The sequence below is a fragment of the Lynx rufus genome, unplaced genomic scaffold, assembly GCF_022079265.1.
Source record: "Lynx rufus isolate CCGP_SWC_20201006 ecotype Redwood Valley unplaced genomic scaffold, mLynRuf1.p SCAF_15, whole genome shotgun sequence".
Lineage (NCBI taxonomy): Eukaryota > Metazoa > Chordata > Mammalia > Carnivora > Felidae > Lynx > Lynx rufus.
In genome coordinates this window covers 38,372,196-38,577,887 of record NW_025814829.1, presented here as the reverse complement: position 1 = coordinate 38,577,887, position 205,692 = coordinate 38,372,196, and the positions used below count along the sequence as shown (strand labels likewise).

Genomic DNA, 205,692 nt, shown 5'->3' with positions numbered 1-205,692 from the left:
GATCCTTCATGGATCCTTGGTACAAGTCCAAGCATAACAAGATAAGATATCTGCTGTGGCCATGCTCAGGTAAAGACAGGATTCCTCGTGTATGAGGTAAAGCCCTTTCTTCCCACCCAGCCCCATGTTCCCAATTTAAAACATCTTTATACTGTGATGCTAGTTTAAAAAGGAAGAGAGAAGTACACACATCATAATTTATAAAATTTAAATTAGAACTTTATTATAAAGACAATAAAAAAAGGAAACATTTCTCAAAATGAGGAACAAAGACCAATCCCTCCCCAACCCAAAATCTTCCTGTCAAAGGAACAAAGAACAACATCCCGTCTCAAAAATGTTGTTATTCTACTAACCAGATGTGGACTGCATCCCACCACAGAGAACAGCGTGGTGACTAACGTTAATAATACTGTATTGGGGGTGCCTGGGTGGTTCAGTCGGTTAAGCATCATGATCTCACGGTTCATGGGTTTGAGCCCTGTGCCAATAGCTCAGAGTCTGAAGCCTGCTTTGGATTCTGTGTGTGTGTCTCTCTCTGCTCCTCCCCCATTCTCTGTCTCTCAAAAATAAATAAACAAAAAAAATTTTTTTTAATAATACCGTATTGCATATTTGAAGGTTGCTAGGAGAGTAGCTCTTAAAAGCTCTCATCACAATGTAATAATGTAATATAAAAAGTTCTCATCACAAGGGAAAAAATGTATCTGTAAATGGTGATGGATGTTAACTAGACATATTGTGGTGACCATTTTGCAATAGATACAAATATCAAACCATTATGCTGTATACCTGAAACTAATACAATGTTATATGTCAATTATACCTCAACTTAAAATCTTTTTAATGTTTGTTTATTTTTGAGAGAGATTGAGAGAGAGAGAGAGAGAGAGAGAGAGAGAGAGAGTGCGATCAGGGGAGGGGCAGAGAGAGAGGGAGACAGAATCCGAAGCAGACTTCAGGTTCCGGAGCTGTCAGCACAGAGCCCAACGCAGGGCTCAAACCCACGAACGGTGAGACCATGACCTGAGCCAAAGTTGGATGCTTAACCGACTGAGCCACCCAGGTGCCCCAATTATACCTCAATTTTAAAAATTCAACTCTAAAAAAAGAAGAAAGAGAGGTTCTTTCAAAACCAAAGTTATTATTAGTTTTCTTTCAACATTTAATTGTCTAATAGTTCATTTCCTTATTCAACTACTCAGATATATATTGCAGTAGGTTTGTGGGGTTTTATTTGGAGGATGTACCTGGAAACTATATTGTTCAAAATTAGAAGTTCACAGCTTTTTGAGCAAGATTCTTTGGGAGGCTGTTCTGATAGCAGCTCTAAAATTTTTTCTGGCTGAAATGATTGTGGTCTTGGCCCAGAACTCAAGGGTCTCCCATCTCCAGTTTGCATTTGAACAAAGGCTACATTACTTTTCCTCCCACCCAAATTTTATTTATTGTAACAACCAAATTAAAAGCAAGATTTTTGTAAAAAAATCACTCACAATTCTGCTACACTGAAGTGACTTTTTCATCTATCAGAATTCCCTCTCATTCTCCTGTTTTGTTTTGTTTTTAATTTTTTTTCAATGTTTATTCATTTTTGAGACAGAGAGAGACAGAGCATGAACAGGAGAGGGGCAGAGAGAGAGGGAGACACAGAATCTGAAACAGGCTGCAGGCTCTGAGCAGTCAGCACAGAGCCCGACGCGGGGCTCGAACTCACGGGCCATGAGATCATGACCTGAGCCGAAGTCGGACGCTTAACCGACCAAGCCACCCAGGCGCCCCTCATTCTCCTGTTTTAATAGACATCCTTATTGAAGTACAATCTACATATCAAAAAACCCCAGAAATTCAAAGGGTACAGTTCAATAGCTCATATCACAAAGTGCAAACAAACACTTCTGTAATCACTACCCAGGTCCAGAAACAGAATATTGTCCTAATCCAAAAGCCCCATGCTGTCCCTCGACAATCATCCTGCCCTAACCCACAAGTCCCATATGTGATATCTATTCTTCTGTCCTCCACAGTAATATTAGATCAGTTTTGCTCATTTTTGAAGGTTATTTAAGTAAAATCACACAGTTTGTATTTTACATATGGGTGGCTTCTTTTGACCAATATTGTGTTTTTTATATGCATCTATATTGATGTATGTAGCAATAGTTCATTATTTTTCTTTATTGCGTGGTGTTCTATAACATAAATAAACTATGATTGTTTATTCATTCTATTGTTTGTTGACACTTCAGTCATTTCCAGTCTCCAGCTATTATGAATAATATTACTTGTTACTACTGAAATTCTTACTTGTCCTTTGGAGATACACACACACACACACACACACACACACACACACACACACACATTTAAGGGTATCTAGCTAGGAATGGAATTGCTGAGTTATAGGGATAGGCATATTCAAATTTGGTAGATATTCCTAAACTCTTTTCCAAATTAGTTGTACCAAAATTCTCACCTACCAACTGTGTATGACAGTTTTGGTTACACCACCTGCTCACCAACACTTGGTATTGTCAATGTTTTTAATCTTCACCATTCTAGGTTAACATCATTATGGTACTGGTGCTGAACTCGAGGGCCTCTCACTCCAGTAGGTATGTGTGTGTGTGTGTGTGTGTGTGTGTGTGTGTGTATTACATGTGTGTATATTATAAATATATAAACAAATGATAAATCACTTATGTCATTGAATGTGAGTATTGAATTGTGGCTTTAATTTCTAATTCTTTAATTACTAATTAGACTGACATCATTTTCCTTTTTTTTTTTAACCATTTGGGTTAAAATCCTCTTTTGTGCCTTCTCACTTGTTTTTGTTCATTTTTCTATTGAGTTGAATGTCTTTTCCTTAATCATGTGTAGGTATTCTTTTTTTTTTAATGTTTATTTATGTTAGAGAGAGAGAGTGTGTGAGAAGGGGAAGGGTAGAGAGAGAGGGAGACAGAGGATTTGAAGTTGGCTTGTGGTGACAGCAGAGAGACTAATGCGGGGCTCGAACCCATGAGGTGTGAGATCATGACCTGGCCGAAGTTGGATGCTCAACCACTGAACCACCCAGGCAACCCCTTGTGTAGGTATTCTTTATACATTTTATACATACGCCCCTTTCCTGGTTCTATGTATTGTAAATAACTTCTTTCACTCTGGTTTGTCTTTTCCCTTTTTTTTTTTTTTTAAATTTTTTTTTTCAACGTTTATTTATTTTTGGGACAGAGAGAGACAGAGCATGAACGGGGGAGGGGCAGAGAGAGAGGGAGACACAGAATCGGAAACAGGCTCCAGGCTCTGAGCCATCAGCCCAGAGCCCGACGCGGGGCTCGAACTCACGGACCGTGAGATCGTGACCTGGCTGAAGTCGGACGCTTAACCGACTGCGCCACCCAGGCGCCCCTGTCTTTTCCCTTTTTAATAGTGTCTCTTGTTTTTAAACTTTTATTTATGGGGAAATTCAAACATAAATAAAAGTGGAAGAAGTATGCAATAAAACCCCAGTTTCAAAAACAAGATATACAACCAATCTTGTTTCAGCTATGCTCTCATATTTCTACCCCGCCTCGCCCCTTCCCATCACCACTTAATTATTCTGAAGCAAAAGTCACAGATATTATACCATTTCATTTAAGGGTGTCCTTTGATGAAAGAAATTCCTAATTTAAATGTAATCTAGTTTTGAACTTGAAGACTAGTGCTATTTCTATTTGTTTAAAATTGTTAAGGATATTAGCATGTCCTCCTGTGCTGTGATCTGGAAATTTTGTCTTATCTTTGACATTTAAATCATTAAGGGGTGTCTGGGTGGCTTAGTTGGTTAGGCATCCAACTCTTGATTTCAGCTCAGGTCATGATTTCACAGTTTGTGGGATCGAGCCCCATGTTGGGTTCTATACTGACAGCGTGGAGCCTGCTTGGATTCTCTCTCCCTCTCTTTGCCCCTATCCCACTCTCTCTAAATAAATAAATAAATAAATAAATAAATAAATAAATAATAAAAACTTTTAAAAAATTAAAATCAATCTTTAATCCACCTAGCATTGATTTTTGTTTACAGTATGAGGTAGAAATCAAAATATATTTTTTCCATATGGCAACCCTATCACTAAATCACCATTATTGATGAGACTATTCTTTCCTCCACTAGGCTGCACTATGAACTTTGTCACCAAACACTCAAGTAGTCTGTTTCAAACATCTGTATTTTGTTTTATTGTAGCTTAATAATAAGTTTTGATATCCAGTAGGGTAAGTTCTCCAACCCCCTTTTTTTTCTTCTTAAAGACCATGATGATTATTCTTGGCCCTTTGCATTTCCGTCTAATTTTAGAATTGGCAGGGCTCCTGGGTGCTCAGTTGATTGAGTGTCGGACTCTTGATTTCAGCTCAGGTCATGATTCCAGGGTAGTGGGGTCAAGTGCCCAGTTGGGTTCTGCGCTGAGCATGGAGGCTGCTTAAGATTCTCTCTCTCCCTCTCCCTGGCTTGTATCAATTTCTACTAAAAAAAAATCTACCCTGAATTTTGTTTATGATTCCATTCAACCTATATATTAATTTGGGAAGAATGGCGTCTATACAGCATTGAATCTTCCATGTCTTAATATCTATGCATAATACAAATATAGGTGTAGATATTTAGGTATATCTCTCCATTTCTTAGGTCTTCTTTAGATTATCTTGGTACTCTTTTATTATTTTCTGTATAGAAACTGGTACATTTTTAATTAAATATTTTTCTAGGTATTTGCTTTTTTTTATCCTATTGTTTATTCCTAGAATATAAAAAGAGAATTGATTTTCTTATATTGGCCTTATATCCAGCAATTGACCAACCTTGTGAAATTCACTTTTATTTCCAATAGTTTGTAAATCATTTAAAAATTTTCTATCTGCACAATTAAGTCATCTATGTATACTGACAGGTTTATTTCTTATTTTCCTTTTTAATACCTTTTAGTTCTTTTACTTCTCTACTTGCACTGATTAGAACATCTAGTATAACGTTGAACAGAAATGGTGAAAGTGGACATCTTCATCTTATTCCTGATCTCAGGGGGAAAGTTTTCAACATTTCACAAGTATAATATCTGTTGTACATTTTCTATATTTACTGTTTATCAGATTAAGGAATTTCTATTATATTACTAGTTTGATGAGAGATTTTATCTTTTAAATTATGAATAAATGTTGGAATTGGTCATGATTTTTCTGCATCTACTGAAATGCTCATGACTTTTCTATTATCCAAACCATATATTACTATGTTTGTTAATGTGCTGAATTACATTCATTTATTATTAAATGCTAAACCAACCTTGTATTCCTGAAATAAACCCAGTTTGGTTATGCTATTATTTTTTTCACCTTACACTGAACTTAATTTCTAATGTTATATTTAGGATTTTAAAATCTATATTAATGAGAGAAATTGCCCTCTTATATCCCCCCCTCCCCCTTTTCTTACATCCCTGTCAGGATTTAGTACCAAGATTATGCTGGCTTTACAAAACAAAATGGGAAGTATCCCTATTTTTTTACTCTAGAAGAATTATTTTAAGTGTTATTTCATCTTTAAATGCTTGAAACCATTCACCAGTGAAGCCATCTGTTTCTGGTTTTGTTTGTTTTTGTTTTTGTTTTTTGGTGGGGGGTAAAAGAGGAGAAGACATTTTAATAGTGGATTATTTTAAAAATAAATATAGAATTGGGGCATCTGAATGGCTTAGCCGATTGAGCATCCAACTTCAGCTCAGGCCATGATCTCATGGTTTGTGGGTTCAAGCCCTATAGCAGACTTCGGGCTGACAGCTCAAAGGAATTTAAAAATAAATAAATAAATAGATAGGTAAATAAATAAATAAATAAATAAATATTTAAATTTTCTATTTCTTCTATAGTCAGTTTTAGTAACTTGTATTTTTCAAGGAATTTGTCAATCTCATCTACATTTCAAATTTATTGGCATAAAGTTATTCATAATAGCCTCTTATTCTCTTTTTAATGATGACAGGAACTTTATTCCTAAAATTGGTATGTTCTCTCCTTTAACTTACTAGATTTGTCAGTTTAATTATTATAAATTATCAGCTTTTGGTTTTTTAATTTTTCTTTATTGTTTGTTTACCATGTTACTCATTTCTTCTTTTTATTATCTCCTTCCTTCAACTTTGAGTTTGATATCTTGTTTGATATCTTATTTTTTAACTTTTTTAAGTTTATTTATTTTGAGAGAGAGAGAGAGAACACAAGCAGGGGAGGAGCAGAGAGAGAGAGAGAGGGGGAGAGAGAGGATTCCAAGCTGGCTCAGCACTGTCAGCCCAGAGCCCGATGTGGAGCTCAAACTCATGAACCGTGAGATCAGGACCTGAGCCAAAACCAAGAGTCAGACGCTTAATTGACTGAGCCACCCAGGTGCCCCTCCTGTTCTAATTTCTTGACTGAAATCTTAGATAATTAATTTCAGCCATTTCCCCCCTTATACGTGTGTTTAAGGACATAAATTTGCCTCTAAACACCACTTTCAGCTACATTCCATGAGTTTTGATGTGCCACACCATCATTGTTATTATTCAATTCAAAATATTTCCTGATTTCTGTCCAAAGTCTACTTTGGTCCATAGGTTATTAAAAGTGTGTTGCTTAATTTCCAAACATTTGGACATTTTCTAGTTATCTTTGTTATTATACCATTATTTAAAATTGAATTAACTGGGACCTTAGGAAATATACTGTTAATTATTGTGATGGTCTTGCTTGGATCATGGAGTCTGCCCCTAGCTGGACATTAGGAAGGTGAGAAAAAGGACTTTGTGGTTTGAGCAAACTGAAAGGTTGGGCTGGCACCAGAACCTCTCTGACCCAGTACACTGAGGTTATACTGCAGGAGAGACAGTGGCCTTTCAATAGCAGGGAGGAGTCATCAGAACTGACCCCTAGAGGCTGAGTAACAACTCCTGGGTTCCTGCATTTACCATGACATAGGGACCTAGAAAAGGAAAGAATTTTCATAATAAGCCAGATAGATGTTTGGAGTCATTACTACTAAAAATATGTGACTTTAAATTGTTCTCGAGGCTGGTGAAACAGGATATAGCATTTTCATTTGATATCATATCTCAGTTGGTATTTCGGAGACATGAATATAATTTGGTCTCCCTAATGTGATTATTATATCCATTGCTAATATTTTCTCAGCACTTACTATGTGCCAGGGACATTTCTAATCATTTTGCGTCTATTATTTCAATCAGTTCTCATGTCTATTATTAGCCCCATTTTCAGATGAAGAAATTAAGGCACTGTGATACTAAGTAACTTGCCCAAGGTCATTCAGCTGGTGGTGGAGTCTGGATTTAAGCTCTGGATGTCTGAAACTAGAGCCAATGCACCTAACCACTGTGCATAATAATAGCAGCTTATTTGGAGTTTTCTAGGTAGCAATGACATTTTAAGCAATTCATTTAAGTATATTAACCCCATTTAATCCTTGCAATGACTTTATAAGTAGGTATTTTTACTATCATGCCATTTTATAGGAATGGTTCAGGAACTTGCTGAAGATCACACAGCTAGTAAGTGACAGAGCTGAGATTCAAACATGCATAGTCTGGCTACAGAGTCTTTGTCTTCAAAGACTCATGGTCTTTAAAGAACCCTTCTCCTGCTCACGCTTGGTCTCTGTCTCTCAAAAATAAATAAAAATGGTAAAAAAAATTTTTTTAATACACATATTTTTAGTTTGAATTACATCCCCCAAAACAATGACTATTACAGCTAAGATCAGCTTAGGGGAAGGAAAGTTCAATTTGCCTCAAGTTATGCACACAGGTTATTTTTTCCATGGTTGCAACCTGAATTATTAAAGTTTAGAAGTTAAATGTTAATGTTAAACCACTCAAGGACTTCATAAATATGCTGTAGTGACAAGGCTTAGTAAGTGTTAGTTCCACATGAAGGGGAAAAGGGTCCATTTTCATCCAAGTCCACAGACAGGGTCACCTAATAACCCACTCAGCTTAATTACAGCAAAGCCAGACAATCCTCTTCCCACACATCACATTTCTTCAACTGCCCAGTGAATTATATGGTAATTGGTGTCCTTCACTTGCTTTTAAGTATTAGTGCACCACAATTTTAGGTATAGGACTTTTAGTCCTTTCTCCAATCACATTTGACTGAAGTAATAATAGTTTTCTACTAACTTTCACCTTTGATCTTTAGGGTGTGTTCACTATCCCCATTTGTTAACCACGCAGGACAGGATTTTCCAAAGCAAGAATTAATACTGACTCAAACGGATTTTACGGAAAAGTCATTCCAGGAAGTAATTTGACATCAGAGTCTTAACTGAATACAAGAATGACATTTGCTTTCAAAGATCTAGATGGTCTTCTGCATATCTATTGCATGCATGTCAGTAGAAGCTTTTAGGCATAAGTCACCCTTGTTTTGTTTTTAATAGCATGTGAACGTTTGTGCTAATGGAAGCACTGGTCACTTATTCTGGAACAAACTGTGGAAAGTACAGTCTGAATAGAAAGGACCTCTATGACATCACTGCAGTTTTAGCAAAGAAAATACTACAGGCTATAAAGCAGGAATACAATATAATCAGTACGTAAGGCAAGTAAGTCAAAAATACTCCATATGGCTTCTTAAGCAGCAAAAGAAAATAATCACTTCCAAAGAATTCTTCTCAGTATGTCACAAAATGAAGGTCAAAGCAAACTGTTAAAGTCTGAGAAATAAAAACCCAGCAGAATGTAAAAAATAATACACTCCAGAAACTGGCACCATGTCAATAGCCAGAAGTGCTCAAGGGAAAAAAAAAAAAAAAGCCTTTAAATAATTGTTATGGGCTGAATGTGGACCCCAAAATTCATATGTTAACGCCTCAACTCCCAATATGATGGTATTTGGAGATAGGGCTTTAGGGAATAATTAGGTTTAGATGAAGTCATGAGGGTGGGGCCCTGGTCTGATGAGATTAGTACCCTTGTAAGAAGAGACACGAGACAGGGGCACCTGGGAGGCCCTGGTTAAGGCCCTGGTTAAGTGTCTGACTCAAGCTCAGGTCATGATCTCACTATTAGTGAGTTTGATCCCTGCATCAGGTTCTGTGCTGCCAGCTAAGAGCCTGTAGCCTGCTTCGGATTCTGTGTCTCCCTCTCTCTCTGCCCCTCCCCTGCTCTCCCTCTCTCTCTCTCTCTGTCTCAAAAATAAGTAAATATTAAAAAAAAATTTTTAAAAACAAGAGATACCAGAGAGCAAGTGCTCACTCACTGACACATGGGTTCGCTCTCTCTCTCTCTCTTTCCCCTGTGAGGACACATCAAGAAGGTGGCTGTCTGCAAGCTTGGCCAACACCCTGATCTTGGACTTCTGAGCCTCTGAAACTGTGAGAAAATAAATTTCTGTTGTTTGAGAACATACCACTCAGTCTATGGTATGTGTTAAGGCAGCTGACCTGACTAATACCATTGTTAAATACTACCTTTACTTTGTTTCAGTAGACACAAAGTGAACCTGCTATATCTTAGAAATCGTGACTCTGTGTGGGTACCGAAGATGAGCCTACTTTTCCTTCATCAGTTATGGTACCTAAAAATAGGAATAAATTATATCTTAATATGCCTAAATTTGCCACAATATACTATTCACTGATGTCTAAAATATACCAGTAAAAGTAACAACTTAGTAACCCAGAAAAATTCAAGTAGTCACAACAACAAGATGCCAAAATCGTATCTACCTATAGCTGTAAGATATGTTCCAGCTCCAAAACTTTGTGATTTTATTTAAATTTTAATTTCAGTAATTATAAGAATGGATTTTCTTCACTCAAAATGTATAACATCTGAACATTTTCATGAAAGTAAGGTGTAACAACTGAGAATTATAATACTTTTCCCTCATTTTGTGTACAGGAGCATTTTAATTAACAGGACAGCTTTACATTATTTTCAAATACTGGAGTATTTCTTATTCAGGAACTTCCTTCTTGGATAGCTCATTATAAAAACATCATATCAATGTCAGTTGAATGCATGAAAGAGTCATTGTCATCAGGCATCCCTCCTGATCAGTCTTATCCCCTCATCTGTGATATACAATTACACAGCAGCACTGGAGCTAGAATAGAATAGAATAGAATAGAATAGAATAGAATAGAATAGAATAGGATGTGTTTCCCACTGCTATGCCAGAACAGCCTAGGAAAGAGCCCTTCTTAGCACAGGTGGATCAAGGCAATGGCCAGTGACACACAAAGAATAAATTCACTTGTGTCTGATTTCATTCATATGAGATGGGTCTTTAATATTCCACATCACCTGATTCCAGATCACTAAGATTTTTTGTTTTTGTTTTGTTTTAAATATTAATACTAATGAGAGATGGAAGGGTGTAAGAAAAAAAGTAGATAAGTTAGATCTTAACATTAACTAATTTGTAATGAATAAATGCAGTTTACTTTAGGTTTTTGTAAGATTTCAATATATTCAAAAGGACCTCAGAGAAACAATTTTATTTTCCATGTATTGATTTTAGTGTGTCTTACACGTAACGTGGGGTCATCAAACACAACTGACTGAATTGTTGGGAAAAATGCATGCTGGGATGGAGCCCAACAAAACGAAAATGATGAACACCAAGTACCTTGTACCTCTGACCCAAGCCCTAGACGCCAGCCCCAAAGTTCATTTCTACCTTTAGGCAAAGCCAGGAATCCATTCCAGTTATCTGCCTGCTGAGCATTTCTCCCAACCATCTTTCACTCTTGTAGGCTACCTCTTGCCAATCCTTCAATTACTATTACAAAACTAAGTGATCTGCTCAGGCAGAAGGCTAGGCACCAGAAGGGTTAAGGTTGTGAGGGGAGGCAAGAGTTTCAAAACACCACTCATAGTCAGTTCTTTCTTTCTTTTTTTTTTTTTTTTGATGTTTATTTATTTTTGAGAGAGAACACGTACGAGCAGGGGAAGGGTAGAGGGAGCAGGGGGACCAAGGATCCGAAGCAGGCTCTGTGCTGATAGCAGAGAACCAGGTGCCAGCCTTGAACTCATGAACTGTGAGATCATGACCTGAGTCGAAGTCAGATTCTTAACTGACTGAGCCACCTAGGCACCCACATAGTTTCACTTTTAAGTGATTTTATAACTCAGTCAAGAAGACAGAGTATATAAATGTTAAAATTATTGAAGCACATTTACAAAATAACACAAAATTTTAAGTGATATTGTGTAACTCAGATGCATAAATGCATAAGATTAATATGCAAAGAACCTCCTTTCCCAATAAAAGAGTGAATAAATGAGCCAGATTAGAATTTTAAAGGTTTCAAGGGCTGTGGGCTGACATAAAAGAAGAGAAAGAGCACTGAAAGTTAAAATATGCATTGATAAAACATTTCAGAATGTACTGAAATTCATATTTGCTTAAATATATATGAGCTAGCTGTTGGCTATTTATCTATTCGAGAAACACCTGTTGAGCACCTGCTGGTTTCCAAGTATTCATTCATTCATTTGTTTATTCAACAAATAGTTTGTACTGCCTGTTGTGTGTCAGCAGCTAGAAACAGGCAAGACAGGGCTATTCCCCGAACACACTTGAAATCCAAGGGGAGGTATAATATGGCAATTTATTAGAAATATATATGTATGTTTTATATATATATAACATATATATGTATGTATGTATGAACGTATGTGTTTGGTCATTCAGACAACCAAAATACATTTCTCATATGTATCTGGTCTTATTTAAGCATGGAAGTAATATGATCATATTCGCAAATTTTAAAACATGCTTCTTTTATTGCAGATGAAAAATGAATTGCAAAGGAGCAATAGAAGGGGGCCATTTAGGAAGCTGGTGGCTACCATCCCAACAAGAGATAGATGATGACGGATAAGGGGATGGAGAAACTTGGCAAACTCAAGGCATATTTAGAACGTAGAATAAGTATCTCCTAGGTATTCTTGACTTAAGATGATTAAGAAGACATAAGAAAGGTAATTCCAGGGGCGTCTGGGTGGCTCAGTCAGTTGAGCATCTGACTCTTGATTTCAGCTCAGGTCATGATCTCATGGTTCGTGGGACAGAGCCCCAAATTACTCTCTGCAGGAGCCTACTTGGGATTCTCACTCCCCCTTCCTCTGCCCCTCCTCCTCTCAAAATAAATAAATAAACATGAAAATAAAATAAAATAAAGAAAGGTAATTCCAGATCCTGAATTGAGTGACTGTGTTAATGGTGATGTCATTTACTGAGATAGGAAATACTGAAGAACAAATCTGGGGATAAAGTTTGATGATACTGAATTTAATTTTCAACAAGCTCAGTTTGGGTTGTTACACTACGTTAGATGCAAAAATAAGGCATTGGGTCTGACCTTGAGGGCTCATAGTATAGGAGAAAAATAATTAACACATTATTGTAATTTAGCATAATGAAAGGCTAAATAGAGATAGGCAGAATGTTGAATTAGTCAAGATAGGTGAGGTAATGAACTGTAGTAATGAATAAGCACCAAATCTCAGTGACTTAACCAATAAAAGTTTATTTCTTGCTTATATGAATTCTAATGCAGTTTCAGAGGACTTTCCAGAGCAGCTCCCCCAGTGTGGTGTGTTTGGGCCATTTCTATCTTGTGGTTCTGTCATCTAGTCAAAATTCCTCCATGGTTTCCCAGGGGAGAAAAGAAAGTTGGAAGGTCACGCACCAACTCTTAAGTGTTTTGGAAAAGAAGTGGCACCTCTCACCTGTACTCATAGCTCTTTGACCAGAAGACATGTGGCCCTACCTCATTAGTAAGGAGATGGGAAATGTGGGGCATAATGAGGTTATTCACTGATAAGGAGGAGTTTCTGCCATGGGTATGAAATGAGAGTGATTAATTAAATAGGAAAGTCAAGAAATCCTTGGTAGGGAGGCCACATTTGTGCTGGGATTTGAGAGAAGTCTAGGAGTTGGCCATGTGATGAATACAGAGGAAGAACTCTGCAAGCCAAGGGAACATCATGGGCAAGGACAGTGAAACATAAAAGAGCTTAAGATGTTGGAGATGTGGGGCGCCTGGGTGGCGCAGTCGGTTAAGCGTCCGACTTCAGCCAGGTCACAATCTCGCGGTCTGTGAGTTCGAGCCCCGCGTCGGGCTCTGGGCTGATGGCTCGGAGCCTGGAGCCTGTTCCCGATTCTGTGTCTCCCTCTCTCTCTGCCCCTCCCCCGTTCATGCTCTGTCTCTCTCTGTCCCAAAAATAAATAAACGTTGAAAAAAAAAAATTAAAAAAAAAAAAAAGATGTTGGAGATGTTTGGGGAATGGCAAGAAAGAACTTGCAGTTAGCATATATGGTTTCAAGGAAATAGAAGAAAATAGTTGATTATAAAGATTGGGCATGAATATCTTACTAAGGAGGTTGTATTCTCATCTGTAGGCAAGGGTGAGCCTTTAGTGAATTTTAGGTTAATAACTTTACCAGATTAGGGAGGAAAAACGCCTAGGAAAAGATGAAACTGGAGGCAGGAAAACCATCTAGAAGACTGTCATACAGAAGCTAGACCTTTGGAAGAGGCGATAGAGATATGTATACTTAGAAAATAAAATGAGCAGGACTTGGAAAACCATTGACATGTGAGGGTGAGGAAGAAGGAGCTATGCAGAATAAATCTGCAGTTTCTAGCTTGGTCATTTCAATGGATGGTGAAGCCATGAACAGAGGTAGGGAAAGCAGTCCCTGAGACATATTGAAGAGTAAAAATAACTTTTCTATATTAAAAAAAAAGTCAAGACTCTAGGCTCATCCTTTGTTGAAGGTTGTTTACGAAGAGCTAATCTAGAACTACGCTGTAATAATATTTTTCTTTAAAAAAAAATCTTTGTCTAGGGAAACACTGAAGGAATAGACTTTGTTATTAGCTAAAACTGCCTCCCTCTTTGAGTCTTAGCCCAGTTTCTATTGCCTACTAGATCTGATGTGCTTGGAGCATGGAAGCATCTGGAGCAGCCACATTTCCTTATTCAAGCCAAAACAAGTTAACTCATCTCTGGCTTATCTCATATCCGCCCTGTAGATCTCATGGGAGGATATAGCCCGTATTACTAAAATAATGTGTAGAAAACAAAAATAGCATGGAAAGAAGTTTCTCAACATGATCTTCATAGTTGCTTTTCAAAATAATGTACTCCTAAAGTTAACATAAGTAAATGTTTTCTGTTTAAATATTGCTTGAGTTTTGATAAAGATCTTACTATTTTTTTTTGTATCCTTATGAGAATTCATTTAACTTTGGGGGAATCTTTTTGTATTAAGGAAAGAAACTGTTAGATTCTGTTTTTTCCTCTACTGACTGATTTTATAACTTGTGAGCCACTTGACCTTTTGACAATTAAGCCCTTGATTGTGAAACAGGATAATAATGTTTAACTCTCCTATGAGAATGTTATTGAGACTTACTCAATCAAAGGCTTTAAAACACTATTGTACCCTTAGGCAAAATGTATTCATAAATATTAAGTATGAATAATTCTGCTATTTATTTTGAATATAAGCATTTATTTAGTCCTTATATTTAGTAATACTCTATTGTATATTAGGTGCTGAAAATAAAAGGATAGATAAATACGGTTCCTACCTTCAAGAAATTCTCCATTTTCATTGGGAAGATAAACAATAAGATCAAAAAGTCAACATAAAGAAGCACAACTTCATGAATGATCAAGTGAATCCCTAGAAGAAATAAAAGGTGAAAGGAAAAAAAGGTCAACAGAGAGGTTACCTGAGCTATTCTAAAAAACCTGAAGAATCTTTCAAAGCTTTCCTTCCATGGCAAGATGTTTGAAGCAAGTCTTATTTTTCAACTTTGCATCTTATTTACCACATGTACATAGTTAAGAGATTTGGCCCCAGATATGCATCACCTGTATTTAATCCCTGGTAGGTGACCTTGAGCAAGCTTCTAAACCACTTAATGCCTCCATTTCTTCATCTGTAAAATGGTAGTAATTACAGCAACACCTCATAAAGCGGTGGAGGACTAAACAAGTTATACGTGCAAAGTCCTTAGAAGTGACTGACACTTGGGGTGACTGGGTGGCTCAGTCTGCTAAGCGTCTGACACTGGATTTCAGCTTAGGTCATGATCTCGCAGCTCATGAGACTGAGCCCTGCATTGAGAGCCTGGTTGGGATTCTCTCTCTATCCCTCTCTCTCTGTCCCTCCCCTTGCTTGCATGTGCACATCATGCTCTCTCTCTCTCTCTCTCTCTCTCAAAAAAAAAAAATTAAAAAAAAATTTTTAAAAAGTGATTGACACTTATTAAGCATTCAGTACATGCTAGCTATTTTATTTGCCCTCTCTCCTACACTGTTTTACATATAGTAGATACATGCTCTTGGAATTAAATTAGCAGATGCTTGGATACGATCCAAAATCAGATAACTAAGGATCCATTCAACTGTCATTGTTATTAACAAGGATCCATTCAACTGCCACTGTTATTGACAAAAGTCTGGAAAGATCTGACTGCATAAAGAAATGAAGACCATGAAAAAGTCTACAGAATATGAGGAAGGAAACAGTACCTTTAACATGCCATGGGAGCGGGGACAATGCCAGTCTTATTGCCCTGACACCTACCTAATGTCTAGCACATAACAGATTCTCCATAAATATTTGTTGACTAACAATCCAATGGGGAGGGGAAGGGGAAAGGGGCAGAACATAGTTTCGAAAATCATCTAGAACATTATTCTGAAAGAAATTTCTATTTTTTTGTCCTCTTCCATAACATGCAAGTAGACATATCCTCTACGAAACATTATCAGAAAACCATAATGAGAAAAGGAAGGGACATTGGTAGTTCAAGGACTAGTGATTAAAAAAAGAAAAAAAAAACCTTAAATTACCACCTGTAATGATTTTGAAGGAATTGTCTATTAAAGGCAAGTCTCTAGCAGATGTCATGTCAGCTGCAATAGATCTTAAGCAAGAAGGTGGAGGGTGGTACTCACCAGGAGTCAAAAACTGTCAGGCAAGCTGGCTGCTTCTAAGTGCTAGTTTACATTGTCCAAACCCTGGACAGTGAACATGTGTGGTAATAAATTCTAAGGATGTTAGATCAGGAGGCAGGAACATAACTTTAGACTGGGCTGAATTTATCAATTGGCATGTATCCATGAGAGATTCTGGATTCAGTGAGCTAACTCAAGCAGCTGAGAATAGTTCTAATTGTTGGCTTTGATTTAACAGTGTTCTGTGCTGAGTTACACTGAGATAGCAGAAATTCTTTGGTATTATATGAAACAGTGATTCTCTACCCTATTAGACCCAATGTCCCCTTTTTATATTTTTTGGTACTATCCCCTTTGTTTTAACTGAAATTCATAGTTAATATAATCTACTTACACATATCATTTTTTAAATCAACATAATAGTCTATCTGTGACATACTGAAATAAAAGGAAAGTATCAATTCAATGTATGAATGCTTAGGCACAACTCCACTAGAAGACACTGTAAAGTAGTCCTAAGTCTGAATCTATATTCAGAATCACCTTCTCCAGATGATACAGATGTATTCTTTTGAAGTTCATAAGCAGTAGTGCAGTCAGTGATAGGATTTTTCCAAAATGGTGAAACAAGTATTGATAAGGTTCTGAAAAAACAATATAGTAATATCTTTATTTATATGAATCTTGCTTTCCAGAAAAATTTTAAATTTTAAATTAAAATATTGCAAAAGTAGTCTGTTTAGATATTAGATGGAGTTAGGCTTGAGGTTCAAATTATTGTAAACAGATTTTTCACATACAGTAATATCCAGAGGACCACTGAATATTGTCCAGGATGCAGTACAATTCTTTGTTGAGTCAATCTGTCCCATTAATTGCAGGACATTTACTATTCCTGGCCCCTGGCAACGTCTCTAATCACTATGATATCTAATGGTTCCACAGATTTCCAAAATTCCCTCAAGAGGTAGATCCATCCCTAGGACTATCACTGATACAGAAGAACAAATCTAAACACTCAGAGACACAGAGTGGATCAATCTTGAAATGGATTGATCATGTGTGACCTGCTAGACAACCCCCTATATCCTCTCCAGAGGTACCAAGTGATATTTCCTTTACTTTGGCATACAAAGTTTAATGGTCAAGGAAATGAGACTATTTTTAAGAGATGCTAAAGTGTCTGTCCTTCTAGGCTGGGAATGAAGGAAGGAGATGCTGCCATTTAAATGACCTCTTGAATTTCAACAGGAATGATGGGAACCTGGAATGCAAACGCTAATCGGGAGTACTTACCCACAGAGGCAAATGGCCATGGTAGCTGTAATAGGCAGCAGGGCTGGAGGGATAGACTAATTTTATCAAGACTCTTCTGCAATCTTAATGGATCACGTAGTCCTTAGGACTAAATAACTGAGCAGCATACTACATAACCAGACCAAATCAAACCAAACCAACCATCCAACCAACCAAACAAAAAATTGTAAGTCTTGTAGGTAGACCCTGATTTGAGTCATGACCCTTCACCATAGTAGTGAGTCCATTTCAAACCCAGAGCTCCTGGATTTTTCCAAAAGGCCTCGTGTCATTTACTGGGGTAACTGCACACTGGGAAAAGAGGAATACTCCTCAAGAATTATTGAACACCAGGGGCGCCTGGGTGGCACAGTCGGTTAAGCGTCCGACTTCAGCCAGGTCACGATCTCGCGGTCCGTGAGTTCGAGCCCCGCGTCGGGCTCTGGGCTGATGGCTCAGAGCCTGGAGCCTGTTTCCAGTTCTGTGTCTCCCTCTCTCTCTCTGCCCCTCCCCGATTCATGCTCTGTCTCTCTCTGTCCCAAAAATAAATAAACGTTGAAAAAAAAAAAAAATTTAAAAAATAAAAAAAAAAAAAAAAAAAAAAAAAAAAAAAAAAAAAAGAATTATTGAACACCAATGGCTATGAGCTGCCATGAATCCCTAGGAACCCAGAATGTTACTATGGTCACTCAGTGGAGTTTGATTTATTGAGTCAAGTCATAAATGAAGTTGGGCTGAAGTGCAACTCACAGTGGGTCCTGACATTTACAAACCCATCCTATAAATACTTCCATTATTCCAGAATGTATATTGGAATAGCATACTCAGCAGTTGGTAGAATCCTAGCATTGGCTTCCAATCCAAGTAGTAAGGTCTATTATGATAGAAAGAATTAAGTAGAACCCCCAATCAAAACAGCAAATCAAAAGCAATACTGCATTCCATTCCCAAGAGAATCCTAGAAATCAGTGCTATAAAAGGTTTAAAAGACTTGAAACAAACAAGATATAGTAGTCCCCCACCTTATCTCCATTGAACTTGACATTGGCCAAGGCTGAAGACAGATAGGTCCTGGTATCATCAGCATAATCAAGAAGAGTTGTGGGTGCCTGGTTGGCTCGGTGGGTTAAGCGTCTGACTTCAGCTCAGGTCATGATCTCACTGTTGGTGAGTTCAAGCCCTGCATTGGGCTCTCTGCTGTCAACACAGAGCCTGCTTCAGATTCTGTCCCCCTCTCTCTGTGCCCTTCCCCTGCTTTCTCTTTTCCTCTCTCAGAAAATAAAATGAATATTAAATTTAAAAAAAAGAAAAGAAAAGAAGGGGCATCTGGGTGGCTCAGTCGCTTAAGTGTCTGACTTCAGCTTAGGTCATGATCTCACAGTTCATAAGTTCGAGCCCCACATCAGGCTCTGTGCTAACATCTTAGAGCCTGAAGCCTGCTTCAGATTCTGTGTCTCCCTCTCTCTTTCTGCCCATACCCCACTAGTGCCCTCTCTCTCTCAGAAATAATTAATGAATAAACTTAAAAAAAAAGGAGAAGAGTAGACAATTGTACCTTTGGTCTCCTTACTGGGTCAAATCAAAAAACTATATCATGGGGGCACCTGGGTGGCTCAGTTGGTTGGGTGTCCGACTTCGCCTCAGGTCATGATCTCACGGTTGGTGGGTTCAAGCCCCACATTGGGCTCTGTGCTGACAGCTCAGAGCCTGAAGTCTGCTTCAGATTCTGTGTCTCCTCCTCTCTCTACCCCTCCCATGCTCATGCTCTGTCTCACAATAATAAAATAAACGTAAAAAAAAAAAAAACTATATCGTGTATGCAGCTATTCATTGATAAGTGTATTTTTTTCTCTCTAGGCTGAGAACACTAAAAACAGTTTAGTTTGCTTTCACTAATTTGGACAGTAGTGCACCTTCATTATCTTGATAAGCAGATGTCATGTGTGCCAAAGAATGGTAGATAAATTCCATAAAAATGCACAGCCCTGCCACCTCAGTAAAGATTCCAATTATTTGAGTCATAGCAGAATAGTCCCTCCAAAAGGAAAGACACAATGATGTACCTTAAAACTCTACTTTGAAAAAAAAAAAACTCTACTTTGATGAAAAGGCACAACATTTAGCAGGACTGTCTGCACTTTTGAGTGAGTTAATATGTGCCATAGTCAGGTGTATGGCTCTGACCTTTTACTGAGTCAACTATAAAGCCATTGGTGCTAAAGCAAAGTTACACATTCAGTAGAAATCATACTTCAAATTTTGGGGCACTTGGGTGGCTCAGTTGGTTCAGTGTCTGACTTCAGCTCAGGTCACGATCTCATGGTTTGTGGGTTCCAGCCCTGCATTGGGCTCTGTACTGACAGCTCAGAGCCTGGAGCCTGCTTTAGATTCTATGTCTCCCTCTCTCTGCACCCCCGCTCCTGCTCGCACCCTGTCTCTTTCTCTCTCTCTCAAAAATAAATAAAAAACATTTAAAAAAAAGAAATCATGCTTCAAATTTTGAATTTTGATCTTTTCCTAGGCCAGCAATATGCAGTTTGCAGCCCTGTTGTGATGCTGGGCAAAGCAGTGAGCCCATCTCCCAGTCAGCCACACAATCATGAACCAACCAACACACTCACAATTGTTCTATACTCATACAACCATTCTGTTTTTCACGTTCAGTATAGTATTCAATAAATTGCATGAAGATATTCAACACTTATTTAAAACATAGGTTTTGCATTAGAAAATGTTGCCCACCTGTAGGCTAATACAAGTGTTCTGAGCACTTTTAAGGTAGACTAGCCTAAGTTATGATATTTGGTAGGTTAGGTGTATTAAATGAATTTTTGACAGGATATTTTAAACTTACGATGGGCTTATTCATACATAACCCCATTGTAAATCAAGCATCTGAATCAGGAATCTACATAATGACTAATTTTCCTCCCCCCTCCCCTTTTTTTCCTCTGCTTTTATATAAAGTGTGTTGATAGAGGTGACTCTGTTTAGTCCACATGTCATAGTTTGTCAAGAGAGGTTGGTGACTGAACTAGAGGAAGAAAGAGTATCACCCAGATGGGTGCAGTGACTGAGAAGATTTGGGGTCTCCTCTTTTAGAAAGATGGTAAGGATGTTCTCATTTGTACAAAGTATAGTTATGCTGTTTTAAGTGAGAATATATTGTCCTTGGAAGTTTAGGAATGGGAAGAAGGTATGGTACAGGATATGGGAAGGTTTAGGTATGGGAAGAAACTAGTCCAAGAGGACTAGTACACTTGCTGTAGAATGGTTTGCACAACACCTATTTTACGCTTGTCCCACAATGCCTTCCTGTAATGCAGAGGTTGGAAAGCAGAAAGCCATTCATACCAGAATTTAGATTTAAGTTGCAGCTAAGGTTCCAGATGCAGATTGTGTGTATTAGGCCTAGCAGATGCATTCTGAAAGAATGGGACTTGGACCTGAATTATGTGAGGATAGAGACTGATACACATTGTACAGAGGAGATATGGTTCTAGAGCCAGCAGCCATGGCTGTGGCACACTGATTCCCAGGGACCCTCCTGATTTATCAGGGTGCTTTTAGGGGGCAACTGTAATGTGGCAGATATGGCCTGGTTCTCACGCCAGCCATTGTGGAAGCAGCTTCCTGAACATGGCAGAGTCAGCCACTACCCAGTTTTATGGTATGACTTTGGCAGAGGTCCGAAAAGGTTGGCCTAGAGATTCCTCCTTCAGCTCTTTCAATGATTGTACAGATCAAATAAATTTCTTTGGGCTTAATCTAGCTAGAGTATATTCTGTAGACTGTTAAACATCTAGAACAGTACACGTGGGAGCTGGGAAATACGAGATCTCCGACAAGCGAATGACAAAGAAATACTCATCTTAGCAATTACACACCAGGCCTAGAGGCAAATTGGTTCATATCAGAGTAGGAGGATGGTGGACTTTGGGGCACCAAAGCAAAATAGTGGAACTTATAAATTATCTGATGTGATAGAGCATTTGGAAAACTTGCTAGGTGTTTTGGAAAAGTAAATGGTAGTAGGATTTGGAAACTACTACAGAGCTACATACAGAAAAAACTTAAGCAAATAAAAACGAGGCAATTATTACTTGCAGGAAAACCAGAAAGATTTACAGAAAGGACACATAATCAAAATACATTATTTTGTTCAATAGTGAATAATATTTACACATCAGAATGACATATATGTTGGATCCTGGGTTAACAAAATTTTTTGAGAATGGAAAAAGGGAAGTACAGAGGTAAATTCTCAACTACCATAGTAGGTATCTATAGATTCTGTCTGAAATGGGTAAGTGAAGAAATAGCAACATAAGTATAATTTCAAAAGATGGAAGTGTATAACACAAAACAGTTTGAAAAGTGAAAATGTCTGCTCTTAAGGAGTTATATTTGGTGATAGAGAAAAGGCTATTATTTTTCTTTTTTCTTTCTTTCTTTTTTTTTTTTTTTTTGGTCACCTGATGGTTTTATTCATCTCTACTTTGAATGAGTTGTTACAGGCATTCCCCACTTGTTAGATTCAGTGCTTTCCTGTACATTATATTTTCTAATTGCTCTTCCTCGCTTTATGGTGCTTTCTTTGAGCCACAGTCTTAAACCCAATATTACAAGGTCAAACACATGTCACAGTCCTCCCTTGATGCTTTTAATTTCTGGCATCTGTTAGAGAGGTGTGCTCTCTTGCCCTATGTTCTTTTTCTAGAAATGTGTCTTATCTTAAGACCCTTGTTTTATGCAAACACTGCTGCCCAAGTATATCTTAAGTGTGACTGCCAGTCTGCATCAATTTTCAGTCTCCGCAAAACTGGTAGAATATAGTGAGCTGTATAGCAGTTGCTCACAAGTTTCTGATCTCTTAAAGGTACCATTTTACATTTTTTAGTTTAATAAGAGTTTACAGTTATAAACTAATTAATGTAAAATAGATATGCAATACCAGTTTGCTGTTGTAGCCTTTACACTAATGGTTCTGGGAATTAATGGTGGTTGTGTCTTGTCAAACTTTAATGAGCAAAAATTTTGCTGTTTCTGCAGCAAGAACTAAGAAGGTTTTGCTTTTTTATCTTTCCCACCCCTACCAACTTTTTAAAATTTCAAACTTACAGAAAGTTGCATAGTGGACCCCCTTCATACGCCTCACTTAGATTCATCAATTGTTAAGGTTTTGCTACATCTTCCTTATCTGTAGTTCAGTAAGTACCTTCTAAGAAAGAAGACCTCCTTGTGCTCCAGTCAAGGATTTTGTATTAGGTTGAGCTTCCACATCTCAGTTCCCAGCTTTCTTGAGCATTTTGTTGAGAGTCAAGGCCAAAAATCATTTTGTAGAGTATCCTTCAATTTGGATTTGTCTGACTTGTTTCCTTGCAATTAGATTGAGATTCAACCATGGATTGCATTTTAGAGTAGACCACCTTGAGGTGAAATATCCGCTGGACACGCACTGTGCCTGACCTAGACCGTACTTATTTTGAAGGAATTATTCAGTGGGAAGATAATACGTAGAGTTTAGGCCCATTGTATCATTTTCAGAGAAGACACCAGAGGTTTATGAGCAGGAGAAAGCAAGGGCTGTATCAGGAACTCTGTGTGGTTGTAAATTAACTCAAGCATCACCAGCCTTGCTGGCATCCAGCCTGACTCATCTGTTTGTTGCTGTTGATCCAGTGCCATGTGGTCCTCTTGTTCCAGAGTCAGATTGAGATGGCCTGTTTCACAGCTGTCTCATCGCCGGCCCTGCCACCAGCTCCCTGCCTCCCATCATTGATCCTGACCCCTCGTCCCCTGCGATCTGATGGACAGGCAGGACACCTTCCTTATCTTCATGAGGGACAAGCATCTGGAGTTCTCTTCACTCTGCAGAGCCCAGCGGTCCACCATGTGCATGCTGGTGGGGTTGCACACCCAGAGCCAGGACTGCTTTGTCTACACCTGCAACTAGTGCAAGCACCATGTGGAGACCTGCTGGCACTGCATGGTCTGTGAGGTAGGCCCCAGGGGTGGGGAGCAGAGGGCACTGGAAGCTTCCAGGTTCCTGCCTCACGCCAATGGTCCAGCAGATACACCTGGAGCACCTACATTCTGCGTCAGGCTGGAGGGCACACAAGGACAGGATACAGCCATTTCTCATGTTCTTTCCAATAATTTGCTAGCCTCCCAGCCTGGGCCCCTCTGTCCAGGTGGCATTCCTCCCAGTTCCAGCCATGGCTGGACAGGTGGGATAGGTGTGGCTGCCTGTAGTTGGTGCTGGAACCAGCGCCACCCCCCACCTCCCCGGCCACCAAAGCTACTATTTCTTGATATAAGCCCTTAGTACTCCTTGATCATGTATTGATTTGTATGTATTACCTTGATGACAATTTTAAAAAATTGAAATAAAACACAGGCATTAAATATTCCACTCAAGAAGTTAGAGGAAAGGGGTGTCTGTGTGGTTCAGTCGTTTGAACATTTGACTCCAGGTTATGATTCCAGGGTGGTGGGCTCCAGCCCTGTGTTGGGCTGCAGGCTGAGCAGTGAAGCCTGCTTAAGATTTTTTCTCTCCCTCTCTCTGCCCCTCCCCTGCTCATGCTCTGTCTCTCTCAAAATAAAAAATGAACCTAAAAAAAATTGGTTTGGTTTTATTTAAAAAAAAAATTCTCTCTCTCTGCCCCTCTCTCCTGCTTGCTCTATCTCTCTCACTCACTCAAATAAAAAAATAATAAAAGAAGAAGTTAGAGGAAAGAATAACAAAATACACTAAAACCTTGGATTGTGAGTAACTTGTTCTGCAAGTATTCTGCAAGACAAGCAAACATTTCTAACAAATTTTAGAATGTTTTTAATGTTTGTTCATTTTTTTTTTAATTTTTTTATTTTTATTTAAAAAAAAATTTTTTTTTCAACGTTTATTTATTTTTGGGACAGAGAGAGACACAGCATGAACGGGGGAGGGGCAGAGAGAGAGGGAGACACAGAATCGGAAACAGGCTCCAGGTTCTGAGCCATCAGCCCAGAGCCTGAGGCGGGGCTCGAACTCACGGACCGCGAGATCGTGACCTGGCTGAAGTCGGACGCTTAACTGACTGCGCCACCCAGGCGCCCCTAATGTTTGTTCATTTTTGACAGAGAGACAGAACGTGAGCAGGGCAGAAAGAGAGGGAGACACAGAATCTGAGGCAGAGTCCAGGCTCTGAGCTGTCAGCACAGAGCCCAACGTGGGGCTCAAACTCACGAGAACTCGACCTGAGCCAAAATCTGATGCTTAACCAACTGAGCCACACAGGCACCCCTCTAATGAATTTTAACTTGATAAACAAGTGATGTCTTGCAATAGGAGTAGTACGTGATGCCAAGCATCACATGATGGCAACTGAGCCAATGGTTCTTAAAATTCACTTTGACATACAAGTGCTTTCGATTACAAGCATGTTTCTGTAAGGAATTATGCTCACAAACCAAGGTTTTACTGTATACCCAAATAATTAACAATAAATAATTAAGAACAAAGAGGGGTGTCTGGGTGGCTCAGTTGGTTAAGCATCCGACTTCGGGTCAGGTCATGATCTCACGGTTCATGGGTTCGAGCCTGGCGTCAGGCTCTGTGCTGGCAGCTCAGAGCCTGGAGCCTGCTTCGGATTCTGTGTTTCCCTCTTTCTCTGTCCCTCTCCTACTCATGTTCTGTCTCTCTCTCTTTCTCAAAGATAAACAAACGTTAAAAACATTTTTTTAATTAAAACAAAAAGAAAAGAAGAACAAAGAAATGAACTGATAAGACCCAAAACCAAAAATAAAAATGTAATCTCAATTGAGAAAAACAAAAGCTGCTTCATTGAAAATATCAATAAAATAGAAAAACTTTTGGTAAGAACAATCAAGAAAATAATGACCACAAAACATTAAACACCATTAAAAACAAGAAAGGGACACAACTGCTTAAAGCAAGATTAGATGCCCTCAGATAATATTGTTAATTATTATACAAAAGTAATTTGACAAACTTTGAAATGGATGATTTTCTAGGACTATAGAAATGTTACTTTTGAGTTAAGAAGAAGTAGAAACAATAAATACATTAAAACCTTAGAAGAAGTTAGAATCTATCAAAGAATCACTCTAAAAAAATTAAAGAGTTTTATACAATTTCTTCATAGTTTCAATAATTTTTATGTTGTGCAAACTGTTCAGGAATATGTGTTTAAAAAAATCTTTCCGGGGCGCCTGGGTGGCGCAGTCGGTTAAGCGTCCGACTTCAGCCAGGTCACGATCTCGCGGTCCGGGAGTTCGAGCCCCGCGTCAGGCTCTGGGCTGATGGCTCAGAGCCTGGAGCCTGTTTCCGATTCTGTGTCTCCCTTTCTCTCTGCCCCTCCCCCATTCATGCTCTGTCTCTCTCTGTCCCAAAAATAAATAAACGTTGAAAAAAAAAAAATCTTTCCATCCCATTCTATGAATCTAGCATACCCATAGTTTTAGCTCTAAAATACAATTATAGCACACCAAAAATAAAATTATAGGTAGTCTCACTAATGAACGAAGATGCAAAAATGCTAAACAATTAGTAGCAAATTAGATTCTGCAGTATATGAAGAGATGAATACCTTTTGGCTAATTAGGTTTATCACAGGAATATAAAGATGCATCAGCTTTACAGAATCTAATACTAAGTTTCACTACATTAACAGATTAAAGTTAAATAAAAGTGATTATCTCAAAAGATGACAAAAAAAGAATTCAATAAAAATTCCATATCTATAAACATCCTTAGTAAGCCAGGAATATATCTTGATAAAAGTCAGCTACCAGACTCTATGGTGAACTTCATATTTAATGGCAAAACATTAAATGCAATCCCATTCAAGTAAAGAAAAAAAAAGATGAATAGTATCAACATTGTACTAGAGGCACTAAGCAATGCAATAAGATAAAAAAATGCAATATAAATTTTGAAATGGGATAGAAAAATGGTCATTATTTTTTGCAATATGTATTAGTAATAATCACTTAGAAAATATAATGAAAAAAATAAACAAGCAATGTCAAAACAAACACCCAAAAAAATCCATACAATACCAAAGATTAAATTTATCAAGACATGAGCAAGACCAAAATGAAGAAAGCTATAAAATTTTACTCAAAGACACAAAAGACAATTTGACACGTGGAGAGATAGATCATGTTCCTGGAGAGGAAGACTAAATACTGTGAAGTTTTTCATTCCTCCAAGACATAACCTATAAATTCTATGAAAAGATACTTAATTTGCTCTAATTCTTTTTTTTTCTGTCTATTTATTTTTGAGACACACACACACACACAGAGTGTGAGTAGGGGAGGGGCAGAGAGAGAGGGAGACAGAATCTGAAGCAGGCTCCAGGCTCCAAGCTGTCAGCACAGAGCCAGACACCAGGCTTGAACTCACGGACTGTGAGATCATGACCTGAGCTGAAGTCAGATGCTTAACCGACTGAGCCACCCAGGCATCCCATAATTTGCTCTAATATTTCTTAATACATCTTTGTGAACATTTGGACTAATCTCCTATCAGTCTGATTATCTTTCTTTTGTGGATAAGTATTTCTCTTTCCTGAAGAATATAAAATTGCCTTATCTTTGAAATCTGTAAATTTTATCAGAATGCATCTAGCTGTATGTCTCTTTTTCAGTGATCCTGTCTGAGTATCTATTTATAAATTTCTTTTGGTTGTTTTATTTTTATTTCTGGCAACACATTAAAAAAAAAAATACAGAACAGAACATTAGATTACTTACATCTGCATTCCATGTTTTACCTTTTATCTAATAATTTCCATTAGCCTTTTTGTTCTCCATTATGAGATTTAATTTTCCATAAATTGGTGCTCATTCAGTTACAATCTATCTTAACTAGGTTTGTTTAAAATATATTTCTCTTTCTTATTCTCAGATTCCTTCTTTTGAGCAGGATCAGAGCCTGTGGCTACAGAGATTGCAATCTCCCTGGAGCAAGTTTCCAAGCAGGCTTCCTCTTGTTGAGTGGTTTTGAGTACAGGACCAGGCACGTCCTTCTCTGGGGGCAAACCTGTAAAGAGGTTTCCTCCAGAGTGGGAGGCTAATAAATATTTGTGAACCAGCCAGTTCTCCTAGCAAGCAAAAAGGATATGAGTCAAAGCCATTCTCTGGTTCTCCCTAGAAAGAATGGTTAAAGGTAACTGCCAACAAGTTGGTGCAATACAGCTAACATGCTTATGTTAGCTCAGTGAAAATTCCTAGAGTTTTGAAATATGCAGGTGGGATAGGTCTTTATTTTCCAGGGTTACGCAAAACATATCCATTTTATATTTGCTAGACTATTTTAGTAGATATTTAGAAAGAAAGGTCATCAAATACATGTGCCTATGTTATTTTCTTAGCTTCAATCCAGGAAGAATTTGCCTATCACCTGTTGTTAATTGGAAAGGTAAAAAAGGAGGATGTGCAATTAGAACAGTAAAAACAATAACTGTAAGTTATTTTTACTTCTTTTGTTGAAGTATATCATACACACTATAAGGTACACAAAAATCTTAAGTACATAGTCTGATGAAAGTTTTACAAAGTGAACACACCTATGCAACCACCAGCCAGGTGAAGAAGATTTCAAAGGCCTCGCTGTGTGGTGCCTGGATGTCTCAGTTGAGCACTGACCCTTGGTTTCGGCACAGGTCATGATCTCATGGATCATGGGTTCAAGCCCCACATGGGTCTCTGCATGGATAGCGAGGAACCTGCACGGGATTCTCTCTCTCTCTCTCTCTCTCTCTCTCTCTCTCTCTCTCCCTCCCTCTCTCTCTCTCTCTCTCTTTCCACCTCCCTCTCTCTCTTTCTCCCTCTCTCTGCACCTCCCCTCTCACTCTAAATAAATAAATAAATAAATATTTTTTTAAAAAGGCCAAGTTGTTTCTTCTGTTGTTGTGGGAATCCATCAGACTGAGAGATTGGGCTAGACACCTGAATGATGGAACACTGTGGAGGGTGGGTAGGGGGACACACACGGAGGAGCACAGAGGAGCCAGTGAGTAAAGCTATCTTAGAACTTCTAGCACAGCTTCTAGTTGAATGAAGCTGAGTGAGTGACCCCTGCTTTGGCTACCCAGAACACAAAAACTGCCCAAGTCCTGCTTGAATTCCTGACACAGAGAATTTGAGAGTGTTGCCTTCTTTTTCTTTGAATACATCATATTATCTTGCTATCATCTCAAACTTAGAGAAAAGTTGCAGATTTACTACAAAGAACTTTTTCCTAAATCATTTCGGAGTTAAATTTCTGACTTTATGTCCTAACAGTAGGAATACTTTATGAATTCATAACCACAATATAACAATCAAAATCAGGAAATTAACTTATGATCTCCTTCATAGGAAACAAATTCAGTACAGAATCACCTACTACATTTACTAGTGATGTGTGGTGACACCTTCAGTACCACAGTTCCTTAAGTCTTTCACTTTCATGACCTTGATACTTTTTTTTTCATTTTTTTAACGTTTATCTACTTTTGAGAGACAGAGAGCAACAAAGAATGAGCATGGGAGGAATAGAGAGAGGGAGACACAGAATCCAAAGCAGGCTCCAGGCTCTGAGCTGTCAGCACAGAGCCCAACGTGGGGTTTGAACTCATGAACTATGAAATCATGACCTGAGCCAAAGTCAGATGCTTAACCGACTGAGCCACCCAAGTGCCCCTTGATATTTTTGAGAATTACTGGCAAGTTATTTTGCAAAATTCCCTTGAGTCTGGATTTGTCTGAGATTTCATTATTGTCTCAGGTATTTGAACCTTTGTTAGGAACATCCCAGGAGTGATGCTCTGTTCTCATCGCATCCAGTCCAGGCACACAGAATTCTTATTTGTTCCATTTAACTCTGATCACTTGATTAAGGTGATATCTGCTAGTCTTCTCCACTTTACAGTTACTCTTTTTCCCTTTATAATTAATAAGCATTTTATAAAGTGGTACTTTGAGACTATGTGAAGTTTCACCAAATCTTCAACTTATTTATTTGTTAATTCATGTCAGTGTGGACTCATGGATTCATAACCTGTTACAAGCATCATTCTGATGTTCATATGGTCCCCATTTTGGCTAATGGTAACTGTTCAAATTGACCTCTGTGTCCTTTTGGCATGTCCCCATCATTCCTTGAGTATTTCTTTTTTGTCTGGAATAATAAAATATCCCAGACTCATCTTTTACTTTCCCTGCAACAACTCTGGAATTAGCCATTTTTATAAAGAGTCCTGATTCCTTTTAGTGGGGAAAAGTATTTAGAAGTCAACTTCTGGATAGTTAGTATGCTTATTGGTATTGGGTGGGGGAGGGGCATTACTGCTCTAGGCCAAAATTAGGGAATATATGTATCTTATATTTATATGTATTTTCATATCTGTCTATACACATTGAAATCCATGAGTTCACACCAATACTTTTTAAAAAAATTTTTTAACGTTTATTTATTTACGAGAGACAGAGACAGAGCATGAGTGGGGGGAGGGGCAGAGAGAAAGGGATACAGAATCCAAACCAGGCTCTGGGCTCTGAGCTGTCAGCACAGAGCCCCACAAACCACGAGATCATGACATGAGCTGAGATACCTAACCAACTGAGCCACCCAGGTGCAACCCCCCCCCCCTTTTTTAGTGCTTATTTTATTTTTGAAAGAGAGTGCTTGAGAGAGCATGATAGGGGGAGGGGCAGAGAGAGATGGAGACAGAGAATCTGAAGCAGGCTCCAGGCTCTGAGCTGTCAGCACAGAGCTTGATGAGGGGGTCGAAGTCACGAACTGCGAGATCATGACCTGAGCCAAACTGGGAAGCTTAACTGATGCCCCCACACCAATACTTCTAATTCCAATTGAATCCAAAGTGTTCATTCTAGTTTTGTCCTTTTCCATATCTGCATCTCCAAAAATTAAGGAACTTGGCACCCATCATCAATATATTTTGTTATTTTTATATATCATACTTGTATTTTATGTATTATTTTTATGTATTATCTTGCATTGTCTCTGCTGCATGCTTCAAAGAATAGCAGTAAGTCCAGTGTCGCAAAAATGGGGGGAGTAAAAGGGAAAGTGGTAAACAATGAAATCAGTATTGAAATCAGTATTGTATCACTAGTATCCTAACACTAAATCTTCCTTCTGATTCCATGATAAAATAGAATAGGTATTATATAAATGTTAGTTAAATTTAATTTAAGTGATGGGTAATCTTATACATGAACTTCTTTTCCAGACATTCTTTTGTGCTTTTTTTTCTTCCTGTGTTTTGCTTTGTCTTTTGAATTATTTTTGTCTTATTCATTCTATATGCTGCATAATACTTACCTAGCACATAACGGGTGCCCCATAATTTTTTATCACCTAATTTAAATAAAAATTTTAAAACTTAATAAATTTAAATTTGTTTTTAAAAACTCAATTGAATATTTTAATTTTCTAGGTAGGTATTAACCTATTTTTTTTCCATAAAGGAAATAATGCAGTATTTCAGAGGAAACTGGCTTATTTTTATATATTCTTAAGGTGTTTTTTTTAAGCATTCTATTGTTTTAAATATGTAGCTTAGATTCTTAAAAATAACATTTCCTTCCCCTAAATACCAATGTATTTATTTTTTTCCTATTTGGCAAACATTGATTTGAGGCTTCCGAGGTTTATAATAGAATTAAAATCAACATACACCTTATTGCATTCCTCTTTTTGGATCTCTGTTCAGGGTAACTATTGAATAGCTTCTTAATGCTATACTGTGGTGAGCAAATGTATTTTGTAGAGTCAGGAAATGGAAACTACTCTAAGAACTATGAACAAAAGGACTTTAATACAGAGAGTTATGTAAATGATGAAGGCCCTGAGAAGCCTCACAAGGACAATGTGGCAGCCCAGGGTTTGGCAGAGGCAATGGGATGGGGAGTTCCTATCAGAGCCTAGAGGCCAGGGCCATGCCTCACGGGGCTAGAACCACAGTAAGAAGTGCCCAGTGGGTGCTGGGATCCCAGAGAAGAGGGGCACCCAGTAGGAACTACAGCCACAGAGAAGGCACAGGGAGTGACTGCTGGAGATATTACCTGAAGCAGAGTGAGAAAAAGGAGAATTGCTTGACTTCTCCCTTTCTGCTACCTTCCAGTGTTTTGCCTGTGCCTCCCATTTGTATGAATCTAACAGGATCAATCAGGAATGGAGCCTGGGAAATGCAATCCTGGTGAAAAGCAGCGGAATGGAGAAAAACGGACATGAGAGCAGATAGCAAATGTGGCACAGAGCGTGTTTCTTAGCTTTTATTTTCAGGAAAATACATCAATAGTGAATTTATGAAGCAATAATAATGCCTCATGGAATTTAAAAATATATCTGGAATTAAATTACATAGTAGCACATAGGCAGTAAGAGAGAAAAAGGAAATCAAGTGTTCTAAGGTCCTTCCATTACCTGGGAAGAAGTAAAAGTTACATATTTGAAACTTTAAAGGGTCAACAGTGGTTCAACATCACTAATCATTATGGAAATGCAAATCAAAACCACACTACAGGGGCACCTGGGTGGCTCAGTTGGTTAAGTGTCTGGCTCTTGACTTCAGCTCAGGTCATGAACTTGTGGTTTGTGAGTTCAAGCCCCACGTCCAGCTCTGTGCTGACAGGAGCTTGCTTTGGATTCTCTCTCCCCTGTCTCTCTGCTTCTCCCCCACTCACATTCTCCCTCCTTTTCTCTCCAAAAATAAATAAATGAACAACAACAACAGCAACAAAAGATTAAAAACCACACTTCATAACCATTAAGATGGCTACTACCAAGCAAAAAAACAAACAAACAAAAAAAACAAACAAAATAACAAATGTTGGTAAAGATGTGGAGAAATTGGCACCCTGTGCATTATTGTAGAAATGTAAAATGATGCAGCTGCTTTGAAAAGTCTGGAGTTTCTTTAAAAAGTTAAAAATAGAATTACCATCTGAACCAGCAATACCACTCCTGAGAATATACCTAAAATAACTGAAAGCAGAGTCAGAAAGATGTTTGTACACTCGTGTTCACAGTGGTATTATTCACAATAGCCACAGAAGAAGACAGATGGTAGAAGAAAGAAGAGACGGGCAGAAGAAAAGATAGAAGAAACCCAAGTGTTTTTCAGCAGTAGAATGAAAAAATAAAATGTAAAAGAAAAAAACCCAAGCGTCCATCAACAGATGAATGAATAAACAATGTCATATATGCATATGATGAGATTATTCAGCCCAAAAAAGGAAGGAAATTCTGACACATGCTACAACATGGATGAACTTTGGCTTTATTAAGTGAAATAAGCCAGACACAAAAGGACAAATCACTGTGTGCTTCCATTTATATGAGCTACCTAGAGTAGTCAAAATTCACATATAAGGAAGTAGAATGGTGGTTTCCAGGGCCTGAGGGGAGAGAGAAATGGAGGGTTATTGTTTAATGGGCACAGAAGTTCAGTTTGGGAAGATGAAAAAAGTTCGGGAGATGGTGCTGATGTTTGCACAGCAGTGTGAGTACTTAATGCCGGTAACTGTACACTTAAAAATGGCTAACGTGGTAAATTTTATATTACGTATATTGTACCACAAGTTAAAAAATGAAAAGAAAAGCTAAAAGTGCATATGGTAGTCTCCAGGGCAACACTAGAAGAACAGCAAAAGAATATATAATCAGTAAGTTATTTGAGGGGGAAAAAATGAAATAAAAAAATCTTAATCCAAATGAAAATAAGAGAGAAAAAGGAACACAGAATAGGTAAGAAAAGTTGAAAACAAGTATTAACATGGTATATTTAAACCCAAATGTGAGAACGTTAAATGTAAATAAGTCTAAATAATCAAATTACATGACAAAGATTCACACACTGGGTTTTTAAAAAATATATAAGTATATGCTGCTTATAATAGACACAACTTAGCTACATATGGAATGGTTGAAAATAAAAAGATGTTAAAAGATAAATCATACACTAATCAAAAAAGGCTAATGTAGCTGTTTTTGTATTATACAAAGCAGACACGAAGGCAAGAAATATTACTACACCTAAAGAGGAATATTTTGTAAAGATAAAAGAGGAAATCCACCAAAAAGATACTACAATTCTAAATATGTATGTAACTAATATCATAGCCTCAACATACAAAAAGCAAAATTTGAAATAAGTAAAAAGAGGAATAGCAAATCTGCAAATACACTGGGCTATTTTAACACAGCTCTCTCAGCGACTCGTAGAACAGACAGACCTATAAGAATAGAGAAAGTGTGAACAACACAGCTACACATTTGACAGAACTGATATCTTATTTTACTTTATTTTATTATTTTATTTTATTTTATTTTATTTTTTATTTTTTGAGAGAGAGCAAGCATGTGCACAAACAGGGGAGGGGAAGGAGCAGAGAGAGAGAATTCCAAGCAGTTTCCATGCCCAGCACAGAGCCCTGCACAGGGCTCAATCTTATGACTGTGAGGTCATGACCCAAGCCCAAATCAAGAGTTGGATGCTTAACCAAATGAGCCACCCAGGCACCTTGACAGAATTGATGTTTGAGACCACTCTACCCAACAACTGAAAAACAGACTTTCTTTTCCAGTGCACATGGAACATTTACCAAAATAGACCATATACTAGGCATAAAGCAAATTTCAATAAATTTCAAAAAATCTGAAACGACACAGTATATTCTCTGATCATAGTGAAACACAGCTAAAAATAATTCCATAAGGTAACTAAAAAATTTTCCAAATATTTAGAAATGGAGCAAAATGCTTCTAATTAACCCATGGGTTAAAAAATATAAACCACAGTTAAAATGAGAAAACATCTGGGGCGCCTGGGTGGCGCAGTCGGTTAAGCATCCGACTTCAGCCAGGTCACGATCTCGCGGTCCGTGAGTTCGAGCCCCACGTCAGGCTCTGGGCTGATGGCTCAGAGCCTGGAGCCTGTTTCCGATTCTGTGTCTCCCTCTCTCTCTGCCCCTCCCCCGTTCATGCTCTGTCTGTCTCTGTCCCAAAAAAAATAAATAAACGTTGAAAAAAAAAAAAATTTAAAATGAGAAAACATCTGAATCAAATAATAATAAAAGTACCATATATGAAAACTTATAGGATATAGCTAAATCCATGCATAGAGAAAATTTTTATATGAGCAAAAGCATATACAGGAAATGAAGAAAAAACAGAGTTAATTGTTTGAGTACACATCTCAGAATTTTTTTAAATAGAGCAAATTTAATTCCACCAAATTAGCAGTAATGAAATAATAAAGATAAGAGCAAAACTTAGAGAAATAAAAAATAGCACAGAATAAAGAAGGATCGATAGGGCCAAAGTTGATTTTCTTTAACTCAAAATTGATAAATTTAAGGAAAACTCATTAAGAAAAGAAAAGGCAAAATTACCAAGATTAGAAAATAAAGAAAGAATACCAGTACAGATACTATGGACACTAAAAAAGCAATGAGAGAATATTATGAACAATTTTATGACAATAAAATTTTAAACGTAGATGAAATGAACAAATTCCTAGAAAAACACAATTTAGCCAAGTCTTGATCTAATAAAAAAAAAAGTTCTTAAAAAAAAATTCTTAATTTTAAGCCTTTCCACAAAGAAAATTCTAGGGCCCTTTGGCTTCACCAGTAAATTTTACGAAACATTTAAAGAAGAAATAAAATACCTTACAAACACTTCCAGACAATGAAAAAAGTATATATGCTTCCCAACTTGTTTTATGAGGCCAGCAAACTTTGACATCCAAACCGAGGACATATAACGAAAGAAAGAAAGAAAGAAAGAAAGAAAGAAAGAAAGAAAGAAAGAAAGAAAGAATCACAGATGTCTGTGATGAACTATATACAAAATCCTAAACAAAATATTAGCAAATAAACCCAGTGATATATAAAAAGATAATACGTTATGATCAAGTTGGAGTTATTTCAAGAAAGCAAGAATGGTTTAACATTTGAAAATTAACAAAATATAGAAGAAAACCAAATGTTCATCACAATAGATACAAAAGAAAAAAATCATAAAATTCAATACCCACTCATGATTTTAAACAAGGAAAAACTTCTACAAACTAGACTAGAATTTTCTTAATATGATAAAGGATATTTATCAAAACATACATTAAACATCTAACTTAATGGTGAAAGTTTCGATGCTTTTCCCCAGAGATTTGTAGTAAACAAGGAAGCTCATTCTTACAACTTCTATTTAGCATAGAACTGGGAACATAACCAGTACAATGAGGAAAGAAAAAGAAAGAAAAATTAAAAGGATTGAAAAGAAAGAAGACACATATTATTCAGAGATGGATGCCATGATTGTGTATGCAAAAATTCAAAAGAAATGACAGATCAACTTTAACAATTAATAAAAGAATTTCACCAGGTCACAAAATTAATTCTAGGTAGATTAAAAGTCTAAATACAAGGGGCCCCTGGGTAGCTCTGTCACAAGACCATCTTGTGTAGGAGAAAGTAGTTATGACCATCTTGTGTAGGAGTCTCTTGGTACACTCATGCAAGAGTTTCTTATTTCCAATAACTGAGGGGTGGAAATTTTGGTTATAGGGTTTAATCTAGCTTTTGTTCCTTCAACTATACTCAAACACCCTTGTCAAGTTTACCAAAGGCCTCCATAGTGCCACATGGGAAACTTTCTGTTCTCATTATGCTTGGTTCTTCAATAGTATTCAAACACAGCTTTTCCCTCCTTGAAACACTCTGCCCTGTGGTTTTCAGGAGAGTGCACTCTGCTGACATTGCTCATATTCCAAGGTAGGTCCTTTTTGATCGGTTTTGCTAGCTCCTCCTGACCCCTCTATCCCACTTTTCCACAGGGGAGCTCCTTGGAAGTCCTTCCTGAGCCCTTCCTTTTCTCCTCAATATCCATACCTTCTCTAGATGAATCCATCCATTTCTGTGACTTTAAATACCACTTACTTGTTTAAAACCCTGATTTTAATGATCCTCAGCTTTCTTCTCCGAACTCCAGCTGTATAATTCACTGCTTAGATGACTCAGAGTCCTCTAACTTAATATGTTTCAAGTAGGGTTTTTTATTTTTCACCATATACCCTGTTCTGCTCCAGTCCCCCACATCCTTATAAATAGTGCTACCATTCTTCAGTTACCAAAACCAGAAGCCTGGGACTAACTCTGGATGCCTCTTTTTCCTTCATTTTCACCCACCCAATCCATCGTTATGTCCTGTAGGTTCTACCTCTAAAATATGTCCTGAATCTGAACATATCTCTTCATCTTGATTGCCACCACCCTAGCCCAAGGTACTATTATCTTTCACCTGGGCTTCTGCAATAATATCATGTATGATCCTCACACTTCCATTTTTGTAATCTTTCAATTCATTCCTCCTACAGCAGCTAAAATGATTTTATTTATTAATCATGCTCCCCCTTCCTTAAAGACTTCCAATAATTTTCCAAACTCTTTACCCTGGCCTACAAGGACCTTTATCTGTATTTTTGCAAAAATCCATTAGTTGGTCAGGAAATCAATTTAGTAGGTAAAGGTCAGCATTTTATTTTATTTTGGCGTGAGGTTTTTTTTTTTTTTAAGTTTATTTATTTATTTTGAGAGACAGAGAGAGGTAGCATGAGCAGGGGAGGGGCAGAGAGAGGAAGAGACAAATTCCCAAGTAGGCCCCATGCCGGCAGTGCAGAGCCTGATGTGGGGCTTGAACTCACAAACTGTGAGATCATGATCTGAGCTGAGATCAAGAGTCAGACACTTAACCAACTGAGCCATCCAGGTGCCCCAATAGTGATCAGCATTTGAAAATAAAATTATAGAACAGAATAGAACATGTGATAGGCATTATACATTATAAGAGTAGGTTTTGTTTTGTGCATTTTGTTTTGTTTACTGAATGTGATATAAGATATATTTCCTATAGTGAAATATTTTGAGAAAAGTTTCTTTGTTAAGACCTGTATCCACCTATCGTTCCAACCTCATTTCATGCCACCCTCCCTGGTCCTGATGCTTCCGGCATCTGAGAATTCTGTCAGTTCTTTTATGACATGCCAGGCCCTTTCCTTTGCAGGGCCTTTGCAATTGCAAAATGCCCCTGCCTACATTGTTCTTCCTACACGATTTCCCATGAATGGCTTTTCATCTTTTGGATCTCAGGTTAAAAGTCCCCAGCTCAGGAAGGACTTCCCTGATCACCCTATTTAATTAGCTTCCCTCTGTTATCTTCTCCTAAGTACCCTATTTCTTTCAAAACACTAATCACAATTAGTTAAAATATATTTTTAAAAGATGTTTACAGTCAGTCTCCAGCACTAGAATATAAGGTCCTTAGGAACACAAGCTTTGTCAATCTTTTCTCTCTTGTACCCCAGCATCTTGCAAACTCAACCGCATTTTAGTTACGAAAAGCTTGTTATGAACAAACCCATATCACGCCCTCAGATTTGCCAAAGTGGATACTTTTTTATTATTTGTAAAATATTCATCAGCCTTGATGTCAAAAAGAGTTCAATGCATATTGTAGTAATAGAGGCGAATTTCCTTAAATTCCTGCCTGACTCCATTGATCTTGTTACCCTACTTCCTTAGTGGAGGATATTTGGTGGTGGCTTCCGAAATGCCATTAAAAGCTTTTTAGCTTGACCACACAGCACTGATCAAAAGTTCAGCCTTGAGGAAATGAGGCAATCCTTTTTTCTTGGCTTGGGGTTACCTGAACATCCACCAAGAGTCTCTTTGTTTGGCTTGGTGGGTTCAGCTCTATGAATGAATAGCTCCTTTACCAACAAACAATAGCATACAGCTGGGCCATTGACTAGTTGAGAGGTGTTAATCTCCTTGCAGGTAATTATTTCCAGAAATCTAGCAACTTACTAGAATGTTTGGATTCCCACTGAGTCCTAGAAATTTAAAAAACAAACCTAAAATGTTTTTATAACTTTTTAAAGATTTTGTAGTTTTCTGCTGCAGACTTTAAGATTTCAAAAATCATAGTGTCATGTTGAAATTATGTCGTTACATTTTTCTTGAAATTATTACGAATGTATAGTTGAGAACCTGAGAGACTGATTTCATTCATAGTTTTAATTCACTTTCAACCCTTTAAGGTAGGGAACTGATACATTGACCACATAAATGTGTAGTTTACCATTAATACTTTTACCTCTTCACCTGAAGTCATATGTAAAACCTACACCGTGATCTGCAAATGTTTACTTTAAGAAGTTAAACATCAGACCTTGAGTAGGGTTTAATCAAGTCTATTTCTGACAGCTTGCTGACAAAGGCAGCCTTATACTGTGTGCTGCTAAAAACCACTGGAGTTAGTGTAACTTCACAGTGAAAACGGCAAGCATGCTTTGCCTTGATGTCCTGAGAAGCCACGAAGTCCTTAAAACCCAAAAGTAAACTTTAGACTGAGGAAAATAACTTTTGAACTTAATCTTCCTCCAAAATTTCCAGTTGCAAGTAAAGGAAACTGGGGTTCTTCCCCACATCTCCCTGTGAATTGGAACATTTCGTGCTGAGTAAATTGAGCTTGGTAACACACCATGCTGAATTCAGCTCATATCTGAAAAATACCACAACCATGCTCCATTGTTTGACCATATTTACTTTCTGGCTAGAAACAACTTTCCAGGAGTATTTATTCTCTCAGTCTCTCTTTGGCCCTGGATTTTTGCTCACAGTGGTACAGCTGCGGATGATGGGACTTAGGTTGAGTTCTGGATGCTGAAAAGGCATAATTAGATTTTTCATAAAAATGCCATTTGAAAACACAATCCATATCTTACTGTCTTGAAGTCATTCCAGTCCAATTTTACACAAGATTTCCAGATAAAATGATTTGATATTTAAGACCTCCTGAGACTCAAAAAAAAAAGACAGTAGAAAAACCCAGCAGCTTGTCATTTCTGATTTAATCTTCTTGTCATGTAGATACCAAACTCAGAAAAGATGAGACTCTTCTGGAACCAGACTTTCTAGATTCAAATCTCTGTCTGCTACTTATTAGCTATAAACTGTGAATAATAATGGTAACCAACCTCATAGCAGTGTTGTGTGCTTTAAATGAGTTGATATATGTAGAGCTTTTAAAAACGTGTTTGAGTGAATATGGGGCTCTTGGATGGCTCAGTTAAGCGTCCAACTTCAGCTCAGGTCATAATCTTGCAGTTTGTGAGTTCAAGTCCCACATCTGGCTCTGTGCTGATAGCTCGGAGCCTGGAGCCTGCTTCAGATTCTGTGTCTCCCTCTCTCCCTGCCCCTCGCTGCTTGTGCTCCATCTCTTTCTCTCTCAAAAATAAATAAACATCCTGAACACATTCCCAATCTTAGGAGGAAATTCAGTATTTCACCAATAAGAATTATGTTAGCTATAGGTTTTTCTTAGATGCCTTTTATCAGAATAAAAGAATTTCTTCTAAAATAAACAAACAAACAAACATTAAAAAAAGTGTTTGAGTGAATAAAGGGGAACTATTATTATGGGTAGTACATAATACTATAAGAAAATGGGAAGGCACTGAGTCTACGATCTATATAAAATATGTGCAAAGTTCATAGATGGAGGCTCAAAGTTGAAAGAGGCATGGTTCTTGCATTCTGAGCAGGAAACCAAGCATGGAAGATAAACACATAAACAACTGTGATACAGGGCAGATACTAGGGGAAGGGAGACATGAGGAAATTCCAGGCAGGAATGGAGCTGCTTGAACAAAAGCCCAAAGGTAATAAATGGCATGAAAGGTATGGGATAAGGAGACACGGCTAGAAAAGAAACATGGACCAATTCATGGAGTGCTTTCAATTCTTGGCTGGGGAGATGTACTTGATTATGAATGCAATGAAATCTGTGGTTGTTTTATACCCAGGAGGGGGTGTATGTCCCAAGCCGTCCCCAATCATTATACCCCAAGCCATTCCATTATTTACCCTCTGATCCTACCTTCTTTAAAAAGGCATTAACTTTTCAAGGCTACAAGATAAAATGAATTACATTGATAAGTCAAATTGGTACCTGCTTTGAACTAGTCTTGCCTGGAGTTTTCCAATCTCCATTACTATTGGGGAAGGAGGCTTTTTAACTCTAAACAAGCAAGAGCCAGTTAGAAGTATTCAGTGTCTCAAGTTTCTCGGCATTCATGAGGCAAAGACATGGCCGCTCTTCTCATTTACCTCTCCACTGGCATGTTTCTTTCCTCTTATTCTCTCCGAGATCAAAGAGAAGGGCATGGAGAAATCCTGTTTAAGTCAAACAGTTCCTTATCTAAAATGTAGCTCACTTCCCCTTTCCTTAGTGCTTGGTATGTTCCCTCCAGCAACAAATCCACAGAAGAAAGATGGGTGAGTGACACCCTAGAAACAGTGTTTGTTCCCTCAGCCGGCTCTGATCTGGCAGGAGCCCCAGGTCAGCCGGTGCTCTGGCACCTCTTACCCAGCAGCAATTCCTTCACTTGGTGAGCCTTCCAAACCTCCAACCAGTAAGTTGACTTATGAAATATGTTCACCAGTAAAACATACCTACGGCTTAGATTTGTAATATATATTAAATGAATCTGAGTTAAGATTCCAAAACATATTCCAAAGGAAATCGAATTTGGAATTGCTAGTGATAGGGAACAAACACACTACTGCAAAAACTTTGGTGTGACTCTGCATAAGTTCATGCTCCCTAAGTTTTCAAAACCAGAATAGGAAATTCACTTGTTCTACTGAATATCTGTTTGCTTCACTAATATATGCAATATGAACTATCCATTGCTTTTTAAACTATCCATTATTTTTTAAAAAGCATTGGGGTTTATTGGCCCATATAATTGAGGAGTCCAGAAGTGGTTCCAAGCTTCAGGCATAGTTGGATCAGGGCTCTGGCTTTCCTTCTTTCTGTTTCTTGTTTGTGCTGGCTTTGCATCAGTCTGGCTTCCTTCGTGATTGCGAGATGGCTCTCAGCAGTCAAACTACTTGTTGGAAAGTGATCTTATGATTTCACTGGTAGTTTAATGAACTGTTTTACTTTCCTTCAAAATCTAGCACGTGCTCCATTATTACACAAAGATACAGTCTTTGGCAAATGGTTCCTCAAAGTATCAAAGTGCTGAAGCCCCAAACTTGTGGTGCTGGACAGTGGGTAAGGGTTAAGTCACCACGGGTGCCATGCGTATCCTCCATGCTGAGCCCATGTGGTCTCTTCAAATTAGACAGCTGGGCTGGTTACATGTCAGGGGAGCAGCCAAGCCTTTGCTTATTTGGGACCTCTGGCATTTGGGGATAAACTCTCTTATATTACTATGTGGCCATTGTTCTTCAGAGTCCTTCCATTACTGGTTACTTTTAAGGAGTTTGAAAAATAAAGTAATAGATATAGTAAAATGTTAAGACCTATTTCTTTTTTTTTTTTTTTAAGTTCATTGTCTTAAGTAATCTCCACACTCAATGTGGGGCTCAAACTCACGACCCCGAGATCAAGAGTTGCACGCTCTTCTGACTGAGCCAGCCAGGCATCCCAGGACCTATTTCTATGGGCAGGGAGGACACCTGAGCAATAATGTGAAAGGAAAGGTCATGGGGTTCATTCCCTATCATTATATTTTAATATGTAGGGCTGTTCTATTTCTAGTCCAATTTAGGGCAAATGAACTAATTTGCATGGCTGCCTGAAACAGCATTGACGACATGTTCTCTCTGGCATAGCCTGTGTTTTTAGTGTGCAAGTGCTAATATGTGTGTGGACTGTGTGTGGGGGTGAGGGGGATGGTCACGGAAGTGAGAATTAGGTTCTCATGGAAGTGAGAATTAGTAACATAAACTAAGCGCAACTATGTGACAACCATGGTTTTAAGTTTTGTGTTTTTTTAATTTTTGTTTTCAATTTTGAACTTTTTATATACATTATCTCATTTAACTCTCATAACCACCCAATGATATGATATCTATCTTATTTCCACTTATAGATGGAGAAACTGAAGTTCAGAAAGGCAAGTATATTTCTCAAGGTTGCACAGCGAGAAAGGGGTTGAGCCTAGGTGTCAGTCTCTAAAGCCTGAGGACTAAACCGCTAGTGTGTACCTGGCTTCTAGTATTCTTCCCCCTGAAGTATATTGTTTAATATTCTCCCTGGTAGTGTGACAAAAGATGTCTCCCACCTCCATGCAGTGCCCTTTGAGAAGCCTTTTCTCTGAGAATTCCATAGAATCACAGTTTAGTGTCAGGGATAAAACAGCTTGCCCAAGCCTTTCTTCCCCACCGGAAACATTTCATTTCCTCCAGTATAATGACCTTCTTCCCTTGTCATATAATTCAACATGCTTCAAGCTCAGACAAAGAGCTACTATTTGATTCTTTAAAATATATTTCTCTGTGAAAGAAATACATGCAAATTGGAAACTTCTGGAAAAAATAAAACATGGAAATCTGTAAAGAACCACATAAAACACCCTAACACTCCTAAGACAATGCCTTTAACAATTTTGTGCATTTTCTTCCAGCATATACAGCTTCATGTTTTGGGGGTTTTTCATATATGGTTATGTGGTGAACATGTTTCCATAATTCTTGAGGGCGACACCTTTTCTTTTTTTTTTTCTTGATCAACATTGTATTTTCAGGCATCACAGCAGTGCCTGGCATGTAACAAAAAGCATCTAATTAGTAATATCTAATTATTTGATTTAATAAATATTCATTGATCTAATGACTGACATTATATACCTTCTGAAACTTTTTAAAGACCAGATGATTACAAATCTCTGAGATAAAACGTAACTGTAAAATCACATTAAGAGAGTGTATAACAGGGGCACCTGAGTGGCTCAGTTGGTTAAGCGTCTGACTTCGGCTCAGGTCACGATCTCACGGTTTGTGGGTTCAAGCCCCACATCAGGCTCTGTGCTGACAGCTCAGAGCTCGAAGCCTGCTTTGGATTCTGTGTCTCCCTCTCTCTGCCCCTCTCCTGCTCATGCCTGTCTCTCAAAAATAAATAAACGTTAAAAAAAAATTTTTTTTTAAAGACAGTGCATATCATTTTCAGACGTTTTATCAGGGTAAAGGCAAAATGGTGCAACGCAAAGAACCCTGGGGCAGGAGTCAAGCTGGCAGGCTCGATAGCTTAGCTCAGCCACTGCACATATAACAGCACACGCTCCATTGTACCTCTTAAGACTTCAGCTTCCTCATTTGTGACGTGAAGGGGTGGATTGGATGGCTTGCTAAGATTACCTTCTATTGTTACACCACATCATTTTCCCTCTTTGAAAGGGTATTCCTATAGTGTATAAATATAGTTTATTTTTAAACATTTAAGTAATTCAGAACTACACAGGGTGAAATGCGAAATTTCCCGTTTGCAAACACCCCCATCCTCAAAACCACTGTCCTCCTTACAGTTAGTACAGTTTGATGTCTGTAGGTCTTTCCATCCTTTTTCTATGCTTGTATATATGTCCAAATACAAATATGAAATTTAAAAAACCACAAATGGGATCATATTATATGCATTAGTCTGAGAATTGCTTCCCTCCCTGCCCATTTTCCCTACCATATGCTTTTGGGGCTCTTTCTAAGTCAGGGCATCTAGATTGGCCTCATTTGGATAAAATGGATGTATCATCAGTGATTTAGGCATTCCACCAGACGTAGGTAGATCATTTCCAGTTTTATACTATTATAAGCAATGCTACAGTAAATACCCTGTACTGCATAGTGTCTTGATTAAGAGCATAAACTCTTTAGTCAGACTGCCTGTATTTGAATCCTGGCTCCACCACTCATGGCTGTTACTTAACCTCTCTCCCTGTTTCCTCATCATGAAGTGAGGATCGCTGGGCTATTTTTAGAATGACATTAGTCAATATATGTAGAGTTCTTCAACCTATCTGGCACCTATTAAGTGCTAAATGTTATTATCATCACTATAATTATTACATATACCTTTATGCACATATACCAGCATTTCTGGGCAACTGATGTCTAAAGATGGCATTGCTGGACTGAAGTTAGACACATTGAACATTTTGAAAGATTTTGTCAAATTGCCTTCCTGAATGTCTTTAACAATATCTACTCCTGTCAACAGTGGTTGAGAATGAGTATCTTACACTGGCCATCATCAATTTAAAATATTTGCCCTACTATTAAATATCTATGTACTTTTCAAAATACAGGCTAATTAGCTATGGTCATTGTCATTCTTAGTGTCCTTTACTGTTAGATTGAAATGTAAGACTTCTGAGCATTATTAAGGCAAGTTTGGGCCATTAGCTTTGTACCAGGGAAGGTATTGTCAGTGGTTTTAGGCTATTCCTTGTCCATATCCTGTATTGCCTCTCTTTAGTGGAATCCATGTGCCATGAAACATGTCTGGTGATTCTTTTGTGTGTGTGTGATTAATGTAAAATTAAATTACAACCTTGTATTTCCCTCAAAAAGAGCTAAAAACAAAAGAGCACAAAACAAGTATCAGGGAGTTAGTACGAACTGCCAAAGCTTGAAGATGTAGCAGAACATCACGTGTGTGGTTAAAGAAGTGCGAGACATTAGAGAAATGTGTCTGAGCTTGTCCTCCAGCAAAGTGGTGTGCAGTCTGCTTCTGAGTCAGGGCTGGAGCTGGCTGGGCTAAAGGATCACTTTAGGCTCCACCTAGCCCTTTGGGATTGGGGCCCTCAAACAGCCCAAAAGCTCTCTAGTGCCCTCTTCTGGCCAAAAATGAGGAGCTACATGCCTTCCAAAAGAGCTGCGCTCACGTAGGGGGGGTCCCATCAGAGTATTTGTTCTCAAAGTTAAGGTCACAGAGTTAAGGAAGAGGGAACTGTTAGTGTCCTAAGAGAGGAAAATTTAAAGTAGTTGGGAATAAATTGCTGAATGAAGTGCTTATTAATATTTATTTGTTTATTCAATCGAGAAAAACAAATGGAAAAACAAATAAATACAACAGCATTTCGCAGAATCCTATCCAAAACGATAAAAAACAATCTCCGTCATACAAAACTTCGAAAATTCCTGAATCCCCCGATGTACCCAGTTAGTGTTTTCTGACCAACGTCAGCCCTATTTAGATGCTTATCGTGTAAGGAAACATGAAGATAATACGTTAGTAGTATTATGGACTTTCAAAAACTGTAGTTACTCCTTATTTACCTGTGTTCCACATACCTGAATTGCCCTCCGGAAATAACTGGGTGATGGAAAAAACTTTCTTTCCCTTGCAACTACCAAAGTCCAAGATTTTCCTCTTGACCTCCTTTAGATCCTTACTCAAATGCCACCTACGAGTGAGACCTCCCCTCTCAACTCTGTGAAAATTGTATCCCCAGCCCTACCCTCACAAACTCCCGCATCTCTGCTCCCTGCCATATATTTTTATCATTCTCATAGCACTTACCTCTATACATTTTACTTTTCCAAATTGCCTTTAATTCACATACCATACAATTCACCCATTTAACACATGCAACTCAATGGTTTTTAGTGTATTCTCAAAGTTGTACAATTTTCATTACAATCAATTGTAGTACGTTCTCATCACCCCCAAAAGAACTCCTGGACCCGTTAGCAATCAGTTCCCATTTCCCCTCAAACCATCCCACTGCCCCTAGTCCAAGGCAATCACTAGTCTGCTTCTGTCCTTACAGATTTACCTATTCAGGACATTTCATACAAATGGAATCATATGTTCTGTGGGCTTTTGTGACTGACTTCATTCACTCAGCATGTTTTTGAGGTTCTTCCACGTTGTGTGTATCAGTTCTTCATTTCTTCTTCTTCTTTTTGTTTTTAGTACTTCATCTCTGTTAATGGCCAAATAATATTTAATTGTGTGGATTACACCACATTTCCTTTTTCTGTTTATCAACTGATGGACACTTGAGTTCTGTTCAGTTTTTGAGTATTGTAATAATGCTGCTCTGAACATTCTTGTGCAAGTTTTTGTGTGGACATGTTTTGTTTCTCTTGGGAATTTTACTTTAAAAAATTGTTTATTTTTTATCTCCCCATTCAGAATGCAAGCTCAGAGATTTTTATGTTTTTTGCTATATCCCCAGCACCTAATGCCAGCCCAAAGTGGATGAGCAATACATAACTATAACATGAAAAAAAACAAAAACAAGTGTTCTTTTCTTTTCTCTTTGCTGCCCCAGTCCCTCTTAATTCTGGTCCCAGCCCGTCCCCTGAATTCATGTTGATCATCACCAGGAGGAAAGGAAGGTGAATCCACCAGGTCTCTAATGTCTCTCCAGTACATCTCCCCAGTCCCAGAGCTGGTTTTATTACACTCCAGGCCCTACTACATCTCTGTACTTCTATCAAGTAGATCTGTTCTACTGACGCCAAGTCCCTACTCTAGATAATAATGAAACATCAAGGGAACTCTGAACCTGGGTGGATCTCTGAGATGTCAGTGAGTCTTATCTATTTTTGTTTTGCCTACGGCCAGCTGTTATTATTATTTATCAGTGCTTTGTTCTTTCCCACTGAGAGCAAAAAAGAAAAAAAGATCTCAAAGGGTTACTGTTCAGGGACTGAAAGATTATAAGAATTTATAAGCCTACTTTCTGCTTCATAGTGACCTAGGAAGAGAAGAAAGTTTGATAAGAAACATTTTTCTGATAGACAATAATGAGTTCTGATTTTAAAATAAGCTTTTGTAATTTATCTTTTTAAGTTTGTTTTGAGAGAGAGCCAGTGAGCAAGCATGTGCATGCAAACATGTGAGTTGGGGAGGGGCAGAGAGAAAGAGAGACAGAGAATCCCAAGAAGGCTCCACACTGTCAGTGCTGAGCCTGAGGCTGGGCTCCAACATGACCTGAGCTCAAATCAAGAGTGGGACGCTTAACCAACTGAGCCACCCAGACGCCCCAAAGCTTTTGTAACTTAGATCATTTGTATATTGGAGACAGCCTGTGGATTTAACCTAGAGCTCCCACACACAGCCCAACACAAAGACAGTTAACAGCCTGTGAATATTCACATTAATCTGTAGAATTTAATCCACATGCTATGTAAGTCCCACAGCGGACGTAAAGATGAGTAGAACCTGATCCTGAGTGGGTATCAAGGAAGTAACATCTTAGGGGAGGAGAAAACATATACACATTTCAACTCAGATGTTAGAAAAAATATTTCTTATACTCCTGTAGTAGGACACTTCTTAAAACTTTTACTAGTTATGTGCAAGGACTGTGCTAAGTACCGGGGATAAAAAATATCTGTCCCTGTACACGAAGTGTTTTCAGTGTGTCTAATATTGCAGAAAGTACTCTGAGAGGCACAGAGGAGAAAAATGCTAGTTCTGAAGAGAGATATGTATTGGAATTTGGCCTAGGAGAATTTTGACAGGTTGAGACAAGCAGGAAGGACATTTGAAGTGAAGCAAGATAGAACAATGGCTACAGGTCAGATCCTTGGAAACAAGAGATAAAGAAAGATGTCCAGGACCTTAGATTTCTCAAGTTCAATTTTGCCATAGCCAGGCACCCCCCTGCCATAGCCAGGTCTTTGTACGAAACAAGACCAGAGGTTCTGGCCATGAAACCCGGTGTGGACACTAGCCCACGTATGCAGGCACCACAGATTCTCTTGTACCTCTTAGTCCTGAGCCCACACACGCCTGGCAGCAGCCTGCCCTTTCCACCTGGGGCCCCGATCTAGAACCAACACTTCAGTGGGAAGGAAAAGCCAATTCAAGGAAAAGCCTCCAAAGAAAAAGAGGGGAAATGAGTTTTTACCCCCCAAGACAGAGAATAGAGCAGGCCTCATGTACCACCCAAAGCCCTGCTAGTTAGAAGCACTAATAAAATGTGAGAATTGTTTTAACTGCTGTAGGAAGGCAGATGCTGATTCAACCTTGATGGGGTGTGCCTCAGGCACTACCTCAGCAGCAAAACTCCACCACAAACTGTTACTCACCATTTTATTAGCAAGGAAAAGGCCTTAAAGGGGAGGAGAGGGGCACCTGGGTGGCTCAGTCGCTTAAGCGTCTGACTTTGGCTCAGGTCATGGTCTCACGGTTCATGAGCTCGAGCCCTGCTTTGGGCTCTGTGCTGACAGCTCAGAGCCTGGAGCCTGCTTCCGATTCTGTGTCTCCCTCTCTCTCTGCCCCTCCCCCTACTCGCACTCTGTCTCTCTCTCTCTCAAAAACAAACATTTAAAAAACAATTTTTAATAAAAAAAGATTATGAGGATAGGAATTCTGTCTTTTATTTCTATATCTTTGGCATCTATGCATTGCCTGGCACATAGTAGGTTTCTACAAATCTTTGCTTGTGGTGTGCGGTTTTTGTTTTTTGGGTTTTTTTGGTTTGTTTTTGTTTTTTGGGGGGTTTTGTTTTGGAAGTTTTTGAAGAAATGCTAGCATATCTAGTTTTTACTTGTGGTGAGTGAAATCTGTGGCTTGGTACAATTTTATTCCTTTTTTTTTTTTTTTTAATTTATTTTTGGGACAGAGAGAGACAGAGCATGAACGGGGGAGGGGCAGAGAGAGAAGGAGACACAGAATCGGAAACAGGCTCCAGGCTCTGAGCCATCAGCCCAGAGCCCGACGCGGGGCTCGAACTCACGGACCGTGAGATCGTGACCTGGCTGAAGTCGGACGCTTAACCGACTGCGCCACCCAGGCGCCCCAACTAGGTACAATTTTAAACAAAATCCAAGACGCCTGAGAAAAGGAATAAACTTAGAGTCAAAACATGACAAATGTTGTAATTACTCCCTGAACTACAGTAACATGAACACTAATATTTTCCTCAAAATAAACTCCAAACTTAACACAGTGTCCTTCCAGATAAGTGTGAAGGAAGGCAGGTGTTTTCCCAATGCTGTTCTTTGTGGGAGCTGTTGGCCCTAGCACAGTACTTCAGGGCTGGAGTGTAAACAGAAAGTATTCCAACTGGATCCATGTACTTTTAACAGTAATGTAACAGAAACCAGTGGCCTCTGTTCTTCTCCAAAATGCGTTATCTTGAGCAGACCTCTACTGTGAGGGCATTTGTAGTTTGCACACAGCAAAATTTCCAGCTGGAAATTTGAGTCTAGTTGAACGGTTACATAAAATACTCGTTTATGAGAATTTTGAGCAGCACAGCAGAGACATAAAAATAGACTAACCTATCCTTTGCGACAGAAAATGAGTGTCTTGTTCAAAATGTAAAGCAAGCTTTCTTTTGGGACCCGTGTGACTAGATAGGGTAAAATCTAGGTCTCTGGATTTGTCACTTGAGTGTCCTTTGGTTATGAGCACAGGTACTATGGTCTCCAGTGTAAAAAGTAAATTTCCTTTCTGGTTGTGTTTGCACAGACACGCGTGTGTGCCGTGGTAGGAGGTGTATTAGTTAGGTCCTGATGACCTGGGGGGGGGGTGACTCACAAGTACCCTGAAGACGTAGGAGGGCCCTGCGGGGAGAATTCTGTCACCGGGTCGTTCCACAGGAACGGCGACGCGGAGTAGGGGGAGCATTATGCGTGGGGGCGCCATCTAGCGGGGACGCCGCGACGAGTGCCTCACGCTCCACCTCGGCCCCGCCCCGCAGCACCCCGCGCGCCCCCCACCCCGCTCCCGCCCCGAGCCGCGCCCCCCCAGCCCCCACCCCCACCCGAACACCCCATCCTCACTCACCCCTGCCTGGCGCCGCTCGAGGTCCCTGCGCTCGTTGCGGGCTCCGCAGGTGCTGCCGGCCCATTGGCCAGCGGGCTCCGGGCGGGAAAAGCGGCCAACGGCCGCAGCCGGCCCTTGCGGTGTGGGGAGATGGCGTCGGGGGCCAGGGCTCCCGGGCCGGAGGACTCCGTCCGGACCGCCAGCCCCGACAGGCGAGGCGAGAAAGGGGTGTCCGCGCCCACCGGGGCGGTAGGGACCCTGAAGAGCGCCGCATCCCGGGTGCGGTCGGTGGTGGCGTCCCCGCGCCCGGTGAAGGGGAAGGCGGGCCGGGAGGCGGCCCGGAGGCGGCTGCAGCTCCTGCCGGCCTCTCACGCCCAGGGCCGGGCCGAGGGGGCCGAGGTGGGGGAGGAGGGGGCGGAGGTGGAGGAGGAGGAGCCCCTCCTGTCGGTGCCGGAGGAGGATGAAGAGGAGGCGTGGCCGTTGCCCCCAGTCTGCATGTTCCCCATGAGGGGGATGTGGCGCGACGAGAAGGTGGCGCTCTACTGCGACGAGGTGCTTCAGGGCTGTAAGGTGAGAGGCCGGCGCGAGGAAGCGGGGTCCTCCCCGCGGGGCACCGACAGAGCCTGCGGTTCCCAGAGTTCAGGTGACTCGGCGTCGGCGGGGCCTCCGCCTTCCCCGGGGCACCCGGCCAGGCCCCAGCGCGTTACCGTTAGGAGTTCCGTCCCAAAGGCCGTCATCGATTAGGGGGGCGGCGCGTTGGAGCGCTTCCCAGCTTTCTGGGAGCTTCCAACACCCGGAGATCGATAGGCCTCACCGGTGCCCAGGTTTACAGCTTACGTTTTCCCATTTGACGATTTGAGATACGATGACTTAGCCTTGACTTCCACCGGACAGTACTGAACGTGTCGACACTTTGTGGCTCCCGGACTGAACAGGTCTACGCTTCGCGGTTCCCAGACGTGAGTCTGTGATGTGGAATGATGTTTCGGATCCAAGATCCGTCGGTACCTGGCAACACTGACTAGAGCAAATATGATTCTAACCTATTTTGTTGTTGTTTTTTAAGTTATAGCAAGAGATTTTGTGTACAAAGATATTCATTGCACCGATAATAATCAGAATTGAAAAATAGAAACTTAATTTCCAACGGATGGGGCAGGTAAAGAACCTGTGGGGGCCGCGGGGCACCTGGATGGCTCAGTCGGTTAAGCATCCGACTTGGGCTCAGGTCATGATGTCCAAGTTCACGAGTTCGAGTCCCATGTCGGGCTCTGTCAGATTCTGTGTCTCCCTCTTTCTCTGTTCTGCCCCCACTTGCGCTCTGTCTCTCTCTCTCTCAAAAGTAAATAAACATTAAGAAAAATTTTAAACCAAAAAATAAAAACACCATTACGATAAAACTAGGACACTATTAATGGCCTAATTATATCCGATACTGAGGGTTGGAGAAGATGAAGTCTCTGAAAGGCAGTTGAAAAACGTTTATATATATAAATTATTGTGTCATTAATCAGAGGTGTAATGACTGAGTTTCATGGTAGTTGAGGTAGCTGAATTGAAATTTAAAAAATCAAATGGGCAGCATTTATTGAATGCTTAATATGCTTGTTTGTTTATAGAGTGGAGTGCTGTCTTAAATTTTTATGTATGAATATGTTTTAAATAGGTTATTATATCTCTAAAGTTCAAAAAATAATTGCTATTTTTAATATGATAATTACTATTTTTAAGGGTATAATTGCAGTTCTTCCTCCTCAGTGGATTAATAAAACAAATTACTTAAATATAAATAACAAGTAGATGTCTCAGCACTGAATGACTCTATTGAGTGAATAGATCTTTTTAAGGTTTTAATGTTAATGATATTTCCAGTAAACATAAATTCAGTTAAAATCTATGACTTTCCAGGTTTTTAAAGTTATTTAAGGGTATATTGGTCCCATATTTAAATAGAAATCAGTAAAAATATTTATACATATCCTACTACATATATATTTTTTTCTTTTGCTAGGCAGAAGATGCTGATGGGGCTATGAGTAAATATCTGTCAGAAAAATTAAAGTTGAAAGACAAATGGCTTGGAGTCTGGAAGACTAATCCTGAGTTATTCTTTGTGAAATATGAAGAAGCTTCTATCCCTTTTGTTGGTATACTGGTTGAGGTAAATAATTTTTACCTGATCTTTGTTCTTTTGAGTGAAATTATCAGTTCTTTTTATGATGAAAATATGACCTTACTAATTTGTTGCTTTGATACTTAAACAGAGATTGACAAAGATTGTGTCCATTTTAAGTTTCTAAGCAAATTAATAGCATAAAAAGAAGTTGGGGTGCCTGGGTGGCTCAGTTGGTTAAGCGTCCAACTTCAGCTCAGGTCATGACCTCACAGTTTGTATGTTCGAGCCCCGCATCGGGCTCTGTGCTGACAGCTCAGAGCCTGGAGCCTGTTTCAGATTCTATGTCTCCCTCTCTCTGCCCCTCCCCTGCTCACACTCTGTCTATCTTTCTAAAAAATAAATAAACATAAAAAAATTAAAATATAAATAAAAAGAAAGGGGGATATTAGCATCCATTTACCTGTGCACAGTTAATCATTAAATGGAATCTACTGTATCAGACAATATTTATTAGCTTAGTTTCAGTTGCTTAAATAACAAAAGTGAATTTCTTTTTTTTTTTTAATGTTTATTTATTTTGGGGAGAGAGAGTGCACAAGTGGGGAAGGGGCAGATAGAGGGAGACACAGAATCTGAAGCAGACTCCAGGCTCTGAGCTGTCAGCACAGAGCCTGACGTGGGGCTTGAACTCACGAACCGTGAGATCATGACCTGATCCCAAATCAGATGCTTAACTGACTGAGCCACCCAGGTGCCCCTCAAAAGTGGATTTCTTTAAAATTAGTAATTTAGGCTGTAACAGACTTGGGCCCCCTTTTCCCATCATTTCCCTTTAATCTTCATTTATCTGAATTATGAGGTTAATTAGATTAGGACAGAAATAGTGGATCAGAAAACTATTGGTAAAATTTGAAATTTCTTCCTATGAAAAGGTACCCTTTTAGTATAATGCATCAACTTCCAACACTTCATCTGGTAAGATTTTGCTTTTTTAAGTCTATTCTATAGGTTAAATATTGTGGCATATTTGATGTCATAAGTTTGATTCCCTTAGAGATTAATTATCCTTGTATAGACATTAATATCTATAATCACAAATGGTATCCTTGCCTCACATATTTCAAATCTGCTGTTTTGGTCACAAGAAAAATTTGTGTTTGAAATTCATTACTTTGCACACTACCTGAAAACAATTCAATTCTATGTTCTATGGAAAAGTAAGTTAGTGGTATTTTTACAGATAAAGAATGGCATATTTTCAATCATAGAGACTACAAAAAAAATAATAATAGAAACATGGGATTTATTTTTCAATAATGTTCTGTTTTTAGTGTTCTTTGAGGTTTGCTTATCTCCAGATTTTGTGTAGCTTTTCCCTGGAACTTTCATGACTTCTCTGACTTTTTCATGTGGATAAAATAAGAGGAGGTAGTACCATATCATTATCTTAAATATATATATATATATTGGTAGCATAAGTTTGGGATTTTTTTAGTCAAGTTATGTGGAAGCCTGATACACACATCACATTAAAGCAGGGCATTTCTGACTGAAATAAAGAGGATGGTATTCTAGCATATGGTTGGCTTGGCTTTTCTCACAACACTTCATGATAGACCCTCTACTCTATAAAACCTTTAAAGATCCTTAAAATTACCTAGAAATTCTATGAAGTTCTAAGGTTTTACATGCAATCCATTGATTATTTGCTGTCTTTCCCACTCCAAAAGTAGCAAGCAGGATCACAGATAGGTTGCTTTAGAATCTGCTAGGGGTTTGCCAAAGACCTTTAATCATTAGAAAGATAGGAAGAAAATGGGGAGAACACAGGGAAAAGCAGAATAGTATATTGGCAAATTCTAATTCTTTGAATAATGTGGCAGTGAAGCTAGCTCTTGGGACCTTTTTAAGGTAGTGCTGCACAATTCAGACGTTGTTTTGTCTGCCTTTGCTTCTTTAATCTTACTTGGATTGAAGTATCAACAGTGCTATATAATGCTCCTTGTTCTGAAGTCACAATAAATTATTCCTACGGACCTCATTCTCTGAGTCTTTTTCTTTAGATGCTCTATTAGTTTTCTATTGCTGCTGCAACAATTCACCATAAGTTTGGTAAGCAATACAAATTTATTATCTCACAATTCTATAGAAAAAAATCTAACATGGGCCCAGTAAGCTAAAATAAAGATGTAGGCAAGGCTGCGTTCCCTTCTGGAGGCTCTAGGGGAGAATCTGTTTCCTTGCCATTTCCAGCCTCTAGGAGCTGCCTGCATTCCATGACTTGTCTCCTTCATCCAACTTCAAAGTCTTTCTCAGACTGTATCTCTCTGGTTCTTTGCAGGTTGGAAAGGTGCATGTCTTTTAAGACTTGTGATTAGAATGGGCCTAACTTGGTAATTTAGGATAACTTTCCCATCACAATTCCTTAACCTTAATCACATCTGCAAAGTCCCTTTTACCATGTAAAGTAATATATTCACAGATTCCCAGGATAAAGGCATGGATATCTTTGAGGGCCATTATTCTGCCTGCTACAGATTCACACAATAACAAAGAAAAAATTTGGAAACATATGATTGGAAGGAAATCTGGCATATCTTCAATCTTGGTTACAAAGTGCTCCACAAATTAAGGAAACTGTTTTATAACCTTTGTAGAAAATAGTTTGCCAAGGGGCGTTTGGGTGGCTCAGTCGGTTAAGCGTCTGACGTCAGCTCAGGTCATGATCTCACAGTCTGTGAGTTCGAGTCCTGTGTCGGGCTCTGTGCTGACAGCTGGGAGCCTGGAGCCTATTTTGGATTCTGTGTCTCCCTCTCTCTCTGCCCCTCCCCTGCTCATGCTCTGTCTCTCTCTGTCTCAAAAATAAATAAAGACATTAAAAAAAGAAAAGAAAGAAAATAGTTTGCCAAAATATATTAAGAATTTTAAAATAGTTCACCCATTATATTTCAGTTACTTCAATAAAGCTAGAAAAAATAAAAATAAATAAATAGACCCCCCGTACAGAAAAATAAATAAAAATGAAAATGAAAAAGTTCATTTCTAGAAATTTATTCTACAGAAATCAGAAATGCAGAAAAAGATTTATATATTGAGGGATCAAAGTGATATTTATAAAATTAAAAATTGGGAATACCATAAAACTTTAATAATAGGATGCTGGTCAAATAAAGGATGATATAAGATAGGATATTATGTAGTTGTAAAACTTATATTAACAAAAAACTTTTAGTGATTTAGGAAAGTGCTCAATGTGTATGTAAGATAAAAGATTATAGAACTAGATATGCAGTGTGATCCAATTATGTAACTTATATAAGTATGTAGAATGAAGCTGGAAAAGGTTAATGGTGGTTGTTTACCTTTGTTGATAGGATTATGGTTGATTTTTAAACATCTGTATATAAAGTATGTATAGTCACTATCAGTAAGCTTAGAGAATCTTTAACATTTTTTTTAAGTTTTATTTATTCTGAGAGGGAGAGCGAGCAAGCAGGCAAGGAGCAGAGAGAGAGAGAGAGAGAGAGAGAGAGAGAATCCCAAGCAGGCTCTGCACTGTCAGCATGGAGCCCAATACAGGACCAAACTCACGAACCACAAGATCATGACCTGAATCGAAATTAAGAGTCAGATGCTTAACCAACTAAACCACTCAGGTGCCCCTAAAGTTTTTATTTAAGTTCCAGTTAGTTAACATACAGTGTAATATTAGTTTCAGGTATACAATATAGTGATTCAACATTTCCATACAACACCCAATGCTCATCACAAGTGCACTCCTTAATCCCCATCACCTATTTAACCCATCCCCCCACCAATCTCCCCTCTGGTCACCATCAATTTGTTCTCTAGTTAAGAGTCTGTTTCTTGGTTTGTCTCCCTCTCTTTTTTTCCCCCTTTGCTCATTTGTTTTGTTTCTTAAATTCCATAAATGAGTGGAATCATATGGTATTTGTCTTTCTCTGACTGACTTATTTCACTTAGCATAATACTCTCTAGCTTTATCCATGTCATTGCAAATGGCAAGATTTTTTTCTTTTTTATGAATAACAGGCCATTGTGTATATATACCACGCCTTCTTTATCCATTCATCAATTGATGGACACTGTTTCCATAATTTGGCTATTGTAGACAATGCTGCTATAAACCTTGGGGTGCATGTATCCCTTTGAATTAGTATTTTTGTATTTTTGGGTAAATATCTAGTAGTACAATTTCTGGATCATAGAGTTCATAGAGTAGTTCTATTTTTAACTTTTTGACGAAACTCCATACTGTTTTCCAGAGTGGCTGCTCCAGTTTGCTTTCCCACCAGCAGTGCAAGAGGGTTCCCCTTTCTCTGCATCTTTTACCAACACCTGTTGTTTTTTGTAGTGCTGATTTTAGCCATTCTGACAGGTGTGAGGGGATATCTTCTTGTAATTTTGATTTGTATTTCCCTGATTATCAGTGATGCTGAGCATCTTTTCATGTATCGATTGGCCATCTGAATGTCTTTTTTGGAGAAATGTTTGTTCATGTCTTCTGCCTATTTTTTAATTGGATTACTCAGTTTGGGGTGTTGGGTTTTGTAAGTTCTTTATATATTTTGGATACTAACCCTTTATTAGATATGTCATTTGCAATTATCTTCTATCATTCAGTATGTTGCCTTTTAGTTTTGTTGCTTGTTTCCTTCACTGTGCAGAAGCTTTTTATTTTGATGAAATCCCAATAGTTTATTTTTGCCTTTGTTTCCCTTGGCTTAGGAGACATATCTAGAAAGAAGTTGCTATGGCTGATGTTAAAGAGATTACTGCCTGTATTCTCCTCTAGGATTTTTATAGTTTTAGATCTCACATTTAGGTCTTTAATCCATTTTGAATTTATTTTGGTGTATGGTATAAGAAAGTGGTCCGGTTTCAATAATTACTTTGAATGTTAAAAAACTAAATTCTCCAATAAAAATACATAGGGTGACAAAATGGAATAAAAAGCAAGACCCATCCATCCGTATGCTGTCTACAAGAGACTCATTTCATACCTAAAGACACGTGCAGATAAAAGTGAAGGGACATAAATGCATTTATCATGCAACTGGAAGTGAAAATAAATCAGGTAGCAATACTTACATCAGACAAAATAGACTTTAAAATAAAGACTGCAGTGAGACAAAGGACACTACATAATCATAAAGGAAACAATCCACCAAGAAGATATAAGAATTATGAGTATTTATGCACTCAAAATGGGAGCATCCAAATACATTAAACAGCTAATAACAAAAATAAAGGAAGTAATTGATAGTAATATTATAATTAACACTCCACTTACATTAATGTATAGATTACCAGACAAAATCAAAAAAGAAACTGTAGCTTTGAATGATACATTGGACCAGGTGGATCTAACAGATATATTCAGAACATTCCAACCTAAAACTGTGGAATACACATTCTTTTCAAATGCACATGGAACATTATCCAGAATAGATCACACATGTTAGGCCACAAAACAAGTCTCAGAAATTCCGAACTCATACCATCTTTTCCCAACCACAATGCTGTGAAACTAGAAATCAACCACAAGAAAGAATCTAAAAAGACCACAAATACCTGAAGGTTAAATAACATGCTACTAAACAATGATGGGTTAGCCAAGAAATCAAAGAGGAAATAAAAAATTACATGGAGACAAATGAAATTGAAAACACCAGCATCCAAAATCTTTGGGATGAAGCAAAAGCTGTTCTAAGAAGTTTATAGCAATACAAGTCCACCTCAAGAAGCAAGAAAAATCTCAAACAACCTAATCTTACACCTAAATGAGCTAGACAAAGAACAAACAAAACCCTAAGCAAGTAGAATGCAGGAGTTGGTAAAGATTAGAGCAGAATAAATGAAACAGAAACTAAAAAAAAAAAAAAAAACAATAAAAGAGATCTATGAAACCAGGAGTTGGTTCTTGGAAAAGGTAAACAAAATTGATACACCTTCAGCCAGCTCATCAAAAGAGACAGAACTCAAAATCAGAAATAGAAAAGGAGAAATAACAACTAACACCACAAATACAAAAGATGCTAAGAATATTATGGAAAGTTATATGCCAAAAAATTGAACAACCTAGAAGAAGTAGATCAATTCCTAGAAATATATAACCTACCAAAGCTGAAGCAGGAAGAAACAGAAAATTTGAACAGAACAATTATCAGCAATGAAATTGAATTGGTAATCAAAAAAACTCCCAACAAACAAAAGTCCAAGACCAGACAGCTTCAAAGGTGAATTCCACTAAACATTTAAAGAGACAATACATATTCTGCTCAAACTATCCCCCCCCCCAAAAAAAAAGAAGAAGAAGAGGAAGGAAAGCTTTCAAATTCATTCTAGGAGGCCAGCATTACTCTGATACCAAAACCAGATACCAAAACAATACCAAAAAAAGGGGGGGGGGGGGCACCTGGGTGGCTCAGTCAGCTGTATCTGACTCTCAGTTTTGACTCAAGTCATGGTCTCACAATTTCATGAGTTCAAGCCCCACATCGGGCTCTATGCCAACAGTGCAGAGCCTACTTGTGATTCTCTCTCTCACCCTTTCTCTCTCTGCCCCTTCCCTGCTCATGCTGTCTGTCTCTCTCAAAATAAATAAATAAACTTTAAAAAAATTTAAAGAGAGAGAGAGCACTACAGGCCAATATCTCTGATGAACATAGATGCAAAAATCCTCACCAAATATTAGCAAACTGAGTCCAACAATACGTTAAAAATATTACCACAACCAAGTGGGATTCGTTCCTAGGATGTGTTATTGAGTATTCACAAATCAATTAATGTGGTACATAACATCAGTAAGACAAAGGATATCCAAATTCATGATAAAAACCCTCAACAAAGTAAGTTTAGAGGGAGCATACTTCAACACAATAAAAACTATATATGAAAAATCCAGAGCTAACATCATATTCACTGGTGAAAAACAGAGCTTTTTCCCCTAAGGTCAGGAACAAGACATGAATGTCCACTCTCACCACTTTTATTCAACATATTACTGGCAGTCCTAGCCACAGCAATCAGACAACAAAAAGAAATAACAAACATCCAGATTGGTAAGAAAGAAGTAAAACTTTCACTATTTTTGACTTGATACTATATATAGAAAATCCTGAAGACTCCACCAAAATACTAGAACTGATTGTTCAGCAAAGTTTCAGGATACAAAGTCAGTATACAGAAATGTGTTGCTTTTCTATACACTAATACTGAAGTAGCAGAGAAATTAAGAAAACAGTTTCATTTACAATTGCACCAAAAATAATAAAATACCCAGGAATAAACTTAACCAAGAAGGTGAAAGACCTGTACTCTGAAAACTAGAAAACAATGATGAAAGAAATTGAAGATGACACAAAAAGTGGAAAGATATTCCATGTTTATCGATTGGGAGAACAAATATTGTTAAAATGTCCACACTACCCAAAAGTAATCTACAGATTTAATGCAATCTCTATCAGAATACCAATAGCATTTTTCGCAGAACTAGAATAAGTCGTCCAAAAATTTGTACAGAACTATAAATTCAATTGGCTTTGGATAGCCAAAGAAATCTTGAAAAAGAAGAACAAAACTGTAGGTATCATAATCCAAGATTTCAAAATATACTTTATAAAGTGGTAGTAATCAAAACAGTATGGTATTGGCACAAAAACAGACACATAGATCAATGGAATATAATAGAAAACCCCAAAATAAACTATACGGTCAATTAATCTTTGACAAAGGAGGCAAGAATATGCAATGAGAAAAAGATTGTCTCTTCAACAAATTGTGCTAGGAAAACTGGACAGCAACATGCCAAAGGATGAAACTGGACCTCTTTTCACACCATACACAAAAATAAACTCAGAATGAATTAAAGACCTAAATGTTAGATCTGAAACCATAAAAATCCTAGAACAGAGCACAGGCAGTAATTTCTCTGACATCAGGCATAGTAACATTTTTCTAGATAGGTCTCTTGAGCCAAGGGAAACAATAGCAAAAATAAACTATTGGGACTTGACCAAAATAAAAAGCTTCTGTACAGTGAAAGAAACAAGCAAAAAAACTAAAAGATAACCTAATGAATGGGAGAAGATATTTGCAAATGACATTTCTGCTAAAGGGTTAGTATCTAAAATATATAAAGAACTTATAAAAGTCACCACTCAAAAAGCAAATAATGCAGTTATAAAATGGGCACAAGACATGAACAGACATTTCTCCAAAGAAGACATTCAGATGGCCAACAGACGTGAAAACATGAAAAGATATTCATCACTCATCATCAGAGATATACAATGAGATATTACCTCACACGTTTGAGAATGGCTAAAATCAGAAACAGGAAACAACAGTGTTGATGAAAATGTGGAGAAAGAGGAATCCTTTTGCACTGTTGGTGGGAATGCAAACTGAGCCATTGGAAGACAGTATGGAGGTTCCTCAAAAAACTAAAAATAGAAATAGTGATCCAGTATTCATATTACAGGGTATTTATTCAAAGAATACAAAAACGCTACTTCAAAAGGATAAATTCACCCCTGTGTTTATTGCAGAATTGTTCACAATAGCCAAATTATGTAAGCAGCTCAAGTGTGCAGTGACAGATAAGTGGATAAAGACAATGTGTGGGTGGGTGTGTGCGTAATAGAATATTATGAAGCCACAAAAAAAAAAAAATGAAATCTTGCCATTTGCAACAACATGGATGGATCTAGAGAGTATAATGCTAAGTGAAATAAGCCAGAGAAAAACAAATACTGTATGATTTCACTCCCGTGTGGAATTTAATAAAGAAAATAAGAGAAGGGCGCCTGGGTAGCTCAGTCAGTTAAGTGTCTGATTCTTGATTTCATCTCAGGTCATGATCTCATGGTTCATGAGATTGAGCCCCACGTCAGTCAGGCTTTGCGCTGACAGTGCAGAGCCTGCTTAGGATTCTCTCTCTCTCTCTCTCTCTCTCTCTCTCTCTCTCTCTCTCTCTCCCCCTCCTTCCCTCCCTGCTCTCATGTACTCTCCCTCTGTCTCTCTCAAAATAAATAAAAACTAAGAGAGAGAGAAAACAAAGAAAGAAAACAAAAGGGACAAACAAAAAAACTCTCAACTATACAGAACAAACAGAACAAACAGATGGTTACCAGAGGGAAGGTGGATGGAGGGATGGGTGAAATAGGTGGAGAGGATTAACACTTATCTTGATGAGCACTGAGTGGTATATCGAATTGTTGAATCACTATATTGTACACCAGAAACTAATAGAACACTGATAACTATACTGGAACTAAAAAAATGTGGGCTTTGAAAAATTGTGTTATTTTATTTAATATTGATCTATAATGACTTTGTGTGTGTGGTTAAAGGAATCATAAAATTTAAAAAAAGAAATTTTATAAGTACATCATGTGTGAGGAAAAAATCTTTGTGGTTTGTTTTGATTTGTAACTACAGATTTTATAATATTTATCTTAGGTAATTTGTAAACCACATCAAAGCTCATCATCTTGTTTCAAAGTTACTGTATCTGTTGCTGAGCCCTTTTCTTCTAATATTGCAAATATTCCAAGGGGTTTGGTCAATGAGATTTTGGAAGAACTGGAGCACAGTGTGCCTCTCTTGGAAGTCTACCCTGTTGAAGGACAAGATCCTGATAATCATGATATTGCTTTGGCCTTGGAAGTTGTAAGGTATTTGACCTTTTTACCTCTTAACGTTAAAATTGTCATATTCAAAAAGTTAATATGTAAGTGTATAAGAACTTTATAATAGTTATTGATTTAATTTTTACTCACTGTTGAATTAAATTTGTCCATTTTTTTTAGTTTGTTTTTTTGTTTATTTATTTTTTAAGCAATCTCTACACCCAATTCTCTACACCTGAGATCAAGAGTCACGTGCTCACTGACTGAGCCAGCCAGGTGCCCCTGTCCATTTAAAATAAAAATTTTTTTTAATGTTTATTTATTTTTGAGAGGCTCCAGGTTCTGAGCTGTCAGCACCGAGCCCAACGCAGGGCTAAAACCCACAAACTGCAAGATCATGACCTGAGCCAAAGTCGGATGCTCAACCGACTGAGCCACCCAGGCCCCCAATGTCCAACTCTTTATTTTGGCTCTGGTCATGATCTCATTGTTTGGGAGTTCCAGCCCCACATTGGGCTCTGCACTGACAGTGCAGAGCCTGCTTGGGATTCTCTCTCTCTCCCTCTCTCTGCCCCTTCTCCACTTGCTCTCTCTCTCTCTCTCTCAAATTAACTTAAAAAAAATAAAATAAAAATAATGGTTTGATTTTAATATTAGTTCACTGAAAGGTTATTTAAAAATATTTTTCTGGAGCATCTGGGTGATTCAGTCAGTTAAGTGTCCAACTTTGACTCAGGTCATGATCTCATGGTTTGTGAATTCAAGCCCCAGAGCTCAGAGCCTGGAACCTGCTTTGGATTCTGTGTCTCCTCTTTCTGCCCTTCCCCTGCTCATGCTCTGTTTGTCTCTCTCTCTCTCTCTCTCTCAAAAATAAATAAAACATTTAAAAATTGTAAATATATATGTATTTTCTTAGAATTCATATAAAGAATTCTGACATGAGAATGTCTTTTTAATTCTATACATGGTATTGGCTCTTTTTGATCACTTTTTATTAATTTTATTCGTCATAGGTTTTTTTATGACTTTCTTTGGAGAGACTGGGATGATGAAGAAAGTTGTGAGAATTATACTGCTTTGATTGAAGAAAGAATTAATTTGTAAGTATAGTTAAAAACTTACTCACAGGGCGCCTGGGTGGCTCAGTCGGTTAAGCGTCTGACTTCAGCTCAGGTCAAGATCTCATGGTCCTTGAGTTCAAGCCCCATGTCGGGCTCTGTGCTGTCAGTTCAGAGCCTGGAGCCTGCATTGGATTCTGTGTCTCCCTCTCTCTCTGCCCCTCAAGCCACTCAAGCCCTGTCTCTCTCTGTCTCTCAAAAAATGAATAAAAGTTAAAAAAAAAAAAAAACTTACTCAGCACATTATATAAGATAAACATTGTAATTATGTTGATACTTTACAGGTGGTGTGATATACAAGATGGAACCATACCTGGTCCTATTGCACAACGTTTCAAAAAAACTTTGGAGAAGTATAAAAATAAACGTGTTGAACTCATCGAGTATCAGAGCAATATTAAGGAAGATCCATCTGCAGCAGAGACCGTTGAATGCTGGAAAAAATACTATGAGATAGTAATGCTGTGTGGATTATTGAAAATGTGGGAAGATTTACGCCTTCGGTAATAATTTGTTCCATTTTATTTTATTTTTATTTTTTTTTTTTCAACGTTTATTTATTTTTGGGACAGAGAGAGACAGAGCATGAACGGGGGAGGGGCAGAGAGAGAGGGAGACACAGAATCGGAAACAGGCTCCAGGCTCTGAGCCATCAGCCCAGAGCCTGACGCGGGGCTCGAACTCACGGACCGCGAGATCGTGACCTGGCTGAAGTCGGACGCTTAACCGACTGCGCCACCCAGGCGCCCCAATTTGTTCCATTTTAAACAAAAAGATGACATGGTCATTCTTTTATCATATATCATATGTTACCCTGATTGAAGTAGATTATAAAATTAGATGTCCAATTTTTGAGATAAGAACAAAGTACAACTACCAGTATTGGAAAATTATTTTTATATAACTGAATTCACTGAAATCATTGGAATTTCAGATTTAAAAAAGTATCATCAATCTAGTTCTTTCCTTATCTTTCATCTTTACCTTCTTGATTTTGGCCAGAGCCTAAGAAAAGAGGAGGCAGATCTCCACCACATATAATATGCAAAGTAAAGGAAAAGGTTGGTTAATTTGGCTGCCGCATAATTTCTTCTTTTCTAACCAACATTAAGTTGATAAGTTGTTTTTATGATAAATAAAACAATGTAGATTTAACTAACATCATTCTCCAGAGTACTTCAAAATGTATTAAAATATTTTTACATTACTATGCAGTAAAGTATATATTCCTGTCTTTGTTTTAGATACAGGGGAAATAGGAATACTTGCTTATGGTTTCAAAATTAATGGAAAATTTTGAACAGGGCCAAAGGACTTCTGACTATTTCATACTAGATTGTTAAACCCCTTCTTAATGTGTTCCACTTGTACGCATTCTTTGCCTTATGAATTTTGAGCCACATTTTACATGTCTAGCAACTAACTGTTAACCTAAATCTTTTCTTTTTGTATTTTCTTTCAAATTTGACTTATTTTTTTAATCATTAAGAATCCCATTTTAGTCCCTATTTTTAATGTTGTTATTGGGATTCCTGTGTAACAAAACCTTGGGATTACTTTGGGAAATCAATATAGGTAAGATTTTTGAAATCTAATTCTACTTATCTAGAAATCCAGATTCAACAAAAGTTGGATTTGAATACAAATTAACATCACTAGACTTTAGATTCTAATGGCAAAGGGCCACATGGGGTTCTTTCATCTTAAAAGTTATAATCACAGACAATCTAGGCCTGGGAGTGGTGGAGTGAGTTAATTGGTCAAACCCTTTCATGGATAACAATTATAAAATTTGGACAAAAATATATTAAAATATCTAGCTATTTGAAGGCACTGTAAAATGACCAAAGCAGGCAGCAGCCAGAAAAGTTTATCCTTGGAATAGGTAAGAAGTGGGGATTTGCTTTTTAGTCTGAGAGTGATCACCAGTTCTCATAGCTCTGGCAGCAAAAAATGAACTCCTACTATGACAAGGTGGCAAAGGACAGAGTTAAAGGCTGGCAAAGCAGCTAGAAATTTAGGTGGAGTATCCTGAGAGAAGAAAGTTGCAAAAGGGGTCAGATCCAGAATTTGAGCACAAACTCTGCCCAAATTCTTGACTGACCACTAAACTATGCTAGCATTAGTGGGGGAGAGAAATTTGAGAACAATGCTTTAAAAAAAAGTATGTAGTTGAATCATGGAGGTTGAAAGAACTGAACAGATATTTCAGCTGGATTTTGAGCCCAGGCAAGTTAATTGCCTGCTAGAGTACAAGACTAACAATCCTCAGAAGAACATACCACAATCCAGAGTTATGAGAATATATTTTCCAAAGTCTCCAGTGTTCAACCAAAAATTAATGGACATGCAAAGAAACCAGAAAATAGAATCCATACCCAGGAAAAAAGATAGTTAATAAAATCAGATTTTGAGTGGGCCCAGATGTTGAATTTATCAGACAAAGACTTCAAAGCAGCTATTATAAGTATGTTCTAAGAATTATAGGAAAACTTGGTGTTAATAAGTAGACAGAGAATCTCAACAGATAAATGGAAACTAGAAAAGAACCAAATATTTTCAGATGCAGCTCTGACATGTTAAGAGCTTATGAGTTAAAAACAAGAAACAAGAAAACAAGACAAAAGCTGAGGAAACTGAAAATGACTTTCTTGGACCCATAAGAAAACTGAGGTCACAGGACAAATTGCTACCATGAAATCTGGGGAGAGAAGTAAATTCAGAGTCACAACCAAGATCTGCTTACCTGGAATAGATAACTCCCTAGAGCCATAAACTGTAAGAACACTTAAATGGGTAATTTTGATAAGCTGCTGGAGGTTGAATGTGGACCAGTACGCAAGTGAGAAACTCCTGGTGGGCTGTAGTTCTTAGGGAGACACCCTACTTCTCTTGTGGTTTTGCCTCCAGGAATCTCACTAAGTTCTCAGATGAAGAGCCAAGAAAAATCCCATTATGCCCCTGGTTGGGGATGGGAAAAGTTACCATTGTGAAATACACCCAGACCACCTCCATGATGAAGACTTATTTACCAGGGGAAAAGACTTTCCCAGAGCCTTTGCCCACCTAGGGAAAGGGCATTTCCTTGACTCCAGTCCCCTCTAGCCTTCCTCTCTGGGAAGAGGGCACTTAGAAACACTTGTGAACGTCACAGTTGTGAAGGTCACAGCCCAGGGACATAGACCCACTAAAAAACTAATATTTAATCATAAGATTATAGAACACTTCCTCTCCACCTTACTTTACAACACACCAGGCCAGACTCTGGTAAAATAACAGAATTATACCTAAAAAAGTTACAAGACACAAACTTTGTCTAAAGAGGAGTTTTCAAAGGCAAAAATATGGAAACCATAGGATTTTGAAGCTTGTGATACCTACAGCTACAGCAAGCAGTTTACCTCCTGGCCAGATTAATATAAAACCTCACACTAAAAGCCTATTTACTTCAGTTTTTATTAGTCAATATATCATGCTTGGCTTTCCACAAAATATTATAAGACATGCTAAAAGGCAAGAAAAAATTAAGCCTGAAGAGAGAAAGCAAGCATCAGAACCAGACTCAGTAATGATTTTGTAATTAATCAGATGGAATTTAAAAAAAGTAATTAATATGTTAGTCTCTAATGAAAAAAGGACACAACATGCAAGAACAGATGAATAATGTAAGCATGAAATAGAAACTCTAAGAACGAATTAAAAGAAAATGCTAGAAATCAAAAACGCCGTAAATAAAAATGAAGAATACCTTTGATGGGTTTACTAATAGATGGGATGAAACTGAGGAAAGAAATCAGTGAGCTTGAAGGTATGTCAACAGAATTTTTTCATACAAATGCAAAAAGAATGAAAAAACAAAACATCCAGGTAGCGTGAGACCATTTCAAAGGGTGCAGCATATGTGTAATTGGAATACCAGAAGTGAAAAAGAGCAAGTGCAGCAGCAGAAATGTTTGAATTAATAATGGTGAATGGTTTGAATTAAATAATTTCCCAAAATTAAATGCAGACACCAAATCATAGATCCAGGAAGCTGAGAACACTGAGCAGGATAAATACCAAAAAATCTATATTATAGGCATTTCATATTTGAAGAAAACCATACATTAAAAAACTGAGGGGGAAGAGATCACCTTATCTACAGATGAATAAGAGTAAGAATTACAATGGACTTCTTATAAGAAACCATGAAAATAAGATGAGAGACGAGTTAAATATTCAAAGCATTGAAAGAAAGAACTACGAACCTAGAATTCTATATCCGGTGAAACTATTTTTCAAAAGTGAAAGGGTAATAGCTCTTGTAAACAAAAAGAAAAAAAAAAAGCCGAGGGAGTTTATCATTCTGCAAGAAAAATGAAAAGTTCTTTAGAGAGGAGAAAATTGTTAAGGGTCAGAAACTCAGATCTATGTATAGAAAGGAAGAACTTTGGAGAAAGAATAAATAAAGGTAAATTAAAATCTTTTATTTTTCTTTCTCTCAACTGATTGAAAAGATACCTGTTTAAAGTAATAGTAGTTATGATGGTATAAATAGTAGTTGGGTGATAGTAGCGTATGGATTGGTAAAATAAGTGACAGTAACATCATACCAAGGGAAGAAATGGGAATATTCTGTAAAAGGCACCTGCACTATATATGAAGTAGTTTAGTGTTATTTGAAGGTAGACTAAGATTAGTTTAAAATATATATTGCAGTCTATAAGGAAAACACTAAAAAATTTTTTTAAATAATTGATGACAATAGATGAAAGTGGAATCACAAAATGCTTAACTGTAACCAAAGGAGGCAGAAAAGGAGGGAAAAATAACAAAGAACAAATACAACAAACAAAACTATTAGAAGTATGGTAGGTATTAATTTGATTATGTCAGTAATCACTTGGTTTTTTTGTTTTTTGTTTTTCTAAATTTGCATTTAAGTTCTAGTTAGTTAACATATACTATTGGTTTCAGGAGTAGAATTTGGTGATTCATCACTTACAGAAAACACCCAGTGCTCATCATCACAAGTGTCCTCCTCAGTACACATCACCTGTTAGGCCATTCCCCACACACCTCCCTTGTATCTGTAATCACTTTAAATGCAAATGGTCTAAATACATAAAAGATAGAGATTGTCAAAGTGCATAAAAACACCAGATCCAACTATCTGTCATCTCTAAGAAACCAACCTTAAATGTAAAGGCTTAGAAATGTTAAAAGTAAAGGGTCAGAGAAAGATAACTTCATGCTAACACAACCATTAAAAAGCTGGATTACTATATTATTTTCAGACAAAGCAGACTTTGGAAAGAACCAGTTAAATTACCAGGGACAAAAAAGGGCATTGCATAATGATAAAGGGTCCAGCTCTCGAAGAAGACATAGCAATGCTTAATATGTATGTATCCAACAACAGCGCATCAAAATATGTAATGCAAAAACTGATAGAAATGCAAGACACATGGAGGGGTGCCTGGGTGGCTCAGTTATTTGAGCATCTGACTTTGGCTCAGGTCATGACCTCGAGGTCTTTGAGTTTGAGCCCCACATCGGGCTCTGTGCTGACAGCTCAGAGCCTGTAGCCTGCTTCAGATTCTGGGTCTCCCTCTTTCTCTGCCCCTCCCCCACTTGCACTCTCCTCTCTTATTTCTCAAAAAACTAAACATTAAAAAAAAAAAAGAAAGAAATGCAAGGACACAGAGAAATCCACTATTATACATGAGAAACTTTAGCATCCCTTTTTCAATAATTGATGTATCAAGCATTACAAGCAATAGAGGAGAATTCCTCAAATTGATGAATAACATCTACAAAAAACGTATAACTAACACTAATACTTAATGATGAGAAACTGGATGCTTCTCCCCTAATATTAGGAATAAGACAATGATATTTTTTCTCATTACTCCTGTTTAATATTATGCTAGAAATCCTAGATAATGCAACAGGACAAGAAACGGAAATAATAAGATACACAGATTGGGAAGGAAGAAATAAAACTCTTTGCAGGTGACATAATTGTGTACATAAAAAATCTCAAAGAATCATCATCATCATATCATCAACAACAACAAAACCCTGGAACTAATAAATGAGTATAGCAAGGTTAATATTCAAAAGTCCATTGTTTTCTTATATGCCAGTAACAAATGATTTGAAATTTTAAAAATATCATAATAGAGCCAAAAAAATGAAATACTTAGGTACAGATCAGACACAGATCTAATAAAATATATATAGGATCTATATGTGGAAAAACTACAAAACTTATGATGACAGAAAAAATATAAATAAATGGGGAAATATTCTCTGTTTATGGATTGGAAGAGTCAATATTGTTTATATGTCAATTCCTTCCAAATTGATGTGTAGATTCAATGCAATCCTAATTTGCAAGCCATTTTGTAGGTATTGACTATTGCTAAAATTCATATGGAACAGCATAAAGCCTACAATAGCTAACACGGTACTGGGGAAGAATAAAGAGGGTGTATTCATATTACCCACTTTTAAGGTTCTTATAAAACTACAGTAATCAAGAAAGCCGGGTATTAGTGAAAGAATAAACATCTAGATCAATGGAACAGAATAGAGTCCATAAATAGATCCACACAAACATCGTTGATTGATCTTTGACAAAGGAGCAAAGAAAATTCAGTGGAGAAAGAATATTATTTTCAACAAATAATGCTGTATAATAATTGAACATCCATATACAAAAAGATGAACCTAAACACAGGCCTTACATCTTCACGAAAATTAACTCAAAGTGACCTGTAGACCTAACTGTAAAATAAAACTGTAAGACTTTTAGAAGAAAACATAGAAGAAAACGTAGGTGAACTTGGGTTCGCAATGAGTTCTTAGATAAAACACTGACAGTATGATCTGTGGGAGAAAAAAATTGAGAAATTGGACTGTATTAAAATTAAAAACACTGTGTGAAAGACTGTTAAGAGAATTAAAGACAAGCCAAAAATTTGAAGAAAACATTTGTAAAACACATATCTGATAAAAGACTTGTATCTAAGATATACAAAGGTCTCTTAAAATTCATCCTAACAAACAGCCCAATTAAAAATGGGACAAATATTCTGAACAAACACCTCACCAAAGAAGATATACAATTGGTTAAAAAAAAAAAGCCTATAAAAAGATGCTTGACATCATTGTCATTATGGAATTGCAAATTAAAGGAATGGGATACCATAACTTACCTATTAGAATGGTTAATATCCAAAAACAAAACAAAGTCAGAAACAAAAACCCTGACCATATCAACTGCTGGCAGGGATATGGAACAAGAACTCTCCTTTATTGTTGATTGGAATGCAAAACCAGTACAGCTTCTTTGGAAGACAGTTTGGCGGTTTCTTAAAAGCTAAATGTAGTCTAAGCATATGAACCAGCAATAGTGCTCCTAGTTGGTATTTACCCAACTGAGTTGAAAACTTACATCCACATAAAAACTTGCACAGAAATAAAAAGGATTACTAAGGAATACTCTGAGCAATTACATGCCAACAAACTGGATCACCAGACCAAATGGACAAATTCCTGAAAACATTCAATCTACCAAAACTGACTCAAGCCAAAAAAGAAAACCTGAGTGGACCTATAGCAAGTAAGGAGATTGAATTAGCAAATTAAAAACTACCCACAAAGAAAAACCAGAGACCAGATGTCTTCACTGGTGAATTCTACCAAACATTTCAAAGATTAACACCCAATTATTTACAAACTTTCAAAAAATAGAAGGGGGAACACTTACCTAACTCATTCAGTGAGGCCACTATTAGCCTGATACAAAAACTACAAAGACATCACAAGAAAAAGAAAAAAGCCCTATGGAATAATATCATTTATGAATATAGATGCAAAAATCCTCAGGAATATGCTAACAAACTGAGTCTAGCAATACATTAAAAAGATCAGACACTAAGACTAAGTGAGATTCATCCCAGGGTTGTAAGATTGGCTTAACAAATGAATAGGAATCCATATAACGCACCATATTAATAGAATAAAAAACAAAAGCCGCACCTTTTAATACGGAAAAAGAATTTGACAAAATTCAACACTTTCATCATAAAAATTCTCAAAAATCTTGGAAGAGAAGGGATCTTTCTCAACCTGTTCAAGGCCATCTATGAAAAACCTTTAAGTTAATCATAGCTAGTGGTGAAAGAATGGATGTTTCCCTCCTAAGATCAGGAAGATCTTAAGGAAAGATGACAAGGAAGAGGACAAGGATGTTTGCTCTTACTATCTCTGTTCAAATTGTACTAGAGGTTCCAGCCAGAGCAATAGGCAAGAAAAAGAAAAGCCATCCAGATTGGAAAGGAAGAAGTAATGAAATTATCTCTTATTTGCAGATGACACGATCTTCTATACAGAAAATCAAATAATGAAACACTCAGCAATATAAACAAAATGCTGATACACAAAATAATACGATGGATCGATCTCAACATGGGCTGAATGAAAAAAGCTAGACACAAAAGAGTACCTCATATATGTTTTCACTTTAAAATATCATTTAAAAACTCCCAAGAAAGGGTTTATCTAACAACAGAAAGTAGATCAGTGGTTGCCTGGGAATAGGTGTGGAGGATTGACTGCAACGATGCATGAAGGAACCTGTCAGTGTGATGGGAATGTTCTATATTGTGTTATTTTGATTGAGTTAAGTGGGTGTACACATTTGTGAAACCTCATGTCATGGTTCACTTAAAATGAGTGTCTGTTGTGTAAATTATACCTTAATAGATTTGACTTAAAAAAAAAAAACACTGATACATACTTTTGATTTTAAAACTAGGATTTACATGATAAACTACTGTATTTCTTGAACATAGGATGCTGTACTCTTTGAGCAGCTGGTGATCAGGTATATGGTGAAAAAACGTGCGAGTGGTTCTCTTTCTCAAGATCATAACCACTTGCTTAAACAGGTATAGAAATGCTGACTGGGTTTACTTTTGAAATATTCAATGAAACTTTTGAAGATGAAAAATATTGGTACAAAAGCTGCATCCCATTTGTATCCAACAATAATGTGCTTCAGAGAACCCAAAATATGACACCGAAGGAGATTAGTAAGTCTACATCTATTGGAAAAAGAGTGTCCCTTTTGGCTGATAGTAATGATAAATTATACTCACACTTTGTTTCTTTCTTTTGATGACACTTAACATGATTAAGTGATAGGAAGCGGGAATTGTAAAGAAGAGCAGAAAGAAGAGAAAGAGTGGAATTAATTAGAAGTGCTAAACAGCAAACAAACAAACAAAACCCCACAACTCAGAGAGAAGCTAGAATTGTTGTGCTGGGAGGCCACAGCCAACATACCTATGGAGGCCATATCCTTTGAAACAAAACATTCTGTTACTTGAACACAGTATCTAAACTTAGGCATGTCCTTACACATTTTTATGCCTTAGTATCGCAGACATAACCCACCTTTGCTTTGTTGTGAGTCCACAATTCAGTGGGCTATCAAAGTGCAATCAGGAAAATTTTCTACTGTATTGAAGAGTTGAGGTGACAGGTACTGATTGTAATGGGTTACATACATACATACAATCCATGAAAATGAAAAGATTTTAGAGATCAAGGGTTTAAATACTCAGTTATCTAAAAGTTAAATCGTTCAATTGCTCTCAAGTTGCTCATTGCTCTCAAAGAGTTTAAAATAGCGAAGCCTACTTCTCAAAGATGCTTGGTGCCACGTTTTATTTTCTAAGTAAGTATAGCTTGAGTTTTTTTCTGATTAATTTAATCATAAATAAATGTTTTCAACTCTAGAGTTCATGGACCTTTCTTTCCAAGAATCCTAAGGCGCAGGAAGGGAAAAAGAGACTTTGGAAAGACTATAACACATATTGTGGCAAAAGTGATAACTACTGACATGGTAAGAAATACACTTTATCTCTATTTGTTCATTTAAGTTGTAGTTGCATATAATCAGAAAAGAAGTTCTTTGAGGGTAAGGTTCTTGTCTGATATTAATGCCTTGTTCCTCCCATTACATCCACTTCAGTGATTGGCATATAATAGGTATTAAATAAATGTCAACAACTATTTACTGAATACAGACCTTGTTGCTGGGTGCTATGTTTAGTAGCTATGGGAAGGATAGGGGACAAATATGAGAAAGACTGCATTTGAGGGAGATACAACTTTGAACCAGATCCACAGTCTTGCTTCTTCATACATTTGAGAAGTTTGAATTATGGTGGAGATATGGACACGTAAGCAGGCAATTACAGTTAAACACAGAATGATAAAAGCTATGATAGGAGAATGTACAGGATGTACATAGTATAGGTATATAAGTCAAAATTAGGAATTCTGGCAATGCTAGCTGGAAGAAATAACTCAGCAGAAACCTGAAAGATGAGCATAAATTTATTGAGCCCAAGAGGGAAAAATGTTTTAAGTCTAAGAGTAAATATTTCCATCTTACCTGATGGCTCCCTAGCATTTCACAGTTCTCTCTTTGAAATATTCTTTTTTGTTGTCTTCTGTTACTATCCTGGTTTTCAGTCTCTATAGTTTTTTTTTCTTCTTCTTCTGTCCTCTAAATGCTTGGTACTTGCTTTTTTTTTTTTTTTCCACTGTATATTACCCCTAAAGTGATTTATCTGATTTCTTCCCATGACTTTGATTATATATACTGATAATATGTGTATCCATAGCCCAGATTTTTGTTTTTAGCCCCAGACATATATGTTCTAATGCCTATTGCTTATCACCACTTAATTATCTCATAAGTACATCTACTTAAATGTCCTCAATTAAATTCATGATCTTGTCCATTGGCCTGTTTGTATTCTAGAGCTCTCTAGTCCAATAAATGGCACCACCATCTATCCAGCTTCTAGTCACACTTTTCTGAGAATTATCCTAATCATATCCTTCATATACCCACTTCTGTTCTCCTTCACTAACTCAACATCCTGGTGTACACCATGTTTTTTCACAGAGCTACTCAAATCCTTCAGGTCTCAATTTAAGTATTTCCACAGAAAAAGGCTTTCTCAACCTTCCAGAATACATTACACTGCCTTTCCCATGGCACCTTGCACTTGCCCTTATCATTATGTGTTTAATACTTTTTGTGGCTGTCTATAAAATGTCTCTTTTATGGGAACATGAGCTTCTTGAGAGCAAGATGTGTTATGTTCACCATTCATCCGATCACCTAGCATGGTGTTTAGCACATGGTAGGTACATAGCAGTTTTGTTGAATTAGTAAATGAGTGCATGTTTGACAAGAGAGTGTGGTATATATGAAGAATGGAAAAAAGTCCAGCAAGGATGGTGTTTAACACCTAAGAGGAGAGTAGTGAGAGATAAAGTTGGCTTATTATACTGGTCTTGTCTACTATCATACCCATTTTTATTATTTTAAGCAAAATTTAATTTTCTTTTCATTGCTTATTACATCAGATTATTCAATAACATTAATTATTCTACCAACTATCTTTGTAAAAATCTTTATAAAAAGTAAGGTATAGATTTTGCTTCTATCTCCAGCCTCACTTTATCATATTTATTTTTACTTATCTTTTTTTTAATGTTTGTTTATTTTTGAGGGGAGGGGTAGAGAGAGGGGGACCAAAGTGGTCTCTGTGCTGACAGCAGAGCCCAGTGTGGGGCTCGAACTCACAAACGGTAAGATCATGACCTTAGCTAAAGTCAGACACTTACCCGACTGAGCCACTCAGGCGCCCCCTTTTTTTTTTGTTTTTAAATCTGTTTCTGGCTTTATTTTCCTATATGAGAGTCAGAAATTTCTTTTTTATCTTGTGGTTTGCAACCCTGTCTTCATTTGTGTAAGTAAATATCCATGAATTTTGCAGACCTGGATAATTATCGTGAGGAAGACTCCTCTGAGATGGCAGCATCATCAACTTCCACTTTGCTTAGATCTTTTGTTTTAGATGTACTGTTGAGGTGGACAACATCTTTTAATCTGATAGTCATCAGAGCTATGTACATAACCTTTAATTTAACCTTCTTAACTTTGAGGATTCTTTACTCAAAGTTCTTCCTGCTCTGTGTTCTCTTCTTAAACAGTTTTATCCATGCTTCACCATTTCTATGTTGGTGATCTTCACAAGTACTATAGTAAAAAGACATAGACTTTGTAGTCAGAGAGCCCAGGGTTTAAAGTGGCCTTTCTGAAACCACGTAATAACTATGTAATTTTGGGCAAGCTGCCTAACTTCTGAGCCCCAATTTCCTTATTTGCAGAGTGCTTTAAAAAGAGAGGTAAATGGCAAGATTTCATTCTTTTTGTGGCTGAATAATACTCCATTATATATATGAACACACCAAGCATTTAGACAGCCAAGCCAACACTTGAGTTGCTTCCGTAATGTGGCTGTTGTAAACAATGCTGCTATAAACATAGGAAGGAGATAGTTTAATGCTAGATGAAATAAATCAAAGACAAATACCATATGATTTCACTCATGTGAAATTTAAGAAACAAAACAAATGAGCAAAGGGTAAAAAAAGAGAAGGACAAATCAAGAAACAGACTCTTAATTATAGAGAACAAACTGATGGTTACCAGGGGGGAAGTGGGTGAGGGGTTGGGTGAACTAGGTGATGGGGATGAAGGAGGGCACTTGTGATGAGCACCGGGTGTTGTATGGAAGTGTTGAATCATTATATTGTGCAACTAAAACTAATATTACACTTTATGTTAACTAACTTGAATTTAATAAAAACTTAAAAAGCCCCCGAAAATAGGGAGAGAGAGGTCAAAACTGTATATTATGATGATGAAGACCATGGGCTCTGAAGCCAGACTTTGTGGATTCAGACTCTGGCTTTGCCACTTACTAGTTATGTGATTTTCAACAAGTTACTTACCCATCTGTGCTTTAGTTCCTCATTTATAAAGTGTTTGTGTTTCTTATTTATATTTTATATGTGAAGATTAAATGAATTCATATTTGTAATATGTTTAGAATATGCCCAGTACATAGTAAGTACTCAATAAATGTTAGTAGTAAACTACCACCACTATCTTATAGGAGTTCTTGAGGATGATATGTTACATATAAACCTAGTAGTACCTGGCACACAGTGATTTCTCAGTAACTTTATTATTTTTTCTCTTTCCTTTCTTGCTTGTATTCTCTGCTGACCAACATCACTACATGTCCTTGTAAGCATCTTTACCTGGATGTCTTGGCAACATACAGCAGTTCTATTGAACTTAATTGTCTTTTGAACACAGCCCATCCCTAGTCCTTCTGTATTCTTTATTCACTTACTGTCATAAATATCCTTTTAGTCAACCAAATTAAATATGAGTCCTTACCTCTTCGCTTATTCTCCAAGTTCTCAAATTGTGATGACTGTCTTTAGGTTTAGAACACTCTGGCTTTTCTTTCTTTCTTTTTTTAAGATGTTATTTTTATTTTAATTTTTTTTTTTTACATTTAAATTTAAGTTAGTTAACATCCAGTGTAGTATTGGTTTCAGGAGTAGAACCCAGTGATTCATCACTTACATATAACACCCAGTGCTCATCCCAACAAGTGGCCTCCTTATTGCCCATCACCCATTTAGCCCATCTCCCCACCCACCTCCCCTCCAGCCACCCTCAGTTTGTTTTCCTTATTTAAGAGTCTCTTATGGTTTGTCTCCCTCTCTGTTTGTATCTTATTTTTCCTTCCCTTCCCCTGTGTTCATCTATAGTGTTTCTTAAATTCCACATATGCGATGAGTGAAATCATATGATATTTCTCTTTCTCTGACTGGCTTATTTCGCTTAGCATAATACAATGTAGTTCCATCCACATTGTTGCAAATGGCAAGATTTCATTCTTTGTTGCTGAGTAATAATCCATTGTGTATATATATATATATATACTACATCTTCTTTATCCATTCGTCAGTCGGTGGACATTTGGGCTCTTTCCATACACTCTGGCTTTTCAATCATTCCTGGCAAAAATAAGTACTTGTCCCAGTGCCTAAACTAAATATTAGCCATTCTTCCAGATCTAGGAGAAAGAGAGGTATCCCATTCCAAATTGTCTTTTCAAGACCCTGAATAGCCAAAGTAGTATTCAAAAAGCAAAGCAAAGCAGGAGGCTTTGGTGCATTTGTTGGTATAGAGTTATTCATATTTTCTTATAATGCTTTTTATTTCTGTAAAGTCAGTAATAATGTCCCCACTTTCATTTCTGGCTTATTTCTGTTTTTATCCCTCTTCTTTTAGTCAGTTTAGCTGAAGGTTTGTCAATTTTGTTGAGCTTTTCAAAGAATCAATTTTGGATTTTATTAATCCTACTGTTTTTTGGTTCTCCATTTCATTTACCTCTTCTCTAATCTTTATTTCCTTTCTTCTGTTGGCTTTGAATTTAAATTGTTCTTTTCCTAGTTCCTTAAGATGTTAAGTTAGGTTGTTAATTTGAGATCTTGTTTAATGTAGGTACTTATTGCCATAAATTTCACTCTGAACTCTGCTTTCAGCATCCCATAAATTTTGGTATGTTGTGTTTTTGTTTTCATTCATCTCAAAGCATTTTCTAATTTACCTTGGGTTTTCTTCCCTGACCCATTGGTTGTCTAAAGGTGTGTTGTTTTATTTCTACATGTTTGTTAATTTTCCAGTTTTCCTGATGTTATCAATATCTCACTTAATTTCGTGTGGTCAGAGAAGATAGTTATTGAGACTTGCTTTGTGGCTTAATGTATGGTGTATCTGGAGAATGTTATATGTGCACTTAAGGAAAAGTATGTATTCTTCTGTGTTGGGTTCTGTATATATGTTTAGGTCTATATATATGTGTGTCAGGTCTACCTAGGTTACAGTGTTAAATCTTCTACTTTCTTATTGACCTTCTATCTAGATGTTCTAATCATTATCATAAGAGGAGTATGGAAGTCTCCCAACTATTGCTCCCTTTAATTCTGTTAGTGTTTACTTCATATATGTTGGGGTCTTCATTGTTTGGTATATATATGCTTATTACATATTCTTGATGAATTAAAAATTTTTGTCAATAAATAATGTCCCTTTTAGTCTTTGGTAACAGTTTTTGGTTTAAAGACTATTTTGTTTAATATTAGTATAACCACCATAGTTCTCCTTTGTTTACTATTTGTATGGAATACCTTTTTCTATCCTCTCAGTATTAATCTGTTTATATCCTTGGATATAGTAATTCCCTTGTAGAGATAATATAGTTGGATCCTATTTTTTTTTTAAATGTCTATTTATTTATTTGGGGTGGGGAGAGAATGCAAGCTGGGAGGGGCAGAGAGAGAGAGAGAGAGAGAGAGAGAGAGAGAGAGAATCTCAAGCAGAGTCTGTGCCACCAACACAGAGCCCAACACAGGGCTCAAACTCACAAACCATGAGATCATGACCTGAGCCAAAACCAAGAGTCAGATTTTTTTTTTCCTTTTTAATGTTTATTTTTGCCAGAGTGACAGAGTGCAAATGGGGAAGAGGCAGAGAGAGGGAGACAGAATCCAAAGCAGGCTCCAGGCTCTGAGCTGTCAGCACAGAGCCCGACACAGGGTTCGAACCCACAAACTGTAAGATATGACGAGAGCTGAAGTCAGATGCTCAACTGACTGAGCCACCCAAGAGTCAGATTCTTAACCAACTCAGCTACCCAGGCACCCCTGGGTCATATTTCTTTATCTATTCTACCAGTCTCTGTCTTTTAATTGGTAATCTTAACCTATTTACATCTGAAGTGACTACTGAAGTGACTACTCAGGTAGCCAAAGACCTGACAGAGATTTCCATAAACACCTACAGCTAAAACACAAAAACAAAACCAAAAATCTCTCCCAGTGTGCAGATTAGCTCTGAGCTAAGGGACTCTTTCAAAGCTAAGCCAGACTGCTTACAACTCTGCCTTGGCTTTTACCACTTGCTTGCACAGGCCCAGTGATCAGTGGGAAGAAAAGCACAAGGTCCTTTCAGATCTCTTCTGAGCATATATCCAGCCCTGGGCATGTGCATTTCACTTTGGATTTCCTAGTGTATGAGGCAGCTCTTTCCCCCCAAAAAAATCTTCCTCCTCAACGTCCTCCTGTGCAGACTTTTCCTTGCCCCTTCCTCTGTCCTTTGCCACAGACAGCTATAAGTAGAGTGCATCTTAAATGCTTTCATCAGATGATGCCTATAAAGCCGCTCATTCCTGAAGGGGGTGTGAAACAAAAATCAGCTTTGTCAGTCCCTCCTGAGATACTGACAGGTCAAAACACAGCCACACTATTTTTTTTAAGAAAAAGCTCCATACTGCCTTCACCCCATGCCTGCTCCAGCAAGCCACAGAAACATAGGCTGTTGTCTCCACTGCCAGGCTGGAGAATAGGAGACGGTAGGCAGGTAAGCAAAAACACAGCACCTTTTTACCAAATTTTAACAGCCTCTTCATTAAGCACTCCTTTGGTTGCCGTGTTTGGTTAGGTTCCAGGATTGCAAAAATGTTGATTCTTTTTTTTCCCCCCCAACTTAATATTTGCTTCAGTGTAAAATCCAGTTTTTGGAGCTCTTTATTCCATCATTTCTATGACATCACCTCTCTTTTATATCTTTCTCTCTACTATTTCCTTCCTAAATGCATTGAGGCATATTCAATTGTGTTTTTTTTTTAATAACAAAACAATATGTATCCTAAATACCACATCTCTATCTCTTCTTCTTTTTTTTTTTTTTAATTTTTTTTTTCAACGTTTTTTATTTATTTTGGGACAGAGAGAGACAGAGCATGAACGGGGGAGGGGCAGAGAGAGAGGGAGACACAGAATCGGAAACAGGCTCCAGGCTCCGAGCCATCAGCCCAGAGCCTGACGCGGGGCTCGAACTCACGGACCGCGAGATCGTGACCTGGCTGAAGTCGGACGCTTAACCGGACTCCAGGCGCCCCTCTATCTCTTCTTTTGCAGAGCAAAATTTCTTGAAGTACTTATCTGCACTTGTCTCTACTTCTTTCACCTTCATGCCTCTACTCAGTGTGATCTTATTTCTGCCTCCAGGATATCAGTGCATATGCTCTTGTGGTCAATGTGGGACGAAGCTGTGGCTAAATTCAGTAAGCACAACTCAAGGATTACCACCTTATTTAACCTTTCAGCATTTGACATGATCAACTACCTCTTTTCATGACATCTTGGTCTCCCGATTTTCTCTCTACCTCTTTGGCTACTCCTCAGTTTTGAGATCTTCTTTTGTTTCTCCCTATTCTTTAATTTTTTTTTTTAAAGTTTATTCATTTAAGCAATCTCTACGCCAAATGTGGGGCTCAAACTCACAACCCCAAGATCAAGAGCCACATATTCTACTGACTGAGCTAGCCTATTCTTTAAACGTTTCTCAGTGTTCTGTCCTGGAGTGCTATCTTTCTTCTTTATGTAGTCTTGTAGCTAATCTTAGCCATTCCTATGCTCAAATTATATGTAAATAACTCCAAGATCTTTCTACCTAGTCACATCTCAGTCCTATATTCTAGACTTTTATATGCATAGTCTACGGCATAGTTCTACTTACTGACTCCCAGTACTTCAAATTAACTGGCACCAAAACTAAATTATCTTCCCCATCAAACTTTTCTCTCTTGTGTTTCCTATTTTTATGAAAAAAATAAATTAAAGAGATGGAATCTAGAGTTCTTCCAAAATAGTTACAGAGGTAATCCTTGTACTCTCTGCCACCAAAGTTTTTAGAATACATGCACAAATGAGTATACTGGTTTGTTGATTTAGTAAAGATTATGAGTTTCATATGTATCTGGAAAAAATATTCACTCATGCTTACCAAAGGATTTTTGCCTATTAAACTGGCAAATATTTTATAAGTGTAAAAGATACCCCATGCTGATGAGTTTGTAGCAAAATGAGTTCTCAAACTAAATCTTATTTTTTTTCAAACGAAATTTTAATTAATTAAACTTTCTGGAGGGCAATTTATCAAAATGTATCCAAGATGCTTGAAATCTTTTATAATTAAATTATGATAAATTGTGATATGCCCATATGATGCATTATTATGTAATCATTAAAAATTTGGCTTTCAGGGGCACCTGGGTGGTTCAGTTGGTTAAGCGTCTGACTTGATCTCAGCTCAGGCCTTGATCTCAGGGTTGTGAATTCAAGCACCACATCGGGCTCCACACTGGGCATGAAGCCTACTTTAAATTAAAAAAATTAGGCTTTGAAAAAATATTTTAAGACATGGGAAAATATGTTGTAATGAAAAGTCAGGATTCAAAGCCATGTACATGTATGGTATGGCATGTTAGTATTATGAATAAATGAATACATTTATGAAATACATTTTATTTAGGTTAAAATTTCAATTTTTGTTATGCTTTCACTTGTTTTTTGTAAGTTCCACTTTTATAAGAAAAAAGATATATGAATGGTAATGCCATTAATATTGGGAAAAAAAGAATAGGCTTCTTCAGAATATATTTTTAGTTTTCAAATTTTATTTCTAAAGTACCTCACTTTTTTTTTTTTAAAGTTTTTATTTATTTTTGAGATAGAGAGATACAGAGCATGAGCAGGGGAGGGGCAGAGAGAGAGAGGGAGACACAGAATCTGAAGCAGGCTCCAGGCTCTGAGCTGTCGGCACAGAGCCTGATGCGGGGCTTGAACTCACAGACTGTGAGATCATGACCTGAGCTGAAGTCAGACGCTTAACTAAATGAGCCACCCAGGTGCCCCTAAAGTACCTCACTCTTAATGGCACTAATAAAGAAGTTCTCTCTTTTTTCTACTATCAGTGCAAATTCTTGGCACCTTTTATTTTTAGTTTTAGAATATTTAATATATAAAGTCTTGTTGATTTTCCAAAATTGTAGGATTAGTTTGAGTTAAAGAAAATAAAGTAGCATATTAGAAAGAGATCTGGTGTCATAAAGACCTGAATCTAAAGCTTAGTTTAACCACTCACTCACTCTGTGTCCTTGGGCAAATCATTTAATCTCACTGAGTTTCAATTTCCTTCACCTGATAAGGGAAGAATAATACTTTACCTCAAATAACTGTTGTGAGGCATAGGAGGTAACATGTTAAGCTCAAAATATGACTTCTGGCACACAGTATTTAAAGGCTGTAAAATTATTAGTGATTGTAAAGAAAATCTCATTTCATCATTCCCTTAATTGATGGACTAATACTTTGAACATTTAATGAACATAAAGACAGAGTATTTACAGTATATTACAGTGTAATATACACAATAAGTCTTTGAGAAAAGCACATTACCAATAAGTTAACTGATTAAAATGACCTGCTTTCTGGGCAGTCGGTTGAGCATCCAACTTCGTCTCAGGTCATGATCCCACAGTTCGTGGCTTCGATCCCCGTGTCGGGCTCTGTGCTGACAGCAGAGCCTGGAGCCTGCTTTGGATTCTGTGTCTCCCTCTCTCTTTGCCCTTCACACTCCCCCCTCTGCCCCAGCACTCTGTCTCTCAAAAAAAAAAAAATTAAAAAAAAATTTTTTTAATAAAATGACCTGTTTTCAATTTAATTCATTGTTAAAGAGTGTACTGTTTTCTTCTTTTCAGGTAAAGGACTTATCTTCAGACACACTTCTCCAACAGCATGATGATTTGGATTTGGCTTTGGATAGTTGTTACAGTGGAGATACAGTAGTTATTTTTCCAGGAGAATATCAAGCTGTAAATCTTGCTTTATTGACTGATGACATCATTATAAAGGGTTAGCAGGGCATCCTTTACAGTCTTTTTATAGCAACGTATACTGGAAAAATTGTATAAGCATGGGTTAATCAAATTATTGGAAATTGTTAAAGAGTTTATGTAACACAAAAATCCCTTATGTGCCCTTTCACAATTAAGATTTTCTCATCTGTTCATGAGTATATTGCCTGTACAGATGACATTATTTGGGCATAATGTACCAGAGCAAAACAATGAGACTACTTCTTCCCCTGATAATGTAGCACTACACGCACAGAGTCTAAAAAAGATCAAAACCAGAAAAAAACAAAAAACCTGTTTGTAATATTTTCTATTTGCTCCATCTATATTTTTACTCAAACTAGTTTTTCTGTCTGTATTGCACTTCTTATGACTTTAGTAGGAAAACCCAATGTAAGGCTATATTAAAATATACTCAGCATTTTCTCAGAAAGGTTAGTTCACATGCAGACTTGCTGAAATAGAAGAATAGAATTTACTGCGGCACCTGAGTGGCTCAGTTGTTTAAGTGTGCAACTTCAGCTCAGGTCACGATCTTGTAGTCCGTGAGTTCAAGCCTGCATCAGGCTCTGTGCTGACAGATCAGGTTGGAGCCTGGAATCTGCTTCGGATTCTGTGTCTCCCTCTCTCTGCTCCTCCCCTGCTTGCACTCCGTCTCTCTTTCTCTCTCTCAAAAAATAAACATTGAAAAACAAGATCTTAAAAGAAGAGTAGAATTTACTAAATTTCATTCAGGTTCTGAACCTATTTAGTAACTTTAATTCTGCCCTTTAACATTGAAGTAAGGATATTCCTACTGTGTGGCCAAAAGAAAAGAATGAGGTGACTTAAGCTTTGCCTATCAGTTCAAAAATTGAGCAAGGGTGCCTGGGTGGCTCAGATGGTTGAGCAAGTGACTTTTTTTTTTTTTTCAACGTTTATTTATTTTTGGGACAGAGAGAGACAGAGCATGAACGGGCGAGGGGCAGAGAGAGAGGGGGACACAGAATCGGAAACAGGCTCCAGGCTCTGAGCCATCAGCCCAGAGCCTGACGCGGGGCTCGAACTCACGGACCGTGAGATCGTGACCTGGCTGAAGTCGGACGCTTAACCGACTGCGCCACCCAGGCGCCCCGCAAGTGACTCTTAATTTCAGCTCAGGTCATGACCTCATGGTCATGAGATTGAGCTCTGCATCAGTCTCTGCACTGAGCTTCGTGAAGCCTGCTTGGGACTCGCCCTCCCTCTTTGCCCCTCTCCCCTGCTTGTCTCTCAAAATAAACTTTTTAAAAATCTGAGCAAAAATTTCACTAGAACTTGATGACTGTACCCAGTAATATTTTGGGTAATAAGGAACATATTTTTAATTTTTAAAACTTATAGTCTTCTTGAAGATTCAACCCCTTCTTTTTGGATTGATGTTAAATGTAGATGATTGCTTTGACTACCCTAGATCAAAATTGTGGGCATGACTGCATTAATCTTATAACCTAATTCACGAATCTCTGCCAGTCTTTTTTAGTTATGGTAATTTATTATGGCTTTAAAACCAGGTTATGGTAAGATAGCTTTCATATCTTAGATATTTTGTAAATGACTGCTGATTATGTAATGGGAAATTTCGGAAAATATATTATGGAATGTGTATATTGAATAAATACCATCGGTACATTTCTATTGATTATAAACCAATATTCTCCCATCATGGCATCAAAATATGGACAAAAAGATTACATTATAGTTAAGTATCTTATTAGTTAACAACCTGATACTTACATACATATTGTTTATTAAAAATACATGAAAAGAAAAACTTAGTAATAGCAAGTATTACCGAATGACTAAAGGACTTTAAACTTTGGGATCACTGATTTAACTATGTGTTTTTGTCTCTATGAATCAGGAGTTGGAAAAAGAGAGGAAATTATGATTACGTCTGAGCCTTCTCATGACAGTTTCGTGGTGTCTAAAGCTGATAACGTGAAGCTAATGCATCTATCTTTGATACAACAAGGCACAGTTGATGGTATTGTGGTGGTGGAGTCTGGTCACATGACTCTAGAAAACTGTGTGTTAAAATGTGAAGGAACAGGAGTGTGTGTTCTGACAGGAGCTGCTTTGACAATCACAGACAGTGAAATAACTGGTGCCCAGGTAGTCCATTTTATAAAAACAGCTTTATGTTGACAATAGATAACTGAGTGTCTTAGTGTGCAAAGGATAGTAATTACTTCATCCCTGAATTGAGTTCTAATCAAGCTTAGAAACTGATAAAATCAGGACAAGTACAGAGCATCATAGTACATATAGGGAAAGCAAACTGCCTAAATCCAAAGTAAGCAATTATTAGCTTTAAGTGTGATTCTTTAAAAATCTAGGAATTGGTGGCTGTAAAACAGATCATGGGTCAGTTTTTTAACCGTTTACTTAAAAAGTCTTCAAATAACAATCACAAAGCTCATTAAAGGACTGGAAAGTTGAACAAGATTAAATAAAGGAAGGGTAAAAATAATAGGACCCTTTTATAGAATGACTTAATTTTCACTAACTTTCAGCAGCATTGAGGGATTTAGAGTATATAAAAGTAAAATTTTATAACACTGGAAAGAATTGCTTGAAGAGATTTTTGGCTCCCTTCTCGAGGCTTCATTTGGGTGGGAGAGCAATGTGACTCAATGAGACTAGTGACCTCAACCCTCCTTCTAGGCCCAATGATCTTCTAACAGTACTAGTTTTCAACGTTTCTAACATTATCTCTACAATAAATCATTACACACACAAACTATCATATACTTTTCTGTAACTTAGTGTGTTGAGAGTGCTGACATAGAATTACGATTTTCAAATCTGAAGATAATTTTGGAGAGGTATATGTGTGTTTTGAGATTGTTTTATTTGCTTTTCATTTACAGGGTGCTGGTGTTGAACTGTATCCTGGGAGCACAGCCATTTTGGAAAGGAATGAAATTCATCACTGTAATAACCTCAGAACCAGTGATAATTCAAAAAGCACCTTAGGTGGAGTTAATATGAAGGTATTATCATATTTCATAGTATAGAATTGTTGTAAGAATTATAGTTATCACAAAGATACCAAAATACTACTTCTAGACAAAGTTTAGTTTAAATGTTATCATCGATTTGGAAAAGAATAGAGATAATTAAAAATATGGCTTAAATGATGGCTGATATAAAACAATTTTAGTTTATAATGTAATAATTTCAACTTAGATTCTTAGCAGATAACTTTGATAAAGCAGAACGCTTTTATAAAAATGTTTTAGATTTTTCATTGGGCAGATCTGTAATGTTTTAGAAAGTAAAGCAAATAAAAAAATAATAAATATATTAAGAAATACTTAAATCTTACTTCCAGAGTTTGTAAAAATAATTTAAGCTAGCCAATTAAAACATTAATAGCAGTAATTTATAAGTGAAAAGCCTTCCCATTCCTTTCTACTTTCACAAATTCTACCTGTCTAGGTCCCTCTCTAGACTTATGTAGTTAATGAAGCTTTTCCTTAGAACTCTAGTTTACATATAATATTTCAAATTATTTTTATATTACTTGAAAATTTATCATTTTCTATACCTGAAATCATTTTCATATTTATATTAAAAGCTTCATGAGATACTGCATAAACTAAACTGAAAACTTCATTTAGTAATTCTGCAGTAAATATTTTTGTAGTTAATGTTACATTAATTAGTCTGAAGAAAATATCACTTGCTCAAAACTGAGATTCAGTTGTTTTAAAGACACGTGTAAACCCAAGAATTAATTCTAGAGTTCATATATTTTATTTTTATAGAAATTATTGAAAAACTCCTTTCCTTGAATAATTTAACAGGTTCTTCCAACACCAAAACTGAAGATGACTAATAATCATATTTACAATAACAATGGCTATGGTGTAAGCATTCTTCAACCAACTGAACAATTTTTTATCGTAGCAGAAGCCTTCAACAAAGGGGCAGCTTCGGGGGATAAAAAAGACGACAGTATGCTCTCCAGGGTAATGCAGAATCTGAACCTGGAGATGAGTAACAATAAAATAGAAGCAAACTTGAAGGGGGATATCAGAATAGTCACAAGTTAAAGCATCTGGATTTATGTTAACGGTTTATATTTCAGATATTTGTTTAGTAAATCTCATATCCCACAGAAATGGTAGTTTTAAATTCAAAACCTATTTAATTAAAAATATTTAAACATCTAATGCTTTCATTGAATGATTCAACTTTTTTAAATAACAGCTTTGAGATATGATTCACACATTATAAATTCACCCTTTTAAAGTATATACTTCCACACTATTTAGTATACTTTTGATAGGTATCACCATCATCACTATTTAACTCCAAAACGAATGTGTTTTCATCTTCTTAAGAGAGCAAGAGCGCGTGCATGCGTGTGCACATGAGATGGGCAAGGGCAGAGGGAGAGGGAGAGACAGTCACAGGCTGCATGCTTGCTCGGTGCAGGAGCACGGAGCCCACGGCGCAGGGCTCCATCTCATGATCTTGAGATCACGACCTGATCCGAAATCGAGAGTTGGATGCTTAACTGAAAGAGCCACCCAGGAGCCCCTGGAGGAAACTTTTTAAATCTCTTTTGAGGAGAATTAGGATTTGTCTGCCTTTGACCCAGAAAGTTGGTTAAGATAAGTGGTAGCAGAATAATGACCTTCCCAAGGATGTCCACACCCTAATCCCCAGAAACTGTGAATACATACCTTACATGGCAAAAGGGACTCTGCACATGTGATTAAAGTTGAGGACCTTGAGATGAGGAAAGTGTCCCTAATTATCCAGGTGGGTGCAATCTAGTCACATTTGTCCTTAAAAGTGGGAGAGGGAAGCAAGAGGGTGGGTCAGCGTGGTGCAACTGGAGAGGCGAAAGAAACTGAAAACAGGAGAGGGACTCAATCCATTGTTGCCTCCTCTGAAGGTGGAGGAAGGAAGTCATAACCCAGGGAACGTAGTTGGCCACTAGAAGCTGGGAGCAGCCCACAGCTGACAACCATCCAGGAAACAAATCTCAATCCTACAACTGCAAAAAACTGCATCCTGCCAGCCAGCCACCCAAATGAGCAGGCAAACAAATCCTCCCCTGAAGCCTCCAGAAAGTTCCTGTCACCATCTTGATTTTAGCCCAGGGCGACGCATGTCAGACTTTTATCTACATAAGTGTAAGATAATAAACTGGTGTTAAACCTTTAAAGTTGTGGTCATTTGTTACATTGGAAAGGAGAGATGGGAAGGTGAAGGAGGGAGAAAACTTTGTGATCAAATTTCTTAGAAAATATAAAAAAATGCTTTCGCATGCTTTAGGGACATGAGAATAGGAGAAAAAAAAAGCAAACACACACACACACAAAAAAAACAAAAACAAAAAAACTACTCTGAAGTGAGCATAGGAAAAAAGAGAAATAGACTGGAAACCAACGGCAGCAACAGATAAAAGGCAGATGACCCGTGAGTGAGTAGCGTGCTCTTGCAAAGCTATTGCTTTTTGCTCACTCTCGATCCTGTCTTTGTCCATCACCTCTTCCTGAAGCCAAAACAAGGAAGTGGAGGAAGAGGATTAGAAAGGAAAATTCCTCCTCTTATAGCTCATTAAATTCACTATAGAAAGACTGTTCTTGTTAAAGCCTCTGTGGACAATACCTTAAATTATGTCACCCAGTTAACAAGACCTTGTGTAAAAGAATAAAAAGGCTACTGATGAAACTCAAGAATAACCTTGCCTTATTCAACTCTCAGTCTCAAGAGATCCTCTACAGCAACCGTCACCTTCACTGAGTTACAGGCAACACAAAGTAAAAGTCAAATTAAGGAAGGAAGATAAGTGTTTGAGGCTGAGTGCTTATTTCCTTTTATAAACAAAAATCCATGGTTCTTCTGCTTTGTGAAAAAGGCCATTTTTTGTATCTTAGAAAATGAAACCCCTACTTTAGAGGGAACATAAGCCATCTAATTCATTTATTTTTAATGTTTATTTTGGGAGAAAGCATGAGCAGGGGAGGGGCAGAGAGAGGAAAGAGAACACCAAGCAGACTCCATGCCGAGTATGGAGCGTCAGGGGCAGGGGGCTCGATCTCACCACCGCGACATCATGACCTGAACTGAAACCAAGAGTCAGATGCTTAAACCACCAAGCCACCCAGGCACCCCAGCCAGCCATCCAATTTAGACATAATGCCTAACTTCAGTTACAGTTACGTGTAGCCAGGTGATTAGATCCTAGCTGGAGGGAGACATGCAAGTTGGAATAATGTGCACAGCTTTGTAGAAAGGTCCTATCCCTTCTGCTTGGCTGGAATTCAAACGTAATGGCTTGAGAAACAACTGCTATCTTGGCCCATGTGGTGATTCTGAATGGAAACCATACAATGGTAAAACAAGATGGAAGAAACATGAATTTCTAACATGAACACCTACCTACCAGCCCTACAATGAAAACCAACATGGAACATCTGTTGACCCTATACTGACTACCTCTGGACTTCTTGAATGAGGAAGAAATGTTTCTGTATTGTTTACTTCTTACTTTGGATTTCCTGGTCTCCTACAATTGAACCTAATTCTATATAATATAGTGCTATTGTGTTGTCTTACTTTATTCCAGTTCCCAGCAGATAAATGGAAATGAATCAGGAATTGGCTATAAACTTAATTTTTCCCTACTATCTACATAGACCACCCAAGGCTCTTATCAAAAACAATGTTAAAACCACATTTGTTTTGGGAGGGGGGGCATGCCTAGGTAGTTCAGTTGGTTAAGCATCTGGGCCACCTAGGTGCCCCTCCACTGTAAATTTCTTAGAATACAGGCCTCAGGTCTTAGGAACATTGCATCCCACACAGTACCGTGCATCCTAAGTAGTAACTGCTAAATAGTTTTATTTAAAAAAATTTTTTAACATTTATTTTTGAGACAGAGAGAGACAGAGCATGAATGGGGGGGGGGGTCAGAGAGAGAGGCAGACACAGAATCCGAAACAGGCTCCAGGCTCTGAGTGGTCAGCACAGAGCCCGACGCCGGGCTCGAACTCATGGACCGCGAGATCATGACCTGAGCTGAAGTCGGATGCTTAACCGACTGAGCCATCCAGGCGCCCCAATAGTTTTAAAGAATGATACTAGGGCGTCTCTGCCTGTGCTGAAGGCTGAGATTTACAATCCAGGACTTTTTAAGGACATTTCATCAAAGTTGCTGAGGATGAAAATGTTAGGATTCTAGAGGTCAAAGACTGATCAAATCAAGGTTAGATGAGCGGCCTGTGGTGTGGAATGAAAAGGGATGAGTTTGAACCTCATTTTTCTTTTTTGTAATACTGGCAGTGGGAGTGAAAACTTCCCATTTCATTACTATGCCAGTAGCAGCTAAGGGTAGAACCTCAACTGAAGAGCACAATGGGACCCACAAAGCCAAAGCCTGCTGTCAGTTTACAAAGTAGCAGCAGTGAAACTGGCTACTAATCAAAGGACGGAAAGGCATTCCTCTGGCAGCACGGGGTACAGAAAAGTTGCTCTGATTATAGGAGAAAGTTGCCATTCCTTGCAAGACAACTGCCCCGAAGTAAGGGTTCTCTTCTAGATTCAACAGCTACACCCAGAAAACATTACATTTGAGGACAGGGGTATAATTTTTCCAAACTATTAAAATGAAAGACGAGAAGACTATACACATATAGTAGTATACTTCAGTGGATTGAACTGAATCAGGTGTTCTTAAAGTGAAGTATATAGGGGCTTGAAGGGTCTGTGATCTAGTGAAACTTTTAAGTAAAAAATTTTGTGCATGCCTTCTGGTGGGGAGTCACAGCTTTCATCATATTCTCAAAGGAGCCTCTCAGCCCACAGAAGCTTCTGACCACTGATATGCGTAATATTTAAGTCTCTTTTCACATATTCTTTACTATTCAAACTGAAGCCTAAAGTGGTCTTGTAACAAAATTATGTTGCTTTTTCTACAGAACACTCATTTGTTCTGTAGAAAACTCGGGCAACTTATAACTATTTTAATACCAAATATTACAATACAAAAATTTTTTTTATCATTTTTTAGATTTTGCATTTGTATAAGGTGCACTTTTACTTACCAATAAAATTCTGAAGCCATTGACAGCTATCATTAGCTTACTAATTTAATTTGGAAATGCTTAGAACTATTACTAATGCCAAAAAACTTTAGATTTTATTTATATCAGAGGGTTAATCAAATCCTATTGTACTTCCTATTATTTTAAAAAGATAAAATTTTTTAATCATTTCAATTATTACTAAAGTATTAAAAATAACAAGTATATATAGTTCATATTTTTATAGGTTAGTATGCAAAATACTACATAGGTTTACCAAAGTGAGAAGTTATGTTAAACACTGGATTATATAATTTCCTTTAACATCTCTATAATCAATTTCTAGGTTTGAAGGGAATATGTGATTTCAAAGTTTGGAAATTCCTGAACGATCTCCCATTAAGATTATCCTACGGGGACCAACTTGTTCCACTTTGCACAGTACTTTCCCAGTTTTAGTAGTTTCCATGTTTCAGTCCTGGGTAAACTGGGACAGTTGGTCACCCTAATTAGTTCCCAAGCAGATTCTTTCCTAAAAGCTAAATTATCACTAAGTAGTTCAATAACTGTAATCAGCTCTGATTCAGTAGTAAATTTTCTTCACATGATTCAGAATTTACACTATACCAAATAGGACAGTCTACAAATATCACAGGACACAAATACACTTCTAATTAACTTGTCTTTCAGGTAAATCCAGTGGGTTCAGGAACTTTTTCCAGTCAAAACCAAAACCATCCATCAGTTTCAGGGTAATTCACACTTCCATTTCTGGCGGTGTTTCTCTTTATCCCAATTCTGCTTCTAAAATCAGAGGCAGGGAAACTGGCTTTCAAATATGTGCTTTGCCACACACAGTTGAGGTCCTCTTTCTAGGTGTCTGTGCTGACCTTAAGTGGACACAACTGTTCGTGGTCTCCTGGTCTGTTCCTCTGGCAGAGGTGAGGTCCAGAGGATTTTATGTGCACACTCACAACATAGAGGAGATCCCATCAAACTGTAGCTGTTGTTTAGGGACACAGCGTTGACAGCCTCTTGACACAAAGACTACGCAGAGCACGGTTTCCCGGAACTGGCACATCGGCTTATTCCCTCTCTGGGCCCAGAGGAATCTCTGCGATTCCCTTCTGTATCACCCTCAGCCTCAAAGAAAGCTACTGAGTCATCACTGCTACAATCTTCAAACTAAGTACACAGTGAAGATACCATCACACGACAGGTCCATTCTCATCCCGGCCTAAATTTCTAGCAGGGGAGACCCAGTTTTTTCAGTGCCAACTTTCCCTACACTTCCAAACCCCAATGAACGTGTGTGGTGAGCAGCAACTTTACACCCTTCCACAGATCTTTCTCCCCAATTCTTTCACCCTGTGTCTAGCCCTTTTCATCTCCTGAATGGGAAAGGGGTACAATCAGCTCTCTTGTTTTGGAAACGCTTTCCAGTCACCTCGCACCTGCAACGTCCTTTAAACTAAATATTCTCTTCATTCCAGGCAGATATAGAGGGACGTTTGAGAAAGAAAGGAAACACAGCACATTGGTTGATGTCTCCAGGTATTTTTTTTTAATGTTTATTTTTGAGAGACAGAATGTGTGAGCAGTGGACAGGCAGAGAGAGGGAGACACAGAATCCAAAACAGGCTCCAGGCTCTGAGCTGCCAGCATAGAGCTCAATCCGGGCTCGAACTCAGGAACCCATGAGATCATGACCTGAGCCGAAGTCGAACACTTAACCAGCTGAGCCACCCAGGTGCCTCGATATCTCCAGGTATCAATATGCCACAAAGTAATCTTCCACATGGCCTTCCGCTCCATGTGTCTGATAATTCTTAAAAAGGAATGGTTTCTGGAGGTTATAATGGATTCTTTTGACAATTAAAATCAACTTGACTTCCACTTATAGCTATGGACAGTCTGATGGCTGATTTTCCTCCCCACTCCCATGCAAACAACTAGAAAACCAAATGACCTATTTAAAAAAAACCCACAAAGCTGTTATCTCCATACATGTAACTGGTAGATCACGGCAGAGGAAGAACCAAGCACAGCACAAGCAGTTTCACGGAGCTCAAGAGACAGAGGCTGTTTTAGGGAGGATAGCTATAATTGGTGGAGCAAACACAGGTAGCAGGGAGCCACAAAGAGAAGAGCTCTAGAAATCTGCCTAGGCATTTCCTTAGGTTCTTAGCAAAAGACTAAAAGATTATGCCTAATTGGTTCTTTCAAGTTCTAGAGAATGTAATTGTCATCTCTCTTGGCCATTCTGGTCATCTTTTGATTTCTCATTTGTAGTTAAAGCTGTTGGTGAAATGAGTACCAGGTGAGTGAGGTATTACTGAATGTATATGTTCTGTGGGAGTTTTCATAACATGTACAAAAGGCAAGAGAAACCATGGTGCACTGATGAGGCTAGAAGTTCAGTATGGCTGGGGAGTAGGACTAAGGCTGGAGGAGGAGAGGGGAGAAGGGAGAGCAGTTTCTACTCTGAAGGCTCTAGGGAATCAATGGTTTAAGCCAGGAGTGGGTGGCGGTGGTATGAGATTTGTATGGGAATGTTTACGCTGGCTGCAGCATCACTGCACTTCCAAGTGAACACAAGCCTGAAGAGAACAGGCAGCTGGTTTACGAAAGCACAACCAGAAAGTGTTTAAGGCTTTGGCCAGAAGCAGCTAAAACTCCTGTGATTAAAAAAAAAAAAAAACAAGAAACACACACACACACCAAAAACCACAGATGAACAGGGGAACACAGTATAGGATAGGGCACCGGGTGAACTAGGTGGTTCTCTTCAGTCTGGAAAGTGCTGAGTTCTTGATTTCTGTGGATATCTAAGCAGCAGTTGTTAATAGGATCTGATGCTCAGAAAGGAAATCGTAGTTGGAGATACAATCTTGAGATCTGCAGCTTTAAGATGAACCCAATTCTACTCAGTCCAAAGCCTTTGTAATCTCTCCTGTACTGTGCTATTTCTCAAGTCAGAAACGTGAAAATTTATTGAAAACCATATAGTGTTATAAATGTATAAACATCTCTACTAAAACTTGATGCACTGGTGAAGGTTCATTCTTTGATTTATAATCATTAAAGAGTTTTGTAGGTTAATTTTTAATTCTAATTAAAATTAATTTTTACACTACAAACTAACTAGAAAAGAGAATGCTGACCTTGGTCTTAGACTTTTCAAAGACAAAGCTTGGGAAAAAGTAAAAATATTCAGCCGTAGGTCAAAAGTTTTATTCAAGTGCAGAGGTCCATGTGAAATTGTGTACTGGCCAGGATTTGCTGTAAGAATAACAATTCCATTTCAAGGCTATTTATTTTAACTACTACAAGCAGTAATATCACTTGGTATACTTTGGAAAACTGAAAGTACAATTTTTCCTGTGAAGCTTAAAACTAACTAATAGATGTAACTGGCATTGTAAAATTACTCTACCATGTAAGGTCAACAACGAACTACATGGCCAGTATTTGGTATAATACTTTATTTTCTATTGTAGTAAACTAAAGCCAAGAAAATATCAAGTTAATTTTAAGGGCAAATCTTTACTCCTTAAAGAAAAAATACAAACTGTGGTACTTTTATAATAGGTCATCATATTTTACATAATATAAACAAAACCACTAATGTAGCTATACGCTTGGTTTCCTTAAACTACAATGAACCACAAAATGGATGGAAAATGGGTTTACTTACTGGCATCAAATACACAACTTGGGGGAAATAGGTAGCATGCAAATTTTTTTTTTTTTTTTAACTGTCTATGCATAGGAACTGACATAATCAAGCTTTAATAGCCACCACCTCCTCTTCCTTGTCCAAAGTAACCTCCCCCAAAGCCCCCTCTCATACCCCCTTGCTGGAATCCCCCAGATCCTCTGAAGCCTCCTCCACTACCCCCTCTGTAGTCGCCTCCTGAGACACCTCTAAAGCCACCTCGGGCACCTCCTCTATAGCCTCCGCCAAAGCCTGCCCGAAAGGAGTTGGGACCACCACCATAGCCACTGCCACCGAAGCCTCCACTACCACCATAGCCTCCGCCACCTCCGTAGCCTCCACTGCCATAGCCTCCACCACCATAACCAGAAGTTCCCCATCTATATCCACTTCCATTATCATATCGAGCCATCTTGGGAGGACGTGGACCATCTCCATACCTAGGAAAAGTACAAAGACAATGAGGGGTAATGAAAAACTGCATAAATCAAGATGTCTCACCAAAAACCCCAGTTCAGGATACCCCACACTGCTTACTCCTCCTCCTCTGCAGCTTTCCTTAGAGACTAGCACTCTGAATTCAGCAGCTGTCCAGTCAGAAATGTGGCTGGGGACTGTCTTCACTCCTTCCATGCGCTATTCCCCCCCCCATTGCAACCCATCACCAGTTCTTCCCAATTCTCTTGCAAACCTGTCTGATCCACTCACTTCTCTCCATTTCAATTCTCCCTACTGTAATTCAGGCCATCGTTATATTTACGCAACTTGAACTCTGTCTTGTATTTATCCCATCCTTTGTAGGTCAGGACTTTTGTCCTTCACAGAGCAGATTATATGTGAAGCCTCCTTAATCATGATCCCTCCTGCCAAAAGTAATCTCTCCTCTTCTAAACACCCATGAGCACTACAGTTGTATCTGCCTATGACACTTATTATCTACCTTTCTTTTTGAAGACTATTCTCAATAATTCTTCATATATTTGACCCTCTGGGCAGAGCAAAGTATTAACACAATAAATAAGAGCACTGTTTTAGGAGTCGCTATGGTCTTAGTCTGAATCCAGTCCTATCATTCACTAGCTCTATGGCCTTCAGTCTGAACTTCTCTGTGCTAGTTCCCTCATTCATATTAATGGAACAAGATCTACCTACATCACAGATCAAATATCAGAAAAGCACTTAGCACAGTGCCAAGAATACAAAGAATACTATGTGTTATGATTAATAAGTTTTAAGAAGTAAATCAGTTATAGTGAGATGTGACCCAGAATCCATAAAGCACATAACAGTTCTATATGTTAAAATTACAGTAGTTTATAACCAAATGCAGTAAGTGATCCTTAAGAGGGAGATTAAGGAATATTTTTGGGTAATTAGAAAAATTTTAGTATGTTTGTATATTAGATAGTGTTATCACAACACTTACATTTTTGGAGTGTGATCATGGTATTGCAGCTATGTGCTTAAATGATACACTAAGTATACCAATGTAAAATAACAACCGCTGAGAGTCCATCACAAAGGATTAAGAAAAAGTGGTGTGTTTGTGCAAACAGATATATGGAAGCAAGTGGCACAAGATGCTGGTGATTAGGGAGTTTAGGTTACGATACCATACAGGGGTTGCCATTTCTGCAGGTATCAAATGTTTCCATATAAAAAGTTGTGGGCAAATAAAGATTAAAAAGGTGAAAAAAAGTGAACCAAAGAAAAAAATTTAAGAATTAAGATATTTCACATTCTTCTCTTTACCCTTCAAGGTACTCACACTCTTCTCTTTAAAAAGTTTATTTATTTTGAGAGCGAGAGAGCAAACTGGGTAGGGGCAGAGAGGGAGAGGAGAGAGAATCCCAAGCAGGCTCCATGCTGTCAGCGCAGAGCATGACTTGGGGCGCTGGCACTCAACGAACCATGAGATCATGACCTGAGCCGAAATCAAGAGTCAGAAGCTTAACCGATTGAGCCACCCAGGCATTCTAAGATATTCACATTCTTCCACTTCCCTAAGATAAACCTTGAGGCTTTTCATTTGAAGAAGCAGCAATTTAACACCCACCAACATTTTTTCGCTAGAGATAGCGAAACAGTACTGTGCAAAAAGAACTGTCTGGGCTCTGTCACTTTCCTGTCATGTGACCCACCCTGGGCTTTGAATGTACTTTCAAGGTCCCCTTCAAACTCCCAATATGCACTGACATAATATACCATTAACAGAGACAAAAGTTAGTAACATCCTTCTGAGTGTGTTAACCAGCATTATATTTCATATTGAGTGTACGTCTAGAATTTTAACTTAAATAACCAGGCCTCTATCAGTTAACTGTGGGAATTTTAGGCCAGTGTAAGATCACTGTCCTCTGGGGCGCCTGGGTGGCTCAGCTGGTTAAGCTTCTGACTCCTGATTTCAGCTCAGGTCAATGATCTCATGATTCTCGAGATCAAGCCCCATACCAGGCTCCATGCTGGCAGCTTGGAGCCTGCTAGGAATTCATTCTCTCCCTCTCTCTGTCCCTCCCCTTCTCATGTTCTCTCGCTCTCAAAATAAATAAATAGCTTAAGACAGGAAAGAAAAAAAAAAAAAAAGATTCCTGTCCTCAGCTTGGTTCAAAGAGAAGTTACTGGGGTACTCACCGTGTACTGCCAATCATGAGGTTGATACCAGCAGCTGAGGGCCTAGAGATTTGGCGGATCATGTTCAGCATATGCTCATTAACGGGGTCCAACTGGCTGATGATATTAGGTTGTTTGGTTACTTCAACAACCAGAGCCTCCATGGCTGCCCGGAGAGCAGTGATACAGGCAGCAGCTTCATGAGATATTTGCAATCTGATCCTAAAATAGAGAAAAACGACAAAGTACAACAAGGGTACATATAGCAAAATACTACTACCTCCCTATTTCATACATGGTAACTGAAGAATAAATTTAACTTCTTACTAAGTACCAATACTTTCAACTACAGGTATCAAGAACAATAACCGTCTACACTAATTTCTTAAAACTCACTGCTAGCTACTGGCAGGTATTGAGAACCAAGAAATTTTTCAAGCAAAATACTGTTAGGTTAGCAACGCAGATCACTTAGCTTCAATAAAAGAATGGAAGAAATTACACACTGCTGGAGTGTTACAAGTTTTCAGGAATATGACTGAACCTACTGACTGGTCACTAAGATCTCCATTTTTGTCAGTGCTAATTACTACATGCTTACCAGTCGTCTCTAACCAACATACAGAGTACACAAAAGAAGTACCCAAGTTCCAATTGGATTCTGATTCCCTAGGATAGTATTCATGGGGGCAGATATAGCTCCAATGCCTAATGCATCTGCTTCTATTGGTATAGGTCATGTAAGACTTACTACTGAGTATGAACTGCCAAAATATACCACTATCCAAGAAAAGAAAATGTTATAAAGCACCTGTGTCACGGAATTGTCATGTTTCACAAATTAAGTTAGATTGGCAGCTGTATCCCCTTACACCACAACTTTAAGAATGCAGTTTGTAGTTCACATCTGAAACTCCGTACCAGTCATCCACAAGCACAATCTGCCCATCAGACTGGACTTTCTTGGAGGCAAAGAGAAGCAACTGCAGGGGGGTGACTAAGGTCATGCCTTTAGCAGAGATGGCTCGGGTTCGAATCTGCAGATGGAAAAAGAGGCAAGAGGAAATAGAGGACATTCTAATTCCCAAATAATGATAATGAACTTATGCTTTGAAAATGAAAACTCGGGGCGCCTGGGTGGCTCAGTCGGTTAAGCGTCCGACTTTAACTCAGGTCACGATCTCGCGGTCCGTGAGTTTGAGCCCCGCATCAGGCTCTGGGCTGATGGCTCAGAGCCTGGAGCCTGCTTCAGATTCTGTGTCTCCCTCTCTCTCTGCCCCTCCCCCGTTCATGCTCTGTCTCTCTCTGTCTCAAAAATAAACATCAAAAAAACAAAAAAAAAAAAATTTAAAGAAAATGAAAACTCATGTTCCCACTGCACTTTAATAAGTAAGGACAACCTAGATTTTCAATGCTAATTTTTCTAAGCGAATCTTTTCTTACCTTTTCACCAAATACAAAGAAGGGAGATGGGTACTTCATGTCTTGGCTACTGAAAGGACAATTAACAGACGACTTGTGGATAAGTGCATTACGCCCTTCAGTGGTGAGAATCTTTCTCTTTTCCTTATGATAGCACACATTAGGGTACACCCCGAAAGCCAGGAGAGAGATAACAACATCCAAATTATTGTCCGGTCCGGTGTTAGTGAACACTTGTGTCAGCAAGCAATCTGTTAAGAGGAATGGAATAATATCAGATAATATCAGATAATATCAGATAAAAATATCAGATATCTGGGTAATGATCCCATACTGCATGTAAACTAGTTAAGAGAATTAGGCGAACTGACTCCTTCCCATGTCTTTTTTCCGATAACCTGCCTGCCTGACTTCCTCTATTCTCTGAACTCTTGCACCCACATTAAGTTCAAGGAGAAACTCTGCTGAGTCTCCACAACAAAAAAACTAAAATACCCGTATTTTCTAATACAGACCCGACCACAACATAAGCCTGGAGTGATTACTTAAAGACAAAAAAACAAAACCCCTCCGCATACATTGGTTTAATCATCTACTCTCTGAATAAGAGCTAGACCAACAGGACAATAAAAATATTCCATCTGCTGTTCTTAAATAGCCATTCTTTCTAGAGAAGATGGAGTTCAATAGCTCAATTCGCATATGAAATAAACAGCTGGATTACTTGTTTCTCCAGCACACATCCAAGCCCTTTTACCTGCCAGCACACGAAAGCCTCGATTAAAGCCACTTAAAATTTAACATGGTAAATTTCATATCTACACGTGAACACGTGGGCAGGCTGATCAGTCAACTTCACAAACCACTAATTGAGGTAATTCAACAAACTGCTCATTCTAAAACTGCTAAAAGCTATGCCCCTTCTTAAGATAAAAGAGACTTAAAAAGTCTCTAAAAAGTAGTACAGTTTTTAAAACACCTATTAATCATCTTTGTAGTGTGTTACAATTTGAGCATCACAACCTTCCGTTTCCTTTTTTAAAAGGCTGAATAAAGGTGAAAAACTGATTATCACTATGGTTCAAATAACTAAGAAATAGCTAGGAACACAGAAAAAGCACAGGGTCTAAAGTGAAGCTAAAATATACTGCACTGTCAACGTGTGCACGCTACATAAACATCCTTCAGGGAGGTTTCAAGAATGTGAGTCATTACCTTCTGGAAATCCAGAATTAATCAGAATCTCTTTGAGCTGAACTTTAGCTTCCCAAGTCATTCTTAGTGTAGCCATATTGAGTCTTTTGTGCTCACAAAAACGTATCTCTGCTTCTTCTCCACCCATTCTGAAATAGACAAAGAGTCATTCTCAAAGCCCAGTATCACATTAGAAGCTGGAGACGGTTCTCACATCTTACAACTCTTCTCTTTCAAATCCATACCTAGCATCATCCCAAGCTTGGAATACTGATAAAAGAGCCACATGATCAGAAAATCTGTTTCCGGCAAAATTTCGATGAACATAACCCAGTCGCTTTCCTTCACTAATGAACGGCTCCGGAAAGCAGGTGGCAGCAGAGATGGTACAGACGGCATCTCCCACACTGAAAGAGACAGGAAATACAGTCAGATCGCAGTCTTGTTCTAGCAGTTCACAAGCAGTACTGTCACTGTGGGTCAGAGCCTTTCTTGGCCATGATACTGCTTTATTTGCAGTGAGTTGGTTTAACAAAGAACTTTTACAGCTGCTCTCTCCAGAAGCAGAAAGGGAAAAAATAAATAAGGAGCTCTGAGATTAATGGATGCATATTAATCATAAATTATGACCAAGTATTACATTTTTTCTTTCCTTATTTTCTCTTCTCCCATCTTTTCAAATCTCTCCATCTTCAAAATTTCCTAATGCTATTTCTCTTTCAAAAACAACTACTTAAGCCCCTGAGAGTAACTGCACTTCTCTTTTGAGAAACTAGCTCTTTCCCCCAACAAGTTGGGCCCAGGTGTCCATCTACTGAAACGATTCATTCTCCGCACTTCATACTTTCCTCAGTATCTACAGTAGGCCACTTCTATATTTCAGAAGTTAGTTTTGTCTTCTATTTTTTACGGGGAAGGGAATAAGATTCTGAAATTGTTCTGCCACTTAAGTATCAGCAATAAGACAAAGCACTTACTAGAAAATACATCCCATTATCATCATTTTGCCAAAACGAGGCTCAATGGGGAGCTTAGCCAGGATTCGTCCCAGAGGAGTCAATTCATCATTGGCATCTAATGCATCAAGCTCTGTGGGGAGAGATTTATGAGCAGACACAGTAATGAATGCCCCTTTAACCGAGGCAAAGGTGAAACATTTCCTTACAGGCTAAGGTTAGTTTTCAGTATCTGTCAAGCCAACCACGAGCACCATGCCCACAGCCAGCAATTCTCCTCACTCAAAAATAGAACAAAACCAAATTCGGGAGAACCTGATAAGAAGAAGGTATTAGAATTAGGCTGCTGTAGGTTGTGAAGTGGAATACAGTCCATGAGAACTCTATACATGCAGTCAAAATGATAGTAACAGCATTAAATACACATGTCCTAACAAGTCTAATACCATCTATCGAATTTTTAGAGAGATGAAATCTAAAGTCTAAAGTTCATATTAACAGATGAGTACTAGATTCAAAATTCGAAATCAGATTCCCCTGGCTCCAATGCCCTTATTTTTTCTCCGATACTTTACCACTTTTATGATGTGATTATAAAACACAAATAGATCTACGTAAAATAAGAGAGCTACATAAAATATTGTATTGTGACTAACTCATGTTCTGATCATTAAATATTGGTTAAGAAAGACTCCTGTTACTTCTTTCTTACTTCATGTTGCTCATTTTATAAAACTGACCACCCTAAATACATATGGCAACATTGGAAGTCTTATCACAGCCCTGCTGACTGTATCTTGATTCATTTGTTACATGTTAGTTGCAGGACAAGACAAATGGCATAATTTACATGTATTAGGTAGGTCGGTATTTGCAGGTACCTCTAAGAGTGTGCTCTGCTTCGATCACAGCATCCAAAGGCGGAGGTTCAATTGCCTTGGCCAGAAATTGGCCAATTCCTCCCAGACGCAGAAGTTTTATGCTCAAAGCAATTTCATGCAATGGTGTTCGGAACATCTCAGGTGTCATGTGGGTTTCCAGTCTGAGAGAAAAAAAGCATAAAATAACCATCTTCCCTTGTATATACATGTTTGTTTAATAAAATCTTTGCAGAGAGATCGTCAGATTTATAGAGTTTTCCTTCCCTCATGCTTTGCAGAGAGATCATCAGATTTATAGAGCTCTCCTTCCCTCATGCTTTTATAGTTACCAAAGCATGTTTTATATTTACTACAAAAAGACTCTCTGGACAAGACCCTCTTCTTAACTGAGCAGTGACTTGTAACTTTATACTTATATCTTGATGTTATTTTCATCTGAGGAGTGAGTGAAGAATGATGAAAAATTATCCTGAATCCTTAATGTTATTATCACACCTAGGACTTCTTCAGGTCCTGTCTACTGACAAACATGGTTAAAATACTAGCTCGACAGAGTGGGGGGGCAGAGGAGGGTACAAGGTGAGGAACAGGCAAAATAGGTGAAAGAGAGTGAGAGATACAGTCTTCCAGTTATGGGATAAATAAGCCACAAGGGTCCGAGGTAGAGCACAGAGAATATAGTCGATGGTATTGTGACAGTGTTGTATGGGGACAGACGGTAGCTACACTTGTGGAGAGCACAGTATAATATACAGAGCTATTGAATCGCTGTGTTGTACACCTGAAACTAACCTAACATCAGATGTCAACTATACTCAAAAACAAATGGGCACCTGGCTGGCTCAGTCGGTTAAGCATCTATTAACTCCTGATTTCAGTTCAGGTCATGATCTCAGTCACGAAATCCAGCATCATGTTGGGCTCCATGCTGAGTATGGAGCCTCCTTAGAATTCTCTCCCTCCCTCTCCCTCTGCCCCTCCCACTCTTGCCAAATAATGTCCATACAGCCTCCCTTTAAAAGATTAGTAGTAATCAGGTAACCACTATCAAACATGCCATCAATGACAATTTTATTCTTGCCACAACCTTGTTATGAAAGACAACTATCCTCCAATATACATAACTGGACGCATTTATGTACTCTGAGTTCATTAGGTTCATAGCAGGGTGGGGGGAGGGGATGAATGAAGGGGTAAAAAAAATCCTTAATCTTTATTCTAGAATTGGTCTCTTGGAGCGCCTGGGTGGCCCAGTCGGGTTAAGCATCTGACTTCGTCTCAGGTCACGATCTCAAGGTTAGTGAGTTCGAGCCCCATGTCAGGCTCTGTGCTGACAATTCAGAGCCTGGAGCTTGCTTCAGATTCTGTGTCTCCCCCCCCTCTCTCTAACTCTCCCCTGCTCGCATACTCTGTGTCAAAAATAAATAAACATTAAAAAAAAAAAAAAGAATTGGTCTCACCTCTCAAAACGAGCTCGGCTACACAGGTGAAAGCAGAATCCAGGCCGTACGCGGCCAGCTCGTCCTTTCCGCTGCTCAAGGTTTGTTTTGGACGCCCACACTGTAGCATAGTTGGTCATGTTGTTGTGAGCAGTGAACAGCTTCACTTTCTGCCTAAATAGGAAACAGCGGTTAATTCTAAGACCCTTATGCACGACCAGCACATAACTATTGTTATGTCCACTGAGGGGTGGATACTTTCCAGTGAACTATGCCAACTATCTGTGAAAAGCACCAGTAAGAACCTGATGGCATCTTCTGATCTGTCAAACTTCTAAGAGGGAAAAATAACACATATGTGCCACATGTGCTTGACATCTTGGCCAAGTTACTAATACTCATCTTTTTGTGCCTCATTTTCCTCATTTGAAAATGACTATAATACTCTTACTGACCTCACAGGATCTTTACTTATAAACATTAAGTGAATTAATGAACTCTGTAAAGCACACAAACAGGATCTAGCACATACATGTAAGTAAATGATAATGATTCAAACCAACTCTATTCCAACGTTTAGTTTAACTTCCAGGCTACCTGTGACCTAAAAGGTATGTGCTGAACCAGAATACGTGGCACTTCTGATGACCTCACCAACTGGTGCCTGCATGGTCTTTCTGAACCCCTAAGCAACCTCAGATTCCTTCAACGATCCACATAGGCAGCTGGCACCAAGAGACTGGAAGTGGCCCTAGGGCTGCGTGCTCTGCACCAGTCCCTAGAACGGGCACTGGCAGATCTTTCTCGACTGCTGGGACAAGCTGTGGGACTATGTGGAGAAGACATGGGCCAGATATAACAAAGTTTTGACGTTCTCTTCTCTCTGGGTGTCTCGTGTACTTATCTGTACACAATGCATCCCTGTGTATTTCTCAGGATCATCATGTACCAAATATGAAGTTTTTAAAATTTTTTTGAAGCTTTTTAATTCTTAAGTGAATGATTCAGAGGTAGGATATCTTATCATGAGATAAATACTGGTCATCTTTATACACTAACCAGCCTGCTACTGTGTGGCAGTGGTCAACGGAAACACCCAATGAGAAATGAGCAAACATCAGCAGACAAGAGCAGTGGGAAGCTCAGAAGTTAGTGTTAAGCTTTTCACTTTCTACTATAACAGACTTATGACAAATCAACACCAAGAATTACTAATTAGCCTGTATCATAGTATGTATAGTGCACAGCAATTCTGACAGTACAAGAACACAAAACTTCAATTAAAAAAAAAAAAAAGGTGTTTTTGATTCCGATACTAGATACTACATGGAACATTCTTCAGATTTACTCTACGCAAATAGGTGCCTTGGAAACTTACTTGCAGGAATCAATGACATAAACGACATCATTTATGGTAATGCTAGTCTCGGCAATATTTGTGGACAAAATAACCTGTGATGAAATATTAAGAAAAATTATACTTCAGAAAATATTCTACTATGCACTTAAAAGAACGGATTTGTTTATGTAACAAATGACAAGAGAATTACAGGAGCCTTAAAAAAACCATCCACCTGCAGCCTGACTTATGAAAAACTTAACTTACAATAAGACCCTTTTTTTCCCTCCTCAATTTAGCTGGATTACAATTTTTTAGGGGTAGCTCTTTGAAGGCCTATAACATCTGCTTAGAAACTATGGAACTTCCCAACCCATAAGTGTAAATGTTTATTTTTTACCTTGGTCACTCCACTTGGTACAGGATCAAATACTTTGCGCTGTTCCTCTCGAGGAATCTGAGAATGCAGAGGTAGAATCTGATACCTATGGCTTCCTATAAGAATAAGGAAAAGTTAAAGTTTAAAAATAACAGCGTATTTTAAAACTGCTCTACGTAATGCATACTTTTATTCAAATACTGACACAATACTACGTTTTGTTTTCACACTGGCTAGGGAACAAGCAAAAATAATAACTTTCACTGTCAAATATTGTGTGAGAATTCGAAGAATTCAAAGAATCACCCACCAAAATGAGGATTCATCTCCAAATGCTTCTGCATAGTATAAATCAAATTCCAGCCAGGCAGAAACACCAACACTGCTCCGGGAACATTGAGGGTCTCAATGTACTTGAGTAGAGCCTCGATGAGTTCAAAAGGGGTTTCCTTTTCATTCAACTGTGCCATGCTCATCCTGGTTTCTGGACCGTACTCATCACCACAGATAAGGTTGCAATTTGCCTGCAAAAAAAAAAAAAAAAATATTCTGAATGGTCTCAATTACTGCAGCTCATGAGGTGTCTCTTGGATGTGTTCTTCACATTCAAATAACACCTAATGTCCTTATTAATTCTAGCTGATTAATCAGATCTGCATATAGAAATTTAAGCTCTAAAAGTGTAGAACCTGCTACATGTTGAGATACCAAATTTTTCTCATGACCTATGTATGGGAAATACATTGGCAATGCCAAAATCCAAGCACAATCTCTTAAATTCAATTCTGCAACTTTGAATGGCTCCATCTACCAAATGTATTTATCTCTCTTAGGACTATACTCTGTTGACTTCTCAAAAATATTTTCCTTACTAATTAAGTTCTATGATCCTATGTATCAATTACCATATAATTACTTTACTTATACGCAATATCTCCCTGTAGAATTCCCAGGCTCATCTCATACCAAATATGAAGTCCTTTAATTTTTAAATAAATGTCCTCCTGGCAGCTCACTTGATCATCTATTTCTATTATAATGTGTCTGGGCCACTTGTGTGGCTCAGTCGATTAAGCATCTGCCTCTTGATTTCAGCTCAGGTCATGATCTCATGGTTCAGGGGTTTAAGCCCTGTGTGGTGCTCTGCCCTGACAGCATGGAGCCTGCTTGGGATTCTCTCTCTCCACCGCCCCTCCACTCTCTCTCAAAATAAAAAAATAAAAAGTGTCTGAATTTTCTATAAAGTCTGCTTGAGATTCAGTGATAAACCAAACCTTTAGTAATGAGAAACAGAATTGTTACAACTGGTCTTTTTTCCCCCCGATAAACTAATTTGTTGTTCATTTATATTAAGTCTTCTGATTAAAAATATCCCAGATTATTATTGAATTCTGCGCTGCTAAACTGTCTTTTAGTATTTATTCTGTTCAAATTTCCAGATACAAGATGAATTTTTATATTACCACTGATTGAGCTCTCAAAATAAATGTCGGTTTTCTTTCTTGTTTCTTCTTAGGAAATCCCTCCTGACTCCCTGATTTAATACTCTCCATCTGATAATGTCATCACCATACAATCTCTCTAATCTAGGAGGATAGCTGCTGCTTTGAAAATTTTATTGTATATATAGATCACATGGAGACTTTGTTAAAATGTAACTTCTGATTTAGTAGAGCTGGGGTCGGGCACAAGACTGCCTCTCTACCAGCTTCCCAGGTACTCTGGCCCATAGAAAATGTAATAGCAAACTCTTATAAAATGGAGTTATTTCTAACCACATGTGGCCTTTAAACATCTTACTATTTCCTCCTCCTCCTTTTGACCTTTCTCCAGAGATGATTTAACTTGTGGTATGAAAAGAGCTTGTCACTACATGGAATTCTTTAGAGTGAAATACATCAATTAATTAAAAAACATGATAGCTTTTAAAAAGGTTTTCTTTAATGGTAACTCATTGCAACTTTTTACTTTAATCATTCTGTTCACTGCATTAACCACCTGTCCCTAATGAAAATTCTCCATGAGATTCACTTACATCATCATCCTCAAAACCATCATCATCCTTCTCCTTCTTTTTCTTGTCCTTTGGTGGAGGAACAAAGTGGGTCATCTGAATACAGTCTTCCAAAAAATATTCTGCCAGGACAATCCAGTCAGGTAAGTACAATCAACTTTCAGAATGGAACAGTCTTCAAAACTCATTTTCTAATTCATAACTCAAAATTACCTTAATACCCTCAATCTGATTCTTCACAATTGGCAAGAAATTCCAGTGTTAATAACCTCTTTTTCCAAACTTAATGTTTGGACTAAGGCTTGGGCCTTGCAGGTGGGTGAAGTGTCTCTCATTCATGTTCCCACTAAGCCAGACAGTGTATCCCCTATATGCAATCAAACATCTGTGGTATGGCTGCAGGGCACACGCACTGGGTTGTACACTCCCATGGTACAGCAGTTAGATATGGAAAGAGAGGTCTATACAGTAATATACTGTAATCCATCCTTCCTCTATCAGGACGCACATATAAAATGGTCTCCCTTTGGTTATTACTCTAAAGAGGGACATCAGCAAAGTTGGAGTATCTGCTGACCAATTATATCCCGGAGGTTCTCTGCTGGGTCAAGAAATGTCTCATAATCTATGAACACTTCCCCTCTATATGCTAAGAGTCCCAAGTGCAAATCATCACATTATACCAAGGGTACACACAACCTACATGACTCATCACTGACGATGTTAAACTTGTTCACCTGAGGTAGTGTTTGTTAAGTTACTCCAAGTTACTACAAACAGTATATATACAAGAATATACAAGTATACTCCAAATTACTGTGAAGTTACTTTTGCTTCTCCCTTTCTACACTCTACTCTGTGGAAGCAAGTCATTAAGCACAATACACTCAAGGGACTGGGAGGTAAGTCATGTTTTCGAGGTAAGGAGGAGAGTACATAATTTTTTGGGAATTATATGAGATCTGCCTTTGTTACCCATTTATTTATTCAACCACCATATAGATTCATGGGCATTTATTTTATCCTTAGGGTTATAATTCTGTACTATGTTCCTTTCTTTTTGGTCAAATTATTCCAGCTCTTTCCAGTTGGCTCCTGTGTCCCTCAGTCTCCATCACTGTGGTCAACAGACAGAGCTAGGAAATATATGCATGTATACTCACCTGTGTATCCATACATATCTGTAATGATTTATCTATTCACTTGTATCTGAACATGACATCTTACTGATTGTCTCTAACTGTAATCCAATACCACCCAGTTTATTCAAAGCTTCCCTCCTACTTACCTATACCCTCTAAACTCCAACAGTAAACCTGACTCCCCCATCTGCCATCCACTTAATTGTTTTTTCAATCTCAATATACATGTAAAGCAGTTTTAGAATTGTCGCCCTTACCCTCACAAGATACAACTGCCCTGGCTTTTATTTTAGGCCTACTCTTACTTTGGAATTTCAAAAAAAAAAAAATAGCATGCTAAATAGCCATTTATCATTTCATACCCACATAGCAAAATTTTTAGCTTATTTTCATGCCCTGAATTTGACTGTGCTAGAATTTATTTTTCTAACCAAGCTATTAGATGGCTGTCCTAAAAAACGGTAATAATAAAATCTTCTGAAAAAGGAGGTCCTAACCATCAGAAATACTTGATCTTGAAACACACACCTTAATGTCATTTTAAAATATTCCTGCTCTGGCTCTAAGAAAGATTCTCTTGTTAATTTGACTCTGGCTGCTTATACTGTTATCTTCCATAAACATCTATAGGCTATACTGATTTACACCTGACTGTATATAATTCTGAAAGCTATCTTCGGCTGTAAGGAAGAGCCAGGAAATTTACTGGACTTGCCAACTCCTCAAGAAATGAATGAAACTTGTTCTTGCTCCTCAGATTACACTTGCCATAGTTTGACTAAAAGCCCAAGAATGCCATGATTCATTTGATATTCCACATTGGCCTGTATTTTAAATGTCTTTAGAACTATTATTCCAATCTCCAAGATTAAGAAAATCCAAACACTAATGCATAAAAGAAGTTTACCTTCCCATCCCACCTCCAAACTATTTACCTTGAACTGGATAAGTCCTTCCGTAAACTTCAATGATGGGGCAATTGAAGAAATATTCACAGAACATACTGGTGTCAATAGTAGCAGACATGAGAACGATGCGAACTTCAGGATAAGCCTGAACCACATCACGCAACACTACCAAAAGGAAGTCAGTCTATTAAAACACAAATGAAAATACAATCGCGTAAGTTCATTCTAATGAAAGACACCTAAGAGATTTCTTGTTATGCAGACATCAGTGAAATTCAGGTTCTTTGGTAGCTTCCAGAAGTGTAACACAGAGGGCCACTGTGAAATTCAGTAGAATTTTTAATAACAGTTTTTAGACTAATAGCTGTGGGGATTAGAAATGAGTGCTATTTGGACAGGAGAAGAGGAAAAAAAAAACGACCGCAAAGAATTCATCAAAATTTTCAATGTAATTTCTATTTGTAGGCAAACAAACTTTAGCTACAGAAAATGGGAAAGCCATGAGCCCAAACTCAGTTATCCAACCACCTGCAAAGCTAAAATGTCTTACAATGTTACAAAGGTTGTATTTGGTTCATTCAAACAAAATAATGGCCAAAATAGTTATTACTTAATAAGGTACCGTACCCATCTACCTACCAAATAACACAAAAGTTACAGCCCTATAGCTGTAAACTCTTCCCTGGCTGCAAAGCCCTCTTGCTCGTCACTTTCTGCCTCCCTCAACTACAGAAAATGATCCCGAATTTTTATTCCTTTTCATATACCTTTCCTCTCTCATCTATGCAGGTACCCTACAGACATATATATATTTCTATTGGTCAGTGCTATCTAGACGTTTACTTACATTTTTTACTTAAAGAGTTTTTAAATTGCTTTGGCATTTATCCTTAATCTATCTGGAAACTGATTTTTGTATTTAGATAGGAGGCAAGGATCCAACTGCACCTATTTCCTTATGGATGACCATCTGTTTCCAGCTCTATTTGCTATAGAACCTATTCCCCTTTCCCAGTGACCCAACGCATCATCACTCTTTTACCAAAGGTGCATTCAACACACCATCTGTTTCTACACTCTGAATAATTCAGTGGTCAAATGGTCAACCCAGGGACTATACTATCTCAATTACTAGAACTTCCAAGTTAAGTGCTGATATCTGGAAAGCCAAGACTATCCTGTCTGCTCTTCTTCAGAAATCCTGGCTATTTGGGGCCATAAATTTTCCCTGTAAATATTCATAATCAGCCTGTTAAATTCTATGAAAAACACTGATGAGAATTTGATGAGAACTGCATTCAAACCACATCAACTTGGGAAGAATGGACATCTATATGATTGACTTATTCTTTAAGTACTTGACATTCTGACTACAGCAATGTTATCTTTTGTTTTCTAGCTGTTTGTTTTTAATATACAAAATACAAATGACTCGGGTAATTAACCTTTTAATCCAGCGGCATTGCTGAATTTTCCTATTCCTCTATTATTTAGAATAATTCATCTGTAAGTTGGATAATTTAGGATAAGGTTCATCTGAAAGAGAATATAGTTTCTGCAAAGGTACTTTTTCATTTTTTCATTGAATGGTACCTTCATATTGACCTGACAGTCTTTGAAGGAAAGTTGACCGAAACTTTTTTTTAATTTTATCTTTTTTAGGAAAATAGCAATGATGATCCATGATGTTTCCAGTAGGATTTGGAATAAACTAAAAACACTGGATTGTACCCACGCTGGTGAAGACAGTTTTGAAACATTTCATTTTGATTAAGTTCATTAGAAAAAGAACTACAGTTTTCAAGAGATTCTGAATGACAAAAACCACAAAAATTTTATCCTACTGGAAAGTTAAATTTCAGATTTTAAAAGTTATCTGATAAACCAAACTTTCTTAATCATTTTAGCTCAACCATAAAGGTCAAAGTTTTCCCAAAATAAAGATGGCTAGCAACAACAGCTATAAGAGTCCTGTCTGAAGAAAAGGCCAATGAATGTTTTGAGCAACAGTGGCTTGCTAACAGTTTGAATGACATATTGTCTATTCAATGACACCTCTGGATATGGAAAATAGTGGCATAAAAACAAATTGTTGCTTTATGGTATCAATCTTCAAATCATACAATTATATAGTAATTGTATACAATTTTTGTCAAAGACCAAAAAAGGGAAGGGTGTGAAATAAATTCTAGTTTCCTCCTAATTAGAGCATGATTATCATTAACATCTGAAAAGATCAGAGCTGCACACATCCAAAAAGACATTACTAATTCTATAAAATTTAAAAATAACATTTACCATAGATAAACCTCCAGTTCAAAGAAAAATTGATTAAAATTCTATCAGTGTTTCAGTCATGAATAGTTCAGTTGCTGAATTATGCTAGCTCTTACTAATCACTGCAATGACACTTAACAAGAGAACTTTACTTTCAGAATTCAGTGCATTTAACCAAGAAAAAAAGGTTTACTGCCTGTGCTAAACAGTTGTCTACTGTATTAGTGACTGAAGTTTCTGATTTTGATAGAAGATGTAAAGTGGGGAAAGGGAAAGACATTCTACTTTAATTTTTTAAATTCAGAATCCTAGCATTAGTACTTTTACTCTCAAGTTACTCACATTTATGTCTCTTTCGTGTATTTCATCTACAATTACATGACTGATTCCTCGAATGCCTGCTTCTAATTTTCTTAGGAGCACACCTGGAAAAGGAAATGAGAGCAACATCTGGAGTTAAGTTTCTATGTTGATTACAGTAGGGAAGTATAAAAAGTGAAAAGAAACAAACTCCTCGACAATCACTATGCTTTAGTTAATATAACCCCACCATCATTTTAAGAATGACACAGCAACCTGAATACTTAAGTTACTAAAAAGGTTAACAGTGTACTCTGAAACATATTTGTTTGACGAAAAGAGTATTAAAAGATGCAACTCTACTAACCTAAGCTACAACAAGAGGGTAACTTCATGCTCTCCTTTTTGGAAAAAAGTGCCAGAAGTTCTATTTAAACTGGAATTCTAAGACTGGCTCCTGAGTTCTCATTTCTAGCCACTCTGCACCGTACCAAGTTTTCTTCATAAACGACACAATATAAACCCCCAGCGAAAGGCCAAAATAAAACCCATTACTGACCGACAGTACAAAACATTATGCTGGCATGAGGGCGGGGAAGGACGGACTCAAATCGAACACTGTAGCCACAGCTTTTCCCAGGCTCTTCTCCTCTCTCATATGCAACTCGCTCAGCCACGGAGACTGCACTTATTCTCCTGGGCTGAGATAAGAAAAAAAGAAAGTCATTCAAAAGCTAAAAAAACTACAGTTATACTTATTAGGGAGACTAAGTTAGTGTAGTAAATAAATCTGTCCCACTGCCAGATCAACAATCAACACAATTAATAGTAATGAGCTTTTCAGCAAACTCCAAAATTTATTATAAATCATAACAAAAACAATTACCATTTAATTCTGTGGCAAGACTCTTAAAAATGCTGTTTTTCATTCTGTACATAAAGGAATCCTCAGGTTTTTATAGAAAATAAAATTTATCCACCACTGGGCTAAATGCTTAATGATATTCAGAGTAATTTTCCAGCAAGGAAGGGGGTAGGCACACAGTGGGAGATGGTTCCGGTAACTTCGCATCAAAGCGAGGGCACATGTTTAAAAAATTATTTAACTGAGCTGTACAGCTTTTAGAAGGTCAATACGCTCCTTCTTTGCCATATGTACTATGACCATCTTTCATTTGATCATTTTATTAACTCATAAAGTAGTCTTTGAATATTTGTATCAGGAGCCATAGACAGTGCTAGAGATAGAAAACTGAATGAAATCATGCCTGTTCATGGCTTACATGGCGAGGAAAACTGGAGTGTATATTACTATTTCCAGCAATAAATATGCTAAACCCAGGGGGAATGCCATAGGCTAATGTTTTAAGCGTTGGACCTTAATTTTTCTGAAAACAAAATCTTCTGAAGTATTCCATATTCTTGTAGGCACACAATATTTACATGGTGGATACTATGGCTATGATGATATCCTGGAGGTACATGCAGATTTATAAAGACTGAATGCTTCGAAGTTGACTTGAATTTGATTTTGTCAAAAAATTCTTGATGGCAGGGTTATAAAGTACAAGTTCCTTGCTTGGGAAAACTTTTTCTGAGTTTCATGTTTAAATATCAGTATGTTATCCCAGGTTATGACAGTACTATTTAAGAAATCAGAGAATAACAATCTTAAAAAGAAAAGAATCCGTAACAAAAATTCAATGACTTCACTAAAATTATCAATATCCTTTGAATACAAAAAAATGATTTATGATTTTTCTATCCTTAATTTAAGAGTCTCTTAGGTAATGGGGCTAATAACCAATATAGGTAAGTATGCAATCACCTAGTTCATATTTATCCTGTCCACATAGGTATTAAAAGATGCCTTCTTGAACACATGGTGTTGAATTTTCCTGAGCTTATACTCTGCTTTATGTACCTTGATTTGCTGACCTATGCTAGTTTTTACTGACCACTACTGACCTGTACTCTGCACCTCACTGTCAACAAGCATCACATGAAGAACTGAGCTCTGTATTTATCCTTCAAGAGAAGAGTTCTGCTATACACTTATATCAGGAAATGTGAAAATGATATTCCACTAATAAGCACAAAATACAATGTTTTCCGGGACCTTTCAAGAAGTTTGCTGCATTCTACAAACAGGTAAATTCCGGACACTGCTATTATCTCCTTGCTCTATTTTTGTCTCTTCTGAAGTTCTCAACATTTCTACTAACTAGGTGACTTTAGAAGAACTTCAAATCTATTAGGATATTTGACTCTTTGGAGGTATATTCATAGGTTACTGGATACTTGAGGGTTGATTTTTATCTCCCTGGTGCCACTTTCAGGTCTATCATCTTTGTAGTTTCCAGCCTTCTAAAATGACTACAGACAGGATGGGGCGCCTGGGTGGCGCAGCTGGTTAAGCGTCCGACTTCAGCCAGGTCACGATCTCGCGGTCCGTGGGTTTGAGCCCCGCATCAGGCTCTGAGCTGATGGCTCAGAGCCTGGAGCCTGTTTCCGATTCTGTGTCTCCCTCTCTCTCTGCCCCTCCCCCGTTCATGCTCTGTCTCTCTCTGTCCCAAAAATAAATAAACGTTGAAAAAAAATTAAAAAAAAAAAAGACTACAGACAGGAGATGGCATATTCCTTAATTAGTACCTATTGTAGTTCTTAACTCTATGGCCCCCAAACACAACTGTCTTAAGAGACTCAAGAAAGCCATGAATGAAAAAGGTTATAAATTAACATAAGAGGTGCTAAAACAACCATCTTCAGAAGCACTATGGGCCACATTTTCTTGAATATGCACAGAAAACACCAGTATCAAGAGGACTATTCATCAAAACAGCAGAGAGACAAATGACCCTGTAATCTTCTTCCCTTAATTTTTGTATCCTTCTCTGACCTCTCAGCTTCCAGTTTCCTCAACAGTCTTCACTTTAAAACAAAAAAAATCCATTTAAAATACATATTGAAGAGGGGCGCCTGGGTGGCGCAGTCGGTTAAGCATCCGACTTCGGCCAGGTCACGATCTCGCGGTCCGTGAGTTCGAGCCCCGCGTCAGGCTCTGTGCTGACGGCTCAGAGCCTGGAGCCTGTTTCCGATTCTGTGTCTCCCTCTCTCTCTGCCCCTCCCCCGTTCATGCTCTGTCTCTCTCTGTCCCAAAAATAAATAAACGTTGAAAAAAAAAAAATTAAAAAAAAAAATACATATTGAAGAAAGATTTTATTCATAAATGATTTGATGGAATTTTTCCTAAGAGTATGATAAAGTGCATAAAAGTTTATTAAAACAAAGGAAACATTAGGACATCATACAAATTTTTAAGCTTTTAAAGACTTATTACAGGGGCACCTGGGTGGCTTACTCGGTTAGGCGTCTGACTTCGGCTCAGGTCATGATCTCACGGTCCGTGAGTTCGAGCCCTGCGTCGGGCTCTGTGCTGACCGCTCAGAGCCTGGAGCCTGTTTCAGATTCTATGTCTCCCTCTCTCTCTGACCCTCCCCCATTCATGCTCTGTCTCTCTCTGTCTCAAAAATAAATAAATGTTAAAAAAAAAAAAGACTTATTACAGGAAAAAGGCATCAGAGACTGATTTTGGGACAAGCACTAGGACAAAAAGATTCAATGTAACAGTTCAGTCACTTGTTCAAAATTAGAACACAAGCTACATTCCCAACTGATGTAAAATTTAAAGCATAAGTTAAGTGACCACCTGTTACGAACATTCCATCCAGAGAAGATGAAATAATTCTCTGAAGTATCTTTCAACTTCATGATTCTATCACTTTATCAAAGAAAACAAGAGGACTAATAGAGAAATGAAAGCTGTTTTCATATGCAAAGAAGTAAAACATTTGACACACCCTTCCATCCTGTAGCTCACTGCTTACATTTGTTATAGTCTATCTATGGAAACCTGTGCATTTTACAGATCAAGCCATTGGAAATGTCCACAAATTACTTGGGAAGGGACACACGCTAGTAAGCAAGTTATACAAGTTGAAGACTGTAACACAAAAGCCAATTTTGTCTAGAACACATAAAGCCATTTTTGGCTGGATCAACTTGGCTTTGACATTTATTGGATGGCTAGTGCGAACACACCTTCTCACTTAAGAAGCGGTTTTATTCTACTCATGACATGTGAACCACTTTCTGAGTGAGAACACAGGTTTTCAGCTCATCTGCTGAATTCTGCATTTCTTCCCACATGACTATTTTTGAGATTAAAAGTGGAGAGTGGTAGTAAGGAGGGTGGGCAGAGGATAGCTTAAGACTCCTAACAATACACCTCCTACAAGATAGGTAAACATTAAGAGCAAGGATATTTTACTGATCACAGTACTTGGGGTTAGAACTTTCACTGTAAGGCAAAGGATTCACAGTCAGTGTTGGGAGTGGGAGGGGTCCTTTTCTAGAAAAAATGCAGACTTACCATATCTCTTAAGCCTAAGATAGCACTGATTTTTAATGCAACATTCATTCCTTCAGTGATTCTTTTTTAGGCTAAAAAACCCAACTGTCACATCAAACACAGAAACCAATTAAAAGATATACCTCAATTTCAGAAATTTTTTAAAAATATGATTTGTACATATACACATAAACGCACAGGCACAAACATGTTTTGCTATTTCAAGGTTCACAACTCCTTCCCAAAAATCAACTGTGTGTCCCAGGTTATGAATCCCTAAGTCAAGGGTCTGAGCCAGCCTGAGAGGTGGTATCTAGTTTATTGCAATGCTCTCCTTCTAAGTGCCAGAAGTACTGGGTTAGAGCTGATGAGAAGTGCTTTAACCTGAGAAGGTTTGGAAGAGCTAATCAGCTCTTCCCTATTGCTAATAAGGTAATACAATGTCGTAGTTAAAAGGAAGAATCCTGAAGGCAAGTCGGTTGGTTTTGAATCCTAGTTCCACCATATCCTGTGTTAATAACTTGAGCTATTTATTTAGTATCTTTTTGTACGTTAATTTACTGAAGGAGAAATATTAAACAAAATAATAGGTACATCTTACAGTCATAATAAACTTTAAAGGAGTTAAAAAAAATACCAACTGTTTAAAACAGAACCTGGCAGAGAGTAACCATTCCATTAGCGTCAACCATTACCTGTTCTGTTAGCTTCCCTACTCTTGCTCTCAGTATTAAGGTGGTAAGATGGAGAGGACCAAGATTTGCACGTGAACTTAAGGAGAAAGTACTCTCAGTCCTGTCTGATTCTAGGCCAAAAGACTCCCCCTAGCCAGCACAAAAAGAATCACTCACATGGCTCAGTTCAGCCCATCAGTGTAAGAAATTAGAACAAGACTTAAATGCCTATTTTTTTTTTTTTTAATTTTTAAAGGGTCTAACGTTCTACCAATTTCAGTACCTTATGTGGCTACAAAGGGGAGTTAATCAAAGAATTAGAAATAGCCTGGCTGCTACGTTTTTCCTACTCTCAAACTCGATCAACACCAGACACATACCTTCTAAGTTGGCTTACTACTTACCTGAGTTACTACAATATTACACTCTGCTGCTCGGTCATTCTGGATGAAGTCATCTAGAATAAACTGTGGAACCTGTGTAGTTTTACCACATCCAGTAGCGCCTCGGATAATGATAACTGAATTTTGACTAATTGCTTCCAGGATTTCACTTTCAAATTTCTTCACAGGCAGCAACTCTCTCTCCTGTAAGATCTGTTTTATAAAAGTTACATATCAAATTTCTACCAACATATACATTAGAAGCAACTGTCTTAATCCTAAAAAAATTTCCCATCTCTATAAAAACCCTCCTTTCCACTAGCTCCATACTCAAAATACATTTTTGGGAGGGCGTGCCTGGGTGCTCAGTCGGTTGAGCGTCTGACTCTTGATTCTGGCCTCAGGTCATGGTATTGAGCTCCACTTCAGGCGCCAAGCTGAGCAGAGCCTGTTTAAGTTTCTCTCTTTCTCCCTTGTCCCCTCTTCCCCACTTGTGCACTCTCTCTAAACAAAATAAATTTAAAAAACCACATTTTTTTCCGTAAAATATACATATTTATATCATTAACAGAACTATCTCTTTTCACTAAGTTTCTGAAGAATCTATCTGTGGCCTTGTCCACACCCTTATTTTCCTCCTTTCTCCCTGAACATTCAATACACATTCCCTTTCTTGTAAGGTGTTAATGTTGTTTTACTCAGGAAATAGTTAAAAATGCCAAAAAAAAAAAAAAAAAAAAAAAAGGAGGGGGTATTAGCCTAATGTCTTCATTTACATTAGAATCCCAGGCTCTTGGGGCACCTGGGTGGCTCAGTCAGTTAAATGTCAGACTTTGGCTGTCATGCATGATCTTGCTTCTCAGGCTCTGTGCTGACAGCTCAGACCCTGGAGCTTTCGGTTTTCTGTGTCTCCCCCTCTCTCTTGACCCTCCCCTGCTCACACGTGATCTCTCTCTCTCTCAAAAATAAACAAACATTAAAAAAAACAAAAAACAAAAAAACAAAAAAAAAAAACAACCCCAGGCCCTTAACTCAAAACATTATTCTCAGAGGTAACTACAATTACTGGTTTCATAAATACCTTTGATCTATATTCCTAGAAGGGCAAAATGTATCATCCACTTTTTTTTTTTTTTTTTTGTCTTTTTTTACCCTACCTATAAAGTTCTGAAGCTCTGGGTACCATATGTCTAAAAACTTCAATGACTTACTGCTTGCAAATCATGATCCTGTTCCAGCTGGTACATTAACTCATTCTTGAGGTCCATGCTAATTTGTTCTGGAGTAGCCTGTAAAATGGGAAGGCAACAATCAAACAAAAGTACATAACTTATATTTAAATTGAAAAGTTTTTATAATCTGGATATCTTAATGAAATGTATTCAAAAGCTTAGATAAGAGTCTGAGCTCAAAAACAATGTTGCACTCACATAAGCCAGGGGCCCCTCATCAATGTTGCTACTAGTCCAAGGATTCCAGTTGGATTGTGGAGGTGACCAAGGAACCACACCAATTTGGTTTTGTCGCTGAGATGGCTCAAAGTGAGCCAATTTGCCAAGGTTAAGTACAACAGGCAGAAAAGGATCCTCAGGCTATTAAAAAACAAGAAAAACAAAAACGGCAATACCAGTTAGTTGTCTGACTAGAGATGTTCAATACAACGGTGTATTAAATAACTGTATGCTTACTGGGGGCACGATCTCAAGATTTAGCTCCTGAATGACGTTTTGCAGCTGATGCTCTAAATCTTGTGAGAGGTTAACTTTGTAAGGCTCCACCTACCGAAAAAGGAAAGCCATGAAAATTATGTAATATACATATGAATAAAAATTATGTCACATATGAGCACTACTCAAAACTACTATAGCAGTGTTAAGAGCATATAGTTAACTAGGTCTACAATATTCATAAAACAAACAATAGGTCAATTCCCTGTCATGAAAAAATGACTTTAATGATTATTTACTCATTGCCCACTCTGAACACAGCATCACGCCAGACAGAGGATTAGAAGGGCCATTTCCATTTCTTGAGTAAGATTCCTAAAACTATGAATTAAACTTCTTTAGCCAAATACAAATCAAAAGCTAAATTGAATCTTAAGAGTATCTCTCTGTACTACTAAGTCTAAAGACTCACAGTCTCTCCTTCTTTCTTCTTTGTAAGTCCAGAGTAAGCTTCAATTACTCCGAGATGGTAGAGTTGTCTGACAAGTGACAGGGCACAGGACTGTGCTGCCAGTTTTTTATTTGATCCATGTTCGCGTGCGAAAATCCCTATAATTTAAGGTCAGGATTACCAAAGACAATAGGATAAGTCATCTGAGTAAAGAAAAATCTCATCATAAGCCCCATCAACTAAGGGGCTTAGGTACAAAAGTACCCCCCACCCCAAATAGAGTAGGTTGTAAATTCTTTTTCATTCTAACTGCTAACTAACAGCAATTGCATTAACAGCGTATCAATTATCTTGATTACAGGCTGATACAAAGACACAGACAAATCATCATTATGAAAGCAGTTAACGTATTTCAACAAAGTTGTCACTATTTATATCATCTGGCATTAAAACAGAGAAAGAAAACATAGTTTAACTTTTGAAAAACAGAATAAGGAATAAAAATGGGTCAAAAGTGGTCACTGATTCCAGGAATCGCTGATAGTCTATAAAGAATAAGATAATAAATAGTTTAGGCTTGGCAGGCCATATCGTGTCTGTCATAGCCACTCAACTCTGCCTTGAAAGCACGAAAGCATCCACAGACAACACTTAGAGTATGACAAACTATGGGCCCAAGAACTAAAAATGGCTTATCTGTTTTTAGAAGAGTTATAAAAATAACAACAGGTGATAGATGTGACCCGCAAAGCTTAAAATATTTATGATCTGGCCTTTTACAAAAGCTTGCTAGCCCCTGACATAAACAAATGAGTGCTGCTATGTTCCAATAAAATTTTGTTTATAAAACAGGTAGTGAACTTATATTTGGCCGGAGGCCTGCAGTTTGCTGTTCCTGGCACCAGAATGAAGCCAGCAGCTACTTAAATTCTTCAAGAAAATGGCACAAATTAGACTGCCTTTATCCTCATCCCTTAGTATCTCATCCACTCAAAGTCTAACTTATTTTTAAAGTCTAGGATAACAAAATTCAACATCATCTCTTGATGATTTGAAGATCTGATTTTATGAGAAGTCTTTCATATACTATAACTTTAAATCATTGATGTTAGTTCCAGAATTCTCAAGCTGGATAGAATCTTAGGCTGTTCTCTCAATTTGCAGATAAGTAAACGGAGTCCCAGCAACATTAGGGACAAAACCAGGTACACAGGACTAGTTCCTTCCTTTCAAGTATAATAACACTGCCTGCTTTAAACTTATGGTCTTAGAATAGAGAATACATGATCAGATCTTTGTCTTTTTACTTCCTTTATGAATAACCCCAACCTCTTTGTGTTTATTTTGGGTAACTTTCTCACCTCTTCTTGACTCTACGACTCTGAAATGCTACACATCCACCTTTGGCTTCAAATGCTATCATTTAACTTACTTTCTAAATTTCACTTTGCTAGTTTTACCTGAACAAACTGGGAAACATTCTCAGGTAGAAAGATATTAAAAAAAGTTTTAAAGCTCTTTAACACTGGTAGACTCCTAAATTGCCTACCTACCATCTCTTCTTACCCTTTGAAATATACTAACATGATCTCTTTTTCACATGCAAACTGGGAAACTGAGCCCTCTAATTCATAGAATTACTAATATTCTAAAATACCCCAGATGCTACCTTTCAATTAATACTCTTTCAGTTAATATAGCTTCACATATATGTGGCTGAAGACTGTTACTCCACTATGGAAGACTCAGAATATCACAAGAACAGTAATACTTACTTCTGCCCAGCTGCTTGATATAAATGGTCATTTCTGCAATAAAGCTCCTGTAACAACATATACAAACAAGGTTAGGAATTTCACTGTTAGAAATGACTAAATCCAGGACTCCCAAATCAGGCAGGCTTTCCAACTGCTTAGGCAAGTCACAGCAAAAAACCATTGTAAACACTTATTTCTGTTCAATCCTAGAATAAATCAAATGTATGTAAACTTCAAATAATGTACAACATGGCACAAGACAACCATAATCAAAGTTGACAAGCCAACTGTTCACAAAAAAGAAAATGTTAAGGTTTAGATGATGTTTACTTACTCCAAAGGTTGCAGTCTGAATAGCTAGAACACATTCAATGAAAAGGAATTTTCCATTTAGCCTGGGGCAAAGAAATAGGCCCCAAATTCTTGAAATTATAATTGTGATTATTTTAAGATTGCTTTGCATGGGCCACCCACTAATGACTTCAATCTGTTAAGATAAGCTAAATATATGCATGCATTGCACACATACACGTGAACATACAAACACTATGCATGCATCTGTGGCTCCTGAGGCAGGGGTCTGGTATATGCCTGCAGTTGGAAGCAGCCCTTGATAACAAAAAACTTACATCACACTTATTTATTAAATCAGAGAACAAGATATTTTTTTTTGGAAGTTAGAGCTAAAACCACTAGCAGATTCTAGGGAATGAATTTAGGTTTCAATAAAGCAAAAACTGTCCTTTGAACACTGTATGCTATCTGATCCTTCCACTGCTCAGGTACATTCTAGCCTTGACTCTGTGCTTTGAATAAAAGGTTAGGTAAGGCTTAAGAAAAAAATAAATGTTAGACTCCTTCCTATACCTCTTGTGAACTGACCTTCAGGCACAGCGGCTTCAGGGGTCAAAGGCCACTGGCTTTCAGGGGAACAACATCCACCCTTTCATTAATGACACCGATGCCAGTATGTTTCTCAGCCAGGCTTAAAGTCAGCACTCAATCTCATTCTCCTCCACCTAGGGGGAACAGCGACACCAGAAATCAGTTTACAATAGTTTTCCATGTGATTGCTTAGTTCAGCCTAAGCAGCAGCACATGTGTGTTATGAACACAGACCTCTGGTGTTGCTGTCTGTTATGCCTTTAAATAAAGGACATAAGGAGATGCTGTCCTAGCTCCCCCAACGGTCTTTTGCCTCCCTCATTGTCATATCCTGAATTCTTCAATTCTTTGAATCAGGAGTCATACTGGTATCAAACATGTTTTACAACAAGCTTGGCTTATCTGTTCTTAAAGTCACCAAGTGATACTAATAAGCTCAATCAGTTCAGAAGGACAACATATTAAAGAAAAATCAATAAATGGATCCTTCCTTTATAACCTCCAAGGGTTTTAGAAAGTCTGATGTCAGAATTAAGTATTTTGAGAATTCAGGATTGAACAAACAGTAGGAAGCAGGGGGAACCATGCTCTGAACATCATTTTGATCATAGTGTCAAAATTTTATTTTGGTAATAATTATTTTAGGATTACTAGATGTAATGAAGGGAGAACACTCTGATTTTCAAGGAAAATACTTTTAATGCATTTTGAGTAATTTATTTCACATAAAGGACAGCAAATTAAATCATCCAGAAGGTATCCATAGCCTTCTTTACCTTCCAATAAAAATACAGTGCCCCCAGAAGAGTCTAATCCATATGAGCCTTCCTGGGAGTAATAATTACTACACCCTGGAATGCTCTCAGGAAGAACAGCAAGCAGGCTGAGAAACATACTGTCAACTGTTACAATGACCTCCCTTTATGTTCAGTTTTATAAACTTAACAGGATAAAAGTAGGCTAATTTAACTCACGTACAAAGACTGAAGCTATCCTTCAGCTTTACAATAAGCCTTTACACACTTCAACAGGACTCAAGAGCTGGCAACTTTCAAAGCTAAAGGGAAATTTGGATCTAGACGCATGCAGTTCACCCGAGACTTTGAAACTTGAGTGTCTAACTTAATCCATTAAATAATCCTTACTACTACCTTTAACAATACCACAGCGACAGTAAATAAACTCACCACCTTGGGCTGATTGTTAAGCCAAACACAGACAAACCACCACTTGTGGCTATGATTTTTGCCTCTCACAGATACAAAGGAGAACCTCAAAAGTCTAGCAACACAGATTTTTGCAGAACTTCTAAAAATCACACACCTAAGTGAAAATCCTAGTAAACTACTAATTACAAATCAAGGACAATTTTTCTTGCGCAACTTGTTTTCACAATTCACTTCTAATCCACAAACTGAATCAGAGAACATGTACAAAGAACGATGAATATACAAAACAACCTAACTTACTATAGAAGGAAAAGACTGAAACAAGCAAACCTGTTGTGATCAGGACCCACTTGGGTGTACTTATATTCTCCTTGGATCTTTTCTTTTTGGAAATACTGGTTCAGGCGAGCCTTAGCATTTTCCAATGTCCAGTTTCCATGAAGCCCAGCATTTAAATCCACTTCTTCTGACTCTAAAGTCTGTTGAATCAATGATAATTAAATTTGGCTCCATTAATTTTAGTTTAGTTATGCATATTTAAGGTAAAGAAATTTAGGGGTGCCTGGATGGCTCAGTTAAGCATCTGACTCTTGATATCAGCCCAGGTCATGAGCTCATGGTTCATGGGTTTGAGCCTGTATCAGGCTCTGCACTGACAGTGCAGAGTCTCCTTGGGATTCTCTCTCTGGCCCTCCCCCACTCCACTCTCTTAAACATTAAAAATTATAACAGTATCTTCTTTGTGCCATCCTTTATAATGCAAAAATGGTTTTTAAAGTTTCTAATCCTAGTCAAAATTGAACCAGAATTAGTTTTTACTGCATCTGGTGGTCCTATTGTATAAACAAGCCATTAGCTAAACGTACTGTATTTAAACTGTTCCCAAGAAACACTGACGAATTTTTTTGTTGGTTTTAACACTTCAAATACATTAAGTGGAAAAATAAGCTGTCCTATTAAGACATTTTTACTCTGATTGCTCGTGAAATGAGGTTTACTGAGGTACCTACATTTCCTGTAAAGCAGATGAGGACACACTCTACCACCTGAAAAATACTGTTATTTCACAGTTGATCCTAGTGACCAGAGTTAATGGGTAGATTGGGTTTATATTGTCTTGTGTGAACAAGTAGTCTCAAATGACAACTTAAAAGAATCACCAAATTATTAAACTGAATTATCTTGAACCTTGCAGTGAATCAAGCACTAAGTCACAATCCTGGATATGTGACAAAAGATGACAGCCTTACCGCTTGTACTTCTTGTTCTTCCTTTCTTGAATAATAGTCTTTCAAGTTGGCTCCTCGATCCCATGTGGGCCCAGGAGGACCATAGCCAGAGGCCCCAACTCCAGAATTATTTTCTATTAAGGAAAGAAATTTAGTGTTCTCTTAATGAATCAAACTGTAGGAAGATCCTAAAACATTACAAAAGAATATTCTTAAAGCTTGGCATTCTGTAATTAGAAAGCCAAAGTTTCAATTATTTGGAAATGGGCCCCAAATCTTCATGACTTACTTAAAAAGTGTTTCATGATTGGAGTATAGGTCTAAATTGATAATCTCAAGGCTTGTATGTAGAGGGGGGCTCCTGGCAATGATCATAAGTTACTGACAATCTAGCACACATTTTCAAGTTGATTAAACTTGATACCTGATTAAATTTGTTAAAACTGCTTCTTTGCTAACTATGACCTTGAGAGAAAACTGTTAGCACTAGTGATGGGGATTAGGAGAAGCTGAAAAGGTGTAAGAAAGTGATGAATCTTGGTAGGAAAGCAGAGAAAGATAGTTAATAGAGAAAGATAGTGAATATTGCCTATTAGCTCTGCAAAGATTACGACATCCTTTTAAAAAAATTTACTCCTCACAACAATCTTCTTACAAAGTAAATACTACTGTTATTCTCATTTCATAAATGTTGGATCTGAGACTTAAGCAGCTTGACCAAGATCCTAGTAAATCTTTCCTATACTGGGCAGACCAATAAAAGCTTTGACAATAATATATAGAATTCAGCAACACTTTGGATCCATAAAGTAAACAAGTCTACAATATATCTGGGAGGAATTAGTCAGAAACAAGAAAGGGCAACAGGGGTGTCTGGGTGGCTCAGTGGGTTAGGCATCCAACTCTTGGTTTCGGCTCGGGTCATGATCTCACAGCTTCATGAGTTCAAGCCCCGCATCAGGCTGTGTGACGGTGGTGTGGAGCCTGCTTGGGATTCTCTCTCTCTCCCTCTCTCTGCCCCTTGCCCACTCACACTCTCTCTCTCTCAAAAATTAAACTTGGAACAGATAAATAAAATATGAACATAAAAATAAAAAAGAAAGGGCAATAAACAAGACCCTTTAATCAAATGTCCTAGCCTGTGCAAAATCTAGCCAGAGATAAAAATTAGAAGCTGGAGCTCCTGGGAGGCTCAGTCGGTTGAGCATCCAACTCTTCATTTTGGCTCAGGTCATGAGCTCACGGTCTCATGGTGAATTCTGAGCCCCGCACTGGGCTCTGCACTGAAGAGTGTGGGGCCAGACTGGCATTCTTGCTCTCCCTCTCTCTCTGCCCTGCCCTCTCTCAGATGCATGCTCTCAAAATAATTACAACTTTAAGAAAAAATTTGTAAAAGCTAACAACAGCTAAGGAATCAGGCTATACCATGTTTAATAAGAGAAATCACTGGTGGTATTTGTAAACTTATGAAGCCCCTGCATTCTCTCAACATTATGAGTTTACTATAGTAATTTCGTTCTATCCAAATGAGAAAGAGATGATAACTAAGCAGGATCATGTGTATCTTATCCACTGTCATACATGCACTTTCAAGTCCCTTACCTGCCTTAAGAGCCAAATGGGGAGGAAGAGGTCCTCCCATGGTTGCTGGTAAACTTTCGCCCGCATTTGCCGTGGCATCAGGTGTATCAGTAAGTGGAGGTGGGGGAGGTGCTACCTGCAAGAGGAAGAGACAAGGTGGTGTCAGTAATTTCACCCTCACAGGGACTAGTAAATTCTTTCACATAAAGGAAGTCCACATGTCACCCCTTCGTATCTCCATAATATTAGTATCTTTGTTTTCAGTGATTAAAAAACTATTATGTTCTCACTTGAGGCAGAAAAAAGGGTAGTAAAAATTATTCATAATTCTCCAGCTGGAGATTTTATATGTAAACAAACAACAGTTTTTCCCAAAAAAGTCCAATTAGTTTATGGTATATAGTTAATCTTTTTCCACTCAGTAGTTTTATAACTACATTCCACATTCAAGAAGCATCTGTCAGGACCCTTTCTATTAGTTCTGGGTACTGAGGAAAAAATGAACAAAAGAGACAGCTGTCCTGTATTTACAGAGCTATATTCAAATAGCTGTATTATAATTCTACATTCTTACAAAGCTAAACAACACATAATAGGTCAAGGACAATACAATACTGCCAAGAAAAATTATGCAGAAAATAAAAGGGACACTATGCGAGACCACTATTTAAATGAAGTGAACTAGGAAAGTCATACTCCTAAGTGACTTGAAGAGAGAGATGAAACCGAGGAGACAACCAAGAGTATGGGTAGAAAAGACTTCCAGTTGTCTTATATACATTGTATATAAAATGTAAAATATTTTACATACATCTTTTACTTCTTTAAATATGAATCTACATGAATTTTAATGACTTACTACTCCAATGGATGGAAGTAGTACGCATAACTTAGGCAATACCACGTTGATGAACATTTAGCTTGTAGCTGATCTTAAATTACAGAACAACACTGCCACAGACTCTTTGTACTTTGGCTTCTTTCAGGAAAGATTCACTTAAGTGAAATGCCTGGACAGTGCCTAGGTGGCTCAGTCAGTTAAACCTCAACTTCAGCTCAAGTCATGATCTCATGGCTCGTGAGTTCAAGCCCCACATTGGGCTCTGTGCTGACAGCTCAGAGCCTGGAGCCTGCTTTGGATTCTGTATCAGTCTCTCTCTGCCCCTCCCTTGCTGTCTAATATAAACAAACATTAAAAAAAAAGTGAAATTCCTGGGTTAAAAGGCATCAACACCTGGGGTGCCTGGCTGGCTCAGTTGGTGGAGCTTAGACTCTTGATCTCAGGGTTGTGGGTTCAAGCCCCATGTGGGTGTAGGGATTACTTAAAAATAAATTTTTTTTAAATCTAAAAGGCATCAACATTTTATTTTTTTAATTTTTTTTTTTTCAACGTTTTTTATTTATTTTTGGGACAGAGCGAGACAGAGCATGAACGGGGGAGGGGCAGAGAGAGAGGGAGACACAGAATCGGAAACAGGCTCCAGGCTCTGGGCCATCAGCCCAGAGCCCGACGCGGGGCTCGAACCCACGGACCGTGAGATCGTGACCTGGCTGAAGTCGGACGCTTAACCGACTGCGCCACCCAGGCGCCCCTAAAAGGCATCAACATTTTAAAAAGCACCACGGTACATTACAGAAAAATTGCAATTCTATATGTGCACCAGCACTATATATATATGACAATCTATTTCTCTACATCTTCAATTCTGGAAATTATAGCAAGTGTTTTATACCTGTACCAATATTAGCTCAGTTTTTTGTTTTAACAGCCTATTATTTTAATTTACATTTGCTTTGCCTATTATTCTATCTGGATATCCATTGTTCTCATTAATTTCTAAGAATTTAACATTTCAGTGCTATTAATTCCTTGTCATACAAGTTGCAAGTAAGTTTTACTGTCCTTTTCCTTTTTTAATTTTGTTACTACTGCTTACTGTCCAAAAAGGTTATTTTGTTTTTGTTTCTTGATCAAATCTAGTTTCTTCTTGTGCTAGCCTCCATACGATGGCCTCTCCTGTCCAAAACCTGTTCTGCGTTATTTTATATATATTTTAATTTAGAAATAGTATTATGTAAATATAATTACTGTAATCTTACAATAGTTAAAAGTCTTCATTAATATGTGGTAGGATCAGCTGGTATACTTTCAAATTCTTCTCGGCTATTTTTCAGCAATTATTTTTCCTAATTAACTTAAAAAAAATTTTTTTTAATGTTTATTTATTGAGAGAGAGGAGACAGAATGTGAACAGGGGAAGGGCAGAGAGAGAGGGAGAGAGAATCTGAAGCAGTCTCCAGGCTCTGAGCTGTCAGCACAGAGCCCAACATGGGGCTCAAACCCACAAACCGCAAGATCATGACCTGAGCCAAAGTCGGACGCTCAACCAACTGAGCCACCCAGGCGCACCCCTAATTAACTTTTTAAATCTAATTCATCAAAGAATGTTAAATTTATACAATTTACTCAAGGAGAATGGCCTTCCTAACAAGGAACTGATTGACATGATAATGCAACCTCCCAGCCAGAAACACGATATGGCTCTATATTTCATCAAGTCTTCTATCTGTTAAGACAATTCTCTATGAATATCTGTGGCTCCCCAAGTCTTGTTTAAACATCTTTTCAAGGAGGTTTGAATAGCAAATAATAACCTTGGAAGGCAGAGGTAAGATCTTACTCCAGGGTAGGGAGCAGATTTATTTCCTAATGAGGATAGTAAAAAAGATAGGGTTGCAGTTTTGCCAGCAGCTCCTTTTTTCTTTTTAAGACCGACAGTTTCTTAAACTCCAAGTACCTCAAGTGTAATACCAATTAACTGTGCCCTCAGGATCTACCTGGACCTGCTCCATATTGTCCCCAAAAGATTTAAGGACATGGGGGGGGGGGTGGGCAATACAAACATCAAGCTCATGCTGCCTGCTATCCCATGAGTAGTAAACATCCTTTGTCTCTAACTCAGAAGTCCTGTGTCTTCTGCCATTAGGCTGAATCATTAGATTGCAAGTATGGTAAAATCTCTTTAAGACTTAACACTATCCTTCAGTAAAAATCTGTCACATTGAGAGTAATGGCAGTGGTAGTGGACACATTGGGTCTTGTCTTAACTTTACAACTATCTGCAAAGAAGAACTGGTTTTGAGTTTTTCCCCCTAATCCACTGGGAGTAAAATTTTTGTAAATACAATGAAAATGAACTGCTAGAAATATAAATCAGACATACAAAATACAAGCCCAAGTTCTCTAATTATTATAGTCAACAAATGTAAAACTGCTGTCATTCTATTAGCATTTCTAATTGTGCACTCCTTTTTATACTTACCACCGTAACAAACATTTTGAGCAGCGCTGCTCCATGTTTTTATACCTGTTTTTAGTATTTACTATTATTTTTACTATTGTTTAAAGATTTTACTTATTTTTAATTGTTTTAACATTTATTCATTTTTGAGAGACAGAGGACTGTGAGTGAGGGAGGAGCAGAGAGTAGGGTAAAGAGACTCTGAAAGCAGGCTCCAGGCTCTGAGCTGTCAGCACTAATGACCCGTAAGATCATGACCTGAGCCAGAGTCAGATGCTTAACCGACCTGAGCCACCCAGATGCCCCTAAACATTTTAAGTAATCTCTACACCATCGTGGGGCTCAAACTCACAATCCTGAGATTAAGAGTTGCACGCTTCACTGTCTGAGCCAGCCAGCTACCCCTACTATTATTTTTAGAGGACACTTTTCAACATGCCAAGAAGTATTTTTCTACTTCATTTCCTTAGTACTTTATTTGTAATAAGCATTTTATCAAATGCTTTTTTTTTTATTTCAAAAAAATTTTTTTTAACGTTTATTTATTTTTGAGACAGAGAGAGACAGAGCATGAACGGGGGAGGGTCAGAGAGAGAGGGAGACCCAGAATCCGAAACAGGCTCCAGGCTCTGAGCTATCAGCACAGAGCCCAACGCGGGGCTTGAACTCACAAACCGCGAGATCATGACCTGAGCCGAAGTCGGACACTTAACCGACTGAGCCACCCAGGCGCCCCTCAAATGCTTTTTTTTAAACCTCCACTAACTCAACCACTGAGTAGTTAGCATTTTTCTCTCAAAAAACTCAATGTGATGTAGCTAGAAAGTTCGACTACAGGGTTTTGCTTCAGATGTACTGGAGGTGTCATGTAAGATATGGTATGTACACCATACCACTTTTCTAAAATATGAAAAGTTTGAATTCTCAAACCCACCTAAGCACATGGTTTTTTGATAAAGGAATATGAATCTATAGTATTTACTATTGTCTTAATTAACCTTGGGATGGATTATTTATCTTTTGAAAAGGTTATTTAAAATTTTTACTCATCACTTTTACTTCTAATTCTATAAAATTTCTGATTTTATTTTTATTAATTTCTTCTTACTCTAAGTGTGTTCTATTTTCCTGAGCTGAAAATCACTAGTTTACTCATTTAAAAAAAAAACTATTTCTTATCCAATAATACAAGTATTTGATGTTTCTTTGAGTAAATGACAATTCCTCTGGCCTTCCAGAGTTCTGACACTGTTAAACAGCCTGTAATTTTCAATTTTCATTTAAAACCAAGTGTTTAAATTTCCTAATGTTTAGGATTGTTTTGGTCCCTTTGCTACTTTCTCACATTACCATTTTAGTTTTGCCAATATACACATAAGCATTTTTATTTTTTTTTAATTTTTTTTTCACCGTTTTTTATTTATTTTTGGGACAGAGAGAGACAGCATGAACGGGGGAGGGGCAGAGAGAGAGGGAGACACAGAATCGGAAACAGGCTCCAGGCTCCGAGCCATCAGCCCAGAGCCTGACACGGGGCTCGAACTCACGGACCGCGAGATCGTGACCTGGCTGAAGTTGGACGCTTAACCGACTGCGCCACCCAGGCGCCCCAGCATTTTTAATAGTAAGTGGGGATTGGTATGTTGTGAACTGTTTGTATTTTCTGCTTTCTTAAAGTTTATTTTGATATTAATACTGTTACTCCCATTTTATTTTGTACTTCATTTGCCTAGTATAGCTTTACTCTGGTCTTTACTTTCAATCTAATTGGAAGACTTCTTTATTTTATAAAGATAGCACATAGTTTGAGGCACAGTGTTCTTCCAAGGTTAGGGCTGTGAAGGCACAGTACAGTTTATTCTAGGGACAGCTCTAACAGCCAAGTTCCAGGAAAAGAAAAACAGTGGGCAACACTGGTGATTTGTCTTTCTTTCCACCACCTTGCCCACTCCATGTCCAAAATGCTGTTCTACCTCATTCTGTATCTATGTAAATTTAAAAGAAAAATCTCTTCCTCAAGACTTGAGGTGTTTGGGTGGGATAACTTCCTGTTTTGCAGTGACGAAGAGTGTTACAAATGGAATGCTTCTATCTCCCCAAAATTAGTATTTTGAAATTTAACCTCCAATGTGATATTAGGAAGCAGGCCCTTTGGAAGGTGATTAGGTCTTAAGGGAGGGGCCCACATGAAAGAGATTGGTGCCTTATTGAAAAGGAGAGAGCTCTCTTGCTTTTTCTGCCACGTGAGGATATAGTGAGAGGAGAGCCTCACCAGACACTGAATCAGCCAGAACCTAAGACTTACACTTCCCAACTTTGAGAAGTGTGAGAAATATGTTCCTGTTGTTTATAAGCCACCCAGTCTATGGTACTTTGTTAGAGCAGCCTGAACCGAATGGAAAGATTTTCTTTAAATCTTTAAATTTCTTGATCAATGAAGATGAAGGTAGAGGGAAAGAGGGTATTAACCACCTGTCTCCACACGTTGTGGAGTGGCCCTGGCCAGCTCAGTCTGTGACAGTTTTGAGTCCCCTATGGAGGATGACCAGTGTCTCCTTGTTAAAAGTACACATCCTGTTCACTACTTTCAAGATCAAGAGACATATGTGACCTGCCTAACATAGAGAAACAGACACAGAGAATTAGGCAAAATGAGACAGAAGAACATGTCACAAATGAAAGAACAAACCACAGCAAGAGACCTAAGCAAAACAGGTATAAGTAACATGCCTGATAGAGATTTTACAGTAATGATCATAAAGACACTCTCTGGACTTGAGAAAAGAGTTGAGGACATCAGTGAGACCCTTAAGAAAGAGCCTGAAAACATAAAATAGAACCAGAGATGAAGATGGAATAAATGGCAGGCTGGAAGTAGAGGAAAAAATTAAGTAGAAAATGGAGGAATGGAAAGTAATCAAGCTAAACAAATGAGAGAAAAAAAGAATTATGCAAAATGAGAACAGACTCAGGGAACTCAGTGATTCCATCACACACAATAACATACATAGTACAGGGATCCCAGAAGAAGAGTGAGAAAGGAGGGTAGGAAATTTATTTGAAGAAATAATAGCTAAAAACTTCCCTAATCTGGGGGAAGGAAACAGATATCTAGACCCGGGAGACACAGAGATCCCCAACAAAAATCAACCAAAGGAAGTCCACACCAAGACATAACCATCAAAATGGCAAAAAGTAGAGATAAAGGAAAAAAAAAATTAAAAGCAACAAGAGCAAAGACAGGTACATATACAAAAGAAAACCCATGAGGCTATTAGTGGATTTTCCAGCAGAATTTTTGGCAGTTTGAAGGGACTGGCATGATATATTCAAAGTGCTGAAAGGGAAAAAATTTACAGCCAAGAATATTCTACCAAGGAAGTCTATCATTTGGAACAGAAGGACAGATAAAGAGCTCCTCAGACAAATAAAAACTAAAGGAGTTCAAGATGACTAAGCCAACCCTACAAGAAATATCAAAGAGAACTGTTAAGAGTGGAAAGGAAAAGACCGTTAAGTATGAAAAGTAGGAAAGACAGAACCAGTAAAAATAAGTATTTCTATAAAAAGTCAGTCAAGGGATTCACAAAATAAAAGGATGTAAAATAGGACACTATATACATAAAATGTGGGGGTTGGAGAAGCATAAAGAATGGGTTTTTGTTTTTGTAGTTTTTCTTTCTCTCTTTCATGGTTTGCTGGGTTACTTCTGTGATATACTTGGATTGTTTTCTCTTTATTCTTTGCACATCTGTTAGTAGTTTTAATTTGTGGTTGCCATTAGATTGTATATGATACCTTCCGCATATATCAGTCTGTATTAAGTTGATGGGTTGCTGCTTGGGATTCTCTCTCTCCCCCCACCTCAAAAAAATAAACTAACTGAACAAAAAACTTCTGGGGGTGCCTCCATGGCTCAGTCAGTCAAGAAATCTGACTTCACCTCAGGTCATGACCTCACGGCTTGTGAGTTTTGACCCCTGCACTGGGCTTGGCACTGACAGTGCAGAGCCTGCCTGGGATCTCTCCCTCTCTCTCGGCCCCTCCCCACCTTGCGGGCATACACTCTCTCAATATAAATAAATAAACTAAAAAAAACAAAAACGAAAACAACTTTTAACAAATTAAAAATTAAGTAAATAAATAAAAACAAAAAGCTTCTGCACAGCAAAGGAAACAAACTACAAGACAACCAAGGGAATGCGAGAAGATATTTGCAAATGACATACCCGATAAAGGTTAGTATCCAAAATATATAAAGAACTGCTACAACTCAACACCCAAAAAACTAACCCAATTAAAAAATGGGTAGAAGACATGAACACACATTTCTCTAAAGACATCCAAAGGGCCAACAGACATATGAAAAGATGCTCAACGTCACTCATCATCAAGGAAATACAAATCAAAACCATAAGATATCACCTTGGACCTATCAGAATGGCTAAAATCAAAAACACAAGAAACAACAAGAGTTGTTGAGGATGTGGAGAAAAAGGAACCCTCCTGCACTGTTTGTAGGAATGCAAACTGGTGTAGCCACTGTGGAAGACCTGTATGGAGGTTCCTCAAAAAATTAAAAATATCAACTAGTGATCCAGTAATTGTACAAGGTATTTACCCAAAGAATTCGAAAACACTAATTTGAGAGAATATATGCACCCTTCTGTTTACCACAGGATTATTTACAATAGCCAAATTATGGTAGCAGCCCAAATGTGCATTAGGATTCTCTCTCCCCCACCCACACCCCTCTCCCCTGCTCGTGCTTTCTCTAAACAAAAAAACAAACCCTGACAGATCTCACATTCCAAGACCCACAAGATGGTAGCCATCTGTAAAATGCCTCTTAAAGGGCTTGTGTGCTTGGAGTCACCTGCCCCAAGGCTCAACTCAGAAGTAGCCAATTGCACCGAGTTAAAGTGAAAGGAGGCAAGGCACTTGCTTATATTAAAACCTTGGCCCGAGGGGCAGGTATCTAATTTAACACACACATCTAGAAATCTGTACCCAGGAATGGAGACCAGTGGGTGCTGTCTTTGCATGCTTCAGAGCACCAGTACCTCCCAGAAAAGAACCTTTACACGTGCCCGGTGCCTTAATTTTTGTTGCTGCTGCACAGGGGATGCCTCTTGATCACCTGGCTCTGGAGGCCAGGGAAGCTTGTGTTCCTGGTCACATACGACTGTAATAATGAGCATTACCCAGAAAGGAGCTCAAAAACCTGTCTGTGGCCCCAAATTTCATGACTGCTGCCAGAGAACACCTCGACTTTGCCTGACTCACTCAGGTGCCCTGTGCAGCTTATGCTCCTGGGTCTCACAAGTCTGTAACCCATAGAAAAAGTTCTAATTTTTTTTGAGTAGAGTTGACACACAATGTTGTATTAGTTTCAGGTATACAACATAATGACTAGATAAGCTTGCTGGAGACAATTCTTGAACAGCTACTGCACCCATAGCACAAAAAGAGGCAACAGACCCAGGAGCTGAGTCTGTCTGTAAAGGAGGCCTACTGGCTAATCATAACTGTGGCCCAAGGAAGAGGCTTCTAATGAAAGAAGCATCTCTTTCATTAGAAATGAAAGGGGCTGACTGTAATCCTTTCCAGAGACTTCTGAGAGAAGGTGCTATCTTTATGTTCTTCTGTTGTGTTCTAGAATGCCAGTGTCTACTGAAGGGAAGCTTTACATTGAGCGCTTTTTGCAGCTAACACCCAGGGATGCCTTCTGATTGCCCTGCTCTGGTGACCAGAGGAGCTTTGCATTCTTGGGGTCCCCTAGGAGGGTGTCAATCAGAGCAGCGGTTCTGGGCAGGTTACAATGCTCAAGGCACTGTACAGACAGTGGACTGAGGCACACCCCAGTCTTTCTGTGAAGGTCACTTTGCTTGTCCTGAAGCTCCAGACAGAGGGGCAGGCTTCAGGTTGGGCACTCACTGGCTATGGAGCTGCTCTGAAGGAATGTATGCTATGGAAGCCATCTTCGTGCTCTCCCTCTCCTTGCTTCAGCTTGCTGGTATCTCCCAGAAAGGAGACTATACACTTGACTGAAGTCCCCAAATTTGCAAATGCAGCCCAGGGAACACCTCCAGATTATCTGGCCCTGGTGGTCAGCAGGGCTTATGCTTTTTGGCACCTCAGAACTATACATATCTGCATTACTTTTATTTATTTATTTTTTTTAATTTTTTTTTTCAACGTTTATTTATTTTTGGGACAGAGAGAGACAGAGCATGAACGGGGGAGGGGCAGAGAGAGAGGGAGACACAGAATCGGAAACAGGCTCCAGGCTCTGAGCCATCAGCCCAGAGCCCGACGCGGGGCTCGAACTCACGGACCGCAAGATCGTGACCTGGCTGAAGTCGGACGCTTAACCGACTGCGCCACCCAGGCGCCCCTATCTGCATTACTTTTAGAAGCTGCTGCCGGAGGGTCTGGCTTCTAGTCTGCGAATCTAGGTGCTGAGATCCTACCCTCTGGACACAGAGGTCTCAGCATATCCTCAACTACTGGGAGCTTTTAAAAATATAACAGGCTGCTTGGTCAAGCACAGAGGTTTGAGAAACAACCAAGAGCTGGGGCAGGGCTGAATGAAAAAGTTCATCTCCTACACAAGGCCACTCCTTCAAGACTTGGGAGAAGTTGTTTCATCTATTGTATAGGAACCAACATAGTGAGGCAAAATGAAGAAACAGTAATACCTGTCAAAAGAACAAGATGAAACCTTAATGAAATGGAACTATGTAATTTACCTGATAAAGTCTTTAAAATAATGGTTATAAAGACACTCTTCAAACTAGGGAGAGGAATGAACACAAAACTTCAACTAAGAGATGGAAAATGAAAGTACGAATTAGGTAAGTCACGGAACTAAGAAATACAATAACTGAACTGAAAAATACAGGAGAGGTGTTTAACAGCAGACCAGATGAAAAAGAAGAAAGAATCAGTGAACTCAAAACCAAGGCAGTGGAATTCACCCAATGAGAGCAGCAAAAAGGAAAAAAAAGTGAAAAAATGTAAAGATAGCCTAAGGGACTTCAGGAAAACATGAAATGGACTAAGAGCTGTATCATTGGGCTTCAAGGAGAGAGAGAGAAAGGGACAGAAATCTTATTTGAAAAAATAATGGTTGAAAATGTTCCTAACCTGGAGAAAGACAAAGATATATTCAAAGTGCTGGGGAAAAAAAAAAAAATTCCAACCAAAAATACACTACCTGCCAAAGTCATCATTCAGAATTAAAGGAGAGAGAAATTGTTTCCCAGGAAAACAAAAGCTTGAAGCGTTCATGACCACTAAACCGGCCTTACAAGAAATGTTAAAGGGACTTCTTTAAGCTGCAAAGAAAGGGCACTTATTGGTAACAAGAACAAATTATGAAAGAATAAATATCTTTTATACATAAAGCCAGTATGACGGTTAACAACAAAAGTAGTAAAAATAACTATGATTACAATTGGTTAAATGATACACAAAATAAAGAGATATAAAATGTTATCATCAAAAATATGAAATGTGCAGGGCGCCTGGGTGGCTCAGTCAGTTGAGTTTCAACTTCAGCTCAGGTCATAATCTCACAGTTCGTGGGTTCGAGGCCCACATTGGGCTGTGCTGACAGCTCAGAGCCTGGAGCCTGCTTCAGATTCTGTCTCCGTCTCTCTCTGCCCCTCCCCCACTCACACTCTGTCCTGTCTCTCAAAAATGAATAAACACAAAATTTTTTTTTAAAAAATCTAAAATGTGGTGAAGGGAGTAAAAATGTTGAGCTTTAGAACTTAAATTACTGACTTAAGACAGATTGTAGATGTGTGTTCTTACATGTAAGCATAAAAGTAATCAAAGCAAAAATGTGAAACAGAGGATAAAGACAAAGGAATAGGAGCATACCATTAAAGAAAATCTTCAAACCACAAAGAGAGTAAGAGAAGGAACAGATAGAAACTAGAGAAACAGCTAGAAAACAATTAACAGAATGGCAATAAACACAACCTATCCATAATTACTTTCAATGTAAATGGACTAAATTCTCCAATCAAAAAAGAGTGGCTGAATGGATAAAAGAGCACGAACCATTTATAGTTGTCTACAGGGATACAATATTTTGTGTTATGTTATTTTTATTCAATTTTTGACTAGGCAAGGAACTTTATTTTTTGTCAGCTAGTTTGTCTCAGCGTGGCCTGTGTCACGTGTCAAAGTGTTCACTGCCAAGGATGCCTAAACTTTAGGGTTGTTAAAATGAATGACTGTTCATTGGTTTGTGAACATATTCACTTCTTCAATAACAGAGATGTTGTTTACCCCTAACTTCTTTAAGGAGTACTGAAGTATTTTTATCGTCTACTGGAGACGTTCTATGAACCACTTTCTTTCGATAAGCAGTTCCTTTCCCACTAATGTGCACTTGTGCTTGCAGTCTGGCGAGTTTCTCCTGGTTCATGACAGCTTCTTTCATCTTGCTGGAGCAGAAATGGGACCACGGTGGGGGGACTAGGGTTGGTGCTCAGAGGGTCTCCAGGGAACAAGCTGAGATTAGGGGCACACACGGGGCAGAATCAAGATGGCAGCCAGAGGGAGGTCAGAAGTGATCCAAGAGTACACACACAGAATGAAAGTGAAGGGCAGAAAAAGATATCCCATGCACTGGAAACAAACATTTTCATTTGTCTGGGGTATCAAACTGACAAAATAGACTTTGAAACAGAGTGTAATAAGAGACAACGAAAGGTGTTACAAAATGATAAAAGGGTCAATCCAGCAAGAGGATATAGCATTTATAAATATTTCAGCACCCAACGTAGAAGCACCAAAATATATAAAGCAAATATTAACAGATGTAAGACAAAAAGAGTTAATAGTACAATTATAGTAAGGAACTTTAATACCCCAGTTACATCAGTGGATAATCATCCAGACAGAAATCAGTAAGGAAACATTGGATTTAAATAAATGACTTGTTAGGACAGAAGGACTTAACAGAAATTTACAAAATATTTTTAAATAAAGGAAAAGAATCAAACATTTATCTCATTTCCCTGTCTAAATTCTAACTTGGTGTGATTACTGATGAGAAATTTCCTTTTATGTAAGTATTCCAGCTAAAAATCAAAGGAAATTGATAATGAAATAATAAATCTACACAGCAATAATCCACCCCTGCTAATATGACAATTATGTACCTCCTCCTGATAGAAGTGTAGAATATTACTTTTGGAGTTTTCTTGTTCTTGCTCTTTCACTCTAATCAAGTCTCAGTCTAATCAAGTCTCTAGATCTAACTACCAATTATGGGAAACAGAGGGGCAGAGAAATGTTTTATGAGACTAAAGAATAAATGATGTGCTTTCGTCAACAAATTGCAAAGAAAAGTAAGAAAGAGGGTGAGAGAATTTACTGATTATAAGAATTATCAATCACTTGCTGTATAAGGACATCATTAGGAGCATGATTTAAACAAACTGTAAAAAGTGGATTTATGAAACAATCAAGAAAATCTGAATATAACTGGATGTCTGAGGACATTAAGAAACAATTCTTAAAGTTTTTTAGGTTTGGGGGTGCCTGGGTGTCTCAGTCAGTTAAGTGTCTGACTCTTGATTTTGATCAGATCATGATCCCAGGGTCCTGGGATCGAGCCTTGCACCAGGCTCCTCACAGAGCGTGGAGCCTGCTCAGGATTCTCTCTCCCCACTTCGCCCTTCTACCCTAAACAGGTTTTTCTCTCCCGAAAATAGAAAATAAATAAAAAAATAAACAAATATTTTAAGGTAGAATGATGGAATTATTATGTTTTTAAGAGGATTATCTTTTAGAGATACAAAGTGAAATAGTAACAGATAAATTATAGGATGTCTGGAATTTGCTTTAAAATAATCTGAAAGTAGAGAAGCCCTTTTGAGAAATACTGCAATTGGATTTTGACAACGTGGATTTGTAACATTATTCTTACTTCTCTACACATTTGAAATTTCTCCCCCTCCTTCAAAATTTAAAAATATCCTTTGCATTTAGAAACAGGCCACTTTTGGCAAGAGCAATTTGTGCAATGAAAGGGCAAATGCTAGATGAAGTGACATGAACAGGATTTGGCAAGGATGAAGAGGTGAGATAAAGATGGTAGCTAGAAGCAGAAATTGGGCTTGTTGTATGACCTTTTTCCAAATTCACCCATTCATCATTCATTCATTCAATCAAAAAACTTCAAGTGCCTGCTGTACAGACCAGAACCATTCTAATGCTACAGACACAGCAATGAACTAAAAAGCAGATAAAAATCCTGCTCGTATGACCTTTTGTTCTCACATGAAGGTCTGGGGAAAATTAGGTTAGAAGAGAATTTTTTATACTATGTACAACTGACGTTTTATGCTGGATAATTCTTTGTTGTAGGAGGCTATCTTGTGTACTGTAGGATGTTTGGGCTATCTTGTGTATTGTAGGATGTTTGGTAGCATTCCTGGCCTCTATTTACTATATGTCAGTATTGCTGACACCCCCTTCCAGTTGTAACAACTAAAATGACTCCACACATTGCCAAATATCCCTAGGGGACAACATCGCCTTCAGCTGACAAACAATGGGTTGAAATTAGTTAAGTGCTATTGAGAAAAAATGAAACAATGAAAGAGAATAAGAAACACAAACGTCTTGAGGTAGAAAGGTGCTGGAAGATTGAGGAATGGCAAGAAAGCCAGCGTAGCTGGAAAAGAGGAAGTCAGGGAGAAAGTGGCAAATGCATAGACTAGACTGACCTTCCTGCAGATAACGGAGACATCTAAGGGCGAAAAGAAACCCCGCCCTCAAACCCCAAAGACCCTAACAATCATATGCAGGTGTTAAAAAGTGAACAAAAGCTGGTAGATTCTGGAGGTGACTTGAAATGAGAAATCAAGGATAAGCAAAGGCTGTAATTCCTGTTTATTATGGCTTTTAGCCTGAGGAAGACCATGTGAAGCAGCTAAAACTCCCCAGTCTTTCTGGCCTGAAGAATCAGAGAATATGAGCCTGGGGAAACAAACACTGCTAGAAAGTGAGGAAGCAATCCTAAAAGGGAAAGAAGGAATTCTTTGTACAAACTCGCCCAAATCACTGGCTAAACCCTGAACAACACATGTGCAGGACAGACTCTAAGCTGCCTAGCAAAGATCAGAAAACTCAAGGGAGATAGATGTGAGCAGTTACCCAAAAGACAGGGTTTGTAGTTTGAGTTCCAACCAAACTGACAGCACAACAAATCAGTAATATTTCAAAAAATATAACTTACAGTATCTACAACATAATTATCACAATGCCCACGATAAATCCAAAATTACCTGACATACAGAATGAAAAAGGTGAACCAATCTCAAGAGAAAATTAAATCAACAGAGCCCAACCAGGCCCAGATGTTAAAATTTGTAGTCAAGATTTTAAAGCAGCTATTGTAACTATGCTCAATGACATAAAGGAAATTTACATTCGTATTATGAACACATGCTATCACGAAAGAAACAGGAAGAAATGCCACCACAGAAATAAAATCTGTTAAAAAAAATTAACCACCTGATGATTCTAGAAATAAGACAATGTATGAAATAAAAACTCACTGAATGGACTGATAACAGCAAAATGGAGTTGACAGAGAAAACAATCCATGAACTTGAAGATAATCAGTTAAAAGTCATTGAATCTGAAGAACAGAAAAAAGGGAAGAAAAGAAAAAGCCTCAGGGACCTATGGGATGATATAAAAAAAGTTTAACACAGGAGTCCCAAAAGGAGCAGAGAAAAAATGAGGCATAAAAAAAATTTGAAGAAATAATAGCCAGATTCCCCAAGTTTGGTAAAAGATAAATATATAGGGGCGCCTGGGTGGTGCAGTCGGTTAAGCGTCCGACTTCAGACAGGTCACGATCTCACGGTCCGTGAGTTCGAGCCCCGCGTCAGGCTCTGGGCTGATGGCTGGAGCCTGGAGCCTGGAGCCTGTTTCCGATTCTGTGTCTCCCTCTCTCTCTGCCCCTCCCCCGTTCATGCTCTGTCTCTCTCTGTCCCAAAAATAAAAAAAGTTGAAAAAAAAAAATTTAAAAAGATAAATTTATAGATTTAAGAATCTCAGCAAATTCCAAGCAGGATTAAGTACAAAGAAAACCATATGTAGTCATATATGACATCATAGTCAAACTGCTGGGAACCAAATAAATATATAAATACAAAGAAAATAACACATTACATATAAGGAGAAATGATTTGATTATTACTGACTTATCATCAAACAGTGGAAGGAAACAATGGAACTTGAAAGTGCTGAAAGTGGTACTGCAGAATTATACATTCAGCAAAAATATGAGAGACAGTAAAATAAAAACATTTTCATACAAAAGAAAACTAAGGGGTTCCTAGATGGCTCAGTGGGTTAAGTGATGTCGCAGTTCATGGGTTTGAGCCCCGCATTGGGCTCTGTGTTGATAGCATGGAGGCTGCTTCAGATCCTCTGTCTCCCTCTCTCTCAAAAATAAATAAACATTAAAAGAAAGAAGAACGAAAGAACAAAAGAACGAAAGAACGAAAGAAAAAATTAAGAATCCACCACAAGCAGACTTACACTTTGAGAGAGAGGAAGAGGTTAAAAGATACAGAATAGGTCATAACAGATAGAGCAGATGCCAGTGTTTCAAATTATAAGATATTTGCAACATTCTTTTCATGGGTGGAAAGAATCTTCAAGATCATCTCCTCTAATCCCTTCATTTTGCAGATTGACCAACCAATGTAATAAAAAATTCTGCAATTATCTAGTGGTACAATATACTAGAAAGTAACTCTCCTAACTTCTGGGTCAAAACAATGAAAGGGAAGAAAACATATATATTAACCTTTACAAACAACGCAAAATATAAACACAGTGACAATAAATTGTTGAAATTGATATAGATATTATCCCTGTAATTTTTATAAAAACTGAGTATTTCATTTAAGTTACCTTAGGTATTTATCTTAAATCATGTAAGATTTAAGATCATATAGATTTAAAATTTAAGATCATATAAAAATTCAAATTTTCATTTTTTAATTAGATAAAGTTTATTTCTTAAAATCAGTACTAGACAGGAGTCTATGTTGCATATTTACATAATATAATTTAAATTATCATGGTATCAAAATGATTATGAATGATTATGCCATTGCATGAATTGGCAGAGGATTTTCTCTCTGCTGTAATAAGGAACTGCCACTGGGAGTAAACATTGCGTCTTAAAGTGTTACTGATTTTTACATTCTGTTTGAAATGTTATCTTTGGAAGTATACAAAGCACACAGGCTCTGAAAATTAGTTTATGAATGAATGAAATATATAAAACCACAAATACAAAGATTAAAGGAATTTTTCAAACCCACAAGTCAGGTACATAATGAGAATGAAATCCCAATCTTAGGAAAGCGCTCTAAGAGAACAAGATTCTGAGGTTCGCTAAGGAACACGTTAATACATTTGAAAACAACATTGAAAAATCATCATCCCATGTCTCCATATGGCAAGTAATAAAAAATTCTGCAATTATCTAGTCGTACAATATATACAAGGCATGACCTTGTAACATACATTTCAAGTGCTGGGCCATGAGTACTTACCCCAACAGCTGGGACTTCTTCACTCTTTACTTCATTTATCCGAACCAAATAGTTAACAAAATCTCTGGCAGCATTGCTTTGTGCATCTTTTTTATTGGTGGAATTGCCCATGCCAGTGTAATTATAACCTTCCACCCGAACCTTTAATGGTCAGAAAAAAAAATGCATTAAGAGATTGACCTGGGTAATTCTGGGATTTAAAAAATTCGTAATTCAATTATGAATTAAGGGATAACAGTTAAATGTTGAAGATATACTCTATAAAAACACTGAAAATAACATCCAGGGAATTCATAGGCTGACTTATAAAAAAGCTTTGTGTTTTCCAGCGATAAACTAATCTAAAAACTGTAATTTATGTGGCTCAGATATTCTCTTCTTGTGTAACAGAATGTTCCACGTTAAAATGTGATTTTTAAAACCCAAGAACAAGTTCTCCATTTGCATTTATTTTAACTGATTTGACTTGAAGCAATCAAGAATTGCTCTACTTTCTACAGAAATTAGTAAAACCACAAACAGCTGATATGACTTTTCTACCCTGCACTACTGGTACCGTGGAAGGAAGACACATCTTCTCACTAGAATTTACCTATCAGATTGTTTTAAAAGTAATGCTCCCTTGAAAATGACTTATAATAAAACAGAATAGCAGGCAAGTGACAATAAAGAATGTGCAACACATTATCATTCCCAAACAGAAAACAATGTTCTCTTAACAACAAAACAAGCCGGAAAAAAACCACATAATGGGGGCACCTGGGTGGTTCAGTTGATTGAGCGTCTGACTTTTGATTTTGGTTCAGGTCATAAACCCAGGGTCATGGGATCAAGCTCTGCATCCAGCTTTGTGCTGAGTGTGGAAGCTGCTTAAGATTCCCGGGGGGCAGGGGGCACCTGAGTGGCTCAGTCGGTTAAGCACCCGACTTTGGCTCAGGTCATGATCTCACAGTTCGTGAGTTCGAGCCCCACATTGGGCTCTGGGCCAACAGCTCAGAGCCTGGAGCCCACTTCAGATTCTGTCTGCTGCTTGCACTGTCTCTCACATTGTCTCAAAAATAAATAAACATTAAAAAAAAAAAAAAAAAGATTCTCTCTCAGGATGCCTGGGTGGCTCAGTCAGTTAAGTGTCTGACTTCAGCTCAGATCATGTTCCCATGATTCCTGGGTTTGAGCCCCATGTCAGGCTCTGTGCTGACAGCTCAGAGCCTGGAGCCTGCTTTGGATTGTGTCTCCCTTTCTCTCTCCCCTTCCCCACCCGTCTCTGTCTCTGAAATAAACATTAAAAAAAAAAAAAAAAAAAAGATTCTCTCTCTCCCTACCTCCCTCTGTCCCTCTCCCTGGCTCACGCGTGTGCTCTCTAAAATAAAAACAAAACGAAACAAAACTTCACGTAAATGTAAACTGTATTCTGTAGTACCTCACACATGAATTTTTGCCTGTTTTTGTTCCCCACCGCTCTAATTTCATAGGATGGGGTCATCTTCCTTTTGCCACACCAGGCATACAGAAAATTCTTAACATCACCCATGATTCAAGAGTCTTCTTCAGACCTAAGAAAACAGAAATTAAATTGCATTATTTGTAAGAGCAAACATTAGAAATAACCAGTAACTGGAATTAACTCAAAATCTAGGTTAAATACAGGATATTCTAGCATGCTACTATTAAAACTGCATGACAAAACTTTTAACGACAAAAGTGGAAGGTCTATGACATGCTATGTGAAAAAGCAGGATACAAAACTACATGATTTGAACTAAATAAAAGTATATATGCATAAATCAAGCCTGAAAAAGAAATATCCCTCAAAATGGTTATCTCTGGGTGACCACAAGTGATTTTGACCTTTTCCTAAAAAACATTTGATGAAAGGCCTATGTTTTACATTTTAACTCACTTAATCCTCAGTGACAGATAAAATTATATACTAAACACTTTCTACAGAGGAAGAAAACCAGGGAGGGCATAGAAAATTTAGGTAACTTTTCCAAGTCACCCACTGTGGAGGCATAAATTCAAACTCGAACTACTATATTAAGAAATGGTCATCAATCAGTTTGTGTATACATCAAACAGTTTACTGTCATTCTGAAGTATGTCTCCGAGCAGACTATCCTCCAAGTTGTACACTATATATTACACCAAGAATTCAGTACTTGATCTGAAAACAGTAATCTATTAACTTAAACACGAAATTTCTCCTTTAGGCCTTGTTATTCATTAAAATTTGAGGACATTAAGTTTTCTTGAAGTGCAACATACCATACATGTTGGCACTCTCCCTAAGTCCAGTTTATAAAGACAGCAAAAGATATGGCGCCTGTGAGTCTAAAATCTGATTCTAAATTAAAAATAAGATACAGTACCTGAGACCAAATTTAGATCTAGAGAAAATATGCAAATAAAATTAGTTTACTGAGAGAAAAAACCCTATTACTAGCATTACACTCTGTCTTCTGTTAATGTTAAGTGTATTTTATTAGCACCTAAATCTAATGTCATAAAACTGGACCCTAGTATAAACTTGTTTATTCTGTAGCCACAAACGAACCCTGGGGAAATCCTATTGACTGAAAAGCTGTGGAAAGCTCATGAGGTCTATCTGTAAATTCCACCCCTGAATAATTAATTTAAAAAAACAAGCCCTCACGGTGAATGAGTAACATGAAATATGAAGGACTACACTATCAAATTCCTTCCTCCCCAGCAGTCTCTTCTGACGCCATTATAGTCAATATTAACTGTATTGTAATGATGCCCAAATATACACTGAAAATTTAGTCTTTTCTCTTATTTAAGCTCCAAAATCAAGTTCATCCAACAGTCGCACTAATGTGCATATGTTAACTTGACGTCCCAGTCAAATCAGAATTTAAGTTTCCTCCCCAAATCTGTTCCTCCTTCCCTAGGTCCAAGTGTTTTCATACCCCAAAATGGCACCGCTATCTACCAAGTTACTCCTATCACAACTTGGGAGTCATACACTCCCTTAAGATCCTCCATAGGTATCCGTTGAGAGACCTCAGCATGCGCCAGGCAGTAACCTTAGAGGGTCATCTACAAGAACTATCTTCCTTAACCCTTAGAATAATTGTACAGATAAGACTATTATTATTATCTTCCTTTAGGGAAGAATAAACAGAGACAAAGAATACCTTGCCCCAGAGAAGACAAAGCCCCTAACCGGGAGACCCAGAATTCCAAGCCAGGTAGTCTGCCTCCTCATCTACTATGCAATTTCTGCCTCCAAAACATGTTTGCAATCCATTCGCTTCTCTCCGTCTCCGGCCATCACTACCGCACACCTGGAGTGCTGCAACAACGTCTTAGCTCTCATGGCTCTAGATTCCTGCTTCCACTCTGGCCGCCCTAAAATCTGTTCTTAATTCCTTCCCACCATACCCCAGTAACATGGCCTTCTTTGTTTCTTCCCAATCTCTGCTCTCAAGCGCTAATTCCTTCTACCTCTGCGATTCTTTTCCTCCCCATCTTTATACCTGACGCATTCTCAACCTAAGGGCCGAGATATCAGCTCAAAAGTCTACCTCCTCCGAAACGCTTTCTCTTACCACCCTAATGAAAGTAGCTCCCTTGACACCACCTCCCATTTCCTCGAATCTTTTTACTGAAACCCGCAGACGCTTTTTTTCCCCGTTGCCTCCCACTACGACAGAAACCTTCTTGCGGGGGGAGGGGTAGGGACTGTGCCCCACGTGTTTATGGCTCTACCACCCAGCCCGCAGGACAGCGCCCGGTATTTGCTGCCACAATGAATGGAAGGCCCTAAGTGTGTGGCGGCATCATGGCGGGCTCACCACCTCGTGATTCCCTCCCCCCTTTCAATAGGCTGCAACAGCGCCACCGCCACGCGCAGACCGGAGGAGGAAGAAAGGTTTGAACGCTTCGGACACCGGGCTGGCAATCGCTGGGGGAAAGACGGGTCCACAAAGCGGACCCGGACAGCGCAGGCGTGGTGCGGCGAGCCGCGTGCAACCCGCAATCCGGGAACCCGGCGGGCGCCTCGCCCCTTCCCCCATCCCCCACAGCCGCCCGCGCTTCGCAACAAAGCCCGGCTGCAGGAGCGCGGGGCCCCACGCCCCCAACGGGTGGCAAGGACGTCCCTTCCCTACCGCGTTCTCTTCCTGGTGCCAGAAAACACAGCCCTCTTAAGACCGTCCGCAACCGCGGCCTTCCTCAGAGAGACCCGGGGCAAACACCGCAGCTCGCTCGGAGGCGGCGGCGAAATGGCTCCGACAGCGTCGCCAGTGGGGCGGGGCCAGTGCGCGTACGCGTGCGCAGGAAGCGAGCTTGGGCCCGAGGGCGCCCGGGGGGAGGGGCGGGGCTGCAGCTCCTTCGCCCCGGGTAGCGTCCCGTCGCCAGGGAGATCTGATCTGCTGCTTTGGGCCTGCAGCGCTGGGCCTGCTGCGCCCCAGCCACATTTCTTCCCGTACTGTGCTACCCACTTTTAACGTTTTTGAGAGTTGGGGATCTGTAGCATTTTGATGTAGCAAAATGTTTCATAGTCTCTATCATAGGACCTTCAGTAGATGACAGATAAATGGTAGAAGATAGGTGGATGTCTTCCTCGAATCTTAGGTGCTACCTTTATAATTAAATTAGATGGCATATATATGAAAGGGGTTTAGCTCAGTACCTGGGACATAGTGTGTGTTCAGTAGCTGTGAAGGGAGGAAACTAGCCTGGCTAGTTGAGGCTACTCACTGCTGTGTGGGGCAAATCCTAAGCGCTCAGTAAAAACCAGCTTAATGAGTGGATAAAACCTGCAAGGTTGTTTTTGCTTAAAATGGACAACCTTTTGTCTTCAGAGTCTTTGGACTAATTTGTATTCTCAAATACTGTACCAGTCAGGGGCGCCTGGGTGGCTCAGGACATGATCTCACAGTGAGTTGGAGCTCCATTGGGCTCCATGCTGACAGCTGGGAGACTGGAGCCTGCTTGGGATTCTGTGTCTCCCTCTCTCTCTGCCCCCCTCCCTCCCCCCCCCAACCCCCCCCCCCCCCCCGCTTGCACTCTCTCTCTCTCAAAAATAATTAAACATTAAAAAATATTTAAATACTGTAGCAGTTGTTGTTACATTTTTGACCTCTAGTGCTTCCCATGAAGGCAATACAAAAAAAATACTTGTCTTCAGAGTCTTTGGACTAATTTGTATTCTTAAATATTGTAGTAGTCATTGTTACCTTTGTGAACTCTAGTGTTTCCCGTGAAGGCAACAAAAAAAAAATATTTCAAGTTGGGTTGTTCCAGAGACTCCAGACTAAACAATCATATGGGCCCATATATCTTATCCATCCTCACTTTTCACCTCTTCTATTGCTTTTTTTCTTTTTTTTTAATGTTTATGTATTTTTGAGAAAGAGAGGGGGAAGGACAGAGAGAGACAGGCACAGAATCCAAAGCAGGCCCCAGGCTCCAAGCTGTCAGTCAGCACAGAGTCCAATGCAGAGCTTGAACTCATGAACTGCAATGTCATGACTTGAGCTGAAGTCTGAGGCCTAACCGACTGAGCCACCCGGGCACCCTTCTTGCTTTTTTTCTTAATTCTTCTAGCTAATAGTGATCAATTCCTCTAAAACCCTGTTGCTCCTACAGTTAGAATAAGTTTAGCATTTATTTTTTCTTTTCTTCATGTGTTTGCTCTCTTCAATTAAGAGTAAAATCATTCAGAGAAAGATCTTCATCTTTTATTTCTTTGTACCTTTCAGGGTGCTTAAAGCAGCGGGTGCCTGACAGTTATTTATGATAAAGGAAACTCAAGGAGCACACATGGATTGCAAATGTTTTTGTACTAGATAACGAATACAGCAAAAATGACAACATGTCAAGTATAAATAAAATTTTCACAGGTGTATCTTTAGCTTCCAAGAATTATGAAGAATTTTGTTATTAAGTTGGTTCTTAATTTGGGCCTTGCTCTCCTCCTGAGACCTAGAGTCCCCAGTGGATTGGTGACCATAACTAGTATTACCTTTGTAGGTTGCTGTTGGCAACTATCACCCTCCAACATCTTAACATTTGTAAATGAAGCTTCGAAACCTGCTCCAGAAGTAGAGTGTGGTCAGATTTCAGTATAACAGCTAGATGTTTCCAGTATAGGACTATCTAGAAGACTGCAGAGGTTGGCAAAGCAGGATAGAGCAGTGTGAGTGGACCACTTAATATTTCACATTTACCTTTTTAAAGTTATTCTTATGTTTTTTTAAGTTTTTAAGTTATTTTCAAGTTTTTAAGTTATTACCTAGAAATAACTTTTTAAAAAAATTTTTTTAACATTTATTTATTTTTGAGAGACAGATCGTGAGCAGGGGAGGGGCAGAGAGAGAGTGAGACACAGAATCTGGAACCAGGCTCTGAGCTGTCAGCACTGAGCCTGACATGGGGCTTGAACTCACAAATCACAAGATCGTGACCTAGGCCGAAGTCAGATGCCTAACCAACCGAGTCACCCAGGCGCCCCTAGAAATAACTTCTGAAAGAGTTGACTTGGTTCCTGAGTTTGGTAGAAGATAAAGATTATAAAGATATGTATTAAAGTCAATCTGAGGAGTGTATGGGGGAAAAACCCCCAGCAAAGTTTCTCATGTCATTTGTTATTTCTGCCAACCCAATGGACTGAGGCAAAGTTTCTTCCAGGGAGAATGAGACAGTTATTACCAACACCTATAGTTGAAATGGATGATGAGAAATGAGGGAGAATGTTTTGGTTCATCACTCTTCCTCTGTTCCTCAAATAAGCAGAAGGTTGGGGATGGGGGAATGGAAGAAGAATGCCAGGGACCAGAACTAGAATTTAAGCAGAGTTATGATGTCTTGAGGAAGTCAGTGTTGGTAAAGTTTGAACCCACTCATAACTTGTGAACACCAATGACACTTGTGACCTTCAACACTCCTGTACTACTACCATATACAATGTTGCATTCAGACAGGAAGTTTTTTTGTTTGTTTTGTTCTGTTAGAGACTTCCTGATAGATGGGGTAACTTGACTTGAGAGTCTTAGGAAGTGGCCTATAATGCTGAATAGGCTAGGGTCCTTGTATTCAGGGTCCTCCGAGAATTGTTTACACCCTTTTCACTTCTAAAACCAGAATAAATTATGTTAAAGTTGGTAGGTTTACATTAAGAACATATAAAAGGGTAAAAGAAGTGAAAGTGATGGATAGAAAGGCAAAACCCAAGGAGGAAGATAAGTTGGGTGCTCTCTGCATTCCAGGAGGGTATACAATCCAAGTTATCCTGTGGGCCAAATTCATCTGCCACCCTCACAAGTGCATCCACAGAATCTGGATGTTAGTTTCAGGGAAAGATATATAAAAAATAATTCCTTTACGGGCACCTGGGTGGCTCAGTTGGTTGAGTGTCTGACTTTTGATCTCGGCTCAGGTCATGATCTCATGGTTTGTGGGGTCAAGCGCCATGTTAGGCTCTGCACTGCACAGAGACTGCTTAGGATTCATTCACTCTCTCCTTGTCTCTTTGCCTCTCCCCCTACTTGTGTATGCCCTCTCTCTCTCTCAAAATAAATGAAGTTAAAACAATTTTTTTTAATGTTTGTTTATTTTTGAGAGAGAGGCAAAGCATGAGTAGGGGAGGGACAGAGCAAGAGGGAGACACAGAAGCTGAAGCAGGCTCCAGGCTCTGAGCTGTCAGCACAGATTGCAATGCAGGGCTCGAACTCACGGACCAGGAGATCATGACCTGAGCAGAAGTTGGACACTTAACTAACTGAGCCATTCAGGCACCCCAATGAGTGAACTTAAAAAAAAAAATAGTCCCTTTAAGGAAAAGTTCAAAAGTACGAACCACAGGAAAAAAACAAAAGGCATTGGTTATATTAAAATTAAGGATATTTGCTCAAAAAGGACACCATGAATGAAGTTATTGCATAGTTGACAGAGTTGGGGAAGATATTCATGATGTTCAAGGTTGTCAAGAGATGTTTAAGGCTGTCAAGAGATGATTAACTATTCTGAACTATTCAGGAAACTCCTTCAAACCAACAAGAAAAATGTAGCAATCCTGACAGAAAAATGGGCAGGGGACAAGAAGCAATGTCAGAAAAGGAAAACCAAAAGGTCACTAAGCATATTCAAGATGCTCAAAAGTGTTAGTACCAGGAGAAATGCAATTAAAACAATAATCAGATATTACCACATGCCCATTAGATCAGCAAACATTAGAAAAGTGAATACTGTCAAATGTTGGTGATGATGTTGGGATACAAGGTTCACCATGCCCAGCTTGTAAAAAAGCAGACTGATACAGCCATTCTGGGGAGAAATCAGGTACTACTTACTCAAACAATCTGTATGGATAAAATCAAACAAGTCTGCTCATGTTTGTGTGTGTGTGTGTGTGTGTGTAAGTACGTGTGTGTGTGTGTATATATGTGTGTATACACATATATATGTGTGTATGTATACATGTATATACACACACATATGATAAGATATATATATCTATATAAGTTTTTACATAAGTTTTACATAGATTATATATATATATCTATATATCTATAGGTTTATAGATATATAGATATATATGAAAGTTTTACAGAAGTCCAAAAGAGAACATTTAAGATATGTTTATTACAGCATTATTCACGTTGGCAGGGAGTTAGAGGCAATTTGATGTTCTTCCCTAGACAGGTAAAATGCAGTGGATGTTAACCATGGAATCTAATGCAACGGTCACAAGAAATGAATTGGATATACACAGAACTTAAGGGTGTAGGGTTAGTGAAAAAAAAAAAAAAGGAACAAAATAAGTTATCTATGTCAATTTAAAATGACACTAGGGGCACCTGGGTGGCTCAGTCAGTTGAGCATCTGTCTCTTGATCTCAGCTCAAGTCATGGTCTCACAGCTGGTGGATTCAAACCCTGTGTTGGGCTGACAGTACAGAGCCTGCTTGGGATTCTGTCTCTCCCTCTTTCTGCCCTCCTCCACCCTCAAAATAAATTTAAAAACTTCAAAAAAAATTATACTAGATGTTTTGCAAAAAAATGTTTTTAAAAGTTACACATGAAACACAGTAGAATGGATGTCTATTGTATTGGGGGGGAATGTGGGTGAGGAATTATTTTAAAAGGAAAACATCTACCCTTCTAGACTCCCTTGGATAGATATGCAAGACTGTAAATGATACAGATGTCAAGGACAGATATAGGGTCTAATTCTTTTTTTTTTTAATAGGGTGTAATTCTTACTTATATTAATTAAAATAAATGTTTATGGAGGGCTTAAAAAAATTTTTTTTACTAGGCACTGTTCTGGAGGAAATGGCCATAAATAAGACAGATGACATCCTTTTCTCATAGAGCTTGCATTTAGAGATGACTTCTGTGTAGTATGATAGAGTAGTTTTATCAGACCGACTCTCCTGCCAATAACAACTCCAAAATCTGAAGGGAAAAAAAAATCCAAACAAGACTGCTGTTTGAAGCATTAGAAGTAAGGCAGCTAATATCTGAGGAGTTAAAATCCTGGGGAAGAGGGAAGAGCAGAGCTTTTGAATCACTTTGCACTTTGATGCATTTGCTGATTCCTAACTAACCTGCCTAGGGCAAGAGATCAAGAAGCCAAATAGAAAACAGGCTATGAGGCTGAAAAACTAGGTAGAGCTTTCTGGAGCCTAATGATACTAGAGAGACAAAACCTGGACCAAGGAAGAGAGGCCAGGCTTTCATCTGATACCCCCTGCAGAAGTACATTCTAGAAGGAAGGACAAACTCAGGGGAATGAGAACCAGCCTTGAATCATCGTACTTTCTCATTGGACCAAAGTGCTCTGTCCTCCTCTTCTGGCAGAATGACCTGTAACTTGTAAAATTTTTTATAGAATCTCCCAAATTCAATAAAGAAAAAAAAGTCTCCAGGCAAGCTAAGAGACAGGCCAAATGACTGAAAATCAAGAGGAAAAAAATAAGATGGGGTGCCTGGGTGGTTCAGTCAGTTAAGCATCCAACTCCTGGTTTCAGCTCAGGTCATGATCTCACGGTTCATGAGTTTGAGCCCCACATGGGGCTTGGGATTCTCTCTGCCGTCTCTCTCTGCTCCTCTCCTACTCACTCTCTGTTTCTCTCAGAATGGATGAGTGAATAGACTTAAACAATTTTTTTTAAACTTTTAAAAAAGAGAAAAAATAAGAGAAACACTCCCATAAATGATCCAGACACTGAAATCATCAGAGACTTTATAAAAATTGTGATTAATATGCTCAAGAAAATAGATGAGCCTGAGTGGCTCAGTTGGTTAAGCGTCGACTCTAGGTGTTGGCTCAAGTCATGATCTCACAGTTTTGTGAGTTTGAGCCCCGCGTTGGGCTCTGTGAAGACAATGCAGAGCCTGCCAGGGTTTCTCTCTCTTCTCCCTCTCTCTCTGCCCCTCCCCTGCTCATGCTGTCTCTGTCTATAAATAAATAAATAAATAAATAAACTTTTTAAAAAAGGAAAAATAGATGAAAACATTGAAGATGATTTACAGAGAGCTGGAGTAAGTGAGAAGTATCAAATAGAAATTTTAGAAGTGAAAATAAAAATCACTGAAATTCAGAACTCAATGAGGTAATAGATTGTACATAGCAGGAAAGAGAATTCATCAATTGGAAATAGATCAATAGAAGATATCCACATTGACCTTGCAGAGAAAAACAAACGATAAATACATGAAAAAACCTAAAAGATGAGTGGAACATGGTGAAAAGTTCTATTGTACACATAATTAAAGTTTCAAAAGTAGAAGAGAGATAGCATGGAGAAAATGCAATGTCTGAAGTGAAACTCCCTAACACCAATGAAGACATAAAGCCACAGCTTCAAGGAAGCTTGCATTTTAGCAGAGAGACAATTAACATGGATGCGAATAAAATATTCACTGGTAACAAATGCTATGCAGAGAATTAAATATAATGCTGAGATAGAATTTGACTGGGTGGCTATTTTAAACTTGGATGGTTAAAAATATCATTTCCAAGAAGGTAGTATTTAAGCTAACATCTGAATGGCAGACAAGAACACAGTCATGTAAGAATGAGGAGAAGAGCATTACAGACTCTTATATCCCCCTGTAAGGAGGAAAAGAGGTAACAAGTCATGTAGGGCTGGATGACGTTTAAAACAGTACAGTGTCTCTGTTCTCAAAGTGCCTTGAACCCATATCTTCCTAGCCGAGAAGGTCCAAAGACTGTCGGTTTAAGACAAGACATCTCAGAGGAGAAACTCTACCACAGGCCAAGGCAAATTATGGTAAAGGCCTAAGCTCTTAGTAGGTAAGGTCTGTGGTACAGATAACTGGATATTTTGAAGGAGAGGATGTTGGGGGGAATAAATGGCTTTATTTCCCCACATGATCCTAATTCCTCCCTTGAAGCAGACCTAGTGGCCATAGTTTTTGCATTTTATTTCATTCCTTCTGATCCATTTTTAGTCAATCCCCAGTAAGAAAAGTCTGTGATTCTCCTGTGGGCCACAAGCATGGTCTTTTCTGAACTCTCTCAAGGGGGTGTACAGATCACCATGCTTTCAATTATATACAGACTACACTGAAAGAACTCCCCCCAAATTTTCATGCATAATTAATTCAGTTAATTGTGGTCCCTATCTTTTAATTGAGGTATTTACATATGTAAAGATTATAAACCCTTAAATGGACAGCCTTTTTTTTTTTTTAACCTACGTGTACACCAATAGAACTACCACCCAAATCCAGATACTGACCATTTCTATCATCCAGACAGTTATCTTGTGTCCTTTCTCAGTGGTAACTATCATTCTCACTTTAATGACAATAATGTTACTTGTTCTTCAACTTCATAAAAGTGGCATCATGTTCTGTTCTGGATCTGGCTTGTTTCACTCAACATAATACTTTTGAGATTCATCCATGTTGTTAGATCTAGCAGTACTTTTTATACTGTTTGTACTCTGTTCTATCAACATTCCACAATTTGTTTATCCACTCTCCTGACGATGGGCATTTGAGTAATTTCTAGTTTTGGCTAATGTGAATAGAGTTGCTATGGACATTCCTGATTAAGTCTTTGGCTTCTCTGCGTTTAGTTTTAATTTTCATTTGCAATGGGGGAAACCACAGCCCTTTGAACTGCTTGCAGTATTAGAATTCCATCAAAGCAATATTTAATATTTAAATGTGGCCCCAGCCCTGTAGCCTTTAATCCAACTATCATCAATAATGAGGGCTTAGAAATAGTTGAGTCTTCTGATCATGATTTGAAAGAACATAAAAGACCTTGGACAACTTTTTTTAAGAAGAAATTCAGAGGCTAAAGGAAAAAAGAATATATATCGAATGTACCATTTCCACAAAACTGTCTTAAAGTTTAGTTTTCTATTGCTACATAACACATTAGTATAAACTTAGTGGCTTAACTCAACATTTGGTTATTATCTCACATTTCTGTGGTCACATTCTTGGTAGAACATTAAAAAGACTGTGGTCCTATTTGCTCTTAGGAAGAGTAAACAAATTTTATGATGCTAAGCTTGAAGAGTTTTAAGTGGCTGGTCAATGGTCCATAATCAGAGAGCAAATGATGGTTTTCCTACTGGAAGGCTAACAAGGGCGTGGGCAGGTGTGGGGAATAAGTTTAGGAATTCCCTGAGCCTGCACTGATGGGTTAACAAGGCATAAAGAATTAGAAAGCCATAGGATGTACACACCAAAGTTTGGGTAAACAAGATTAGGTAAATCAAGAATAGGTAAAGTGGGGCAAAGGTCCCTGTATAGGACAAATGCATAGAAATAGGGAATCTCAGGATGAAAACATTCAAATATGGGGTAAACAAGATTAGGTATTCAGGGTGGAAGCGCCCCTCCCCCCCCCCCAACTTGGTTCTATAGCGGAAAGCTGCTTTCTCAGGAAGGAAGGACCAAATTAGGTAAACAGGTAAATAGAGCTATAGACCTCTGCAGGGCGAAGTTGCCCAAAGCTGAGCTAATTAGCAAAAGAAAGATGCCTTGTTGACCTTGAGGTAGCATGCTCTTTCTTGTCCCCTCGAACAGTCTGGGTAAACAGCCTCATGTCTGCTGTAAACAACTGTAAACAATCTTCCCCGCAGGGCGCTAGGATTTTGTTTTGTATTAAACCAAACCCCTAACACCACTTATTTTCAAAACCCCCATTCCCTCATGCCCATGAGTTAATGTTCACAGTTTCATTGTCTCTTTGTGCACGTCCAACACCACGTTTGTAAGCCTTCTGATCCTAATAAAAACGGAGCAAGGACCCTTAATCGGGGCTCTTTTCTTTCCCGGACATCAGCCTCTCTCACATTTTTAATCCTACGTCCTGCTTTCTTGCTGGACAAGAAGGAACTCCAGACCCAGAGTCTACGACAGGCGGGAATGCATGGAAGAAACTTGCAGGAAGGAATTAGGAGACAGGCTCTGATTCCTGAGAGTGGTTTGTCGATGGGCCTACTTCCTGGAATGTGGCAAGTAGCACTGTTTGAGTGCCCAGGAGTTGTGATTCATCGGGAATCGAACCCCAGGCTTGCAGTATGAGACCATGGGTATCTGCTATTGAACAGAACAGTGTGGTCATACATATTGGTCCAGATGAATCCTATGGGAGAGTCATGTTCTCTAGGGAGAGTCATTTGGGTTCTAGGGTATGATTGGTTGGTTAATGTTTTATATAAAAAATAACATATAATTTTTTAAATTATATTTAACTGGTCACATATAATTTATAAAATTAATAATGCATATGTAAATTTAGTAGTAAAAAACTTAAAACAGTAATATATAAAGTATTAGAGTCATGCTCCCAAGAGCCAATTGTTCCATCTCCAAGAAGTTTGCAAGCCAGTTGATGTCATGTTGTAATTTGATATCACCATGGTGGGAATATTTAGACCACAGAAATTGTCAAATGTGACAAATCTGGGCCTTTTCCCCCCAATCCCATACTCTGCCAGAGCCAGTTGCTGACCACTTGTCCACTTACCAGTGGCCCTGGTCTGGGCAGGTCCTTCAGCTGTTTTGGGTTGAGTCTTTCCTTCCCTTGAGTCAGGAGTTGGGTGGCTGCTGGTCTTCCAGCTCGTCTTCTTCCCTGCAGCTTGTGAAGCCTGATGGTGAGTTGTGCTGCTTCTGACCTACCTTAAGCCTGGGGCTCAGCCTGTGATGGGGTGGTTGAGAGTGGTACCTCGTGCAGTACCCAACTGCTGAGCTTCCAGGACTACCTACACTTCAAAGAGGCCTTCGGTGGTGGTTGGGAGGCTCTGGTCCTTTGAGGCTGTTACCTTGCTAACTATTTTCCTTTGAACTCTATGTTCTTCTCCAAGCAAATGTTCTGAACATTACCACCCATCATATTTGAGGATTTGGAGTTCCTTTGAGCACAGCTGTGCTCCCATATCTCTGATCATTCCGTCTCAGACTCCTATGCCACCTCCTCTATAGGCACTCCAAATGCCAGTCATGCCTAGGTTCTCTTCTTAGCCCTCTATGTATACTCTGTTTGGATAATCTTATTCTTCTTATCGCTTCAACTACCATCTCTATGTTGATATTTCCTCAACCTCTATCTCCTAACCAAACCTTCTTTTGAGCTTCAGATTAACATATATACATGCTTGGTGGACCTCTCTATATCATGTCCCACAGGCTCTGATTCTTGGGTGTCAATTCTGATTCCTTCAGCATTGTGGTAGACAACCTTCCAAGATGGCCAACAATGGTCCTTGCCTCCTGGAATTCATACCCTGTTAGTCCCATCCTACATTGTACCAGAATTGGTCTTCTGTATGACTAATAGCATACAGAAAGGGATGGTAGGTCACTTCTGAGATTTCTTTAAAAGACCATTATTTCTGTTTTGGGCTCTTGGCCCATTCTTTCTCTCTCTTTCCAAAGGAAGTAAGCTGAAGCCTCTGGTCAACAGCCAGGAAGGAACTGAGGCCTGCCCACTACTTTTTAAGTGAACCTAGAATCAGATTCTCCAGCTCCAGTTGAACCTTGACATGAGTGAAGCTCTGGTCAATAGCTTGACTGCTATTTACAAGGTTGTAAAAGAAACTTGAGGCAGAACCACCCAGTTAAACTGCTCCTGGATTCTCAACCCTCAAAAACTATGTCAGTTAATTAATGTTTGCAGTTTTGAGCTGCTAAGTTTTGGGGTGATTTGTTACAAAGAATATATAACAAATACAAATATCTTCTATATTCAGATTCTATTCTTTCATTCCTTTCTGCCACTTCCTTAGTTTAGGGCTTCACCATTGGGTGCCAATTGCAATAGGCCACCAAATGGTTTACCTCTTCCTGGTCTCTGTCTTCCAATCTACTCATCATATTGTCTCAAGAGTGACATTTTTAATACAAAGTCATGTCACATACCTCCCTATCCTATACACACATTTTTCAATAATGATGACTCATTGTTTTCCCTTTTCTTACCCATGCTTCTTTGACCTGCTTGTTCTCAAATCACTTAGCACAAGGCATTCTCTAATTGTTAGTCCCTGTTCCAAATAGTCACACATAGCTCATTCAAAAACCCACAGACATATTTTTTGAACGATTTTTAAAAAAAATTTTAAATGTTTTAATATTTACTTTTGAGGAAAAGAGGCAGAGCATGAACAGGGAGGGGCAGAGAGAGAGAGAGAGAGAGAGAGAGAGAGAGAGACAGAGTCCAAAGCAGCTCGAGGCTCTGAGCTGTCAGCACAGAACCTGAAGCGGAGCTCGAACTCATGAACCGCAAGATCATGACCTGAGCTGAAGTCAGACGCTTAACTGACTGAGCCACCCAGGCACCCCCAGATATATTTTTTAAATTAATTTTTTAAATTTACATCCAACTTAGCATATAGTGATTTCAGGAGGAGATTCCTTAATGCCCCTTACCCATTTAGCCCATCCTCCCTCCCACAACCACTCCAGCAACCCTCAATTTGTTCTCCATATTTATGAGTCTCTTCTATTTTGTTCCCCTCCCTGTTTTTATATTATTTTTGCTTCCCTTCCCTATGTTCATCTGTTCTATGTCTTAAAGTCCTCATGTGAGTGAAGTCATATGATATTTGTCTTTCTCCAATTTCACTTAGCATAATACCCTCTAGTTCCATCCATGTAGTTGGAAATGGCAAGATTTCATTCTTTTTGATTGCTGAGTAATACTCCATTGTATATATATACCACATCTTCTTTATCCATTCATCCAGCGATGGACATTTGGGCTCTTTCCATACATTGGCTATTGTTCATAGTGCTGCTATAAACATCGGGGTGCATGTGACCCTTCAAAACAGCACACTTCTATCCCTTGGATAAATACCTAGTAGTGCAATTGCTGGGTTGTAGGGTAGTTCTATTTTTAGTTTTTTGAGGAACCTCCATACTGTTTTCCAGAGTGGCTGCATCAGTTTTCATTCTCACCAGCAGTGCAAAAGAGATCCCCTTCTCTGCATCCTTGCCAACATCTGTTGTTGCCTGAGCTGTTAATGTTAGCCCTTCTGACAGGTGTGAGGTGGTATCTCATTGTGGAAAAACCCACAGATACCTTTCATTTCCTACCATCTATGGTTGGATGGAAACACAGTAAAACTTCCCAACCCAGGAAAAAACCTGAGAGTGGCACTATAATCTGGGCTTCATTAATAATAAATGCAAATTTCTGTTGCAGTTCTTGCCTTGGGTTTAGTCTCATTTTCAACTTTATTTCGCCAGCTATTCATTAAAAGGTTTAGCAGTGATGTAATATTTCTCTGTTGTATAAAGAGTATATATGAATGCCTTGGATAGCTACAAAAACTAGTACTTCACTCTGTGAATGCCGTGCCAGACACTATTTAATATTCATTAAGAACTTTATATGTATTATTTGGTGTAATCCTCATAATAACCAGGAGACAGGTAATACATATTATAATTCTCATGTTATCGATAACTGAAAGACTGAGAAGCTAAATGAAATGTTGTAGGTCATACACAGAGTGGTGGAGCCGGGACTTGAACCCACACAGCCTGGACCTGAGCACACACTCCTCACCATGAGGTGACACTGCCTTTCATACAACCATGCCATACCGTCTGTTATTTCATACTATGTTGAACCCAACTCTCCACTATATCAGTAGGCCCTTGGGCTTGAATCTTAGGGATAACACTAGCTAAGAGGTATTGTTAAAAGTGGACATACGTTTTTAAGACTCTTGGTGTGGAATATAGTCTGGTTTCCATCCAGTCAAGATTCCTGTTCTGGCTCTGCCACAGACCATGTGTGACCTTAAGATATTAAACTTCTCTTTGCCATAGTTACCTCATTTTAAAATAGGGACAATGCTCTGTTGTATCAGTTCTAAAATACACTTTGAAAAGCATTTTGATACCTCTAGAATGAGATGGCATGTCCTACTTTATCAGCGTTTTTTTCTTCCTCAGAGGTATATCAAATGATATCTTACAATGAAGAGCATCTTAGAAATTCGATGAAACATCATTAACCTACATCATAAAATAACTATAAAGAATAGATAAATAAGCATATGAGATTCAGGACTTGGCATATACCATATTTAAAACTTGTTTTTCTCTTTGAAAAAAAACAAAAAACAAGCATCTGAAAATTACCTTGTGTTCACACCTACGTGTGGTTGGAAAGACGAGACCCCACCTAGAGCAAGAATGGCAAGAGGTATATAAATAAGGAATCCAGGGTAAGCTGCAGTGATCAGTATGTCCCAGAGCACAAAAAGTGATGTGTCACCTCTGAGGGACAAAATGTACCAGCCCAGAATATCCCAGTAAGGATGTACATTTTGCCCATAGGCTTGGTTTTGTTTACAAAATAGTAAGTCACAGTATCTTATTCTTCTAAGATTTAGTTTTAAATGTGTTGCCACAGTAACCCATGGCTCAAAAGCCAGGGAGGATTTGATCTAACATTAAATTCAAACTTAATGCAGTAAACCCTGAGAGGTGTGCTGCTGAGTGAGACTGTGCATGGTCACTACCTAACCAAGCAATAGAGTTGGAGACAATGACGACAGAGCCTGATAGATGCCAGACACAGCAAAAACAATAATGCCTGAGTGCTTCAGCCGGTTGAGTGTCCTACTTTGGCTCAGGTCATGATCTCACCATTCATGATTTAGAGCCTGCATCAGGCTCCCTGCTGTCAGCGCAGAGCCCACTTCAGATCCTCTGTCTCCCTCTCTCTGCCCCTCCCCAACTCATGCTAACATAAACATTAAAAAATAAATAAATAAAAAGTATACCTGACATGAATTTCAAGTACTTGCCCTTTGCCAATGAGCAGACTCATTACAGAAGAAACAAAAACAAAATCTTAGATAAGTGACAGACTGGATAGTCAGGTTTAAAATCATCAAGGGTTGGGGCGCCTGGGTGGCTCAGTCGGTTAAGCGTCCGACTTTGGCTCAGGTCATGATCTTGAGGTCCGTGGGTTTGAGCCCCACATTGGGCTCTGGGCTGACAGCTCAGAGCCTGGAGCCTGTTTCAGATTCTGTTGTCTCCCTCTTTCTCTGACCCTCCCCTGTTCATGCTCTCTCTCTCTGTCTCAAAAGTAAATAAACATTAAAAAAAAATTTTTTTTTTAAATAAATAAAATCATCAAGGGTTGACTGGCAGTATATTTTGTTACTAGGAAGCGCTCACAAGGGTTTGCTGGAAAAGAGATTAAACAGCCAGGGATATAGTACGTAGAAAGGAAAGAGTAATGAAGGTGTGTAGGGAAAGCTAGACTGAAATAAAATCTTTGGGTCCTCCTCAAATCTTCCTTCACTGAAGAAATGTGCTTGAAAGTATGACCTAGAAATAACAGGGGCCCCTGGGCTAACTGTAGAAGGGACATTGGCCTTCACTTCCAGTAATTCAGGGACCTGTTGGGGAGACACTTTCTTCTCAATGGGGAAAGGGGAAGTATGTGGTGCCCAGGGGAGAGCCCTTTGGTTCTTTGAGATTTTGAGCTGTGACAAGTTCTCTGTATAGCAAGAAGTGGAGACCTGAGTTCATCTTTGGGGAGGGCCTTTTCTTGGTTCTGTGAAAAGCACTCTCATGGGCCCTTTAGTGGTCAAGCAAGTTTCCACATAACCCAATATTTGGGGGGAAAACTGTGACATCACAGTTAATCTGAAAGCAGATAGTCTGGAGTTAGACTGAGCAGCAAAGTGAGCTGGTGTGTTAATAGTTGTGTAAAGTTGAGTCATGTTGTAATTTGGTATTAAAGTAAGTGTACCCGCCTAAATGCAGTAGCTCAGAGCTGTCCTAGATTCCAAATGAATATTTATTAAAATGAAAGTACATTATAGGGGTTTAAAATTAGAAAATTTTAAAATAGGATTAAGAATCAGAAATCAAGATAATGGGAGCTCCTAAAGGCAAGTGGAATGAATCACTTATAATTTTCCTCTTGATTCCGTTTCATCCATATAAGCAGAAATTTCTCCACAAAAATGTTGTGAAATATTGAATGATTTAGGGTTCATGACCCCATTTAGGGTTTTTGCCCCTTCACAAAAATTAAACATTTTAGGATCACAGAATGTACTTAAATACTTGTCGATTGAGGTGAGATTTCATTTGTTAGAAAAGTGTTTAGTTCAAGTTCATTTAAAAAGCCCTTGAGAAATGAATGCAGTATTCAAGGTACACACTCTGATTTGATAGAAAGGCCTTAGCTACAGGATTCCAAGTTTCCATCCTTTAAATCAGTGGAAGAAAGGAAATCCAGGCTCTCCAGCCTAGCTTTGGCTTCATCAATAAACTCTCTGGAAGCTCTCTGCAGGGGAGGCCGGGGTGGGCCCATTGGAATCCCAGAAACCAGAGTCATGATGGCTTTCGTCTGCGACACTCCAAAACCTAGATAAGAAAAACAAATGAGGAAATGTGACTGGGACTGTCCACTTTGCCACAAACATCTCAAAGCGAGATCACATTCTTACAGTGACTTCTATGACAGGATAAGGTGGGAATAAAAGAGGGGAACATTTCCGGTCACTATGGCAGACTTAGCAGACACAGGAAATTCCTCTTCCTGTCTCAAACACATAGAAAAGATGGAATATTTTAAACAACTTGGCAAACAGTAAAACAAAACAAAGGAAGACTCAAAGTCAACCTCAGAAACAAGGAGGGACCAAAGGTATCGGGAAGAGGGAAGTCAGTGTGGTGAGGAGTTGCTGAAGCCAACTGGTCCAGGAGGATAATCTGATTCAGGGATATACTGCCATGGATCGAATGATAGGACTTCATCGCTAAGACAGAATTTAGTTCAAGTAAAACTAAGAAGTCCCTGAGAAACGTACTATTTAAGATGCTGCTGTTTTAGAGCTGGTGTTATAAAGCTGGTCAGGAATCCAAGAAGAAGCCTTGGGTCTGTGTATAGAGGGGGTTGAATTAAACTCCCTGTGTGAAACTGGGAGCCAGCCTGCCGGCCTGGGCATAGAGAGGCAAGGAAGCTTCATTTCCACCAGGGTTGTGGATGGAAGAAGATCATATGAAAGAAACCCCAAGCTTCTGCCATATATGAACACTGGGTCCACATTTGCATTAGGTACTTGGTGTAAGAACTGGATTAAGAAATTAACCTAGGGGCGCCTGGGTGGCGCAGTCGGTTAAGCGTCCGACTTCAGCCAGGTCACGATCTCGCAGTCCGGGAGTTCGAGCCCCGCGTCAGGCTCTGGGCTGATGGCTCAGAGCCTGGAGCCTGTTTCCGATTCTGTGTCTCCCTCTCTCTCTGCCCCTCCCCCGTTCATGCTCTGTCTCTCTCAGTCCCAAAAATAAATAAAAAGGTTGAAAAAAAATTAAAAAAAAAAAAAAAAAAAAAAAAAGAAATTAACCTAAAAACTGGTTAGAATTGGTAAAAGCTCCAACAGAGGCAAATGTAAAACCACTTGTTAGGACACCTTATAAACTAGAGCACAGTGGATTCTCCAGAAAACAAGTCTCTGAAGACAAATTCAGAATTAAAATTTACAAAACACATGAGAAAAAGAAGTCACACAAGAGCTAGCAAATGCTTAACTGACAAATCTTACATCCTGAGAATTGATGATACAGAAATATCTGGGGGAAAAAACCAAAAAGAAATACTAGAAATGAAAAATTTACATTCAGTGAAATGAAATAGTAGAAAACAGAGCTAAACATAGAATTAGGGATTTTGAAGGCGGATCTAAGGAAACAATACAGCACAGCCAGATATTTGTTTTAATCAGCTATCGTTTTTGGATCTAGGGTATGAAACATAACTTTCTTTTGCTAAGTTAACTAATTGAACATTGGGAAGGAAAATACTAACATGACCAAAGATACAGTATAGTTTGATGAATGCAAAATGGCCCTCCCAGACTTATTACAAATGGTGGAATAGGGAGCTACCCTCATAGTAAGACTACAAGTTTATTTATATATTTATTTTAAGCATTTATTTTTTGAGAGTGCAAGTGGGGGAGGAGCAGAGAGAGGGGAACAGAATCTGAAGCAGGCTCTGCACATATAGCAGCAGCAAGCCCGATGTGGGGCTTGAACTCAGAAACCACGAGATCATGACCTGAGCTGAAGCGGATGCTCAACCAACTGAATCACCCAGGTGCCCTGTAGACTACAAATTTATTAAGATAGTCTCTCCTTGACTAAATCACGAAAGCTCCAACCTGCCAAGGAAGTCTGAAACGATTTCTTTAAAGATGTGTTCTCTTAAATCATAAAAATTATCTTCAAGAGTCCACATTCAAAACGCAAATACTCTGGGGGCACCTGGGTGGCTCAGTCCATCAAGTGTTTGACTCGATTTCAGTTCAGGTCAGGATCTCACAGTTTGTGAATTCAAGTCCCACAACAGGCTCTCTGCTAACGGCGTGGAGCCTGCTTGGGATTCTCTCTTTCCCCTTCTCTCTCTCTCTCTCTCTCTCTTACGAAATAAACTTAAAAAAAATGCAAATATTCTGGCAAGAGTATCAGCTAGTATGTTAGAACTCTATGTGGCAGAAATGTTGCAGTGTCACTGCTAGACAATCTTATATGTACACAAGCACACTTTTAGCTCTAGTTTTAATAGTTTAATATTTATTTAAATGTACCTTAGGAACATACGCACCTACCACACCAAACCCACAATTTTGTGAAAAGTATGGCTTAGGTAGGACAAGGGAATAATACAGTACTTGTGGCACATAAATAGGACAACAATCATGGAAGTGGAAGAGCGAATGGGAAACAGCATCTTCGAAGGATTAAGAGAGCTAGTGGAGGACCTTGAAGGAATGAGGTGCTCCATATGATAGGTGCTTGGAGCTCGGGAGGAGTTGCCAGAAGACAAAAGGCTCTGAAAGGGAGGTGGGAGGTCTGCCAAGAACAAACCTAAAACTTTTCCTGGACTCGACCCAAGTTCTCAGAAAGGGCCAACCTCCTCAAGAGGTGGACTAAATGGTGGCATTTGTCACGGGATAAGATTTAGGAGATTGTGAGGAGGTTTCTCTATGCAAATTCACTGTATTTCCCTCAAATTCTACTCTGTCCTATTATCCAAACCTCCATCATCTGAGCTTACTTATGTTAATAAACTCTCTTTACATTGCAAATACTCTTGGGAGAGCTGTCAGTCATTCACAATTTAGTAAGGTCTGTGTTCAGACTGCCTTCCCCCACCAAGCCCTCGGGCTGAAATCTGTGTGGTAGAATTTTAATGAGCAAGGGCAGGATGGTGGGAGAAAAGGATAAAAAAAAATGGTGTGCAGAGGCGGGGGAGGCAAACAACGTGGTAAAATGGAGGATTGAGATTTGTGGAAGGGTGCCAAAGACTCTCCAAATAGGTTTACTTCACCATTTTATAGGGTTGGCCTTAAAGCTAGTATTGGAAATAAAACTCTGCTTGCAACGGAACAGGAAGAAGTGTTCTTGTTGGGGGAGCCTGGGTGGCTCAGCTGACTGAGTGTCCGACTTCAGCATAGGTCACGATCCAACATTTGGTGGGTTCGAGCCCTACACTGGGTTTTGCAACAACAGCACAGAGCCTGCTTCAGATTCTCTCTCCCTTTCTCTCTGCCCCTCCCCTGCTCTCTCTCTCTCAAAAATAAACATCAAAAAAAATTTTTTTAAAGGTGTCCTTGTTGAACCCTCACAGTGATGGTGTTCCATTTCCTTTACACTCATAGCAGGCAAAGCAGAAAACTTACCAAGTTTGAGCACAAAGTTGATAAATCTCTGAATGCAAAACTGGAAAGGAAAAAGAAAAACACAAATCTATAGTCAGTATTACTAAGCTGTGATAACAATTTAGAAATTCTGGAAGTCAAAGGACAGAAACCCCAAACTAAAAAGCCCACACACCCTAGTTGTCTGAAGGCCTGTCAGAGTGGAAAAAAACAGCCAAGTGAGGTTGGGGTTGAGATCCACCCAGGAGAAGGTAGGATCTTTTCACATACATAAGCTTTATTAAAAGGGCTCTTGCAGAAAAGAAGCGCCAAAGATAGAATTGTAGGCTAGAGCTAAGATGGGGGCAGGCACCCTTTATTCATCTAGCTTGCATAGCTAAACTATCAGCTATTGTGGCTGTTCTCAAACTGGGGTACACTAACCTCTGGGGCACTTTCTTTCCAAGATACCTAAGGGACACTTAGCCAAGGCTAAGATTTATGGGGATAAATAATTTCTAGATCCTCGACATCCATAAATGCTATTTTCTAAAACTGATGAGGTGAAGAATTCGCATGTAATACAGCTACAGGTTGTCCTTTTGTATTTCCTTTTCATAGTCCTTTTTCTCCCACTTTTGAAAAAAATAAAGACATACCTCCCATATCACTGCCTTGGGACACCTCTGGGAACCAAATAAAGGAGCAGATCAAAATACTGGTATTGGCACTGACAAAGTGACAAAGCGACTCCTCTAATTAATGGGTAACGAGTCCTCTAAAAAACCATAGGGCTTTCAACTTCTTGCTTACAACATTATTTTCAATGTTGCTACCCAGGCTGTTAGCTGAAAATCACTAAAGCATTCTGTGATTTTTAACATGACTCAAAAACTGTTCAAAGAATTGAGTGACTTTGCTGTAACAAAATTTCTTCCATTCCTACAGGGTTTCGCAGCACTCATTTCTCTAAAAACAAAAACCAGAAATAATATCGATGCTGAAATTAAACTCATGCTAGCATTAAGTAATATTCATCCAAGAATTTGTGAACTAATTCATAAGAAAAAGACTCCATCCGTCTCATGAAGAGATACCTTTTCAGTAACATTTTACTCTTAGTTGTTTTCATCAACTGTATACAGTCTAGTAACAGAAAATTCTGTGCAGAATGAAATTTTAACACCCAGAACCTTACAAACACGTATGTATTTATGTTCTTTTCTCCCTCTCACACAAACTGTAGCAAATCACATTCATGACTCTATACCCTGCTGCTTTTTTACATTTAATATATCATGGAATATTTCCAGGCCTATACATAGAAAACTATTTCACCCTTTTAAGGGCTGCATAGAATTCCATTGCGTAACTCAAACACAATGCATTTAACCATTTCCTTATGGATGGATATTTGGGTTGTTTCCATCTTTTGGTTTTATAAACAAGGTTGTACGGAAGATCTCTGTATGTGTGTCATTTCACTTATGTAAATATAACAGATGGCATTTAAGTCCATTAGAATGAATAAATTCTGCCCTAACTTTTTGCTTCTTCACTTGATTGTATATTCCCTTAGAGCAGAGACCAGAATTAATGAAGTTATGCACTTGGCCCAGCCCTTGGCATATAAATATATGAGTAAATGAGACCCACTCACACTAGCCTTCTATAAGAATAAAACAGAGAATGTGGTAAACTAAATTCCTTGCCAATACTATTTTGAGTGGGACTAATGAGGGAAAAGAAAGAGATGGAAACCGGACCAGTCAATGAAAGAAACCACTAAATGGAAGGGCTCCTATCACAGCTGTTTTACTGTCTACTCCATCATATGGTTTCCCTGTCATTCAGCTTAGAACAGATTGGAATTTTCAGAAATAACTTTCACTGGGAAACTAAGGAAAAAGAAAATAACCATCAGTGCAAAAAAAAGGCAAAGTCTGCACAATTCAGACAGACTTCTTATCTTAATTTAAACCAAAGTCTTGTCAATGTTTGGTTTAGTTGGCAAAGCTTCCTAAGTCCCTACTCTGTTCTTGTTCTCAGCTTCACGTGATCTGAGGCTGAACAAAGGCAACTATTAAATCACCTATTTAAACTTGAAATAGGAAGTAGATTTAGGATCTCTCAATGTTCAGGTCTAAAAGGTGGGGAATTAATCATTCCTGGCAACTGCTACCTCACATTCTCTCTGACTTGGAGCTCAGGTCACCCCCTCTCCCTCTAACTTCCAGGATGTTCTGCACTTCTGCTCTATAATCTCTAATTTCCCTAAAGGCAGCCTGTCTTGTTAAAAAAGATTCCTTATCTGAATCTTATTGGGACTGAGCACCTGCTCTGATCTTGCCTATGCGTTTCATTCAGCTTATTTTCTTGGGATACTCTACTCCGTCACTTTATTATACTCCACTCAGTCACTTTGATTATTTACTATTTCGGAGGCCAAGTCCTTCTCTTGTGCCTACGCTCTTTCTTTCCATCCCATTCCACTTGTGTCGAGTACACATATTACCCAGCTGCGAGATTGGTTCTGCCCTTCAGGAGTCTCTTCATTCTCTGGACAGCTGGCCTGTCCTCCATGTAGCATTAACAGTGGCCACTATCCCCCCCCGGGTCCTCCCTGTAAAGCATCATCTCCTGCTGCTTTTCTCTTCCTAGTTCAAAGCCAATGTCTCCTTTTAGATCACTCACTAGGCTCTTGTTTCTGCCTGGTGGATGCTTCCACCAGTTCTCAGCACACTGCAAGTGAAGGTGACTGACTGGCTCTGACTTCAGCTCAAGTCTTCCCATTTGGGATTACCAGCTTCACAGCTTCTTCATAAACTCTGGAGACTTGGGTGTCAGGTCCTCAAGGGGACAGCATTTGGTCACATTTTTCCCAGAAATCTATCACTTATTTCATACTCACAAAAATACTTTGAACATAGAGTAAAAGATCGTTTGTAGGAGGAACAGAGAGAGATCATCCCCGTACAGGGCCGGTCCTGATTAGACTTGCAGGGAACACACACAATGGGGACAGGTTTGGTTTTAAACAAGAACAGGTAAGAAGCAGAAGGAAAATGAAGAGAGAGGCAGCTGGGCAATTTTAACAAGGGCAGGTAAGGTAGGAGTGCTGATGAGAAGGAATAAGAATTATCCAGTGGAAAGAAAAGTGGCTGTGATTTATATGAAGGGAAAATCAAGTTAACCTGATGGTTCAGGGCTGATGAGAAGTCCTTTCGTTCAAAAGCCTCCAACATCTGGTTTGTCTTTTTTCCCAGGTAGTTATAGGTACTAGAAAGAAAACAGTATACACTGCAAGATCAATAACTCAGCGGGAGAGGTTCTTCCAATCCCTTTGATGCTTAAAAGGGAAAAATATACCAGGCCTTCCAGAAGTGTATTTTTTGGCCCTAATCTATTAGAGATCAGGTGTCTTCAGTTCTGAGTTTTGTAGCAACACTAAGCAGTGCCAAGAGGAGGCACAGAACACCAAAGGGGATAAAGAAAAGGAAGAAAAATGGAAAATGATACAGTTAGAAGAAAAGGGAAAAAAGCGAGAGATGGAGTTAGTGTGTTTGGTAGGGAGTAAATGAGGCCAACACCTGCCTCAGGGCACATGTGCAGGCACAATGCTAGCCAAGAGCCGTGGATAAAATATAGCATCTGAGCTGAGGCCTTGAAGTCTTATGCTGAAGAACTGGGTGAATGGGGCAAATCCCAGCAGATTGTCTAAATTCTCTGCCCAGTTTATACACTACCTGTAATATATATGCTTAATTCATATATTATCTAGAAGCTAGTTTCTAATAATAATGTTAATAAAGACAATAATAAAACAAGAGATCATTTACTGTCTATTGTGTTCCAGGTGAATGACATAAATCATGTCTAATCCTCTCAAAGCCCTGCAGGGTAAGCCTGGCTTCTATTTCACTGTGAAAAAACTCCGGCTTAAAGAAGGCTACAGAGTTGTGGCAAAGGCTTTCACCACCTCACACCACCATCTATTACAATTCAGCAAACATAAAAGTCAGAATAACTCCTTTGATCTGATAGAGTGTAGGCTGGAAAAAAAAAAGTCTCTAGCTACCAATAAAGACAAATATCTTAGACTAATCACTGAATTTTTAGAGAAATCGGCAAGGTAGATATTTACAGAAATTCTTAACAAGGATGCTTCCCCAGTGTCGAGCAACTTCTCATAGAGTTAAGTCAGTATCAGAAAAATATATTTATCTTGGTATATGAAGAACAGAATGTTGTTGGTACTTCATATATGTAGACCCTGGAATGAGCAGCAAGGGATTCCAAGAATGTGAAGTTCCACATTACCTTCTGGTCATAAAGTAAGGAAAAATAAAACATAATAGCTGAGATAAGTCACTTATAGATGTGGAACACTTCTAGGTCACGATATGTACGTGAACGTCAGGGGAGTTTCAGAATACTAAAATTCAAATCCCAGGGGTCTTAGGCATATTTGGTTAGAGAGAATGTGATTATAGTGAAGAAGAAATAAAGTCTAACCAAATGTACTTTGCCTCCAGATTATGTTGACAGAATTAAAAATGCCAAATGGGGGCCCAAAAAAACAAAAGTCAAAAAAGTAAGAATTTACAGGGGAAAAAAGTAAGAATTTCACAGCCAGCATATCCAGGCATTCAGGTCTCCTTGGCAGAAATGTCCCTGTAGTGACAATGGATATTTCTGGCCATCCTGACTTGGTGAATAAGCCATTAAATTATCCAACTTAATTATTCTTTTCTTTTAAATAAATTTTTAAGTAAGTTATTTATTTATTTGAGAGAGAGACAGACAGACAGACAGACATCGTGAGTGGGGTAGGGGCAGAGAGAGAGGGAGACAGAGAATCCTAAGCAGGATCTGCACTGTCAGCACAGAGCCTGTCATGGGGCTCAAACTCATGAAACCATGAGATCATGACCTGAGCTGAAATCAAGAGTCGGATGCTTAAACGACTGAACCACCCAGGAGCTCCCAACTTAATTATTCTTCATCAAAGCCGCAGTCACCAAGACATGTTATCAATATTACTTTGCTTCTCCCTACACTTTTCCTATAGGGAGGAAATGTACTTTCAGTGAATACAAATTATTTCAATCAATCCCTTGTAGGCACTTTTCTAATAAATTAGGTTACCATGTGCAGTGGACATGCTAATCGAATTTCCTGCCTTTCCTAGCCTGTCTAAGTAGGCATCAGGCCACATAATTCTACTTTCTTGGCTGCAGGTGACTGGACTTCAGGCAAACTGAACAGGAGGTGCGATCTGGTGACACCCTGAGGTGCCATGCTTGGGCAGCCACGATTGGCCGTGTGCACATGCTGACGCACAGCAAGCCCACGTGGAGAGCCAGAGGGGAAATAGAGGGGTGCGCAGAGAGACACAGGGGCGAGAGTCTCCAGAGGGCCACAGACAGGAGAGTGCTCTCCTGTGGCTGCTGAGAGATTTGCAGTTCTGGGTTCTCATCTTCTCTTAGGGCTGACTGCACTTCCTCCTCTTGAGTTTTATGTAATTTTCCAGTAGTTTATACCTTATCTTTGTCTACATTAGCTCCTTTGAATGGGTTTCTGTTACTAGTAACTAAATAATTTCTGACGGGTTCTGTGCATGCTCTTGGCTCTGGTGCCTCACCTCTGATTGCAGCAGAGGCTTGTAGGGACAATGATTGGGTTGCTAACAAACTGCTATGCCCTACTTAATTCCTTTGTACTGAAAGACTGGGGGAAAGAAAGGCAATTTGTATTAAAAACGGTGTCTGTGCAAGAAGTATAACCAATTAGGTGGTGACTACCTCTCCCTGGGGGACTTGACATTTATAACTGTTGGGAAAAATGCGTCATGCTTACCTGCCCACCGCTCCCGTTGCTCCCATCACCAGGGCACTCAGTAGTTGCTAGTCAAAAACAGACACAGAGTATTCGCTTTTATGAACAAGAGAAAGCAAGAGGCTGCTGCTCTATAGCTTTATAAATGGTTCCAGAGGGCAACTAACCTGACAAGTGAGCGACTTACCTCATCCACCCCAAAAAGGAAAGCAAACTGCCGCTCGCGATTCTGATCAACACATTGCCCGAAGTCTAAGAGATCTGTGTCACTGAACTTCAGCCCTTGGAAGGTGGGGATCTTCTCCTGAATCCCATCCAGCAATTCCTCAGCACGAACTGCTCAAAACAGTCAATGCCTCACTAATCTGCATACTCGAGAAGATGCCAAACCGCGTCTTGTAGGTCCCCCTGCATCTGTACAGAGTGCCAGAACGTGTTCTCAGCTGGACGTCACGCACCCTCACCTAGTAGTTCCTGTACACTTGTCAAATTACAGCCCCAAACCTTCTGTTCTTTGAAGACAACACGTGCATGTTTCCAAGGCGCAACTTCTACTTTTTTCTTTTAAGGAAGTAGAAAGGAATGAAATCTAAAAAATAAGCCCCTAAGAAATGTCATCTAATTGTAACAATCTCCTTGTTGGAGAAGCATAGTAACAATAAAAGAAAAACCAGAAGAGAAGTGAGGAGGGCTCAGGGTACCTCAGTACCTACCGCACTGAGAATACGGTAGAGGACATGGTAGACACAGTCTTTCTCCTTGAGGGTCTTACAGGCTTGTGTCTTCTCATATAAGAAGCAGGGGTGTGTGCGATAGACACAACATATCTGCTAGAAGTGCCTACGTGCCAGCTCGTCTTTCACACTTAAAAACTTCCATTATAAGGAAGTGTCAACGATGGATAACACTGACTTATTGTGGATCAACTGGAACTGTCTGGTCAACAATATTATGCTTTGATGATGTGGGATGGAGTGGGAGTTTTCTTAGTGAAACAGGGTAAGATATGGGATGGAGGGACAGAAACATTGAAAGAAGCCACACTTACTCTTTACCCCCGTCAAGGCAGGAATGTGATAGTAATAAAATGGCAATGCTGGGGCCGCAGCAGCCACCTCCTTTAGGAAATTAATCAAGACATCTGAAAGAAGAGCAGGAAAAGCCGTGGTGTGAACAAGCATATAAAACGCTGGCTTTCCCTGCTAAAAAAAAACAAACAAAAAAAAGAACCATCTAATGAAATGCAACCATCCCTCTCAGCAGCTGAAAATTCTTGATCACCTTTACCATCCCTGAGATTGTTACGGCAATGTCATTGCAGCTTGTTCCATTCAAAGTTTTATTTTCCTTTCTGGAGAAAGGCCAAAATAAGATGATCACTTTCGTACCATACTAAAATACTATTAAAAAACTGGTGCAAACCCTCCCAGGTATTAAGAGAAGATCATGAAATACTCTCATAAAAGCCAGAAGCCCATCAAGAAGACTTTTATGCTCTTTCCCCACAAGGGTTAAACGTGGTCAGGGAACAACAAGGAATCTGCATTAGGATCAGAATCATCAAGTTTTAACTGAGAAAATTCTACAACAAAGAGGTAAACAACATTTGCTTAAAGAGGGAAGTTATAAGAATAGAGGCATATCTCACAATAATTCAACCAGAGGCTGGTTCTTTCCCTGTTTGGGGAGAAATCCAGATATGGCAGAAGACAACTCACTCTACTTTACTGAGAAGTTGCAATTTCCTACATCATCCACTATGAACTTCAACTGCAACATTACTGCAGATGATAAATAAATCTAGCAGACTTGCTTGCACTTTGGCTAGTGGGAAAGAGATTTAAAAAAAAATTTTTTTAACATTTATTTATTTTTGAGAGAGAGAGAGATAGAGCACAAGCAGGGGAGGGGCAGAGAGAGGGAGACAGAATCTGAAGCAGGCTCCAGGCTCTGAGCTGTCAGCACAGAGCCCAAGTGGGGGCTCCAACTCACCAACTTCGAGATCATGACCTGAGCCTAAGTTGGATGCTTAACTGACTGAGCCACCCAGGCTTCCCTAGCTATGTATTTATTTAATCATGCATGCAATCATGGATTGTCTGTTTTCAATCTTTTAAAAATTTGCATTTCTTTGTTTGTTAATCAGGAGGATTAAAAAGACTCAGTATACTTGGAAACCACAAGTAGTTTCCATAGAGAAAGCAGAGAAGGAGAAAGCAATTAACTTGTTATTTTGGGAGACAATGGATGTTTCTGTGAAATCTCCCTCAAATTCATTACTTATTCAATCTTGAATAGAACGTGTGTTCTCAAGATGCCCATCACTTATATTCCTCTGTTTTGAGAAAACCGGTCCCATGTTTTGCCATGTTACTCTGACACTCTGCAAAACCGGCTGGACTAGGAGTGAACACCTGACTCAAACAGGCACCTATAGGTTGACCCGGGGCTTGGTGGATGATGACCCAATCAGATTGTTTGGCAAAGGAGTTGAAGCCCTTCTCAAAGGAGTATTTTCTCACATAGATCCAGGGAGGCCAAATATCCTGGACCACTGCATACTACTGCAACTGCACACTGTCAGTCCATAAAACTTTACTTTCACGAGTTCAGTGTAACCATTTTGAATGAAGGCAAAAAGAAGCGGCCCGTGTGAGGTACCATGTGTTTGGACCGTCTACTTACCTTTGTTCCATGGCTTGAGAAAGAAAGGCGCAATGACAGCGATGCCATCGGCTCCTATTTCTGCTGCATGTCGGGCCTTTAAAAGAAGAAATAAGACCATTGTGGGTCTAGTCACAATTCTGCTATGTGGGTGTGGGGGTTTCCCCACATCAGCAAGCAATTCTCTGATACCAGCTGTGTGTCCCACAATTCTACTCAACTCTGATGCTATCTACCTGGAGACAGAATCAGATTCCACAGGTTAAGGGCTCAGTCCTATAAGACTACTCCACCTCCTCCAACTTTAGATGCCAGTCAGAAGCCCAGGTTGTCACCTGTGTTTCTGGCTCACTGGCTACAGGCTGGGAGTTCCAATGATTCCCTCCTTGGGTTGATTAATTTGCTAGAGCAGCTCACAGAACTCAGAGAAACTATTTATTTACTAGATCACCGGTTTATTGTAAGAGGATATTACTCAGAAACAGCCAGGTGGAAGAGATGCATAGCATCAGGGACAGAGACAGGGCTTATGGTTTCCACATCTTCTCCCAGCACCGGGGCACCACTCTCCCCAGATTGCCACATGTTCACCAACATGGAAGCTCTCTGAAACCTGCCTTTTTGGGTTTTAATAGAGGCTTCCCCGTAGAGGCACCATTGATTAAATCACTGACCTCTGGTGACTGATTCAACCTCCAGTTCCTCCTCCCTCTCCAGGGGTGGAGGTCGAGTAGGACTGAAAGTTCCAACCCTCTAATCATGTGGTTGGTTCTCCTGGCAATCAGCCCTCATCCTTAGTTGCATTCTTTTTAATTTTTTAAATGTTTACTTATTTTTGAGAGAGAGAGAGAGGCAGAGAGAGAGGGAGACACAGAATCTGAAGCAGGCTCCAGGCTCTGAGCTGTCAGAACAGAGCCCGATGTGGGGTCGAACTCACAGAGCATGAGATCATGACCTGAGCCAAAGTTGGATGCTTAACCCACAGAGCCACCCAGGTGCCCCTCGATTAGTTGCATTCTAAAAGCCACCTCATTCATGTAACCAGAGACACCTTTATTGCTCTCATCACAGAGAATTCCAAGAGTGTTAGGAACTCTGTGCCAGAAGCTGAGCAAAGACCAAATACATATTTATTATAAATTACAATATCACTTGGAATAAGTGACTTATTATATGCACCTTCAGTTAGATAATGAGAGTAGCAACAAACTACTGACAGTAGCACTTGAAGTGATGCAACTGATGCACCACTAGAGAACAGAAAATAAGCCAAATTTAATGATAAATGTCATTACCAGGAAAATCCCAAATTGCAAAGTAGAGACCGCTGTTGGAGGTGGCCTGTGCTTTTAATCTGATTCTTCTTCAGACTCTGTCAGTACAAAAAACCCTTGCTAAAGCAGACATGAGTGGTTCATTAAAGAGAAACTTGCAGGTGTAATTTCTCTTCTAGTGTTCAGCCCATCGGATCCATTGGATGACGCTATCTTTCCTGTCCAGTGCTTTAATAGTCATATTTTAAAACTTATTCTAAATTTATTTAAAAAATTTAATTTATGGATTGGGAATGAAGTTGAGGATGGTTGAGAAGAAAAAGATTATGCACATAAAGGAAGATACACTGTACCACTATTCTGAGGTTTTCTCAGATTTCTCCAGGAAAAACAACATTTCCTTCTGCTGGGCCCTCAAACATCCTTATCTATTTCAAGTAGAGTACCTAAAGTCTACTACATGGCAAGAGAGTTGTGTACAGTGACTGTTCTCAAATAGAATGAGTTCCCTGAGGGCAGGGGTCAGATTTTACTCTTGTGTACAGTTAGTTAATCATGGTGCTGAGCACACAGCAGGGACTTGCGGATTGCTTCAGAACATGTCCCACTACCTAAAATGGAAACACGCTTCCCTTTTGAGACTTTAATATCTATACCTAATAGATGTGATTAGCTTTCTGCAGAAGTAGGAGAGCCAAAAAGAAGAATGGGATATAGTCCAAAGACCAATTGTGACATTGGGTGTAATTTCATTAACATGGGGTTGGAATGTAATGTATTTGAATAATTTGTTTTAGCACTCTGTTTAGGGCAAGAAGTAGAAGGGTAACCTTAGCTGGAAATAAGGAAAAAGGAAACAGCTAAAGACAGTTGATGGCAGTGCCCATTCAAACCCCATCCAATGGAGTTATGGCTAAGCAGATACAAAATTATCATCTCATTGGTAAGATTATCCCCATAGTAGGGGATTATCCCTATAGCAGGGGATTATCCCTATAGCAGGGGATTATTTCTATACTAAGATTATACTCTTCTAGTGGTTAGCCCAATAGAGGACGGTTTTCATGTCATGACATGACAATACTTTAAAATTTATGTCACACATAGGGAAAGAAAGCAATTGAAAAGAGATGAGAAAAAAAAGGTTTCCTACATGATACTACCTAAACTGAAAGACCTATCAAGAATAAGAAGGATAAATCAAATCTCCAACTTCTGATTTTAGGCTTATTAAGCAACCATCTAGCAATATGTCTTCCTGTGTGGCTTGCCTAAGAGTGTTGAACTGCAATTTTGCAAATGTGTATAATGCATTCCATTTCTAAATTCAGTAATAGGAAAAACAAAATGCATCAAGAAGATGTTGAGGCCAGGTCAAGTCATTGGAATCTTTGGAATTAGAATATATAAATTCTGAAAACATGGTTAATTTAGCAGTGGTCCAGGTACTAGGCCTTCTGGTAAACAATGCAACATTGTTGAGCTTTCTTTTTTTACCCAATTCACAAAGTCCTGGAACCACCAGGTCATGTACTTTTCTGCCAGCAACTTTGACTCCTTCTACTCCTACCCTTTGCTCCATCTAATCTGCTAATCTTCAAACCCAGAGCAATCCAATTGTTTGTGTTCTTGAACCTATGTTCTGGTTGAAGACTGCACCTAGGAAGAAATTTCCATAACCTAGTTGAATAGTGGTATGAGAAATTTATGACTCAGCTTCAGTTGGTTTTCAGCACCACTGGGCAATCCTTTTTAAAAATTTGACTAATTAGGGGTACCTGGCTGGCTCAGTCAGAAGAGCATGTGACTGACTCCTAACCTCAGGGTTTTGAGTTCAAGTCTGCCAAATGTGGGGCATATAAGTTACTTAAAAAAAAATTTTTTTTTGTGACAAAATCACATAAAATTTACCACTTTAATCATTTTTAAGTGTACAGTTCAGCAGTTATGAAACATATCTCTACAACTTTTCTTTTAATTTTATTAATTAAAAATTTTTTTTTAAATATTTTATTTATTTTTGAGACAGAGAGACAGAGTGTGAGCAGGGGAGGGGCAGAGAGAGAGGGAGACACAGAGTCCCAAGCAGGCTCCAGGCTCTGAGCTGTCAGCACAGAACCTGACGCTGGGCTCAAACCCGTGAACCTTGAGATCATGACCTAAGCTGAAGTGGGACGCTCAAAGGACTAAGCCACCCAGGCGCCCCTCTACAACTTTTCATCTTCCAGATCTGAAACTCTATACCCATTAAACAATTCTTCTTTTTCTCTCCCTCTAGCCCCTGATATCCACCATTCTACTTTGTTTTTATGAATTTGACTACTTTAGATACCTCATTTAAGAAGAATCATATAGTATTTGTTTTCTAGTGACTGGCTTATTTAACATAATGTCCTCAAGGAGGTTCACCTACATTACAGCATGTGACAGGATAGATTTCTTTCCTTTTTAAGGCTGAATAATATTCCACTGTATTGTTAAAAAGAAAATCACAGGACCCAGATGGAGTCACTTATGTTAAGGCCCCACATCAGCAAACCAAGACTTAATACGTAACCTGACTGCAGTTTCAATCTTCCCAGGAATGTAACCTTTAAACTGGCAACATGGAACTTCCTGGTCAGCATGAGGAAATTTATTGCCAGACCCCTTCCATTCCCCTTAGGAGGATGACCTTGCTTAAAACAATGTGTTCTTTGCTAATAATTTTCTTTTCTTCACCCCCTGTCTTTAAAAACCTTTCCTTTTCCAGGCTCGAAAGAACTTCCTTCTTTTTTTTTTTTAAACTGTACTTATTTTGAGACAGTGAGAGCATGCATGCACGTGGGAGAGTGGGGGAGGGGCAGAGAGAGAGAGAGGGAGAGAGAGAGAATCCCAAACAGGCTCCACAGTGTCAGCACAGGGCCTGACGGGGGGCTCGATCTCATGAAGCATGACATGATCTGAGCCAAAATTAAGAGTCAGATGCTTAACCAACTGAGCCCCCCAGGCCCCCCAGAGCTCCCTTCTATTTGCTAGATTGGATGCTGCTGGATTCATGAATCACTCAAAGCCAACTGGATCTTTTAAATTACTCAGCTGCCTTTTTGTCCTTTAATAGTATGTCTATACCACATTTTATCTATTTATCCACTGATGGGCATTTGGGCTGCTTCTGCCTCTTTACATTGTAGATAATGCTGATTCGAACATGGGTGGGACAGTCTTCCTGTGTTTCAGTTCTCTCTCCCATTCTCTGAGGCAGTAACTGCTCTTCACACCTGAACCCCATCTACCATCTCCTTCATGCCCAGTAGATGGCTTTGCTCTTTGCTTCCGAGGGAAAGCTGAGGTTCACTCAAGTTCTCCTGACTCGCAAACTTAGCTCCATCTATACCCACCCTGACTTCTGCTATAGGAGTTATCACCTCGGGCTACTCTCATCATGGCTCTGTGCCTGCTTCTGGATGGTGAGCTCTCTGAGGTCCCTCATCTCATACTCCCCATGACAGCATCCAATATATAGCAAAAACAGTATTGAGTTTAACCTCAGCATAAAAAAGGAGTCCCTTCCCTTATGTGGAATCTAAAAAACAAAAGAAATGAATAAACAAAAAAATAGAAAGAGAAATATACAATACATACGTAAATGAAGAGAACAAACTGGTAGTTGCCAGAGGAGAGGGTAGTGGGGGGACGGGCAAAATAGATGAAGAGGATTAAGGGGTACAAACTTCCAATTGTAAAACAAGTCACAGGGGCGCCTGGGTGGCTCAGTCGGTTAAGCGTCCGACTTCAACTCAGGTCACGATCTCACGGTCCGCGAGTTCGAGCCCCGCATCGGGCATCTGGGCTGATGACGGCTCAGAGCCTGGAGCCTGCTTCCGATTCTGTGTCTCCCTCTCTCTCTGCCCCTCCCCTGTTCATGCTCTGTCTCTCTCTGTCTCAAAAATAAATAAACGTTAAAAAAAAAACAAAACAAGTCACAGAGATGAAAAGCACAGCATAGGGAATATAGACAATAATATTGTAATAACCATGTATGATGACAGCTGGTGACCACACTTACCCTGGTGAACACGGACTAATGCATACAATTATCAGCTCACTATATGAATTTCACTGAAATTAATATAACATTGTACATGTCAACTGTACTCCAGTAATAAGAGAAAAAGGAGGACCCTAGAGTGGTCTCTCCCAGATGGACCTCCATACATACCAGTTCTTGTGACTCCTTCAAGCTCAGTGCTCCTACGTGAATTACTACCTGATCAAGCCTGCAAAGGAGAAAACATGCTGCATCACTTAGGAGTTTAGAGTAACACAGAAGGGCTGCACTATCCTGCTTTGTGCTGTCTCACTAATCCTGGAAGTCGGCTAATGCCTCACTAATCTCAATCTCAAAACCATTAAATTCTATAGTGGTCTATTTAAAACTAATCTAATAAAGGATTAAAGAAAAAAGAATGTCCAGGAAATAAAATTTAAGGTCCAACCAAGCAGAATTTTGAAACCAATAACTGATTAATCGATATTTTTTTTTAAATATAATTTATTGTCAAATTGGTTACAACACCCAGTGCTCATGCCAACAAGTGCCTTCCTCCCTGCCCATCATCCTCTTTCCCCTCTCCCCCACCCCCATCTACCCTTAGTTTGTTCTCAGTCCTTAAGAGTCTATTGCGGTTTGCCTCCCTCACTCTCTGTAACTTTTTTCCCCCTTCCCCTCCCCCATGGTCTTCTGTTAAGTTTCTCAAGATCCACGTATGAGTGAAAATATATGGTTATCTTTCTCTCCCTGGCTTATTTCACTCAGCATAATGCCTTCCAGTTCCATTCACGTTGCTGCAAATGGCCAGATTTCATTCTTTCTCATTGCCAAGTAGTATTCCATTGTATATATAAACCACATCTTCTTTATCCATTTGTCAGGTGATGGACATTTAGGCTCTTTCCATAATTTGGCTATTGTTGAAAGTGTTGCTATAAACATTGGGGTACGTGTGCCCCTATGCATCAGCACTCCTGCATCCTTTGGGTAGATTCCTAGCAGCAGGGCTATTTCTGGGTCATAGGGTAGTTCTATTTTTAATTTTTTGAGGAACCTCCACACTGTTTTCCAGAGAGGCTACACCAGTTGCACTCCCACCAGCAGTGCAAGAGGGTTCCCGTTTCTCCACATCATCGCCAGCGTCTATAGTCTCCTGATTTGTTCATTTTAGCCACTCTGACCAGCGCGATTGATACTTGAATACTACCTTTGATGAAGCGCTATTTTAGATGGTGTATTTGATGGTGATAGGTGCCTGGAGATAGGTGTAAAATTGAGACATTTTTTGGTTGGATATAAAAATAAAGAGGTTCTTCAAAGAGTACAGCCAGGAACCAGCCATATGAGAAATGAATTCACTGCATAAAGCTTTTCCCTGTCTTGTAAGTCCTCAGAATTTGGCCTCTTATAAGAGAGGTTTTCCCTGAGACCCCAATATTCATCTTCAGAGGTGCTCCATGTGACCCCGTGGGCGGAGGCCACAGTGAGATGGGTGTTCTCAGGGAGGGTTAATAAAACTCAGCTGTGAGTCCAGTCATCCCAGTGACTCTTCTGAGGGACCCCTGAATGACTCATGTACCATCCTGAGGGGATGAAGACACCACATTCTTGTTTAGGCCCGATCAGTGAGTCCTCAGCGATTCTTGACTTGTTAGGTCTCAGGTGAAATGGGCCTCACTAAAGAGGTGATGTGATCAGGTTTGCATTTTTATAGGAAAAGCCCTCGAAAAGGAGAAGGGAAGGCTAACTGATGTGCTCTACTCTTACCAGTAGCTTGTCGGCATGACCTCCTCAAACCTTTCACACCCCTTCTCCCGGCCTAGGTTAAAACGAGTCACACATTCCTTCCTCCCTTCTATCCTGCTGTTAGTTGCTGCTAGAAAAAAACACCCTGTGGCTTTGATACCAACTCGTAATTTCCCAATTCAGGAGAATGAGGCTCCAGAAAGCCTTCTGGTCATCACGACGGACTTCCCTTCCAATTCCCTGCAATGGCTACTTCAAATCTGGACTACTCTCAAGCTCTATATTCCAGCCCAACTCCTTGTTCCTGGCAGATGTCTTCACTTCCAATGCACCAGAAATACAGACGTTTCATACACAGACTGCCCCCTTCTCCTTCTCTGTGCCTCTACACTTAGTTACCTCCCCATCTATGCTTTCCTCCTAGCTTCATGGCTGTCCTCTAACATTACTCTATCTACTTTTGGTTTTATTTCAAGCCCCACGTGCCCCCAGACCTTCCCATCAAAGGTAGCAGCTGTCTTCTCTTTGTTAATCTTTTCTCCCATAACGGTGTCTTTTCGGCAGAGAAACATGCTCAGAGCTACCCTGCTTTACAACTAATTACCCTTCTTTTAATCTTGCTTCTTCCTCCCTAATCTACTACTCCATCTCTCCTTCCCTTCACCAGAAAACGTTTGGAGAATGGGCTGCTCTCATGGCCCCCACCTCCGCACACCTGCTGCCTTCTACAGCTCACTCCGGTCTGCTTCTGTTTCAACAACCCCACTGGCTCTGCTCTGAGGTCATTGGTCACAGTCACTGCAAACCAAGCAGTCTTCTCAGCCCTCCATCTACTAACTTTCACAACATCCAATATTTATAACAAATGTGATAACACATCATCTACTGCCAAGAATTACAATGAATTCCTATGTAACACTCGGTACTGTGTGCCAGCCACCGTCTCAATCCTCGCCACCACCTTAGAAGACATGTACTTTTATTCCTATTTTATAGGTGAAACACAGGGCGGTTAAAGGACTTGAGTTCAGAAGGCTAGTAAGAGACAGAACCAGGACCCAAACTCAGGCAGTCTGGCTGCACAGTCCCCACTCCTAATTATTGCGCTACATTGGCGTGCTCTGAAACTATTCTTCCTTAAGTGGTGGGATTCACCCCTGACCTCTCTCCTGCCCTTCTGAGGGCTTTCTGTCTTTGTCCCCTTCACTTTCTCCCCATTTCTGGTGCTTTTCTTAATATTGATCTTTAACTTTCCTCTTTTTTGTGTCCATGGTCTTTAATCTGTTTGGGCCTGGTGGAATTTGGGCCCAAATCTGACTGGAAATGAGCTGAAAGCTGATGGATCAACAGGAAATGTGTACGCGGACATGCATTCAGACTTGGCATGTAGCATCAGAGTACTCAAGGTGTTCTGAAGTCACATAAGGATCCCCAAGGAGGTCATGGGCTTCACTCTGACAACCTCTGCTCCAGGGTCACTTGGGACTTACCTCCAATCTTTGCCACCACCTAAGGCAACATCAATCATTGCCTTCTTTGACCCCTGCTTATGCTGGTTATCACAAGGATCAGTGTTAAATTTCGTGATTGGACATCTCCATTGCATGACAAGCAACCTGAAGGCAGGGACTCTGTTTCATCTCCCCAGTGCCAGCACAGTGCATCACACATGACAAATAAAGCTTGGTTAACTGAGTGTGCTTACTGAATGGATCCTGTCCTATTTGCTTACCATGGCATGAATGGAGCATTAGAACAAAAATATATCATTACACTGAAGTTTAGAAAATGTAGAAAGTTCCCTAAGACTACAAAAGGAAGCACCACAGAGAGCATGCTGAGTCGCATGCACAGAGAAGATGTAGGGAAGCCAGGGCTGATATAAGCATCAGGCACCCATCCTGAGAGGAGTTGTTCAGAAAAGCCAGGGGACAGCAGAGTCTGTCACCAGCCCCACTCCCTCTTATCCCCTCAGTCCAAGGACAGGTAACCCTTATAGACAGTAAGGGGCAGCTTCCAGATGGATCCTCTGGGACACAGGTGGGCCTTGCAGTCTGCCTGCTTCCACCTAGAAAGGAGGGGCGCTCCTCTGCCTCAGTGCCTCGCTGAAGTGCCCGGATCCCCATGCCTCAAGCCTGACCTCTGACCAGAAGGTGGGAGACTGTGTCATCAGAAAAGAGCAGTACTCCACACAGCTCTCTGCAAGAGACCCTTTATCCTGGTGACACCACTCACTTGTTCCGCCCTTTTGTCATCCATTCCTCTGCGACCTGGCGTCGCTCTGAGACGCTCAGGGACAGGCCTTCTCCCGTTGTGCCATTCACTGTTCCAAACAGAGAGTCAGTCAGTGGGGCCAACCAATTCCCTTTGCTCCTCCAACAGCAACACTGGAAACGCAGGGTCAGAACTCCCTGCTTACGAGGGAGGGACATGGGGAAAGATCAGAGGATGGAATGTGGGAGGGGGAATGCCATGTTTCCATTTTTATCTAAGACTCTGTCTTTTTTCTATCTTCACCTTGGCCAGAGCAGCGGGAAGGCTAATTTATGACTTGTAATTACAAATCTGTCCTTGCTATCAGGAACAGATAGCAAGTATTTGAATGGAGACTGTCCTCATTTTAGGCAAATTTTGGGCAAAACCACCCAGTTCTATTATTTGGGCTTGATTGGCAGGAAGATCAACACCATCCAGAGCTGGGATGTCAAGGGCATCACACATGGGAGTTACTTATGAGGATAGTGGTGCATACTGCATATCTAAAACGACCTCAGTCTACAGTTTAACATGATGGCAGCACTCTAGGACAATTTTTAAATGGTAATTCATAATTAAACACCAAGGATATTAATATTTCTTGAATAAGCACTCTTACATATTCACTTATTCTCACAGCAACCCTGCAAAGTACAAATGATTTTTCTCATTTACAGATGAAAAAATGAGGCTCTGAATCACTAAGTAATCTAAGTTTGAATCCAGATCTGTGTGTTTCCAAAACTTGCCCTGTTAATACAATAATCTCTTAATGGACCACAGAAAGCATGCAAACAGCACTAGGATACATTACAGGAGCCTAAGGCATATGGCAGCACTTCGGATCACCAAACACTGAGCACTCAGGTGGGGTAGAGAAGGGGAGTGAGAGTAGGAAAGAGTGTTTTTCCCACTCCTTTGGGGTCTTAAGAAATTTCAAACATGCTCTACTAGTAGGGATGTTCCTACTTTTTCCCTATACCCAGGGGACATCTGTGGCCTTTCGATGAGTAAGAATCTGTCTTCCTCACCACAGCTTGGAGCTGTAGGGCAGACACCAAGTGGTTCTGTAATCAGGTTCTGGTTTTAATGTGTGGCCTGCACACCTTTTCACAGAAGTTTTAACCTCCTTTGATTCTGACCTTATGCTTCCAGTTTTTAAGGGGCCCCTGTTGGTAGAGCAGTAGCTCAGGAAAAAGACGTAGCGTCCAGTCTATGGAGTCAAGCACCCAGAACACAACACAAGGGGTAACTCAACCAGAGGTAAGCATAGTTCTCAGGCCTGAAATATTCAGGGTCTGACTTTTTAATTTCCACCGTCTCTGAAATAAATGACGGTAACTGCTGGACCTGTGATTCCCTTGTGTGCTGCATGTCGAGTCTTTCCACATTTAACATATGAAAGGTCTGGTTGAGGTCAGAATAAAGCCCATTCTTAAGACAGAGAAGTCTGGATTTTGCTGTTACTCTACCATTTCTTGGTTCAGTGCGTTAGGCACCCTGAATAATATATCTGAGTCACAGATTTTCCTCCTTAAGTGGGGATAAAAATAATACCTTATCTGTTTTGAAGGTACACTACCAAATTAGATAATCTCTTGAGATGCCTTCCACATCTAAAACTGATGAGTCCACAGATTCACAAATTTTACTTAGCTTAGCCAGTAACCTATGGCACAAGACACTGTGACCTCCTACTAGTAACCAGGTAAAAGCTACTCTCTAAGGATTTGGCTAGAGATGTATAGACAAATCTCTAAAGATGACTCACCAAAAATATTCTTCACTCCCTGTTCTTCCACAAGATAGTCCACGTACTGACCAATGACTGAAAAGTTGATTTCTCTAAAGGACACAGGAAAAAAAAAAAAAAAAGAAGAAATGCATATTAAGACTTATTTATTTATTTATTTATTTCAACGTTTTATTTATTTTTGAGACAGGGAGAGACAGAGCATGAACGGGGGAGAGGCAGAGAGAGAGGGAGACACAGAATCGGAAACAGGCTCCAGGCTCTGAGCCATCAGCCCAGAGCCGGACGCGGGGCTCGAACTCCCGGACCGCGAGATCGTGACCTGGCTGAAGTCGGACGCTTAACCGACTGCGCCACCCAGGCGCCCCAAGACTTTTTTAGAATATTATTCAACCAACCCTCAAATCTATAAACTGCTCCCTTTTGTTAATAGTTATTAAAAGTCCACCCGGCCGGTGTGTAAAACTTTTAACCTGCTCTAAATAATGCCTGAGTTTTTCCTTGTTTTTTGAGTGATTTCTCTAGTTGTTCACATATGCTTCACTTACGTGAGCAACACATCACTTATTTATCAGCAAGGGCTTTACATTTAAATATCCCCACAAGTAATATTTAAAAAGTAATTACTTAGTAAGCTTTTGCCCTTTTGGGGAAGAACAATGGTCGAAGCCATGGTGAAATGAGAATTTAACATTCCATTTGGTGAGAGGCAATCATCTTTTAGGCTTACAAGATAGGAAAATTCGATCTTAATATTTAAAAATTTTAGCACTTAATATTTGTGACAGCAAATTAAGCTTCAATTGTATTTGCTAGTTTTACATTGAACAGGATTAACATCGGAGAGGAACTTGGCTGTCACTGCCTCTCAAAGCACGGTCTGTGGAAGAGTAGCACAGGCATCTGGGGTCTGTAAGAAATGCAGAGTCCCAGTCCTCACACAGTCCTCCCCAGTCAAAATCCGCATGGGAATAAGATTCTCTTGTGATCTGCATGCATGCACTGGGCAGTCTGAAGAGCAATGACCCTGTAAGGATCTGATGCTTAAGGCAATAAGGGCTCTTTTCCTTAAAAATCATACTGATTTTAAAATCTACAAACAGATTTACACACATCATATAAAGTGACTTGTTCTCAATCAAAGTGCAGGTGAAGATGATGGGGGCTAGAGAGTGAAAATTCAAAGGAAAACTGTGCCATGGCTAGCAGGTGTTAAATGCCACAGAACCCATGGTTACACAGCCAAGAACAAAAAGTGCTAGTTGGCTTCCATTTACATTTTTGTCAATGGGGACCAGAAAATCTCAGTTTAATTTTAACCTTGTTAACATCCTTTTCATCTTTGCTTATTGTATTCCTTACCACATGAAAACAAAACAAAAAAATCTGATGCATAAAGAAAACAAAGACATCAAAGGATATTTATCAAAGATAATAGAAACACTAGAGATAACAGCAAAGAATGCACAGGCAGTCACTATCCACAACATGCAAATGACAACTAATCAGAGCCAGTCAACTGGGAAAGTGTGCTTTAAAGCAGTTCTAAGGCCCCCTGAGGGGAGCAGACTCCCTCCATAATGGCATAATGGCATAATAGCTCACGAGCACAGCCTCAGAACATTGCTGCCCCTGCCCCCCTTGCTCAAATACCAAATCCTGGCCTCTCAGTCTTGCTGAGCAGGGGGGCTCCCTCAATACAGCACAAGAACAAATTTAGGTTGTTCTCACCTAAAGGGAGAATGGGTGAGTTATCTGCCTAGACAATCCATCTCAATACCCTCATTTAGGTCAGCTTGACCTGTTTAACTGGGAATATTTATGTTCCTGCCACTTGGAACCTGCTTCTGGCTGCTTCCATCAGCCCTCTGCCACTTGGGATAAGCTCTGAGATGCAGGAAAATCAGTAGCGGCTTTGTCTGTGCATGGCTAACCCTGATTTTGACCAGTAGTGCTCATCTACCAATGCCAGCAACCAGCAAATAGCTCTGGCAGACCTAGGGAACTTCCAAATCAGACTGGAAGCTGGAAAGAAATCTGGTGGGCAACCGTCCATGTTGGAATCACAGACTCAAACACAGTGGCTCCTGTACACTTTCACTGAGGTCTTGACAGCTCCCCAATCCCATCCTGGCCACATACTGAAGACCACTTAGAGCAGGCCTGGCTTTGTCACCAAGGAGGAGCCCGCAGAGCTCCGGATTGTCAGGGGCTGGTAGGTACTGTACTTTGATGTGCATTCTTTTGGTTTAGTCTAATGCTTCTTCATTTGGAAAGGGAGGCTGAAGAGCTTGTTTCCATTTTCAGAAATACTTAAGGAGAGAAACTGATTTAGTCTGTTAGGGTGTGTGTGTGTGCGTGTGTGTGTGTGTCCCCAGAATGGACTCTAAACTCAGCAGGGACCCACACTGCCAAGTGGGCCTCTAATGGCCAGTCTAGTACACGTGCTCAGCACCCTACCTGGCTCCAATGAAATGCTCAATCATTATTGCTGTTACTACTCCTCATGACAAAACCCAGAAACACCTCACACCCTCAGCGAAGTTCACATCCCTACTTACATGTTTATTTACTTTTAAGGGAGACAGAGAGAGAGACAGACAAGAGTGCAAACTGGGGAGGGGCAGAGAAACCAGGAGACACAGAGTCTGAAGCAGGCTGCAGGCTCTGAGCTATCAGCACAGAGCCCAATGCAGGCCTCAAACTCACCAACAGAGAGATCATGGCCTAAGGTGAAGTCTGATGCCGAACTGACTGAGCCACCCAAACACCCCAAGAATCATTTTGTAAATTGTTTATGCTCACCCTGCAGGCTAGAGCAAGGACTTCCAGAAGGCAGGCCTGTGCCTTTTATACCTCACAATCCCTAGTCTGTGCCTGGCATAGTGCAGAGACTCAATGATGGTGGAACACCCGTGATCGCTGTCTTAAAATCAGCTTATCTCCACACCCGCAGGATACATTTAAACCTATAACGTTAACTGAATAAAGGAGAAACTAGTATATAAATAACTAGACCATTGAGAAAACATGATAAAGGCTATGACTGAATCAAAAAGTATACGGGATGGGGCGCCTGGGTGGCTCAGGTCATGATCTCACGGCTTGTGGGTTCGAGCCCGGCGTTGGGCTCTGTGCTGACAGAGCCTGGAGCTCTCCAGCTCAGAGCCTGGAGCCTGCTTCGGATTCTGTGTCTCCTTCTCTCTCTGCTCCTTCCCTGCTCTCACTCTGTCTCTCTCAAAAATAAATAAAACATTTAAAAAAGTTTTTTTTAAGTATACAGGGGTTTAGAAGAGGGACTAATTATTCTAATCAGGGAGGCTGGGAACAGAGACTTCGAGGAGGAGGTGGATCTGGAATAAACAGGACGAAATCTTGCACTCCTCCCTCCCTTGGCCCTTCTCTCTCCAGGGAGTTGGCTGCACCCTTTGACAAATGTAGGCCAGTACGTGAAGCCCATGATTCCTCTCCTCTTTCAGTGGACTCCATACTATTTTAGGGCTTCAGTGGGTAGTGCTTCCATCTACACTGACCCCCTTCTTACTACTCCTTTAGGCCTTGCTGGATGGGAGCTACAATTATACTAGGGTTAGGGATGCTATGGGTGATACATTTTCTAGCCCCTCAAGAAAGCGGCTTGTTGGGGCGCCTGAGTGGCTCAGTTGGTTAAGGATCCGGCTCTTGGTTTCAGCTTAGGCCATGATCTCATGGTTCCTGAGTTCAAACCCCACATTGGGCTCCAAGATGACTGCACAGAGGTGCTTGGGATTCTCTGCCTCTCTATGCCCCTCCTGTTTGCACGTGTGCTCTTTCTCTCTGTCTCTCTCTCAAAATAAACTTAAAAAAATGAAAGAAAGAAAGCAGTTTGTTGCTTTTCATAAAATGCTCCTAAAATCCTCTTAGAGAGAGAGGTGGAAAAGAGATGGCTCCTGAATGTTTTGACCTTCACAACATTAAACATTTATTTTCTTGTTTAAAAAAATGACTTTGAGGGGGGCCTGGGTGGCTCAGTCAGTTAAGTGACCAACTTTGGCTCAGGTCATAATTTCATGAGGCTTGTGAGTTTGAGCCCCACATGGGGCTCTGTGCTGACAACTTAGAGCCTAGAGCCTGCTTCCGATTCTCTCTCTCTCAAAAAATAAACACTAAAAAAAAAATGACTTTGAGAAGGCAGAAGATCTAATAAGGCCAGGCCTGCATTTTTTAAAATTCTTTATTTTTGAAAGACAGACAGTGAGACAGAGTGCAAGTGGGGGAGAGACAGAGAGACAGGGAGACCCAGAACCCAAAGTGGGGTCCAGGCTCTGAGCTGTCAGCACAGAGCCCAACGTGGGGCTCGAACTCATGAACTGTGAGATCATGACCTAAGCTGAAGTTGGACGCTTAACCGACTGAGCCACCCAGGCGCCTCCAGGCCTGCATTTCTGAACAGCATTAATGGCTGGGAAGAGCAGAGGCTGTCCCCTTTGGAGGCACAGAAGCGCCCCCCAGACCAACTCAGGGATTTCAGATCTCTGCAGCCCTTGGCTCAGTGGCTCCAATCACAAGTGAACCCAGTGAAATTACCCAGAGCTGTTACCATATTTGTCACAAAAGCAACCCAACAGCAGGGCTAAGGTGGGAACAGGATGATAATCCTCTCTGGGAACTTTACTCCCTTCTCTGGTTTCCCACCCTACTCTCTCTCTGTGTGAAGTGTGGGTTTATGTAAATAGATGCAGGCACCGTCTCAGCTAGGAGGAAGTCACCAGCAGTAATGGAAACAGTAAGACTGGATGATTCTTATCCCCACTGGATGGCCATTTCGCCCATTTGGGCCTGTTGCTCAAGGAAGTGAGAAGTGGCACAAGCCAGTTCACTTCCAAAGGCTGGCTTTCCATTGCGTGTGTCTTCCTTCATGAGCCCCAAGAACACATCTCACTGCTGGCCACCTCAGGGTTGTATGATCCAGAACCAAACGCCAGGCTTGTTGAAGTCACTCCCCGATTTAACTCCAATTTAATACCTTAATTTCAATTCCCAGGGGTTCAGATTCTTTGCCTTGGGCCCATGAGTTTCTTTTCATAAAAGTGCTTAACTTTCTTCATACTGTAGAAGCTCTGTCATTTATATTTGAAAGTACACACCATAAAAAAGGGGAGAAGAACCTATGCAGGATCTCTTTGGATGTTATCACTCTTATTAGTTTGATACTTTTCTATTTGCAAATACATAATAAAGCATTTTCTTAAATAAATATGGTCATATTTATTGGTACTATAAATATGTACCAAAATGGTACTATATATAGTACCAAATATGGTGCTATATTTTCACTTAGCATGCCAAATCGAATATTTCCCCACATCTTTAGATATTCTGTTACTAGACTGGCTATGCAGCATTTCATTGTATGAATGAACAGATTAATCTAGCTAATCCTCTACCTTTGGACATTTAGTGCACCTGTAGACTACGTAAGAGGACAGAATGTTTATCTAATTATTTTTGCCACCAGTCACGGCCCTGAGTGGGTGCAGTTTGAAACCGTATGTAGACTGTATCTCTTCTCTTAGGGGAGAAGGATAACAGAATTCATTTGAAGTGGCTTTTCAGAGAAAAATCTCTATTGCTGTTCATTTCCTCTCCTGGTGTATGACACTAAGTGAAAGGTTCCCTTTATTTGAGAATACAGAATCAAAGGGGCAGGTCACGAGCATGCCTGTCAGAATATCTGATATTCTTTTTTTTTTGGCCTTTTACATATAACTCTCAGTATTCAAAACCAGATGAAAGTTATGTGTGCTTTTGGCAAAATAACTACTTGGCTACTTCAAAACTCCTTCAGCAGGGAAGTATTCAGGGACCATAATTGCCCTGCCTTGCCAGAAAACATTCTGTTCTGAGAATTTGGGTCATGTAGTCTCTCAACACAGTTAAGAAAACAATACTCTACACAATTCCAACTCCAGCGGTCCAGGCCCTTTCAGACTGGGGTAACAGGTTTGTTTTTACCAGAGGGTGATGTGAGGATTCCTGTGATGAAGCCAAAGGCATTCTGGGGAGGAAATAGTCTTTTTCTTGACATTTTGGCCAATCTGAAATGGACTTTCTGTTCTAAACATTGTACTGGCCCAAGGGAAGGAGTGACTTCTCGAAACAACTAAGGAAAACAAACGTCTTGTACTCTTGTGTAGAAAAAGATGAGAACTGAGGTGGGTAGAGAAAGACCTTTCTCTCCAGTGACATGGCTAGGGGCAGTGTGTTAACCTTTAGGATCTTGGTCTCATCAACTGTACAAACGACATTGTAGTTCTCTCCCAGATTAAATTGGAACATGTACAGGGCACTGGGTAGCTCAGTTGGCTGGCTAAGCGTCTGACTCAATTTCAGCTCAGGTCATGATTGAGCCCTGCATTGGGCTCTTTCCTAAGCATGAAGCCTCCTTGGGATTCTCTCTCTCTCTCTCTCTCTCTCTCTCTCTCTCTGCCCCTCCCCTGATCATGCTATCTCTCTCTTCCCCAGAATAAATAAACATTAAAAAAAATTGGAACATGTACATTAAAATGCCCGACATGATGACTGACACCTAGTATTTAGCTCATCAGTGTTAGCTTCTTTTCCTAGTGAAATAACAAAATGTACCATTCACTGTGCTACAGGCTGAAGACAGAATGATGAATAAAAAACACGCTCAGTCTTTGCGGATTGCTGGGTACTCAATAAATATCCATGGAATAAGGTGAAGCAGCTGCAAGCCTGGAGGGAGAGACAGGTAATGAGTACCGTAAAAGGCATGCACAGGCTGATGTAATGTGTAAAGATGTACACAGGCTGACGTGGAATCCCAGGGGAAGGACTCTATCATTCTTTTTACAGAAAATGGGGAAGAAGCACCAGAGGATGGTTTTGATGGATGAGTAGAAGTGCTCACGTGGAGTAGAGGGAGGGGAGGATGGTGGTAGAAAAAGGCAGAGGAAACAGAATGAGTAAAGGCACTGAGGGAAAAAACTATGAGGTGTTTGGGGGACCAGAAATGTAGCAGGAGAGGTATCCGAGAGAGTCTGAGCTTGAACTTAGATCAGTTCATCTCGGACTTTAATGTGCTAAAGAATCATCCAGGGATAGTTAAAATGCCTGTCCTGATTCAGTTGGTATGTAGTAGGGCCTGAGATTCTGCATTCCTAGCAAGTTCCCATGGGATGTAGAGCAAATAGTCTGTGGATAAGCAGTAAGGCTTAGACAAAAGGGAGTTAGCAGAGATTCTTAAAGAGGACGTAATCAGATTTATTTATGAGGAAGCTCACTGTGCTACAGTGTGCACGCTGGACTGGGGTTACAGGTGCTTTTACACATTCTTACGGGACCACTGCAGTATCCCTCATGACATAACACCAGAGAAGACTCTTTGAATTTTAATGGGCTTTGGAGAGGATATGGCTGAACTCCCTCTCTTTACAGAATATGAAAGAGAACTTTTAACATGTGACAAGACCTCCTTGGGGTCAGACAGCTAGTTGGTGGTAAAGCTTGGGGGGAGGGTCAAGAACCCAGACATTCTAACTAAAACCCACCTAACCATGTTCTTTCTGAGAACCTCCCCATTCCATAACTTTAACTTACATTCAGCATTGAATCAGAGTATTTCTTGGACTTATGAAGAAAAAAGGATGCAGGGAAGAGCTCTTTTTCAACCACTCTCACTCATGGAGACTGTGGCTTACTTTATGAGCCAGGTTAGGGAAACACCCATGATGTCAGGTCACCAGGCAGAATTTCCAGGTATTTGATTCCACATGACCCTTTTTTTTTTTATCTCCTGGAAACATGTCAGAAGTTCACATTCCCCTGTAGGCAAGTAGGCAAATGCCCACCTGTCCTCGGTGGGTGCTCCAATCTTGCCTTGTACCTACAGGAAAGTTTGGATGGGGCAGGCAGAAGAAGACAGTGGAACTAATATAACTTATATGCTTACTATGTGCTATGCCCTGACATACATTTTAATTTTTTTTTAAGTTTATGTATTTATTTTGAGGGAGAGAGTGAGAGGGAGCACAAGCAGGGGGAGGGGCAGAAAGAGAGGGAGAGACAGAATCCCAAGCAGGCTCCGAGCTATCAGCCCAGAGCCCCACACGAGGCTCGAACTCACGAACCCTGACGTCATTACCTGAGCCAAAATCAAGAGTCGGAACTTAACCAACTAAGCCACCCATGCTCTCCTTAATTTAACTTAATTCTTAAAAATTTTTTTTCTTTTTAGTTTATTTTTTTGAGAGGGAGAGCATGCACATGTAAGCGAGCAGGGAAGGGCAGAGGGAGAGAAAGAATCCCAAGTAGGCTCTACACTGTCAGAACAAAGCCTGATGTAGGGCTCAATTTCACAAACTGTGAGTTTACAACCTGGGCTGAAACCAAGAGCTGGACACCTAACTGAATGAGCCACCCAGGCACCCCCAATTTCACACATCAGGAAAGTGAAGGTTCTAGAAAGGAAAAGAATTGAAGAAGAGGAAGAAATAGAGAAATGGAGACAGCAGGGCCAGAGATACTGGGGAGTGGAGAAGGATCCAGAAAAGCAGAGTCCTTTATCTCTAATACATGGGGCTTGGTGTCCTGGGAAAACAGTGGAATGGGGAGGAAGAACACATTGACACTCCAGTGAGTCCCAAAGGAACAAATAAGACTGTTCAAGAGGTCCCTTCTAGGCTGAGCGGTCTGATGAAAAAGGTTAAAGCAGCATCAACCAGTAGTCGTGTTCTGAGCTTGCAAACAGGATCCTAGTCAATAACAGGAAGTGAATCCTGCCTGCTCATGCAGTCACATGATTTATCTGTTTTATGGGGCCAACAGTGGCTAACACACAAAGAGCTGACTTCGGTCTTTCTTCGAACTTGTGGAAATGGAGAAGCAACAGAAAAAAACTGCTATGAATCACTGAATAATCTAAATGCCATCTCAGCAAGAATTCGATTTAGACCTAGTTAAAGACATGATTTTTCAGGAAACTGAGAAGATGGAGGTTTTGAACTCCAATAATCTGAGGGAAAACTGTGATATGGCCAGCTCTGAATGAGAATACAAAGTCCTAAGAAATTTCACCTTTTTTAAAGGGGAAGGGTTAAGGTTTAAATTCAGCAACATAAGACCAAAAAAAATAAAATGCCGTGCATAAAAATATCTTAAATGCCCCATCATCTTTTCATCCCCATCTGATGCCACAACAGTGGTTCAAACAAACTTATTGACCTAAGTGCAAAGTGACCCTGTGCTGAGCACCATCATATGGATGACTTCACTTGAACACCTGTAAGTCCACCATGCAGGTGAATTACCATTGCATTTTATAGAGAAAGAAAGAAGCTTTAAGAATCCAGAATTTTGACTGTTTTTGGCAGACTGACCCCTCTAACAGGTCAAAAGCATTTAGATCCAGGTGGATAAATCCCTTTTTGGTTAATGCCAATGTCCGGGGAGGAGTTACACGTTGCATGTGGACACCTATGGCACGTGACTGTTATCTGCTAGGACCGAGCAAAGGGCCTGCCATAACATTCATCTAGGAGCTAAAATACTTGTTTGGGTAAGGAGTTCTCAGCAATCATCTGTTGTTACCTCGAATTCCTGCAGGCTGCCAACATTTAACCAATGCTGAAATGTGATTACAAACATACTAAGGGGTCCACCTTGCAGCTAACTTCCCCACTTTCCTCAAGGGAGGGCATTTTAATCACATCTATAAATAGCCTGGGGTGGAATCATGCAGCTTTCCAGGGACAGGATCTAGAGGGGCCAGGTCAGTGCTAATAGCAAATCCTGCTAAAATGAGATTCTCCTCATCCAGTTCCACTGGCCTTATTTGGGAAAGCCAGGGCTCTGATGAAATTCAAAGAGAATTTACTTTCTGGAGCTACAGATGCTGGGAGAAAGGCAAGATGCCACATTGTACCTTCTCTCTTCCTGTTCAGTCTGTGACACAGAGACCTCTTCTCTGACTTGGGGTCAGAGACCATGCGGGGGGGGATGACTGACAGAAGCTGCCATTTGGCAACAGTACCACAGAGGTGCACAGTCTAAGTGACTGCTCGTGTAGAGGATTTCTGTCCATGTTGCTGGAATGAGAACAGATCCCCTTAGGTCCCAAGTGATAGTTACCCATGCTCAGTCATTGGCGTGATGGTTGCAGCAACAAGACCTTGAAGTTTCTTCTTCCGGGAGGCCATTGAGCTGCTGAAAAATGTCTGCAAAACATACAATATAATTCCTCTCCTTCTTCAAGGAATGCCAATTAATGATCAAACTCCCAGGCAAAGTCCATTCCCAGCTTAAAATTGTGAAAAATGCTTACAAGTACACAAACACACAGAGCAAATGAAGAGAATGTAAAATGTAGAGCTTAATTTTGCAGACAAGATTATTTTTAAAGACAGGAGCGGGGCGGGGGGGGTGACAAGTGTTCCAGGAAAATGCTATCAGAAAGGCCTCCCACTTTGTCTATACAGGTGATTCAGGCAGCCTGAAACCTCGCAGAGAGGGGGTACATGACAGCAGGCCCAAGAAAGAACATCAATTTAACTCAAGGAGATCATATATATATATACATATATATATATACATATATATACACACACACACACATATATATCTTTCTCCTGACCATATTTCTTTTTTTTTTTTTTAATTTTTTTTTCAACGTTTTTTTTTATTTATTTTTGGGACAGAGAGAGACAGAGCATGAATGGGGGAGGGGCAGAGAGAGAGGGAGACACAGAATCGGAAACAGGCTCCAGGCTCTGAGCCATCAGCCCAGAGCCTGACGCGGGGCTCGAACTCACGGACCGCGAGATCGTGACCTGGCTGAAGTCGGACGCCTAACCGACTGCGCCACCCAGGCGCCCCCTGACCATATTTCAATTTAAGTAATAGTAATTTTATACACATATAACATAAAACATATGTATAAAATTATATATATTATCCTATATATATTATATACATAACGTATTGTATATAATATATAATATATATTTTTATATATATTATATATATATTTATATATATTATGTATTATATATAACATATATACATTTTATATATAATACATTACATATATAAAATATATAACATATGTAATATATAATTATAATATATATTATATATGATATATATTTATATCATATATAATCTGTAATTATATATGTAATTATATAATATATAATTATATAAATTATAATTATATATCATATAATATATAATACATAGTTATAATATATGTAATATACAATATATGATAATATATAGCATATATAATTATAATACATAATATATACAATATATACAATATATAATATAAATAATATATATACATAAATACTATTACTTAAATTGAAATATGGTCAGGAGAAAAGAGACATTCTTTTGTTTTTCCATATCTTCACTCTTTTAAGGAGAAGCTCACCTAAAACCAGCACTTACAGTCTTACGGCTTCTGTGTGATCTACTTAACGATCTTCAGATTTACCTATGTTTGAAAATTCTAATTTTGACTAGTTTTGCCCTGTTTTCCTAGCTCTAGTAGACCATGTACACTGTATCATAATTGTTTATTCATCTCTCCCCCACTAGACCAAGCTCCCTAGGATAAGGAATACATTTCATTTGCCTTTGCTTTTCCTGCACTGAGTTACCTGGTAAGACATCTTGTGTTCAATTAAAAAGTGATGAATATGTAGGTAATTGAATGAGGTGTTCAAATTGTAGCTGGATAATGACTTCCACAGACAGGGTGATCATGGCTGAGAAAATCAACCTGACCCCACTTATGTGGGGCAAAAGGATCCCTCCCCATCAGGCAGAGAATACACCTGTCTGTACCAGTGTAAAAAAGCCAAGAGGCTGTCGAAAACAGCCAATGAGAGGCAAGAGAGTATCGTGGTTAATAGCTTGGATTCCACAGGCTGACTGCCTGGCTCAACTCTCAGCTTTTCCACTTACCTAGTTACAGAACTGTTATTTTTTGAACTGTAAGACACAAAAATGCGAAGCCATGAATGCAAAGTCTTAAAAATTGAAGAAGAAAATAAAATATAACCAAATAGTATTTGGTGACAATTAGACAAAACATGGTTGGCTTAGAGCAAACACAGTGATGTCTATAGGTAATGGACAAGTTGGGGTATATTACAGGTCTGAGGTCACTGGCACATTAAAAAGCCCAGTGTCCACTATACTTAAAGTTGACCCACACAACGTAACAATTATCAACTGTTTCATTTTGTTTGCTCTTTATAACTGTTAACCTCATTTCCCCAAATAGGAGCATAAACTTTACAGATTACAAAGATCATATCTTTTACTTCTTCTGTCTCCTCCAAGAGTTCTGGGTCAGGTGAGCCCTTCAAGCCAGAAACAGGACAAAACAAAGACATGAAAGGGCACACTGTGGCAAAATTTACTGCTTTTATAGGAAGCCAACGTGATCCCTTCCCCTTACAGATACGTCCCTAGCAAGACTTGCTCCTGAAATTAAGCCCAAATCCTTCAGGTAGTTTTGTTCTGTACTGAAGGGCAATAAAGGGGAACCTTATGTGATATACGGGATACTAGGATTTTTCTGCCTTGTCCTAGTTTGAAGATGAGACCAAAATCCCGTTGGGCGTTTTGAGACAAATGTAATCACCTGGCCCATGGGGAAAACACAAGGCCAATAACATAGGCCCATCTATCCCAGAGAAATGTCTTTGCATTAAAGGAGATGGACGCTATGCCTGCTGCGTATCTCCACCGGGCACTCCTGCAAGCATTGAACTCAGGACACCTCAGACTGAACCTGCCACCTGTCCCCTATGATTGCTTCCTTTAGTCCTTACAGTGGAGGAGGTGGAGCATCAGCTCTGGAGTCAGACATCATGGGTCTGCATCCTGGCTCCACCAGTTCCCAGTGGGGTGAGCCTGGAAGTGTTATTTACCTTCTCTGTGCTTCGGTGTTCACTCCTGTTAATAACAGTAGTCATATTTCATAGGTTGTTGAGAATTAAATGAATTCTTGTAGAGTGATTAACAACGGCGCCCGGCACATAGCAAGTACAGTATGAAGTCGCACCAGATGGCTACAGGACATTAGCAAGTATTCTTGCCTCTTATCTTCCTTCCCTGCCCCCTTACTGCCTCTCTTATAACTTACCCTTTATTACCTCTTATCTAGACCAACGGGCACAACCCCAGGTCTAAGAGGCCCAAAGGGACTCAAGAAGGCTCAAATGATAACAGTCTCAAGAGCTAGGGTCAGCACCAAAAGTCTAATTCAAACAGTGCTAGGCTGTTCACACTAGACTTCAGTATTCTGAGCTTTTAGTTACATTTATTTCACACTTAGGGCAGTTAAAGATACTCTTAGGATCATCAGAAGCTTGGATGGGTAGTTTTATATATGGCTTTGATTGAAAGAAACAAAATTGCATGTAAATGCAATTTGGTTACAAAATCTCAAAAACATAGAACCTGTAGAGATGTGGGGTCAGAGTCAGGAATTCCTACCTTAATCCCCACTCTCCTCCTCCAATCCACATAGGCTTCCAGGTTAATCTCCTGGAAGCACAGACATTTCTAAGCCTGCCTTGGCCCAGCTCAGAAAATGCTAATGACTTCCCCTGGCTTCAGTAGGAGAAATGCCAAACTTCCTGGTCCAGGGCTCTGTATAAATCTCTTCATGCCTGAAGGGCACTAGCTCAAGTGTTCCCTGTTGCTCCTACCCACCTTCTCCCATCTGGCCTGCTTCCTTAGGTTCTCCCATCTGGAATGACTATCTCCCACTTCAGCCCCTTGAGTCTAGACAACTTTTAAAACTCACTGTACAAGTTAAAGAACATTCCCTGATCTCCCAAGAGGAAGACAATTTCTTACTCCTCAAAATTCCCTCAAACACTTGCTTTTCCTTAAAAATGTTACATGTTATTAGCAGGGTGGTTTTGGCTCCTCTTCTACAGCGTCAGCCACCAGGGAGCAGGAACAGCTTCAAAAAAACCTGTCTCTGCACAGAGCAGTACACGAAAAGACCAAAATTTGCTGACTTTGTGAATGCTGAATTTCCAGGAAGAGATGGGGGCAAAAGATCACAAAAGTAATGATTGATATTTTGTACATTCAAATTTTAAATAAACTTGTTAACGTCAAGCTTTGGCATTCTTTGTAGCTTGTATCAAAAGCAAGTGGTTAGAATGTTCTCCACCCTAGGGCTCAATGCGAATTTAGAATGTTAATAGAGATGCTGGGGAGAGGGTATTACTCTTGAAATCTTTATCTCTATCCACCAACACTTAGTACAAAGAATTCAAGTCAAATCCTCAGAAAAGGGCAAAGTTAAAAAAAAAAATCTCTGGGCGAGACGGAGGATGCAACTCTGGGCATGGTGAATGACTCGAGAAATACGCGCAAAAGAAGAAAAGAAATGGAGAAACGAAAGAAACAAAACCAAAACGCAGAAACATAACCAAGTTCCCATAAAATGAAGGCATTGGGTCAAATGCAATGATAAAGTCTGCTCCACTCCACAGCTGACTCAGCTCACTGAAGGGTCCTTGGAGAAGGCTATGCAGTCCGGAAAGAATCCAGGGGAGTGGTCCCTCTGTGCAGACCCCTGCCCCAGGACTGGAGCGTGTCGCTTTCGCACTTCCTCTAGCCCCACGTCCCAGCTTTTCTGCCTTCCCCTCTCCTCCGGGCCTTCCCCTCTCCTCCGGGCCGTCCCCGTCTCCCCGCCCCTCTGCCCTCCTGCCCCCATCCCCGGGTGGGCTGCAGGTTTCCCTCCGCCCGTCCGCCCCGCGCGGACGGCGCTCACCGGATAAGCCCGGGTCTGCCTCGGTCGCGTGTGGGCCGCCGCCGCTGCTGCCGCTCGCCGCAGTGCCGCGCGCCGCCCCGCGCCCCCGCCGCGGCCTTTCTCTCCTCCGCTGCCGCGCGGCCCCGCACCACGTGCCTACGCGCCCGCGCAGAGCCGCGCGCTCCGCACGCCCCAGACGCTGAGCACACGTGCAGTTTAGCCTCCCTCCGCGTTACCTGGGGGTGTGGGCGAGGCGCCGGGACTGCGAGCTTCCGAGCTTGCGCCTCCCGAGCCGCGGCGCGTGCTTACGCGTGCCCAGATTCCGCGGGGCAAACTCTCCCTTCCCCTTCTGCTGCGCGGGTCGTACCGCTTGCGGATGCCTCCTGGGCTCCTGTTCGCTTTAACTTCTGTCCAGGGCTCGGCAGCAACAGGTACTTCGTGGTTGTGGGCTTTGAAATTTGGGCTGCCGGTTCCAAAGCGTGCTGAGAACCCTACCTGCCAGTCGGGGATCCCGTCTGTGCTTTTCAGGCTGGTGCTGCTGCCCCAACCCCGCATGCCCTCATGTTCAAAGGTGATGAACGGATATTAAAATTGGATTCGTTTCTAAAGCGGTAGCTTTCCTGCGTATTCTGGAGAACAACTGAAAGAGTTTTGAACGGGATAATTATTTTTAAACAAAATATCTCTACTTGTAGGAATGTCAAGAGTTTACTTTCTAGTGTCACATGCTGTGCTAATACATCAGAAACATAGACAAGTCCTCAGGTTTCTCTTGTTAATGTGAGTTATCCTCAATTTTGCATAAAAGACAATGGCCTATGCTTAATTCATTTAGGGAAAATAAATTTCCCTTAGGGCTTTCTAGTTTGCATTTTAAATGCTTTTAAACTCATTATAGAAGTACTTTCATTGCATGCGGCTCCAGAAATTAATTCATTAATCAATTCATAAAACAATCCTTTGTCGTGAGTACTATTTTTTAAAGTCATATTTTACAGTTGAGGAACCATCATCCCATTCTATTTTTTTAAGTTTATTTATTTTGAGAGGGAGGGAGTGCAAGTGGAGGAGGGGCAGAGAGAGAGGAAGAGAGAGAGAATCCCAAGCAGGCTCCACGCTGTCAGTGCAGAGCCCAATGCGGGGCTGGAACTCACAAACAGTGAGATCATGACCTCAGCGGAAGTCCTGTTTAAGCCTAAGTACCACGCTTAACCAACTGAGCCATCCAGGTGCCTCAGCACCATCCCATTCTAAAGATCAGAAAAAAAAAAAAAGTATTTCAATGAGTTTGAGTAATTTGCCAAAGGCCACAGCGCCCATGAGTAGTTGAGCTGTGATTTGGTTTCAAGTAGTGCGGGAGATGATACTTTTAACCACTACTCTATGTTTTCCTGCAAAAAAGGAAGGGAAAAGTCCTAGTTATGTCTGTCTAAGAATGTCAACAAGAATATATCCTAATGGGATGTAAGTTTTTTCAAAGTCATAGTTTAATACATGCAAAATTAAGTATTTCAGTACCCAAAAGTTATAGAACATCAGGCTTAATATTGTCAACCAATAAACCAACATGTTAAATGAATAAACTACTGTTTAAATATATGTACTAGTACAAAGCAATGCCTTATAATAGTGTGTTAGGGTTTGCTAAGAAACAGATGCTAAAACTGGATTTGAGGTGCAGGAAATATACTTGGGGAGGGACCCAGGGAGAAGGCAGGGAGAGCCTTGATGGTCATACAGGGCTGACACCTGTGGTAGAAGCTATGGAAAGAAAGGGGGTGGGGAAGAGTCTCACTGGAATGGTGGAGGGGGAGCATCATAGCCTCTACTACATGCCCTTAAGAAACTCACAGCCTCGGGGCGCCTGGGTGGCGCAGTCGGTTAAGCGTCCGACTTCAGCCAGGTCACGATCTCGCGGCCCGTGAGTTCGAGCCCCGCGTCGGGCTCTGGGCTGATGGCTCAGAGCCTGGAGCCTGTTTCCGATTCTGTGTCTCCCTCTCTCTCTGCCCCTCCCCCGTTCATGCTCTGTCTCTCTCTGTCCCAAAAATAAATAAACGTTGAAAAAAAAAATTAAAAAAAAAGAAACTCACAGCCTCTCCAATGAATTGTGGGGAAGACATTTACCTTTAAAAATATGTATGCTGGTACAAAGGTATGAAACACTGAGGGAGGGAAAGACTCTGATCTGGGCAGAGGGGTGAGTGTGTGGGCATGATGAGGCAGGAGAGCATTTCTGAAGTCTTCCTGGGGGAGGTTGACACTTGAGCAGTCTTAGACAAGGAGGAGGCCTTAGAAGAAGGGAGAGACAGCCAAGGTTCACTGCTGGCCCGAAGTCCTCTAACACTTGTCTGATAAGTGGCAAGGGCTCTGTGGCCTTTCTTTTATTGTTGTACAGTGTTATTTAATCATCATTACTTTTTTTTTTTTCCAACGTTTATTTATTTTTGGGACAGAGAGAGACAGAGCATGAACAGGGGAGGGGCAGAGAGAGAGGGAGACACAGAATCGGAAACAGGCTCCAGGCTCTGAGCCATCAGCCCAGAGCCTGACGCGGGGCTCGAACTCACGGGCCGCGAGATCGTGACCTGGCTGAAGTCGGACGCTTAACCGACTGCGCCACCCAGGCGCCCCTAATCATCATTACTTTTTATGCTTTTCTTTCTTGCCCCCTCATTCCACTGCAAGGTGCTCAAGGCAGGTACCTTGTCCTATTTCTTTGTTTTTCCCACAGCGCAGAGCTCAGTGCTTATCTACCTGCAGGCGAAGAGGGTTGGATTTGGAGACGTTTACTCCCTTCAACTCTGCTTTGTTTAAAAAAATATATATGTTGGGGTTCCTCATCGTATTGTGTTCACTACAATTCAAGTTTGAAACTCAGTGATGTGGAGAAAAGAGCTTGGGGGGATACAGTACACTGTAATTGATCAGACTGGCCACACGTTCCATCCTTGGTGCTGACAGTGGAGCCTTATCACAGGTTCCTGAGTGGACTTGGAGAAACCTTCCCAGAAAGGTTCCCCTTACCTTCTTGTCATGGTGCTGAAATGTTCTAGTACCAATTCCACTGTGTGGGAGGTGTTCCCCTCACTAAGAAGGAATAGTTCTCTGATGCCAACTGGGTGTCCTACAGTTTAACTCAATTCCGACAGACACTATCTCCCCAGAGATAGCATCAAATTTCACAGGTTAAGGGTTCAGTCATAGAAGTCTGCCCTCCCCGCCCCACCCCCACTTCAGATGTTACATCAGATCCTATTACCTGTGCTTCTGACCCATTAGCTATAAACCAGAGGTTCCTTTGACCCCCTCCTTGGATTTGATTAATTTGATACAACAGCTTATAGAACTCAAAGAAACATTTTACTTACTAGATCACTGGCTTATCATAAAAAGCTATAACTTGGGAACAACCAGGTGGAAAAGATGCATAGGGCAAGGGATGGGGAAAGGGCTCATAATTTCCATGTCCTTTCTGAGCACAAGTGTATGCTCTCCCCAAATCTCCATATTTACCAGCTGGAAACCCTCTGCCCGCCCTCCTTTTTGGGTTTTTATGGAGGCTTCATTACATAGGCAGTATTTTTTTTTTAATGTTTATTTTTGAGAGAGAGACAGAGAGACAGAGTGTGAGTAGGGGAGGGGCAGAGAGAGAGGGAGACACAGAATCCAAAGCAGGCTCCAGGCTCTGAGCTGTCAGCACAGAGCTTGACGTGGGGCTCGAACCCACGAATTGTGAGATCATGACCTGAGCAGATTGGACACTTAACCGACTGAGCCACCCAGGTGCCCCTACATAGGCAGTATTGATCAAATCACTGGCCATTGGTAATTGATTCAATTTTGGAGAAGGTTGGGGATGGAACCGAAAGTTTCAACCTTCTAATCACATGATTGATTCTCTTGGCAACCAGCCCCTATCCTAAGATGCTTTCGAAAAGCTAGTCACCTCATTAACATAACAAAAGACATTCATTGCTCTCATCTCTTCGGAAATGTCAAGAGTTTTAGGAGCTCTGTGCCAGAAATGGAACACCAAATTTATAGTTTTTATTATAAATGACAATGTTACAGTTGTCCTTACCAGGAAAGAGGAAATGGATTGTAGACAGCCAGAATACTGCTACATTGGGGAACGTTCATGAAGGAAGGAGAATGGAATTTGGGTCTTGAAGCTTTGCTCTCCATCGTGGGCCTGAGAAAGTTCTCTCCATGGTGAGGAAGAACAGTCCTTTGCATTCCATGTAAAGGAATACAACCAAGTTATAGGTATGAGAATCACTCCTGGAAATTCTGGTTGTGTGGGTATGTCGGTGGGGCTGGTAGAAAAGCACAAGTTTATTTTTGCATCAAAGTCCATAGCTCTTCAGAGAAGGAAGCAGGCCATGACTAGAAGTTGGACAGATTGCTAGTCCCCATGACAAAGACTCTTCCCTTTTTTTTTTTTTTAATTTTTTTTTTCAACGTTTATTATTTTTGGGACAGAGAGAGACAGAGCATGAACGGGGGAGGGGCAGAGAGAGAGGGAGACACAGAATCGGAAACAGGCTCCAGGCTCTGAGCCATCAGCCCAGAGCCTGACGCGGGGCCGGAACTCACGGACCGCGAGATCGTGACCCGGCTGAAGTCGGACGCTTAACCGACTGCGCCACCCAGGCGCCCTGACTCTTCCCTTTTATAGGTTAATTTCTGAGACTAAGTGCCTACTAGTAGAAGGATGTCTCTTGAGGGGAGAAAAGTCCTATGCATAAGCTGCGTTTCAGAGAACCCTTTGGGTCACAGGAAGGGACAGTTTTGAGAGTAGTTGTGCTCAGTTGTCTCCTGGCTCAGCCCTTTGGTGAATGCATATTGGTTTCCAGCTCAAAGGAAAAAAAATGAACAGAGATGTAACTCCATATTGGCATTCTTAACCTGGACTCTGTGACTCCGGATTTTTAATAGCAATAATCTTTTAATAATACTAATCTTTATTGAGATGCTATTCAATACTATGCAATTCACCTATTTTAAGCATATGGTAGTTCGATATTCTTTATTATGTCACAGAGTTGTGCAATCATTGCTACAATTTTAGAACATTTTGGGGCGCCTGGGTGGCGCAGTCGGTTAAGCGTCCGACTTCAGCCAGGTCACGATCTCGCGGCCCGTGAGTTCGAGCCCCACGTCAGGCTCTGGGCTGATGGCTCAGAGCCTGGAGCCTGTTTCCGATTCTGTGTCTCCCTCTCTCTCTGCCCCTCCCCCGTTCATGCTCTGTCTCTCTCTGTCCCAAAAATAAATAAACGTTGAAAAAAAAAATTAAAAAAAAAATTTTTAGAACATTTTCATGACCCCCCCCAATAACCCATATGTGTTAGCAGTCATGCCCCGTTCCCTTCCTCCTCCTGGCCCCCAGCTCTAAACAACCATTAGTCTTTCCATTTTTATAGATTTGCCTGTTCTGGACATTTCATATAAATGGAATTATGCATCATGTAGTCCTTTGTGTCTGGCTTCTTTTCCTTAGTGTAGTATTTTCAAGGTTCATCCATATTGTAGTAGGAATCTACTTCATCCCTTTTTATACCCACACAATATTCCATTGTATGGATATACAACATTTTATTCATCCATTGGTTGGTGGACATTTGAGTTCTTTCCAGTTTTTGGCTATTATGAATAATGCTATTATTGTGATTGTGGATTTTAGACCTCCTGGAATATTGTCGGCATCTTTTTTTCCAGTGGAGTTAGTTTATAGCATTCTGGCTTCTGTTTGGTTTTTCAGAAGCCCCAAGTCCTTACCAAGATCAGGGCTTTTACACCTGCCTGGGCGGCCCTTCTTCAGTCTGACTGCTACTCATCCTTCAGATCATGGCTCAGGTGTAACCCTCCTGAGAAGCTGACTTGTGCAGACCCTCCTCCTAGCACTGTGTTCTTTCCATTCCTG

The 205,692-nt window shown here is 39.3% G+C and overlaps 3 protein-coding genes across 7 annotated transcripts; 1 reads left to right on the top strand and 2 right to left on the bottom strand.

Moving 5' to 3' along the window:
- The first annotated feature begins 50,070 nt into the window (after window positions 1-50,070).
- On the top strand, window positions 50,071-86,592 carry SHCBP1L (SHC binding and spindle associated 1 like). Its single transcript, XM_047076879.1, has 10 exons — window positions 50,071-50,490; window positions 51,932-52,081; window positions 61,523-61,737; window positions 62,706-62,792; window positions 63,095-63,313; window positions 72,603-72,708; window positions 82,358-82,511; window positions 84,396-84,646; window positions 85,405-85,527; window positions 86,344-86,592. The coding sequence occupies exons 1-10, from the start codon at window positions 50,071-50,073 to the stop codon at window positions 86,590-86,592; spliced, it is 1,974 nt and encodes a 657-aa protein (XP_046932835.1).
- Window positions 86,593-93,791: 7,199 nt separating this feature from the next.
- DHX9 (DExH-box helicase 9) lies at window positions 93,792-146,512 on the bottom strand. Of its 2 annotated transcripts, XM_047076877.1 has the most exons (28): window positions 146,411-146,512; window positions 143,698-143,830; window positions 142,278-142,418; window positions 125,387-125,501; window positions 123,806-123,918; window positions 122,886-123,034; window positions 120,520-120,566; window positions 118,766-118,902; window positions 118,315-118,404; window positions 118,057-118,218; window positions 117,838-117,915; window positions 116,648-116,839; window positions 111,718-111,859; window positions 111,201-111,283; window positions 108,609-108,765; window positions 106,553-106,653; window positions 104,828-105,041; window positions 104,539-104,633; window positions 104,178-104,251; window positions 102,821-102,973; window positions 101,361-101,521; window positions 100,501-100,612; window positions 99,769-99,930; window positions 99,545-99,672; window positions 98,351-98,580; window positions 97,829-97,944; window positions 96,929-97,129; window positions 93,792-94,737 (listed from the first exon to the last, which is right to left on the bottom strand). In XM_047076877.1, the coding sequence occupies exons 2-28, from the start codon at window positions 143,806-143,808 to the stop codon at window positions 94,371-94,373; spliced, it is 3,831 nt and encodes a 1,276-aa protein (XP_046932833.1). In that variant the 5' UTR covers window positions 143,809-143,830; window positions 146,411-146,512; the 3' UTR covers window positions 93,792-94,370. The 2 variants fall into 2 exon arrangements, with proteins under 2 accessions (XP_046932833.1, XP_046932834.1); XM_047076878.1 differs by lacking the exons at window positions 122,886-123,034; window positions 123,806-123,918; window positions 125,387-125,501; ... (1 more) ...; window positions 143,698-143,830; window positions 146,411-146,512 and adding an exon at window positions 121,384-121,477.
- Window positions 146,513-161,553: 15,041 nt separating this feature from the next.
- Window positions 161,554-200,022, bottom strand: NPL (N-acetylneuraminate pyruvate lyase). 4 transcript variants are annotated; one of them, XM_047076872.1, is made up of 12 exons: window positions 200,006-200,022; window positions 195,113-195,198; window positions 185,000-185,073; window positions 183,208-183,295; window positions 179,395-179,452; window positions 173,941-174,016; window positions 172,304-172,396; window positions 171,443-171,591; window positions 171,277-171,323; window positions 168,612-168,696; window positions 165,460-165,499; window positions 161,554-162,142 (listed from the first exon to the last, which is right to left on the bottom strand). In XM_047076872.1, the coding sequence occupies exons 2-12, from the start codon at window positions 195,178-195,180 to the stop codon at window positions 161,958-161,960; spliced, it is 963 nt and encodes a 320-aa protein (XP_046932828.1). In that variant the 5' UTR covers window positions 195,181-195,198; window positions 200,006-200,022; the 3' UTR covers window positions 161,554-161,957. The 4 variants fall into 4 exon arrangements, with proteins under 4 accessions (XP_046932828.1, XP_046932831.1, XP_046932829.1 ...); XM_047076875.1 differs by lacking the exon at window positions 200,006-200,022 and adding an exon at window positions 199,791-199,894; XM_047076873.1 differs by lacking the exons at window positions 172,304-172,396; window positions 200,006-200,022 and adding an exon at window positions 199,791-199,871.
- Window positions 200,023-205,692: the final 5,670 nt, after the last annotated feature.

What these genes read in the sequence shown, in the direction of transcription:
- SHCBP1L (XM_047076879.1), top strand. Translation starts at nt 50,071, where the DNA reads ATGGCGTCGGGGGCCAGGGCTCCCGGGCCGGAGGACTCCGTCCGGACC. An exon ending in TGATGACATCATTATAAAGG is followed by an intron (nt 82,512 to 84,395) that starts GTTAGCAGGGCA and finishes TCTATGAATCAG; the next exon opens with GAGTTGGAAAAAGAGAGGAA. An exon ending in GTGAAATAACTGGTGCCCAG is followed by an intron (nt 84,647 to 85,404) that starts GTAGTCCATTTT and finishes TTTCATTTACAG; the next exon opens with GGTGCTGGTGTTGAACTGTA.
- DHX9 (XM_047076877.1), bottom strand. Translation starts at nt 143,808, where the DNA reads ATGGGTGATGTTAAGAATTTTCTGTATGCCTGGTGTGGCAAAAGGAAG. An exon ending in AGGATCATGATTTGCAAGCA is followed by an intron (nt 116,840 to 117,837) that starts GTAAGTCATTGA and finishes TTTATAAAACAG; the next exon opens with ATCTTACAGGAGAGAGAGTT. An exon ending in CATAATGTTTTGTACTGTCG is followed by an intron (nt 111,284 to 111,717) that starts GTCAGTAATGGG and finishes TTCCTTTTCCAG; the next exon opens with GTGTGCTCCTAAGAAAATTA.
- NPL (XM_047076872.1), bottom strand. Translation starts at nt 195,180, where the DNA reads ATGGCCTCCCGGAAGAAGAAACTTCAAGGTCTTGTTGCTGCAACCATC. An exon ending in ATGACAAAAGGGCGGAACAA is followed by an intron (nt 179,453 to 183,207) that starts GTGAGTGGTGTC and finishes TCTCCTTTGCAG; the next exon opens with GCTTGATCAGGTAGTAATTC. An exon ending in GCAACGGGAGCGGTGGGCAG is followed by an intron (nt 168,697 to 171,276) that starts GTAAGCATGACG and finishes TTTTCTTTCTAG; the next exon opens with TACCTATAACTACCTGGGAA.